This window comes from Ascidiella aspersa, chromosome 4 (genome assembly GCF_963924565.1).
Source record: "Ascidiella aspersa chromosome 4, kaAscAspe10.2, whole genome shotgun sequence".
NCBI lineage: Eukaryota > Metazoa > Chordata > Ascidiacea > Phlebobranchia > Ascidiidae > Ascidiella > Ascidiella aspersa.
This window is the reverse complement of record NC_139450.1, coordinates 87,965-375,593: the sequence shown is the minus strand read 5'-3', so window position 1 is coordinate 375,593 and position 287,629 is coordinate 87,965. Positions and strand designations below refer to the sequence as shown.

The window sequence follows — 287,629 nt, the reverse complement described above, 5'->3', positions numbered from 1 at the left end:
GCGTTGATTAATATGCTTATAATGGTGATTTATTTCCCAAGAAATCATTTAACAAATATGTAAAAGGCCTACGCATTAGTCAATACAAATGTACAGTGCTGTGTTTTTCCATTCGTTGGCATTTAGAGTCACTTCTCGGGAAAGTAAAGGCCTCGCGATCCGACAGGTAGTGACGCAAATACATCGCAGACGCCGAATATGGAAACGCTGAGCTGATACAATGTACAGCGATGATTGTGCACACTACATTTTATTTACAACAACCGGTTTAAAAAACAAAATCACAATGCATTACATCTGTGAATTAAACTATGTTGTTTACATGAATTTAGAGAAAATAGCTTGCAATGTTTGTTTTAATTTTAGAACAAGGCAATTTATAACAGATAGTATTAAAAATATAAAAAAAATAAATGCGTTGTGAACGTACTGGGAGATTGTCAACCATTTAAAATTACTTTAAAATAGAAACAATTGTAAAATTGCTTTAAAGTAGAAACAATTGTAAAACTACTTTAAAATAGAAGAATGTCATGGTTAGCAATTTTTTTTTGAAATTTTTAGGAAACATCATTTATAAAATACATACACTGCATGCTCTAAAACTAAACTCAAAACGTTAAAAACGTGATTGTTAAGTGACGTTTATGACGGTAGAGGTTTACGTTCCAACCAGATTTGCTTTAAATACGGTACAGGCGATTAAATGTTGTTACAACATTCTAATATATAAAACTTAATTGGTGTTTAATTTGTTTTTGCCAAATACTAAAGGTTTGGATTGATCAAACAATGAAATACAACCGATCACTAAACAATTCCGCAAAACTAAAAGCAGAATAAAATAAGAAAAGAAAACTATATTTGACGGTAAAGTAGGTTTAATAAAAGTTGAAAAATTCCATCATCGAAGCAGAATAAAAGTGGTAAAACACAATCTTTAAAATAAACACAATAATTGAAATACAATAAAACATCTGTTTTAGATTCAAACTGAGTCATAATTGTTTTACATTTAAGGACAATTTTCTGGCAACGGATTAAAATATTTTCAGGTGTTGTTCCTATAAGTTTAAAGATCTATTTAACAAAAAGTTGTTGTAAGCTTGGCTAAATTATCCCCGCCTGTTCATTTCACCTGATAAACAATTCCTTATTCAAGACTCATTTAAAAATGTAAAATGATTGGTTTAAAACAAGCATCAGACAATAAGATGTATTTAAAAAAATATTTAAATACTTAAATATGAGGATGATATTATAACTATTAATTTTGAAATCTTTCTAACATGGAGCTATATCGTGAATAAAACAACTTTTTTGCCCTTTAAGTTTGTTTTAAAGATTTAGCTTTTTAATATTCAAACGTTTAGTTGTAAATATAAACGATAAGCAGAAATACAAAACAAAAATCACTCCTATTTTATGTAAAAAACAACGACGAGCAATAAAATTAAAGCATAATACCACAAGCAATGAAATATGTATTCGTAAAAAAAGATTAAATGCGGAAAAATAAAACCTAATGAATGTGAATTTGATTTGCACTAAAATGCCGCCCGTGATGTAAAATAAAACTTTTAATGTTTGTATATCACAAGGCTTTTGGTTTTGGAAATAAATTTTGGTCAACAAGGTGGTTTATTTTTATACCGTTGTGTGGCCTAACATTGCCATAAAAAACACTATTCTGTATTGTTATAAGAAACACATAAATTTACAAATAAAAACATTAAACCTATTCATTTTAAAATGCATCGTCATCCAATTGTCGGTAATCTATAGATAGAGTTAAGTATTTGTAGACTGGGTTCTGGTGTTTTGTGCCGCGTTGGGACGATTCGGCCCCACAGGAATGGGGGGTTGGGGGCGGTTTTGACAGCACTTCAGTTTCTTGACGATCACGCTGTTTCGGATGCAATAGACGATGAAGATTGCAATTCCCTGCAGCCCGTTGATTGACGTGTGGATGTACGTCAGCACAAGTGACGTCACTGCATTTCCGAGACCTGTCGCAACAATAAGGCGGCTGCTTATACAGGATGTTGCATTGTCGTTATGTGGATGGTTTTTCCATAAAACCATAAGAAACAGTGCTTACAAATTACCTTACAAAATCACTTAGAAAAGCGTATATAATTGCATTATTTTAACGCGCAAATCACTTATTACAAACATGAAGTAACCCTTTATACAAACATGTAAAATCACTTTATAGAAACATTTAAAATCACTTTTTACAATCGTGCAAAAACGCTATGTACCTGTGAAGAATCCAAGACCCCAGCTCGATCCGAGAACCAGCATGACGAAGACAAAGGAAGAAATGAACTTCTTTGCATTATCTATCTCTTCTCCTTGTCTCCTCTCCTCCCTTCCCCTGAATGGAAGCGCTGCATAAGCGGCGATGAGAGATGCCAAGAAGTTCACCAGCAGAACAATACCGAGAGAATGTACACCAATGTACTGGGATCCAACCAGCATCTGGCGTACTTAAGCATTTCCTGTAAAGTGAAATATAATAAGTTTCAAGGCATAAAAATTGAACACCAGTTTATATTAATTCTGCGCTAAAATGTCAATTCATACCGAAGCGCATTTAAAAGTCACTCTATGCTGTTATACAGCTTCTGTTTTTGTAATCTCTCTTCCATTGTTCCTTACCTGTTGATATTGGTGGCATTTTTCGTAGTTGGTGCTTGGCTTTATGTAGTCTCCCGAATACAGCAGACCGACGGCGAGCGACGAGCCAACTATCAGGGCTGGAACGAACCAACCAAGCGCCAAGAACGCTCTGTTTCTCTTCTCGGGGTCTTGGGCGCGAAAGCTTGCTGGAAACTTGAAGGCCATTATCATCCGGATTCCATCGAACATGAACCAGTTGCCTAGGAATATAAAGCGTTTTGGTGGATGTTTGATTTAGAGGCTTTTTTTCAGAGAATATTTTTATACTTCATGCACATGACCAAACAGCAATTTAATTAAATCACGTTATTCTGTCACCGTAGATTATTCCGGGATTGGGATTTTCACACAAGCATTAATTACCTGTAGCAAGAAGGAAGTAGTGAATGGCGGCCGTTAGAATGATGCACATGGTGTCGTTGTTTACAGCGGCATCATGAACCAGATTGGCCACATGCAACAATGTAAGGGCGATGGCGACGTTAAGCTGGATGAGAGTACGGTCGCTGTTGATCTCGCGTTTGTGAATGCTCAGGAGTATGATGGTGGCGACGAGGAACGCGACCGAAATCGATTCGCAAACGTACGAGAAAATCTAGGCAAAGAAATTTTAAGAACATTTAATTAAACCAACCAAATAATTATGTTTTTATTGCCGACTTATCAATATAAGTTTTGAAGTTCACACACAACAACATATAAATGGCACCCTTTTACCTTGACGTCCTGTGTCAAATCGACCATCTTTACGGAGAGAAGCACAGCAAACACGGTGTGGTGATCACATTCGCACAAGACCTGGCTCCCGTCCACTCTAGTGCGACAACCAGCGGTGGAGTAGGCTCCAGATGACTGTTCGATGAAAACACACGTGAGTTGAACCTTGTCCAGCGTGAGACCTGTCGAGGAAGTGTTGGAGGTTTCTCTGGAAACCTTCTCACAAACCCTCTTGTCGCTCTCTTTATCTTGAGCGACGTTCCTCGACAGAGAGATGGAACCATTTAGTGTGGAGTTTGCTGTGACGTCGTAGCCCGAGACACCGGTGAAAATCATCGGAGAAAGATCCACGAAGTGAGTTGTCGGGTCCTTGAGACTGCTGGAAGCATTTTGTTGAAACCTGGATGCTGAAGTGTTGTAAACATTCACCTCAAATGCCACCACTACAAAATTGGAGCCGTTTTCAGCCGGGAATGTGGAGTTGAAGGAAGTGGAGTTGGTCAACTGGATTAAACCGGTTTCTGCTTGACCACCGGTTGTATCCAAGGAGTTGATGAGAACAACGACTTTGCCGAAGGTTTTGTGAATGGAAATATTGCCAGCCTCGGCCGCCATATTTACGAGATCGCTTTCCAACGACAGCAACTTGCCCGAACTCACTGAACCGTTGATCAAGTCAACCACCTTCCCAATCTTATTCTGAGTCGATGGTAAGTTTTCTGGAAATCCTGCGGGAAAGTTACTTTTATAGAAAACTAACGCCGTTAAAATAGTAAGAATTATAATGTAGCGAAACATTTTGTCTGTGAAATGTAAATTCTATCCCAGGGTGTTTTGCTTTGGTAAATGCGCTTATTCTGCAATTCATAAGATACAAAGTAAAACCAGGGCTTTGGAGCTGAAGCCGGGCTCTACGTAAAATTCAAGTGGAGCTGGAGCTGGAGCCAGTTGTCCGGTGTATTTCATAAGATGCTATGCTGCTACTAATGGCTGAATTCATATAATTTAACCGCAACTCTTCACAAAATTAGGAATTGTTGCCTCTTTGGCGCACCTTTTCTTACTAACCATTGTGGTGTTTCGTTTGTGATTATTTTAAAACGCTAGATATTGCAAATTAAGCGTTCAGCCTTAAACCTCAGTTTTTGACGTAATGGAGCCGGAGCAGGGGTATCAATAAGCTCCGGAGCTGGAGCCGGATCAATTTAATATTTACGCCTGCTCCAAATCCCTGGTTGAAACTCACAACGGCGTTATTATTATTTGACACGTTGCCGTTGTTCTTATTGTTGTAGTTTTACCTGCAGCTGCAGAGTTGATGTAACAGGCCGCTTGTCTAACTTCTGATGGAAAATCATTGTGAAAGTTGGATATATAGACGATGGCGCAAGTGGTTGACTTTGTGGCACCAGCCGGTTCTTCCCGGTCCACTTCCCACGCCAGGTCAGGATTGACCGATGACCCATCTGGCCACTTCCACAAACTCCTGTTGTAAGTCTAATCGCCGCCTTGGTAGGTTAGACCTGTTTAAATACAAACAGCGTTGTTTGGTTTTATATATAATGTGCTATCTCTGTATGGGCTTTTGGTATTCTACCTTTAGTATTTTCTTTTTCTTTTTAGCTTTTATTTAGATTTTGTCTTACTAATTTTAATGTCACTGCGGTCCACTCTAATAATGGCCTACTAACAATTTTCATGGCGTTGTAACTAATTGTTAGTTCGGTATTAATAACATTTTGATCCTTTCGAATCCATTTTTTACGTGGTCAAAAGACACTGAAGATTTATTCTAAACGTTCAAAGTGCTACTTCTGTATGGGCTTTGATATTCATTCTACGTTTTACTATAACCTCCAGCCATTACGCTCTGAAAGTTGAGCAATACATTAATACTCTAACAGCTTGTCTAACTTTATTTTTTCTTATCAAATGCAAATGATAAAGAATACTTTGTATTGATTATGGCTGGGAATATAGAACGAAACTCACCCGTCCACAAGTAATGTCCCAAGCACCCGCTCAACCTCAGTTCATCTAATGTGTCAACCTTCGCCAGTTCAGCTTGTGAACCAAATCCCCTGCAGTTAGCTAGGCCGGCCGAATGGTTCGTTCCTTCATCTGTACTCCAATAGAACTTCCTGGTGGGAGCTGGAACACCTGCAATATGAGATCAACACTTATCTTTCTCTGTAAGCCCCCATAAAGTATTGACTTTCTGTCACGCAGAAGAGACGTTTATAAGTAAAACAGCATTTAGTATTAACAGTTTCAGTACAGGACTTCATTTTACCTTTAAAATTTATTGAAAAAGTCGCGGTTTACTTTGCATACATTTCATCACTAGCATTGCATGTTAATAAAGTGCTTCAATGATGGTAGTTACGGCAATGTATTGAAAGGTTTACTTCGGTTGTTATTCAAGATAGCAAAGTATTGGAAGGAGCAATCGTTCAGTAATATAAACAAACTAAGGTTTCTTTTCTAACGATTATGATGCTTTTAAACACTGTACTAGGTTAATAACAAAAACGTATATAGTGTTTCATCGCATGGGTTCTGTGCTATACGCACTTATTAATATAACGCCGCTTGTTTCAACGCTTTAAAATTTAAAATCTGAAACAAAAGCTACATTTTGTCCATTGGACTAATGACGTCATTCGGTACTTGAAACGTTTAACAAAATAAACGAACTTTGTGGTTTTCGTGAAGAAGCTTATTTATGTTTAAACGATGTTTTATGTTTAACTTTATGACAACTGTGCGATAAATAGAAGTTAACCAACTCACCTGATTTGTTTAGTGCGTTGTGAAGATCTTCGTTGGAGAAGAGATTGAAGCAATCTTGGACAAGCCCACTCTCACTTTCTGAACAAGAATTTGTCGCAGTTATTAGAGTAAGTAAAACCAAACAAACCACTGTTGAACGATAAAAACGCCCTTTGAAGCAGAAAGTTGCTCTATATTTCGTCATTAGTTGTCACTTCAACATTCTATCGAAGGCAGAATGGTATTTGCTCGTAATAGAATATTATTCTAACGATACAGAAACTGTTTTTAAGCTGGTAATTTTAGAAATTCACAACTGTCACAATCAGGCTTTTCTCAAATTTACTACTGGGTCCTTTTATTTAAGTTAGCCAAGAGTGAAGGGTTGATTTGCCAGACATACTTAACGAATTACATTTCTTGTTTATTTATTTAATGTTTGGCCGGATACACTTTTCTTGGTAAATATATTGTTTGGCGCATTTGGAGCAAACATAGTTTGAACAACGAATACCTTTTGAAAAATGTGTTGGTCGCGTCTTTTGCCAAAACAACTCTCAAAACTTACGATTGGTTTTGCAAGTTTTCTTGTCGCGGAATTCCTTCACAACCGACGTAAAGTTCGATCTCAGTTTGTCAGTACTAAACAACGAAGCCGAACATCTGATGTATTCATCGCACACCTTTCCACCACATGCATCTGTAAAACAAATATAAGTTGTATATTTAATATAGACTACTAAGCATATACTGTATAAAGCCTTTCTTTTAAAGTATAAATATATTTGAAAACAAGTGCGGTTACCAGCATTAATTAAGGCGCGGCGCGAAATTCCAGGTTGATTGCTATCAGCTGATCGAGGAAAGCGCCGCTGACTTTCTGGAAACGCCTTCACAAGGAAACTGGAGAGCTTCAAGTTGGGCGTGGCGAGCAAGTTGTCGGTTTTGAGCAACTTTGTACGTTTTGTTTGGATGATCTCGTTTTACGTCACTGGGGCGTACAACTATTACGAGGTGCTGTAACAACTAGTGGCTGTCACGCGCGTCAATCTCGGGTGTGGGAGATAGGCTTTAGTATAAACAACTTTTGACGCAGGGAAACCGCTTGGGTCAAAGCAAGGTTCGGGCAGGGAACCTTGCTTGATCTTGGCGGTGCAACGTAGTTCTGGTGCCACGGGAAGGTTAGGGTGCGTTGCAGGTGGCCCATAGAAAAGCTCGTGGTACAAATAAATAGGTTGCTTTTAGCTTCGCGTTTAAATAGTGGGAAACGTCTCCACCTTGAATGTAGGCATCGTTATCGTGTGGCGATTACTAATTTAAGGTTTTGCGTTCTAGATTTCGACGGTTGCGTTCACGGGCTTGTCTTTTTGTCTGAACGGTGGTGTTGAATGTTCTTATAGAGCTGCGTTATTAGCACCGTTCTTAAAACATCGTTGTTAATAATTAATTACAAACATTCTAGTTTCTTCTCTATTTCTTCGGAGCTATTTGACCAATACCCGTAGGCACTGGTTTTCAAGATAGCTGACGGGATTAGCCCGATGTAATTAGGATTTGCTTGTTGCAGAGCCAGGCCTTGCCTTGCAGTTTATTCCCATATTACTTCTCTTCCTTCCCCGTGAATAGGCAGCAGTAAAATGCCGGGCAAGGCAACAGCTTGAAAACCAGTGGAATCTGAACGGATACCTTTATAATGCTTTATGATAAAAGCGCTGTGAGTAAAAATCAAATTTTGACTTTTATAAATTCTCCCAAAACACGAGATGTCTCTCTGCTGAAGCTCTCGTTTGGTCAAAAGCTCCTTTATAATTGTAATTTTGCACGATATTACTCCACGGCTGAAGTTGGCGTTGTTTATTGCGAACTTGTTCTTATTGTTATTGGAACTTTAAAACTTACATTCGAAAATTCGCAATTAACTTATTCGCGTGACAGCCACGCCTTCTATTTGTAGATGTTCGCTATTATTATTACATTTCTGTTATGCAGAAAGTGTCAGGGTTGGTTCAGAGATTTTTCACCTAAAACTGCACTAAATTCTTGTAAGCACACTGTGCCGCTCTGGACCAACAGAACAGTATCGGCAAGCACGTGTTTGTGGTAATTTGCATTCCTACTATAAGTTGCAAAAACTTCATTTTTTCGAACACTTAACCGCTATCGAACTAGCTTTGTACAAAAACTACAGTTTAGCAAAAGGAATAAAACCCCGTAATTTACTTCGGGAGGTTTCATTTCTTCGATAATTCTGTTTTTTTGCATAAAGCAATTCCAATATAACCAGGATGCGAGGAGACGATGGAATTCTTTCCCGACGAAAGAACTGTGTTGTGTTATTAATGTTTCTGCACTTATTAAGTCTACTTCATAACAACAATTAAACCAACCAAAAAATACACAACCCTAAAACAAACATTTGAGGCAGTTTGCACGTTTTGTATTTGTCGAATATTAATTGGGCCCGGTCAGGGAAAGTCGGCAAAGAAGTCAATATTTGAAAATATTTTCTTTTTTTACAGGAAGTGACAAATCATTTTCTCCTTTTCAGATATTTTCAGCCGCACAATTGTGGAAGATACAAAAGTGTGCTATTCTCAGCAAATGGGAAAATATGAAAAGTGGATGGACCAACAACAGGCCTCGTAAGATTGCAGGGCGTAAGACACATAAGGAATAAAGTTTAGGGTTAAGGAATAGCGAGGAACTAGGGAAAAAGCTCCACAGCGAAGAAAGCTATATTTTACAACAAACTGCCAACAACCATTTTCTATATTTTTCATGAACATTCATTCAACCGAGAAACGTAGTCCTCTTTACGCGCTTGTTTCATGACGTCATCAACCACGGGTGTAAGGAGTGATGACGTCATTCTGGGAACTTCGGTATCAAGCGCCTGAGGTCGCCTTTATGTCATCGTGACGTCATCATTACGTCATTCTACATTTGTAGTTCATTCTACATCGTGTAAATCCTTCTTTTACGTGTTATTGCTGATGGGACTTGTGTTCATAATGGTGCGATGCTGGATCAGACACGGAACATATATTACTGTAATTTATTTCGTTGTTCAGTTAAATGCTAAATAAACTTAAAATTTGGTATTGTGTTACTCTGTGATTAAAAAAAGTTTTGAAATCTTGATTTGCTTTCTTTATTTGTCTTTCGTCCACACAAGTTTTTTTACTAACATTTACCAACTTGTCAGTTGTGTCAATCCAGAATAAAACAACTGACAACTGAAATATTTCATCTCATTTTATGGTTTTTGAGCAATAATGCCTCCGAGTCAAACATAAGCACAATTTCTTTCAAGCTTTGCGAAACTAACTTACTAGAGTCAATTTTAAATAGTTGAAATATTTAATATTATTTAACTTCACAATAGTATCAGAAGAATATTTCTCGGAAACATTGCGGATTTGTTTTCATTCAAAACTTTTGTGCGATTGTAATTTTGCAAAACAGTTTCCTATAATATTGCTTCTCACAACAATCTACCCTCTCTACCCCAACGCGTAAGCACAAATGTAAACATTATCACAAGTTTATGTTTCTGGTTGTTTTTATTGATGATCACACGAATAAACAACGGATCCATGAAGATACTTCGTTGTTACTTCTCGGTGATTCATCTGAAATGATATAAAAGTTTACTAGTCTCATTATTGTGTTCAAAAATAATCAGTTTGAGTTATTACAAACCCCGGGTTCTAGTTGGACAAATATTTTACACCAAACTCTGTAATTTTTTTGCCTTTCCTTGTTTACTTTGTTTATAATTATGATTTTGTGATAATACCATTGTTAATTATGTCTAAACAGAATATGAAAGTAGAACAAGTTTACATTATGCCCACCTTTGTTTATTCATCCTCGTCTTCGTCGAAATCGAAGCCTTCGTCTGAAAAGTAATTAATTTGTGTTAATGTATTTTTTTCAACTTATTTAAAATGCTGGGTATCACACTAGGCAAAGTTTGCCCAAAAAATTCATTAAAAGCGTGATTTTTTATAAAACAATCTGTGGCTTAATCGCGTCCTTAATATGACACAACAATAACGAAACAACAGTGTCCTTTTACCTTCTTCATCGTACTTAAAACCACAGTCTTTTTTGCACCGTTCTTCACATTCTTCTAATTCCTTGCCACTCATGTTTATGCAATTCTTCTTAATGCACTTTTTAACACAAGGAGATCCTATCGGTGCTTTTTCGGCGCTGCTCTGATCAACAAAAAGTAGGAGGCCAAGTAGAAGCGCCATCATAGCAAACTTGTTCATCTGAAAAACATACAAATTTACACAAAATATATAAAATAGATTAGAGTGGTTTAACAACTAACACATGTTAATTACTGACACTTACCTTGTTGTTTCAACTTGTCAGTTGTGTCAATTCAGAATAAAACTTTGTGCCAACTGAAACATTTCAGCTCAATTTATAGGTTTTAAACAATAATCCGACACGCAGTTTGTTGAAAATATTGCATCAACATTGAACAAAAGCTATTCTTCCACAAATAAAGTGTAGGGCCTATTATCAACAATTTATTTTCTGGAAATTTTGCGGATTTGTTTTTATTCAAAATCAACTTTAAATAGTTGCATTATTTTATATTATTTTCCTTCTTTGAAATCTGAACAATAATATGAGCAGGTTATTTCTGAGAAACATTGCGGATTTGTTTTTATTCAAAGTCAACTTTGAATTGTTGCATTATTTTATTTTATTTTATTTTATTTCTTTGAAATCTGAACAATAATATCAGCAGGTTATTTCTGAGAAACATTGCGGATTTGTTTTTAATCAAAATCAGCTTTGAATATTTCATTATTTTATATTATTTTCTTTTTTTGAAATCTAAACAATAATATAAGCAGAAAATTTCTAAGAAACATTGCGGATTTGTTTTTATTCAAAATCAACTTTGAATAGTTGCATTATTTTATATTATTTTCTTTTTTTGAAATCTGAACAATAATATCAGCAGATAATTTACTAGAAACGTTGCGGATTTGTTTTTATTCAAAATCAGCTTTGAATATTTCATTATTTTATATTATTTTCCTTCTTTGAAATCTGAACAATAATATGAGCAGGTTATTTCTGAGAAACATTGCGGGTTTGTTTTTATTCAAAGTCAACTTTGAATTGTTGCATTATTTTATTTTATTTTCTTTCTTTGAAATCTGAACAATAATATGAGCAGATTATTTCTGAGAAACATTGCGGATTTGTTTTTATTCAAAATCAACTTTGAATAGTTGCATTATTTTATATTATTTTCCTTCTTTGAAATCTGAACAATAATATGAGCAGGTTATTTCTGAGAAACATTGCGGATTTGTTTTTATTCAAAGTCAACTTTGAATTGTTGCATTATTTTATTTTATTTTATTTTATTTCTTTGAAATCTGAACAATAATATCAGCAGGTTATTTCTGAGAAACATTGCGGATTTGTTTTTATTCAAAATCAATTTTGAATTGTTGCATTATTTTATTTTCTTTCTTTGAAATCTGAACAATAATATCAGCAGATAATTTACTAAAAACATTGCCAATTTGTTTATATTCAAGGTCAACTTTAATATTTCATTATTTTATATCTACAAAAGGTTTACTAATCTGTATCTGGTTGCTTTATCTGGACAAGACCTTTCCAAACGTTCTTCCGCGCAACGAATTTTAGAAAAGTTGTTCTTTTCGTTTTGCAAATAGCGAAACTGATACAAAGCACAATAACCAACTAAATAGAACAATTTTCAACAAATATATAAAGCAGATGACGAGGATTGTTCTGCTTCACTAAAAGGTTTCGTAAAGTTTCAATGAATACAAACGGGTGCTAACTGGAAAGTTTGGTAATTCGTGACGCGAACTTTAAATAAAATTTAAATAAACTGTCGTATTTGGCACAAACGCTTGATTTTTAGTTTTGATTGAAACATATCCTTTTAAGTTGATTTTGAATTAAAACAAATCCGCAATGTTTCTCAGAAATAATCTGCTGCTATTGTTGTTCAGATTTCAAAAAAAAGAAAATAATATAAAATAATGGAACTATTCAAAGTTGATTTTGAATGAAAACAAATCCGCAACGATTCTAGTAAATTATCTGCGGATATTATTGTTCAGATTTCAAAGAAAGAAAATAATATAAAATAATGCAACTATTCAAAGTTGACTTTGAATAAAAACAAATCCGCAATGTTTTTATTTATTTTTCTGCTTTACGTTAAACAATTACCACTTAAAAAACTTTAAATTGAGCTGAAATATTGCAGTTGACACACAGTTTTATTCTGAATTGACACAACCGACAACTTAAAACAACAAGGTAAGTGACAATAATTAACATGTGTTAGTGGTTAAACCGTTTTAACCTTTTAACCAATCGTTTAAATATTTTGTATAATTCCTATGTTTTCAGATGAACAAGTTTGTTATGATGGCGCTTCTACTTGGCCTCCTACTTCTAGTTGATCAGAGCGAGGGTCACTGGAAAAAAGTCAAGGTTCTCAAATCCATTGGATTTTTTTGCAAATGCAAATACGGTTATTGCAAATGCTTGTATTCAATTCCTACTTGCTCTTCACATGGAGATTATTATGATCAAGAAGGTAAAGTTTGATTGAAGTTCTGCAATAACCTAATTAGATTAAAAAATTGATTTTATGAGCGTAGTTTTGCAAAATATATGCTTTAATTCAAGCACAAAAATATGTTTTAATCAATTTAACTTGCTTTCTAGCTCAAAACTCCGAAAAACAAGAGCTCGATATAAACTTAGACGAGCAAGAATAAATAAAGGTAAGTTTTAGTTGAACAAAAATACTTTTCGCCTCGTAATGTTTAAGAAATTGATTTCATCTTGCTTGATAAACTCATTGATACTAAAGTACTTTTTTAGCAGAATTCGCTAAACACTTATATCTTTTCAGATGAATCACCGAGAAGTAACAACGAAGTATCTTCATGGATCCGTTGTTTATTCGTGTGATCATCAATAAAAACAACCAGAAACATAAACTTGTGATAATGTTTACATTCGTGCTTATGGTTTGGGGTAGGGAGGGTAGATTGTGGTTTGTTGCGACATATATCTAACGAATAGTATCTGTTGATAATTTAATATTGAGCAATATTGAAAAGAAAAACAGTAAAAAAATTATGAAAGTTTAAATAAAACAAATCTGCTATATTTCCTAAAAAATTGGCTGATATTAATGTTTAAATTTTACGAAAGAAAACAATGCAACTGTTCAGAATTGATTTTGAATAAAAACAAAACCGCTATGTTTCTAGTAAATTATCTGCTGCTATTATTGTTCAGATTTCAAATAAAGAAAATAATATAAAATAATGCAACATTTAAAGTTAGCCAAATGCTGTTATTAAACTGAAAAAATCATTTTAATGTTAAAAAATAAAATTTTTGTTCCCTTAAAAAAAATCAAGAAAGTATTTTCAATTTGGCGAATGGTATTCCATTAAACCAAAATAAATATTTTATCCCTCAAAAAACATATCTCCCAGCACACACGGGATAATTCATTAATATTTTGACCCAACACAGACAACAAAAGCAACCCCAGCAAGTTTAACCTCCCTAAAAACAATCTCTCAACAACGAAATCGTGTTGAAAACACTTGGCAGCCAAAAAACATAAAAATATTACCAACAACAACATTCACTACCGGGAAGTAAGCATTTCATTGACACAAACAAATATTTTTATATTTAATGATTTTTTCACCTTCCTCAAAAGAAATATACCCCCAACCCCTGGGACCAAACCACAAAAATGTACAATAACAAATCAAATATATAAAGTAACTAGTACTTTGACAATAAAGTATCTAAATTCGAAACAAGTACAACCAAATGTTACCGAACCGAGCCTAAAAAGTCAAAACCAAGAAATGTCGCGAAAATAAAAATTTCAGTCCTTCCTATGATACAACTTCGTCTTTGAATAAAAAAATTGACTTTGAATAAAAAAATATTAATCATCCGGCTCATTTTGAATAAAAACAAAATATAAACAACAGCAAAGCGTGAAATATTTGCACCGTGAAAGATGACAAAGAATAGTTTTGCGGGCCATAAAATCCCCAAGTTCTTATTAGCAGCTATGTCTTAAGACTGCGGCATTAATTGCTAGATATAATGTAATGTTGTTCATATCTTAACCAGCAGTTCGCGAACTGTTCCAAGGGAATGCTGATTCACACACAGAAAAATGTATACTGTAATTATTACTTTGTTTAGATCAGGGTGGACCAAACCTAGGCCCGCGGGCCACGTGTGACATCATTTATCGCGGCTCGCGAGCACTCTTTTCTTTGCAATGCGTACCTTTAAGGGTTTAATTAACGGAATAAAAGTGACCAGCGATTGCAATTTCAGCAAAATTGATCTAGTTAAAAACACATTCTACGAAATGGAGTCTTCCAAACAAAAAAATTTGTCAAATACGCAATTTTTCGCACCATTTTATTGTTTGGTGCAATGTAAATTTACTAGTCACAATTCAGTCGTTTCAAAAAATGTTTTTAAACATATTCAATCAAATTAGGCGTTTGTGACATATTCGTTTTTATGACGTCACGTTATGGCGTAACTTTGTAACGTCATTTCTAAAAGAATCGTTGTTCCACACACAATATTCTAATTACAATCTCCTGCATTTTTTTAAAACCCAGAAATCGAGATTTTTTTCGCTGATCTCAAAGCTCGAACTGTGAAAAACGCACAGATGTAAAAACTGTGAGAGATGAATTGATTGCAAGCATTTACAAAAATGCGAAGGGTGAACCGGTGGACTGTAGGTTATTGGCGATAAAACAAAACAACTTTCAGGAATAAATGAATTGTCGCTCAAATATTAAGTCGGTGATTTTTCCTCACGGCGCTTAATTATTACTTTCAATGCTTCTTTGTCATCATTTAGCAGCAACTCAATTTGATTTTTGAGATTATAAGTGTTCACAGTTTAATTCTTTACCGACATGGATTTTCCATTGGCTAATATGAACAGTCTGGTGGCCTTTTCACGTTAAGTGTGTAGCGAGCTAAAACCGATTCCTGGCACAAGTGCAATAATTGAGCGCGACAAAAGTAAGTAGCATGTAGCTCAGGGGTGTCCAACAAGCGGTACGCGTGCCAAATGTGGCACGCGACCTAATAACAAATGGCACGCAAGTCCTCCCCAAAAAATACTAAAATTGTTATTCAGCTAATTGCCAAAAAAGCTCAATTTGTTATTCTGCCAATTGTCAGAAAATACTAAGTTTGTTATACAGCCAATTTGTTTGTTCACAATATACCATTGTTTGTTCACAATATAAAACAATCGCGGCAATCACGACAACCAACAATTACTTTTGATCTGGTAATATTATACTGTGTGGAGGCTAGCATTCACATAATAGTATATAGCTTGGTGTGAAGAAACAAAAGTCAGCTCACCGAGAGACACTTTGATGTAGTGATGCGCATTTCTACTAAACAATTTTTTTTTTCAAGTTTAAATAAACGTTCTTATTTACGAAAACTTTGGCGCGGGAGTTATAAGATAAAAATTGGCACGCCGGCATGGTTGAGTTGGACACCCCTGATGTAGCTGAAGTTTGGAACAAATGTTCAGATAAGGCTAAATTTATTGTTGGTAATGCCATTAATAGTTAAACGCCCATATTTTTATGTCTTGTATGTTAATATTATAACAGCACTCAGTTTATTGCCAAAACCAATAATTTGAAATATCTGGGAGTTTTGGGGCATTCCGGGAAATTAAATGGTTTGCATGTTGTAGTTTCCAACACGATAACAACCAATGTTGTAAAGCACGTGATGTATTTGGCCATAGATGTCGCACTTGAGTCATTCTATTGGATTTGAAAAACACATAAACAAGTTACTGAACAAGAAAAAATCAAAATTACTGGATAAATCGACCAGTTTAATGACCTCTGGCGGTCTAATTTCCGAGTTTTTAAACTTCTAATTTATTGCATTGCCAAGAATTATTATAAAGCCATATGTATTTAGAATTATTTCCGTCCTATTATAAGATACATTTGCTTTAACTAGAAAATCTCATATGCTTTAATTAGAAATCTAGTTTGCTGTTTTCCTAATCAATTTATTTGACACGTGATATTTTGACTATGTATACCTGCCCAAACTAGCCTATATTTAATATTGAAACTTATAAGATGACATTGAGAGTTACTCGCAATGGAAAAACTTAACAGAAAATCAAACTTTTTTTTGCAGCTACAATTTGTTTTTGAAATTCCAAAGTCGAACGTCACACTTATTACGTAGTACTACGTCATAAAGGGCAATAGGAAGCCATAATGTACGTAAGTATAGAAATACTATTTCCACACGTTCTTACCCTGAACCTGTAGGCTAAAATTACATCACCATTTGTCGTTTTCAAGCTAGTTTTGCTAAATAACGTTATTATGTGAAATAATTGCTAAGTCACGGTGTTTTGCAGAACAATTTGCAACGAATCACGTGACTGAGCGAATGACTTTCGTTGTGAAAAGAGGAACTTTGACCGAAACCAGCAACGAAAGGTAAGTGAATAGAAGAAGAGACTGGTTCCTCTTTGCTGAAAGAAATGTCATTTTCAAAGTACGGCTTGGCAAGGGACAGTTTTGTCTGTGTGAGTCGATACAGGCACAAATAATGTGCTAGAATGTTGCTACAGGCGGGATTTATAGTTATAAACAAATACGTATATAGAATAGGTAAAGCAATAATGTGCTTTTTCGTTAGAACCCTATTTATCTTTGATTTAGAATGATATATTTTTAAGAAATTTATCTTTCTAGGAAGTAAACTCAATGTTTAAAATCAATAATGGCTGACATTAAGAATAATATTTAACATCATATCGGCATCGATACCAGCCTAGTATCGGACGAGTACCGATACTACCACTTGGTATCGGGCAAGTACCGATACTACCACTTTGGTATCGGCTCTGATCCGATATTATAAGTCATTCAATGGCGAGTAACTACTAGCAAATAAAATATAAATACGGTACCAACAGTTTTAAGCGGGTGCTACCAGGCAGGCATAATGAGAGAAGCTTTTGCTTTCACAGATTTATTTCTACAGTTGTTGTGTTGAAAGTAAGATATCATGGGAAATGCGGAAAGTGGTTCCGTCGACCCCTCGGCCCTCAAATGCCAGCACTGCAACGCGCAATGCAGCAGCGAACTGGCCAAAATATTGCACGAGGATGAATGCAGACGCAGAAGGGTTGCCACTGCTGCCGTACAGGTACGTGTGGCGTCACAAACCACCACTGTGTGACGTCATAAACCACCACCTAGGACAACGGCCGGTTAGCTCAGCATATGTTAGTTCCTTTGTTGTTCACCCGGTGTTAGTGTATGGCCTGTGTTGCAACACCAGCTCTCATTACACCCACATCCTCCATTATAAACCTACCCAAGCACTGTGTGCTATAATTAACTGCTGCGCTCCATTTGTGCGCAACCCACACTGGATGGAAATATAACCTCCCTGCATTAAGGAGGTGGCTTCCGATCATGACACATACCTACTGTAGTGCAAATAAATTAACAATAAACACTGCAGCCGTACAGGTGTTGTGACGTCACAAACAACCATTGTTCGAGACAAAGAGTTTTAGAATATTGACGTTATCCCGACCATTAGGTAGTCCTAGTTAGGTTTTACCCCGAACTGTGTTTTATGTTATTTTATGTTGTTCTAATTTCGATCTTATGGCTGGAGCCCGTCTGATCGTTGTTGTTGTTTCACCCAGGTTCGAAGGGTGGCCGCACAGGTGGAGGAACTGAGGAAATTGGGTGAGAAAACATTTTGCCTTGTGCTGTTCAAACTCATGCTTATTTCACCTCTTCTTAGTGGGCCTGAAATTGTTTTAGCTTGCAGAAAAAAATAGAATCAATATTACAGCCACCAATATAACAAAATCATACAAAGAAGCCATAATTAAGCGAAAACCTGGCATTCCATCCTACTTTAACCATTGTACAAAATATCTGACACTTAACGGCCTCATTAAGATGCTAACCTCAAGTCCAACTTTTAGAGGAGTTGAGGCGGTTGTTCGCCGCTTTCAGCATCACCATGGAGATGCTACAAGAAGACAGCGACAGTGATGACGAAACAAAAGCCAAACAATGTAAGCAGTTATGACGTAACAATCTGTGCCAAAAGTTTTTTGTTACATTGTTGTTTAAAATAAACATACGAATACAAGAACACACACACAAACACATACACACAGACACACACACAATACATACACACACAAACTCACACACACACATACACACAGACACACACAAACACATACACACAGACACACACACAATACATACACACACAAACTCACACACACACATACACACAGACAGCCAAATAAACACAGACTCAGGCACGCACACTCGCACAGCCTACATAGCTGAGTCTTACAATGTTGTGTTATTGTGTAGGGAAGTTGAAAGTTGGCACAAGAGTGGTGCGAGGTCCTTCATGGAAGTGGGACGACCAGGTTCGACCAGTGTGAATATTAATAGATAATGCAAAGCAGTGATTCGCAAACTTTCAGCCTCGAGTAATTCTCTAATACTCTGCGAAACTTTTGTAATTTTTAAAAATAGCCCTTTTCTCGCATTGTCAGTTAATTACCAGAAAACATTATGTTATTTTTCTTATAGCCTTTTTATGTATAATAATGTATTTTATATTACCTAGGCATTGCTTAAAAAAACAACAAATATTTAACATCTGAGCAAAAGCAGGGCTGCAGGGTCAGACTCGGGACTCGAATCCCATTAGCACAAGCAATCTCACATTTAGCCGGTGTCGGACTTTGGTTTATTTTATTGGCCAGAGTCGGACTCGAGACTCTGAAATTGGACTGAATTTATTTTCAACCGACTCCGCAGCCCTGGAGCAATTGTCTGATTTAAATATATTTAAACATCATGTTTAGGACGGGGGTGAGGGAAACGTTGGAACTGTGGTCAAGTTGGAGGATGGAATGGTAGATGTTTGCTGGGACAAAGGGACGGTGGCGAACTACAGAGCAGGGGTTGGGGGGAGCTACGATCTTCTGGTGTTCGACAACGCTCCTGCAGGTTCGCCACTTACTTCGACTTAAGTTTTTTTTTGTAAACACAATGTTTTCTGATTGTGAATTTTAAGCCAAAAAGGTTGAGTAGATCGGCATCATCTTGATAAGGACGTTTCCATAAGAACTTGTATCAACATCTTTAGTGGATGTGACCGCGAAGTAATTCAAAACTTGATGCAAGTTCGTATCGAAACGTCCTAACATTGTCAAGTAAAACCATGTTGAAAATAAATAACTTTAATCTGCACTTTACAAAATACATCAAACCAGGGTTTGGAAATCTACAAAAATATAAGTTTTTTTTTTAACACTACGAAAAAATTCTGTAGTTTGCAAAGAACTATCTAAAACACTTAAAGCTTCCACATTTTGTTTTTGTGCACTTCACAATAAAATTCAAATCACAATGCTCTAAAACAGTGTTTCTCAAACTGGGGTCCGCGGTCCTTTTGAGGCCCGCGAGACAATTTTCTGGGACCGCGTAGCACCTAACAAAAAATCACCACAACGCTCCTGAAAATGAAAAATTTTTGGGCAATTTAATTTTCAGGCAACTTAGTTTTCCAGACCAAGCTGATCAGTTATTCTTTCACGTTATTGTTCGCTTTGAGTTGAATTATCTATTATGACGTCATAGTGTTGTGTTGTGCAGCTAACGAGAATTACGTTTTTACAGTTTGCTGCGATGACACTGTGGCCTGTACGTTCACGGTTTAAAAACTGTTCGTGATTGCTTCACCTAAATAAAGTGATTCGTTAGAGGTTAACATAGCCGAGCTGATAGCAAAGAAGCGAGTGCACCCGTCCCACTTATACCATTAAAAACAAATGTTATTTTGTGTTTATTTTTAAGGGACCGTGAGCAATTTAAAAGTTACTGAGGGACCGTTGCCTAATTTCTTTAAGTTCGAGAACTACTGCTCTAAAACAATATGGGAAATAAAAACAACAAATAAACCGGTTCAACTTTAATTTCGATTCTTTTAAAAAGTCAAAAAAAAACATTTTATCGAGCAATCTTTGTCAAGTAAAAGTAGTTAGTATTGGTTGGTTTTAATTTCTCAAACTGGACGGGTGAAACAAGCTGCGTTTTGCTCCAATGTTGCCCAATCTTACTCTCCTTTCATAGAGAGTAATTCCTTGTTTTAAAATGTCCTAAAAAAACCTTCTCGTTTGTGGATCCAGGGTTTAGGGGCGTCTCAAAAGGCGTCATAAAAAAAACAACTGTTTCCACACAATAGCTTCCGTAACAGCAGACAACGACAGGTCGACAGGGTGTTCATTTTATGAGCTGTAGTAAAAGGCCGGGACGCCGCCATAGGCGTAGTCAGGGGGCACAGGGGGCCATGCCCCCCAAAAAAATTATAGATATTGTACTCTTAAATATTTTTTTTTATGAGCAGTACCACAACAGTCGATCACAGGCATGCCACTTCAATTGTCATGCACTGTCACAAACGATGTAGTTAATATTAGCTTTATTATACATTAATGTAGTTTTACTACTTTTTGACAGTTTTTGATTTTTGACTGGTTTATAAGTATTTCGTTAAAACTCAGTCAGTTGCTGCTCAAAACGGTTTAAAACTTTCAGTTCCACGCGGTCTTTAGCAGGAACTGTTAATGTGCCATGTTAGTTTGTTCATAAGTAACAGCCTTATTGGCGCCACATGAAACCCGGACTTTCCACTCATTGGCTGGAATTTTGACAATGTTTTACGATTACTTCGAACTGTCTGGTCGGTCAGTTACTTGTTTATCAACCAAACATCGCTTTTAAACCTTTTTGTTTTGGGCGTTCCTATAATACTCAGGTGTTTAAACAATAATTTCTTTCCACGTATGATGTTTTAGTTGTTGTTATAACACGCTTTATTAATCTCTTAACTAAGTTTGGTTGTTACAAACTTCAAGTTTGTATTTATCCATTATGTGGAATGACTTTTTTATAGGAGCTTTGTTAATCTTTTTACCCAATCCGATTACTTTGGACCGCTTCGAGCCGGTAATTTCCCTTCTTCGGCCTTCAAGCCGTGCAGTAGATACCTGCTGATCTATTGGTGGATGTTATATGGCTTGATGCGGTCACGTCCTTCATCTATCAAAAAAATCTAACCAACAACAGCAGATATCTGCTAATCTACTGGTCTGCGGCCATAGAATAGTTACGCCGCACATTTACGAATAAGAAAGGCTTCAACTGCGAACAAAGTTCAAAACTTAACAAAATATAATTTATGTGTGCTATAATATAATCTTATCATAAACCTATGCGTTCAAAAACATCATGTGATACCAAAACAAGAATATTTATACATTTTACTGTCTGCGGGAGATTCCGTACATTCGAAAGTGTTACAAATATAAAACATATTTTTGCTTTCTCTATTGTTTAAATACACAAATAAATAAATGAATAACTGACTGTTGTTTTAATCACAGGAGTAAAACATCCTGGTATTATTTGCGATGGGGGTTGTCCACTAGGTGGCGATCATATCCGAGGGACAAGGTGGAAATGTTGGGAGTGTGATGACGTAGATCTCTGCACCCCCTGCTACATGGGGGGCAAGCACTTGTTACGTCACAGGTTCATACGCTTCGACAACCAGTTCTCATCGGGGTGAGTTGGTTTGTTCAAATGAATTAGGATGTTTATGGTTGTAATTGAGCGAACTTAAAGATTTTCATGGTTTTTCTTGGCTAATGTACTATAAATACACCGTTGCAGGCATTTTGTAAATTAAACTAGTTTGTTTTAATTAGAGTTTTAATAAAAGTTTGACTTAATAACCATTGTAGTTTGTACTGTTAGTAATTTAGATGCTGTTGGTAAGTACGACCTTGGGATTGATAGCTAGCGGTGTCAATATGTGGCCATATGCTTCACAAATGAATAAAGACACATCCGGAACATTTAAACCGTTACCTACTTTATGGTAAATACTCCAGCCAGTATGCTCCAAGAAATATATTTGTCCAGGTGCCTTCTTTTACCCCGCTCCAACGCATCCGAGGTTATCGAAAGCAAGGGGGTTTTCCCTGGGGCTACTGTGTGTAGGGGGCTCAACTGGGGCTGGAGGGACCAGGACGGGGGCAAGGGCAAGCTCGGGAGGGTCACCAAGATCATGTGAGTGTTTCACGGAGCTCGGTTTTTAGTTTTGTGTACAATTTTTGTGTGGTGGGCAAGAAACTTTTTAAATATGACGTCATAACCTTCCGTCAAAAAAACAAGATGATATACAAGTTAATTATGTTTATCACCTAACAGACCCAATGAAAATCTGTTAAACATTTTACATACACTTTTATGGTAATAGTTTAAATTGATATATGTTATATAATGTTTGTAATAATCTTTTTTTTAATACAAAAGCGTTCGTGGTATATTTTGCTACATTATGGAAAAAGTACAGGGTTAGTCTTGTCACCTTTCAACGATATTTTGTTTAAATTATTCCATATATTTATCAACATTTTTTTCATTTTTTTTCCAGTGATAATGGCTTCCGTGATAATACTTTTTCATGTCATTATGTTTATATACGTGGCATTCTCTTCATGTGATAGCGGCTTCCGTGATAAGCACGCTCGTGATGCGGCATCAGTGTTGTGGGGAAACGGCAACGAGAACAACTACATGGTCGGATGTGATGGCGATGTTGATGTTAAGTGTGTGATTTCTGGGAAGGGGATAAAGTACTACAAGGAGAGCCTACTGCCCTGCGGTGAGAGGTTTATTATAAGGATAAACCTAGACCTGGGTTAGCCATTAATCTTTATAAACAAATTATTAGATTTCTTAGATCATTCTTGGATCAATTCTTAGATTTCAATTAGTTATTAATACATTTTTATATTGAATTTATTATAACTGAATAATTTAGATAATTGTTTTTTTTTCAGCGCCAAAGCTAATAATTTTACAAATGTGATTAAAAAAATAAAATTAAAATAAAGTAGAATTATTGAGCCTAATGGTTGGAGGTTGTAGTAAGACGTAATAAGAATATCAAAGCCCATACAGAAGTAGGTATCATTTTAAACGTTTCACTAACTCTTTATTCATTTTCAACAACATCAACATTGATGTTGAAAATGAATAAAGAGTTATTCGAAACGTTCAAAATGATACCTACTTCTGTATGGGCTTTGATATTCTTATTACGTAAAGTAGAATTACTTTTATATATATTGAATTATATTTTTATGTCTAATTTCTTATACCCCAAATACTTTTTTAAACAATTGTTTTTCAGCGCCTAATATTTCAAAAATTCATAATATTTGAAAATGTATAAAATATATGCTGTAAAGCAACTGACACAATATTAAAGCACATGTTTGGCCAATACTGCTGGTTTAAACTTTGACCTGCGGAATGGTGAACGAGCGGCTGTTTGCTCACCTTACATTTGATGAACAAAAGGGCTTAAGGTGGTATTTGTTGTGAATAAGTAAATGGATGCCACCTTTTGTTCGTAGTTTCTCGCTATATTCAACGCATCGATGCCTCTATAAAGTCTCACCCCCCCTTTATAACATGATCCTATATCAGAGTTGGTCACTCTTGTGTTAACGCCTTCATATTTTCTAAAGATGACGCCACACATCTAACTTGACGTGATAGAAAGTTACCTTAGGAATACCACACAGTTCGTTTATTTTGTTACAGTTTTTGGTTGGAAAGTAAAAGCTATTTTATAAAGACGTTATCGATTCGCGCAAAGCGAAAGTACGCCTTTATAATGATTCAAGATCTCATTTTTTTCCATAGATGGTAAAACGTACGACGCTTTGGGTTAAAACAATTTTATCAAATAGGACACAAAGTTAGATTTACTTTTTTGCAAAATACACTTTGGGGGGCAGGGTTGTTAATATTACAAACCGTAAGAATCTCAAGACATTTCAGTTTAGGGACAACTTACTGAACCTGCTCATTGAAAATTAATTATTAAAACCAGTTCCGCGCACAAAATTATTTTTACAGGAATAAATATTTCACGAAATGATTCGTTGTTTCACGAAACTGACTTTTCATCTTCGTGATTGCAGGGGTGCAGGACGCGGTGACGTCAGTCCGTGTGTTCCGCATCGGTGATTCTGTCAAATTCACGGCTCACCCTCTCACGATGAAGCTCATGCAGAGAGGTCACGGCGCATGGCACAATCACATGATCATTGTGAGTAGCTATCACCAAGTTTTTAAAATAGTGTGAAATTCCGATCATAGGATAAACCGAACTTTGTAGTTTAGTTTAATTTATATATATATACAGAAGACACTTAAACCTTGTGCTTAGGGTACTTATAGGTGTGAATCCGATTTCGTTTTCCAGATCACAGTATTTTAATTTATTTGTACTTATATGGCTCTAGATTTCTCACAATGTCATTTTACGATTTCCAATGCTAGATTTTGGGACTTTTTAACTTGTGTTGACGGTTAATATTGTTTTGAGACTCGCCTGCAGTTCACAGTGGTAGAGTTAAGTCATGATGAAAAGACTGGGAATTTTCGGCCCATGTCTGATGCTGCGCGTAGATACAATAAGGAAAACTAGAGCACATAATATGTAGCCTTATTCAATGAACCAAAATGACATATATAATATTGAATTATAAACACTGGTAAATATCCCTATTATGATAATCCAGCGACAAATCACAGATGCTAGACTAACGAATTAAAATATAGCTCTTACAAAATACACAACAACCGCAACCCATCTAATCACCTTTTGATGCGAAAACGCGTCAACGGTACGCACTTGTGCGGATGAAAATGGTGCATAATTACTTATCATTATGTGTAATACAGTAATCAAATAAGCTGGTGCGCCCACTTATGCGTTACAGGTACAGTAAAATAGTCTCTCAGTGGTTCATTGCAGATCCAAACAAAACCACAAAGGTTGTAAAAAAGATCTAAAACAACTTTATTCAACAAAAAAAGCAGAGTACTATATAGTTACGCAAGAACGCATCATCAGTTCTGCTAATATTAGCAGAAATTATTAGCAGAAATGATGATGCGTTCTTGCGTAACTATATAGTACTCTGCTTTTGTTAAATAAAGTTGTTTTAGATCTCTTTTACAATATTTGTGGTTTTGTTTGGATCATATGATTTGGAAAAAAGATCAACAACTAGAAATGTCGGAGCAGGCTTAGATCCCGATATTAAAAAAAAAATAATAATAATATTATTATTACTTCATCAATTGGTTGCAGCTTAAGCTATTTATTTTATATCAGTCAAGGTTTGAGCACACGGCTTTAATAGACAAACCCTTTCGTTGTTATTTCACAAATAAAACTAAAGGTTGCAAACTTACTGAGCTTGTTTCGTGCGGATGGAAATTTTACGAAAAAAAAAAGTGCGGATGAAAATTTTAAAGGCGAAAAGCACTGGTATAGTGGAGCTATCGTTAACATCTAATTCCCCTTTGATTGTGTGCTTATTTCGTCCAGCTGATGGACAAAGTTGGCAAGGTCAAGGGCTTCGAGACAAACAACGACGTTCTGGTCAAGTACGACCGCTCGGAGCTGGGGATTTCCCTTCCTGAGAAGGATTGTGTGTGGAGATTTAACCCGGCTGCTCTCAGGAAGGGGTAATCACCCAAACAACAACCCCACGCCTTGCTCATTTGTAAATATTTTAATTTGCATATATGACAAATGTTGTTATGAAAATCAGAATTGTTACATGAGTTCGCTTTTATTTCTTTTTTTTCTTTAATAGCAATTGAATATGTTTCACTTATAAAATATCGTTAGGATTTCTGCCATCAATGTAGTTCTGAAAATAACTCGCATAAAGCCGAGAAAAGAAGGATTTCTTTAGGTTTTGAATTGCGACGAATTTTATTCCAAGCTCTTATTTCTTGCGTCTGACGTGCACCGCAACAATTATTAGATTTACATGGCTGGTATTCACCTACATTTTTGTTATGATATCGGTGCCGATCCAATACTAAATTAATATAGACATCTTAGCCCTAACGCTAGAGCAAATGTAAATTAACAACCTGGAAATCATTACGTTTACACGTTTCAATTTGATCGCCATTTTTTATCTGAAAATAATAATGACGTCATTAGTTATCAGGGCGGACCGCGATACTGTTCGTCTAAAATATTATCGGGCGTTGAATAAATCACTATCGGGCGTCCTCATATAGAAATTAATTAAAGCTGTTTCTTTCAGAGAAGGTCTTTCACCAAAAATAAAGAGTTCACAGCTAAGTTAGTCAATCAGCCCTTAATGGTTTAATCATTTTTTCACTAAATGTTGTTCTTATTTTCACCGATATTCTCGTTCAACTAAATGTTTTCCAAAGGAAATATTTTACTCCAGAAGCGAACATTGAACATATGTAGCAAGTTGGTTAATTATGAAGTCTGATTAATCGACCCAACTTCTACAATGGGTATTGCAGTAGCCTGATTACAAATCCACACAGTTTTTGTTGGCTGGTGTTTAGCAAGCCAGCCCAAGCCGGCAAACAACACAGCCTATCTGTGTATTGCGACCAAATGAATGGAATGTTTACAGTATGAGAATAAAATGGGTGGGCTTGCGGATGTGATTAATATCTTACGGCCGGAAGTTTTTTGGGAAGCGGTCTCACGGCTCAAGGCGGAAGTTTTGCTAAGCGGTGTTTTTGCAATTTCTATCAGCGCCAAAAGCGAGCAACAGCAACACATTTCAAAATACGCAATACGATAAATTCCATAATATGTAATTATACATTAATTATTACTTATGACGCTACACATAGTTTCATTTGGTTGTTTCGTAGGTTTTATTAAGGTACTTTGCATTTGCATGTTGTTGTGTAATTATTGTGATCAAATATAAATATAACTGATCTATAATAATTAGCTGAGTTTATGTCACCTTAGCATTACCTTAGGACAGTGGTTCCCAAACTATGGGCCATGGCCCACTGCTAGGCCACCAAGACATTTCCAATGGGGCCACAGAGACATTTGAAAGGATTCTACTTTTTTATTATACTGTAGTGTAGATATTATGCGCTTTGTTTTAAAAAAACAATAATTATTTAGCAAGAAAGGTCATTGTCTCCTAACAATTAGTTTTAGCTGCTGTGTTGAGCAGTTCTAAGTTGGTGAGCAGCAATTTTGCCAACCTTGCGCTTTCAAGCGACTTGGGGCTTGTTTTTTGCGGGTTGCTTGTTTTGGGCCTCTTTTTTTATTGTGTTTTTTGGGCTTGTATTTTCATAGTAAGTGTTTGTGTCTAAATTTGGACCACGTGGTGAGCCACGAATCGCTATTAAATAGACATTTTGGTAACAAACCAAAAAAGTTTGGGAACCCCTGGTTTAGGAAGTGTTTCGTAAACAAGTCATTTTAAAATGAAAGCACTTGTCAAGTAAATTGTAAAACGACTAAGCCAAGTAATTTTTAATAAAAGCAAGTCAATTAACACCCACTCGTTTGATTAAAAAATAAATGTTAACCTTAAACGTCGTATTTCCGTCTGGGTGATATTTTGCAGCTAAATCATCAAAAACGAACAAATTCCAGCTGCTGGAATAGTTTTACAGAAGGTAAATATAGTTGTTTATAAACATCCAATGTTTAGCAAAAAATTTAAATGTAAGTACAGATAGAGAATTACTGCTATCTCTCAGCTGAGCAAACATTAAACCTGCTAGCTATTCAAGTATTTAAATGGAGTTTATCACAATGAGGCGATGGCATTTAAACCTCGTTATACTCTTTGACATTCTTGTGATCGCTGACCGTAACGAAACTTGTTCCCCTTACTTTTATTGCGAGAGGAACTGAAACCACATCAGCATACAACTTTGCACGACTCTTCTATTTGCTGGCAACTGAACTTTTCATCTTATGGAACTAAACGCTCAGAATAATCTAATTTCCTATTTTGCCTTATTTAAGGATTTTTTAAGATATGTTTTTTTTGCACACACATTTCAATATATGTTAATAGTGGAAATATATTGTTGTTTAACCAAAACTTTAAATTCTCTCACTTAGAACAATGCACACAGGATGTGCTTGAAGCAACTAACACTGAAGCCAGTGCTTTTGAACCGGCTGCTATTTCAAATGCTTTAGATTGCCAAGAGATATTCGGGTATTTCTGCATTCTGACTTTTACTCTGTGGAGAGCTCACAACTCTTTCTGTACGATTAGTAGAGTTAATCCAATAATATTTTTCTACTTTGTGTATAGTCGATGTGCGTTGTACCAGTTTCGTTTATTGTGACATTATACCTAATTACTTAAACGAAAATTCTAATAAGGGTAACACAATATAATTATATCTGAGGACTGCCGCAATTCACAAATGTTGGGAACCACTTATTTAGGCCATAACTCGTGTCCAATTTAGCTTTGGTAGAACATAAAGGTTTGTTGACAATGTTTAAAAGGTTTAGGTGTAATGCTCACCAAAGAACATTCAGAACTTGTAAAATGCAAAAATATCGTGAAAAATAGTTTAGAAGTTCACAATTAATGCAAAAACTGTTTTTTTTTTTTGTTGTTGTTGCTCGCGACCGAAATAACTTAGTTTAGAACCTGGCAATAGCCTTTTACGCCTGAGCCGAAACCTTCACTTATTGTGGGGAGCTGTACCGCCACCTCGCGGTAGTCATTAAAAAAATTTTCTCCACGTGGTGGAGTGCGAACGAATTTATATTTGGCGGAAGATTACACACAAATTGACACAAATGTCACTGCAATAAATAAAAGCGATAAAGGTTTTGCAAAAAGACAATAAAAACCCAAAGGTTAAAATAAACCATCTTATAATCAAAATTTTCAGTTTGTAATAAAAAGGTCTGTTTTGCTAAAGACTATCTTCGAGAAAACATTAGCGTAAAATCTATTGCGAAATTTTACAAATCGTGAAAGAGTATTTTCAAAACATTGCAGTAATAACTAATCGGTATATTCAAACAGTTGATACAAAAACACGAATGTACGTTAGATAATTTCGGTTTAAATGACAAAACCAAAATATACAACAATGTGATTAAACAATAAGCGTTCTTTATGATTGTTTAAAAGCGCGGGAAAGAATGCGAACAATCACAACACAACAATCAACATTGTTCGTAGAATAAACGGGTACTGTTGCGTCACAAAATACAATAACACTTCAAGGTTGGAACTGGCAAAAATATTTGGTCACAGTTGATTAAACCTCGGTCACGGTTGGTTAATTTGCCGATTGGTCACGGTTGGTTAGCGACGTCACGCTTCAGTAATCGGAGTCGGAATCGCTCCAACTTCTGTTGTAAGGAATCGGCGGCTTTCGGGCGCTGAATATAAAGTAGAATTTAAACGGGAAATAAATTGGAAATTTAAAATCAACTAAACATCTGTACAACAACAGCGGGCCTTTTTTACTTGAGAGTTAAAAGTGAGTAAATAGAAAAATCGCGGAACCAGCATTTTTGGTGCAAATATTGGAATACGGGTTTGTTCAATTTTTGTGACTTTCCTAAGGTGTATGTTTTCGTAAAACATCAAAAATCAACGGCTGTAAAGTGCATTTTTTACTTGTATTTTTTTCTACTAAGAGTTTAGAAAATACATGACCAAAATAAAAAATAGACTTTGGATGTGAATAAAATGAGTTCCACTAAAACATACAAAACAATAACATCTACAATAGTTGGTAATGTGTCAGGTCTTGGCATTTTTCGTGTAAATCTGTACGAAAGTATTTTCATTGGACGTTCCGTGTTTATTTAAAAGTTAGTAAATACAAATTTTGCCAACAAATATTCTACATACGATTTGTGGAATGTATTTTGTCAGGTGTTAGTTTATTTTTTGTAGTGTCATTTTGCATGATACCCCAGCAAACGAGACCCCTGGTCTAAGTAATTTTTTTTGAGTAATTTTTACCTTCCATATTTTTTGTCCGCCTTTAAAAATCACAAATCTACATCTTACTTATCTCCGCGTTTTCACAATGGTTTGTTTTTTCACCAATGATTATAGCAATTTCACCCACTTTTTGAAAAGATTGTTTAATTTAGGTTTTTTATAATTCTGCAATAAGGGCGCACGCAATGTAATTAACCGAACCTGTCGCATTTCGTTAATCAAACCATTTTTGTGTTTCCTTATATAAATCGCCCTCAGATAATTATCACAGTTGTAGTTAGATTTTACTTTGTAAAAATAAAATCTATTGCAGCCTTTCTACAAGTTAGTAAGAAGGTCGCCCACTGCATCCCGCGTTTCGCATGAAATCGATCCCAGCTTCGATTTGTGCGATCAATAATTCATCTTGAGCTCCACAGAAACACAAGAACTGCTCTGCATTAGAAAGCCGCTTCCCAATACAAGCCATCTGCTATGCGAATACTACAGCTGCTGCTGCACTTAAACACAGCACAGTGTAAATAAATAAACTTTGTAAAGATGCTTACCGTAATAACTTCTGCTTTATTTTAAACATTGCTGACAAATATTATGTTTATTTATAATGGCTATGTTCTGCAGTAACCGTGTGCCAGATGGCTTGCTCCAAAATGTAAAATGAACTACTAGACTGTTACTAGCTTCACACACCCCGGTATAAGTAAATAAAGTTTAAAAAGATGGTGAACGTAATTGTCCAAATCATTTCGCTTGTATTTTAAACTTATTTATAAATGCAATAAATTAGCATGTAGCAACGTTTTCATATTTGTTTGTAGTCATTAAATACATATCCTACTGTTTAATGGCAACAGCAAAACTGCTTTAAAAATCCAATTCATTTTGAAAATATTATATGGGATTTTGGTTTTCTAACTATTGATATTACAGTACTTTTGTGACATAAATATTATATTGCAGCAAATGCATAATTAATAAAAATCTGACATGACATTTAACCCAAATAGCTCTGTGACGTTTCGTACAACAAGATTTATCCAAAGCATTCGGCACTAGCAGTTAAGCTCGCATGGTGGTTGCTGTTTGGCAAATTTAGCAAATATAAAATGAACAGATTTCCAAAAACTCTATAAATAAAGCCGTCATAAATATAAAACGAAAAAAATTACAAACCACGCGTTTATTATCCTGCCGATATCATTCACGTGTGGTTTGTTAATTGTAATTTAGCCGAAGGCAAGCTTCCATGGCTTGTAAATAATTGATGCTTCGTCGCATAAAATATTTAAAGGTTAGCGCCATAACGTTCGTCTGGCTTTTCCAACGTTGGTGATTCCGTTTTTTTTTCACATTTCATGGAATTTGATATTCAGTTCACTTTCCTAACTTTACGCGAAATAACTTTTTCCAATGGAAAGGTTGGAAATAAATTCCAACAAAAAATATATTTTTAGAGGGCACAAAAGTGGGAAGTTATTGATTTGAACTTCGTTATGACAAATGTCTGATTATTTTGCAAAATTTGTAAGAATTGAACCAAGCCAACCCACTTTTTACATCAAACACATTTAAAGGGCAAACAAAAATCATAATTTTGGTAAAAACTTAATTTGGTTAACTCCCGGGTTTTTAAACTTTGACTTATTCATAAGCTTAATTAAATAATATCTTCACAATGTCTGAATCAAATCTAAAAATTCCTAGTTCTTACAACTTTTTTATATAATCAGTTGGACAAAAGGCGTTAAAAAGATTGAAAAATGTGAAAAAAAACGTAAAAAACGTCTTATCCATTGTATTGTCTTAATCAAGATTTGAAAGTAAACAAGTTACTACGTCATTGTCACGCATGAGTGCACACACCTTGTAATTCTCCTTCGTTCCAAGTAAGAGGGTGAAGTTCGGTTTGGGTCGAGGCGGATGGAGGGACTGCTACCCCCCACCCCTCGCTCCCACGAAGAGGATCTCGAGCAGCTGGAGGAAGAACAATGGGGTGATTGTCAAGAACAATAAGTTGATTGTGGGGAACAATTAAAAGGTCTTTAAGGAGCTCTATGATTTAAATATGTGCTCCCCTATTTTTTTCACCAATTTACACAAAAGCCAGCATAAAAGGCTACCAAATAGTTTCGTCTTGCACATTTAATCCCAAATCTTCTAGAAACCCAAAAATCTCAGTGACGGCAAGTTGGAACCACTGGAAGGTGAATACAGCGCATTGAGGCTTTTTTGAACAACGCAAGGAAGATATTATTTCGGGAGAAATTTGTTCGTGTGATACACATATTACTTGCATGTACAAGTCTTCCTTATAGTTCTGATAAAAAAGCAATTGCTTCTAAGCGAATCATTCGCTTAAAACTACAGTGGGCCACGAGAGCGGCTCATAGGTCTAGCGCGGAGAAACTCAATTTTATATTTTTGCGGCTGTCGTAAGTTATATTATATTTACACTTTAACTCGACCTGTGATCTAAAATCATATTTGTACAATTAAGCAAACTGTTTTCTTCTTAAGTATCTGGAACATAGCGAAGGTAAAAGCCAATAGTTGAAACGCGACCGAAAATCGATTTACGCGGAAACAATTGAAACGCTACAGAAACAGTCACTGATGGTAAAACCGTCACTTTCAGTTCTAACAGATTTGTAGGTTTTGAAGCACGAATTTTACATCTAAAAGTTTCATGTTCAAGATGGCCTTAAAAAATTTCCAAGTCCAGTAGCTAACAACTTCGTCGTAACCTTGTTAGCTGCAATGGACTGGTTTAACGGACAAAAGCATGTTTTACAGATAAAGAGTAACTTAAAGACTTTACCTCGAAGTTGAGTTGTCGCTCCTCTTGCTGTCAGGTCTTCCACGTGACTTACGTTCCAACTTGCGTAATCGCCGTTTCTGCAAAGCAAGGTTCAAAATGAATATTTACACAAAGGTAAATTATATCTTTATACAAAGAAGTGTTGGAAGATAATTTATCGCTAATTTTAATAACTTACTTCGCGTCTCCTGCGACATTTTCTGCAACATTTTGACACAAACTCACTCGCAAACTTGTTTCTTTCTCTGAAAAAAACAACTATTTGTTAGTCCTTGCCTATTACTTCGCACATGGTAACACACCTTTACACAAAAATTATTTATTTATTTAAGACAAGTATTTTCCGCCTTTTAAAGTGTTTTGTTTGTATCATAAATAATTCAATACTGTTGCTTGCTAATAATATCAATGGCTGATGGATTAGGTTGGTAATAATCAAGCGTGGTCTATATGAGTTTTACTTTTAATTACGAAACTACACAAATTTATTTCGGTTTCAAAAATGTCCACTTTATCTTTCAACGCTAGAAGCGAAATGGATTTTGTAAAACTAAAAATCGATTTTGATTATCAACCGTACTGGAATTAATTTGTTTTTAGTAGAACGAAATAAAAACTAAATAATTTACGTCGCAACCGGATAATATTTGCTACGCTGTCATGCAAATTCTTGAATGTGCTCCCCGAATTCACAACAATTCAACCATACAAAAAATTAAAACAAGTGGTACTTTTAAACTATTGTACGAGCTTTTGCACAACACAGCTTCATCAGGTCAAAGTAACAATAAAAATGGTGTAAATAAGCGGAGTTAAATCGCACAGAGTAACAAGCCTTCCCACTCACCTTGCTTGTAGATTGTTGCGGATATCCTCGATCAAACTGTTGCTCGCCATATTTGAAGCCAACACGAAAATCAACTTGGCACCCCCAAAGCAAGTCAGTGATCTTTTTAAACTGGTTGAAATCAAGTGAGAACCCGATCTATTTTATTGATTTAACGACAACGACTGAAGAAAACCTTTTTTCGTGCCACCACACAACGAGTAAAACAATCCAGAGATCTCAATTTGAACTGCTTTTAATCAAGTGTTCGAACCCTCACCCTTTATATACCAACTCCACTCCAGCAAGTCGCACAATTCGTTCTTATCGCTTCCACCCGCTTCAACCATCTGCTCACTCGCCCCAATTACCCAACAATAAAGACGCACCGCGCGCGCCGCCATATTGCAACACAAACGGCCGCATTATGACGTAACAATGCGACCACTGAGGGGGGATTAATCGCGAGAAATTGATCGGAAAAATTATATTTTGCTCGCATATTAACGTTATAACAAGAAGTTCATAGTATAAGCGTATTTTTTAGTAATTTTGTTTGTGAAGAATTTAAAAATGAATATAGAATCGTTCTAATTTTTAATTTGCCTAATTAAACACGTTTTTATTAGGTTGCGAAAATCGATAGCGTTACGAAAATCGAAACAAAACAAAACTAAATAGTTTTAGGCCAATAGTGATTTGCAGTAATGGATCTTTTCACTTATTAATACTATCAAGATTGTTTGATGTTTTAATGAACTAGAGTTGAAAGTTTTTTTTCCTTTTTTTTCTAGTTCTCATTCAACATACAGTAACGAAATATTTTTTAATAATTTAAAATCACTAATTCGCCAAATAACTCACCAAAGGAATATCCTGCAAAGTTTGTGACAATGCGATTGGAAATATACATGGAGTTTTCGATGGACTAACCTACGTTTTTTAAATAAATATAATTACAATAACAAATAAATAAGTATCGAGAGCTTGGACGGTAGCACTTGACTTGCAAGCCAGTAATTAAATCTCTTGCGATAATACATTAGAATTAGAAAAAAAAATTAGAAAAATGTCCAAAAGACAACAAGTTATAGTTTCATTGTTTAACTTTTTCTACCAAGCGAAAAACGGAAGCAGCCAAATTTGTACAAAATAAGAGAGTGACTCAAAAGTGTCCCAAGATAATCCAAGTGAACGAAGTGTATATGAGAAAACCTCGCATTCAAGTAAAGACACAAGAAATGAAATGTGAACAAATATGGCAAATTACTTCGAAGAGGCTTCTTGTATTAAATGTAAGGAATAATTTAAATATAACTTTTTCTCGGAGTCGTGTTCTCATACTTGTCACTTGCGGCGCTAAAGTACTATGCTCAAGTTCTATTGTTCCAAACTAACCACTTTGCAGTGGGGTACTTACTTGTCGAAAAAACTAACGATAATAAAATAAAATGTACTTATTCATAATAGTAAAGATATATATTATTTTTTATAAGTGGGGCTTTAGAGAATTTTATTGCAAAACATTTATATTGCAGCTGACTCTATTGCAGTGGTACTCAACCGCAGCTCCTAATAGCCTTTTAACGGCTGCCACATTAGAGTTAAAAAGATAAAATGATTTGCATATTTACGCACGAGTTCGCTGGGACAACACTAGGTGTTTAGATTAATTGTTTAATTAAGTAACTTTGTGACGCCATACTTGAAAATTTTCATAGCCCCTAAATAAAAATACTCCACCCCTGCACAATAATAGGACGGTCTAGAGTAAATGGGAAGGGGCAAACGTTTTGCTTTTTTGATGCAGTTTGTTTATTTTCAATTTATTTTTAATAAACCGCTTGATATTTGTGCGGCTCTGAATTAAAATCGACTGTTTGTTTCAGATGCTTATAAAGTTTGAGAACCACTGCGCCATTGTTTGAAAAATGATAAAACTGACAACAATAGATTTCATATAAAGACTGAAATTACAACTTGAATATTTAGCGTCTAGAATTTTTTTTATAATTCAGTTACAAAAATTTATTTATCAACATCGGTTAATGTCACAATCGATGTAATACGTAATAAAAGAAGCGTTTTAATATTTTTTTTCAGGAAATTTGCGTCGAAAAAAGATTGAGTTTAGTTTCCAGGAAACCACAATAGGTACAGAGTTCGATTCCCGCTTAAAGCCGGATACATTTGCAGTACTTATTGCTTATCTGTTTCTATATATCTATTGCATTAAGTAATACTTCTTAGCACAACAAGTTTTTAGGAAAATAAATCAGTTTCAAAACAACTTAATTTTAATGTATAAACAGGTAACGTTTAAAGCCACTTTTAACTTCACTAAAAACTTGCTTTTATTGTGATTCAAAATGGAGGAATATTTTCGCGTTAGTAAGACGATAAGACTTTCCATTTCTTAGGCGCCATAGATTTTTTCCAAATCTTGAAACATCAGTAGATTAAAAGCAATCGTTATTGTAGAATATCGATGTTAAATGGTTAGTAAGCCAATCATCAATCAACTGTGTAGTTAATTGGTTGCTTTTACAAACTGTCATTTGTTTATTTAATCCTGTATTATGTTTTATGTTTCCTGTGTTAATTGCACATGTTTTGCAGACTTGTCTAGTTAAATGGCAAATATTTTTAGGTCATTTTGTAGGGGACGCTATGGTTCAGTTGAAATATAGTTTTTAATATTAAATAATTTTTGGATTCTAGATTGCACTATTTAGTCCTGGCTTCTTAAGATTGTCATATGGCTAACAGGAAGTAATTCAAAGTATTATAAAATGGATTAGCAGTTAGTTTAAGCAGCAAATTTTTTTAATTGTTTTGCTTTATCGTTTAGATTGGATGATTCACTATTGCATCACAAAATGTATTTCTTAATAGCAAAACGAGCAAATGTTTAAGATTCAATAACATGTTTATATTGTTTTGATAAACTAAATTCTTCACAGCTAATTATCAAAACTTTTGTATAAATATTTGTGTTAATTGAATATATGTCGAACCACAAATGCAAAATATGTGATAAATGTTCAGCCAGCTTAACTTTATAATTTTCTTTTGGTAGCGAGTTGCCGCATAAGTTTAGTTGTATCCTGCCATTGTATTATGTCAATGGAGGAAACTGCATATGGAAGTTACTTATATAGAACTCATACAATGTATAACTCTTAAGACATGACGTAAACTTTTGGTCTCCAAAATATGCTGTTCAGTACTTCATTGATGGTTTGAATTAGAATTATTGAGTAAATTGGAGCAAAACACAGTTAAATTACCAAAAGTGTGCAACAATACTGTTTAACTTTATTTTTAAAATAGGTGTTATACTCATTTTACTCAATATTCAACAGTGTCACTTACAAGTTACAACCAAATAAATTTGCTGGTTAAATAGCTAATTTAGCTGGTTTTACATTTATTGCATTTATGTCAATTATTATGTTACATTAATGATTAAAGTGGAATGACAGTTTATTCCTCTACAATTTTTCTTATATTACAAGATTTAAATTATGCACAATCAGTTAAGAAAACTTTTAAAAAAACATTGTTTGATTTCCAGATTACTTACGCATTCATGGTTTTGTGTGTTATCTAGCTTATTTTATTTGGCATGAAAAACGTTTTAAACTTAGTTTTAGTGTTTATGTTGTTGTTAGATCAATATTCATAAAATTTAAAAAGATGCATTTTCATGTGTATATAGATAAAAAACATTGAATAACTTAAAGGGTGTTATTAAGTTAATTTTGACGCCTTTTAAACAAGAATAAAATGAATCAATGCCCTGAAAGGCACCCATTTATTTAAGAAGTGCAATTAAGTTTGATTTTTTGCCTATTCATGTTTGGTTTGGAAAAATTTTTATAAATCATTTTTTTACAGTCTGGAATGTAGTTTTAATGTGAAGACATGCGCATTTTCAAACAGAAAATGTCCTACTTTTGTCTTATTTTGACATATTTTTAACCAAGACTAAAATGCACTATTACTCTAGCAAGCATATTATAAAAATTTGAGGAGTGCGATTAAGTTTAAAAGTTACTGCGAATAAGGTGTAATCTTTGTTGTGACAACACCAGTTAGCATTAAATAACAACACCCACAAGTTAATGCAGCCAATGTTGTCACAAGTAGGGTGTAACTTGTTCCAGCCCCAGCGTTTTCACCGCGCAATCCTGGCGAATAATTCACTCAAATCGTTCTGCGGTGTCGGAGTTCGTCATGCCTCACTGCCCCTGCAAGCTACTGTGGGAAAATCAAGACTGAATGTGGTCGGAGAGGTGGTGCTTCAGCTATTGTGACGCTTAAACCTTGCCTTCTTGTATCTCAGTGAGATCGCTTGAGTAAGGAAAGTGTGCTGTTGTGATGTACGGCCAATCTGATTTTTGCGCCTTTTGTAACAACGTTTATGCTGGACAGTTGAGGCAGTTTAAGTGAGATCTTTCAGGAATGTATTCCGTAGCCGAATATTTTTCCACAGAATGTTCTGACGTATTTTTGTAACCGATTCCGTTTGGAAGAAAGTTTTGCTAATACTAGACGAGCAAGTTTTGCAAAAATTCCGTATTTAATAATATTGATTTGTTAAGTCATTTTTAAACCTCTTGCAATTAAAAAAAAACGCGTTTGTGTCAAACTGTGGCTTTTAAAACTTGCCTTGCATCTCAGTAGATTGCGTTTCGATAAATCGATTGAGTATAAAAAGTGTGCTAATATTTCGCAAAGCTTATTTTGTTGTGCTTGTTGTAACCACGTTAATTCAGGTTAGATGCGAAAGTTGAATATCATAGGGAGGCATTCCTAACCCGATTGCTTCCTGGCAGAAAGCTGCACTAACACTTGACGTTGTGGCGAATTTTTGCAGAATCTTTAGATTTGTGCTGCGTGAATATTCAGCGCGGGCCAATTTAAAATTTTTCGAAATTGTGTAAGGTTGGTAATCTTTAAAAAACACGTTCATTATAAAAGTTACTTTTGCCTTTCAAGCAGTTTTTAAGTAACCCTATCATTTGTTTTCAATGAGGGCAAAAACGTGCAATTTAGAAGAACAAACTAAATAGGTTATATTTACCTTTTATTCCAAATGTGTGCGTTAAACGATCGAGCATCGCTGTTTTACACTGAATTCAAATAATTATAACAAAAACGTCAATTGTCCTAACCTCGCAATTTTATTCTAAACCCAAATTCGTTTGCCAATAAAAACAGAAGTTTAAACTATCGCCGCCTCCAACTTTTAACGTTAATCCCCGGAACATTAGATTCTACCTTGTCCTGTCCTCACCATAACTTCATGTTTGTTAAGAAAACAACGCGAACCATTCTGGAATTCGCTGAAGATTGTTTGTTGTGTCGTCACAATCTTGATCAAATAGCCTCTCAGCAGCCCGCGTCAGCCCGGTGTATAAATGTTGGCTGCTGTAATTACTTGTAAAAATACGCGCCGCCATTCGCTGAGCGCTGTGCATTCATTAATCATCGCAGTTTGTGGAGAGTTATTGCTTTAGTTTGTGGAGAGCGACTTAACCGAGGTATAACTTTACTGGAATATCAGTGTTCGGAATAAAACTAATCTGAAACGAGTGCTTAAATCGTGGAAAATAGATAAAAATTGCACTTTTATTAAACTACTAGGCAAACGATTTAGAATAACTAGACCTAGTCAAAAAATAGATTTTAACGCTTTTTAAGTTAGAATTGTGGAGAAATATTGTGGTCCACTAATAATGTTGCACTACCATAATAGAAGTTCGGTAATAAAGCTCATTAATCACCGTGGCTTGATGCGAGTGATTGCTTTGGTTAAGGCGGGCAACTAACCGAGCCACAAGTTTATATTAAGTTGCTGTTCGTGAACTTTAACTAGTCTGAGAAGAACATTTAAGGCTGGTAAGGTTGCGAATAAAGTAGAGATGTTCTAACTACGATTTAGGTGAAACTACTAATCGAAACGCGTCTAAAGAAACAGGCTGTTTAGCTGTTTATTAAGGATAAAGTATTTGGAAGTTGCTAGTCGGAAATTAAAGTGTATGGAAATAAAAGATGAGATAGAAAAAGTTTACAATTTGATGATAAAACCGAATGTTTGTTGTAGTATGTTCCTCCATTTACAATACATTCTTGATAAGCTTTAAATGTGATGTTTTTTCCTTTTGTTTTTACTAAGCGCCAGAAATAGTATTTTTGATTAAATTTTACAAAAGTTACCAATATTTGTTCAGACTTCTTTCTTTTATATTTAATGTGGAGTCGTGGACCGTGTTATTTTGAGATACACCTTGGATCACGACATACCTACGTACCAGCCAAACACAGTTTATTACTTTTCGACAAAAAAATGCTATAAAATAGTTTCATCACCAAAAATCTTCATTTTTTTCCCGTTAAAATAGAAAAACACACTTTTTAGATTTCGCTGTAATTTAAACCCTATGCGTAATTTCACGCTTAGACTTGCGTAAGATCAGACGAGTTCCAAAATTGTCCGAATGACTGAAAAGGTTGTAACAGAGCTGTGTGTGTTTTCATAAGCGCTTGTAGATGTAACCTTGCCCACTGTTGTACATTATGGGCCTGGGCCAGTTTAAACGGCCCTTTTAAAATTACAAATCGTTTTCTACCCTTTTTTTACCAGCAAAAGCATGTGCTTTTTTACCACACTTTTGCTGGTTTTAAACTCCCGCGAAAAAAACAGCCAGCTATTTTGATTTAGCGTTGTTTTTAGCGTTATTCCAGCTTACAAACAGGCCTTTAAAAGGAGCCGGCCTTTCGTAGGTGGCCGCATTAAACGGCCTCGTGTGAAGCCAACTTGTAACCTGAACCTTAAAGTGCTGAAATATCGGAAGCAGCCATTACAGTTTTGAGGCGTTTTACTTCGCTGCTTTGCCAATGCGCTTAATCATAAGCTTAACGCGGCGTTGAAGGTTTTGTGTTTAATTTGGAAACAGTTTCCAGGCTTAATCTAATCGAGGTTGATTTCGATAAACCTTGTTCTATGCTTAACTTATATCTTGTTTAGAATTAGTTGAAAAATACGTAGAATAAATATTAAAGCCCGTTCGGGAGCAAGTAGCATTTTGTGTACGTTTTAAATAAATCTGAAGATAATGGCTTAAGGTTGTAGTTAGACGTAGAATGAATAGCAAAGCCCATTCAGAAGTATGAGGCATTTTTTTCACGTTTCAAAAGAATCTTTATTCGTTTTAAACATTTTGTCTAACTGTCGGCCGTTATTACATTAAAGCTTGAAAATTCGTTAAAAATAAAGTGGCAACAAACCAATGTAGTGATCTGCTGAGAATTTTTTTTTTTTACGAAACTTGAAATATTTGCGTTCTAAAAGAGGCTAAGTGCGTATCAAAGATGGTTCATCATTTGTTAAAGTAATGGTTTTAAATTCAATCCCGAAATGGTTTTGAACCCTTATTCAGACGATAATGTTTTGTTACTGCGCAGATTCACGTTTTACGACCAATATTCGGCACACGTAACACGTCACGTGGTTTATATCTGTAAATGATTCATCGATTTTCTTCCAGTTTGTGTCCGTTTCACATTGAAGCTCAAGAAAATAACGTGTTCGTATCAAGTCAGTGCTTTGTTTTACATACCAGGTCAAAAATGAGAAAATTTAAAATTCAAAGACTTTCATAGTAGATGTTATTCAAGCGTTTGTTTCATAAAGTTTTATGCCGAAGCCGAAAGTCGTTTACAACTTTTTGTGTTAAGCTTTTTAGAGTAGAAAGTTGTCCTTCGAAAGGTGTTATTGTAACGTTTTTATTTCAGATTTCGTTTTCACAGGTTTTTTGAAAATCTAAAGTCGTTTTTAACTTACTGTTTTGAGAGTTATAATTAAAAAAAAAGAGTAGAAGTTTACCTATTGCAGATGTTATTGTAATGCTTTTATTTCAAATCTCGCTGCATAGGTTTTACATGGAAAACTACAGCCGTTTTTAGCACAGACGTGATTACAAAGTCTGACTCTATGTAAAGCCAACGTTGCTGACAAATTCTTCTATTCACTGTTTCTTGTGTTTACATAACATCACAGGTTAGAAATCCCCGAAAGAACAAGTATAATTTCTCCCCAACCAACACATAACCTCACACTCGCATATCACCGACCATTACAACGTGATCTTGTGCGATTAACATTTCGTTAAGGTTTCTGTGAATAAGTTGGTGCGGGTTTAGTTAAGCGAGTGATAATCTTTGGACTTCTTTTAGCGATCAGATAAAAGCGACAGATAACAACCATATTTTCCCAGTTGATATTCATTTGTCAGCCGCTAGTTCGGCATCAGTGATCGAAAAAGCTGTTACTAGTTCGCTATTTTAAAGAGCTGATGTTTAATTTTGTTAGTATGTAGTTTTAGTTTGACTTGTAAAGTTAACGGGCGAATGTTGTAAAAGGCAACGAAGCACCATTTTAGATTCGAATGTTTTATTGGGATTTTAGTTGTAATTTTGGTTTTGCATTGAATTTAAGCTCAATTTTAGTCAACATGCTATTGCACAACAATCCATAATAATCTAATCAGTCCTTCGCATCCCAAAGTTTACATAAAAAACATTGTTTTAAACTGTACAATATATTTACCTATGATAATATTATAAATTATACTTCAATAAAGAAAAGGTAATCTGTTGTTTAAAATGGATATTTTTTTAGAATTACTTATTTTCTAAAACCTCGACATGCACGTTTCGGGTATTCCCCTGAAAGCATTATTTCATCGTTAAGTAACGTCATGGTTTAAAAGCCGGGCTGCCAAAAACTTATAAAAATGTTACTTACGCCCCTATATGTTTTGTCGTTTGTTTTTAAAAGCATATATATAAATACATACCGATTCAATATTCACCGTAATTTCAAAGAAATTGTCAGCTTTAAAAATCATATTTATATTTTGGTTGGTAGCCTCGATTATTTCGCATCTCACATCATGCCTCGCCACACTTTTGTTTCCCTGTGTTTTATATGAGGCACGACGCCACTGCAGAAGCGCCAGACTATATTGGTGTCTCTGTTTGCGATCAGTTATTTTCTCACAGTCTGACAATTTAACCGAGTTTACTTTGTGTCTCACATTGTCGCAATTTGGTCACGTGATCGCTACAGACTGAAGTAATTTGAGATTTTGAAGCAAATGCAGATTTAAGACCTTGGAAATGCACAGTGAGCGATTTATACCCGTTGTGAAAATCGTTCGCTTATTGTGCAATTGTTTATTGGAATGTTACTCAATTTTTCAATCAATCCTATATATTGCATGTAAGTAAAGTTAGCCTGTTTTTGATTGATTTAGGAAACAAGGTTGACTGTTATATAATTTGTATTAATCATCAGTTGCATCCTTAATTAATCTTGGTAAAAATAAAAGTTTGCCTCTTTTTGACCGAATTGGGAAAGCAAAACCCTATAAAACCGTTAATAATTTTTTATTAACCATCACTCAGCTACAATTTGCTCCTAATAGAGAATAATTATAAATCTTTAATGTTAATTTAAGGCGGTTATTTATCATTGAAGAAGTTTTATAAACAGTTGTGATGCGACGCTCGTCTTATTTTACTGGCTATAACCATAAAGGCTCTAAATTAAACTCGTTACTATTCCATATCGGCAAATTTGTAGAAATATCTGGCGCAAAATACCAACGTTCTACAAAATAACCAATGAAAAGGCCTCACGCCATAAAAGCAAATGTTTTCACAAATGAATCGCAGCTGTCTGTCGTTAAATTGCCGCACGCCGCTGTTTTAATATATTCTCGTGTCAGACAGGAACCCTACAATACGCACATTAATAAACCCACCCACCCACACATACATACATACATACTTGGCTTGCACCACAGCCCACGTACTTCTATAGCAGGGGTCGAAAAGTTGCACAATACAAACTAAGCAATCATTTCAACCCTGCGTTTGTTTGATATAATTATAATGCAGGAGAGTCAGTTAGCATCCGTCAGCAAAAGCGCAAAGTCCTTTTTTTCAATATTTCGCCAAAGCCAGTCGACTATGTGACATTACAGAGCAAGGTAACCTTTTTAAGTAACCCCCAGTTTTTAACTCACTATTTTTTGATAAATTCACTCTTCAAGGCAGAATTGCTGCGTTGTATCGAAAATCGTGGCTGGTGTTTCCAGTATTAGGTTGGCATCGGATCGGCGCCGATGCGACCCAGGTGTCGGACAACCACCGACCACTTGGCACCTGTACCGTCTCCGATCAATTACTATCGCTCCCTATCCACCACCTATCCACCAATCAACTTTCTTGTAAACTTTGCCATCAATCATCCCAACCTTGACCTTGACTTTCGTGGAAGTGATTCGTGCGCAAAACTGCCACATTCCTTTGTGACGTCACAAGTTTATTTGTGGTGAAACACCAAAAGCACTTGTTGTGACTCACAGCTACTTACCAAACCAACATTAAGCACCAATCGCGCTCAATTGATATGTTGAAGTGTGTTACGCGTAGTTGATGAAATAGCTACGCTTAGTGGAGTAGGATTTATGCTTAGGGCTTTCATGGCCAAACTTTTTGTAAATATTGGTAACATTTAAAAATATAAAACCGCTTGCAAGTGTATAGAAATTTGTGTTTTTAAGTGGGAATTTTTTAGCTACTTGATGTTAAATCTCTCTGGAGTTATTTTCATTTAGCTTTTTTATTTAATTTTTTTAGATTTAATAACCAAAACGAAATTGTGTTTCAAAAGGATTTTTGAATTGATATTTTCCCTGTAAAGGTCGATATAAATATGACAGCTTAAAGCTTTTTGGCGACTTTGAAACTTGATTTGTCCATTAACGAATGTGACATTAACACTTCTCCAATTGTTAATCTGTCATGTCTAACAAGGCAATTAGCGCGCATTTTAGCTTGAAATAAAGCGCATATTTTTAAAATGTGTTAGAAGTGACCCTCACTATTGCTTAACCTCGTGTATTAAGATATAAAGTCCAACTGAATATTGTGTTAAACTACAACTTGGCACTCCGCGATATTTCAGCAGGGGTCCATTACACAAATGACGTCACGCAAGATGTTATTGACGTCACAACTTTACAATGGAGCTCGAATGTGTCGTGTTAGCTGGCTTTATGGGTTGCAGTAATGCTTTTAGTCAGCTTGAAGCGCCACAGACAAGCTTAGCTGTAATATATCCGAGAAGTTAACAAAGTTACTTTTTGGCAATTTTCTTAGGATCGACAAAGTTGGTGCAAACGATGATTTCAATTGGTGTGAATTCTGTTTTTTTACAACCTTCTAATTGATTCTAAGTTGAAAAAGTATTCTAACGCAATTGAAGATTGTTTGATGATATTCGCAAAATTCACGGAATTTTTGCTTTATTGTTCGTTGTTCACCCATTAAGTTCGTCTCACTATACGTTAAGGCAAATATATTCGTAATTTTGCATAGATCTGTCAGTTTTCAATAGTAAATAGTTGATTAAATACTCTACATTAAAGCATTTTGCCAGTTTTACACGCTAGCTTTACGGAGACCTGTAAATTGAAACCACGATGAACTTTGCAAATAATGTCAACATTTAATTGTCAATCTGTGCAGCAGAAACATTTGGCTAAGTTATATAAAAGGTGTATCTTTATGCAACTTGAACCATTGGCAGCAGGTTTCTGCTTGTCGATCACTGTTCGGCTGATATAAAAAAGTCTTAACATTGAGTTTTGTTTTTTGGTTAAGTTATGTTCACTTGTTCATCAGTGAACAAATGTTAAAATAAACTTCAACTAACGACTCTGTTGTCGCCTTACGGTTAAACCGCGGTCGCTTTATAATCCCTATGGCCATTTTGACCTTGTTGGGTTCAATAACAAATTCAACCGATGATTGACTTTACACACACTTATTGTTACGTCATAAGCGATTCCCGAACGTGTTTGTTACGACATAAGCGGGCGTTGTGGATTGGCGTCATTTGAATGCGTTCAAACGTTTAATAGCTTTGTTAAGGTTGTACGACTAATTATATTGCGCAATGTAAACCAAGAATAGGTAAAAATAACTTTGTTTTTATTTGGTGGTTGTAGGTTTTGTGTTTTGAAATAGAAATTTATGTGTTTTTTTTTCAAGGTATTTTGAGAGAACGAAAATGTCTTAAAAATTTTTCAAACGGTTTCTTCAGATATCGCCTACTCAACTGCGGTACGGTCACCATAGCAATCCTTAATAAAGCAAACATAAATCAAGAAAGTTAACCTGCATTTCTTCATATAAAGGGTGATTTAAATACGTTAAATTTGTATTGGTAGTTTCAATAGTAAAGTTGCTGACGCTGGTATAGTATCCTACCATTTTTTACAGCAACGAAACGAGTTGTAAAATTACTAAAAGGAAATAAATATGGAAGAATAAATATAATAATAATACTTGACCCACCCAAACCCAAATGCTAACTTGCACCTCAACCCAAATATTGTTAGCAATATAAACCCCGGACGAAAATGTAGTAGGATTCTAGACCAGCGCCAACTTGCCCTTTGTATCGACCTGCATAAGATTGTCTTGCATCCGGTATCCATTGACTTTCTGCATTGTATTTTCGCACTTGCCGTGAAATGCATTTGCATTGGCGAGATATTTTCAGCGCTGACCGGGTTAACAGTTTAATCAATGATTAGCTCTTTGCATTATCGGGGGATTTTCGGCCGATTGCTTAAAGGCCATTTGACCCGGTGTGGATTTAAGACCAGAGGACTCTTATCAGGCCAATTGTTGCATAATCTCAGTGGTTGTTGCTCTAATAAAAATATTAGGTTGTATGTGCTGCTGTTAAAAAGGTTTTGTTGTATTTGTTTTGTTTGGTGTAATGGATTTAGTAGGAAGTTAGTGAAATGGAGTTATGCAGTTGTGTTGTGTATTTTTGTGTTACGTATTTTGTTTTCATTTTAGTTTGACCATTTACTACTAGCTGTAGTAATTGCAGAATTACATTAAATGTCAGTAATATCTTTGTATACACTTAGACAATAACTTTTTATAGGCAATTTAATATGAAATCACTTTGTAACCAAATATTTTGGAGTAGTAACAATAGTACAATCTGTGGCTTATAAGAGGGCCACCAAACTTTCCTCGTAATTGTAATCGGAGACCGGACATAAAATATTTTTTCTTTATTAACTTGATTATTGTATAATGAAAAAAACAAATAGTTATTTAGGGAAATCATTCAATGAGTTTAATGTAATTCTTGTTTAGTATAAAATTTATTCAACAGTATTTTAATTGTTGTTTACTATTACATTTTATTTAACTGTATCTTAATTACAGCAATATGTGCAGACAGAATTAAGCCCTAGTTCATGGATCCTGGTCGGCTGACACAACATTACATTTGATCTAAACGAGTTGTGTTCTTTGTTTACAGCTTAGACTAAAAACTAGAATGTAACTTGATTGATGTTATTATGCCACAACTAAGGATATATTCATCTTTTTACTTCACACCCCGACTTCCCACCCTAACACATTATGAGTGATGGCAGGAAATGCTCAGTATATTTACCCAACGAAAGAGAACTAGAAATTTTACTCCAGGTTTGTCAAACTTATTCTTTCCTATAAAAACTAAAACACAAATTGGCTCCGTGCTTAATGTGTGTTATGATAGGTTTATACCTTAATTTTGGTTGTCAAAATTGGAGATCGACCGATATCACTCTTTTTTTGACCGGCGATACCGATTTTTTAAATACCTAAAAAATTTGAATTAATTGAAAATAAAATCCAAATAGCGTTTTGTTTATATACCTTTATTAATAATTATTAAACTATTATTTTGCATATTAACTTGGCATGATGCTATAACCCAATTTTTTTTTAAATGGGCAAGTTGTTTGTTGTTCAGGAAAATTACCATAGTTCTGTATAATATCAGATATATTTACCGATATATCGGTTTATCTCTAGTCAAAATGATCATGTTAAAATTGTTTTGAAAATCTTAACCTCTCTAAAATCAGCAAATTTTAACCTAAAAATGATTTTCCATAACTTACCCTAAAAAATTGTTAATGTGTTTTAATTAAAGTTTAATATTTAATTTTTATTTAACTTAGGAAATAGCTTTCAAACAACGGTTTTTTAATTGATTCAGCTTACAACTATTTCATTATAGTTCAGAAAACATCTTAAACTCTACATTTTGTAGAGTTAATGTTTGTAGAAAAAATGTTGATTTGAAGTCGATTTTGCTATTTGTGATTACACTTTTATTATTTGTGATAAGACTTCCCTTTGCAGTTGTTTTATTTAAAAATTGTTTTTCACACATTGGGTGTTGGTATGCATTATAACAAACAAGGTATGCTTTGTCATATTGGAATGATATTTTATCTATTACAGCCCAAGCTACTTGGTAAAGACCTGATCGATATCGTCGCCACCCATTTCAAGCTAAAAGAAAAGGAATACTTTGGAATTGCTTACAAGTCTGAAGGGTTAGCGATAAGTGAACGTTAATGTTTTACCAAATGTTTGACAAACTTTTTATTCAATAATTCATGTCGCCTGACAGCTATTCATCCTTCAATATATCAAAAGATCAACACGTCTTTAAAAGGCTGTGCTAGTGAGATACATTTAGCAAGGTTATTTATATAAAATAAGTTGATAAAGGAGTTACAATATTTGTATTTAAACTGTTGAAAATGTTCTGTTTGCGTGCCAAAAATAAATGCTCTTGGTAATTTGATTTTTTTCAATAAAATAATTAGAATCAATATAAAAAATTTGAAGAGAAGTTTGCCCTCCAACAGAAAACATAACGCTGACATTAAAAGTTCTAAAATATATTTTAAAGCCTTGAGAAGTGGCCTCTCAGAACAAAAAAATCAGCAAAATTTTTGCTAAAAACTTTTGAATAATTTAACATATGAGCTTAAGAAAAAAGTTTTTGTAGTAATACATAACTACAGTAACCATATAAAACAAAAAAATGTTAATTTTTCCCTATATATTCATCTACTTTGTGTTGCAGAGGTTTCAATGCTTGGTTGCAAGATGAAAAGAAGGTTTTAGATCATGATATTGCCAAGAAGTCGGGAAGCGTAATTGATCTTCAGTTTGCCGTCAAGTAAGCTCATACCTTTCAGCTGTCGTGCTTTTGTGACGAACATGTTTATGTTTCCAACCCCATTTTTGCAGCTTCTCTTTGTGTTCTCATCACTTATGTGTGTTGAGCTTCAATTGTTCACTTGTTTACTAGGAATTAGAGCATTTTGTGGTTCATTTTGTGTGTTTTTGTGTATGCTAAAAATTAGGGGCACAATATGCTTACAAGTTAAACACCCCAACTTTATATGAAAGATTTTTTATATTACACATTCTTTTCTGCATCTACCTGCTGTGTAATGGGGCCCCACTAAATCAACTGGCCTTATTAAGGTTTTCTTCTTTTTTTTAATTTTTTTTTAAAAAGATTTTTTTTACAATTGAAACATTGGGTTGGGCTAACAGGACAACAAAAGTGTTTTAGCAAGGCCAAAATATTTTGAACCATTATTTTTATGTTTTTTAGTACAATTGTCCTGTAGATCAAATGTTGTTATTTTGGCCTATTTATATAATATTAGATTTAATATCAAATGCATTTTACATTGGATGCCGTTTGTATGGTACAATACTAATAAATATTTCATGCCCAATTGTATGCATTACATGAAAAAAGGCAGCTAAAGTGATTTTGTACGTTGAATCACATCTTATCGATAAAATCTCCTACATTTATTTTAAATTGTTTATTTCCAGGTTTTATGTTGAAAGCATTTCAAGTCTAAAGCAAAGTCGGACAATTGAAATTTTCTTTCTTCACATAAAGTCACTTGTTTATAAGGTAAACATCACAATGTTAAACAACAGGGTTGCCATAAAGTTTTTCAAGTTATTTAATTGATTTGCATAAATTCTTTAAAAAAACCTTAGTTTTAAGAAAATAAATGATATTTTAATTTATTTTAAGTCAAGCTTTAATTATGTGTTGAGATTATTTTTTTGTCCAAAAGCTGTACCGCCAAAATGAAATGGTGATTTCAACTATTTTTATATATGTTTTCTTGTCAAACATATCTGCTAGTTTGACTTTTATTTATTAAGTTGTGTGCCAATATACATTGAAAACAACAGACTATTTTTTACCTAAAAACCAGCACTTTTTTATCTTAAAAAAAGTTACTTTAAGCAAACTTTTGTCAAACAGCACAAGTTTTTGGTGTGATTCAGCCTGGTATTGATTTGAATTGCTTGTTAGTATCCACCACACCAGGCTATTTAAAGGTTGTTTATCATGCTTGAGATCTTCTAAAGTTACCTTTCTATTGTCCAGGGCCAGTTGGAAATCGAGGATAGTGATACTGCGTTCAAGCTTGCTTCGTTCATTTTACAGGTGAGTCACTAAATGTGGGAAATACTAAACTTTCCACTTAACTATTAAAACCTTTTCCAAAACATGAATTTGTGGAACCCTCTTTAAAACATTAATGAAATGTATTTTTGCTTTTTTATAAAAGTTTAACTTGCATCAAAAACCTAAAGCTAGAAGTAATTCCCGCACTAAATATTGCTAAAATACTTTCTCCAATTGCATTTGCACTCAATGGTGGCGATCTTCTCCTTAGACCTAACCTTGCCAAGTTTTAGTAAAATTCGCAACCTGGTTAAATAAAATTAAACACATTTAGACGGGAGTTTTTTTGGAATTTGTTTTGCTAATTACTAGAAAAAACGAAAATATTGAAACAAAAAAATTCTGCCATTTTTTCCATCACTGATAACAAATCTTGTAATTTCAAACTACCATTTAAAAGTTACATTAGGCAGTGCATTATAAATCATTATCCATAAAAATGGAATTTAACCTTTAAAAGTTCATTGCATTGAGTGTATATGGCAGTGTGTTGTGTGTGCATATGGTGGGCTAAGGTAACTAGCTGTGGTGTGGGAATGTGTGAAGGCCACAGTTGGCACAAATAAGTGGAAGCATCTCCATTGTCTCATTGTTGGCAAGTTCTGGAACTCCTCTATTCTTATCTCCATTTGCATTGTGACGATAACAATACAATCCCTCGGCCTATTGTTTGGTCACAAACTGTAGATGCACGGCCGTTGAACTTTGGTCGACCCCAAGCTGAGAAGCGCTTTATTGAATCAACAGACTGCAAAGTTGTTTGTAGAATTGCCAAACGATAAACACCTTTTGTGCCATCGTCAACTCAAACCAACCTCACGCCTTTACTTCCATGAACCCTAAAGGTTTATAGCAGGGACGGAAAACCACCCGCCGGTCACAAACTGGCCCATTACTAATTTTTCTGAAAAATTAAATAACGAAATAATTTAGAAAATAATGAAAGTTTGACCAAAGCTTGCTGAAATAAAACTTTTAGCGTCAGGTGTAGCTGCAATTCTCACATTAATATTTGCGTATAATTCAATGTATGACTAACATGTGTATTTTCTGGGATTCTATGGTAAGCCACGCAATCAAAAAGGTTCGCCATTTAAAGTTTATAGAGACTTTTTAAATGGATTAAACGTTTTTTATTAAGTATTTACCTGCGTTGCTCAAAAGCTAAATTCTGTGTTACTTAAACTTTAGAGAATCCTATTGAACAGTGGCTATCCACATTAAATAAGCAAGTGGTTGGGACTCTTGTTTAAGCATTTTTGTATCTCTGGTAACATGCTATATACTCGCATATGCTGAACTCCATAACATATTTATGTGAATAGTCATGTGGTTTCACAAACAAAAAACACTTAATAAGCTGTGTTTTATACGAAGGCCATTAAAAGTCTTTGTACAAAGTTTCAACCAGTATTCTTTTTATTTCCAGGCCACCTGCGGTGATTACGTCGAGTGAGTATTCCACTTTTATCGCTTTTTACCCGATAATATCAGATGGTGACCGATACCGAAATATTACTAATCCTTATTTAACGTTTGTAATTTCGAAAACCTGAGTTATTTGTTTTCGCAATTTTTGTCAGTTTTTAATAAAACTTATCAAACTGCAAATGTTAACAAACTAAATATTTAAGCATGGTAGAGAATGCAGCACAAATCTAAAACTAAGCATTTTTAACCCTCATTAGTTTGGCTCTTTGGAAATGCTCTTTTGCGTTAATGCCTTGTATTTTTAAAGAATGCAGTGAAATATTAAAATCGGTTTCTTTTCAAACCTACATTGTTCAGCATTATTTTGAATGTGGTTTGTACCTTGTGTTATTTGTGCCTCTAATGCAATTCTCCTGTCAATTCCCACTGCGGGTGTCAGTCCTATTTATAAAACGCCAGGGCAATCTGGCTTCGATGCTGACCTAATTTCAATTATAAGACCGCAATTGAAGCTAATATACGAATGCGCAACATAATAATCGTCCCTTTGCGTCAAAGGGTGCTGTTTGCTGGTTATATCTTATTCTAAGATGGAACAAAACAGACTTCGAATTCTTTTCCTTTTTTATAATTTTTTTTCATTTTTTATTTGTAGTCATTTTACTCGATCATTTCAACAAAGTTATTAAGATATACTATCGCTGAATGCGAGTAAAATAATCAGTTTTGTTTAAATGAAATGATAAATACATTTTACTTTTGCCTAAATGCGTCGAATCTTTTTTTAAGGCTTGTTTGGTTAAATTTAAACAATTCTTGTTGCGATTTGTCAATGTGCCGCTTTCTCACTCGATCCCACATTTTTGTGAATCGCAGTGATGAATCGTCGCAACAACAAATCTCCAGGCTTCCATTGTTGCCGAACAAAGTGCTTCGCGAGCATCCAAAACAAGACTGGTGCGTAATTGTGAGAACATTTTTCTTTGACTATAGCATAGAAAGCCGTTTAATACATTGACAAACCTGTTTTCATGAACTTTATATTTCTCATATACGGCAAATAAATCGACGATTTTGTCTTATACCCATTTATTAAACTAATTTTAATAAGTTATTCTTTTAACAACGGACCCGGGAATTGAACTCGCGACCCTCAGAATTTTATACACTAAATATTTCTTCATAAATTACTCTTAACTTCGATTTCAGTGATTCTTCGATCATCGCGATGCACAAAGCAATCAAGGGATACACCAAGGGGAAGGCTATTCTGAGGTGAGTTCTTACAAGTGTATGCTCGATACCACTCAATTGTATCGTCCGATACTAGGTCGGTATATGTTCCCGACCAAATGCAAAATAATATAAACATTTGAGCAATTCTTAGTTTCCCAAATCTTTTCGTTTTCTATGTGGGAAATATTAATTAATAAAACATTGATTTTTATTAATTCCCATGGTATATTATAATTATGACCCATTACCAGTTAATATAACCTTCATGGTCCTTTTAATTACTGCGATAACTTAACGTTTTTGGTATTACCACCAATTTCTACTTGTAACCAGATCTCGTATGTTCCGCCAATATACTTAAACTTTGTTCAAAGCACGGTTAAAATTTAAACTACAAGGATGTTTGTGAAAAGCACTTAAACGGTTCCTCTGTGAAATATTTGAAATCGTTTTCAACACATTAAATACAAGTATAGATAAAAGTTGTTTTATAATGTTTCAAACAAATTTGGTTTAACTTTTAATATTTCGTTTCAGCTACATGACGCTGGTTGAAAGCCTTCCAACATATGGAGTCCACTATTACAAGGTCAAGGTAAGAAATTTCAACAAGTTGAACAAAAATTAAGCTAAACTATGCCGCTAGTGGGCGTTAAGGCTTCAAAAACCGTCAAGTTGTGACGTCACAATGTAGTCGGGCGGCGAGACGATTGTCCGTCACAATCGAGCCAAGGCAGTTATCAGTGTTGGGTTTAGAAGTTAGATCGATAGCCAGAAATGCCAAAGTGACAATGTTGGAAAATTGTGTTTAAGTTTAAAAGCTTTCCCACGAATGTGCTTGCCGTGCTACGTTTGGAGAAACAAATCCATCCGTGAAGGTAAAGAGAAATAAAGCTGAATGAAAAATTGTGTCTATAAAATGTTATTTCTGTAAAACTAAAATGCACTCCCTGTATTTTAATTGCTTTCAATTCTCTCCTGATGAAGCACGCTTGTAAAAATGCTGTCAGTTGTAAAATACTAGTCGTCAACAGCGCCATTGTTTTAAGTTTTGAATAAGACAAATACGGCTCAACCAAGGTTAAAGTCAAAAAAATGAAGTGTTGCTAAATAGTTTAAATTTTTAATCTATGTGATAAAAATGAAAGGTCATTTTATAACGACAAATAGCAATGCTGTCGATAAAGCCAACAGGTAAAATAGTTTGGCGCTCGATTTAAGTAAACATTGCAAACAATCAGTAAGTTGTTGTTTAAATTATTTTAGTTAAGCTTTTGCACACCTAATGTTAAAAAGAGCATCTAAAGACCGATTTTAATAATATTTTTGCATATATCTACGATATCTTATGTTGCCTAAAAAAATATTTAATGAACTTACTATTGTTTCGTTAAGGTTTATATTGTGTCAATAACTAGGGCCCGCAAAAGTCAATAAAGTCAAAAAATTTTGAGGAGCTCGTCTGTCCACGAATCAAAGAATAAAATTTGTTTTGTAAAATGTAACAATGCCCACTTGGATCAGCAGTAACTTTTATCGCAAATTGTCCATTTTTTATTTATAGTTACAATTCTTATAAAACACTTCATCTTGATAAACGTGGTTTTTCTCGAAGATCAACAGTTTGGATTTTAGGAATAGCCTACTGACATTCTGTGATACAAAAATAAGCAAGCTAAATATATCGCCAGAAAACCCGACGCACTTTTTATAATCCATAAAACAACTTGACTTTGCGACAAAATATTACGTTTGGGTAACTGTCATCAATTCAAGAAAGAACTGTGGCCTCTACAAACAAGCAATTTTGTTATGTTAAAATAGTTAAAATTTGATAAAAATAAAGTTAAAAAAAGTTTTTTTTTAGGTTAAAATAAAAATGGCCCTATCAATAACTCAATAACAATATTGTTATTGTTGTAGTTTTAATACAAAATACAATTCCGAACAATCTACACATTTCAAAACAATATTGAATGTTTTAAGTTCATTTTAATTTATCGTTTCACCTCAGGAATGCAATATACATTATTTACAGCTGCCAACCTCATTTAATTGCCTTGTTTATATTTCGTCCAAATGCCACCAAGCCTGTGTTTATGTAAATGCGTGGCTGAGGAATGTTGCAATAAACGAATGCAAAACAAAAAAACAATTAAATTGAAATTGCCGTCTTTGTTTTTATGTTGTCTGCGAATTCCACCTTTTCCTTGTGACTTGCAAATTGTGAGATATTCTGTATCTTGTATTTTCACAATCTCGGTTTAAATTTGTCGAACAACTTAACTTTGTGCCCAATATTAATTGGCGTGTTACGTTCGTTTTAAAATTACAACCTGCGTTTGGTGGGAAATCAAGAAGTTTTTTTCTAAGTTTTTTGTCGGGAAAGGGTATGCACGTTACAAATAGTTTTAATAATTATTAGAAATACAAGCACAACAACAATTCTCATCTGCAAGCACGTGTATAATGTATGCCTGGTAACAAAAGCATATTTATGGAAAATTTGACTTTCTGGCCAAAGCATTACTTACTTTAATTGGCGTTGCAAAATTACAACTTAAGTTTATGAACCAAAACAACTTTGCAAGAATCGATAATGACGTCACAGTTCCCGCCGGCAGTGATTTCCTGTCGTTTGTGTGACGTCATCCTTTCAATTGTGCGCGAACAATGGCGTCTCGCCGCTCGCGGCGTCAAAGCTCTATTGTGATGTCACAAAACGCGAAGGGTGCTTTTTTCCCTTTCAAACCGGCAACTAGAGCCACCACTACTAACGTTGTGGCTTCTGTGGAAGTCTCTAGTCGTGTTTACTCTCATTTAGAGCAGGTTTTATTCACTTGAACAGCTTTTTCTTTATTTGCTCTTAATGCGATGTTTTGATGTTTTTTACTGCTGGACTTTAAACGTAAAGGGTTGAAGCTGTAGTAAGAGTGCTGGTTTGGTAAATTAGGATTTTTGTCTAAAATTTCGTCACCCAAATTTGCGTTGACCCTTATGGTTTTAATTTAGGTGTTTCTTTATAAAATTGTACCAAATCTTTCGGGCAAATGTAATCGAAGCTTATTTTTGGTGCGATTTTGCTATTTATGTGATTTGGTTCTGGACAAATTAAAATACACGTTATTTGTTATTTGAGAATCAGGGTTCTAAAGCACAATTTTCTGCCACTATTCTCTATTAATCATTTGTTTTTATAAGTAGCCGATGGTGAGTAATAATTGCCGCGAGCTGAATTGACTTTTCGTATGTTATCTTTACGAACTGTCCCATTCGACAGATAAATAGCATTAATGAAGAAAGAGTATATCATGTGAGCAATAGCAAGTTGAACTTTATCATTTCTTTTTAAAAAACTCTTCTATAAAACAAAAAAAATCATTTAAATTAATCACATTTCTCGCAGCAGTAAACCTCACATTGTGCTTATCAAACAAACGAAGCAAAATCAAGGTCAAGTCCAAGACATGACCCGGATTATAACGTTTATTGGCATAATTACTTACAATTGTTCGCCTTTGAATGCTTTCGTCACAATTTCGTCCAGTGCTGTGTTGAATTGCTCCAATTAACAAACCATAGCATTCAGACATTACATTCCGCCCAGCCCCAAATAAGGCCAAGCTATTCGCTGCGTATTGTGTGTATGGGTTATCTCAGTATCGTATAACACTTCGTTGTAGTCGATAGTGCTGGGTTGAAACAATATGTTCCCGAGGAAATCTATTGTTGGCTTGTGCTTTGAAAGTTTATTGAAAAGAGGATCTGTTATTTCGCTGCTGTGTGCCAATAAGTTGTATTATGTTTACTTAAGTCTGAAGCTTAAAACTTACGCGCTGTTTTTGGTTATTTCAAGTAGAAAGTGCTCGGTATATGTTAAATAGGATAACGGTTGGTAAAAACGTAATACTAAAAAATAGTCATAGTTAGCAAAATACACCGAAAAGCCATCGCAGACTCACCGAATCTGTCGATCAATGATGCAAGCAGGGCAGGCTAGAAAAACAACTAGCATGTAGTGAGGTTGGCAAGAATAGTTGTTGTTTATGTAATATTGGTGTTTTTTGTTTATATAAACAGCAAGTAAAATATAGTTCCCAGTCAGATACAAAATTAATATAGGAATTTCAGCGAAAATTTCCAAACTAACGAATTTATTTTAGTCTTGAAAGATAAATTTATCAATAAAAGGTTGTAGTTCTTAGCTATAATAAACCCACCCAATGTAAATAAACAGGTTACACGAAGTTAATAATGGAGTGTATTCCAATTGTCATTGTTAGTCAGAAGTGTTGAGAAACAGGTTTTTTCACATTTTTAATTGATACAATGCGTGGTAGGCAATCTATGTTCGTGTTTTATAAAAGTTACTCCATAACAGAGTCATATAAAGTTTACAATTCCATTTGACTTCGTTAGTCACAAGTTTCACTACGCATGGAAATCAAATTTGACCCAAACCCAAACCATTTGTATGCCTGGCGTTGACAATTTGCACAGTGGTAAACTTTTAACACCGTTTTTATTTGTTTTTCTGCTTACTGTCGTATACAACCAGCTACAGCGAACAGCAACACATTAGCAACCAGCTTGCTACGAGCGATACAAACGTCAGTTTAATTTGGAGAAATTTAGCGCTACTTGTTTAATGCTTAATGCTGTCAACGAATTTGATGTTCAGTTTGTTGTTGGAAGTTCGCGAAAACTTTACAGCACTTGTGCTTATGAGATTGCATGCATAGGTCAAACAATAAGGAAAGAAAATTTTTAAAAGGTTTTAAGAGTGACATTTTTTTCATCGTCGTTTAGTACTTTTTATTATGATGAACATTTGATTGGAATTTAGAGAAACTTAGCTTGTTTCTATCATCGTTTTAGAACTTTAGTGTTGTCTACATTCTTTTTTATTTGATTGGAATTTAGAGAAATAGATGAGATTTTGGTGTAAAATTTAAACAAAAGTTAGTGAAATTCCTATTGCTTGAATCGTGGTAAGTACAACAAACTTTACCGAAAGCGCCGCAACAAACACAGCTCAGCCAGTACTACGCAATGTTGTGGTAAGCTTTGCGCATATATTACAATTCAGCTGTCGCTCATGTGTATTACAACTTATTGTAACTCAAAAACACTGCAGCAATGGATTCTTGTTTTTAGAAACAAACAAATGAATAAATTGACTTTGGGTTAAATTTTCTAAAATCAGTAAAACTCGTATCGCTTGGTGCGCCGCGAATCCAGCAAACTTTTCAAAGGCGCCATATCAATAGTGGAGAGCCCTTGCTATACAATGTTGTGTTGAACGTTGCGCTTACATTACGACCCAGCTGTGGTCCTTGTAATGACCAGTCGAAGGAAACCAGTTGCTTGGAGGTGAATAAAGTGACCCAAGCTTCCTTGTGAGCCAGACACTGCTCTATACTTTACCCACAGCTCTAAGTGGAACCAGAAGTTGTTAAATTGGATTTTAAAGCTACGTTCCAGCTCGGTTCGTGGAGCGTTGTTTTGGATTGGATAAAGTCGATGCATTGATCGGAGCTTTTAGCTAAAGGTTAGAAAGGCAGATCGCGTCACAGAACGCTGTAAAAACAATGCAACTGCGACACCCGTAGGTTTATTTAGGCTTACTAGTACAGAAAGAAGTTTGCTGGGAAGAGGTTTAAAGCTAGGATGGCGCTGTTATTTGGTGAATATAGAATGCTCACTTGAGGTTTTATTAGGATACTATGTTTAATTATTTTTCTCTACTGTTTGCAAAATGTTTAAAAGCACACATTTTTCTGCTTTCATTTTCAATGTTTAAAAGTTAATAATTTGGCAGATTTCAACCGGTTTGCATAAAAGTTACTCTTAATTTTACACTTTGTGGGAAATGGTTGAAGCTAGACAGAAAGCAGGCAGCTTTGTAGACGTTCATTGTCAAAATGAAGTTTTTATTCGGTAAATTTAGGACACTTAGTTGGACTTTTATAGATATTTTTTAAATCCAAAAGCATCTTTTAAAAATGTAGTTTACTACTTTTTTACCGCCAAAAATATATAATTCAATAGTATATTGTATCTAGGTTGCATAGAAGTTAGTGTTTATTTTGATGGATTATTCAAAATTGCTGGATCCAAAACCAATAAATGGATTCATCGAGAGACCTTCAGCTTTATTTAAGTTAGTTACTGACGAAAGCTTAATTCTTTAGAGAAGTCTTTTATATTTGCCCGATTTCAAAATTGACAGAGTCGACATTTTGGAAAGTAAATACGTTCTGTGGCTGTAAATCCGATGACGTGTTTAAGACGTTGGTTATTTGCTTAAGCACTGGTTTGCTTGTATAGAGACGAACAACATAGAACCAGAGCTGGTATAAACAACCCCGATGTACACTTGTTACAAGCATGTCTCTACAAATATCGTAAATCAATCTTTGTCGTTACACAACTTCTAACCAGGGTTAAGATATCGTCTTTGTAAAACGATTTGTCCCTGTTTATTTGAAAGCCTTAGTCTTAGAAATTTGTTATTCTTGTTTCTGACAAATGTTACTTACGTTCTTATTACTTGTATTTTACGTTCTTATTACTGTCTGAATTTTAACAAAGCTCTAATTTGTGTTTTACTAACATTTTCGTTGAGATGCCAACCTTTTGTTTGATAACTCAAACGCATTCAGAATAATGTTAGTTTGCAGTAAGTTTATAATGATGGCACAAACCACAATATGTTACAATATGTCATAGTTGTGAACCCAGTACCCTTGAGTCACGCTTAACTTACCTTCAATACGTTCGGATGTTCAAAATAAGATTAGGGTTTAATATAAAGTTAATGTACTTTGTATGGCGGTAGCTCGCAAATTGTAACAACTTTAAGGTGTTAGCCCACGCCACAACGTTACGCAATTGGCCTGTGATTCAACAATTTGATTAATATTTTATACTTGACATGGATTGCTTCAAATGTCCTGTGAAAGTCAAGGTTTATGTTTAATTTCACTTGGTTGGTGTTGTGTTTAACCAAACTCGTATTTAGCTGTAGATACCGATTCGTTTAATAAAGCTTAAGGTAAATAAATTAGTTCAAAGTGAAAAGGTTTATGGACAGCATTTGTCAATGTAACCGTGATTCCGAGATTAGCCTGATAGTTTGGATTTTACATAAATGGTTCGGTTCAAAAAGTCGTATGACATTCAAGAACTTTTTTTATTTTGCGAGCCGAAATTGATTTACCAAACCGAATTTTTTGTCCCGGAAGTTAATTATTTGTTTAATTAAGGTGGTGAATATGTACAAGGTTTTAACAAAATCTTACTGAATATAACTTATGTTTTGATATCAATAAGTTATACTTTACCGTGAATACTTGGTTCAAATGTGATAAGATCATCTGTCTGAATACATTCTCAACCACCGTCGGTTTAAACCACTTTACTTCGCGATAACACAGGAGGTATGAGTTCATTGAAGCGTGACGGATGACAGGCGTTGCGCACCACTGCACTCTCTAGTTAAGGTGGGGCAAGAACGAGCATTCCGGACAGAACGAAAAGTCGTCTCATGCTCTACGTTCTTGTGTTGTGACGAAAGGAAATGGTCGATTGCTCAGAACTTTGTTGGCTTAAACTAATTTAAGTTGTTTTGGGAAATACGTCAAAGGATTCATGTTGTGCTGTAATATACTCATGTAACACTAGAAGTGCAAGAATTTGAAATCAGCGGCTTAAACCGTTGTTTTAAAGTGTTATTTTAACTTTTTTAGCAAAAGTTGAATTAAAAAATTAGAAAAAAATTGTTTAATTAAAAAACAAAAAAGCTTAAAGGTAATAATTCGCTTAATGACCTTTTAAACCAACTTAAAATCCACGAATATTCGTTCATTTAGCTGAAATGAAATTCAAAAGCAGGTATTAGTTCCAGCAGCATTGAAGTGTTGGTCTTGAGTGATGTTTTTACAAGTTGCTTGCTTAGCCTCGGGCACTTTGTTCAAACCTCATTCTATATCGTCCTACTTTGACCGACACGCGCTCATACAAGACCGGGATTAAGAATCTGAGCTGAAAACAAGATGAAGTTGTTAAGTATTAGTTGCTTGTGATGGTAGATGGTAGTGGTTTAAAGTTGTTTAGCTTTCAAGGCTATGATCGCAGCAATTGAACATATTGTATTGGTATTACAGAACTCTGCTGTTACAAATTAAAGTTGATATTACGGGCATTTTTAGTTTTAGCATATTAGTTAAATAGGACAGCCATTTTTTAAAGTTTGGCTTTGGTGGCCGTTAAGAACCATTTTCATCTGGATCTAAAAAAATTACCATATTTCTACTAACAGCGTTATATTTTGAGAGACCGTTTTGTCACTAATAACAACTTTAAAACACTGATCACAGCATTAACATTTATTGTTATGTTCACTAGCTTTTGACAAATCGGATTGTGTTTTCTGCGACGTTTTTTTATAGCTGCTAGTTCCAGTTTTCCGTTAAGCAAGTTTGCATTGCCTGCATTTAGGCTAGTTACTGGATAAGATAGCTATTATGTGAAGTATTCAGCTATTATTGGCAACATTTTGAGGGCTTAATACGCTCGATCATAGACCAGCTTTGTCATGGTACAAAACTGAAATAATGATATGTTTTTGCGCTTTTGTTGATCGATATAACCTTTTAGTTGGTTGTGTCTATGGTTTTGTGTTTTTGCCGGTTGAAATGCGACATTTACTTGTGGTGGAAGTGATGCGATTCCACACGTCTTTGAAGCTTTCCCGACTCACACGTTGCGATTCTTTCCACTGCATTGATTTACTTTTAAGGTTGTCCGCTATGCTTTTGAACCAAGATTGTTTCACACGAAATTTAGCTGGTACTTTTAGTCGCAGTCTTACCAGTTTTTAAATTGTGTGTTTCAAAATACAGTTTCTTCTTGTTGGTTAGAATTTGACATGATTGATGAAAAACAAAGTTGGCACTCGCGAGCATATCTATTGTTACGTCACAATACGTGCGGCTTCGATTGTCGATTGTTGTGTGTCGCGCGACGATTGTTTGATGATTACACGAGGAAGTTGTCGGCCGGTATAACTTCCGATGTAACACCGAATCACCCCTTCTTCACTTGGAGTGATTTCCTATATCTCGGGGGTTCTTAAACTGGGGTACATAAACTTGTTTTAGGGGTACATGAACTTGTTTTAGGGGCATGTGAAGGCCTAATTGAAATTAAAAGTGAATTATTTAAAATGAGATAATTTTTTTCAAAAAAATGTGGTTTAATTAAAAAAAAATTCGTTTAAGCTAACTGTTACGTTTACTGTGCGGTTCTTAATTGAACAGACGATATTCACAACCCACTGTCCATTAGTTCGGGCCAAAGATGCTTTTTATTGACAGCTGCGTCCCCAAGAACATCGCTGTGTGTTGAGCCTGGCAAGTAATGTTTGAGGGACTGCAGATCAAATAAAGCGCTCAAGCTGGTGTTTGGTTAAATATTAATCTGGGCTTCAGAAATACACTTGGTTTATTGAGAGGGTTGAGTTGTATTTCTAGATGTGTATCTCTGGTGTGGTAAGAAGTGTGTTTATGTTGTTTGAAGGATTTCAGCAGAAATGTGACACAGTTAAAGTTGAATGTAGAGGTGTTGTGTGTAAATGATGCGTGGTAAATGTTGTCATTTCCTAGAAGTATGGAAGTATGTCACTAAGGAGGTTTGTAGGCAGAATAACGCCAACCTATGTATGTAATTACAGTTTAACCAGGAAACAAAAGATAGGTTTAAATACAACATTAGGTTAAACGGCGCAAAAAAACAAATGTTGTAGTAAGACAATATTTTGTTACTAAAGTTTGATGGGTTTACAAAATTCCATTTTTATTTAAAAAGCTTATTTAAAAACTAAATTCCGGTTAGTCTTCTGAATTCAGTCTTTGTTTACGTAAAACTGCGCAGTCGACCCGAAAAAAACAAGGTTTTAAAAGTAGCGACAATAGACTTTAAAATGCCTTGGTCGAAATTTTGATGTAGGCCGCATTATCTCCACTTCAAACGTGACAGCAGAATAATCTAGCAAAGCTAGTAATCCAGGTCAGACACTATTATAGAAAATATATATTTATATGCTTCGACGCCAAAGGGATCGTCAGTTTATCTGAATAAACAATGTTAGTTACTCAGGAATAGAGATCGACATTTATCTTGCAAGGGTCAACGTAATTTCCAATATACATATTTAGTGCAACATTCTGTAAACGCATTGAAAGTTAGCTTCTTATATCATCTACCTCCTCTGTTTTTGTTTTTAATAACTCCTTCCACGCAATGCATCCCACTCTAGTTGTTAAGTTACTGCACTCAACATTACAGCTTAGTGTTGTGCCTTCACAAACTTAAGCATCGACCCACGCTCGAAAGTTTAAATGGGTTTCGGACAGCTTTACTGAGATTGAACTGCGCAGATAGGCAAGATATGGACAGATAATAGCCAAGCGTGCAGTCTGCTATACATCATGGCCTAGTCACAGTTATTTACAAATGTATGCAAAGTTCGGCTAAGTTTTACTGATTTTTCCAGGATCGTTAATGCCGTTAATGTTATTCAAAATGACTTAAATGTCCGTTCAAAAGCTACACTTGTGTATAAATGATTTAGTTATTGTTGCATATGCATAGAAAACAATAATTGACAGGCATCTTGGTTGCAAGGACTGGTTCGAACTTTGGGTCAACAACAACATTCGTTCTGTTCGTACCTTGTGGTTTTAGGGTTGCACTAAGTTTCACAGGATTGTACTTTTGATTTGAGATTCACTTCTTTTTAATGTTTGTGTTACATATAAATACCTTGTTGATGTTGGACATTTTACTCGCCAAGTAATTTTTAAATACCCTCACTTTAACGTCAATGTCGTAAAATGACCAAGTCAGTTACATAAATTAAGACAGTACAGATCACGTGATGCGGAAATCTTTGAACCGAAGCTTAGATAAGTTTCCTCTGTGAGATGAAACACCAGATTCCAGCTAAGTAAAGTGATTAATTAGCTGTTGTGTCTCACGGAGAAAGCTCCTTGCTAATTGTAGGTTTCTTTATTCGACGAATTATTAAGCGACAAAAGTCGGTAATTAAATCCGTTTCATAATAAGGCTTACTTGTGCATTGCTACCAAGTAAATTGTAACGTTAAAAGAAAACATTAAAAAATTGAAAAAAACTGAGTTCAACTGGTGTTTTCCACACATTTGTTGGGAGCAGTATTTGTATAATTCTAGGTGGCACTGTTTTTAATTGTTTAGAATCTTGACGAGCTTTCTCACAACCGTGTTTCATCAGGTCAGTTGGGAAAGTCACAAGTAAACCTTTAAGCAAAAAAGAAAAAAATAGAACAAAACTGTTTTTTTCGTCACAATTGTGGAATACCGCAATGTCATTATGACGTTGTAAATAAAGCATTGTTACGTGCGAATAACTTCCGGGACATCCGGTTCATGCAAATTATGCTTTCACTAAACTCTGATTATTTTCAAGGTTTAATTCTCACGCTTTTATATTTTTATATAGGGGCATTGCTAGCAGGCGCAAGGATTTGTTTTTAGCACAAAGTAAAGAATTAAAAAAGTTAAAATATATGTTGTAGAACTTTGTAGCTTAGATAATGTTAAAAGGATGTAAGAACAGGTTAGGATAACTGTACGGGAGTCGGACAAAACTGAAACGAAAAACGAATAAGATGTTGGCTGTTAGTGTTGTTAGGGTATCTGTGCGCGGAAGTTCAAAATATTGAATAAAATGGTGATTGTGATCAGGGATGTTCGATGCTCAATGTTCACCCCGATGCCAACAAATTAGGTTAAAAGTATCGCCGATCCGGTACAAAATGACGTCGATACCATGGACAAATAATCGAAAATAATTTAGTTGAGTTGTAATCGGATCAACGTCGATACCATCAAAGTATCGGACAATACCCCATTATTTTACTAGGCATGGGGTATCGGCTTCAATCCGATATTATCGTAAATCCCTAATTGCAATTACTCCATGTTTCTTTAACTTACTCTTAAGTATGTTTTCAACGCATGTTTAATCAGCTTTTGTGTTTTTTAGGACAAAGGTGGTTTAGCTTGGTGGTTGGGTTTGAGTTACAAGGGAATTCACCAATATCAAATCAACGATAGAATCGCACCTTCCAAGGTAAGCTTTGTTGGTTGGTAAATGAATTATAAAATGAGAGCTTTTCTATCAAGTAGCTTTAGGAAAACTGACGTTATTGTTGGATGTTGTGCACACATGTGCGACTGAAATCCCGGTTTAAATACATTCAAGAAACATTGACATTTTGTTAAATTTGAAACATGCATAGGGCGGATGTTGACATGATTGTTGTTAAAAATTGTAAAAATCATTAGCGGGTAAATTCTCAACCTTTTAAGAGTAATACACATAATCAATTTTTGTGACGTATTTTTACCTCATATTACGTCACTACATTATAAACAAATCTGCGTTGTTACGTCATTTTATACGAGTCGATTATGCAAATCACATTCAAATAATGTGTGAGGTGAAGTTGACAGTGGATGTCAAATAACCGATATATGAGAATGAGGTGTTCACAATTCAGCTTAGGAGCAGACAGACTTAGTTAATATTGCACCTACAGATAGTAAGTAGCCAGTGTAATGTTACTGATATGTGGACTGGTTGAGTTGGATGTAGTGTTGGCAGGTTATGGTTTGTTCAAGCTGACGTTTAGACAGATAAGTTTAAGCTGAGGTTAATACCGACTCTGCAAACAAAGTTTATAAGGCAAAGTAGTCTGCTGCTGTCGAAACGCCGTTTTATAACTCCTTTGTAACAAAAAATCCATTTTTATTGATTACCTTAATTCCGGGGTCCTTAAAACTTTGTCAGCACAAAGTCATAAATGTATTGTTGTTAGCGACGACCGTCGATCGACGTGAAATTATTATAGATGACGTCATAGAACATTTAGACTTAAGCAGGCTGCTCATCGAACATATTTTTCAAGTATACACTAAGATTTTCATGAGGCTCTATGGACCCCTAGAACCACTTAACGGACCCCAGTTTAAGTAAAACCCGGACCTGGGGCTAAATTTTATTTCCTTATTGTTTAAATAATTCTTATTAAAGCATTAAAAGCATGGCTTTGCCCGAAAGTCTGAAAGTACTAGCTTCTGTTTTTAGCAGAAATATCGCTAAACACACCTTTACTATGTGCAATAGAAAGAAAAGTGTTTTAGTTAGTTTACAAAATGCCAGAGTTAGCCAAGCCCCAACCCCAGGACTGGCCAGCAAAACCTTTGTTTACCAGGAATGTGGGTTTACTTGATCTGCGAAATGTTTAATCCACGCTGAGGGCTTCCCGCAGTCTTAAGTCCCACTTGTACTTTACTAGTTTCCCCACAACTTCTATTTACAAGACTTTTTAAACAGACGGAACTCTTTTCTACGTTGTGCGCACATTAAGTATCTATCATGATTAAGCAAAAACAAATGAAGTGTTTAAAGATTGGAAAAGCGCATAAGCAAGCAGCTGTTTGTGTGATGTTTCAAGTTCATAATCCATTCAGAACTGTGCTTGCTCAACCTTTCAATATCCTACTCGCAAAATAAACTTTTGTCCAGTATTAAAATTTAACAGTAGCACTGTGTGTAGAAAGCAGATGCCATTTCCAGCAATATCAAAGTAAAGAAGGACTATAGAAGTCAATTAAGCATGGCCGGTAAATTTAACTGATCTGTGTTGTCGGTGAAATTTAAAGGGTTACATTAACAGTACCTGAGGCCTTGTTTTCAGCAACTTTCAGTTTACCAACAATCGCTTCGAATAACACAAGAACTAACTCGTGAACAAACGAGAGAAAATATTCAGTTTTTGTGTTATTTTACTGATGTAAAATTATCGTTAAAATGGATGCAGCTGATTTCAGGCAGGTTTACAATCTCAAAGTGCTGGCTTTAAAGGACCGACTTCTTCCAGTTAAACCCCACTTTGTTCCGGTTGGCTGCACACGCTTGCAACAATAGAAGCCACTCGTTAGGTTGAAGTTTAAGAAAGTTTAGGAAGGTTAGATTTAATCTTTGTGAAACGAGTGGATCTGATACTTACGTCTTTATCATCATTGTAAAACAATGGTTTGGTGAAGTGGATTCCTAATTAAAATGATTACAAACAAAACATTGTTGTTAGAATCGCACAAGCGTAAGCTAAACATCATTTTGGAACACTAACAATAAGTAAAAAGGTGAGCTCCTACCGCGACAAGCCATTAACACCAATTGTAAGGACAACTTGAATGTCAAGGCGGCATGTGCTCAGTGACCTTTAACCTCAAGTTATAGAATACTTACACGATTTAATCGGTCACCGAACACTTGCATTGTAAAACAACCGTCAAGCTATTAAACGCTTTTCCAAATAAACAGTCAGATAACGTAAATATTGTCATAATGCAAGAAAATATCGTTCAAGTGTTAATCCACGTTATGCATTTTTTTTAAGGCGTGGCGATATTGTAAGAACAGAGCTTCGCAGATTGTACAACTGTGGTGTTAGACGCATTCTGTGTGTGTCAGAATCATTTATACTGAAGTTGCTATAAATGTGTGTCAGAGGCACTCTTTGGACAGTAGTTTTCAGTCAGAGTTGATCTTAATCTGATCATATCTCAGCACGAGACCGGGTTAGCAGATTGCAACCCACGATATCCGATTAAGAGGCTGCGTATGACTGAAGCTACATTGCTGTCTGCTGTCTGGTAAGCTACAAGGAAAGTGGTATATTGCTGACGTTTATCGATTTATTGTTGCGAGGGTTTAAAATAATATGAATATTAACAAGTTATGCAGACGAAGTCTCTATTACAATATCGATAAGAAAAATTGAAATATGGTATTTTGTATTTTTTCTTTGAAACTAATTTAAATCCATCGCAATATTCGTGCTTGCCTTAACCACTTTATTGTGTTGTAATGATTAAATCATTTAAACTTGCTGTGTATGACGTCACTATAGTGTAGAACGTAGTCACAAAGGCAGTTAGAATTGCTGGACAATCTGATGAAGTGTTGCCTTAAACATAGTTTTCAGTAGATTGTGTGATGATTTAAATATTTCTGAAGGAGCCAGGGAGCCAAGTGTGGAAACCATATGTCCAGCGACTTGATGCTACGTAACAAAGTGGTTATGACATCACAAACAGGCGTTTGTTGTTTAAATCACGCCACTTCTTGAGTTGTGTGGGTGGATTGGAATGTACGAGAAGTTTGGAGGCTGATGTATCATGTTTAATAACACGATTTGAAACTGTTTTACATTTGAAAGTGTATGCGTCATAAAAGTAACCATCTAAGTTGCAACTATTAACCTGATGAGGTCAGCTTGTATCTGCTGAAACGCCAGGAACCTTAGTTAAAGAGATTTTTATCGAGTGACCAGCCTTTACTTAACCTCGCAGTTAAACAATCCCTCTAAAACAGACTAATCCGTTGTTTTACCGCTGGAACAAACACAGAGCGAAGAAAGGCTACCAGCTGGCCTTGAAGCGGTTGATAACCATTGAAACTTGCCAAGCGTAAAAAGAGAAAACATGAGTGCGACGTTTTGCCAGACACTGATGTACATTAAACATGACCACGTTAAAATAAGGCGATTCACCTATCAACGTGTTGTATTTAAAAGCCTGGCATTGTTAAATAGGGTAATAACAATACAACCTGACTTTAGCCTTCCAACCATTTAAACTGTAGAGCCAAAACTTTAAGAACACAAAGATTATGTTTTGTGGTGGCCATAGGTTGTCCATTTAATATCGTTTAATACGAAGCATTGCATTTAATCACGTTCTACTTCTCGGTAAGTTGAGGTTTCTACAGTAACATACCATTAGCAAGTTCACATTCACCTGCACTCTATAGTTTATATTGACAGGTATCGAAGTTATTTCTTATTTGTCTGCTGAACCTACAACTTAGCGCGGCAGTATTTGTTCCTTTACAAGTTCCACTCTTTAATTGTGTTCAGTAAAGCGTTAAAGTCTGTTGTTGCGTCACAACAAAGCGAGGCATGACGTCACAATAAAGTGGGTTAAGTGTGGGTTTATTTGTCGCTAAGCTAAGAAGTTTCAAAATGTTGCAAAAATAGCTGATTTTTACAATTTAACGTGAATTCTTTTGAAAGGTTGCATTGATTTTTTTACTATGGTGTAATATCGATGCAGCATCCATGCTTGCTATTTGATGAATAGGATACAAATTCACTACATAGAAGATCTGTTTTAAAAGCATTGTTTCCTTTTTTTCTTCTCCTTTAAAATTCATTGAATTTTTCAAATATAACCCGAGTCCCAAGATTTCAATTAGGCCTTCATAAACCCACTTAATCTAGTCCGCGTATCCCAGTTTAAGAACCCCTTCTTTATATGGTTTTCTAAAATCGTTTTGTTTACAATTATGTTAAAGTGTAAGATCAACTAGCCTATGTTTAAAATTTAGTTAAACTATAGAACTAAATTTTGTTGTGCAGACATTCAGTTGGCGACAACTAGAAAACCTTTATTTCCGCGACAAGAAGTTTTCGATCGAAGTGAACGACTTCCGCCCTCGCATCAACAGCACAGGAGCTAAGGATCGCCTTGGCGTGGATTCGAACCCGCGAACCCTCGGAACTCATGAAGTGAAGACGCATACTTGGTATGGATCGCCAGCTCTCATCAAGTGCATATGGATCATGGCAATCTCGCAGCATCACTACTACCTAGACAGAAAACAAAGCAAGGTAAGTGTAAGTTATTGGTTCACGGTTGCTAAAACAGCGTTTTTTTAGGATATTAAGTTTTATAATATATAAGTTAACGTGTGCTTTCGTATCTGTATACTTTTGGAAAGCCTGTTACTGAAATCAGTTTCGAACCTGCGACCTCGGCCAAATCATGAGGAATATTTATAAGCACCTAGTTATATCAGTGTTGCAAACAAGGAATTTTTAAATGACTAAATTATCAGTCAAGTCATTCGTAAAATAACATTAAGTCCAAGTCAAGTCATTTGTTCGAATAACTTAAGTCGAGTTAAGGCATATCATTTCAAAGTGTAGTGACTTTATTTTGAAGTGTATGTTTAAACCAGCTTATTATCTAACTTACTGATCAATGCTGATAAAGCACGGTAAAGCTTGTTAACAGTAAGATACCAACAGTGCCACAAAGTCTCCAGATTAAGTTTAGTCAAATACAGCTTTCAACAAAGATTGATGTTAAGTTGTCCACATTTCACTTAAGTATGTTTAAACCACTTTATTTTCACCAGACGAAGCTCACAAGCGCCACAAACCTAACCAACCTTAGCAACGACCTTACTTCCAACCCACACTCACTCATCACACAACTAAAGGACGCTCCAACTAAAGAAACTCCACTGATGACGCGCAAACAGATCAGGGATGTAGACGTCACTGTTAAGAAGGGTGAGTTTATTTTGACCCCCTCAAGTCTCCATTCATTCACCCGCTAATGTGGAAAACGCTAAAAATATTGTGGTGAACAAAACAAATGTATTTAAAACAAATTTTTTTTTAACCCTACAATATTGGCAAATATTCTTAAACGGGTGTTCGATTTAAATGATGCCTCCCGACTGCTGATATATTAGTGACGTAACAAGGGTTTATTGTTCCAGGGAGCAAAGATGAGAGTCCTGAGGTGAGAGCAGCAAAGAAGGAGATGGTTGGAGCTCTCAGGAGCAGAAGAACCGAGCTGGAGGATCGACTCTACGACAAAGTACAAGAACTCAAGAAGCTATGTCTACAGGAAGCTGTGAGTGGGGCTTTTTATTTTAATTTCGTGTTCTTGTTTTTGAGGACAATATACTGCCTTAACCACCGTTGCCATAAAGTCTTTGAAATTTAAATGTTTCCAATTGTTTTTGTAGTAATTTTGGAATTTTAAGGTCTTTTAAAAACCTTTTGTTTTTCTAAAAGTTTTTAATTTTTTCGGAATAAAACCTTAATGGCCAGAAAAGGTCTATCTACACAATATTTTATCAAACCCCATCCCTAACTTCATCACTAACTTCCCTAATAATTTTAACCCTGGTCCAAACCTTTACCCACCACTATCCCGAAACAGGGGAAACATTCCGGTCTTTCCGGTCCAGCTTAATAACCTCCCTCATCCATCTCCACCAGGACATAATCGGCAAGCTTCCTCCCGAATACATCCGTTACATGGATCCCGACGAACAGCGACCTAAGATCAAGAAGAGGATCGGAGCAGAGTTCAAGATCAAACTCAAAGGAAAGAACAAGAACAACCACGTGAGTGTACACAACTTTTGACGTAACAATTGAAATGTGCCGCTCCGAGTTGCACAACTCCTTGTGACCGTTTCCCTTTGTATCCTTGCTGTTAACCATTCTAAATAACATTGTTGCTTTTTTGGTGAAAGTTTATAAATAATGTTGATCGAAACCGACACCCGGTATTTAAATGTGGTATCACTTAATAAATCTCCAAAATGTAGTGATTTGCTAAAATCCTTGCTCATCCACCTAATTTGAGCTGCTTTGTCAATCCTACTTTGCCTGCAATAGTTGCTTTATAACAAAGGTCGTAATTTTGCCAAAAACATTGCAACATCAATGATGAAGATTAAAGATACAGAACTGGTAAACCGAAAATCAGTTTGTTCGGATGTTATATGATAAATATATGTCATCAGTATTTTAAACAATCTTCAATTACTATTTATGACTTGTTAGTTTTATACTTTCTTGTTTAAATGCTAATGGTGCTCATAGGAGTAAAATATATTTATCTTAACATAAAAACAAACTGCTTTTTAGTTTTTTAAATGTCAATTTTTAGCGTAATCTTTTAAATACTAATTTTTTCTATCTAAATTTCCTCCAGGAGCGCGACCTCCCTGTTGCCACGGTAACAGCTGCATCTTCTTCATCCTCCGGGTTCAGTTCTGAGGCGAACGACGCTTCTGACGAACTCGGGCAACTCGAGACAGAGTTCGAGATACTCACGCAGATCGCGAGTGCAGCAAAGAAACTCGCCGCCGACCCGAACGCTAACAGGAGAACTCGCACGAAACGACTTGGATCTTACAAGAAGTCCATCGATAAATTGCAGGTCGGATTTTGAAGGGCATATTTCTTAATAGGTGACTTGTTAAAGTTTTTAAAGTGCAAAAAACATCAAATGACGAAATAATAAATTATTTATAAATTGCAAATTTCAAATAAATTCTGAATAAATTTCCGATATCGAGAAATTGCAGGTTGATTAGTGGCCGCAAAAATTACGTCAAAGTATCTTTTGCTGAAATCCTACGCCAAAAACCTGCGGTATATACGCCAGGATTTCATCATAGAACATTTCCAAATCAATGTAGTCTGTTTTTAAAGCTTGTGTCACGGCATTGCATAAGATCGACAGAAATATCTTATAATCACTTGTCCACAAAATCATTTGTGTTGGTACAATATTAATCAACTCAACATTTACATAGTTTTGCAGCACCAGAGTTTCATAACTTCGCATAACATCGACAGAATATCTCATACTTGCTAGCCCACAATGTGATGTTATGTCACATCAACCTTGACACACCTACATGCCTGTTTGCCTGTTTGCCCGTGGGCGTCAATTGAAGGTTTGTTGTCTGCACAGCTATACATTAATCCCGACCAAAGCCGTGCAATTTAACCAAAGCTCCACGGTATTACGAGCCTCAAGGCATGTTTTGGAATCACTGGAATGTTACTTTGAGAAAACTCGAAACTTTAGCATTTTTTTTGGAAATTTAAAGTGAGTGTAACAATTATTTTGAACCTCTAACACAGCGGTTAATAATTTTAACTCGTACCTATAAATACAATTTTTGGATAACTAGGGTCCGTAAATTACATCACAAATTGACGTCAAAACAAAAAACCTAGAAAACCTATGTTAAAAAATGCAAAATAATTGCATTTAGTTTTCAAATAAGCAAAACATGTAGTTTTACGATCATAAATTTTCCCGGGGTCAATTAATTTACAAGATGTGCAGGGTCCCTAAACTTTTTTACCCCGGGTTTGAAAAACACCGACCACTCTTAACTTTGTGTCCTACTGCAAGGTTGTTGTTAAAAGAAACGCGTTCCTAAACTAAACTCGCTTGTTTAAAAGTGCACAAATTACTCGTAGAATCACTACCACGTTTTGGAGATTCCAAGGTGTACTGTACAGTGCGGCAGTGCGCATATGTATAGGTGTACAGCTGTTAAAACTCAGCAAAAAAAGTATTAAATGCGATTTTATGGATTTTTTTTTAATATTAGCATTAATAAATAGTTGATATTATTACATTCTAAATTTTTGCCCTACCACTTAAACATTGCTTGCCAACAGTCGTATATTTCTACTACCAGGTGTTTAAGGTAAACCAAAGTTCTACGCAAAAAAAAGTATTAAATGCGAGGCTATCGATGTTTTTATAATTTTTGCACAAACAAATAAATAATTAGTATTTTAACATTTTAAATCCTACCAATTTGAAACCTTAAACATTGATACCAATCAACTTGTTTGTTCACCTGCAGGTTGTTGAAGGTAAAATCAACGTCCTTCGCAAGAAAGTTGGTCAGAAACCTTCGGACCGCGCCTCGATACTCATCGACCAGTCATCCGATTTAATCCACGAGGACGGAGTTATAAGCTTCAGGGATGGGACAGAGTCGGAGAGGAGCTCATTGTCTGACGGTAAACAACGTTTGGAAGCCATTTTGGGTCTAACGTTGAATTAATTATACGGCCACAAAAAATGTCTGATCCTGGGGGTTTTAAACTTTAATTTTATTGTTATATGTGCGTCAGCGGAAAAGTGATCGACAAGCAGAAACCTGCTTCTAATGGTTTTGGATTCTGTAGAGATACATGGTTTTATATATTTGTGTGGGAATGTGGTGCTAGTCAGTGTTGTGATGACCGTGCGTCGGTTTACTTTCCAACAGAGTTGCTTATTTATTTCGTTTCGTATCTAAACCTAATTGCGGTAATAAAGTGCTTGGAAATATTTTTAACACCTTATGCATTCGTGGCACTTACTTTGCATTGCGCTTCCAGGTCTTTAAATTTGGTGCCTTTGTAAATTCATATCCACGACCTACAGATTTAGTTATTTCTATCCCGAAGTCATTGCAGGAAAACATTGCATTGTAGGCGCTGGTAAATTTCAACAACAAACTCTTTTAATGTGTAGCCACTGCAGTTTGAATGCAGATAAGTTTGCTTTCTAGACTTGCCATACAACCTGCTCGACACATACATCCTTTTTGAATGGGTGCAATCAACTAACGAGTTTCTGATACTAGCTTGTTACACGAGCCAACAAATGTTTTGGCGTTGTTACTCTGGGAAACCATATTTATCTGACGTGATATATTATAAGACTCCTGCCACGTTCACAGTTTTTCTAAACTAACTAACTGAAAGTGATTATTTTATTTTATTTAATTTTCCGCAGGCCTCCTGTTGGACGATGATACGTCACTGAGTAGTGGGGTGGACGCCCTCTCCACCCACAGCACCCCCGCCATACTCAACCAATCCCCTAGCCCACGACCAGCCACAGCGGCTCCACCCAGCAGGACAAATGGCAACCCTGCTGACGTTGACATGAAGGAAGTGCTTGCAATACAGAGGTAACTCGTCACTATTGCGTCACTCTATAATGGGTGACGTCATGACGTTATATATTCGGAAACTAAATATTTTTTTCACGAGCAAGATAGCAAGAAAGTTAATGACGTCATTCTTACATTGCAATATTTTTATTCGTGGATTATGAAGTTTGTTAAAACAATGTGCCTTGCAAGAAAGTTTAGTTATTTTGAATTTTATTATTTAAGAAAAAAACATATTTCAAAGATTATTAGTTAATTAAATTACGTATTTATCCATGTGACCAATCATTTATTAACAATTGGGTCATTTTCTTACATTATGAAATAAACCCTAAACTTGACTCATTATATTGCCCTAACCCCAGCTGACCTTTCCATTTAACCCCAGGTCAGTGACCCCGCCGCCATCATTTGACCGGGTCAACCAGATGGTCCAGGACAACAAATCGTTCTTGTATCGGAAAGTCGGCAATCCGGACAAAAGGCGGACCGCTCATCCGACAAACAACCAACAAAATACTTCCAGGAATTGGATCTCGGTCAAATGGGATCCACCAAGGTTAACATTTGCTCACTTCAGTTGATATTTTACCTCCATTTAAACCATTGCTTGCCAACCTTTTGGATGCGAGCAATTCGGGTTATTCTGAGTTTTGGAAACGCAAATGTAATATATTATTGTGAAGTTATATTTTCTGTTGGCTTTTTCACCCTTTTTAACCCCCCGGACCTTTTAACCACTATTTAAAATCTCCCCCTCAAGAAACAATGAGTATAAGTATAAACTATTCGAATTTAAAGCTTTGCCGCCTATATATTTCTTCGCTATATTTTCATGAAAATAAAATATGAAGTTGTAGTGAATGACAAATTGCATACCGTAACAAAAACGTGTATTTCGTTAAATACGAAAACTCCCTCTTGATACTTCAAAATTTAACCCCTGCCCTACCCCCAGGTCGCGTTCGAAGCAGGGTTGGCACGAGTCTTCACTCGACAGCATCGAAACAAGTTCAACGACGAGCAGATTAAGCGAGGAACCCAGGTCGCCCGACCGGAACGGAGGGGTTTCCCCCACACACAGTTACAGCAAGGTGGGAAATAAATTAAATTCAGTGAAAAAAACTTTGAATTTCAAGTAAAATGATTTGTTTTTGCAAGACCAAGAAATTATAGCTGAAAATGTGTGAACGTTTTGAGTAATTATTATTTTTTATTATAAATTAAAATTTACAAAATATAAAAAACACAAAAACACCTGGATTTTTCGAAAACATTTTTAGGTTTGACCCAAAAATTTAGATTTATTTTATAAACCTCAACAAAGTGGAAACAATAGGTTTTTGGCGAATTTTATAAATTTCATTAAGAGCAAGGATTTATCAATGCTTACTATTTCTGCCTGGCTAAAAAAAACTTGCAGCTTTCAGCCATTATGACGTCAATAATTGGTATTGTTGTGTTGGAACGTTCAAACAATGCCCCTTTGTTACAGATAAAGCTGACCCAGCCCCTTGACCCCTCGCGACCCCAGCGAGTTGACATTGAACCTGACCTTGCGACTGCTTCGAGGCTACGTGTGCGTGAGGCTGATGGGAGGCTAAGCGCCAATAGCAACCAGAACAATCACAACGCGCGAGTTTCAGCTTCGCAGGAAAATCTCAGCGATAATTTCAACATGAGGAAGCTGACTAGAGAGGTGGGAAAAGATTTCTTTCTTTTTTTCGGATTGATTAAACAGCTTTAATGTAAGCTGCTTGTGTTAACAGTTTTTTGCCGTGAAATACAAAGTTATTAATCAGAGCTGCGAAGTCGGTTAAATAAACCCGAGTCCGACTCCGGTCAAATGTGCGATTTCGTCGAGTCCCGAGTCCCGACTCAGACTTTACACTTGTATTTTGCCAATTCACGTAACTAAAATAACGCGGATATTCAGCAATCCACTTAAAGGGGTGTCGTATAATTCATTCACTCACAACACATAGTTGGAAAATATTCCACCATATGCTATTCCACCTGTACAATTTCCAGTTTGCGGCCATCAACTTGTAATTGCGCAGGTCGGACGCGGGACCCTGGTAGTTTTGCGTATTCTTACTCAGTCCCGCTATAGATTAAAGCTTCCAAACCGAGGATAAATTTACCGTTGCGACGAATTTTGTGAGCAAGTGCGATCATTGGACCCAAGTAAATTGCTTATAGCTAGATTTTTGTTCTTACATTATTGCGTACAGTCCTCTCAAAGACAATTAGAAGGTTTATAAGTTCAACAATGTAAACAAAAATTCCCTCCTAACGCTTCTAATGCTCCCACTCTTCTCCAGATGAGCGACAGCGCTCTCTCCGAGCTTTCCACCAAGAGCACTCCCGTTGTCCTGGCAACCAACAGCCAATCACGAGCCGACCCTGAAGCGAAGAGAAAAGCAGAATCTTCATCGAAGCTTCCGAAGATCGACGAAACATCGCTGCAATCTGACAGGTGCTGTGGTACACATACACCCATTAGTGATTATACATAAATTGGGTTGTGGTGACATTAAACTTAATTCCCAGAGTTGTACTTTATTTCCACGATTTATTTCTAATCCATTTAAAATCTATGTTAGCCGTGTAAATAACCTACGGAAGTGCCCATTTGTTCATTTGCTCACACCTACACTCATCAGTGATTAAATATCAATTTAAAATCTACACAAAACTTCACTCAACCAGCATCCCTACTGAACGTTTATCACCCAACAATCGCCCATTATTCGCTCACAGATTCCGCAAGAGGAGCTCCAGTTTCACCGAGTCGTCCCGCAACCACCAGGGGGCGCCAGAATCACACCGCGGCCAGAAGGGGAATCCCCAGGACCACAACTCGTACAACGTTCCCTCGGCTTCGGGGAACCCCCCGCCCATAATATTTGACACCAACCTCAACATAAGGATGCAATATTTAACCAGGAGTTCGGGCCATATCTCCATGGCAACGCCCGTTCCGCCCCAGTGGAGCCACGCTCACGGTCACGCCCCAATGGTTCGGCCCCTTTCCAGGCAGAACTCTGGCCCCTATTACCCCCCGCCCCCCTACTACAGGGAAAACCCCTACGCGAGGCAAGGGGGTTTCCCGCCAGGGTACATCCCCCAAATGCAGAACAACCAGCCGGTGTATTTCGATGAATCGGTGGGTTTATGGGGAATGTTTTAGTTTAGTATCTACTGATTGTGTTTATTGGATGCTTGCTGATTTTTTACATTAGATGGTTAACTTGATAAGTGGAATATATAAAAGGGTGCATCTTTATGGAATCTCGAACCATTGGCTGCAGGTTTTTGCTTATCTATCACTGCTCCGCTGACAAAACCAAAATATAAAAAAAATCGAGAATTTATTTCCTGTGCCTTTGCTGTTAAAGCCCTTGGGAAAATCCAAAATGGTCTAAAAATTGCAATAAAATCAAAAAAGTTAGACTAGGCTGAACAAAACTATTTGCTTTTTACGTTTAAAGAAAGCATCTTCTATCATTTTAAAATTACCTAAAAAATATTCGAATTACCCCTTTTAACTTACTAAAATGAATTTTGAAACCAAAAAGGTAGAGTCGACCTTTTAAAATTCATTAGTAAGTAACATTACAGATCCGTGCATACTGCATAGTCGCCCCCCTTTTAAATTGTTAAACATTCCCTTTACCACAGTTTAATGACACAACTAACCCGTTATTCACCCTCGTATTCCCTCTTATTCATCCCTTATAGCATCCGACCGAGATGAGCAGTTCCCAGCGCGACCAGCTCAACAACGAGGTGTACAGCGACATCGGGATGGGCTGGGTTCCTTCCCTGCTTGAGTACAGCAGTAGAGCGAGTGTAGCTGAAAGTGCGAGCGCTGTCGACAAGAAAGAGGTAAATAAATCGTTTCTGGCGTGCTTTTCAACTTCTTGTTTGTTTAGAAGGAAATGTGTGTTTGTCACATTTTTGCATTGAGATTTTATCAAAAACTTATAATATAACATTTAACTGAGTTAAATTACTTTTACTTTTTTAATTTAGATCTGAATTAGAATCTTTAACCAAACACTTGGCCAATTTACAAGTTTTTCCACTTTTTTATTTTTGTTCAATTAATGAAATAGACACAGCAAGTATCAAAATGCTATACTCATAAATACAAAATTATTCTCAGTATATGATTTTTTGTCAAGATAAGAAAAGGCCGCCATATTTCGAATTAAATTCAAACAAATTGTGCGATATCCTTTAAAGCAGTGGTTCATAACCTTTTTTCAGCCGCGCCCCCCTTTGGTAATTTTCTCATGCCTTGCGCCCCCCTATGAAAATATTTCGACATTTTGCGATTAAATATTATTGAGAAAACAGGAATATAGTGAAGGGTGTCGTTGGTCGTGCGAAGCGCGAACAATTTTGAGTTTTATTTGGTCGAATTGGCTAAACTGCAACCGAAGAGGCGTTTCGCATTGAGCACACAACAAATTGCACGAGCTCGACACATTGATTTTATCGAGCTGGTTTTGACAAACGTGTTGCGAGGGCATTGACTCCACAGTTGTAAGAGTTATGATGTCCAGCGCAAAAAAGGTCAAGCGCAAATATTAAAGCGTTATCGTGTTTCAAAAGATGTAACGACACACAATACAACGGCAATATTACAAAAACAATATAGTTTCGCTCAAAAAAGTTCGACTCCCCCTGTTGCTATAGCCTGTTATCATATATAAATATGGATGAAAAATAGCCGAAAGGGCGATAGCTTTTATCGTTTATCTATAAGTTAATTTAATAGGGCGGTGATACCGTGGATTTTCTAAAAGGAATTAGAAAAATTTTTGCAGTTTTAATGTTAAATTTGTCAAAAAACAGAGTTTGTATGTAGGAATTATGCCTAACCCAAACGAAACCATTAAAATCACTGCAAAAAGTTAAAATATTGAAGTCGAGCTCGCACCCCCCTTAGAATTCCTTGGCGCCCCCCCCGGTTAAGAACCGCTGCTTTAAAGGCTGTTCAATAGATGTTAGCTGTGGGGAATATGAGAAACATGAATTTGCAACTGATTTAATTCCCAAACCTCCCAATTATCGCAGGACATCCGCCGGCTCCTCCAATCTCACATCGCTGACAAGAAGCGACCATCCGTGACCGGCTCCCACCAGGGGGAGACAACGAGCAAGGTATGTGACGTCACAATCAATCATTCAAAAAACAACAAATTGGAAATAATAACGTTTTTTATTGTATATCTTGTTTTGAAAGTTAAATATGGCATTGGGAAATTCTTTTTTCACAATTTCTTAACCCCAATGCCCCGAACTTTGTTAAAAAAATATTAAACTATTTGTTATTGAAAATTTGTATTTAATACCTACACCGTAACTCAACTTTTGTAAATAAGAAGGAATTAACAACAAATTTTGAACAATACACTGTTTTAAATTTTTATTGTATATCTTGGTTTAAAACTGTTGTGTTTTCATTTATCTCACACAACTTATGTTCTTCGTCTATTTTACGTGTTTTCCCCCAGAGTTCAGGTTCGGGTCAAACCTGGGCCGAATACCAGAAGCAACTTCTCACATCGGGGAAATCACCACACGGTGCAAACCCGTAAGTGATATTTTTTAAGATAAAACTAAAAAATTATTTTCAGTGAAAACGTTAAATATTAACCTTATTGCGCTAAAGCCGGTTTTAGACGTTGAAGTTTTTTGCATTTCGTGCGTCTTTATCAAACATTAGAGCATACTTCAACAAAGTACGAAAATGTGAATGTAATTACCTTTTTATGTTGGTTCTTAAACTTGATACCAAACCGATTGCATTCCATAATTTGTGGCCAAAGATTAACTAAAAAAATTTACGATACATAAAACTGTTATTTTTCATGTTTATTCACTAATCCACTCTAAATGACGTCACTGGTGTCAGTGTAGGTAGGTATTATACCTCAAAGATATTTAGCGGGAAGGTACAGGAATGCAATCAGGGCTTCCAGTTAAGCTAAACCCACCCAAAACCCACTTTTTCCACCCCAGGTTGCACCACTCCGACTCCACGTCATCACGAGCCAGTATATTCCAGCACAAGCCCCCTCCCCTCCCCCCGAACCCCCCAACGACCCCTGGCCCCCTCCAGCCCACAACCAACAACGCGCCCTTCCTGCTTTACCAGACCCAGAAGCAACCGAAGCTTCAACATCAAAGATCAGGTTTGTTAAACAAGTTTTACTCGACATAAGAGGCCCACTTCTTACAATGGGCAGTTGTGTACCAGAGGTTCTTAACCTTTTAGCATTACATTTCGAAAAAAACTTGTCAGATTTCAATTAACCTCGTTTTTAAAGTATAATTGTAACCTGGGATCAGCAACACTAATTCAACTATTCATTCAAATCGAAGTGCGGAAAGGAAAGACTATTTCAAAGTCTTATATTGTCAAAAATATACCAAAATATTTGCCAAATTACCCTCTTTAGGTTTAGAACCCCTGTTTTTTTGCTCTTAATCCCTATTAGATTTTGGTGCATTTGGTTACAATGCCAAGTTATGCAAAGGAGTTGAAATAAACCACACCCAGGCCACATTTTAGCGGGTTCAAATCATATGTTTATTTCCCACTTAGTTTATTATTAATAGCAACCACGAAATAACCACCATAGCTCTTGTCATGTGAATAACGTTATCATTGCATGTTTGAATTGTTTCACATCATCGCTCATGATTTTAACAAACTTATTATCTTGCTATTTGTAACTTTACTTTGAATATGTTAAATTCGTCGCATGATGATCATTAGTATTATTATTGAACCAAACTATACATTGATATAATGAATGTCAAAGGCAAAAAGGTCGAGTAAATCGACATGATCTTGATAAAGATAAAGATTCTATCAACAATTAATTTATACAAGTTCGTATCGAAACGTCTTAATCAAGGTGATGTCGATCTGCTCGACCTTTTTGGCTTTTCATTTTCAAGCTACATTACAGATTGTGCGAATTTTCATTTAATTCATATTGTACCTAAACTATACATTAAAGTTTTAATGTAATTTGTTTTTTCATAAAATGCGATTTCATTAACTCATCGCATGATCATTATTATTATATAGTAATAAACCACTAAGACAGAAATATTTAAAATTTAAACTTTTGTTGTTTTACAAATTTATTTTCATCGCATGACCATAACCGTCACGGTTCGCCGCGCACGACTAACCCTCCCTAACAACAAACTAATTGTGTCGCCATAGTAACACAACAACAACAACCACCACTGGAGGCAGCATATCGCCCGTATAGCACCATCGGTCACTATGGCAACCACCAATCCATTGTTACTCCCGCCATTCCGGTTGTTCCGGACGCGAAACGACGAATTCTGCTCCAGCATTACTTGCACCACCCACAGTGCACCGCGCCACCGTCACGTGACTATTTTGAATCCTCAGTTCCCGCCAAGCAGACGACCCAGACTGCTCCGAGGCTAGCGGCGCCACAACGATGGAATTCAGATGACGCGAGGCTGTTGCCTAGCAACGGGGGGACGCCCCTTAACCCTGACCCTGGGTAAGTTGGGTTTTTTGACTTTTTTATGTTCTTTTGGGTCTTTGGTGGTTGTTTGCACTTTTTTGACAGTTTTGTGTGAGTTTCATTTAATTCAACAAACAAGATTTTCCAGTTTTGTTGAATTATGTTTATTTGTTTATTTATTGACAAATTCATCCTTGCTTTGAGATTTTTGTTGATAATTGCAATCATAATAACTATTATCTTTGGTGGCTTTTATTCTTCATAATATTTTCGAAGCTCTTGTGATTAACAAGTTTTATTAACCTTTACTACTTGAGCATGTTGATGATAACATCAATGCAATTCTAACCAACGTAACTAAAACAACTAAACACAAATCTTCTGGAAGAATTAAACAATAATAATAAATCGAAACTATTAACAAAAAACATACACAAGAAGAACAAAAGCATGATCCTACACTGAATACTAACAACTGACAAATATGTGACCTTCAAATAACAAAAGGTCGAATGCAGCTCCAGAATGTTCAGGTGAAATCTTTCTCCAAACCTCAGCATGGATTCCAAATAACACAACTTTCTTCCCAAAGCTTCCTGTGCTTTGCATGTTTCTCGAGGTTTCAATCTTTAGCACGAATCTACAACTTCCTGGTGACAAAGCACGATATAGTGACGTAACAATCGACCTTCCCCAGATCGAGCGACTTCGTTGGGACGGAGGGGAGTTCCCCTAACACGGTGGTTCTCCAGCAACTCACCCAGAGTCCTGAAGGTCACACGGTCAGCGCCTTCAAGGTCACCAAAAGCGCCCCCAACACTCCCCTCGATCCCCCCCTAGCGGAAGGCAGCTCGTTCTTCGGGACTTCCCCTGCGAAAGATGACGTCATCACTAGCAAGAATTTGACGTCAGGGCACCGTCATCAGAGCGCCGACGACCTGCTCAGCGCGTCACGTCATCACAATGACGTCACAAACCCTGTGATTGTTCACACCCCGAGCTTCAAGAGCCGCATCAAACCCTCCCTTGTTCCATTCGTCACAATCGACCATGGAGACGTCACTGATTGCCGGCGATCACGAGGTCGCACTACGTCACGAAGTGATGACGTAACACCGATGCCTCCACCCAGAGTGAAGCGAGCAGCGAGTAAATCGAGGAAAGAAGCAAAAGCCGCAACTCTGGGGAGGCGTGACGTCAGAGCCCGCCAGTCACCCTCCCCACCCACTGTGACGTCACACAGCAACACTTTGGGGAGGAACAAACCTAAATCGAGCAACTTGTCGCCGAACCTGAAGCTTAAGGTTCGGAAATCCCCAACATCGATACTCAGGGACTCTCCCACCTTGAGGAAATCCCCGTCGCCAAAATCAGGGAGTTTCCCTCGCAAGTCACGTGACTCGCAAACCCCTACATTCGGGAATTCCCCTTCACCCAAGATGGTCGACCCTTTCTCTCAAAGGTTCGCCGACTCACCTACAATGGGGAAATCCCCTTCACCCAACCTCGGGAATTCCCCTTCTCGAAGATTCGATTCCCCCACTTTCGGTGAATCCCCGGGTTTCACGTCGGGGACTTTACCCAGGGCGTCCAGGCGCAAGTTGGCACCCGCTCCTGCTTTGGGGAATTCCCCCGCGAGAGCGCGTCTCACACTAGATGTCGCTGCCGCTCGCAAGTCGCGCAGGTAACCATGGTAACCGTGCATGTGGTGACGTCATCGTGCAGGGAAAAGCAGATTTAACAAATCCTTGAATAACAAAAAATTATAAAAACACTTTCTTAAAAATAATGTTGAAGTTGATAATGTTGGAGAATCACAAAAGGAATTAAAACATTGTTTAACAAATATATTTTCTTTTTTAGTTAAATTAAATATTGTGTTGGTTTTTAGGCAAATCTTTTAATGTATTTTCCCAAAATATATATGTGACGTAAACAATGGCTGTGTTTCACAGCGTGACGTCACAAGTCGTTCTAGCGCTCGTATATTACGTCACAATACCAGTTATTCGAAAGCATTTTCGAATGTAAGGAATCTCCAAATGACAATAAAATGTAAAAAAAGATTCTTGTTTCGAATCAGACGATATTTTTATTAAACAAATCTAAAACATCCATCAGCAAAATTGGCGAAAGATTTTGAAAACTGAAAAGGGGTCCGCAAAAACAAAAAGGTTGGAACCAGTGTTGCATATTGCGGTGCGGCTGTTTAAATTAAAAGCTCTGTTGCCAGGCGTGTGCGTGGATACCATGTGTATACAATTATACATGCAACTTCTCCATACGCCCAACAACGCGTGTTGTGGGGAAGCAACTTTCGCTGAATAAAAATTCGGTTTTGCCTCAAGCACTTAAAGCAGTGGTTCTCAACTAAGGGTATTCCCCAGAAACTCGCTGATCGAGCATTACTTGTACGAGCAAAACCCTGCTTCGGCTCCAACCACCCCCACTGGAACCCCCCAGAAGAACCCATTCACCCAACGTTCCAGGGGATTCCTTTCGCCCAGCCTATCCGCTCACCACAGGTACCTCCCTTGTTGCCTGGCAACACTGGTGACCCCGGCATGAACCTTTACTCAGCAGAAATCACCTTTCGTGGCTAAATGTTTTACTACTCAGCATTTTTTTGCTTTCTACTGACCCTTGCTCAGCACTTTTATCTTTGTTACTCAGAAAATTGGTTTATTTTACTAAACACATTTCCTTTGGCTGTTAACAAATATATATAAGAACCCGCCAAATGGTGACCCCTCAAAATTTATAAAGTATTGATTTTTTTATCGCTTATTTCTAGTTCTGGCATTTGAATGGCAAGTTATTTTCTTCTTGCTTTGAATCTTACTCAGCATATTTCCTTTCTATTCACCCTTTCATAACAAACTTTCTTTGTCTCTTGCTTTTTTAAATTAAACTATTCAAAATGAAACACTTAACGATGCCACCGAGGTAATTGCTTCAAACCTAACAAATAAGAAAAACAAATAAAATAATTATATAAATATGTATAAAGCGTTAAACTGGTTCCTAATACCTCAATATTTTAGCTATTTAAGGGGTTCCAACATGCGTCTGTAACTTGGAACTAAACATTTTCGCTCCGAAAAGATTTTAAATCTCCATTATTGTCCATTCCATGTCGTGTCAATTTTCTGTGGTGTCTTTTTACCATATATTTATTCTTCGCCGACTTTATACAGGAACATCAAATATTTCTTGATGTTTCACTTGGTTTAACTTTTTGATGTTTGTTTCAAGTTGATATTTTTTAACTGGATTTTATTTGTTGTACTTATTTTAAACATAAACGGGCCCTTTATTCATCACACTATTATCAACAACCCTTAAATCCACTTTTACGTCTAAAGCTGCGCTGGGACGAAGACAAGCAAATGGTATACAACGTGCCATGCTTGTTACTGTGCGCTAAAGTTGACAAGCATGATCGACTGGTTGTCACAAATGTTTAATGAATGGAAGCCATGTTTTGTCCGATTTAACGTATTTGTTGGATTAAAAAAACTAACTGTATTAAAAACATCTAAATACAACATTCTAAACATCTTGTAAAAACCTCAATAAAAATAGTTTCATATTGGCTCACAAAGTCTCATTAAATTCCGTAATTCATGTGAGTGAAATCATGTTTGTTCATTGAATGTTTGTTTTTGTCGATTCGCACGGCTTTGCTTGTTCTAAACTACTGCATTGTAGAAACATCATAATATATTGTTGCAACTAACATGCGTTAAACATTTAAAGATAGGTTTGCTTGTATTTGTTTTAAAAGTTGATTTAAAAAAGTTACTTTATTTCGATTAAAATGTCCAATTGCTTTACAATTAGTTCTGGAAAACAAATATTATGTTTTTACAAATACTCACTTTTTTATTTTAATGAATGTTAATACGAAAGCTTTTGCCTTCAATACCTTATGTTAAAACAACTTTGTTGTCTGTTTTAAATCAAATACACCAGTAGATGATAGTTTATTCGCCTTAACATATAGTTTGTTGTTGTAAAAATGAACTTACCAAGGAACTTAAGCGCCTTTCCAAACTCCAGTAAAACAAAACCTGCATTCAAACTCGCATAAAGCTTTAAAAGCATTTTGTTTACTTTTAAATTCTCGCAGATCAAAGTCGGAAGCATTTCGATTGTCCGCTGACAATCAGCAGCATTTGAGCCACGCCCCTTTTGTGGAGGTGCCACACCCCCGCTACAACATGGAATACCACCAGCAACCCCCCAACTACCAAACAATCGCCGGTTCCAAGCCCGGCGCCAGGTACCCCCGCGACACGCGACATCGCGACACGAGGCCTCGCGACACAACACAGCGCGACACGCGACAGTTTTCCGCGTCCGCTGAGGACCTCTTGTGGACGGACACCAACGACAGCCAGGCTGGTACGCTTGTATGACGTCACACCGGTGTAGTGACGTCATCGATTGCCTGATGTAGCGGGTGCGACACCTTGCGGTCATATCAGTTCGATTTTTTTCGCAAATTCGACTGAAAATTATATTTCCGCCAATTTTTTGAAATTCTTGGCAAAATTATTTGTTTCGTTAGATTTTGTTCTAGATTCGTTTGTTACATTTTATCTGAATTATGTTGACGTCATAATGCCTTTCAACGCGAGAAAGGCTTTATTTGAATTATAATTGAACGCTGTAAAATAACAATTTTGAATCTTTTTTATCAACTATATGCGCATATACACTGTAACATTAATCGATAACACCTTGGAATGTTTAAAAGGTGCCACGTTTCAATTCATGTTCGTTCTATGTTAAACCTGTATCCTTAATTATCACATATTTAAGGTATCACTGGTTTAACTTTACTGCTGTGACTCAACTTCAGTTGAAAAACTTACTGCTCTTTAAAGCAACTATTTATACGTCAACAGCAAAATCAATTCTTATATTTTAGCAAAATTTTTACAAACTGAAATTCAAAATCGTAAATGTTGTAACTATTAAGATGTTTTCCTTACACTCTTTTCCGCCATATAGTGGAGGTGTTAAAGAAACGGAAGCATCCACTTGCGGCGCTGTTAACACTTGATGGGTTAGCATCAAACTTCGTGCAATATTAAAATCAAACTCGGTTGTAATATAAGTTTTAAAAATTAATTTTTAGTAAAGCCTTTTCTTCGACAAATCGCATAATTTTTTCACAGAATTTAGGTTTTTGACGCGTAACTAGAAATTATCAAAAAGCCAAAACCTAATTTTTTTTAGGAGACAAAGTCAATTTTGACAAAATAACAAAAAAGTTAGACAAAGGTAATCCTGGACTTAAAAACGATCAGCTACGCTCACTACCATATTCCGGCGTTTTATTTATTGTTTTTCTTATTGTGACGTCACTTTTCCCATTATGTCTGGCTTTGTGGGGGGAGCCCGCCACGGATTCGATGCAACGCGCTTATTTTGCTTCTTTGCAATAAAATTCAACCAAACTTGACTCTGGGTGTTTGTGTTCGAACCAAGGTTAAACCACTCACGAAAGGAGATCTTGTTTTTCAGATGCTTTGGTAAAGCGTTATATTAAACGCAGTGGTGAAAGTAAGCAGGTAAGCCGTACTGGTAAAACTGTGCCTTTTCACCAAACCATCCCAGTATCTCCTTGATTGTCCACTCTAAATCTAACCATAATCTAAGGTTTCCAAAGGTTACTTGTTGTAGATCAGGGGTCGGCAACCTAAGGCCCGCCGATGTAATTCATCCGGCCCGCCGCCTCTTTGACAAATGAGGCACGAGTCCATTTCATACTTTTTAGAATTTTATTCTAACTACGTAAGTGCGCAAAAATTTTCGCGCTTCGCGCAAATGTTCATCATACGTCCAGCGCTTCTTTACCGTTGAGCCGTGCAAGGCTGCCAAGTGCGTCGCGGACAAACGCAAACGTATTCAAAACTATTGCACATATATATATTTTAACATTATTTTATTGTCGGCAATGTAATAAAACTTGCAGAAATTTGAAAGAAATGCCGGTGTACCAAAAAAAAATCGCGCTCGCTTCGCTCGCCAGGTCTGCCAAGTATCAACTTTAAATGTCATTGCGTTCCCTCAAAAGGCATTTATCACACTTTTCATTAGTAGTATGGATGACTACATGTGAACTCGAGTTTTAAACCAAACAAACGCTTTTTTTCATGCTTAGCGCCAACACTTTACTGCAACCTTAAATGTAATTAAACACATTTTTAAGTGCAAAACAATCCGACGCCCGCTGATTCACAGTTGTTCTAACATGAAAATAACACAATTCTTAGTTATTAATTTGTGCGGCCCACAGAGATCTTTCTGAGTTTGGTTTTGACCTGCGACTAGAAAATGGTTACCCTGTTATAGACGTATCGTTATGACGTAGCTTGTGACGTCATCTCTGAACATTTTTAATTGTTCCGGTTAAATATTTAGTATCAATTTTGAAGTTATTACTTCTTCTCTAATTTGTTCAACTGTGACTAAATCTGCTTATTTAGGTAAAATAAATTGAGCTACAAGAAATTGTCTAAGAAACACCACAATCAGACAAAGTAAATATTAAATGTTTGTCGTAAGTCAGAAAAAAATTAGATGATTATTAATAATCGAGAGCCCATAAAGTTGCTTTACATCTTAAAAATGACTAAATGTTAAAATAGCCGAAGCTCCTTAAGCCACCTGACTGTCTTGTTGTTGGACGTGTTTTCTGCAAGCTGACAGCAGTGCTCAACAAATTACCAAAAGTTTGCTGTAAGTCTAAATGGAATGGGAACGCTGTTTCCACACGTTTCGGATAGTTTAAAGAAAAAGTGCGGTCATTTCACTGCAGGTTAGGCGTATATTAAGCCACAGATCACCAGTAAAAAACATTTAAATAACTTTATGCAAGCACTTAAAGTCACTTACTTGTGTGGTGCTGAAATTGAACTAAAATTTTCGCGCTTAAATAGAACAGAACACTTACATTACAGAAAACATTCAATAATTGAGTTATGGAGCTAAAAGTTTTGTGTATTTTTTTTTGTAGTAACTGAAACAAGTTTTAACAAAAACTAAAGTGTAATATAATGTTTAAAAATATTGGTGATAAAAAGTTAAATACTTGAAATACTTGCTGTTAAAATTTGCAAGGTGAGGCAAATTTGTTGTGAACGGCGCTTTGCATTAAGTCATACTTATTTCCACGCATAAATAAGCTTAGTCGGCAACCTTTACGATTTCAAGGTCACTGAAAAACCACAAACATCTTGGAATCACTCATGCGTGTCATCCGGCGTTTTTACCGCAATTTAATAAAACGTCAAACACCAAGGTTGGTTGTCACGATTGAGCAATTTCAACATTAAAATTTGTTTAAATTTAGTATATTTTTTTCATTTAGTTGCATTTTTTAAAACATTAAACCATAAAAAAGCTTGTAACATCTTAAGTGAAGCAATAGAGTGTTAAGATATATTTATGTCAAGTTTTTACTTAATTATTGATGAGCTTGGAAGGTTGACGTAAGATGCAGTGCGAGGCATGCAAGAATTTCTTCAACTTTCTTCTTTAAAGAAAGAAATGAAGATTTGAATCAAGATTGTGGAGAAATGATTTGCAATGCAGCTGTTGCAATTAATGCACTTGGGAGTTGGTTACTGCGACTTCGATTACCACGTTAAGGCTCTGTGATTTAAACTGGCTGCTTATAACGCACATCTAGTTGTCCGCGATTGTTATTGTAATAATGTTTTACCGATTTAGAAAAGAAAAGGGTAACACTAATTTACGGAATGATGAATGCTCGGAACGCTCACAGTATTATTAATAAATATAATAACACTTGACCCACCTTCACCCAAACGCTAACCCCCACCCTAACCCAAATATTGTGCGTTGGTTTAATAATTGTTTTAACGGGGTAACACTTAAATTAGTGAGCGTTCCACCCATTCATCATTCCGTAAATTAGTATTACCCCGCTTATATATTTTTGGCCGATTTGTTCTGCATAGTTGGCATGTTACGATGATGGTAAAGTTTAAGAAAATGATGCTATTTTAAAAAGTTTTGTGCGCTTGGCTAGAATCCTACCACATTTTTGCCTAGTGGTTTATATTGCTAACAATATTTGGGTTGGGTGCGAGTTTGGGTTTGGGTGGGTCGAGCTTTATTATTATATTTATTCTTCCATATTTATTTTTCTTTCTTGCAATTTCATATTTTAAAAACTTTTATTGTTACTTTAAAAAAAGTGGTAGGGTTCTACAGCAGTACCAAACTAGTTTTAAATGTGATTTCACAGGGAAGACAATATTATCAATGTTAGCATCATTATCCACAGATATAACAAAGTACTTAAGTTGTCAGAGTTATTCAGATATATGTGATACGAAATATACCAGATTCTATAAATAATTTTGTTTTTTTTAGGCACGCTTGTCGCTTATGCATGAAGTAAAATAAAATTAAATGAAACTAATTATAAGTGTCACTGTAGAATTATTATCAGAATTTAAAAAAATCTGGAATGGTTTAAAATGGGCCTGTTTTAATAACCAGTAGCTTTTTTTTTCAAATGTTTAAATCAGTAGAATTTTAACGGCAATATCTGTGTTACTTAGACAGAAGTCGTTTAATTAACACGTAGGAGTGATATTATTATGACTGAATTTTTGTCTACACTAACATAAAGCACTTACTTTTGCTTATGCATTTGTTGTGTCGCATCCCTTGTAAATAATTAGCTGCTTCCTGTTTATAGATTGCTTGGTGACCTAATTTCCTTTCTTTCTTATACTCACTGTGCTTGAAAAGGCAACATCAACTATTCAAACCATTCACCAAATTAACTTTCCTGCCATGCCAAGAGGTAAGTTCATGTATATATTCTAAATAACACACAAGTTAAAAAGATTTAAAACACAGAATATTGGCCTTAAGCACAAATCATCAGCTGTGCTTAAAAAATAAAATTAAATTAAAGTTCTTTTTGAGCTTTTTGAACCGTTGTGGTTATTTTTGGACCTTACAATAAAGATACTGGCAGTGTTGGAACAGGCTTAGATTATAATATAAGCATTAAAAATAATAATAATATTATTTTATCATCTGTCAAATTTATTTACAGAAGCTTTTGTGACGCTCGCAACGAATGATGTTTACTGCAAAGGAGCCTTGGTTTTAGCACAATCCTTAAAATGCCACGGAACGCAGAAAGAACTCGTTGTGCTCATTACACCTCAAGTTTCCCCCGACAGCAGGTTGCTTTAATAGTTTGTTTTTAGTGGCTGTTCTTAAAAAACAGTGTCTAAATGTCACTTTATTACCACAATTGTTTTGTTTTAAAACTGCATCAATGGATCTAATAAGAATAAGATTGTTCTCGTACAAGAAAAGCATCATTAAAACTAGAATTTTGTGCGAAATATTTTGTAAAAATTAATTTCCTTTTTTCTGTGTATTATCCTATATTTATCTTATATCTATATAGATCTTTTTTCAATTTCTAATGACATTTTGTGATCATTTTTTGTCGTTTTAAGGGTATTATAAATATAAAAATATATAGATAGATAGATGAATTTATTAACTGTAACTACCTGGAGATGCAAAGTTTACTTTTTCTACTAACTGAAGATAATGCAAGCGCGTATTTTCTTTGTTGAAATAGTGCCGATTTAATCGACCTTTTTGGCTTTAAAATTCTTTATTCAAGCTACATTACAGATCTGTGGACAGTTTACCTAAGAATATAGTTGTTTTTCACTTCTTACATATATTTGTTTTACTTTCAAAGTATTCAAAGTCTTGTTTGTAGAAAATATATCAGTATACTAAACATTACAACATTTACTTGTCATTTACATCTCATTTATTTATTTTTGTAATCTCAACAAGTATGTTTTGCAGAATGCTTCTAGAATTTTTCTTCGACCATGTGATTAGCGTGAACATCTTGGACAGCGAAGACGCAACGCACTTGTCACTTTTAAAGCGACCTGAACTTGGGGTAACTTTCACCAAACTTCATTGCTGGAGTCTGACTCAGTATGACAAATGCGTGTTTCTTGATGCAGATACTATGGTGAGACAATATCATAAAAAAACACTTCATTTGAACAAAGCTAAATGTTAAAATAGAATTATATTTGTTTTGTTTCTGTTTAATTTATATGCTCATTATTAAATAGAAGTGCTTACCATTGCCTGTACAGTAGGTTAAGGTTCAATTTGTCATACGCTTTATTCAGTTTTTGTCCTATTTTTAAATGAAAAAGAATTACCTATTAAGTGTTAAATAATTTATATGACCAAGCTCTTTTTAAATTTGTTGTTTTTGTTTTATTGTGTCACCTTTATATTTTAAGGTTACGATTTTCCCCAAAAAACATATTCAGTTATTCTGTAGACATGTTTAATCACTGTTATTCCTACATAAAACATATTTTTCTCATAAAACATATCTTAGTTATCTGCAAAGATACAGTTTTAAATTAATTATTTTTGCACCAAATTTTTCACTGAAATCTTCAAGCACTTTATAGTTCAAACTATTCAACACTTTACTTCCAGGCTCTTTGTAATGTTGATGAGTTGTTTGAGCGTCAGGAGTTATCGGCGGCCCCCGACTCGGGTTGGCCGGATATGTTCAACTCCGGTGTGTTTGTTTACCAACCGTCGATGCAAACTTACCTGGCTCTCATAAAACTTGCCGATGAAGAGGGAAGCTTTGACGGTATTTTATTATTTCTGTTAAAAATAGTTTTCTCTTATCTTGGACTTAAGGTAAAATTCACGTGTTAAATAAGAAGACATCTCATCGTCCTTACACGTAAATGACGACAAATACCTTCCTGATTAAAGTCAGTAATTTGTCAGTTCTAATCATTTAAAAGAGAAATATATTTCACCACAAAATAAAGGTTACATTATGTTTCAATAAATTGCCCTAACAATGCCCAACTTTTGCTGTGTTGCAGTTTTGCAAAGTAATTATTTTAAACCTTAGTTTTTAACTAGTTAAAATTTTCAAGTCTTCAGTTTTTGTTAAAATCTTTATGCTTGTATCAAATACCAAAGTTTTTTATAACTGTGATGTTTTAACCATTTGAATTAAGTTGCACAAGTTACTGTGGTATAAGTTTATGTAATAACAGATAAAGACTTTTTGTTAAAAGACAGTTTGTTTATGATTAAAGTTAAACTGGATAACATTGTATTGGTTTTGGTTTAAATGTTGGTGTTTTGTGTTTAAGGTGGTGACCAGGGATTACTGAACACTTATTTCAATCAATGGAGGACCGCTGATGCTAAAAAGAGGTTGTCGTTTCTCTACAATATGCACAGCACATCAAGCTACACTTACACACCTGCATTTGCGAGGTAGACTTACTGCAGAAGTACTGTCATTTGAAAATCTTTAACTACTCACCTAAATTCAATTTGCATATATTACATCACTGTATATTACAGCAGAATTTTTAAAGTATGTCACAAGTTTACCACATTTTGGGTGCATTTCACTTAAAACATGTGAACCGGCCTATCACTAATTTGTAGACTGAGTTAGGTACTGCTACTTGGGCTGCAACAATAGCACGAAATATTATTTAAAACTCTTTAAATACACACTTGTATGTGTCGGTTATATTGTAAACAGTATGTGTTTTAGTATGCTCAGATCAGATCTTTTAAAACTATGTCACAAGTTTACCCCTCAACTAATTTCCAGCCTGTAGATACAAAATTTTATTACAAAAAAATACATCAAGTGAGCTTCTTACATTTTATTGTTAGCGAGATTATTGTTAGCATTTACCTACATCGGAAGTCTAAAAAACGTTGTGGTTAGTCTGCATGAAATATTAAGTTAGAGCTTAATAAACAAGTTTTTCCGTGTTTTGTAGATTTGGCCACGCTACAAAGATAGTTCATTTCATAGGAGCAGTGAAGCCCTGGCATCATAAATACAACGCTGAGAATGGTTGTTTGGAGCAAGTTGATGGAGATGGTAAAATACCACTTGGTATTTATGTAAAGGAGTGTTTGTAGATGTATTATTGATTGGAGAGACTCGCTACTATAACCCTTCTAAACTTGACTTAATATTATTATAGGAGCAATTTGTTTTTAAAAAATTAAAAAAAGTAACTCTGAATATGTGTTATTTAAAAACAAAAAACCTTGTTTTTTAATGCAAAAACCTTAAAAACATAATATTGTTTATTTTAAAACCCAATAGCTTTTTAGAAATGGCTACTATTATGTCACCTACTAAAAAAATTAATTTGCTATTACGTTTTGTAACGCCCAATTCTTTGCAACCTTACGTCATTTCACCAAATGTTCCTGCTGGTAAGGTTTTTCAAGGTGATAAAACTTGTTAAACATTTCTTTTAAGTGTTAAGCAGGTTTTATAATATTTGTTTGCAAAACCACAACATGCCAGTTGCAAGGAATCTCACTTAGTGCAAAGTCATGGGAATTTATTTTAGAATTTTACAAGAATCTCGGTTTTACTTTTGGATACGATCGTTGAACAGTTACATATTTTAGAAGTCTTGATTTTTTTTATATAATGTGTTTTTTACATTTAAAGATTTTTCCAAAATTCCGTTTGTTATACAATTTTTTTTTTACTTAACTCGTTATTTTGAAATTCCATTTTTATACATGAACTAGCAACTTTCCAGAAAGCAAAATTTTTATTTCCGTCCGTGTTGAAAGAAATTGTAATTTTGTTTGCTGTACTATGATTTCCATCCGTTGCTAAGAACCTCTCGTAAATTTAAGTCCGCATTCTATTCTAGCTCCATGTTTTACTAAGAGCAGTATTCCCATATATCAACATCTCCCAAATAAACAAGAAGTTATGCTAGAAATATTCGAAGCAATTGTTTAATACTCCAGGGATTTTCACGTACCAAGCTGCAAATGGCGTTTAAATATGCACTTGTATCATTGTCACTTTGTGTGTCAAAGCATATCCCAACCTCACTCATAAAACTTAGAACGCAATGATGTCGATCTACTCGACCTTTCTAGTTTTGAAATCCATCATTTATCCAATTTTACAACAACCCTAGCCATTTAACCACATCCCTGATTTTTAATATATATAATATTTTTCCCCATTCATCCACTATATTTTTTCCTATTTAATAGCAACACTTTTTGTAACTGCAATCTGCCGTCCCAGGAATCCACGAGGAGAACTTCTTGCTTCAATGGTGGCGACATCTCACCACAGCCAACAAGTTGTTCATGGATTCACATGATCAGGTTTATCACGCGCCCATCACGTATGAGAGTGGCTCCTACCACGCACCTATCACGACCCCATCACGTGATGATCACGCACAAAGCACGCCTCCCCCCACCCAGGTACAACCCCCCTGGATACCTCACACTTTTCCTTTAAGTTTTCGGGATTTTTGAAGGAAACTTTTATATAATTTATTCAAAGTAAAATATCAGCCCCAAAATTAACCGATATTGAAAAAAGCAAAAAACAAAATTCAAGTTCTAAAATAGAAAAGTTGCTTTTTTTTCAAAAAAAGTTGAATTATATTTACATAGTAAAATACCGCCAAATTTAGCGATAGCGATATATCGGCCGATATTATCGGTGAACTGATAGTGACGAGCTATTTCTATTTTCCATTCAGCCAACCCGGTGTATTTTTATATTATGTTAGTTAAGGGGTATTATTGCCACTTTACCCCCTTTTAAGATGTAGTTGGTTGGTAGTATCTGGTGATTCCGATGCACGAATATTTCATGGTGTTAACACTTAATGAAGTTCCTTAGCTGCGAGATTAGTGACGTTTAGAATTCACTAAGTATGAGAATTCAGAATTTATAGAAATACTTTTATCTTAATGCCTTAAATCTTTAAAATACTTTTTTCGAATAACGACATAACAAAAAATACAGTAGATCTGAAATGCATGTCTAATATTTGATTCTAAACCATGGGTATTTTCTGAAAAAAAGCATGCTTTAATTTAAATTTTGCCAGTATGCTATTTTTACATTCTTCTAACTTTCTAAGCTGTTTTTATTTCCTTAATTTTAAACTTTGGAAACTCGAGACTCCATGTGCGATAATCCAAAGGTACGAGTTCGAACCCCACTCAAGCAAGTTTGGTTGCCGGTTTATTTTTTACTTTATGCACAAAGTTTTTGTTAAGGTGCTGTTTTAAATAAATACACTGTTTTAAGTTGCTAATAACACAATATTTTGCCACAAGTTTTTGTTTTTCCGCACTGAATAGTTTTGATTTTTGCAACTTTTTATTCACGGAAAGTTTTGATTGTTAAATGTTTGGAGTTTGTGATAAATTTAACAGGGAATAAGGGACTGAGAAACATTTCTGCAGTGGTTCCCAATCAACAACAGATAAAAATGGCTCTTAAATATGTTTCCTTCAAAACTTTTACAAAATTTGTAATTTAGCGCTCTGTCGCCCCTAGCGAACAACGGCGGCTTGCTTCACGCAAGGCTGTTGTTAACTTGTCGAGGTCATAAACATAATGTTAGCGCTGTCTGGAACATTAGTACAACAACAACTTTAGGAGTTCGCCGTCAATCCACAGAACTTATTTGTTAAGTAAAGCTGTTTAACGTCAAACGATGTTTCGAATAATCCCCCGTTTTAATTTGGTTATCCTCATAAAACTTTTTTTTCTTTTGTGATGTCAGTAAACCATTGACGTCATCATGTCAGCGAGGTACGTCATAATGTTTCCAGTTAAGGTTGGGAACCACTGGTTAATGATTGGTCATAATCGGAGATTACTTTGGTTAGAATCCAGTATTGGGGAAAATAATTTTGTCTCAAAATTTGCTAGAAACCTTTCGAATTCAGTAATTTCTTTTAACTCTAAATTTAGCAATTTAGAAAACATTGCCAAAAAAACGATTTAATTGTAAAAATATCAAAATAGTGGGTGAAATAACCTCGCGGGGAATCCCCTTCCCTTGTGCGTGCGCATCGAAGCATGACGCCCGCCCTTGCATGTCCAGAACCCATGTCACGTGACCCATTCACCGGCGTCCAAAACGCCCAGGGAATCCCCCCAACCCACCAAGGACCCCCTGGCAGAGGAGCGCGCGCGTCATGCGCAGTGGCGGAGTGCGCAGATCGACTTCTCCGGTAAAGATTGCTTCGAGAACATTCGCGAAAAAATGGACCGCATTCTGGTCGGGGAAAGCCCCCCCAACGAGAAGGAACCCACTTCCGTTTGTGACGTCACCCCAAGCACTGACGTCACCCCAAGCACTGACGTCACGCCAAAAGATGACGTCACGCCAAGCCCTGACGTCACTACTGACACCAAAGGTCGCTGCCCTGAAAACGACAAAGTGGTGATTGGTCGTTGATGTTTCTTGACGTTTTTTCTCTACTTTTTGTAGATTTTGAAAAAAAAAATGAAATACGAATAAAATCGCGTTTTTTTTAAGTTATTTTTGTTAGTTTTTTTTTCTTTATTCCTTTTTTTTGCTGCCTGTGTTTTTGTTCGTTTCTTTCCATACTTCATTATCGTGAATGAAACTTGCATGAATCTAATATTATTATTTACTTTGTTTACTTTTTCTTTAAGGTAGATTGGTAGAGGATTGCATGGATAGTTGTAGCGAAATTAACAAGTTAGAAACTAATTAGAAATATAAATAATGAAGACCTGGAAACTAATTCCCAAACTTGCGTAACGAATCTATGCTCGCTTGTTGTTTAGATTCGAACCTGAAACCTCGCACCTTTCAGGAAGCACTTTTACCCATTCATACAATCTTCAGCAAAACGCTAAAAAAATATATCTTTTTTTTGGTCCAATATCACTGACGTCGCTCAAATAAATTACGTAAACGCAACATTTTATGCTACTTCAAAAACTTGATCGAACAATAAACCACCAACGTCTAGCAGTTTGTTGACCCCAAGTAACCCCCATCCCGGTTTAGAAATTCATTATTGACCCCAAGTAACCCCCATCCCGGTTTAGAACTTCGTTGTTGACCCCAAGTAACCCCCGTCCCGGTTTAGAACTTCGTTGTTGACCCCAAGTAACCCCTTCCCGGTTTAAAAGTTCGTTGTTGACCTCAAGTAACCCCCGTCCCGGTTTAAAAGTTCGTTGTTGACCTCAAGTAACCCCCGTCCTGGTGTAGAAGTTCGTTGTTGACCCCAAGTAACCCCCGTCCCGATTTAGAAGTTCGTTGTTGACCCCAAGTAACCCGCGTCCCGTATTAGGAGTTCGTTGTTGACCCCAAGTAACCCCAATCCCGGTTTAGTAGTTCGTTGTTGACCCCAAGTAACCCCAATCCCGGTTTAGGAGTTCGTTGTTGACCCCAAGTAACCCCAATCCCGGTTTAGGAGTTCGTTGTTCACCCCAAGTAACCCCAATCCCGGTTTAGGAGTTCGTTGTTGACCCCAATCCCGGTTTAGTAGGTGGTTGTTGACCCCAAGTAACCCCGACCCCCGGTTTAGGAGTTCGTTGTTCACCCCAAGTAACCCCAATCCCGGTTTAAAAGTTCGTTGTTGACCTCAAGTAACCCCCGTCCTGGTGTAGAAGTTCGTTGTTGACCCAAGTAACCCCCGTCCCGATTTAGAAGTTCGTTGTTGACCCCAAGTAACCCGCGTCCCGTATTAGGAGTTCGTTGTTGACCCCAAGTAACCCCAATCCCGGTTTAGTAGTTCGTTGTTGACCCCAAGTAACCCCAATCCCGGTTTAGGAGTTCGTTGTTGACCCCAAGTAACCCCAATCCCGGTTTAGGAGTTCGTTGTTCACCCCAAGTAACCCCAATCCCGGTTTAGGAGTTCGTTGTTGACCCCAAGTAACCCCAATCCCGGTTTAGGAGTTCGTTGTTGACCCCAAGTAACCCCAATCCCGGTTTAGGAGTTCGTTGTTCACCCCACGTAACCCCAATCCCGGTTTAGGAGTTCGTTGTTGACCCCAAGTAACTCCAATCCCGGTTTAGGAGTTCGTTGTTGACCCCAAGTAACCCCCGTCCCGTTTTAGGAGTTCGTTGTCATATTAGAGTTGTTGTTGACCCCAAGTAACCCCGACCCCCGGTTTAGGAGGAGGGGGTTCTCGTATCGACGCTTGCTGACCTGCAGCGATGGCAGTTCGGTTCGATTGATTACCACGGGCAGGACAGCTTCAACAAGATCCAGGCCAAGCTCGACCAGATCATGATTCAATCATCAGCTGATGCAAGTGACTCTAAGGTGACGGTTTGAGTTGGTTTGGGAAAGTATGAATCGAACAGGAGTTCTATGTCGCTTTTTAGCCTTTTACCAATATTAGTCGTTAAAGTTGGGGTTCTTCACAGGGGTCCATGAACCCTTTAGGTAGGTGGACTTGTTTTAGTTTTAGGTAGGTGGACTTGTTTTAGTTTTAGGTAGGTGGACTTGATTTAGATTGAAATCTTAGTGTATCATCGCTAGAAGTATAGAATTAAGGTTTTAAAATAAAAGAGAAATATTTATAAAAACGCTTTGCTGCCTCCTCTTTGCTAAAAATAAGTTCTTTCGGTATTAATTGATTTTTTCCGATGTTTCGGAAACCTGTGCAGGATGACGTCATCAAATTTTGGATAAACTAACTAAGTTCCGGAACAGCTTCTTTTAATATATCATGCAACAGCACAGTTATTGTAGCTTCTCTTTGTTAGTCTTGACTTCATTTTTGCATTTGTAATAATAGAGGAAGACTTGGAAAACTAAATAATTCTAGTTTTCTGACTCAAAAAATTAGAGAAAAACGCAGCTTTTTCGTATTTTACTAAAAATGCGAATTTCAATCGGTCGAAAAGACTTGTTGGTAATTTTTACATTCTGAAAACTACTATGCTAAAATATATAAAAACACAAAATTTACCATTCACATTATTATAAGAATAAATTTCGATTTAAACTAAATTAATGTGAATTAATTAAATGGCATTCACGTTTAAATTCTGTTTTTTCAGGAATTCGGTAATTTTAGTTCTAATTTAATTTAATTGAAAAAGCTAAAACAAATCTAGTTTTCCAAGTCTGAAAGCAGGAATTTAATTTCCACAGGAGGCAATGGCGTCAATATCCTCAGCTGAAACAACAACAGACAGCAACAATAACACAGACAGCAGCAATACTAACAACAACAACAACAGCAAGTTTATCTTGCCCAGCGATGCGGGGTCATTCGGGTTCAAACCACTGGCCCCTTCCCCAGTAGGTCAGGTCTTGTCGGGGAATCTCCCTACAACGATACCTCGCGCCTCTGTGGCTCCACCTGGCGGAGAATCGAAAGGTCAAGGGTCAATTAAAAAGGTTCCGACCATCAGGGTTGAAAGCACCCCTAAGAACGGAAAAAAAACCAAATTTTCACCCCTAACCCCTAAGGTTGCCCCGGAAACCAATAAAAATCCTACTACGCCTGCTAAAATTGATACCCAACCCCCTAAAGTTGTTTCCCAATCCCCTAAAGTTACCCAGGCTCCTAAAGTTGTTTCCCAACCCCCTACTGTTGTTTCCCAACCCCCTAATGTTTCCCAGGCCCCAAAAGTTGTGCCTAAAGTTCCCGAAGTTCCCAAACAGGTCCCCAAGGAGGCCCAGGCTACCGAAATGGTTCCAAAGCCCCCTAAAGTGAGCCCCGAGCCCCCCACAGTTCTTTCGAGCCCCACAGTCAAACCAAAGTAAACAAATCTTAACTTCAGTTTATTTTAGATTTTATATCTTGTTTTAAGTTTGCATCAAGCTAGATATTGTTTTATTGAGGTTTTAAGTTTAGGGAAGTGTTTCTTAAACTTTTTTTTGTTTGCGACAAATTAATCAAACATTATTGGCGGCACAGTTTTTACAAAACAACGATTTTGTAACTGGACAATCGCCCTTAACTGATGGCAAGGCATTAGGGAAATGTATCACAATATTATCAGTTTTCCAATGCATAGTGTTGATTCAAGTCTAAAATGATTACCTGCATGCCTACTTGTAATACAAATAGATTAGTTTTTAAAATAACGAAGAGTTACGCTGCACACTTACCAATCTCTTATAAATCACACTGCCGCGCACAAACTTTGGGGAACACTGAACGGTGCTCATTAATTCACTTTTTATGTGGCTGGAAGCTTTACGCTGTTTTATTCACTATTTTGAGTATTTTAAATCTTACAATATCGCAAAAGCTAACTTCTAAAGAACAAGATTATGAAACGTTCTTCCCACTGTCTGTGAGTTGGTCTACGTTAGATTGTTTCTACACAAAGATTTTTTATTTATTTTGTTGGTGTTTTTGTGGAAATATTTAAGTCGCATATTGAACTAATAGCGCAGATTATAAAGGCGAATATTAAGGTTTTATTTCTTTTTTTCCATATTATCTCATACCCAGAAATATTTATGCAAATCTCGCCTTCGACCTATTAAACAATTTTTTTATTGTTTCTTTTAAATAGCTGAATGCCGAAAATCACAATTTTTCTACACTGTCTGGCACATTGTTTTATGTGACACGAACAACCACCACTTAGCTCAGTGTGCGTCAAATCTTCATTATTAAACTACGAGGCCAGTTGCAATCCGTCCGCCATCTAGTGATTGGTTTTAATAAGAAGTGCCAAGTAACATTTCTCAAACTTCCTGGACCTCATCAGGCTTGACAGGAGTTTGAGTTTGTGAGAATTACCTCGAAAGTTATGCGTCCATTTGGCGGAGTAATAAGAATCAATTAACTATCAGCACATAATAAGTGTATTCGTTTAAATTGTGTCAAAACGCGAACGTAGAGTATATCGAACGAATTCTTCGTTACTTTGTTGATTTCTATGTTGCCACGTCCCATACGCACGCAAACTTTTATACAAAAATAAGGTCACCATTCAAATGAAATTGTCAAGATTTAAATACACTTTTCAAAAACTCTTATTAACAAAGATATGCACATACGCACGAAAAATATAAGGCCACCATTTAAATGTTGGTTGACTCCGACCATTGTAGGTTGAATATATTTCTTGCAACGCTCATTCACTTCCACGCGCAGCCTCGCTAATCTGTTGTAACATTTAATTCGCTGTTATTGCTTCAAGCTTTTCACCAACTTTGTCGAAATAACTCACTTATCTTCATTTATTGCCTTTTGTATTACACTTCAAATCAAGGTGGAGTAACGTTTGGCTGTCAAATTACCATTAAGCTCCGCGTAATTTTGAACAACTTTTAACCAACATGTTCCGATGTTACTATATTTTTCTAGACGATGTGAGCATCTAATAAAGTGGGAATTATTTTTTAATTTAAACTCTTTATCTTCTGGTCGACTTTCGAAATAAACGTTGCAAGGTTTTAAAATGTATGTTTACTGATGTTTGTGCGATTGAAGCTTTTCTTCAAACCAGTGGAAGAAAGACGTTCAGGTGAAACAATGTCCCTTTTCACCAAAACATTCCGCCATCTCATTTAATGTATTTCAACGAACAATTAGGTTGCGTATTTGTTGACCGCATCGAACTATGACCTCAGGTTACTTGTGTAAAACGCCCCTTATGACGTACATTGTTGTGACGTCATCTCTAAAAAAATGCATTTCGGTAAGACAACTATTCCACTTCCACCCTAGTTTTAAACAGAAAGAAATAGACCTGAAAGTCTTTTATTTGTATTATTCTGACCACTGAATCGGTAAACTCCTCACAAGTAAATTTCGCATAAACGTTGCACCAAAACTGTAGTTATATTTATGAGATTGTCTGCCACTTTATTTTCAAAATTCGGTTTTAATTGCACCCGGCAATATTTCAACTTTATCTTTATTAGAAAACCAACTGTAAAATGGTTTATCCGACATTATATTTTAAATGTAGAGACGTTTTGAAACCTATACAAGAAATCTTCATCGGGGCAATGATATTGTAACCGGGCAAATATTTTGCTATATGATAAGATTTTTGTATAGCTTATGGAAACGTCAGTAATCAGTAGGCTGTGATATGTAGCAAACATACGTAGGGTCGTAGATTGATGACCCCTGTATAATGTTAAAAGCAATTTCCCGACATTTTAAGCTTCCCGAGCAACTGCCATGTCGCATTCATTGCTTCATGACTAAGGTGGGTTATTTATAAACAAACAAGACAGAATGTAACTCTTTCGGTTTGTTTTGGTTGAACTTGTGCGATTTAAAAACAATTGACAAAAGAATCGAATGTTGGCATCGTCGTTCAGAAGAGAAACACACTATAAGACTTACAAATCAACAATATTTAAAGCAGAATAATCTATAAAACCATAGTATTAAGACCAACGACATAATAAAGCCAAATACGTATCCACAACATAATAAGATTTTAATTGTCTCAATACGACATAAACCCGCCTAAATAAGTTCTAAATTCCCCGGAAGAAGGTCCTAATGGCCGAAATAATGCCTGAAACTGCAGGGAGAGGGAATAGGTAAGCCACGTTCGTCTTCAGATATTTAATAATCAGTTGCTGTTTTTTTAATAAGTCACGTAACTTAGATTAAATGACTTACAATTCAAAGATTATTCACTATATATTTATTGACCCACATTTTTAGGTTTTACGCAAATTATATCATATCTGAACCTGAAATTAATGAACCGGTTTTAAAATAGCGATGGTCGAACCGGAGCTGAACCGGAAAATTTTAATTGCTCGAAACCGGAACTAAACCGGATTCCGAAAAAATCCTTGGACCCGAACCGAAAAAGTCAAGCGGTTCGAGTCCCTGGTTTGAAAACAACCAAGTGACGTCATAACACGCGATTACTAAAACCCTCGATCAATCAATGTTGCGGTTTGAGTATTCTGGCTTGTTTTGTGGCGATAATTCAGCAAAATATTTATATGTTTAATAAATAGGATTTGTAAGATATACAGGGGCTGGATTTCCGGCACAACTCTTGAAAGAGACGTTAGTTTAGAATCGGGGGTTTGGACTTTTTGCAAATCTTACCAATATGCAGCGTAAACGTTATAAGGCCCAACAAAAAACTTTTTTGGCCGGCTAAAATCCCTCTACATCCTCCATTTACCAAACCTCAACCCACAACCGCCAAGCAACATTGCAACACAATGGTCCTTATGACGTCACAACCAGCTTCAAGCGCTCTCAGCTTCGGTAACAACTTCCACGATGTCCACGGTTTGACAGGAACACCTTCTGCTCCTGAGCGGGAGTGAGTCGCTTTTTGTTCGATGAGGAACGCAATAAGAGATCGAAGCTACCGAAGTTAGGAACTGGATCCGAAAGTTGCGCGTCATCAACCTGAAAATACGAAAATTTGATTCCAAAAAATTTTCAAAATTTTTGATTTCATATAATAGATTACCAAAAGGTAAGTGAACTTTACAGTTAAGTAGCGGTAGAGATGACCTATAGTAAAATGATCGCTTAATATAATGAATACCCGGAATCGGTGCGCCAACGTTATCCACTGTTAAAAAAGGGTTGTCACATTTCGCATACATGATTCCTGTTTTACTTTGTTTTTTAACTTCAAGTTTTATTGTTAATATACTCGTCTAATGATCAGTGATCGACTAGTAGAAACCTGCTTCCAAATGCTTCGTATTGCATAAAGATACCCCCTTTTTACAACTACAGACAGAGCACAGAGTACATACAAACGGACAAATAAATTCAAGGTGATACTCACATGTACACGAATGGAAAGATTGCGTGGTAAGCGACCACCATGAAGTGCGCGAAGCTGTTGAGCGCCGAGCAGGTTTGTTCCGACCCCCCTAACCCCCCAACTCGACCCAAACTGATGACGTGGGACGGGAGCCAACACACCAGGAACAAGCAGTTTAGGGAAAGCACCGTCAGCATCCACTGGCCGCACGCGTCCGCCCCCTGGTGGTCGAATAAAGAGAATATTGAAACCACGCGATGGCGCTTTTATGAGTATCTGTGTGCATCTTGATAAACCTTATGTTATACAATATGTAATTGACTTTGCAATAGGTACAGATTCGTAGCCGGACTCGGGTTAAGGTTATCCTGGATTACACGAGTCCCTAGTCCGGCGCGCGCATGCGCAGTAGCAAATTGGGAAACTGTTGAAACCGACCGAAATTAAATTCTAAAGCTGGAAGAGCATATGCTGGAATATTTTTGAACCACTATGTTATAGAATATCAAGGTAAAAGTATTAGGGCTCGGGTACTCGAGATTTGTGTCCCGTGCGAATGCGCAGTACAAATTTCCTAAGATTACGCCGAAAACTGTGAGTTGCAAAGGTTGAATATCATATCGATCTGCGACCTTATTTGGTTTTGACATTCGTTATCAAGTTACATTATGAACTTATGACTTAAAAGAATTTACGAGGCTCCTTTCTTACGGACTCCGGTTTGAAAAGCATTATTATAAAGAGCTGCAAATACACTTGTTGTTCTGCCGACTGGCCACCACCGGTACATACAGAAGTATCAGGGGATGTAGTTTGGTAAATGTACTCACCGGTGATGTGGAAACCATTTTCTTGTGTTTGTGCATCGCTGAAGCTGAAATGAGCATCGAAACAACTGGAAAGACGAAGAATACCACGAACCTCGTGTAAAGCAACCTGAAGAAATGCTGCGGCTGGTCGTGTCTGCAACAATCGACCCATTATTAGCAACAATCGACCCATTGTTAGCAACAATTGAAAGTTTGTTAGTAACAATCAACTCTTTATTCTTTTGCAACATAGTCTATGTTAAAAAGAAATATTCTAAACCATTAAAATGCCTTTACTTCTGTATGGGCTTTGATATTCTTACTGCAGTTTTTACCGTCCCTACTTACTTTTATGTTAATCCTAATACAAGCAAATTATTTTTCCTGTTTTCCTGTAAAAGCTACACATCTCTAGTAAGGCTGCTTAAATCTGTCGGAAAACAAGATTGGTTTTGAACTTTCGTTTGGTTCTTATTAACTCTCCATCTTCAACTTTATCAGAACTTTGAGAAATTTCACTCTAAATCTTTTTCTATTTATTTGACCTTTATTTTGAACAATTTGTGGCACATTTCCTGGCCTAGTGAAACCACCACTTACTTGCAAGGATAGTAGAGTTTAGTTTCATTGAGCGGATATTCAGCGAACAACTTCTTCATGTGTTCCTCAAACTCGTACATGACTTGAGCTGACACAATTCGCTGGTCGTCCCCGTATTCATGCAGCGGGTAGTAGTCCATGTAGTCTCTCCATGCGTGGTCCATGTCGTCTTCAAATTCACCAGGGTCGAGCGAATGCACGGTTACGAACTCCTGGAAACTGACGTACTCTTTGCATTCCGTAGCGTTCAACTTTAGCTGAAAATATTAAATAAATTTGAAAAGTTTTGTAAAAATATGGCAATGAATGTGTAAAAAGACAAAAACACTTGAAAAATGAAACACTTTAGCCAGAAACCAGCTTTACAGTAACTTAAGCGATTTTTCATTGGGAAGCGTTCACTTGTTTCACTATTTCCATTTTTTCAATTTGGATTGAGTTGAAGGCTAAAAACTTTTAACGAGCCCAATTGGTTAGCGCACCTCACCCTAGGAACCGATAAATTAAACACTTCTGTAAGATAAAATTTATTATCATTTAAAGCAGGGTTCGCCAAACTTTTTTCATAAAGGACAGAAAGGATTTATCATCTCGGGCCTGATAGAAAATAATTGTCGAACTTTATTAACTTAGTTTTCGTCATAGGAAGATAATAAGTAACTATTGTACACAAACTGTAGAAAGCTTTAATAAATTGTGTTACAAAATTTCATCAAAATTTTTTCCTGGTTTAAAGAAAAACACCCCTAAAGCGAGCAGACATTAGTTTTTATCCACCACTGACAGTACACCAAAAAGTCTAAGAAATACAAACTCTGTTGTCTTCAACTTTAACTAAAAAAAATTAGACCAAAGTTGAACCCACCGATATTTCTTGGTATATGTAAGTAAGTTTTGCTTGCCACGCATAAGGATAAGTAAGCAACTTTTGAACAAAAAGATTAAACTGCTTCCTCAACATGCCGACACGGCAATTAGGCATTTATGGCAGGAAAAGTCGCAGGGAATGTATCGGGCAACCCTTGTCAATGGTTATACCAAAGTTAAAATGACAAAGTTAGGTTGGTCTAATGCACTCGGAACTTATACTATGAGAAGATGTCTGTTCCAATACGATAATATCCGGGCACCTTTAATTTGAATAAAACTCACGCCCTTAAACCAAGCGAGAATCACTTAAGGTACAACCAATCCGATCGGGATTCGAACTCTCGACCTTGGGAATAAGCGACCACTTGCCAGCACTCACAAATTCGCATATCTCCCATTCATTGAGCGGGTGGATCATGGAGCATCTCTCACAAATACCGAGGCCCGCGTATTGCCACTGGGGGGCGCTGCTGCCCAGGCAGAACATCCATATGATGGCGCACGTGAGCATACCGACCCCCCTCCTCGAACAAAGGGACGCGATTCGTTGGGGGAAGCTGGGACCGATGTACGTCACTGCTCGCTCAATGTTCGTCACCTGACGATGCAAAACAATATAAACATACAGGGATTCCAAGCACTTGATATTAATCAAAAAAAAGTTCCTCTTGTAATTGTAAACGTTAAATAGTAAAATTCAAAGTTTCAAAACCCGAGTAAAAACGGGATCAGACATATTTTAAAGGAATATATATTTCGCCTGTACTGTCATCGTCAGTTCCTATAAGGAAAGTAAAATACACAGCAAAGTAATAATAATAATATTAAATTAGAAACCTCTTGCAAATGGTTTTGGATCTAATAAAGATGCGCCCTTTTCTGAATATTGTAATCGTTTCGCCAAACATCATTATATAATATGTTCCACCCTGACGAAGGCGATTTGAAAAGTCGCCGAAACATTGTTTAACAACTTCAATTACCAAAGGAGCTGGTTTTGATTATTATTATTATTCCTGGTAGCAACAGTTTATATATTAAATTGCGCATAATATATCTATAGAACAAGGTTTGTAAACTTTTTTTGTAACTGAAAGGTTTGCGTGAACTGGGTTGGACCGAACTTAGGGTTAGGGCAGTGTTTCCCATATTTATATTAAAAGTTATTTGCTGACTGGTTGTTGTCCGAAGCGGTTCGCTTCTCAAGCTTTTAAAACTTTTTGTGTTCTGTTGGATTGCAAGGTTCTGTTAAAAACACATACTAAGTTTAATGCTTGAATTGTTTGTGCCTTGGAAGTGCAGTTAAATAATTAAATGTCGCAAAACATTTCAGTGATGTCATACCATAAGCAGGACGACGGCGTTGCTAAGCGATGACGTAGTAAGGAATGTGTGGATCTTGCATGACGTCACGCCTGCCGTCCATTTGTCGGATGAGTCGGCGACAAGCCTGATTATGACGCAGACAATGAACAGGATGTTGGCGACCAGCATCTGAATTAACATCCTGGAAAGATAAAAGTTTATTCAAGGGAAGCTGAAAGTAAAACTGCGGAGTCAAGTTTAAGTAACTACTTGGGAAGCCCGACGTGCGCATGCGCAGTATCAAATTTCTGATGAAATTGCAAAATGGTGTTGATGCATTGTATTCCACCTCTATGAGTGGATCTAAATATTTATCTTATTGTAGTTACTTCTTATTGTAGTTTTGTACTTAAAAGGGCGGAATACAGGCTGTAGAGCCGGAGTCGGGCTCGGGTTGTTTTCACTGGCTTGAAATATTCGGGGAAGTAACTTGAAAATAAGCGGATACCACGCACACAAAGTTTGATCCGGCGCGGATCCAGGAATTTCCTTCTGGGGCATAAAAACTTTTCAGACGTGACGTTACAAAGTTTCTTAGAGGCGTGATGTCATAAGGAAGTAACCTTAAGAACGTCACCCAGATTGATTGCTTTGTTAAAGATTTTATGTTTAATAAATATTACTTTTATACAAAAGCAATATTGCAAAGAAGTTATCGATTCGCGCCAAAAAAAAAACTCTTTATTTTCGAGGCTGCACTGAGACGAGTTTTAACAAATTTAGGCTTAGAAATCCTAGAGAAATAATTAGATTCGCGCGGAGAGCCACAAATTTTTGTATTTACTTAGGAAAACATCAATTTTTTTTGGGGGGGAGACAAGTACTTTTATAGTATTTTGAGTAAAAATGTTAAAGCTGAACGAATAGACTTATTTTTTGCAAATCAAATAAGATTTACTTATTAAATAGACACCACCCTAGTATCGGATCTCTACCAATACTACCACTCAGTATCGGATATCGGCTTCGATACAATGTTATCGGACGTCCATAAATGTGTGCTGAGAATTTTGTTTTTAAATAAACTCATGTATAGGAATGCAGTCTTGCAAGACTGAAATGCGCACTATTTTTTTTCTTCTTGTAGGCTTCTCAAAACCTCACGGCACAGTGAAAGCGGGCTCTGGTTATTAAAACATTATTGTAGACCCTAAACGAGAAAATTCATCGTTTAAAAAGCAGGTTGTTTGTGGAAAGGTGATCTAGCGCTGCGCGACGCAATATGTTAAGCCCAACAAGATACAAAGATGAATATTATACACAACATCACACGTTGATTAAAGCTGCTGACCGCTACGAACTTACAAAACGCAACTATTTCATCCCAGTTTGTAAAACTAAAATTATCTGCTGCAGTTATTGAGCAGACTATATTTTAAATGAGCGTTGGAGGAATTTGCACGTACATTTAGGCCCTTAAAAGAGTGTTGTTTAATTTTTTTCTCAGTCTCGCCATAGAAATTCAACAACAACGGTACATGTGATAGGCAAGACCGTCAGTGGTTACAGTCAAGGCCCGATCATACCTTTGGAGGCCCCAGGCATTTAAGACTTTTGCCCTATATGTGCCATTGAAAACATAAACACAATAAACCACACAAGATATTATCCATCGAAAATATAGACAGGTTTAAGATTATACTTGAGAAGGAAAAATAGGCAAACATTTATTTCAGCCGGGCCACTATTGAGGTCTGAGCCGTCTGACCAACTCTAATTATTTCATGAAACACTTAGACACCGTTGAATATTGGGCTTGGAAATTTCTGTGGTGCCCCCTTCCCTTAGTGCCCTAAGCACGTGCTGATTTTGCTTAATGGTTAATATAGAAATCAAATAGAATTTCTTTCATAAGTAAGATTGGCAATGAATATATTCCAAGTCGATTATGGCCATAAAGAGCTAAGTGAAAAAATAAAAAAATATTAAATCGACATAAGTCAAATTATTAGCGAACATCTCGCATTTATCAACCGAGTCAAAGTGAGCAACATTTTAAAATCAAGTCAAAATAAAACAGAACCCTTAGAAATAGTTCTTACCAACAAACAACATTTACTCACCATCCAGGCCTGCTCCTTGTATAATCATGCAGCATCGCTACTACAAACACAACCAGTGCATTCCCGACCAAACCAGCAGCCACCAGCACGTACAGGGCTATCGACTCCACAAGCCGATCACTCCCTCCACCCTCCTGTTCACACAATTCCCGCATCTGTTCCAGCATGTCATCTACAAGCTCATAATCCAGGCTCGCGTTAAGATAGGGATCAGGCGACATCTTCAACTTGTAATTGTCCCGGTTTTATTTAGCTGCAACTTCCCTAAATGTCTGAGGCTCGCGACTTGCACACTTTGGAAGTAAGCTCTGCTAGCCAGGGCACGTTCGCTAAACTGAAGGAGTGGGTAACCAGTGCTCCCCCTGAGTTAAGCCTGTATAGCAACCATTCGTTGCAGTCCTTGGCGTGATAATGTTATTGCGTAAAGTAAATAAAGTTTAAAATAGGGCCGTCTTGTTTAGGAATTGCATGATATTTACTACAATATGGATGCCCCTTTGCTACAAATTTGCTACAAGAATTTGAGCTGTGTTGACCGATTTTTTGCACATAAATTATTTGCTTGCATATGTTACGTTTTTATATTTTCAGTTTATTTGTTGCTTGTAATAATCGGACGGTTTTACCAATTCCAATAGGTTAACGTTTTATTTTTTACTAGGACTTGAAATTGACTTGCTCGAGTTATGGCTTGACTGGGACTTAAACTCAGCCAGTATACCTTCACCGGCCCCAACCTGGTATCGCAGCTCAGAGCAAACAACTATTGAAAACAAAACTCTAAATAATCATCTGTTAGATTACACAATACCATGTATATGAAATTCAAACCGCAAATTGTTCATAAGAAAGCCACTATTTAGGTAATACCCCCCCACCCTCCTTTAGACTCCCGCAACCGCCCCCCAGGTATCGCTGGGCTCAGAGCAAATAGAAAGAAATGCATGAGCTGAGCTGATGGGAAGTATTCTGGCTTCCGAGTGCTTCAGCGCGCGACGCTTATTGTTTCGCAATAATAAGTGCATTATTGAAAGCGCTGCCAACCTGGTGTTGAATATTGCTCGATGTTCCGCCATTTCCTTCCATCGATTGCACAACAATGCAAAGCGCGCGAGCGAAGGAAACCGAGAAATATTTAAAGTATTTGGAAAAGTTGCAAACCGGGAGATTCTAATGCGGTGAATTTTGCCTGGTCACTGCAAGTTCCTGGCGAAGCTGACTGATTTCGGTAACCTTCCCGAAGGCATTATGTGTGAGCCTACTATCCTCTGTGTGTCGTTATCGCTGGCCAGTACCACTCCATGCAAAACGGCATCAATTCTCTCAAAAACTGCAAGGAAAAAATTATAACTTTTACGAAATTTGCTGGCGTTTTTGTTGGAAGCGGTGCGTTTCTAAAGCTATTAAACAAATTTAGAACTTTCAATATCTCACTATATGTATTCTGTTGGGCGGCAAGATTTTGTTGTTGAAACATACTAAGCCAATTCACATAGTTGTGCGATATTTACCACAAACACTGATTTGCACGCAGTATTTGCATTGTGACTGCCTAGGTTGTTTGTATGTTTGTTTGTATGCTTTCTGTCTAATTGTTAGATCCGTCTGTAAGTTTTTGTGTCTACGTATTTTTTTACATATGTTTGTAAATGTCCTGTTTTAGTTATTGGGTGACCAACTAACATTCAATGAGCAATATGTTTACCAATGTTAAGGAATTTATATTCAAACTGCATCACTTATACCGGCCACTTAAATCTATTTCCTCAAAACCTCACTAAATGTATTTATTTTTGTAATTATCCGCTATGTTGCGGTAGAGCGCAGTCACACCTCCCAAATCGATAAAAGTTTCAGGTTCATTCAGGCTTTAGAAAATCCCAGCAGAGTTGTGCTTTACAGAGGACTATAATATCAACCAAAACCTACCCAGACAACAATTTTCAGGCACAATATTATTACGAAAAAAAATCTATGCTACAAGACTAAGACTGGTCTATATTTTTTGAATAAATTGAACTTAAAAAAAAATAGCCATAAATCCACAAGAAAATCAATTCCCATCACGAAGCACAAAAATTCTAGTTTTTTAGAAAAATTGTTAATTTTTAAACGCTTTATAAAAAACATTTAGAAATCAGTTTCGCAAGGTTTGTTCTCAGTTAATTTATATTTTGTGAGATTATTTTGTACAGTGAGCTTCTTCTAGGGTTCGTTATAGTGCGTAGTTACTTGTTAGGAAATAGTTATTTTTTGTTGTATTTTCTACTCCGATTAAACAGGAGGGTTTTCCAACCAATGGTTATTTTGTCACTTTGCAAGTTTGAAACCACGCCGCGCATTGAATGCTTAAACTACGTATATTGACAAAAGTATTAAAATATTTCAACCACATTGGACGCTTACAAGATTTTTGTTCCGTGTTTGATGCAAGGATTGTCACCTCGTCACGCACTGTTGAACGCGAACTACAAACTTCTCCAGTCAAGCGTGAAAAGGCGCCAGACAAGTTTGATTTTGTGGGAAACTTGGGTTTCAACTGGTGGTTGCACTTGTGGAGATTTATGTCCATGAAATAAGGGAGCAGGTTTTTTATGGTTTGGTTTTGCAAGAGACCGCCTTATTAGCAGACCGCAACTATTTCGTCGTATTTTGTAAAATTGACTTTTCTGTCGCAGTTTTAAATGTTTCCTTTATTTGGAGTGACTATTCAAGAAATCTATTGAAAAAGACCTGAAACACTCGTGTGTAGCGTAAAAATGCCTTTTTATAGTTGAAGTTGCCAAAACTTTATTTCAAAAAATGCGATGAGACACAAGACGCCTTTGGGTTAAAACGATGTTATGAAAATAGGCTGAGACACACTGGAAACATAATTTAGATTCGAGCGTTTTCTGCGTTTATATAGTCAAAATAGACAAATAATTGATTTTGTTTCGTGGCCATGTGCTCTTCTTCCCTCGAGAGCTCGTGTAACTTCGTGTAAATCGTAATAAATGTAGTTTCAGTATATTACAAGAATGTAGTTTCAGTATACCACAAGAAAATCAATTCCCCATCACGAGGCAAAAAAATTCTAGTTTTTTAGAAAAATTGTTACATAAAATTTTTTTTAAACGTCTTATAAAAAACATTTAGAAATCAGTTTCGCAAGGTTTGTTCTCAGTCAATTTATATTTTGTGAGATTATTTTGTACAGTGAGCTTCTTCTAGGGTTCGTTATAGTGCGTAGTTACTTGTAAGGAAATAATTAATTTTGTTGTATTTTCTACTCCGATTAAACTGTAAGGTTTTAAATCAAATTATTATTTTGTCACTTTGTAAGTTTGGAATAGCTGCGCACATAGAGTGCTTATATAAAGTGTCTCGCTATGGACCAAAACTAGAAACGTGAAAATGCTTTAAACACCACTCAATTACAACAAGGTAATGCAATTACAAGAAATAAAATCTCTTCTGCGGCAGGGAACTGGTTATTCCCGCGCAAGCCTTCGTCTTATTACACCAGGGTCCGTAAACTTTTTGTAACCCTAACCCCCAAATTTTTTGGTCCACGTCGACCAGGGTCGGCATGGAATTGACGTTATTAACTGACGACACCAAATAATTAGTTTTAAGAACCTGCTGTTTACGGTCAAGCAAATGTGAAACTGAAATTAATAATACATAAGAAGGTAGCAAAACCTGTTTTTTCACATGATCTTTTCTTGAAATATTTATTGTATATTTTAAAGATATGAATTAGGACTTGATGGATCCCCTAAAAGTAGACCACGTGCACCAAGGGGTCTATGAACCCAAGTTTAACAATACCTGGGTTATACTTTTGTGTTTAACGTGAGCAAGGATTGTCACCTCGTCACGCACTGTTGAACGCGAACTACAAACTTCTCCAGTCAAGCGTGAAAAGGCGCCAGACAAGTTTGGTTTTGTGGGAAACTTGGGTTTCAACTGGTGGTTGCACTTGTGGGCATTTGTGTCGATAAATTATGGTTGCAAGCAGTTTTTTTATGGTTGGCTTTGTTCGCCGCTGAGAAATTAAGAAGCCGCAACAAGTATGTAAAAATAAACACCCTATTAAACCAAAAATAATATTCGTGTTTTACAAATTCTCTGAACGCTGGGCGTAAAAATCCCTTTTCCTTAGAATAAAGTTTTGTATATGGGCGTCGTATAGGTATAAAACAAATGTATACGTTACTTTGCCTAAAGTTATTTTTACTGGGTAACTTTGGAATTCCCACTTCTGCCCGCGGCTGAGCAAAGTTACTTTTATTGCCCAAATAATAATAAGCGTGAATAGAAAGAAGTGAACTACAAGTGTGCGCTTGTACTGCATGTCGTGATTGTGTAGCTTTATCATGTAGCGATGCGTAAAACGTAACAAATGAAATTTTGGCTTCGTTGAGGCATTAGATATACTAAGGAATTCGAATTAAGCAAGAAAAGATTGGGATCATAAGACTGTGTAGAACCCTAGACCTTAGAAACAGCCCAAGATTAATACGTGTGCCTTCACAGTTCGTCAGTGCGACTTCAACAGAACCAGCCGTCGGTTCACAAACTTAGTAATTTTAGGGTCTTTTTGAGGAACCGAAACTGCCTGTAAAGTTTATCAAACACTCTGCCAAACATAGCTTCTACAACTGCAGTCATGATAATTTAACATACACAGATAAAGTAATTGCGGTCTTTTAAAATGTCTCACCAAAGTCAAAACTTCAAAAGCACAAGTCGAACAAACGAGTATTGTACATAATTCCGCGCAGTTAAGCTACAACTGCTTTGTTTGCGCACAATGTGCTACCATTGTTTACCCGGGTATTCCCCTCCAGGTATGTTACCTGACATTCTTGTATGGCTTGCGTTGAACAGGAAGTAAAAGCTTGAGAGCTCTGTGAAGGTGAAAAGTAAGGTTAGATTTCTGAAGCAAAGTTGTCTTTAATTCTAGTTTTCTCATTCAATAAATTAGGGCGAAATGCGGCTAATTCTTATTCTAACTAATTGTGAATTGCTCCTATGTCCTGATAATAGCTTGGGAACTCTATTAAGGTTGTAAAGTTAAGCCGGCCTAAATGGGCATTTGAACAAATAACATTGTCAGTTAGATAAAATTCTTAATCTAAACGTCGGTTTGGAATGAGAAATTATATACGTAAAAAAAACAAATGTTGAGACTACAAGCTTGTAGCCTACTGTTGACAAATATTGTGTTGCTTGCTGGATGCATTGGTTTATGCTTGTTATGTAGGCTTGTACAACAAGTTATTGGCAGAAAGTCTGTCTGTAATTTACTTGGAAAAGTATTTCTTTGTGCAACCATCATTGTTAGTTCATGTTGATGCATAACGCTCGATGTATGGTGTAATTCAATATAATGTGTGTGGATTATTTTCTAATTATTTATTAGCAGGCTCGGATATGATGACGTCATAAAGTTGCGTTATGCCGTGACGTCAAAAAATAATTCGTTTGTTAAAAGTTTAAGGTAGGAAGGTTTCAACAATAAAAGGCGTTTTTTCGCTTCACTAGAATTGACATTATCTTTTTGTAACTTTGTATTAAAACACCTTTCCACCCTAGAATTAAACAAACTACGCGGTGTTTCTAAAGTTACTTCTTTGTGACGTCATGTTTAGATGTAACTTTGTGACTAAAATAAATTTCCTGCTTCCTTAAACAAAACCTGGATTTTTAGTGTTCGTTTAATTTAAATATAAGATAATCGTTGAAATCTGTATCATGAAGTAAGTAATTAAAACCGAAATATCCGCACCTAAAGAATATTTTTAACAAATAATAATTTGAACGGCATAAAATTCTTAGAACAATTTATATTCCAGTTCTTTTTTAAAATATATAATTGCTTTTTTTTAAATCACCCTTAGAACAGTTCATTTCTGCGAAAACGCTAAACAAAACATGGCCGTTTTTGTTCAAATTGAAACAATCAGTGATATCGTTTAAGTTTAGCAAATTGATAAAAAAACAGTATTTTGTTTAAAGTTAAGCAACGTTTAGCGCGTAAAAATTCATAAAATAAGTACAAAGGTTTGTAGTTCAAATCATAGGCCATCTCTAGATGTTCTAATTGCTACTTTCTTAGGGTTCAATGATCAGTAGTGATTTCTTGCTAACGTTTCTTTAATCTTTTACAAAAATAAAAATTAAAAGTTAATAAAATTTCACAAAACAATTCGTTAAAGCTCTCACTTGACTAGATATGCTTGACCGCACACGGTTTGCAAATAACCTTAAATCCTAACTTTATATTTCAATTCACGTTTAAATAAGTTAACTTTAGTGGGAAAAAGTCACAAAATCTTGCTAAAAGGAGCCGTTTTCTTGTTAATAGGCAACTTAAGCAGTTCAAATAAACTGACGTCAAACAAATATTGCGCCATCTCCGAATTTGTTTGTACCTTTTAATTTGATCAGTTTTGCTGATTTACCATAGAAACGTCTTCGTTTTGTATCGTATACCATTACTTTAAAAATTACTCAAGTTTAGGACTTTGCAGTTTGTTATTGTTTGAAAAACATATATTTAGAATAAGTCACGTGATAAACTGCAAACATGGTAAACTTTTTTAGGGGAATTACCTACAAAAATCCCTGGGTACTGCGATTTCAAATTGCAACAAAGGGGCCTCGAGTTGTTTTCTGCATTTATAAGTGTTGGTTACAGTTAGACGGAAATTTGTGTATCAAACTTTTCGAATTACTGTCCACTGGTTTAGCAATAAATTGGGCGCTGGTCTAGAATCGTACCACAACGCACATTATTTGGATTAGGGTATTATTAATAAATAATGAATATAATAATACTTGACCCACACCCAAACGCTAACTCGCACCCTAACTCAAATATTGTGCGTTGATTGAATAATTGTGGTAGGATTCTAGACCAGCGCCATAAATTATATTAAAATGTTGCACATTCAGCTACAGTAGTGCGAATTTCGTAGTTCGATATCGGGGTCAGGCAGGTTTTTATGATAGTCTGAGTTCCAATAAAATCCTTTTTTCGAATAAAATTAAAAAAAATATATCAAAATGTGTCATTGGCCATCGTTAGCATGAAAATGTTATAGGACCCATTTTGGCGCTGGTCTAGAATCCTACCACAGTTATGAAATCACGGCACAGAATTTGAGTTAGGGTGCGAGTTAGCGTTTGGGTGTGGGTGGGTGAAGTATTATAATATTCTTTATTTAAAACTAATACTTGACCCACCCAAATCCAAACGCTAACTGGCACCCTAATCCACATACTGTGTGTTGATTTAATTATTGGGCGCTGGTCTAGAATCCTACCACAACGAAACATCATTTGGGTTAGGTTGCGGGTTAGCGTTTGGGTTAAGGTGGGTCAAGTATTATTATTAAACAAAGAATATAATAATACTTGACCCACCTTAACCCAAACGCTAACCCGCACCCTAACTCAAATTCTGTGCCTTGATTTTAGAACTGTGGTAAGATTCTAGACCACCGCCTTCATTTTTGTTTACATTAACCTAGTTAGAACTCTAAAATTTAAAACTTTAACAGAAAATCAGATAGATAATTTTGCTTGTTTGTGAAAGTTTCAGAAATAAAGGAAATAACATTTATCCTATTGTTAAGGCCATAATCACAAAATAATCTTGAACAATTGGCTTTGTTATCGGTTTCAGCTCTATAAGACCAAGAACAATAAAAAATAAAACAAACACAGGCCTTTATTAAATAGCTGCGTTTTTATTTCAAGATCTTTTTATGTAAACTTAGCAGAATGTTTACTGAATGTTACCTACTTCTGTACGGGCTTGATGTTTAAATCATTTCAAACTAAAAACTCAAACAATTTCTTAAAACATTTTATTTTTGCAGCAACTCACACCATTTTGAAGTACAAGACAAGTTTGCGATGGTAGTTAAAGAAGATTTTGCAATAAAAGGTTCGTTTGACGACGCTGCCCCTCTTAAAAATGCTGGTGGCTCCTATTGTGTTACGCTTGGCGGCAAAGAATGTCCGCTCTCAACAGATATAATCGCCGCTGCAAACTTTGACCTCGAATCTTTCCTCGACTTTGGTTCTCTGCCCGCGTTGTGTCATTCTTTGTACAAAAGTGGAATTAAGGCTTACGACTTTGTAAAGGTTGAAGAAGCGATTTCATTCACTGCTGAGTTTGCCACCCAGGGAAAACTGGATCGAGTTGTTGATAGCGTCCGATCCGCGACCCTCGTCGAATCCCTTCAGGAACAAGTGAGGAAACTCGCCGAACAAAACCAGGAGCTCCTCGGTCATATCAAGGACTTCACCATCACTTCAATGCAAGGTAATCCTAATATTTAGAACAAAGAAGAAAACTGCCCAAGCATTAAAACATTGTGATTTAATGTGTAAAAGCATTATTTTCATTTATGCAACAACTTTGGTTTATAACAAACAATCAAAATGTGAGTTTATAAGGGCTGGGCTCCAGCTTTGAAGCCATCAAACCCAAACCCAATTGCTCCGGCTCGCTAGCTGTAAAGTTGCTTTAGCAAGGTAACTTTAAATTTATAACAATCAATTAAAGCTGGTATTTTATCAGGCCTAGGGAGGGATATTCAAAGTTAACTGGTAAGATATTTTAGAACAGAGTTTGAATTTAGAATGTGGCCCTAGTATGATTTATTGTAATATTTAACTTCTATTTATAGGGGGATTAACTAAAACATACTCTTTACTAAACAGAAAATAATCGTAAAACAGTTCGTGAACATGTGCACATTGTAATAAAAGTAGTTAACATTTTAACCAATTGTCATTTTGAGGCTTTACCGAGTAATTGTGATTAGCTACATTCACTGCAAAAGCTACAATGACAGATATTAATCTAAGCTTGCCACTTGAATATGTACATTAGGTGCTGTGGTAAAAATTTGTTCTTTGTTGAAAGTTGCATTGGCATTGAATAATAATTATCAACACCTTAACTCAACAGCTTGTGTTTTTGTTTAGTTGGTTCGGCAGCTGCAGCCCCGAAAACACACAACGTGAACATTGGTCAAAGCGGAGGAATTTCAATGCAAGCCGGAGGTAAAACTACATTTTTCAATTTCCCTTTTTCATGTTTTGTTGATAATTTTGGAGTAAAACCAAAACTAAAATCATTATGTTTTCATTAATTTGCTTTGCTGTTTGGCAAAAAAAATTAAATTAACTTTTAAATGTATTCTTATTAAAAAAATATTGTAATATTCTATTATGCCTAATTACTACACAAGTTCTACATTTTTATAGATATTTTTCATAATTTATTTTTGTTGCATTTCGTTTGAATTTTTTAAAATAAAAACAAAATTATAACTATTCAATGTCACTCTTACTATTCGCTAAATTATTTATTTCTTTTCTTCTTTATTTGGCAAAAAGTTTTGTAAAAACTGAATGCATCCAATTACTTTGTGGGTTAAAATACGCCATTTAATTTGTGTTTTTTTGCCTTTATGCTCCTTATTTTAAAAACTTAGCCGACCTGTCTTAAAGTTGTTTTATTTCACTCAGATAACGCCACAATGGCTGGTGGAGACATTAGATATGAAACCAACCACAATAACCAGGTCACCAACGCTGGTAAGTGGACATTATTGAGTGTGATAATTTTTAAGATAAATCTTTGCCAGTAACCATATTTGTTTAATTTAGTGGTTCTTAACATTTTTGTTAACACAGACCCTGAAAAAATGTATTTGGTTTTTATGGGCAAGGGTTAGCATTAACTTTTTGAGCTGATTTCATAAAGTTACATAACTAAATAAAAATATCAAAGAAATCTACTGTTTTTAGTCCTAAAAATGTAAAAGATTAATTCAATTCAAGAAAAAATTGTTGTTTTCAAATAAACTTGCCTTCATATACCCCTAAACTTGTTCACCTACCGCCAAGGCTCTGTTTGAGAACCCCCGGTCTAATTATAAATCTGGAAATCATGTGGCAATATTTAACAACAAAATGTATTAAAATCTTGACAAGCTTTTAAACTACCATGTTTTATCAGGTCAACTAAAAAAAGACGAAAAAAATTGTCACTACTTGTCAAAATTTTACAATTGGTTGCTAAACATTGCCAGCTACTTTCTAGATTAATATAAAGTTACAACCAAAATGTATTTAAAATCTTTGTTTTGATACAGCTGTAAACACCAAAAAAGTTTTGAAACATAAGTCTTTTTGCTATGTGTGTTAAAATAGTTTTCAACCTTTAAAAATGCATATTACTTATTTGGGATTTTATTTCTATAACTATCACTCCATCAGTCATTTTTTTTTTAACAAAACATTTTGTGTTATCGTAATTCCACACCTTGAGTATTTTTTGCTTTGTCCTAAATATCAACAAACCGTTTTGTACATTTATGTATGAAGTGTACAACAGCAAGCACAGATTAACCAATACGTTTTAATAGTTTGAACACTTTTACCTTAATAAAGTTCTACATAACAGTGGTATCAGAATATATGGATCATCCACAAGTTTTCCGTAATTTAATATAATCCCAGTACTAATTTTGAAAAAATAGTGATTACTATGTTTTATATACGTTATTGGTTGTATTAGCCTCACAAATGAATCAGCAAATTGGGCCAAAAATAATAAGTTTTTAAAAACACTATGATTAAACATGATTTTTTTAAAACTTTGTGTTATATGTGCGCAGGTCAGCAAGGTGGAATTTCCATTCAAGGACATGGAGCAAGTAAGTATTAATGTGCATATTTTTAGGTGGTTATGGGTAGGGATATCACATTGATTCAAACAATACTTTTAGCTTTATAATTGATCACACTATAAACTATATTATGGCTAAACATGTGTAAGCCTGTTTTATGAAAGGCTAATTATTTAATTTGTCATATTTCCAATTTTAGATTTTAGTGGCGCCAGTATTGCCGGAAGGGACAATGTAACAACTAACAATCCAAGTAAGTAAAAAAAAGTACTTTTTAAAGAGTAGACGCTACAGTTTCCACTATAAGCCTACCTGGCGTCGAAGAAAGTATGAAAAATATTCCGTTTAATGTTTTTTTTTTTCACGCCAACTATTCTGTATAAAAGTGTAGTGTTTTTGTGATACTTTCTTGTAAAATGTTTTCAGGATATTTTGTGAAAGCCAGTACACTTTTATAAATTTGTTCAGTTGATTTAAAGTAATTCTTGTCGCACTTGGTATTTTGTTACGTTTTTAACAACCTGAAAAACCGAGTATGTTTTAAAATTTTCTTACGAAAAACTCATAACTCTATCTTACTGGAAACAAAACTACTAATGACCAATCGACTACCACTGTGACGTAACAACGATTACTTGTGACGTAACCATAACCACTATTCGTGAGGTAACAACTACCACTATGACGTAAAATGACCAAGATTTCTTTATTTTGGGACTAAAAGGGACTTACAACCAAGGAGGTCAGAATTACGGACCTGGAAGTTTCACCAACTCTGGGACTCAAAACTACGGGAACAACTGAAATCTGCTTGTTCTTGTGGAGATGTTTGCTCGCCAGACAACATCTGTTGATAGAAATCATTTTGGTGTAAATTGAGTAATTTCGGCAGCAGATACCAGCTGACCTCATCAGGGTTAACAATTAAAAGGTTAATACTTAGGATCCTAATGTATCCAGTCATCCCTGTTGCTCTATTGCAGCTTAATTTTATACTTCGTAGTATAAGCTTGCTAACTCATTGCCGTGTACTTATTAACCCTGGTGAGGTCAGTTGGTACCTGCTGCCGAAACGTCGCTTTATAACTTCGTTTTGTTTACTGAGGCTGGCTTAATCAGCGCAACGTTTTATAACTTGGCTTCAATTTTACTTTTATCTTCCGGGGAATGGGTTTTCTTTAAAAAAATACGCAATTCCATTGAAGAGGTTTTCGTGAATTTCCTAATTCAACCAAAGCTCTATATTCGCTGTTTCTTTATGAACTTATGCAGCTTTTATTTCGCCGCCAAGAGAATCTTGGTGCTGGTTTTAGTTTTTTTCAATTGATAATGCGTTTGGTTTAATATTATACGTTATATGCAAAATAGTTCTTCAGGCTTTTAAAAACGTTGTACTAAAGTTGGCATAACATATTTTTATTGGACGTTGATCACTTTTTACTGCGCTTACGAAATAACAAGCCATGTTCGTCCAAAGCACGAAAAAAGTTTTTTTTTCTAGTTTTTGTGCGAAATGTCAGTAGCGAAAAAAGTTCATTTTCGTGAAAACTCAACGAATAACCCACGACCCCAGATAACCCCTTGACCTCGAATAACCCCTGACCCTACATTCCACTTTTGCCTCTAAACCAAGTTGTGATTAATTATTTGCTTTTTGGACCAAACTGTGCTTTTATCATGTTACTTGCTTCCAAACAACTCGGTGTACTTTGATGATAATTGCAACAAACTTTTCTGATCAGCATGTAAATATTTTTTGCTTGTTTATATTTGTATTTTGCCGTTTTATTTCTGTATGCTCTATATCAGCTGTCCTTAAACGTGACCTGCGACCCCCTTGGAGATTTTTCAATTATTAGCCTGTTCGACTCGAGTTTTTGGTTTTCATAATAACTCCAGCTCCACTGGCCTCCCTTGACAGAATCAAGGGACAAATTGTCGCGAGCCCATTAGTCATCACTCATAAATGCTGACAACCACTGGCGCAAAGCATTTACAACACACCTAGCGTTCGTTATTACCACAAGGATTCGGTCATATTCAAAAGATAACAAATTAGAAATGTCAAAGCAAAAAAAGGTCGAGTAGGTCGACATCATCTTGATTTAAACGTTTCGATACGAGCTTGTATCATCTTCAGTTAATTTGTTTGACATAGTGTACCCATGCTTATGTTTTTTCTACTGAATGTTGCAAATTGCCCCTAGCTTTCACTTTGTATGCCCCCATTTCCCCCTATATCATGTTGCGGATTCAAATCCATATTTTTCAACGAGTTCAAAAACACGTTTCATTTTACTTTTGCTCCGATGTGACATCTAGCGTCAACAAGCTGCTGTACAATTCAAAACTTGTTAAGTGTTTTTGTACATTTTATAATTTTTTAAATTAATTTGTTGTTTGATGTGTTTATTGGTGCGTGACTGATATCCAGGGAAAGCAGTCAACCGTGGATTTTTTTTTCTTTTTGGGAAACTTTTTCCCAAACATTATTTTGTAAAGCGATGAAGTAGCATAATAAAAAAATATTAAAAGAAATAAACACATGTTGCCTTTAGTTTGGCAAGTATTTAGTTCAGTGATCTATGCTGTAAGTTGACAAACTCCTAAATAAATGTAAGTCAGAACTCAGAATAGTCCAGCAAACCAAGTAATAAAATAACCTGAATTACCAGCTGTGTTAAAAGTATTCAGCGCATCATAAACGTTGGTTGATGTAAACAATTGTGAACAGCTGCGAAGTTAATCTTGTTATTAGTAATTTCTTCGTAAAATAGTAAATTTAATTTAATTTTAGAAATAAGTTATAGCATTTTGTTGTTAAAATAAATATTACCCTTCTGGCGTAGCTTTGTGACGCTTTTCCTCAAAATTTCTTGTCTTAAGTGCTTTAATTGAAAATATTTTTTTTCAATGCGTTATTTAACTTAGGAAGGAGTAAAATGGAATAAATGTACTAGTTTTAACTATTTAACATTAACTTTTAGCACCAATAACTTTTTAGACTGGGAGTCTGTGCGTTATTTATTTCAAATGGCTTGTCCCTTTTTTATGTTGGCTTGTATGCGGTTTACGTCATTTTAAAACGAATTGGCAACAAATTTATTGCAAAAATAATGCCCGCCTAATATTTCCGAAGTAGGGTATTCACCATCATAGAAAGTCTTTATAAGAAATGCTTAAAAAACGTCAACATAAATCAAACTAAGAGGTACACAATGGAAGACTTATTCAAACGTTAGCGTTTATTTTCAAAACGTTAGCGTTTATTTTTGTCAAAAGGCAAAACAACTTTTTTTGTTGTTAAGTTAAAAGTGGTTAGCCAAATAATATTACCCATTTGAAGTTATTTGGTTAATTTAAGTCAATTGGAAAAAATTAATTTGTCTGCCGAATATTTTTGACATTTCTATAAAGATCTTTTTGTTTTGACCTTTCGTTGAAATTTAATTTGTAAGAAGATTTAAATTTAATGGTTCGAATTTTCTCATTTTAAATTATTTTCCCTAAACATGTTTCCCTGTTTCATTAAAAGCGGTTTTAGTTTGTCCCGTCAATTGAAATCTTGCCTTGTGTTATTTCGTGCTTCAAGTAACAAAACTAACATTGAAAGTTGGGAGTTTCCAGTGAAGCCTTTTTGGAAGTTGGACATTTCCTTGAAGAATTGCGATGTGGATGTTTCAGCAATCGATCCCAACTCAAACCCACACGGAGATCAACTTATTATTGATCAAATTAAATATGAAAACAGTAAGTTTTTACATGTGTTGTTTACTTAATTGCCAAATTCGTTTCTTATTTAAACTCAAGTTTAGGTATTTTGTAGAATTAATTGTGTCAACTTAGGAAAAGCTTGATTGTCTGCTCTTTGGGGATAATTTTATTCGACTAATATGTTTCTTTTTGTCTGAATGATTAATCCATAAAAGTGTCAAACAAGAGTTCTTCAATGAGCAAAATATACTTAATTTACCGGTTCGCAAAGTATTTATCACTTAACCAAGCGCAAAACATAAGCCAATATGTTAAGTAACTTTAAAAACTCTAATTTTATGCATTTATACCTTAATTAATGTCGAAATCCCTCCAAGTTTTATACATTAAATATTTTTTTTATGATTTTCTTTTTGTAAATGCTTTTAAAGTTGGAAATGAATTAAAAGTGAACTTGCAAAATGAAGTGGTCACAGTTGAAGGTTCTGGTGAATGTTCCAAAGTTGATAAACTTAATATTAAGACTCCACCAGCATTCAGTGAGTGTGTGTTTAAATAATTTGTAACATTTCTAAAATTAAAATAAAATAATGGATCTCAAAGCCTACAAGAAAAAAAGGTCAAGCAAAAAGTAAATCGACATCAAATTGAAAAAAAAAACGTTTTAATACGCACTTGTATCATCATCAGTTAATCTTACGTTAACACAAGGAGGTATTAAAATGTTTTTTTTAAGATGGTGTCAACTTGTTTGGTCAAGCTTTATTACAGACTTAAATATTTCTACCCTAACATAATTTAACACATATTCTGTATTTTGCCTATTAAGTCCTCAGCTTGCGATTGATAAATATATTGTTATCAATGCTATTTAAATGGTAAAAAAGATTTATAAAAAAACAAAATTGACTTTTTTAATGTTATTTTAGCATTAATTAAAGGCTATTGTCTTGGCACTTTTGGAAATTATCCCTAAAGAGAATTGTTTCGGTGTTTTACTGATGTGTTAATATTTATAGATCTTGACATAAAGCTTCTGGGTTATGGAAACATCCAAGTTTCTTCACTGGAATGTGATTCTGTAAAAACAAAAACTGAACTGGGATCCATAACCCTAAACAGTATTAAGGTGAAAACATCAGACTTCTAAAGTGGTATTTATTTACACATGTGTATGTTTGTAACTTGCTTCGAATTCTATAGCTACAGATTCTATTTTTATCAAAAAAAAATGAAACTAGAGGTGAAAAAACTAATTTTACATAAAAATACTGGCAATTTACAAAGTCTTTTGGAATCTAAAAAAGTGTTTCGGACTTCCAAATAACACATTTTACTATTTTTAAACCATATTTGGTATTTTTTTTATATATCCAAAAGTGTTCACATCTGCAGGGAGCCAAACGCATATTTATTTTCTTGACATTTCATTTAGTGTTTAGTTCGGAAAATTCACCTTAACCTTAAAAATCGTTATAATTATAACTCAAAATTTTATATTTTTAAACAAGGGTCTAACAATTGAAGCGGAATCATTGAGTGGAAATATCAGCTCGTCGAAAATCTTGCAAGGGAACGTCAATGCTAAAAGTCACCGAGGGAAAATATGCTTCAAGAAACTACAAGGAACAAATGCGACATTAGAAAGTTGCAGTTTGTTGTTGGTTGAAGATGTTTATGTCGACGAACTTTATGCAAAATGTGACAAAGGAAATATTTTGTAAGTGCTTTTGCGATGCAAGGTGTTCATAAAAACTGAAACATTATATTTATAAATGGCTGAAGAAATGGAATATTTTAGCCACAACTAACAGACATGTCTTTAAAAAGTTAATTTGCCTAATATTATTCTAAATTGTAAAGTATGTATTTGGGATTTATCTAAAGGTATGTAGTTCTATTGATATTCCTAGTAAATTAAATTGTTATAAAACTTTAAAATGATGAATAACGATAATAGAAAATACTTTTGTTTGATTCACTTCTTTGTAGAGAAGTTTATATGACAGTAAGTTTAAACACTTACTATTTTACTGTTTTAGATACACAGGGTAATTTACTGTGAATATATTTGCAGAATGAAAAGTTTACACGGAAACTCAAAGTTGTGCGCAGAAAAGGACGTAAAAGTTGGTACGATTGAAGGAAGTTTAAATTGCACGTCACAAAATGGAAACATTGATGTTCATGTTGTCAAACATTCTGGAGTTACACTAAACTGTTTAGAAGGTATTTACTAAAACCAAACTGCATTAATACTTTACATCGCTAGTATTTCAAAGTGGAGCCTAGAAGACAAAAAAGCTAATTCCAAACCACATCACCTACTGGGCTTTCTTGTACATTCGAATACTGTCAATTTTTTTTATAATTCCTCTGAAGGCTCCTTAAAATATAACCCACATCTTTAACTAGATTTATGGATATTTTACATACTAGGAAGAAATAGTTGCAAGCAATCACCAATGTCAAACCTGAGTGCGGTCATTGAACAATAAAATTGCCATGTAGTTTAAAAACTAGGTTTAATAAGTTTCTGTTGCATTTTGTTTTTAGGAATCTCAGTGATTCTTTTAAAACCCCAATTTTGTAGGAAATGTCAAACTTTCAACGGCTCCCGACTTACAAAGTTCTATCGACATGAAAGCACAAAACATTGATTCACGGAGAAATTTAGGAAGAAACGTTAAAACAGAAACAGAGGATGGAATCAGTAAAACAACAAGTAAATGAACAAAATGTATAAATAACAAGAATCAAACAAACATAGACATTAGGTCAGGGGTGTCCAACTCAAACATGCCGACATGCCAATTTTTCGTGCCAAAGTTTAGCAACTATTTTTTTTCTAATATTGAAAGCGCTTTTATACAAAAAATAAAAACGCTATAATGTTATAATATCAAAAGTAATTGCTTGTTATCGTAATTGCTGGAATTGTTTTGTATTGTGAATAAACAATGAAAATTGGCTGTATAACAAATTTAGCTTTTTTGACAATTGGCAGAATTTTGGGGGCTTGGGTGCCATTTCATATTAGGCATTCGTGCCTCCTGTTGGACACCCCTGCATAAGTACTTAATGCCTGATGTGTCAGTTAACAATCTAATGCCGCTATAAATACGGGTTGTCACACAGTTTTGAATAAAGCCATTTCTCAACTTTTTTTAATAATATAACCTTCAATAACAAGCGTATAAATGGTAAAGCTGTATATAAACTAAATTGTTTTCGTGGTTTGTTGCTTTTTATCATAAAAAATATCTATTTTTGTAACTTTGGGACATAAATTGTGCTTATTTTCAACATAAATAAACCACATACATAGATAAATTTTAAATATTAGTCTTTTAACTAATATAACAAGTATTTAAACTTCATGGTTAAGTAGTTTTTCCCTAGAACATCCCAGAAATAAATTAAGTTTTCTTGAGAGTGTTTTACTGTACGCTAACATACACTTCTTGAACAAAAATCATTTGTTTCTTGTTGCAGGTGATAATAATGAAAGTTATCCCCTAATCAGCATTTTGGCTCCCAAGGGTGAAATGGAATTAAAAACCCTTTCGTGGATGGAAAGAATCTCAAAGTTCCGGTGATTACTTGCGTTCTTCCTTGAGTATTCCGGTGCAAATGTTGTCGTTCAACTTTACAAGGAGCGAAGAACTGATGCCAGATTTCGTTTCAGTCTCCAGCACAATCACAGGAGGGTCCTAGAACATTCAAAGCAATAAGTTGTGCTACAAATGTAACTGGGTTGCCACTTGTTGCAATCAAAATAAAGTGAATATCTTGCCATTATGGTACGTAGAAAAAAAATTATTTAGTATACCTAAATATTAGTGGAGAAAAAAATATATAATATCTAAATAGTAATAAGATGTTAGATTTGTAGAGATAACATATTTTATGTTTTGGGATACCAAAAACTTCCAGTAGTACGAAAAAGTGTTTAATGAGAATAAAATGACTTTATATGTTGAATGGTGAGAAAATCAACACCATCTTCATAAAGACGCTTTGACAGCCTAGTTGGCTTTGACATTAATTTTATCAAGCTACATTACAGATCTGTGCATAGCGGATCTAAAAATAGAATTGGTTTGCTGGATTGATATATGTACAGAGTTTTGACTGTTAAGAAACCATCAGCGACTAAACACTCACTTGTGAAGGCCACTGTTTATTTGGTTCATCGCACAAAGCCGCGATGGGCCCGGCCAGGGTTTGGGGGATCTTTCCCTTATGGCCGACGCAAAGGCCCTGAGGGTCGGCCAAGATGACCCCTTGCACCCCCGGGACACTCATCAGGTCGTCAAGCTTTTTGTCAACTAAAGTTTCCATTTTAACAAACTTTACAAAAATTATTAGAACCTGGTTGGAAAGTAAAAAGTAGCAAATTAACGACAGGATCATGGTTTCCAGCTAATAATGTCAAAATAAGGGCTTTAGGCCCATAGTAGAAATTGAAGCATGATTACAACTAAAAAAGGAAAAAATTAGGTTAGCACATGGAATTTATTCAGTAAGAATAAATAATAATGTCAAAATTTATTGTTTCAAAGTCAAATTTGAGCAATTCTGTTTAAACTATAAACTGGCACATCTTTTGTAAAGTTTGGCGGCAGTGTTGAAACTAATTGCAGTTTTTATCCATAACAACTTGGAAGCATCCACTGCCTTTAAGAAGTTCTTCTCTAGTGTAAAGCTCAGTTGGTTTTCATGTCTGGTTTGACAATCCTTGTAGTTCTCGTAAACCTTCCAAAACAGTTCGAATTTGTGCTCGGACAGAAGTCATTGATTCTGAGAGTTTTTTTGCATTTTCCTCCAGCAGTTTTGTCTTTTTCTTTACAAATTTTGTTGCTTCTTTTGGTGTAAATTCAACGTAGAATCCATAACCAACATAAACGCAAATGTGGCTTGGATCAGGCCTGAAAAAATATTGATATCAGAATAGTTTTGATTGTAAATGTTTATAAAAAGCAAATTGTAAAAGCAACAACAATGTTTACAATGCATATATATATGTTCTATAAAACAAGGATGTTCAAAATATACTTACACAACTGCTTGTGCATAGAAATGGCATCCCAAATCAACTTGTGCTTTTATTGGGCCTTTAGCATCGATGAGTTGTCTTTCTATTATGGCAAGAAGTTGACAATATTGAGATATTTCTTCGTAGCATTTGTCTCTTTGTTCAGACAAAACTCTGAGAAAAATCAACAATATTCGCAAAATTATTAAACAAAATTTAAACTGAACCCTTACCTTAAATCAACACGCAACCGTTCGTTTAAAAAATGTTCGTATTTTAAAACCTTTTCCGGCAGTTCTTGCATTATTTCAAACAAATGTTGAGAACAAATTAATCGCTAAAGTTTCCTGAAAAATTTTAAGAAAATAACATGTTTAAGTATTCTATGTTAATTGTTTTTTATTTTTCGGTTTACCACAATCAACTAAATATTTAGCAATTCGGTTTACCACATTGGTAATTTCTACTAGAAATGTTAGCTGTCAATATTGAGTTTTTTTTTCCAGTGTTGCTAAACCTATGGATTGTGATCTAACATTGTGTCGCAGTTTGATTTGGTTGGTTCGCCGACTGCAGTAGTTTTACATGGTTAGATTTATTAAGATAGGTTTTGACCAATATTTATCCAACACTTGAAGCAGAGGCAATACGAACACACGTCTTAAATTGAATAAATTCAAGCTGAATAATAATAATTTCTCACCTTTGTTCACCTAGAAAAAGTACATTGAGGAAATTGGGCTTTGCTGGTAAACTTAGGCCTAGTATTCCGATCGCCGCGAACAGAGGTTGAGAAACGCTGGTTTATCCTATAAATGTACAAGAAACAGCCTTAAACAAATATTTGCAAATCGCCGTATAAAAATGTCAATGCCACATATTTAGTTTGAAAGACTAAACACCTTTCGTGTGTTCAGTATTAACGTTAATTAAAGGCTCCCAAGCACGAAACGGTAGAGTTTGAATGATGGGCAGCTATTATGTGAAAACTTTTTTTACTGATAAAAATCAATCACATTAGGTTTAACACAATAACTAAGACTATTGGATTTTTGAATTATTTTGTTTTAATCTTTTTGTGATTCACCTTTAAAGCAGAATCCCCTTGTACAAGAAAACAATTCGTCAAACTAACTTTTCATTTTATTAACATATAAAATCGTATGGTCTAAAATGATTGTACTTTTTGGTCTGATAAAACAATATTTTCTTTGTTTTTTTAAGTTGCATAATCAAACGTCAGCACATTTATAAAGCATTATACGCGTACGATAATTTCCTGTGAACTTTGCTTACTCATCAGAAGCAGCCAGCAATGTCGGTTGTAATCGCAGAAATAGGTTTAGTTTTGTGGAACAAACTTTGTGTGAAGCGTAAAGCGTTCTGCGTTTTCCCTGTAGCTATATTTGTCCCCAAGCGCTAAAACTAGGAAGAGTTGCATAATGAGTGATACACGAGTAGTCACTCCCGACAATAAGCCACTATACTTCGCAAAGGAAGTGTTGGTTCGTTTCCGAAAACCAATCAAACAGCGCTGATTCAATTCAAGCTTTCCTTTAAACTTACCACAAGTCAATTGTACCAAACAAATTGTGCTTCCAACTTTCAACCGAAACCCGACCCTGCTTTGCATAAAAAGGCCTCGTCAGCTGCAAACCACACCACAAGTAAAATGTATAGAATAGTGTGTGTTCTCCTTCTAGTCGGCCTTGTGCCTTTCTGCGCCGGTAAATCTCTCTCGATAAACCTTCGCAGCAACTTGGACCAAACTTCAAGCAACGTGAGAAATATTCACGCGCTGTTCGACTTTAAAAACGGCAGAGCCTGGTACGATGTCAGCAAAGAAGATGACAAAAGCAAACCGGCTTTCGACCGCGCGTGGTATGAAGCAATAACCGACAGCGAATCACCTGACTCGAAAAAACCAGACGCGAAAACACCCGAAGCTAAAACTGATTCTGCTGACAGACAATGGTACGATAACGATGCTGAAAGAACCTGGTACGATAACAATAAAGATTCTGCTGACAGACAGTGGTACGATAACGATGCTGAAAGAACCTGGTACGATAACAATAAAGATTCTGCTGACAGACAGTGGTACGATTCCGCTGACAGGCAATGGTACAACAACGATGCCGAAAGAACATGGTACGATGGTAAAGTAGATCCTAGCAAAAAAGCTTGGTACGGTACAGCAAACGATGCTGAAAGAACCTGGTACGATAACAATAAAGATTATGCTGACAGACAGTGGTACGATGCTAAAGTTGATCCTTCTAGCAAAAGATCTTGGTACGATTCTGCTGACAGACAGTGGTACGATAACGATGCTGAAAGAACCTGGTACGATAACAATAAAGATTCTGCTGACAGACAGTGGTACAACAACGATGCCGAAAGAACCTGGTACGATGCTAAAGTTGATCCTAGCAAAAAAGCTTGGTACGGTACAGCAAACGATGCTGAACGAACCTGGTACGATAACAAGAAAGATTCTGCTGACAGACAGTGGTACGATGCTAAAGTTGATCCATCTAGCAAAAGATCTTGGTATGATTCCGCTGACAGGCAGTGGTACAACAACGATGCTGAAAGAACCTGGTATGATGCTAAAGTAGATCCTTCCAGCAAAAGATCTTGGTACGATTCTGCTGACAGGCAGTGGTACGATAACAATAAAGATTCTGCTGACAGACAGTGGTACGATGCTAAAGTTGATCCATCTAGCAAAAGATCTTGGTACGATTCTGCTGACAGACAGTGGTACGATAACAATAAAGATTCTGCTGACAGACAGTGGTACGATGCTAAAGTTGATCCATCTAGCAAAAGATCTTGGTACGATTCTGCTGACAGACAGTGGTACAACAACGATGCTGAAAGAACCTGGTATGATGCCAAAGTAGATCCTTCCAGCAAAAGATCTTGGTACGATTCTGCTGACCGACAGTGGTACGATAACAATAAAGATTCTGCTGACAGACAGTGGTACAACAACGATGCCGAAAGAACATGGTACGATAACGATAAAGATGCTGATTCTAATTCCGCCAAACCTCAATGGATTGGCCTTGCTCATTACGACGCAAAAGACGGAGATTCTCCTGATGCTGCTGACAGGCAATGGTACGATTCAAAAGATGAAGCAGATTCAAGCAATGTAGAGTCCACAGACCAAGCTTGGTACGTTATTCAGCTTTTCTAAACTACTGTATCGTAAGGTTTACCTTGTATGCTTTATTACTTAACGTAAAAGTATAAAACTTAAATACTCAACTTCAACTTTTGATGAATACTATGTTATTTATTTTTTACTTTCTGGTTATCTATATTTAAAAGGTTTTCTTTGTATTTTGCAGATGATGGACTGAAGATATTTAGACGGAGAATTGACTTATATTACCCAAGAATCAAAGAGTTAAATAAAATAAATGCATTTCATTCAAATTTGTAATTGCGTTGGTTAATAAATCGATGTCGCAAGTTTTGAACGAAACACAGAGCTATGAAGAACAAATACATTTTTACTTAACACTACACCAATTCAATCACAATAAGTTAAGTTTAAAAACCAGAGTGAAAACAGGATCAGATATATTTTAAAGGAATATATATTCCGGCTATACTGGTTGGACAGTTCCTATAAGGAAAGTAAAATACACGTAAAGTAATAATAAAAGTAAGTAAAAAGTTAAAACATATGAAAGCTGTACAGATTAGTAAAACTAATGCAAAGCAGCGCCTCGCGGAATTTTTTTTTTGCTTTACTTTAGGGCTGGGCACCAGGCACCACTTCAACCGTAGGCTACTTTATCTTCATTAAGGAAATATGCCACGGGCCGGATTCATTTAATTTACGTGGTGTAAACAAAAATAGGCTTAAAATATACTTTTGGGGGAACATAGCCGAGTTCCCCCCTGGATCCCCTGTGTCCTGTTCCACTTTCTACCAACGAAGTTTACAAAACATCATTGGTGTCTTTATAAGGTGAAGCTTGAGTAGTTGGAAGTAATGTCTTCGTTGATTTGTTGGTTTGGTGAGAACTTTAGCGAATCTCTTGATAAATTTTGTCGCCACTCTCCCACAAACAACAAGTTTCACCTCATTTGTGGCTTTCTGCGCGTCACACTAAAAAGAAAAAAATGATATAAGCTGCTGCAGTTGGTTTCTTTAACATGATGCAACCAAATTAAAAATAACAAAATTATTCGAACTTTATAAAAAAACTGCTGCAGTTGATTGATGCTACTAGATTTGGTAAAATTTAAACCCTTTATAGTTCTCTGAATCGGACGTTTTTTTCCACCGTTAACAATAACGTTTAGCACGTTATAAAATTAAAAACTACATTAAAAAACAAAAAACGACAAAATTAATTAATTGATGTAATTTTTATACTCAAGGTTCAAACGTCAGAAGACGCGAAATGTAGCGGTATCTCAAGTAAATAGAAATAGCAGCAGTTTAGGAAAATGTTTGAAAAATGTACACTTTGTTTAAGATAACTTGACATATAGATAAACAAAAATAGCAACCACGCCAAACCTGCCTCCAAAAACTAATAAGTTAAGCTGGTTTATAATAACTAGGGTTTTTGTTGTTACCTTAACAAGAGCATGTTTGAGGTATTTTAAGTGATTTGCTTTGCGAAGTAGAGCGGCTTGTACGCGGGAAGGGGGTAGTGCACAGGTGCTAGGCTGGGAAAGTATTCCTTCCAGGACCGACGAAGCTGAAATGTAAGGTTGAGCAAAGTATACTGTAGTATTGAATCAGCGCGGTCCAACTTCTTTTCATTGCGGGCCAAAAACTTTTTTTTTATCTTGCGGGCCACAATGTTTTTTTTTGCGATTCTTAGGCTTATTGCTGGCAAATTATACATAGCCCATGGCAGTGTTTTTTAACCTTTTTTCAGCCGCACCTCCTTTGGTAATTTTCCAATGCCTTTCGCCCCCCTACAAAAAGCACTTCAGCATTTTCAATTAAATATCACTTTGACAATTTAAAAATAGTGAAGCGTGTATCATTTACGAAGTTTTTTTGTTAATTACAATAACAAAGAACCAAAAATTGAAGTGATATTGCTAGATGGAAGCAAAGACCATCAGTTCGCGGGCCAAAACAGCGGAGCTCGCGAGCCAACTTTGGCCCGCGGACTGCAGTTGGACCACACTGTATTAAATGGTTTACGTTGGGTGGTGAGTGTAGATTTCAAGCGATGTTTTAATTTGCAAATTCAAACTATTTTACGAGCAGAAATAGAAGTACAAAACTAACAAAAAATATTTCACAGAAACACCCAAATAGTTCATTTTTCTAAAACCTTAAGTCAATTTAAGTCTTTTAAAAAAAAGTAGCTTAAGTCAAATCATTGACATCACTGCGTTGTAGTATGAATAGCTTACCCAACTAGTTTACTTGACAAGCAGGCTAAAAAACACTTGTACGTGACAAAATCAAACGCCAAATAATTGTAATGAAACCGTTTGCTTTGCTTTATATATATTTTCAGACAACACAAACTTACTGGTTGAAACCATGAAATCAGTTAAATCTTGATAAGAAGGATTTGAAGATGTCAAGTGCTAAAAAGAAGAGATTAGATTAGAATAGCGTTAAGTGAGTTTTTAGGAATATATTAATATTAATCAGGTACGCTTTATTAAGGGATTTGTAAGTTAGCTTGATAATGAATGTAAGGATTGCGTTTTACCTTTTAAGTGAGGTTTGAATAAATTTAAGTCTTATTAACTGATGACGATGCGAGCAGGTTTAGAAACGTCTTTATTAAGATAATTTGAACTTATTCGATCTATTCGGCTTCGACGTTCATTATCGAGCTTTATTTTGTCAAATAAAAGAAATTATGTTAGTTTATGTGAAGAAATACTCACAGGGATTTGAATGTTGAAGCTACATTGCAAGTTCCTTCTAAACAACTGAAAGAAACAAACTCTGTTAAACTGATCAAAGCAGTGGTTAATATTTTGTCCAACAAAAAATTAGAGTATGATTTGATTCTGTGTTTGTGGGGCAAATTTGTAAACACGTTGATTGTTTTTATGTTTGCATTACGTCGACAGTTAGGAAAGATAATAATTACACTATACAATATGTAGTACTTCAAAAATGCATTTTACGCATTAAGAAAATTTTAAACTGACACATGTTAAAAGTAAAACCCATATAAAGTAATAAACCTTAACATTATTGCTGATTGTGTAAATAAGAAGAAATCTCCTCGGCAACAAACTTGACTGACTTTGATTAATGACTGACTTTGATTAATACAGTAAGTTAAAAAAAAACCTCAACATATTTCACCTGTCTCATCGAGTGATCCAAGATGGCTGAGTCCTTCACGAAATGACGTAATGCGTTTGTTCTGCGAGGCGGGAAAACACAATTCAAATCGTGTGCGATTAAGCACTCTATGGAAGCAGCAATCAAGGCCACAATTAAGCAGAGCTTTCCAGGAAGCATTATTCCACAGCAGCAAGTGATACAAGCCTTACTACGACCTCAGGTTCTAACACAAGGTTGCCATCGGCTTACATAAAGCAGGGGACCGATTAGATCGCTATGAAAACATGTCTCATTAATGCTTGTGCTTGGCTTGTTTTTGTAAGGTCTGAGGACGATGTTTGTGCAACGCTGATGGCATTGCTCATATTTCTGCCTGTGACGCCTTTAAATTTACTAAAAAAATTTGCGACTTCCTAGATTTAACAGTTTAAAACAAAATATTTCTCATTGTCCGCTTTGGCCTTACTTTTTTGAAGTATTGTGTAGGCCTATTTAAAGGGTTTGTTTTTGCATTGGTTTGCCATTAGCATACCAAACAGACAAATCGCAATTTTTTTCACTGTATAAAGTTCATACGGACTTACTCGCCACCACTTAAACTCGCTGAGCGAGCCCCAGTTTAAAACGTCCTGATCTACACCAAAAAACTATAGGCTTTATTTATGCAGCAAACTATGTTTTTCAAAAACGTTGAACTGCGTTAATGCAAAACTGTTTCACCCTTTCTTTTGAGTTATGCGCGATTTCAGTTACAGCACTTTAACTTTTAAAGCTCTAATTTAAACTAAATTATTTTCCTTAGGGAACAATTTGCTTCCTTGAAATTATTAGTAATGGAACTAACATTACAACCCAGTAATACAAACTATTTACAAGCTATCGATTAATATTTAAGAGAAGTTGCTCAAAAAACACCATTTCAGAGCAAATATTTATGTTATCTTTATTTTGACGATTTTCCTTAAACTTGGACATTGTTGACCCAAAAAACGCTTTTTCATAAAATATATGTTTTAAGTATTTTTTCATCAGGCTAAATGGAACTAAACTTTCTGCGTTTAAACTATACTTAAAACTGCTTTTTTTTTGTAGCACCCAGAACATATCATGTTTACTTTACTGGGGCGCTGATGCAAGTGTGTGATGCAAACCGTAGAAACGGTGTTCCCAACACTGTTCTTGTCTTCGAAATTTATAACAATGTGGTTTGTTGTTAGCAAATCGAAAAGCAAATAAGTCGGGGAAATAAATGAACCTGTTACGAACATTGCGTGAACGTTTCGAACAAACCTTTCCTCATATTTAACTTTTGATAATGATATAACATTAGCCCACTAGAGGGATGTCCGATAATTAGCTCTTTATTTCGATACGACCAACCGATATTTTAGACAAAAATATCCGATACGATACCGATGACGTCATTACTAAACAATCGAAATAGTTTAAATTAAAAGTTTAAAATCCTTGAACGATCAACGTTTGCAAACTTTATTCAACTTAAAACATCACAGTTTAACGGAATCTGATGAATCTTCTTTCCCTCCTCATGATTTTGTCTCTTTCCATCCTCCGCAAGATCGCATTCCTTTTCCTCTCGAAGTCCTGGATCGCAACCTTGTTCTTCTTGAAGATCTTGCATCTTGGGATCCTCGTGTTCACCTTGATGTGGTCGTTCTCCCGCCTCAAGCAAATAACCTCGTGGCGGGTTGGCACGTTCATGGCAAGTGTCACTGACAACTTGTCACTGCTCGGTGTGCCACTGACACCTGCCAACTTGCCACCGAACAACTTCTGCAAAAACAAATAACCATTGGTTCTAACTTATCTATAGATTGACAAACCGTAGGTAGAAAGTGGTTTAAAGTGATTTGGCTCATTTCAAGTCGAAATATTTAACTGTATTTAAGTATTTGAGGGATCAACGCAGTCTTAAAAATCCATCCAATGTCAGTATAAGTTATATTTCAAATTTTAACTCTGCTTTACCCAGAGGAATTATTGGATACAACTTTCAGTGATTAGTGGAGACACTTTTCACACTGCACGAATGTGTTTATTTTTTAATATAAAACGTCACATTTTTTATGCCTAATTTTCTTTTATGACCCCCTCAACATAAATCCTAGATCCGCCCCTGCTCTCGTAAAATCTGATTTTGAGCAGGGCCTTTCTTCTTAAGTTTAATATGCAAAGGGAACACCCAATTGAGAAATTGTTAACCCTTAATCTGACATATAATTTATTTATGTCGTTAGAAAAAAATAACAGGTAAAGGGTAAAGTATGTAATTTGTCAAAGATAAATGCCCTTTTACTACAAAACAATGTGGCTATTGTCACATCTTGAATTTCTTTAAATATCCCTATAAAAGATGCAAAGATTTCTCTTTTTTATTTAAAAAATACCTGAGACACAAAATCACCAACTAATTTTAGTTCAGCATTTATTTCTTCTGTCAGAAGATCAAAGGCATTAAACAAAAAAGCAAAATACAAATGAAGTTGCTAGTTTTTCGATAGTTCAGTTTGATTTATGGTCGAGTGGAGTTTAAATAAAACTTCGCAAACCGCAAAAATAATCCGCTAACGCAGCAGCGAAGGCAAAAAGGGTTAAGTTTCAAAAAAGAGAAGTAAGATAAACATTAGGTCCTTCCAAATTAATAAATTGCAATTTCTCATATTTCTATTTTGACCTGATACACGGTTGTTTGAAAGCTGGTCAACATTAAAATACAATTCGACGTTAAACATTAACATTAGAATTCCAGGTTTAGAATTAAACAAGTACGACTATCAACATAAAAATTTGCAAAACACTTGTAATGTTTTCTTAATCATTCAATTCATTTAATGTTTTCTACCAGAGACAGTAAAACTTTTTGTCCCTCGGCTTAATTTTTTTCGCAATTTTTCTCGAAATCTTGTATCTTTTCTTCCTACAATCCTCTCTGCTGTTGTTCTTCTTGCAACATTTTTCAACTTTTTTCTTCTTCGCTTTCAACTTCCTTTGAATTCTTCTGTGGCACCTGGCAGGCTTTCTGTCAAGGTTATGTGCCACTGACGACACCGTGTCAGTCGTCAGCTTGCCACTGCCACAACAGTTGTTGTCATTCATGATGCGGTTCTAAATTAAGCAAGCATTTATTAGATTACAATTATCAGCAACAATTAAAGAAATTCAATTAGAAGTTGTTTGTCGAACTTATGTACTGAAGGGCCTGAATACAACTGACACAGATATCTTAAATAATTCCTAAATTAAATGTAAAATAAATAACTTTTAATAAACTCTACATAAAACTAATTCAGATAATAGCCTTAACAAGCTAGCCTGCTTATAGTTTAATTTTAATTCTACTCTGTAAAACCTTTATTTTTTATTGTTATAGTTTTACGGCAGCCCTTCTTAACTGGTTCGCCTTTTAATTACATTCGAGATGAAAAATACTTGGCTCACAGCGAAAACATTACTCTGGGGCAAATGCAAGTATGAGGCTTGTGGAATAAAAACTCGCGAGAAACTCAAGAGAAACATCGGTTTAACCGAATTATTTAACAAGATCAGTCATTTTTAGAAGACTGGATCACTATAAGTACCCTTCGTACAAAAATATGTTTGGCAATGAAAATTGCCCCAAGAAAGTACTTTATGAATAGCCACAAAGTATTTTCAACCAACATAACCATTTTATGTATAAAACCTGAAAACTAAAATATATTTTGTAGGCTACTAATTTAGTGCAGTTAATAATACTAACCTCAGATTTTAGGTTAATAAACAAGGTATTTTAAGGTGGACTATGCAAGGATCTGCAATGTTGCTCGTCACTGAATCTCAAGTCAAAAAAGTTTGAGTAAATCGGCATCATAATGGTCAAGACGATTCGATACAAACTTGTATCATTAACTAAAAAATAACGCCGAACGAAACCTACATTTAAACTTAAGAACGAGCAAAGCCGGTTAGCTTCTAACCAACCATTCAACAGCAAACGGACTATTCCACATTTGCATTTATTTCAAAGTACACGCAACTACCACAGACAAAAGAACTTCTTTTCTTTTCGCTTCTGCTTTCGGTTTAGTTTTTGCGCAAGATTGTAGCTGCTTTTTCTCGGCAGCTCAATATATTTCTTGGTTCTTTGCCGTCGCTTCTTTTTGCACTCTTTTGGCTTCTTTCTTGCTTTCTTGCGTTTTTTAGGCTTCTTTCTGGCGGTTTTTCTTTTGTAGCACCTGGCAGGCTTCCCGTCAAGTGCACGTGTCACTGACACCGTGTCAGTTGTCAGCTTGCCACTGCCACAGCAGTTCTCATCGATGAAGTTCTAACAAGTTTCACGAATTCCGTCAGAAAGCGAAACTTACCCTCTAAAGAAATCCAAGACCACGAAAAAAAATTGTAAAAAAGTAAGTTTTTTGTAAAGGAAACGTCAAATATTGCGTCATATTTAGGGCTCTAAGGTTTTTGCGGTTTTGTGACGTCATAACCACCATTTGTTGACGAATGTGATGCGACAAAGCTTGGGCCGATTAATGTGGCCCAGTAGCCAATAGAAAAACTTTTCGGGAGATTATAAAGATAAACAAACAAGTTCTATCCTCAGTGCGAATAGATCGCCTAAAAATCCCCAGCATCGATAACACTGGAGATGTCCGATAATATCGGATCGTACCCGATACCCGATACCAAGTGGTAGTATCGGTGCTCGTCCGATACTAGGGCGATATCGGTGACGAGAAAAAGGGAAACTAAGTTTTCAGCGCCAAAGCATTTCTTTCTATCTGGAAGTTTTAATTTCATCGATTTTTTTTGGGCGACGGTTTCGGGTTGAGCTTTAGTTTTGTCTAAAATATCGGGTACCGGAAGAAATGTCCAGTATCAGACACTCCTGGATACAACAACCAGCTATTATCGACTATCGGCTCAAAACCGATACTTCGATCACGTGACTTTTAACTTACGTAATTGGCGTCATCTTCGTCACTAGAGGGCGTACACGTCTTCCGCATTTCGCGTCGTTCTCTCATCCGATCTAGTTTCCGCTTACGCATCGCTTTTTTCAACTTTAGGAAAAGTAAAGTGTTTCGCTTTTAAAACTCTTTAAACGTGGGCTGTTCAATGTTTGGAATTTAGTTTTTTAGCTTTTTTGCCTAAAATATGTTTTTTGCCTTATTATGCCTAAGAGTTTAAATGTTAAAAAGTTTTGCTTTTAATATTAACCTTAAGTTTAATTATTTTTCTTAAGTTTTGAAACGCCAGTTGATTTAGGTTGTTATCAACCAAATTCTACTGAAAAAAACCTCAAAACTTATTTTTTTCACCAACAACCATCCCACTTCAAAAACAGGTTTATAGCCTTTAATCATATCAAAAATTAATTAGTATGTTATAAATGTCTTAAGCTAAATAAAAATAAAATAAAGTCTAGTTTTTGCATCTGGTGGATAATAACTCAATATCCTAACTTATTTAATAGAAGATATTAAAAGTTAAATATGTGAAATGTTTAAAACGTCTTGCGGTAAACAATGTTTGTAGTTTTTTATTCTATATTTACTATTGTTTGTTTACCCTTGCGGTAGTTGTCAAAACCAAGAGTCGTTTTATGACCGAGGTTGTGAGTTCGAACCTCACCACAGGTCAGTTGTTTTTCGAGCATGTCCTGCTTGCATCATAGATCAACAGATTTGGTGAATCTGCGATGGCTTTCGGTGTACTAATGATACGTAAGCCGTAACCTTTGGTCAAAAAGAACCTTCAGAAGGGCTAGATCACAGTTGTTATGAAACACATATGTATGTTTGTCTTTTCAAGATATTTACAAATAACCTCAAAATAACTTCGACACATTTCAAACTTACCTTCTTAAGTGTCCTAGGGTCGGTTGCATCACACAAGCAAGTTTCTTGTTCCACCAAAGAATTGGGCTCAGTTGACATAATGTCCGTTGAAACCCTAGGGTCGATTCTTGAAGATTCAATCAAGCTGTCCTCACCACAAGGGGGCAGCATGTCGTCACACTGTGGCAGTATATCGTCGCAGGGTGGCAGCATCTCCTCACAAGGTGGCAGCATCTCTTTTCTTTTCTGTCTGCATCTGGGCGACATGTCGTTTCCAAGGTAGGGGCAGAACGAGGGCATTTTGTTGAAGGCTCGTGTAGCGCATTGCTTCACAACGTCCAGGGTTTTTCTGCCAGATAATTCTGGGGCTGGGCTGCTGTGGATGTGCAAAGTGGCGAAGTTGAGGTTAATATTGGAGCGGTATCTTATAATTTGACTATAATGGATGCCCGATACTTTTCCCGATACCCGATATTTTGAGCAAACAGTATCGCGATCCGATACCAATGACGTCATTACTGTAACCTACTTAAATTAAAACGTTCAAAGGTATTTTAGGCCTTTGGTGCAAATAAGTTTAGTTACCTTCAGTTGTTAACCTTAATTTGATAATTTTACATTTCAAGGTAGAAATGAAAAACATTCCCGAAATTTCTTTATTACTTTGCATTTGAATCGTCACTGATACCAGCCTAGTATCGGGCTATTACACATACTCGCACTATACATCGGGTATCGGCTCCGATCCGATATTATCGGATGTTGGTGTTTATTGGAACAACCTATGTTTAGTGTCACCAATACTTGTAGAACTTTATAATAATTTAGGCATTTTTGCAATGACTGTTTCTCGTACATAACTGCGGGTCAATTATTAAACATATCCAGCTATTTAAAGAGTTATTCGAAACGTTCAAAATGATACCTACTTCTGTATGGGATTTGATATTCTTATTAAATCCATCTCGTTCTAATAAAAATACACGTCAAAAATCATTGTTTATCGCCAAATATAAAATAGCTGTTGCCTTTGTATAAAAAAGTGCAACCAATCCGATAACAAGTTTTAAAATCGCTTATTTAACATTAATTGGCCAAGACGATGAATTTAATGATTAACTCTTGCTAATTTTTGTTGATTACATAAAATGTAGGTCAGCATAAAGTTAATTTAAAATACCTTGTGTCGATTGGAAATGAAAAACTTGTTTGATTCGTCTGTAAAAATATGGTGGAAATCATTAAACCGTTTAAATCGGCTACAAACAATTTTTTTCCAAATTTAAGAAAAAATTAAAAACAAATTAAAACAAAACCACAGCAAGATCTAATGCGAGTTTAATGTTATGTATGGTTCTACAAATGCAAATAAAGTATTTACATATTTCTATGTTTTTTATAATTTAATGTTAAAACTCACGTCGCTTTCTGTAATGGTCACAATACTTGAAGATTCGGTGTCAGAATGGTGGCACAATTTCATCAAATTCTCATCCTGGGGAAAAACTATTTTCTTACGTAGACCACCAGAGGCTATGATTTTATCTAAAAATACAAAGATGTTTTGTCAGTAAATCTCCTAACAATCTTAAAAAAAATAAACATTTTACCTCTTATTTTTAGTCTTGCTGAAGTTGAAAGTGTGTGTTGACTGCTAATATCATCTTCGCTGTTTGATTTACAAAATACTTCGGATTTTTTGCGTTTGCCCATAACTTACATTTATTTACATACTAAACAAAACCGTTTTGTACAAAAGTCAAAAAAAAATATTTCAATAAATAATTCACTCATATTTAGACTGATTGTGACGAAACAAAATGAAGTAATTTTTTTTTTTTTGTGTTAATAACGACCGGTTACCACGGAATTTGATGCGGCCATAGAAACGGAAAAGTTGCAAAAATTTTCTTGATTTTAAACTTTTCGGAAGATTTGGCGAAAATATTGAACTTATAGACCCATGAAAGGTTATTTGATGGATTAAAATGGATGCCAACATACGACAGCTGATACAACTGGCTTCAAACGCCGATGAAGGTTTTTATCTTTACCGTTTGGTCAATTTTCAAGTTTAAAGTGTGTTTTGTAAGAAAGTTGCTATTTGCCCGGCTCACTCGAGTACACGTACACCTATTTGTGATTAAACATTGATTTAGGTTCGGGGTTGTGGTTTTATGAATTTAATTTACCTAGTTTTTAAGATTCATTTTCTTATCCATTAAAGGTACTTTGTTAGGAATGTTAGCCGGGTAAATTGCCTTTGGAAGTGCATATTGGTTATTTGCCAGTCTCACTTGGGTACACATACACCCATTAGTTATGATATACCGATTTAAACTACTTTGTCTCCCAATTAAAAAGCATTGTTAAGTGTTACATAAACATACTAAACGATTTGGCGCTGGTCTAGAATCCTACCACATTTTCGTCTGTGGGTTTATATTGCTCACTTCATTTGGGTTAAAGTGTTAGTGTTTCGTTTAGGTGGGTCAAGTATTATAATTATATTTATTATCCCATATTTCTTTCTGCAATTTCTCATTTTGTTACTGTAAAAAAAGTGGTAGGGACTAGACCAGGGCCGAAAATTCTAATTGCTGTATTGCAAAGTAAATCTTATTGTACATTTCTTTATTTTATGTGTAAATAGTTATAAATGTCTCTGTGTTAAATTAGATTTTTAAAAATCTTTAACCTTCTATTAATTATACCGACTGCATTCAATAATTTGTAGCCGCATTTGTAAAAAAAAACTTTTGACGAAATTCTACACCAAAATTTTGTCATGTAAACGCTGCAAAGGCCTGTTTTTTATTGTAAATTCAGTAGGCTGGTGATATTTCATGCCAAATGAAGTCACTGGCACGGTTTTGGGCAAATACTCTATGCCAAATATCGTTAAATTTACTTGAATGCAATTGCCTGAAAATTATGGCAGATCGTTCCAAGTTCTTGCGGGTGCACAAATAAATTGGGATACACCAAAGGTTTAGAGTTCTCCGCTTGGTTAATGAAAATATTGGGCTGTATAATCATTTTTTTGGGGTGCAGCTTTGATTTTTTTATAAAACTCACAGGTGCGCTTGCCACAACTCCCCACAGTAGATTATAGTGCATCCCTCTCTTAAGAAGTCCAGGTTGTGGTTTTTGTATTCAACTCAATGTTTATCATTTTAAGTCAACTCAATTTGAAAATTAAATTTGTAAAAGTATTAAACCATTAAAACAAGAATTTTGTTCAGATGTGCGAAAATTGCAAAATGAGCGATTTTTCCCCAGACAATTAACAAATTAAATATGAACTTGATTTTCCTGACGTTTACCCAAGCATAGGCACTTTTTGACCCGATCTTTACTTCGTATACTTCACAACACTTTTTGAAATCTAATGTATAAAGGCTGGGTTACAGTATGAATAACTTTTTTTAAAGAAAGCAAATGGTTAAAAAGATAATAAATTGTTCTTACTGACTGTCAATTTATCATCACATTTTGATCAATTTGATTTATTTTACGGCCAGTTTGTTTTATGTTTTCTTTGATAAAATAATTCCAACTAACAGGTATAGTTGCAATTTAGGTGAAGGAGAAAAACTTGCGATTGAAGCGTTCACCCAAATCCAACAAGCATTTGCTAAATCCAAGGAGTCGAGCGATGTTGATCTGTGTGGTTCTGATCTCTATGTTTTGTGTGCCGAGCTCTGCTTTAAAGTAAGTAGTTATGCACATATTTGCAATTACAAAGCTGATAGAGTAATACTTAATAAAATGTGTTGTATTCAAGCTGCATTACTGGTTAAAACAAAAATTGTCTTAAAAGTACAACAAAAATGTCAGGATGTCATGAAAAAATCCTCTACCGGTAACCATTTTATCCTTGTTTTATGTATATATATTTTAAATTTATAAGTATATATTTTTCTATAAATTCATTTTTTTTTTAAATAAATTCTACTCAAAAAATATTAAGAGCTCCAATTTTAGATCTTTGAAAACCTCTAAATATTCTTTGAAAGGTTTTTAAATGCTTAGAAGTTATTTCATAAATGTGCGGTTTCTCTGTTATAACAAACCCACACTTCAACCACCTCTTAAACGTTCGTTTCACCCCTACTACTGTATGTTCAGTTGCGCCAGTACAAGATCAGCCAGGACTGTCTCCACATGTTCTTCAGTGGAACTCCACTTGCAAACCAGTTCCTATGCAGAGCTTACTTGTGCCAAGCTCAACTCCTCGCACCAAAGTCTGCAGAAGAAGCTGTGAGCTGGCCTATGTAACATTTAGTTGTTGGGAACAGCTGGCAGCAGTCAAATTGGAGAATATTAATATAAAAAACATCTATTTTTTTTTTTACTTTTTTAACCTTAGCCTAATAATTCCACAGTACTTTAAAACTATGCAACTATAAAATCAATGTAATAAAAACTTGCCAGCAATTGGAGAGAATTTACCTTTTTTTTATATTGTCTCCCTTAAAATTCTATATTTTTCTGTTTAAATTATTTTCAGTAAGATAAAAAACTAAAAATTTACATATTTTTTTTACTTGCATTATATTTTGGAAAAATGTGTATTTTACCACCGTCTTAATGCCTTCCTATTAGATTGAGTTTAATATTGTGATTACTTACCTCCATCTTTCCACAGGTTGAGTTTGAGACAGCCGTGGTTTACCTGCTAAAGGCGATATCGTTTGCCAAGACGAAGCCACGATATCACTTCATTGTGTACAACGCATCGGTTCTCTACTGGCAGATGTCGCGTCCCTTCCTGAGACCGAGGTATCGCAAACTTCTTCACCAAAGTCTACAACAAGTTGTTAAAGCTCTTGAGGATATCGACGACCAGGATCACGAATGGAGAGCAACGCTCATGGTGTAAGTGGGAAGGTTGTGAACATAAAACAACGTAGTATATAAATGCTGTCCTGTTGCCATACATAAATTTGAGCTCTGCTTGTAGCTCAAATTTACGCCACAATGTTGCGCCAGCATAACTCAAATTCAGTAATATGATGCCATAAAAAAAGTTAATTTAGTAACTTGCTGTTCGCTGTCAAACTCTATTCTGCTAAAGAAAATCAAGTTCAAATAAATAGGAAATTTTTACGTTTTTAAGGTTTTAATTGTGATAATTTTGACAAAAAATTTTGTAAGTTTGCTGTGAGTTTTTCTAACTTTTTGGTAAAGCATAAAATAAATTCAGCAAAACATGAAGTTCTTTTATTCTTTCAACCATTTGATTGTTTATTTAAACTTAAAAAAGCAAACCTATATATGAAATAAAACTCTAAATTATATATCAGTTTAAAGCATATATATTATTCAAAAAAATTGTTTTCATAAAACATCTTATTGTGTGATTAAAATAAATAAAACAGATATTGCTAGTTGATTGTGTTTTCATACCTCGGGAATAAAAACATAAATTCCGAGAAAAAACTTAATAGGTTTTTTACCTTTCAGATATTAACTTTAAATACAAATTTAAGTGTTTAAGGCTAAAAATATAAATAAATTGTTATATAATATCAAAATAACACATTATTTGATTACAAGCTAGACAACATATAACAATAAGGATGGGTGTAAATTTATAACTAATAAATGACAGTAAACACTTTTTTGCAGAGCGTTGGTTGAAAGTTTGATTGACCGAGGTTTAACGAAAGAGGCTTCGCAAGCCGCACAAGCCGCTTCACAATTCACCCTCGCTAAATCAAAAGCAACTTTTAAAAACGTATTCCAACTACAGGTAATCTTCCCAAATTTCTACTTCTCCCTCAATATCCACAATATTATGGCGCTAGTTATATGCATTTGATTATTGTTATATTATTATATTCTTCAAGTTTTTTTTCTGCTTAAAAAAAATGTGTAATTGAAAGATAGCATCTATCAATTAAAAAGATGAGATTTAAATTTAATTTTAGATTGATATTAAAAGTGTAATGAGTAATTTTTCTTTGAATCTTTTCTAAAATGGCAGATCTTAATTAAGTCCAACTAATTTTTTAATAAAACTCAACTTGAAATGAAATGAATAGTACCACGTTATAGTTAAATACTTTTTTTCTTTAAACTTTTACAAAATGAAATGCTTTTAACAGTTTTAGTGTAGGTTTCAATTTTTGTTAAAACATGCTTCTTGTAAATTACTGTAATATATGTCTCACCGCTTCCCTACTTTTGTTTAGATCAAGCACAAACTTGTTGATCTCAACAAACTTGCGAGGGAGATCAAAAATATGCCAGAGTATTCGGCTTTCTTCAGGCTGCAGAAAATTAAAGGGTGAGCAATTTAGTAAATTTGTCTTTGTTGATAGATGTATTTGTCTATTTTAAAATCTGAAATCAGGATAGTTAATTGCAGATTACTAAGAATCTCATTATATATGTATGTATAGCATAATTTCTACTGTTGTGTTTTAGTATGCTTGGAGACAAGCCAACAAGTGAAGTTGTGAAGGAGCTTAACAAACTTTGTTCGGCGATGACCACAAAATCCCTCCCAACTTCGAAACCAAGCACTTCTGAGAGTCGTCGTAAAAGTCAGATATCAGACGACCTAAGCGTTCCCAGCGAGGAAAGGTAAGACATACTTTCTGCTCTTCAGTTATGCAGTGTGTGTGCTTTAATTGCTTAAATTTGTAGACAAAAGCTGAAATTATATGTTTTTTGACTTTAGTTATTGAATCAGTGTTTCCCAACCTTTTTTGCAGCCACCCAAACACTAAACGTAAATATGCAACCACGATTTAGCAACACAATTATCTTCACAGGACTGTTTGTAAGCCTAAAGTGTACAGAATCCAAACAAGACAATTTCACAAATAAGTTCAAATTGAATTTTGTGAGCAATATTTTATCTTTGCTTCTTTTCACTTGGGATAAATCTTGCTTTGGACCAATCTTAATAATTCTAACCATGTGAACTACTGCAATCAGCGGCCCAAACAAATAAAAAAAGCCGGACATTTTTGGGTTGTGACCGATGGGTTAAGAAACACTGGCTTAAATACAAAGTAGAGCGATAGTATGAACAACAGTTGTTCTCTGGTTATCTGTTATTTTTGTTTTTAATTTTTCAGATAAAGTGTAGATTGATTTTATCAAATGAACTAAAAAAATGCAACAATTTAAAGAATGAACAGATTAATAGTTTGGTTTCTGTGTCTTGCTATGCTCTTTGGGGTGTTCATTGCATAAAGTTTTAGTTTTGATGTTTTTTAATACATTTTGTTAACTTTTTCAACTTTATGTAAAAAGTTTTTTGTCTTTGTTTTTGCTTTTGCTTTATGTAAAAACGTGATTTGTTAGATCAATTTTAAATGTTTTATAATTTAGAATTACTAAAATGTTATTTCCAGCAAAACCAAGTGTTTTTGTTGTTAGCTGTGGTAGTGATTAATTTGTTTGTTGAGTGACAATTTGTGCTGCTACCGCTTGCTTTAGTTCACGAGCTTCGAGTCGTAAAAGTCAGCAAAGTCAGCGTCTTTCCGCATCATCGACAAACCTCGCGGAAGTTGTGAGTATTGAAGAGGGAAGTCAAGAAGAACTGGAGTCACTGATCAGGTATCAGCTTGTAGAAAGCAACTTCAAACAAGCCACAGCAATATATTTGTTCATGAAATCATTGAAACATTTTATTCATTTATAGTTGCTGGTTCCACATTTTTCAGTATAGCAGGGTTGCCATAAAGTCTTAATGTCTTTAAATCGATTTATGCATTGAAATTAAAAACCCTATGTTTTTCCGAAAGTCTTGCAATAGTCTTGAATTTATTTTATGCGCAGCTTTTTTTATATTTAGATATTCTTATAGTAGAATGATCATGGCTTTATAGTGTTTTGTTTTCCAATTGTATTCAAACTTGTTAAATGATGTAATTCTGGCTTTAAAATTCTAGCTCTAAATTGATATAAAATTTCTTTCTAAAGTCTTCGATTTTTTTTCATAAAATGTGTGGCAACCCTGCACTGTTAGGTAGGGGTCAATCAGGGCGAAATGGCCATGGCCCGTTTGCCAAAACTTTATGATATAACTTATGACGTCACATTTTAGCGTATTTTTATGATGTCATCTTTGTTTTTTTCACGTTCAAAAACAAAATCTTGGTTCCTCTCCTGCTAATTCTTTTTTAAAATTTTTAGACAAACATTGTTGGATTACTTACTTTGTTTAAATCTTGCTGCAGTATCATGATGCTATTTTATTGTTATTCAGTTATCCATTTGTTAAAAAAACTGATGTAACATAATTGTACGTTGTGTTAAATTCTAAATAAGTTTGTAATTTGATTTGTTTCTTTTTACTAATTAACTAAAGTGTGGTAGAGGAGTTTAAATGGTTATTTATGAAACACTAACATTTGACATAATGTGCTTTTAATATATATGTAGATAATATGTTAATGTTTAATTTTAAAAGATTTTACTTTTTTACTTTGGTTTTATATAGTTTAGTTAGTTCCAGAACGATACCCAGATACACTATTAAAAATATTGTCATTAAATCAGTGGAATCTGCCCTGATTAAGTTTGAATAAGTCATCATATTTATTGCCCTCACTTTTTTACCAAAAAAGTTTATAAAATTACCAATTTGCGATCTGTGGATAAACTAATAATATCTGTACTCAAAAAAATAAAGTTAAATAAAATACATAAATGCTGCTACATCTTCAATCCACCATTCGTAAATTGAGTGAAGTAAGAAGTCTTCATATTTTTTTAATTTTTATCAGCAAATAAATAATAAGTTTTCGTACAACGTTTTATTTCCACCACTTGCTTCTTCTAAACCACTCTTACTTCAGACCTTACCTTCTGATTGAAGTTGCCCGCCTCTGCATCGAAATGGACCAAGTCACGGGTGGGAAGCAATGTTTGCAGGAACTAAAGGAATGCAACATCACAGTACGTACTTTATAAAGATCAATAAAGTATGGCTTTGAGCCAATAAGTATAAGTTTGAGCTTAAATATGATTTGTTTTAAGGCATAATTCCTGATTACAAATTATGCCGCAGACTAACCAGCATTGTGCTGTTAAACTAACGCCTAAAAAGTTACTTAAAATTGGATGTTCATCCCAAATGTTAAATGTAAAAATCCTTATGTGCTTTTGGTTTTGTTTTAACTATTTGCTGTGTGTTTAAAACATGTTTATCGATTTGAAAAGATTAACATTTTTGTTGTTAGTTGCGAGCTGGGTTCGGCTTGTTATAAGCTCACTTGAACTGGGCCTTGCACTTAGAGTTGTTTTGCAGATGACTTGACTGGAAAGTTATTTTTCAAGGACTTGTTTAAAAAAATGGATTTGTAAACCTTTTAATCACATTTTATAGGGAATGCTACACTTTCAAGTTTTCCTCGCAATATTAAATGTGCTTTCAGCATTATAGCGTGCTTACTTTGCAGGACAGCAGCTTGTTTATTGAGATGGAATTCCTGGAATGTGAGTTGATGGTTCGTGAATTGGGAGACGCACAAGAAAAGTACACAAAGAAGTCAGTTGAGGTAAAAAGGAGTTTGTTTGTAAGCAAGAAAGGGTTATAACTAACTAGTAAGTTTGTAAAACCCATATAATTACCATAGCAGCTACTGTATTTTGATATAAATTGATGTTTCTGATAGCATCAGTTTATATCAGGTGTCAACCAACTTTTGAGGGCCGGATAACTGCCGCTAGGGTGTGAGGTCGCGGGCTGGATATAAACTTTTGGTCCAACTTTTCATTAACTTGAATATAAGAAAATACAACTATGCAACAAAAACTATAGTAAGCCCAATTCATTTCCGTACAGTATAAAAATTCATTAAAATTTAGTTTTAAATTTCATACTAAAACAATTCAACTGTACTTCATCTTTATTGAGGGAATACCTCAGCGGGTCGTAGTTTGTTTACCCCTGTTATGGATCTATTTACTTGTTCCAGACGCGTGTTGCAGCGGTGAAGCGAATGGAGCAAGCTTTACAGAACGCAGTCAGGTCGGGGAAGGCAAACTTGGTGCAGGGGGCGTGCGCCACTCAGTGGAACCTCTGTCTGCCGCTACTACAGGTGAGGTTAACACATGGTAGGGGGTAGGGGGGCAACAAGGCTGTGTGGCACTGTTGTATTTGCAAAAGCTGAATGTTTTGAGCATATTTGACAAATTTCTTCAAATTTCAGCGAAATCTTCGCAAGCTTGTACGGCGCCCTCTAACGGCCGTGGCTGAAGCTTTGGAAGATATTTCTTCGATGCAAGGTTCGTTTGAAAATATACTAATTAAATGTTTCTAGGTATTCTTGTTATGACATGCCTGCTTTTTGCCATGGTTTTAAGTATAAATATACAAGCTAAGGTTTTCATCAAAATAAAAAACAATACTTTTCTTGAAAATAAAATAGAAATAAATATTACAAATAGAAATAAATAGATATTATTATCAAGTTTAAAATATATATATAGGTGTTTTTTGGAGTGAAAAACCTATCTAAGAGTAATTTATTAAACCACTTACTGTGGTCAAAATCTTCCAAATGCAACGATCCGCGCATAATTAAAGACAAAAGCGAATTCGTCACTTAGAATTTGCCAAAAGGAAGCGCCAGTGTTGCCTTAAATTCACAAGAGTGTTCAATCTGATCCGCTACCGAAATAGTATAGAAATTTTAGAAATGATTGATGGTCCAACGAAGATATTTTATTTTAAAATTGTAATTTTTTTTAAAAGAGGAGGTTATAACTGGAGGTAACTAAACTTATGAGAAAAGTTTTGCCTAATAAACTAAAATGTTTGGAAAGCTATTGCAAATAATAATTGCTCTAGTTGTCAAATTTTAAAACAACCACCATCACACCATTGTGAATTACCTTTAGTGACGCTTCGATGTCAAGTTCACATGGAACTTGCGAATTGCGAGGGAGCGGTTGAACAAGTGGAAGCAGCGGTTAAACACGTCAATAAAGCGCTGCAGCTTGACGACTCAGGTGCAAATATATTGCGCCGTTATGTATTTAATGGCAGTGTTGTAATGTGATGACTTGGCTAACTACACTGAGTCACTGTTTTAAAAATACTTGAAAGTCACTATTTTTAAATGAAATAAGAACGACTAAAGGCGTTTAGGCAAATTACTTTAACACAATAATCTTGGCGTTTTAATTAAATAAAATTTTAGTAAAAAATGATATTTTATCTCAATTTTAGACGTACAATATTTATGTGCTATTTGCTTTCGTTACTTTCAAGCTGTATGATTTTTGTAAACAAAATTAAAAAAAAATCGGTTATGGCACAACAAATGTTTTCGTTGATATTTTTGTTGTTGTGCGATAACTTGAATAAAAACTAAAACATCTTAATTAAAATTAAATAGAAACATGGATTCGGGAGGTGTCACAAAAAGCATAAAGAAACGTAATTATAAACCGCAAGAAAAAACAACTTTATTGGCTCAAAGGCGCCACAGAATTGAGCTTATATTTTAGCTAGATGTTTTTCTTAGGTTTCTACCACGAGCGACTTCACACGATGCTCCACAGACTCCAGCTGAGCACACAACTTTACAGAACTCCTGAAAGACCCGAAGATGTGGCCGCAATCATCATTGAGCAGGTCAGTATCGTTACAGGGGGTTGAACCAGGACTGCAGAGTCGGTTAGAACAACCCGAGTCCGACTCCTGGGCAAATCTGTTTTGTCATGTCCGACTCTACAGCCTGTATTTCACCCAATTACGCAACTAAATTAGAGTGGATATACAGCAAGAGGTGTCGTGTCATCAACCACAAAACTTGAGTAAAGAATATTCTGCCTTTTTTACATATAGCCTTACTGGTTCCGAACTTGCTACTGCTCCAGTTTTTTTGCACGAGTATTCCAGCAATGCAAGTTTTAAAGGTCAGACATTTTTTATCCTTAAATATTAGTTTAAATACATTCGAGGAGATGAAAAGAGTTGAAAAAAAAGAACAATAATGATACGTCGTACCTGCAAATTTAATAACTTACAACTGTGCTTTGTAGGCGCGCAAGAGTTCTGAGTCTGGCAGTGTTCGCATGAAGAGATCACTCCTGGTGAAAGCGGGCTTGGCACTAGCCCCTGATGCCTTCCAGTATGTTCTAGACTCCGAAAACGAAATGAAAGGTAAGTGACCCACCTGCTTAACTTTAAACTTCGTGCAATAAAGGTTGCAAGTTGTGGTAGAATTAAGGATCAATACGCGATACTTTTCACCCCAAATATCGTTATCGGAATAAAATATCGTATCAGACCACCCTGGTAATAATCCTTTGAAGTTGTGTAACAGTAAGATTTCAACTTGGATAGAAGAAATATTAAGATTAGTTAGAATTTTTTTTTCCTTTTTGGCAGAAAATTATCTTTTTTAGTTAAACTTTGATTTTTTTTCACGTTTCTTCCAGTCAGGAGCTCAATAATAAGCAACTGCAGTTCGAACAGCTTATTTATATATTAGCTGCTTAGTTTGCTCAACACAAGATAGTAGAGAGTATAGCGACTTTATTGAGATTATAGAATTTTTATTTGATTACTTTTAAATATTAACTTTTGTGCTTAATTCATAGACCAGATAAAGACCTAAGAACTAGCAAGTTGTGTTAATTTAATTTACAGTCGTAAAAGTTGTATATTTTATTTAGGCTTTCGAGGCTTTTAGCAGTCCGACCCATAAAGCTAAGCAATCATGTTTGTGTAAAGGTGTTAGTTTATTGAGATTACAGGGCAGATGCGGTCAAAGTTTAAAGTATTATTTAAAAAACAATGAGCCAGCCCTTTGAATATTTAGTCTGGTGAAAGGTTAATCGATTAAAAGAGGGTTTATCCATAAAGCTGCATGAATTTATAATTTAATTGATTAAAGCTCTTGATTATGTTTTTTTCAAAGTAAGCTTACGATTTTAGTTTTAGTGCAAGGTTTGTAAAATAAACGTACCAGTGTAATTATGAAGTCCATGATAATTTTTAATCAAAATGCAACAAATATACTACATCTCGTAAATGTTTTCTTTAAACAATTTTTAGTATAAAATAGGTTTAACTCGATTTCTCAACATTATTGCTACGAGCTCAGTAATTCTGCAAAAACGACCTATTTTTTATTCTAATATTTACTATAAAAATCCAAATTTCAACTAAACTTAAAGATTACAACCAAGTATCTAGCGATAAATACTCACCGGTAAAACTTTTTTTTATATTGTTACAAATACTTAATAGTTCTGTGTTAATCACCATTATATTACTTTAAAACATGTCACTCTGTAAAAATAGCACTTTTGATTACAACAGTTAGAAAATAGTCATTTAACCAGAACTAAATTACTCGACCAACAACTTCACGATACTCGGGTATGACAACTCGCGACCTTTAATAACCCCACTACGTCACACATACGTCACTGGTCTGTTACAGCTGCTGGCGGGGTCAAAGGTCTCGTGAGCCAAGTCCAGATCCTTGGTGCACGCGCCCTCCAGTGGAGGAAGTGCGTGGGGAAAGCCCCTGGTCATTTGAAGCGGTTGGGAGACGAAAACGACAGAGAGAGGTTTGTCTGTATATTATACAGGTCTGTGCATCTGTGTGTGCGTGCATGTGTATGTATAATTACAGAGAGAGGTTTGCTATTCTGTACATCTGTGTGTGTGGGGCGGGGGGAAGAAATATAGTCGTTTTTAGAATTGTATTGCAACTTGAAGCTTCACTTTACGACTCGTTTTAATGTAGTACACCGAAAAGCCATCGCAGACTCGCCGAATCTGTCGATCTATGATGCAAGCAGAGCAAGCCAGAAAAACAACTGGCCTGCAGTGAGGTTCGAACTCACGACCTCCGGTCAAGCCGGGACCGTCGCTCTACCAACTGAGCTATGCAGGCTCAGAGAGGAGCGAGTCGAGAAACAACCATGCGCCAATACTTGCACATTTTGTTAGTACAAGCAACTTCACACTGGGGGATCATCAGTCCGTATCAATCAATGAAAGACACACACAAACATATGTGTTTAATAACATCTGTGATCTAGCCCCTCGGAAGTTGCTTTATGACCAACGATTACGGCTTCCGTATCAATAGTACACCGAAAAGCCATCGCAGACTCGCCGAATCTGTCGATCTATGATGCAAGCAGAGGTCGGCGAGTCTGCGATGGCTTTTCGGTGTACTATTGATACGGAAGCCGTAATCGTTGGTCATAAAGCAACTTCCGAGGGGCTAGATCACAGATGTTATTAAACACATATGTTTGTGTGTGTCTTTCATTGATTGATACGGACTGATGATCCCCCAGTGTGAAGTTGCTTGTACCAACAAAATGTGCAAGTATTGGCGCATGGTTGTTTCTCGACTCGCTCCTCTCTGAGCCTGCATAGCTCAGTTGGTAGAGCGACGGTCCCGGCTTGACCGGAGGTCGTGAGTTCGAACCTCACTGCAGGCCAGTTTTTTTCTGGCTTGCTCTGCTTGCATCATAGATCGACAGATTCGGCGAGTCTGCGATGGCTTTTCGGTGTACTATTGATACGGAAGCCGTAATCGTTGGTCATAAAGCAACTTCCGAGGGGCTAGATCACAGATGTTATTAAACACATATGTTTGTGTGTGTCTTTCATTCGTTTTAATGTATTATACCAGTTTCTGTGTCTGTGGGTGTAGTTGCAGATATAAAGCTATTTTAAAGCTTTTTGCCACATTTGTGCTTGAAAGGTTCATATTCCGTCTGTTAGTTGGGGCTTTTCCCATTTTAAACCCCTTTTTTAACGGCTTCTTAAACTGGGGTTCATGGACCCATTTTGGACTTCTACTAGTTTCAGGAGGTCAACGAAGGCCTAATTGAAATCTTAGTGTGTAATTTATAAAAAAATAAACAAATTTTTCAAAAGAACAAACTTAAATTAAAGAAAAATACTTTTTTGTTAAATGCATTTATATTTCATTTCAGTTTGATATTTGTTGAACTGAAAACAACAGGTTTAAGTCCACTTTAATTTATGAACTCATCCTATTCCACGCCAAACACAAACCCGCGTTAGAATAGTTCAATAACCCTCACCTTCCTATGTAGAGTTGGTTTGTGGGTGGATCTGGTGAAGACAGCTCGCCAGCAGCAAGTCTGGGATGTTTGTAGAGTCGCCACCGCGTTCTGCTTGCTCTACGATGACGCAAGGTGGAAGGCTGACGTCAGGGGTAAGTTGACGTCATCAGTAGGTGAGGTCATAAATGCACTTTGTTTTTATGTAATTTGAATTGGTATATTTTTAAGGACATATTTGATATTAACACATCGGTTGCTGTAACCTTAGTATTTTAAATAAATTATAAGTTAGTCGTAAAAATTAGCTAAAAAACTTTTCCAAGAAATCATTTTCATTTCCGAAGTAAAATATTTTAATAACTTCCGTATTTATTTTTTATTTTATCCGCAAGGTGGCGCCGTATCGCCCGAGAAGCGCTCCTCTGATCCAGTAGGTGGCGCCAAACCGCCGGGTACTTCTGACAGTTCCTCGTTGGAAGGGAAAACCCCCCAACCCCCAGATACCGGGGAATCCCCGTCTGTTAACCCACACGACGGTGATTTGTTGCGGATGTTGGCCGAGGTCTACTTCATCAAAGGAGAGGTCGGTTGACGGGAAATTAATATCAACACTTGACCTGTATCTCATGGTCGAATTAACATCTGAATATGAATAAGACTTAATGATTAGGCCGGAACAACATTTTATTCATCCCCAAACTCAACCCAAACTTTATCACTAACTTCCTTAATTAGTTAGCCACAACTTGATTCTAACCACCCCCATCACCCATCCCTGGCCCAAAACAGGGGGTGACGGTCAGGTGCGAGAACAGTCAAAATGCCAGAAAATTAATTTAATCAAAGAAGAAGTAAGTTAATGGGAAACTGTTCAACAATTTGTGTGTTTTAAATTTTTTACCAAAAATTATATATTCATCCATTCAAGGCTGTCGTCCACTTTCAGTCTTTCATCTATGTTTTAAAGCCCGATATATTACTATAACTGATATTAACGTACATTTCTAGATATATAGATGCGATAAACTAAAAGGAATTAGACCCGCTTTACCAATTTACTGAAAATGAGCTGAGCAATATAAGACCGCAATAAGAACAACATCATCGTCGGAATAAAACATAGTTCGGAATAAGACCAAAATAGGACTAATACCTAATGGTCTAAATCGGAGTAAGACCTAAATGGTCAGAATGAGGCCAATTAACTTTTTTTTACCTAACCCCAAACCCCATTTTATTTTATCTACAGGCGTTCATTCACCTTCTAAAGTGCGAAGGAGTTCGATTGAACGAGAGTCCAGTCCCTCCAGTGGACACCAGACAACGTCCGAAGGGACACGAGGTTAGGAAGACCGAAGATGAACCAGAGTGGATGGAGTACTCGGACTGGATCCACCACCTCAACCTGCAAGCCATCAACGCGTTCCTCAGGGCTGTCGGTGAGTCAACTAATTCAAATAATGAGTTGACTTTGCACATTCATTGGTGTCACATTTTGTTGACCTATTGTCTTGGCCATACAATCTTGGGAATCAAATATGTTTACAGTTTTAAACAGCAACTGAAACGTACATGAACATAATATGTATTCTATGATCAAGCCCTTCTCGAATCGTACTGACAACGATAACGGTACCATTTATACAACATGCCTTCGGAGAGGTTTACCGAAATCACTCAGCCTGATCAGGATTGTATTGCAAGCAAGGCCAGGCTAGAAAAAGTACTAGCCTTTGGTGAGGTTCGAACTCACGACCTCCGTCCTACCAAATTCTGTATGGGCAATACTATTTCTACTTCGTCCCACTAAAACCTCCAGTCATTATGCCTATTTATATCGAACAACATGACTTAAACTTTTTAAGAAAGTGGACTTTTTAACACTGGCTTTCCGCAATTAAACGGTGTTTCTCACCCCATTGGCCGCGACCAAACATTGAGGGGGTGTTCAATCTGGTTGGTCGCCGACTGTAACAAGTTATTTGTCATGTAGTAACAGCTATTAACCGACCATATTTTCCCTCAGAGCTTGGCATAGAGTTGGGCGAGACGTGGTTGATCTGCAGTGGAGCTGCTTACTTGTGGAACTACAACCAACACCTTTTGGTGGATCACAAGTATTCGCAACTTGTTCCCACATTTGAGAGGATTCTGTTCGGGATGCAGGAGACCGGACACTCAAGGTTCTGTAACTTCATTAAATATTAAAAAGTGTTTTACGTGCTACTTCTGGGGTGAAAGGTTAACAGTTTTGCTCGCGGAGTTATTTCATTCTCTCTGACCAAAAATATTTAAAATATATGTTTTAAAGTTCAGCTTTTGAACCAACAAAGTGGACATGTTTTCGATCTTTTTTCCTCTTTTTCTTATAATTTTTTAAAATTACAATAAGGTTTGAAAAAAAAATTGTTGATTAATTTAAAAACATATTAAATCTTAACAAAAATATAGATATTAATTTTTTATCAAATCACTTTCCCTTCTTACGTCACAATCGGCAGCGAGGCGACGCTTCTGGTGCGCATTTGTGACGTCATAGCGAAGGGTCTGGTCTCCCCCTGGATCCCGAAGAACCCCCCCTCGGGAGCGCCTCCAGCGACAGCTGCTGTTGCCACGGCAACAACGAAGGATGGTCAGCGTAAGAAGACGGGAGCGAAGAGCAAAGACGCTCCTCCTGGGACGGCCAATGCACTCCAGGTCGACCCCGATGCAACAGACGACCTCAAGAAAGCTCTCGATGTGAGTGGAAGTTGATGAAGTTTGTATAAAACCAAGTTGAAAGCTGGACGAGGTTATTTTTGCCAGTGTTTCTAAATCTTTTTCGCAGCAACCTAAATATTAACCGTAAGTGTGACAGCGAAGTATTGACAAGTCAATTCTCTTCACTGGAGTTTGAGCGAAACAAAACACTGGAGTTTGAGCGAACAAAACATAAGATAAATAGCATAAATACATTCGCCATGTAGTTTTTACTTTTAAAAATGTGTTTTTTTTCTCTGTCAGACTTGATGATAAATCTAAAAATTTAAACAATCTAATTTTTAGTTTAAATTTCAATTTTTTTCCCCAGGTTTGCGAGTACGGACTGAGTGTGACGAACGGGAGCACTGCTAGTGACGTCATCCCCACAGCTATACGTCATCAGTTGGTGACGACATGGGTCGGTGTGAAGCAGCTTCTCCAGCAGCAGATTGCGCCAGGGTTCGGGATCGAGAATGAGGTCAGTTGGCGCTTCTTGACATCCTGTGGTCGCTTATCACCGGGCTGTTCATTGTAGCCACGTGACACATCGTTTTGCTCAAATTTATTAATGTTCAATAAACCACAAAAATTAAATAGTTTCGCTCCTAGCAGTATCTGTAGATTAGGTTATAGGTCAGGGGTGGGAAAATGTATTCAATGGAAGAGCCATTTGTGTAACGTCATAAACAAAATGCTGGCCTAAATAAAGAAAAGAAAAAGAGAGAGACGTCATGAAGAGAGGATTAACTTCAAACTATTTTGCGCATAATTCACCATTTACAAAAATTTAATTTTTGCTAATCAACAATTTTTTTAAAATTTAATGAAAAATAAGAATTCGTATAGCAAAAAAAAAGAAATATGCATATAGGTTCATATGTTTTGTAAATAAATTCAACTGATGTAAGCTCGTATCGAAACGTCTTCATCAAGATGGTGTCAATTTACTCGACCTTTTTTACGTCCACCTTATTCCCAGAAACTTCCCGATCAAAGAGAAATGACCAAAGCACTCGTCATGCTTGAGATGCTCTCACTCAACCGGAACGACCTCATGGAGTTTCAAGTACCGGAAGTCGCCGAGGTATACGTCATAATAGGCCATTGTTGACACATAAACACATTGGTTATCGAAAAAGAACCATAGAAAAACCCACCTCGCCAATGTATATTTCGTCAGTAAGATCTGACATTAATACAAGTGTTCCTATTATATTACATAAAGATCTTATATGGTTAGTTCCGTGCAATAACGCTCCTCTCATCCGCAGGTGTGCGATACAGTGGATGAGTGCAGGTGGAACGACCCTGGAGTGGCCCTGGAAGTGTGGACCCGCCTGGCCCAGCTGGCCCGCAACCACAAGAACCACCCCCTGGTCCTCAGGTGCACAAGTCAAGCTCTCGCCCTGGAATCCACAGCTGTCACCAAGATGACGTCATCCAAGGCTAAACAGAACGAAAAGTAGGAATTTGATTAAAAGTTATAATTTCGGCAAAATACTTTGTTAAGATAAAAATATTATTCGTATTAAGATGTAACATAATATATTTTTAAATAAAGTGTATGCCGTTATTAAAGGAATAATGATCGAATGTTTTATTATTTAAAACGATAAATTTACTCCTAAATGCTAAAACGAAGTTCCGAGTGGCTTACAAACAGGTTTGCCCCCTTTTTTATGACGTCATACAAAGCAGGGGGCGGAGTCGGATTCGGGAAAGTAAGACTTCTGAGACTACCCCATGGTTAAAACCCTCATATTAGTTTGGTATCGAACTAGTACCGATACTGCCACTTGGTATCGTGTATCGGCTCCGATCCGATATTATCAGACATCCCTTGCATACAAACCTTGCTTTACAGACACCGACAAAGAGTTGCGCTTGAGATGTTGTCGTATGCTGCTTGTATATTGGGAGAAAGTCTGCTGGACACTTGCGCTGCTAACCCGCCTGCAAGGAGACAAGCTATGAGGAGCTTCGTCAACAGGTTTGGAAACTGATTGACTTGCTGCTTGTTTTAAGTGGATAATAATACTTTAACACACCTAGACGTGTAATAACAATCTATGAGAAGTTTTGTGAACAGGTTCGAACAATTTTATTTTCGTCTAAAATATTAATTCAAAATAAAAATTTAGGAGGCTTTAAAGAAAAATGATGAACCCGATTAATTAAGGACTTCGTCAGTTACAACAATTACACTCAAATGACCTTTTGTCACGGATCCCAAGTTATTCCTATGTTTTTATTAAGACAAAATGTAAATGAAAGCGATCGACGATAACAACAAATAAACCTCGAATACACTAAAATCAATTTTTTGCCTTTTTTATTTTTATTTTTTATTTTTATTAGTTTTTTTTCATTTTCCCTCCATTATTGTTCAGCGTTCAATTCGCTGAGCGTGCTGGCAACTTCCCGCTTGTGATGTCATCATGTCGTCGTTGGTGGAACGCTGCCCTCCCCCTCATCCCCTCCCCCCTAGAACGAGAGCTGCTCAGGGCGCCACTGGAGGCGCTGTTGCAGTGCATACTCAGTACATCTGGGTCGGTCGTCTACCAAGACGAAGTTGAGGTTAGGTTTAATCAGGGACAATGTGTGAATTTTTGCGTTTTTTCTGCCAAATTATATAAACATATATATGTATATAATATACATTATTTTTATACATATAAATACACTTGTTTAAATATACTGTTGCTGCCAGGCATTGTCGATATATAGATTTTCTTCGGTGATTTTTCTGAAGTTTATAAATGTATAAGAGCGCTATACTGACTAACTAAAAGTAGTATTTCGAAAATAGCTATTAATAGTCAGACGGCAATGTTCGGTTATGAGCTATGAGAAAAAAATTTCAATATTTAGAGCCAAGTCCCACGAATTACGTCGTTGTGGGTTCTTTGCGACTTAAATCCCTGGAAAAGTCATCTCTAAATCCCATTTTTAAAGTTTAAAATGTTTTAGAAATCATTCAGTCATTCAGAATCGGTAAAATACTAAAACATTTAAAACCTGTATTTCAAACCATATATAACACATCGTATGTAGGAAAGCCCGGCCAACAAGGGAACTGTGAAGATCATCGATGCTGAAGGTGGTGATGCGCCCTCCAGCGGAAGCAAGCAGAGCGTTGGTGTGTCGCTAGGTGACGCCAGTGATGACCGCACACTTAGGGCTGCCATGTACGGGGTTCTTTTCCAAACATACGCGGATAAGGTTAGTGAGAGGGGATGACGTAGTTGTGGTGACGTATATATGATGACGCCACGATTTGTTAAATTGTCGTGTTACGTCACAAGGACTATGGGAATAAATGGAAGATAATTACCAGTGATCTCAAATACAGTATCCTTATCGGCTGCCGTTAAGTAACTTTTAAGAAGGATTCATTATTGGAAAAGTTTTCACACTTTACGAATTATATGTAATATATGGTATTTTTTTCACATTTTATTTTTTTCACTTTTTTTTTTATAAATGTTGTAAAACTGCTTTAGATAATTATATCAAATTTTGTGTTAGCTATAGAATTAAACATAGTTTTATTTGCTATATTTTACTTTTTTCGCAACATTTATCAAATTTTATTTTGTTTTGTCAAACAAACTTGTGTATGTTACTTTTATCAATGTCCGTCCTTAATATCCTCCTACGATCACACTCCTTGTACTTTTGCATTTTATGTTATTTCCACAGGGCGAATGGGAGGAGGGGTTGGTTGTGATGGACAGAGCCTTGCATCACATGCCACGAACAAAGCACAGACTCCTTCTGTTCAAGCATAGAGTCATCGTTAAGGCAAAGCTCGGCAAGGATGTTCAGATGGATATCGCTAAGTTCAGGGTAACTTAACTATCATGCTGCTGTTGATTGCTTGTTGTATTTAGGAAATTAAATGGCACACAAACAACACCAATCATGATCATATGATTCAGCATATATATCATTAGGTTCACGTTCAGGATAACCTAACTAGTAACTACCCTCAGGGATGTCCGACAAAAAATATTGAAATAGAAACGCTTCAAGGTATTGTTTATTGTTATTTGGCCACAGTTTGCTTTAGCCTTATAACGTTTAGTTTCCTTCAGATGCTGACCTGCTAATGTTTGGTAAATTTACCTTTAAATATAGAAAAAAGATGGTTCGCAAATTAAAACTGGAACACCTATATAATTTTTCGATTGGATTGCGATGTTCCAAAAAGCACAAGGTGATCGTGTGATTTATTATCACATGAAGATTTTTATTTTATGTAGGGCGCGTAATATTTGTGTAGCTCACATGATTCAAATGACACTTGTTGTGTTTACACGATACCAACCATTTTATCCACTACTAAACGAATGCGTTCATGTAATCTCCATTCGGATTTCATGATAATCACATGATACCAAATGTGCTCATATGATTAATGTGGCACTCATCGAGTTTTCATCATTAAGTACGATAATCACATGATACCAACCATAATACAACGCTGTTGTTATTATCATCACCCGTGAGCAATCACGATCGCATGATGTTGTTCACAGGATGAGTCTGAGGAGTACGTGTCTCACATGTGGCACCGCGTCGCCCTTTGTTCACGTAACACTCTCGAACAATTGATGGCATTCCAAAAGTCGATCGAAGCGCTGCACTCCGACGACACCCAGTGGCAGAAGTTCGAGTACCTCCTCGAGTTGTCAACCTGGATGTTCAGCAACGAGTTCAAGAAAAACGGTAAGTAACAACTAACTGGGACTAGTCAGTGATTGAACGCCAGTAGAACAACTAAACAGCAAGATCTAAGTCCATACAGAAGTAGGTAACATTTTAAACGTATTAAATACATCTTTCATTACGATTTAAAAATGAATAAAGGTATATTCAAATTGTTCAGAATGCTACCTACTACTATATAAACTGTGATGCTCGTATTGCGCCTAACCTCCATTCAATATGCTCTGAAAGAACAATAAAAATAATATTAACATTACTTTATCCGTCCAAGTCAGGTTGCAGCTGAGCTTCTCACAAAATCAGCTAAAATTACCATTATCTAACAACTGACAACTTGCTCACAGACACAGTTAACGTTGTGAGCTGGGCTTGTGACATCCTGATGAAGATGAAGTTTGAGGAGGAAGTGAGTCCTGAGGAACGGGGGGATGACAAAGGGAAGAAGAAGGGAACAAAGGGAGCGTCGAAAAATGCATCCAGGGCGCAATTAACGAGCAAGCAAGCCAACAACAAGAAGGAGCAATCGCAACCTCCAACTAGACAGGTGGGATATTATGTGTGGTAATTTGAACGCTATACAAGAATTGCGGATGGAGTGATACAACGGTGGAATAAAACGTACAGTTTGTATTGATTGTAGGAAGTTGCATATTTGAGTGCCTTTGTTGAAATTCTCCACCAAAACAATCGTCTAGTTGGGAGAAGTTTTATCAACCTAAAAGTAATCAATAAAATATTGGAACAGTTTAAATTATACATAAACGACTAGTAGGAATATAGTACTTTAAAATGACACAATTCCAACAATTGTCACAACAAGGAAATAGTTGATTTTATTCCTAATCACGGCCTATGGCCGGGTAAAAGTGCGAATTTGAGTGTTTGCGAAACAACCAAACTAAAAAAATAATTCAGCACAGAAGTGAAATTTCTATCAAAAGTTAAAACATAATTTTAACCATTATGACAAAACAAACATATTTTGATGATTTCTCGTAGAAGCAAGAGAAAGGTAAGAATGATGAAGCGAAGAAAGAAGAGGAACATATTCCGGTGGAACGTGACGTCATCATAGGGGTTTCCCCGCCGGAAACACCCCCGAAGATGGAAGACTTTAAGAGCACAAGGCAACTTGAAGGTTGGTGGATATTGGATGTTGTGTTTACTTGGTAATACATACGTATTGGTAAATGTAGCACCTGGTGTCCAACTAATATCAACTGGCATACCTGGCAGCCTTGCATAACATTGTTATATTATTAAATGAAACATAAGTAAGCTTGCTAAAGAAATTGCAGTAATATTTGTTAACTTTCATTCTTGCCTTTTCAAAGTATAGGCATAAAAAACGAAACCTTAAATGCAAATATTCTCACGACCACCACAATTAACAATCTGTTCAGTGGTTGATTGTTTGGTTCTTCATGCTTAGTTGTGTTGGGGACAAATGAACCTTCCCCCAAAACAAATAACCAACATTGGCAACGCGAAGTTCTTGAAAGTATGCTTTTTGTTGTTTAAATAGACCACTGTATTGGAAAGATCGGCCGATTTAACTTTGCCGGACCGATACTCGATATTCTGATAACCGATTTTTTTATAAACCTGACATATTGTAACTAAAGTAATTAAAATATAATGTAAATAGCATCAAGTGTATCTCCTATTCTATCACAACTCGAAGTCTTTAAAAGCTGTTTATCTCAGGTTTGATCCGAGGTCACGTGATGATGGCCACGATCAATGGGGCGGGAACTCAAGGTCACCTTGACGCGTGTCTGCTCGCCTACGGATTCGTCATAAGGTCAGTTTTTGTTTGAAATTATTGCTTAAATAAGACAGGGTCTTTAAAGCAACAATAAATCAAAGTCAGTTTTATGTTTTACTAGTTTCTAGTTCATTTTCAACAACCATTTTACCTTAAAAATTTACTTTTTTAAAGCTTTTCAGTCTTTTAAAAAAAACTTTTTTACTGTAGTGTTTGGGAAATCTTCATATTCTCACCGGTAAAATTTACCCTGCCGCGCTGGATAAATTGCCTTCTTCTACTTTAGGTTGTGGAAGGTTGCGTTGGGTTCTGCGGGTTCAGTGATGCATAACCTCCCCAAGATGGACGCTGTGGTCGAGGATGGAGGGAGGAAAACTTCGGGGAAGAAGAAGACTCCAGCTGCTCCTTCGAAGGAGAAGATCAATAGGAAAGGTGATAGCGGGAGTGGGAGGTTGTTGCAAAACGAATCGTCCGAACTTGGTGACTCTGCTTTATAACCAGGGCTGCGGAGTCGGTTAAGAACAACCCGTCTTCGGCCAAATGTGTGATTCATCATGTCCCGAACCTGGCAGCGACTTTACAGTCACCATTTCGCTCACTTATGCAGCTAAAATAAGGTTGATAATAAGCATTCTACTCATAGCGGTGTCGTTTAACTTATCCGCTCACAAAACATGTTGGAAACTATTCCATCATTTGCCACCCAACCTTTACGGTTTGTGGCAGGTTTGCAATTGGTACTGCGCATGCGGACGTCGGACTCTGGTAGTCTTGATCGAGTCTCAAATCCAACTCCGCAGCCCTGATTATAACTACAGCGTTATATGCATATTGCTGCTAATAAAAGGCCTAAATTAGCCAAAATACTCATTTAACAAGTTAATACTTAAGATAAATTAGCCAAAGCCTTGCTGTTTCCTTATTGTAAAAGTTTAAATGCTTATATTCACATAATATAGATTATTGTTCATAATAATGTCAGGAAAAGCGAAGCATCTTAAGTCACAGCTGACAAATCGTAAATTTAAGCACCACAATGTTGCTTGTTTAAAACTAAAAGTTAAACCATCCACCAAATACTTTGCCACGAACTTTTCAACAACTAAAGTGTTAATGTTGGCTCTCTTCCGCCTCCAGGTGCCGCTGACGCCCTCCCCTCTTCTACGTCAGAGTGGGCGACTTACGACCCCCCTGATGAGATAAAGCAGGCGTTCCTCCACGATCCAAGTGAACGAGGGATCAACAAACGTACGATCACTTGTGCTGGGATGACCGTATTCTACCTGCTCGTGAGTACATTAAATATGGGGCGTAATATGCTTGGCTGCTTGGACAGATCACACTTATTTTTCAGGCATTAAGCCTTTTGCAAAGGTTTGAGCCTATTTTAATTTTTTTTAATATTGTAGTTTATTTTGAGTTGATGAGTTATTTCAAAACGAACCTAATTTGAGAACTTTTGTAAACTTTTTTGCTTTTTTTTTTGTGTCAAAAAATGCGAATTTTTTCTAACGGAAGGAGTAATGGAATAATATATATTTATTGAAATTACATCAACGATACTGTTTGACGTCAAATAACCCACCCAAGTTACGTCACAACTCCCTATCTGTCACGTCATCACGATAACATTGTGTTGTAGAAACTGTCGGACTACCTTCGAAGTTGCGCTTTCAACCAACTTTCACTTCCCGTGTTGAGTCTAGCTGCTGTTATAACACAAGGAGTGCTACAGAGCAAAAGCTGGACACAACTCATCAACATTAAGCAGGTGGATATAATGATGTAGTTTGGGCGCCGATAACATACTGTAGGAAAAACCCAACCCCATACCAAGCGGTAGTATTGGAACTCGTCCGATACTAGGGTGGTATCGGTGTCGGTACGATGCTAACATAAAAAGGAACTTCATTCATGATTAGCGAATAACGCAGCGATTTATACTGAAAAGTAAAGTTATAAAAAAACATGATAGATCAACAAATGGACAAACTTCATAACGCTAAGCAAAACTTGGCCAAATAACATGATGTACTTTGAACTTTCATTTCATCTTTTTTGCTTGTGTAAACGAATGACGTCATCGGGTATCGTAATTAATGTTCAAGTATCGCACATCCCTAGTTGTTAATGGAAGCGGTAGGTTGCAGTTTAAACAAGTTGCTTTGTGTCGCCATTTTGTTTCCAACCTCAATCCTTTACAGTTGTTTCTAAACATAAGAAACTTTTTGCCAAATATGAACCGCTTCTCAACAAGGTAAATGTTTGTGCCCAACCCCAGAATCGACCTTCTAATGTTACGGATGACGAGATGTTACAGGGGTTTTTGCAAAGATTTATTTTTTCCCCTTTTTGAGGTAAAATTAACTTTTTCAGGTGATCGTGTGCTACGAGCTCCACCTAGTGGCAGCTGCGGAACAATGGGAATCGACAATGGATTGTTACCTCACAGAAGAAGAACAATCAGCATCCAGACAGGTGACAACTTTATGTCTCTTCCTGTGTCTGTAAACGTTTGGATTAATGCGAGCAAAGTAAAGAGTTTAATTTAATCATGTTCTATTCGTTCTCATGGAAAAAGTATTTCGGAGTAATCTATTTATAAACTTTTCGCTCAAAGTTCTCGCAAACCATTAGTATTTTGCCCAAATCTTTAAACCGCTTTGTTGTAACTTTTCTAACTTTCCAGGCTCTTGAGTTGAAGAAGATTCACAAAGAACTCGCAAAGTTGGAGGAAGCCAACATCAGGAAAGCGAGGGGAGATGAGCAGCCTCACGTGAGCAATATCACGAATCACGAAACTGCCACGCCACATAATCATATATCGCTAAGAACTAAAAAAACAATTACGAAATAATCACGACGCAATTACATACCAAACGCTGATTAATCACAAAACGTGAATTTATAATAAATAAATAAACGATAACTCACTCATTCAAAATTATGTCTGTGTAACAATAGTAGAAAAGTCAAAAGTTTCAGCCTTATGGCGATGTCGGAAATTGCAGTAAATTGGCGAAAATCGCCTCTTACACACCAGAGTCTTATATTCGCACGTGTTAAGTAAATTTATCTGTTGTTTAGAAATTATCTTCTGCCAAAACGACTTCTACCTCTGACACAAAGGACCACGTGGGCCCGGTGACCTTGACAGGTCGCAAGGTCGGGGCGGTGAACATGAGCGAGATTTGGACCGAGAAGGCCAAACTACTCATCGGGTATGTATGATTGTGTTGGCAACTTAACAGTCAAATCTTTGACTTAAGATGACATTGTTGCTACGATCAAGAATATTGGAATATTTAATTGGTGGTTTGAGTGAAGTAATGAGGAACATAATAAGAAAACATATTAACTAAACAAAATTATATTTTTGATGCTCATAAATTCAAGCTTTTACTATTAACGGTAATTTTATTAAATTATTGTCAACAAAATCATTCTGCCGTTAGTATGCTGGTACTTTTACTAAAAGCTAGTTCGGTGGGAAGTTAGATTATTTCTAGATTTTGGTGGAGATAAAACAGAACGCTACTTACAAAAGCGATAAGCTGATTAAATTGACAATGTTATTCTGCCAAACCAGGCCTTATATTTATAACAACGATTTAATCATCGTACCACCACAGGTTGGGCCACTACCAAGTGAGTCGAGCCCTGCTTAAAGAGGCGCTTGAGGTTGCGGAATACAACGACGACGAAGTACTTAAGGCCGATATATTCCACTGCCTCGCAATGCTGGCAACTCACGAGGGGAACAACGGGCAAGCGATCCAACACATCAAGAACGCGCAACTCATCGGGGGCGACGAGCAGTTCTGGATGGTGGGTTCATATCTGGGGCTGGAAAGTGGTTGGGGATGTGCTGGGTTGATAAGTCAGTGAAACTTTAGTAACATCGTGAGGTTAAAACAATGTAAAAATGATGCTATGGTGTAACTTAGTTTTGGTAAAAATAAATGACTCAAGTCTGTGGTACAAAAACTTGATTTAAGTCTTTTCGACATAAATTACTTGAGGTTAAGTGTTTTAATTAAAAACGTTTTTCAAAAAGTGGATTATTTGCCCTAATTTTTCGACGTGATACAAGTTTCTTGCTCTTGTTTCGTTCTTGGTGTTTGTCATGCAAAATATTGCTTAGAATGGATCCGTTTACTCATTTTAATAGCTTAACAATAATGTTTGATGCCAATGAATGGACTTGGAATTGACTTGCTATTGCAATGACTTGGACTTGGATTTAAAAATGACTTGTTTACAACACTGTATATCATCTGATGTATTTCCACAGGAGAACATCTGCCTCTTGGTCGACGCTCTCATTGAGAACCAGGACCCGAGTCCGGATGATGTTAAGGAGGTTGCAAAGATCGTTAAAGCTTCGCTGGAATGCCTCAATGTTCTCGCGGACACAAGACCAACCAAAGGATCAACCATAGGTGGGTTTGTACAGCTACTTAAGCTGGATAAATATGTTGAAGAAGGCACTGTAGGCCTAAGTAATTTCAACGCAAATATATTAGTTTTAGCCAAAACGTAAAACTGGTCTTAAAACTTCCTAAATATGGTGATGTTAAGGGAAAACTCATATGCTTAAATCCGACACAAGCGCCATGTTTTTATTACTTGGTCAGTTAGGTATTTATTAAAATCACTGTTGGTTCTATGATACACTGTTCTGTTAATTTTTCAGCTCTTACAACTCACATAAAAAAATTGCGTGACCTCTCTTTAACAAAACATTAATATCGTAACTTGACCGTCACTTTTGCGAAAGCAATATGTACACACCACAACATTATCAGTTATCCAAAAGATGGTGTGGAATCAAGTCTCGAATGCTTGTCTGCATGCATTTGTGATTCTTGAAATAAGTTGAGAATTCATCGAGGAACACAGTTCGGTAACCACTGTTGTATTTCCTTGATAGAAGTTTAAGTGTTTGATGTTGATTGGATCCAGGTTTGATGAAAGCAACTTTAAACGCCCAATCAATCCTCCTGAGGTTGAAGAATCAATCAAGGCAAGTTTCAGGTTTGCTCAAGAAGTTGGAACAAACAGAAGATCTCCTGCAAGATCTCGGCTTCCATCGCAAGCTCGCTAAAATACACGTCGTAAGTAACTGTAGGAAACCTCTACTTTGTACTAACAGGAAACAGCTCCAGTTTTAATAATATTTTTCTTCTCAAACGTTTCGGTGACCTGTTAGATTTTGTTTTACCGTGAAGAAGGCGACTTGAATAAGTTGCCAAAACGTTGGAGAAGGAATATGAGTTATGTTCTCATAATATCATGAGTTGTGTTCATTTAATATCATGAGTTATGTTCATATAATATCATGAGTTATGTTCTCATAATATCATGAGTTATGTTCATATGATATCATGAGTTGTGTTCATATAATATCATGAGTTATGTTCATATAATATCATGAGTTGTGTTCATATAATATCATGAGTTGTGTTCATATAATATTATGAGTTGTGTTCATATAATATCATGAGTTATGTTCATATAATATCATGAGTTGTGTTCATATAATATCATGAGTTGTGTTCATATAATATCATGAGTTGTGTTCATATAATATCATGAGTTATGTTCATATAATATCATGAGTTATGTTCATATGATATCATGAGTTGTGTTCATATAATATCATGAGTTGTGTTCATATAATATCATGAGTTATGTTCATATAATATCATGAGTTATGTTCATATAATATCATGAGTTATGTTCATATGATATCATGAGTTATGTTCATATAATATCATGAGTTATGTTCATATAATATCATGAGTTATGTTCATATAATATCATGAGTTATGTTCATATGATATCATGAGTTATGTTCATATAATATCATGAGTTGTGTTCATATAATATCATGAGTTGTGTTCATATAATATCATGAGTTGTGTTCATATAATATCATATGTTTCTCTTTACTACAATAATCGAAATATAATTGTCAGAGGAAATGTGAATCGAGGACGATTTTATCGAATGTCCCGGCTTTAATTTATATTTTTATTGAAGTTTTATTCCAACCTTGTTATTCCAGCAACACGCTTACGCCTTGGTTCGTCTCTCCAAGTCGAGCCCTTACCTTGAGCACACTTATCTTCTGAGGGCGATCAACATACTCACATCAAGCTTGAACAACCTCACCACAATTTGCAGGTTTGTGTTCGTTGCTTGCCTTTGCCTTAATGCGATTAAAACCTTTTCGTTTGGATCTACGAGTAGATGCATCACATAAAATAATGTGTAAACTATAATATCGGTGTTTGTCACATCGGTGATTTTTTTCTTCGTAGAGTTTATGTAAATCCAATGGACAGATGATTACTGTTTATTTTAAGTGGAGTGTTTCTTCAACATGTACGTGAAGGTTATATTAAAAATTGTGTTCCAAGTTTGGAAGATAAGTTAATTATTTGGCAAATAAATTTTTATTACGTCGACGTTTTACATACAACTTTTATAGATCAATAATTTTTGGGAGAATTTTAAGAATACTCTTTGTATTTTGCCAGTGGCACATAATTTACAATTTTTAAATTGGAAAAAAACACTAATGTAAGATTTGATCAAACTCGAACTTTACAATTTGGGTAAAAGCTAATGTATTTTCCGCAGCATGACGGTTCCGCTTGAGCGGGATAGTGACGTCAGCGTTCCGGTTCAGCGAGAAACGATGGACTTGCAGCTCCACCTGGTGGAAGTTTTGCTGGAGGCCTTCCACGTTTCTTCAATCGAAGATCGTCTCGATAAAGCAAAAGAAGCGAAGAAAGGTGGGACCAGAAACACATTAGGCGCAAGTCGCAGGTCTTACAATGTGAAACACGTTTTTCCTACTTACCTGACGGTGGTCTTTAACCGGATCCCTGTGGGGTTTGTGTCTTGGCATTTTTTTTCCCGGGTGAAACCGGGTTTTTTTTGGCCAGAAAAAAACTAAAATTATTACTTACTACTAACACATATATTACTACTTACACCATAAACACAAATGCGAAAATGTTGACCTTCTGCCGATGCGCAGTTCAACTCTAGCCCTACCTCCCTGTGGTGGCACCATCTCCCTTTGGGAATGGTTGTCCTGAGGAGGGCCTGAACCATTACTGACATTTCAGGCATTCCCGGCCTCCTCCTTGGCCAATGGGAAGAAGAAGCCACTACCCTTTTACCCTTTACTTTTACTTTCTTTGCTTTCTTTTAATTAGAAAAAAACAAAATAAAAAATAAAAAACACGTTTTTCGCATTTGTTTTTAAATGTTTAGGTCTAAATAGTTTAGTTTGTAATTAAAGTCGAACGATTTTCCAAGCTTATAAATTACCAAGCAAACAAAACCTTCTCACGAATGTGTGGTAAACCTGACGACGTGATTTAGATGCCTTGCAGCGGTTTGTTGAGGATTACGTTGGAAAGGACGAAGCTGACGGAAACAACGTTGAACATGATTGGGAAGTCGCTAAACCAATGTTCATCCATCACGCATTTGCTCAACTTAATGTGCTTCACAAGTCGCTACCAAACAATCATCCCATGAGGTAATCATATGAACAAATCATGTCATGAGATAATCATGTAAATGAATCACGCATTTGCTCAACTTAATGTGCTTTACAAGTCGCTACCCAACAATCATCCCATGAGGTAATCATATGAATGAATCATCCCATGAGGTAATCATATGAACAAATCATCCTATTGGGTATTTGTGTGAACAAATTACATCATAAGATAATCATGTGAATAAATTACATCATGAAGTAATCAATCAAGTGATGAGGTAATCATATAAACAAATCATATTAAGTAATCATGTGAATAAGTTGCACCCCGAGGTGATAAAAGAGAAAACCATTCTCACCATAGAAGTTGTTCCTTTGGCGAACAACCCGCTATTTACCTATCCACTGTTTTCCTGATAACTCTCATCCCATGTTAACCTCAGATGCCGGTGGTTGTACTTGTTCGGGCGAGCTCTGCGCTTACTAGGTGAAAGTTCGCACCCAGACAGCCCCCAACTGCAATGGATGGTGGGTGAGATGGGGCTAGGGGAAGCCCCGGCAATTCCTGGACCCGATGACGCGGGTGAGTTGGATTGAGGGACGAAGTTGGTTAAACTTTGATGTTCTTAACGTTGTAAATATATGATTGCATAACAAGTAAAATTATCGCGCGGTTTATATAAGTTACTTGTAGTTTTTTGCGCAATAAACTGCACACAGTTTCAAAGAATACTGAAATAGTCAACATCCGTTTATTAGAAGCAAATCTTTATTTATTTGATATTATTTTTACATCTTACTCCAACCTCCAAACAATATAGTTACTGACTTAACTTAAATTGTTGAATAGACGAAGTTGAACCTGATGAAGATGATCAACGTTTTACTTCGAAGCAGCAACAAAAGTTGGCTCAAGAAGCGGATAAACTTGTCAGGAAAGCGGAGTTTGCAAACAGGTGAGAATCGTGTCCATATGTTGGTAGAAAAATGGAAATTCGATGTTAATATCTGATTGGATTGATGCCCAATGCCATGTGGTAGTAACGAAACAACTAATTTAACTTCTTAACACTAATTTTAAGTTTGATGACCTGGAAAAAATTTTTTTGTTTGACGTCATTTGGAATAAAATGTCAAGTTAAACAATTCAATCTAGTTTTTGAAACTACATTTACTGCTCCAAACACTGATATAACATTTATAAAAATGACTTTGATTTTTAGAAGAGCTGTATAAGTTCACAAATCTTAACTTGTTCGAACCTTCCAATCCACACTCCCTTATATGGAATGTATTGTGCGGCAGGTCGTTGGCCCACTCTACAGAGGTACTCGCCCAATGCATCCACATGTCACTACAACTCCAGTGCTACCAAATAGTGAGCCAAGCGTCGCTGGAGATGGTCGAGTGTTGTGCTCAGTGCGACCCACAAACTGCATCGTCATTCCTCGCTTTGCACCAGGTTGGTGACGACCGCACAACCTTTATCAGTTATAAGCACTTAACGTTTTCCAATCCTATGTGCAGGAGTGGCCAACTTTTTTGTAAAGCCAGCAGCATTTTTAAATGTAATTTTAACCTTAGAACACTACATACGGATCTGTTCATAAGTTTAATGGTGAAAATAACGGGCCAAATAGACGTAAAAAGCGACATGCTTTATTGTTCAAACGTTTCGGCAAATGCTCATGCCATCATCAGTGATATTTTTACATTTTTTCATAACAATAATAAGCTAGTTCATAGTTTAATAATATTTGCTTAAAGCAAAGACGCCCATGAATTTAGTAATTTTGCTTAAACTTTGCTAACCCATCATATACAAATGAACTCAATTTCTTTGTAGCGTTTAAAAAGTGTATTTATATATATATATATTTATATTTTTGTGATTTTATTACTAAAATTACTTACAGCAGCTCTACATCGAAACAAACCCTTACAATTATATGTCTTTGCAGAGCGCCGATTGGTCGATGTCGATGACGCAATTGATGACGCAATCACTCTCCGACCCTTCGTCATCACAACTCGCCGCTCTACTGCACCAGGTTCGACGTTTGACTCCTCAGCTCTGTGAATGTCCACGTTTAAATTGAACAAGAACACCGGGATCCTTTAGTGGCGAACCAAAGTTGATCCACTAGAACTTCCAATGCCGAATCATATTTTGCTGTTATGATCTGTCAAATAATAACAACGCATTTAAATAGACAAATTGAGCGCATTAAAACCACCTTCAAGCTTCCGTGCCTAAGTTAGATACGTTACAAATACTGTAGCACTGAATATGTTATAATGGAAATCATCTCGACCATTGTAGGATAAATGTCGACTTAAGGTTGTGATCAGTAACAGCAAAATATGTATTCTTCTGTTCAAAACCTTTAATCTATTGATGTTGTGTTTCTGCACCATTACTGCTCGTAACATGAACAAGTTACTGAGGGAATAACGTGGTCTCCTAGCAACAAGCTCCCTTTGTTCCAGGAGTCCCGTCTCCGTAGCAACGCGGTTAGTAGCGGACTTGACGCGTCATCATTGAGGAGGAAGATCTTGGAGGAACTTGAGAGCAACTTCACTTCATGGAGGAGATTGCAGCTGGTGGGTGCAAGGGGGAGTCCCTAAGTGGGCCACTAGGGGAGAGTTTATAGATATCAAAGTCCTGCTGATGCCTTTCCTGGCATAACTTAGCGCACAATCCAAATTAAAAATGTCGCAAAATGAATCCAAGGGTCATGGGTTTATCGAGAGAGTTAGGAAGTTTAAAACTTTCTACCGGAACTACCCTGTGATTCGCATGGCTTAAGCGCCCCAAATCAACCAACAAATACCCCGTTGTTGTCCAACATAATGACGTAACAATGCCTCATTATTGTCCAACATGATGACGTAACAATGCCTCATTATTGTCTAACATACTGACGTAACAATGCCTCATTATTGTCCAACATACTGACCTAACAATGCCTCATTATTGTCCAACATACTGACCTAACAATGCCTCATTATTGTCTAACATACTGACGTAACAATGCCTCATTATTGTCCAACATACTGACCTAACAATGCCTCATTATTGTCCAACATACTGACCTAACAATGCCTCATTATTGTCCAACATAATGACGTAACAATGCCTCATTATTGTCCAACATAATGACGTAACAATGCCTCATTATTGTCCAAAATACTGACGTAACAATGCCTTATTATTGTCCAACATACTGACGTAGCAATGCCTCATTATTATCCAACATAATGACGTAACAATGCCCCGTAGTCCCCGAAGCACCTCGACCTGATGAGGGACTTCCCCCCGATGTACAACGTGGTCGTTCTCCAACATTCTCCGGATCGAAGCAAGCTTTATTGCGCAATAATGGAGAAGCCTAAGCAATCCGCTACAGCAGGGGATGCGAAAGGAAAAGGCAAGGACAAACAATCCCAAGCGGTAGAGGACACTAGGGTTTCTGTGGCCAGGATCGAAGTGGAAAGCACGAGGTAAAAAGTTACTTGAAACCAAACTGATTTAAAATGATTGAAAAGTTTTTTTTAGCTTATCCAACTTGTTCGGAGGGTTAAACAACCATCATAGACATTATACCAAGCCTTGCTTTTTTCATATTTTTTTTTTTCTTATATTAAACGATCAATTTTTTTTAGTACTAAGTTGATTGAATGTTAATCTGAGATTATTATTTAGGTTTATTTTGTTGTTTAATACATTTTGTATTTCTTAGCTCACCATATATTTATATAAATTGCAAAATCACTATTAATATTACCCATACAGAAGTAGGTATCATCCAATTTGAAAATGAATAAAGATTTATTCGAAACGTTCAAGATGATACCTACTTCTGTATGGGCTTTGATATTCTTATTACGTCTTACTACAACCTCCAACCATTATGCTCCAAAACTATTAATATTGTTTTATCTAGTTTTGACAGTTTTTAGTTCAAACTATAAAGTTACTTTATTTTTTCATATTATTTCCACCATTGACCAACTTACGTTTCCCAGGTTCGATGAGTTGATTGAGAAGCACAGCGATTACCAGCAGCGCTTAATGAGCTTCCATCTACAAAGTGAATATCAGAGATCGCAAGTCGCACTGAGGGAGAAGATGTTACAGCAACTTTCCAAGGGACAAGCGGAACTTGGTTTGTCTGAAACTGCGCTCATGGAACAAGCAGAGGAAGAGATGAAACTACAGGTGGGCTTACAAGCAGGGTTGGGGGCAACAGTAAAACAACAATGGCTCCGGATCTCAATGAACATATGTGTGTTAACAACTGAACAGATTGAGCAAGCATTGGCGCATGGTTGTTTCTCGACTCGTTCCCTTCTGAGCCTGCATAGCTCAGTTGGTAGAGTGACGGCCCCGGCTTGACCGGAGGTCGTCAGTTCGAACCTCACTGCAGGCTAGTTGTTGTTCTAGTCTGCTCTGCTTGCATCATAGATCAACAGATTCGGTGAGTCTGCAATGGCTTTCAGTGGCTCCGGAGCTGTACTTTTTTTTAAATCGCTTCAGCACAGGCTGAGGTAAGTTACATTTGCTGCTTTAAACTGTTCAGTTGTTTTTATTGGAGCAATTTAATATTCTTTCGAGCTTGAGCTGATAAATTTTCATAGCAGCAGCTCTCAAAATTTTAAAATTCTTCCGGCTTAACAAACAAAACAAACATAGCTCCAGCTCCTACTCCACAGCCTCAGTTACAAGGTGTGTATTATTGTTGCGGGCATCAAAACATTAACAGCAATTTAAGGCACTCATATTATTTCAGTTAATGTTTTATAACAACACGCAAGAAAATCTTCAGGGATGACGTCACAAAGGTATATCATAACGGAGAGTCGAAAACAAGCAAATTAAATAATAGCGGCGCCTCCATAGCGCAAGAATTTTAGTGGAATACTTTGGCCCAATGATTAATTATGCGTTAATTTATTTCTTTGGAATATGACATGTTGGTCCGTATTGGTCGTTGTAGTTATTTAAGATAAAGTAAAAAATAATTTTCAAGTCCTGTCCACCAACCACGTTTTATTATCTCCAATAGCTTCGCTCTCTTATTTTGGTTTCAATTAAAGTGATAATTAGGTTTTCAAAATGGTTTCGTGTTAGGGATTACTTGCTGTTCTTAACACGAAAGCATTGACTTCAAGTTTATCCGAATTGTTGTCGCCATATGCTTAACCACTGTGTTGTTGTTGAAATTTGTTATTTTCAGGAGGAATTCGACGAGATATTGTCGGGAATGGAGGATTACTTGTCGGAAGTTTCAACGATGCTCACTTCAAAGTTGATTAAACCGATCGAAGAACAAGCCGAACAACAGGTTAGTTGTATCACCTGCTGGTTACACGTTGGGGTATTATAGCCGCCATGTTGTGCCCCCACAATAAAACGTTTGAAACAATAGCGAGCTTTTTGATGGTAGCATTTTAACCTTAATATTGTGCACCTCAACAAGCTTTTTAATTTTGTGTTTTGGTGAACCCTAATAAATTAAAAAAAAAACACAACTATTTCATCCAAGTATGTAGAATATTTCAAATCATCTCAAAAACACCGACGTCACAATTAACCACGTGTTTAGCTGCAGAGCGGACAACCTCTAAGTGACCTTCAGCCCGAGGTGGTCGTCATTTTGGCCGGTTACCATCTCATGCAGCTTCCGCTTGAAGCGCTAGAGTGCCTACAGACTCCTCACATCGACGCACTCAGCCGTGACTTCTCACTACAGGTAGCTACTGTGACGTCATAACAACTTGTTGATCTTCAAAATTATGCTGGAATATTGTCGTTTCTAAGTTTCAAGGCGACACAACATTTTTAATGACTGAGTGATAAAACACTGAATTTTTAGATTAAAGCAGCTTTTATTTTTGTTTAAAAAGTGAAAAAGGTGATTTCTTGAGCTTTGCTTTTAAAAACATTGGGTAAATGCCAGAAGCGGTAAAACAGGTCATTTTTAAGCTGTGTTTGACGTTTGTTGGATAAACTACAATTTTTTTGTTTTTTTAAATCAGAATGTACATTGCCGTTACCAGTCATATAATGAAACAATAGTTTTCGGCAATGTTTGTTTAAGCATCGGATTGCTGTATGCTCGACAAATACAATCCTCAACCCATGGGTTCCGGCACGGAATTAGGTTTTCCAGCTGCTTCAGTTGTTTAGATTTGATTGAGATTGGCTGAACTCCGCTGTTACGCTTAGTATTCGGGTTTGCCGCAAGTTTAGAAACACAGTTAACCACCTTGTGACAAGTAACAAGTCCTTCCAACTTCCAGTTCCTCCACCGACGTTGGTTCGTGGACCCCGATGAACAAGCAGCTGCTCTGGAGAGGAAGAAGAACGACAAAGTTCCTCCAAAGACTCCCAAGGGAGGAAAGGATGCGGGGAAGAAAACTCCGGGAGCGAAGGTCGTTTCTCTCAACCGGGAGCTGCCACCAGGGTGCGCTGCTGTCGACACAAACAGGTAGCTGTGACGTCATGTCTATATTGCGTCATCAGATAGGATATTACGTCATTATGTGTCCATTTACGTAAAAAAAAGTTTAGTTAGGAAGTAACCACGAGGAACCGATCGTTTAAATTTGTAGATTAAAATGATTAGAAATACGCCTTTTTGTGGAACACAAACAAAAAAGCCAAAAACAAATATTTGAAGCTCCTTGAACTAAAAAAACATTTTATGATGTTTCTGTGTCTGTTTTTACTTCACATATAGATTTAAGTTTACAAAAGGCCTTTCGTTTATTGGGTCGATAAAATTTCCGAAGATGCCCTGGGAAGACTTTAACAGATCGATAAAACCGGTTTTGAACTCAGTATGTTTTTCTAACTTTTTGCACCTATAAATTTTTTTTTTTTTTTTAATTTCCAAAAATATTACATTAATTCTAACGAGTAGAGGCATCTGTAGGAATAGTAACGCAATGACATCATTTTAATGCCAACCCCATTTTTCACACTTTTTTCCACCAACAGCGTGCACTACATAGTTGACCCACACACCGACTGTTCGGAGACAGAGCAGCACCGACCTGAGCAAGTGTTCAAGCAACTTCTTCAAGTTCACGGTCAGTCGTTCACACCGAGGTGGGAGGGGATGTTCGGGCCCAACAACCTGCCAAGTGTGGGACAGTGGGAGGAAACACTAAACAACTGCTCGGCCTTCATCTTCTACGGGATGGAACGGTTCATTGCACAGGTGGGTGTACGGGGTTGTTCGGTAAATTTGTGGACATTTGTGGGTAATCGTTGTTGTATTTATTATAATTGTAACAGAGCTACTTTTGGAACGAAAACTTGGTAAATTTGTTTTAATGTTACCATCACCCGAACACAGACCCAAGCTAAATCAATGTATAATCACTAATGGGTGTATGTGTACTCGAGCGTGTCGGGCAAAATGACCTGCCGTTTATGGAAAGCACCAGTGCGATGACACCATTGATTTCAGTCTAATTAACACTACTTAGTTGTGATTAATATTTGATGAGTGTTTTACTTTCAGTTACCACCCTCTTTACTTTCAGTTCCCACCCTCTAAGTTGGCCGCTCTCAACTTGGACGACTGCCAAGTCGCTTTGCTTCTCGACAAATCACAAACCAACAAAAGCTTCAGGAACCAGAGCAAAGTGGATGTCGATAAAACCAACACTCTGCTGTCCATCGAGAAACCTCTACAGGTGAAACCGGCAGCTATGACTTTAATAACTATTAAGCAAAATTGCACGTGCTTAGGGCACCACGAGAATTTTCATCGCCGAATTTTCAATTGTGCCTTGGCGTTTGATGGAAAACTCGAGTTGTTCAAAAGACATAACTTGACCCTCAATTATATTTTAAATGACATATATAGGGAACCAAAGTGTTACGTACTTAGAGCCTTTAAAAGGCATGATCCGACCCTGGGTGTACCACACAGCACACGGAAAGAAATAAGCTTGTCATTATTGCAATACCTTTTGTCGTTAATCATACTTCTGCAACGAATGGGTAGTCTACTAACTTGTTATATTTCAGACTGCGATGCTCCTGAGTTTGAGTGGGGCGAACTGTGTGTGCTTAAACCAGTGGCACACTTCGTCCGAATCCAACGCCACGAAGTTGCAGGGACTCATGTCCTCTATACTTGAGGAAGGATTGATGATCGGGGAGGGAATGAGGAGGATCAACAATCCTTCGCTCAAGAAACCTGAACCTAAAGTGGTTGAAATCCCGGTCACACCAAGTCAGTTAACATCTCATGCGTAGAAATACTAAGATGCTTTGAATTGTGTGAATTTCGCTCGTTTTGCAAAAAAAAGAAAAATTTGCCTCTAAAATACTACACCTACCCTAACATAAGTTTAAAATTAGGCAAAATAATATTTTTGCAAATATAAAGAAGTTTTTTGTAGCTTGTATGTTAAAAAGAGCGTTTTTTACCTTGAAATTCTTATAGACAATAATCCTATCCTGAGTCTCTGCTTTTAATAATGGATACAGGAACAACTTTTGTGAAGTGCTCCACGTGATATTATTTCATCAACCTCTTGGGTTCGTGCACCCCTAGTTGGAAACCAGTGCTTGTAAACCTATATTTTTTTACTTTATTATTTCCAGTGGGAAAAGAATCCAAAGGGAAGAAAGGCAAAGAATCGAAAGAAGCTCCTTCAAGAAACCAGAGCGTTGTCATGCCAACTCCCGCCCAAACCCCGCTACCAGGAGATGCGGATTATGTTGCTGAAGATGAAGCTGAAGACCCCACCGTAAAAAAACTTGACGCTTCTTGGTGCAACTTTGTGCTGTTCGGACTCCCAAACCTTGTTGTCACCTGATTCCAAAATTTATTGTTGCTTTTTGTTTTTGGCGTGTTTAATTTTTTTAAAAAAGAAATATATTTTTAGACAATTAAAAAAGAATAAGCCTTTACAGAAACTACAAACTAAATGTTTGCAAGAAGATATCTCTTCGTCCTTGCAAGTCAATTACGACAATGACTTTAAATGAAGATATAAATATATTTATACTTTATGTAGTTCGGGTTTTTTAACGTGGACCTCTGAACTTTATTTTGTAGCGCGTGGCCAAGGTCGACATGAGATGACGTCATAAAACAAATAGACATACCAAACTTGTGTTTTCCGTCGAACAAATTTGAGAAACGGAGTCTAGATACAACCAAGAAGGCGCCAAAGCGTCGTTTTTTTTAAATTATGCACCAAGATTTAATTAGGTCTCCCTGGACTCCCGATCACTATTCCATGCATCCCAGTTTCAGCCTAATTCAAATGCAAAATATTTTTCCCGAAGAATATTTAGCCTGTTCAAAACGATTTTGTTATTAAACTTATGATATACTGAATTATTTTATAAACTACAATTAATTAGGCTGATCCGTTGTATTAAAAAGGCTGATCCGTTGTAAGACTATAAACCATCCTACATGTCAATGTTTGAAACAAGGATTTTGTTGCAACTTGAGGCAGAAATGGAGTGTATATGAAAAATTTTGAAAAGCTGATTGAATTTTTAGAAATTTTTCAGTGCAGGTTAACAAACGATACTAAAATAGTGTTATTGGTTTAACAACTAGTAGTGGTTTGTTTAAATGTAAGTTATCTATTTTTTTCATTTGACTCCTATAGGTTTTGCCAACATATCTTACTTCCTAATCATGCAAATACGGGTGGTACTAAATACCGAATGGTACCGAATGGTACCGAATGGTACCGAATGGTACCGAATGGTACCGAATGGTACCGAATGGCACCGAATGGCACCGAATGGCACCGAATGGCACCAAATGGCACCGAATGGAACAACATGGGATCGAATGCCAACCAAACTAAACGTCTGTTTTACACCTAAATCTGATTTAATTTTACACTGAAGCATATCTTGTCGCATGAGAGTATTTTAAAACGTATGAGGCCTAAGAAGGGTTGCAATGAACATGGTACCAAATGAAACCGAATGGCACCGTATTGAACCCAATAAAACCCATTGTAACTCGTAATAGAAACACTAAATATCGAATGGCCCGAATGGCACCGAACGGAACCCAATAGAACCGAACGGAACCCAATAGAACCCATTGTAACTCGTAATAGAAACACTAAATACCGAATGGTACCGAATGGCACCGAATGGCACCGAACGGAACCCAATAGAACCCAATAGAACCCATTGTAACTCGTAATAGAAACACTAAATACCGAATGGTACCGAATGGTACCGAAGGGTACCGAATGGAACCGAATGGTACCGTATTGAACCCAATAGAACCCATTGTAACTCGTAATAGAAACACTAAATACCGAAAGGTACCGAATGGTACCGAAGGGTACCGAATGGAACCGAATGGTACCGTATTGAACCCAATAGAACCCATTGTAACTCGTAATAGAACACTAAATACCGAATGGTACCGGAAGGCACCGAATGGCACCGAACGGAACCCAATAGAACCGAACGGAACCCAATAGAACCCATTGTAACTCGTAATAGAAACACTAAATACCGAATGGTACCGAATGGTACCGAATGGAACCGAATGGTACCGTATGGTACCCAATAGAACCCATTGTACGTTTAGTTTGGTTGGCATTCGTTATCATTCGATCCCATGTGGTACCATTCGGTGCCATTCGGTACCATTCGGTACCATTCGGTACCATTCGGTACCATTCGGTACCATTCGGTACCATTCGGTACCATTCGGTACCATTCGGTACCATTCGGTACCATTCGGTACCATTCGGTACCATTCGGTACCATTCGGTATTTAGTACCACCCTGCAAATACCTACTTTGTGCAAAGTAGAGTGTAGTAAATTATAAGTATGTGAATCAACACATTGTTACATAAGTATTCTATTTAATGCTACATATCTTGTTCCGCTTGACTGGCTCTGCGTGAAACGGGGGTTTCCCTAATTTAATGACGTCACCTGGTAACAAGAAACGCTGAAAGTAAATAAATAACTTTGTTTAAAACACATTTGTTTGGTTTGTGAGCGTGTAAGGCTGGAAAGCTCTCTGAGGTTTTTAGTTGCTGCAAATACCAGTTAAAAAACAACAAAATAAGTTTTATTAGAAATGTTTTAACACTTACACAACAATTCCGAATTTCATACAATTTCGCTGATATATCATATGTGCAGTTTTAAACTTTGATTTATTGACATTTGCAATCATGGCTTCATGCACACCTGAGGTTTCGAATCCAGCGCTGGTCTAGAATCCTGTCACACTATTAAATCCACGCACAATATTGGGTTAGGGTGCGAGTTAGCGTTTGGGTGTGGTAGGGTTAAGTATTATTATATTCATTGTTTAATAATAATAATACTTGACCCACCCTAACCAATTGCTAACCCGCACGCTAAGCCAAATAATGTGCGTTGTGGTAAGTTTATAGACCAGCGGCTATTTTCGTCTGGGGGTTAAAATCGCTAACATTATTTGGGATAGGAGGGGAGTGTGAGTTTGGGGGGTTTGCAAGTATTATTATTATATTTACTCTTACCTATTTATTTCTCCCCCGTGTAATCTCAATTTTGACAACTCACTATGTTATCTTAAAAAAGGTGGTCTAGACCAGGGGTCCGCACTTACTTTTTGGCGCGACCCCTAATTACTATTACCGAGGTCTAGCGACCCAAATTCTTCGAGTTTGTTTTAACAAAATAGCTTTGCTAAAAAAACAGCAACTATTGTGTTTCTATTTGCTAAGACAAATGTATGTTATGTGTTTGGTTAATTTTAAAAGAGAAAGGGTTCTGTAACACAACTGAAAAGTAGCGTTGAGTTTTACTACTTGTGATGTCTCATACGGATGACAAATATGATTTAGCCACCAATATGTGTTCAAGGCGCGGATCTAAGGATTTTTCAGGGGACAATATAAATTTAAAGACAGAAATCGGCAACCTTTACCAAGTCGCGGACCAAACCAAACTCAGCAGTTCTCTGCGTTTTAAATTTCCATTAACATTTTTGTTGTAAAAACGTGAAGCATTTTAATATAATAACTTATTCAGTGATATGTTTTGATTGTTTGGTTTAAATTGGCAAACCCTCTAATTATAAGGAGACGTGACGTTGTTGGCACACACAAAATAAAAAATGAACATATTTTTTGTACTGTTTTTGTTAATGTTTATCATAAAAAGAATACAACAGCGAATTAATTTGGAGAAAATTTGGATTTTAGGTTTTATGCTACAAAAAATTTCCTACTTATAGTTGTCATGCGCACGTCACCTTTGGTCTGAGAAGACTATCTCAAAACGCCAATGTAATTCAAAGTCAGATACGCGCGGGGCGCTAATAGTTTGTGCAATTTTGTGCAGTTGAACCAAAAATTTGGGTCGCGACCCCGTATTTTCGGCCCCCTGGTCTAGACCAGCACCAGGAATCAATGTTAAAAGTTTTCCAATCTGGCGTTTATATTGCTTGTTTAACTAACTAACTTTTATAGAGATCTGTCTTAAGAGCAGTTTTATTTATAATGGCTGATGTTAAAACATTAGAAAACAACAGAGTGCTATCTTCTGCCTTGAAGTGGGTCACGTTTTCGTCACCGCCTCTCACTAGAAAGTTTATTCTTGGATTAATTCAAAGGTAACCTTTTGCGCTAAACATACATTTGATTTATTATAAAACTCGAAAATAGTTATTAATTAATATGAATTTAAAAATTATTTTCTGTTTTAAATTGTAATTAAATGTTTTATTTTTAAAACATTCTCAGAGCAAATTACAAAATTTTGGCTTTATCCGAGTCACACATTTCATTAAAAATTGCAAAAAAAAACTTAAGCCTACCAGTTTTCTGTAGGACTTTATTTATCGTAAATTATTGTGGTAATATTATAAAAATCTAAAAACATGTCTTTACTAAATACTTTACTTTTTTGGAATATGTCATTAATGTTTCAGAATCAAAAGTTACAGTTTGGTTGACAAACTTATCCACATATTGTCGTCGTTTGCTCAAAAGGATTTTGTTTATTCTCGATCTCAATGCAGATCAAGTTTAATCAACCATGAAAATATCTCTTTGTATGAAGAATTTACTCCAAGCAAGGGTGAAAATGTTTCTGTTTAGTTTGATAAACAATAATATATGTTTGTTGTTTATATATAATCTTGAGAAGTGAACCGCTTCAAACAGAACCAGTCTGCAAGCTGATAAAACTTAATATAATATGCAGTTTTCTGTAAATGGCTTCATTTTTATCATAAAGTTTTAACACCTTTTTGGTTGATTTTATCAAAGGTATGCGCTTCTTCGCTTAATAAAAATTTCATAAATTATATTGTTGGAATTCTATTGAAAAGCAAAAATTTGTTTTTTAAGTTAGTTTTATTTTTGGCGTATACAACATCACATATAAAAAAAACAATAAATTGTGTGCAGATTGTTCCTGTTCACTAAAATAACGTACAAGAGTTTTTTTTTTAATTTTTCTAATACTTTTTTTTGTTCTACAGAAGCATTGACTTTTATGTCAAAAATGTGGAACTGGTTTCAAGCGATGAACCCTTCAACACAGTCGGTGATTATTTGTGGAATTATCGATTCAACGAAAGATGTTTCAATTTTAAATGAGGTTCACAACCTGCTTAAAGTAATGAGCTCGCAAATGAGACTCGATTCAGACGAACTTGAAATTGCTTCAGGTTGGTAAAAAACTAAATACCAGTCTTAAATTTGAGTTATTAGAAATACACAAATATTTAACTATATTTTAATTTAAAGCTGTAGTTACATTTATTTTGCTTACTATGTGAAATGATGCTTAGCCCTAGTATAATGAAGACAATTCTCCTGATACGTATGTACAACACACATTTGGACTTTGTAATAAATAGCATGTGCTGCGCATAAATCATTACCTAAAACTAACAAAAATATATATTTTGTTGTATGGAAAAAAGTATGGCTTATACCTGTTTTTCATAAACAATCTAAACTAATTTGAAAGCAAGAATATTTCTTTTACATTGCTGGAAATTTCTTACAAACATGTTTCAGCTGTTGTGAATTTATTTTAAAATCAATAGAAATCTAATAGATTACCATAAACTTGACATTTGTCTTAAATATGGGTTCTTCCATACCTTTTTAAACTTTTTAAACTTTGTGAAATGCATATATACTTTTTGTAACTCAAATGTAATAATTTTTATCTTATCTCTTCAAACATTTAGGCATTAGGTTTGATTTTTTTGTTTGTAATAACTTTCCAGACGAGTTGTGTGAGTCAACGTATTCTTTCAACACCGACCAACACCCGGACCTTTACCTCCTCGCTGCTACAAGCCCCTGCTATCAGCAGTTAGTGGAAATACATTTATTTGTTGCTATCTTAAAATTGATAATATAGAATGTAGATGTTTATCTTTATCTTTATTTGTTTGATTAAGTGAGTTAGCAAAGGTTTTCCTACATTATCGTGTAAGAACTGAAACCGGATACCAAGTGATAGTATCAGTATTCATCCGATACAAGGTTTATATTTAGGTTTCTAGTTGAAAGCCCAAACAATTTGTAAAACGTTACATTTAAGCTTTTTCATCTGTTCAACTTATACAACCTCATGGCATCATTTGCTATCAGATTAGACCCCAAAAGTATTTTACCAAAAATATTGTGTATCGAGATACAGTCAAATATAAATATCGAACAGCCCCTAGTCATAGTTGATTTTTGTTAAGTTTCATTTAGAAAATGTCATTCGTTTCAGAGCCAGAGTGAAAAGTCCTTGTTCTTGTCGCTCGGATTCATTTTCGTCGAGTATTTGTGATGAATCTGACGATCAAGATCCACGAAGAAACGTCATGAAAACATCCCACTCGGCTTTGAGCGGAATTTCCTGCAAGAAAGATTTTGTTGCAAACTTACCTGTGCACTTGGCAAAGAAAATACTGCGTAAGGTTTATTTGCGATTAGTTTGACAGCTTAATAGCAGTTATCTAATATTTTATAGACATAAAAAGTTTTAGAATGACTTAAATATTTATTACTAGTGAATTTTTTTTTTGTGTAACTAAGCAATTATTTGTGATTTTAATGTAAGTGTGGAATAGTTCTGTATATGTGCTGATGATGCCAGGCATTGTAATAATCAACAGCTCCTCTGGTAATTACATTGTATAAGCTTGGATACCAGAGGAGCTGTATTTTTGTTCTGCATGTTTTAAAAATTTTATTTCTTGTAGACATGTTGGACAAGAAAAGTTTATTGTTGGCTAAACTTGTTTCTCATCACTGGAACAAACTGATTTACCAAGTTTCGGTGGAGAAGTTTATTCAACAAGAAATACGCGAGGAAGCTGTAATGATGCAGGTGCAGTAAACATAATCCAAGAGAAGCATTAAAAGATTATGTATATGGTTTCATTATGACAGGGTATTTTTTTATTTTGGTCTCGTTCGTATATTCTTTTATTTTAATCTGATAAAATTTTCGAAATTAGCCATGAGAAATATCTTATTTAAAGTTACTTTAAAAATTATCTTAATTCACTGTTGTTACACACTGTACAATATTTACTGGAAAAGTAAGTTGTCCATACCTTTTTGTATGAAGCCCCTCTGTAAATGAAACTTTTTTTGTGCCATGATATAACCATAATAAAGTGTTAAAGCACATTACATGTGCGGTTAAAATAATGGCTGATCCTTTTTATTTTATGTTCCAGGGCGTTTCAGTGAACGGAGCCGACACAAGTTACGCAAGAAAACTTAAGGTTGCCATCCCACTCTCTCCACAACCTAACCCTGGTATCGGTAAGCAACAACTAAACATAGATTAACGTCAACTCATTTTGTTAAGCCATATATTCAATACCTGATGACTCAAATTCTCAAATACTAACATTTTTTACGTTTCCTAGATATGAAATTCTTGAACGAGTTTTCTGAAGAAAGAAATATTTATTGTGGAGCTTACAATGTTTTGATTCTTGATAAAGAGTAAGTCAATTACCAGTTAAAATATTTTTTTTAATTTGTCATAATTTCCTACATTTGTTGTGGCAGATTTTTTCACTGATTTAACTAATGTAATTTACAGTTTTATCTGCCTTAAGCCATTATACATTCCACATTATCTTTTTTGTTCCAGGTTTAACACGAAACGTAGAGCTCACTTTTGTGAAGGCAACAAAGTAGCGACGGGTTCGAGCGATGGGGTGGTCAAAATACTTGACGCTGCATCAGGTAAATTATCGTAGAACAATGGTGTTGCAAACAAGATGTTTTCCATTTAGTAGAGTTTAAAATGTTCATTTTAGGATAATTCCTTCCCTGGCTAATAAAATAGATAACTTTTTTTTAAGTATGAATCCTAGACTTTAAACGGTGTTAGGGAGGTTTTTTTTCAAGTTTTCTCACCTTTCCCAGGACTCCGCAGACCATAGTTTGAGATGCACTGCCCTAGAATTTTGAACAATTGGAGCAACACTATCAGATTGCTCGTGTATTGTGGGTTGTTTACACTGTAAATTACAAGACACAGTTCTAGAATTACAGGAACCCATTGTTGCCAATAATTTCTTTTGTTCTATTCTATTGTTGACTTTCAAAAGTAAATATTGATACAACTTTGAGTAACCTTAGCAAGTCCTAAAGCTTTTGTATCCAGATATTAGGTCTGGTATGACCTTACCTACACTTTATGTTGTTCTGCTTTGTCATAAGATAATTGAACTGTCAGAAATACTGTTTCAAGAATAATGCTTCTTTTACCGTGGCTTATTCAATCTGTCAAATTTTAACCAGTTAATCTGAATTTTAACCAGAGTTTGATTCTAAACAACCACCAATATCAAAAACAAAACGGTTAAACTCTATAGAATTATTAAATAAAGTTGACCAATTTAAACACTATTTCAGCATATTTATTGTACGAGTATTATATTACTAGATATGTTGTTACATACAATGTCACTAAGCTGGCATAGCTGAAAGCATTGGTTAAAATGCAGGAATTGTAATGGCTCAACAATATTGTAATTTGATTTCGAATGAATATAAATACAAAAAGTATAACCAATATTGTCATATATTTTAACTCACAATTGGAGCTTTTACCGCAAAAAGGTAGTAATACCAACGGCCCTAATGAGAACTAGAATGTCAAGGCACCATGTACTGAATGACCTTTGACCCTGGGCCATAGTAAACTCGCACAATTAAATCAATTATTCGTGGAAAACTTGCACTAAATTACATAATCATTTCAGTTTAACATCTTCTCAAAGACACCAGCTCATTATAGAGATGATCAACTAGATGTATTTCAATAAATGAAAATACATCAGTAAAACCGGATTATATTATTTTCTTATTTCCAGGTCAACTCCTTCATGCCCCGATTCGTGGCCACCCGGGGGCGCTAACGTCAATACACGTTCAGAATGGAGAAAAAGTTGTGATTTACAGCGGCAGTTACGACACCACTATCAGGTAAAACAGATATGGTACCCATCATGGAAAACAAAGAATGTAAACAGCCGTTTCCTGTATATATATATTGCCTGCACCTTTTATTTTACACCTTACTGTCAAATAACGAATCACTATAAGCTACCAGAAACTTATTTACACTTATTTACACAAATACAAACTTTATTTGCTTTTTATTTATCTATGGCTGGTTTTTCATTTATAATTTTTTATATCTAGGTAATGGTAAAGCTTTTTTTTAAGTGTTTCTAAAAATGCCAAATTATTGTCGCTAATAAAAACACGAAATTCTATATGAAGTTTTATTAAATGCATAAAACTTCAAATTGTGAGTTTTAATATATGTTTATCATAATACCATAAGAAAAAGTAGCATAATATCATCAAAACATAATACGATTAAGAAGATTTTAACTAACACTTTCCCAGCATGTTTTCAAACTACTCTGATATATTTTTAAATAAACAAACTGTAAACATAAAATGAATAACAAAACTAAATATTTACGCGGACCGACATAATTTGTAAGGATGTTTTGATACTACTTTATAGCTATACTATTTTAACCTGTGTAGTGTTGTAAAATAACAGAAATTTATAGGAGATAATAACTTTCTATTGATGTTATGATTGGACAATATGAATTTTTGTCTCTCAATATTTATACACATGTATAAGCAGCTAATTTAAGATCCAAGTTAAAAGTCCTTTACTTGCCACAGACGTTGGCATGTTGGTTCAAGTGCGTGCAAACAGATAATGTACGGCCACACCTGCTCTGTTGTGTGCCTCGATATGTTCGGCAACCTCCTCGTGTCAGGTTCGAAAGATGGACTTGTTAAAGGTGACTTGCAGATCTGTAGCTTTTGATACATGCTACGACAGAATACTTTTGTACAGAGTTTCCACAATGTATTTAAATCGACAAAGGGGATGTCTTTATATTGATTTACGTATTGAAAATTCCCTATATTGTTATAAAATTAAGTTTATGAGTTTAGAAAGCCTGTCAAGCAATCCAATTTTAGGTCGTTAAGGGACTTATTCTTGGTCATACATTTTTATTTAAATATATAAAAAAGATAGATAAATGTGAAAAATATGTTTGATTAATAAATCAGTGGACATTATGAATTATCTAATTTGCTAATTAGAAAACTTATATAGACATAATGTTTAATAAACCTTACGTATTTACCTTATTAGCTGTTGTTTTTGTTTTGCCCGTAGGTTTTTTTAAAGTAAGTTGGCAGATGTTATCATAAATGTTTTCCTGTTGTTTTAGTTTGGGACACAACCTTGGGTAAATGTGTTTGTACTTTCCGTCACACAAAACGTGGAGTTGTGAAAAGTGTGAAAATTCGAGGAGACACAATCGTATCTTCGTGCGATCGAGGGTTCGTTAAAGTGTGGAGCCTCAAAACTAGATTGATGTTCAAGGTAGGGCTTTGTTAATAAACAAAACTTAGCTTTTATAAAGTGGGGTATTATTATACCTTAGAGCAGTGATTCTCAACCGCGGCTCTCAACTGAACATTTCGCAGCTCTCTAACCGAGTGAACAATTAGTTAGAAGTTGCAGAATTGCAACAAAGTAAGTAAGAGAAATCAAGAATTAATGAATTGGATCAGCAAGGATCCCAAGTACGAAGTACTAATGTTACCGGCTACTTCCATTCGGCTCTTTAAAATAATTTTGTGGTTTGTTACGTCACAATATATTTAGTCCTGATCGACAAGCTATGGCAAACACTGTTAATTAGTTAGCCTAGGCTAGCGTAATGTATTTTTGTTGTTTTCTAGTTGCTTTCTTAATGTTTTTTGATTATATGCCTACTGTTGTTTTTTATGCGGCTCCTTGCAAACCTTGTAGTATTTACTGGCAGGGTACGTGACACACAGCGACGTATTAGAACACAAGTAATGAATAACGAAGTACTGCAAGAGTGGCGGTTATATACAGGCACAGCAATACGTCATAAAGGTCGCACTCAACAATCCTATACAACACAGTATTATACAACAACTCTACAAACCTTAGGTTTGAAATTCGGCTCTTGCTCTAAAAAAGGTTGAGAATCACTGCCTTATTCCCTTACAATAATTTTCTCTGCCTTGTACAGTTTAGCATTTTTATTGTTTAATATGGAGATGTTGTGGCTCACTTTTTATTTCATTGCTTAATATCCTCTTTTTATTAAAAAACGACAATTTGTTGCTATTTGCATTAAAGTATGCTTTGTTTTTCACGAACTTATGTTCAGATATTGCAATTTTTCCCCACACTTTCTAAACATGTAAAGATCACAGTGAATTTCAAAATAAAAAAATAAAAAAGCGAATAGTGGAAATATAATTCATATATAATGAGCATGCCAGTGAAAGGTATTGATTGTGAAATCTATATTTCAAGTCAAACTTTGTATAGAGGATATTGGAAATCTGTTTAATTTAATTTTAAGGTTTTTAGGACCTGATTTCATGCTTTAACAAGTAAAACTCATAGTTAAAAACATGAGTAAAAACAGGATCGTTTTTAATGTTTTTAACTATGAGTTTTACTTGTTAATATACGCGTCAGCGGAGCAGTGATCGACTGGCTAAAACCTGCCGCCGATGGTTTTCGATTCTATGAAGATACACCCTATTGTTCATGCTTTAATGTTCGTCTTAAACCATATTAAAATGTTTAGGATTCTGTGAAATTGTCGGCTTTACAATTGCATTAAGTGGTTGATTCTGTAGTAAATGCCAGAATGCACTTCCAGGTTTTATCTGGCCACAAAGGTGAGGTTAGTTGTGTTGCAATGGACGACAACTTCATAGTGAGTGGTTCGCACGACGGCTACATTCTATCGTGGACCAAAGACACTCCTTACAAGAAATACCTCAGAGCTTTCAGGCACCCTAAGTAAGTCAGGGCTGGTTTATTTTCTTACAATTCAAATTATACTTTTACATTTTAAGTTTCATATGTTTTGTGTATTTTATCTTAATAAGCATTCTATGTGTTATTTATTGAAAATAAAACCAGCATATGTCCTATTTAAGAAAACTTGTCGAGAATTGTCGTACAATGATTAATTTACCACTGCAAAATATAATCTCCTTTTTTTCTGATATTATTTCAATTAAATTTTAATTACTTATAAGCGCTTATGCAACTGTACACAATGTAGAAAAAATAACTTAAAATATTGTGACACAAAGATTTGTAGGCTCGCCAATGGAGGGAAAATGAAATTCATAAAGATTCCTAAATTCCCCTCGACACCCTTAAGCTTTACACATGGTCCCCCAAAGTGGAATCACTGTACTATACACTTGCATTGCAGGGAGGTGCTGTGTGTCCAGCTTACCTACCTCCGTATAGTGAGCGGGTGCGCAGATGGAAAGATACGAGTTCTTAACCTCCTCACCGGGGAATGTCTCCGTGTGATTCGAGGGAACAGCAATTGCGATCCAATACTTTCACTCCACGGAACTACTGACAGGTGAGCTGGTAAAATGTGCTTCATTCAGCTAACCTCCATATCTGTATTAAAAAGTTGCAGTGTTGTAATCAAGTGTTTTCATATTTACCGTTTTTTTTTATAAAATCGGTTCTTCATTTTAAGTTTTGCACGAAAAAGAACTAGATTACCACATTTTGTTATTTTGTTATATTTTATTTGAAATATGGCTCATAGTCTGATGAGTTCACCGATTTTAATAGTTTGTCGTTTTATTTTTATATTAATGACTTGACTAGAACGGTATTACAAATATACACGCTTTTAATCCAAAGAGTGAATATTTTAACTTGTGCATATAGTTGAGTTAAAACAAATAATGCATTTTTTAAATTAAACCAGAAACGACTTGAAAAAATCAAAAGTAATTTATTTAAATAGCATACTGCAGTATTTTGGCACCATTAGTTGTTTAAAATCTTTAAACTGTTTTGGCTAACTCTTAATATTTTGTGCACAGGCTCGTTGTGAACCTCGTGAGCAACTTGCTTTTGTTGCAATTCGAAGATGTTGAGTTGGTTTACAGCAAAGAAGAGGAAGTTAAGAAAAGACAACAAACCTCAACGAACAGGGAACACAGGTGAATTTGCTCACTTTGCCTTCAATTCACAAAAAACTACATCTGCTAGAGTAGACTTTTATGTTGTAATTAAAGTCAATCAAATTTTGTGGGATGTAAAGAGAAATATATTCCGCTAAAAAGTCATATCCGCTTTTAGAAAATTAACAAAACAATTCAAACATAAAAACTGTTTTTTTTTAAGTAAATGTTTAAATTAAAAGATAGCAAATATATATATTTGCTTCTGTGTAAAGTCATTGTCGTCATTTACATAGACAAGGATATACTTAGGAGGTGATGGAATATGTCAGCCCTATTCACCCTTACCCGTGAGCCTAAGTGATTAAAGTCTTAACGCGTTTTCCTTGACTTCCAATAAAAATACATTTTCTTTTATATCAAATTTATTTTATTTTTTCCTCGTTTTCAAAAAATGCCCTATCCATATTTTACTCTTGAACTTTATCAATTGTGTTGTAACAAACCACATTTTGTGACCCCAGACCGTCTAGCGCCCCTGCCGACCGTAGTTTCGCTGGGAGCCCTCTAGTGGACAAACCTCTGCGCAAAGTTTGCTCGGCTGTGACCGGACACCAGAGGGCGCCAAGTGCAAGGTTGCGGAGAAATCTTTCGTCGCAACTTAACGGAAGGGTGAGGAAATAAAAATTGTTCAAGGATTAAGCTGGATAAATTATTTTTGTCCCTACACATTAAGTATTTAAAAACATACAACCTGAGACTTCTATTTTAATGTCATTGTCAAGTTTTGAATAAAATGTACAAGTATTGCGTTAAAACTGTTTTCAAATCCATTCTGTGTTTTACACCAGCGGTCTGCAACCACCTTTCCTTGGCGCTCCATAGATCGATGCTTCACCAGGTGTTGGCCTGAATATTTTTTTTCTATGGCATTACTATATCTTGTCTTATTACGATTTTTTGCGGCAAAACAAGCTCAAGGTTCTCATTGAATCAAAGTTGTGTTAAATGGCCATTAAATTTCTAATTTAGCTAATATTGTTGGAAAATAAGTTATAAAAAACATGTATATAAAAAACATGGTAAAATAAACATGTGATATAGAAACAGGGCGTTTCAATAGATTTCGTTCCTCAAACAAAACTAAACATTTATTTAAGGTGGCAAGTGCGTTGAGTGTGGCAAGTGTGGCAAGTGGCGGAATCCAGAATTACAACTCAAGTATTTCTTCTTGTATTGTCTCAACATTCTCACAAGAACAGTTTGGTGAGAAAGTATTAGTTGTGCTTCACCATGTGTTTGTCTAATTTGAAAACAGTTTGTCTAAACTCTAAATACTTTGCCTTTTCTTTCAACATGCAAAGTATTATCTTCTTGTCTACACTTTGAGTTATTTGTTCCTTATATTAAAAAAACCGTCAAGTTGTATAGAAAGCCATTTTAAAAAACCTCCACAGAATCCCCAAAAAGCCCTCCAGTGTCCAGACCCCACTCAAGTTACCATAGCAACCAGTTGCCAAGGAGCCATGGCAACAGACCACGCAGTTGCTATAGCAACCAAACACCTGTCACCCTTGGAAACAACAGGCCTCTAAGTTGCCATAGCAACCCGTTACCTGGACAACAGAGTAGCAAATTAAAGTCATTGAGGTTTGTTCAAAAAAAATTTATTTTGATGTGAAAGCGTTTTTTTATCGATTTAAAACAACTTAAGCCGTATTTCACAATCACTAGTGAACGCAATTTAATATTTAGTACAACAGTAATTTTTGAAATGTCGATAAAGTAAGAAAAGTTAAATACCTTCCTCAACAAGTCCACAACTTCTACTTCTGTAGAAAGTATACTGATAAATTGGCTATGCCTTAACTGCAAAGCATGCTCAATTGCTATTCTTTAAAGTAATGAAAAGTGGTAAAAGTTTGTGTAACGCATCTCGATTAACAGTAATAGAAATTGAGAATAAAAAAAAACAGTTGAGTTCAATCTTACATCGAAGCTTACCTGAGTGGTTAATTGCTGCTAATTGCATTAAAAGTTCTGTAATACTTGTTCTGTTTATCTCACCAAGAACTGTAGAGTTTTTATTACAATATTGGAGCGAAGTAATGGAATGATTTGTTAATTGTTGGTAATTATTTGTAGAAGAGCAAATGGAACTTACCTGAAGATTGGAAACCTTCATCATATCAGTGGAGATAGTTCTGAAAACGTTTGCACTGTGATCAACGCAGCTCCAACTGATACAAGGTGCAGTGGAAATTGTTAAAAATGATTAAAATTGAAACCGCTGTTCAAACGAATGTCTAGCTATTTCAGTTGTGTAATTTAGTTTGTTCTTTTTAAAGAGTATTAAACACATTGAAATGATTTATTAATTATTTGTTGAGTATTTAACACATTGAAATGATTTATTAATTGTTGATATTAATGAAAGACACATAACCTTATGTGTTTAATAACATCTGTGATCTATTGTTGATATTACTTTTAGATATAGTTTAGTTAAACTTAGATCGCCTAATCGCTTATCTACAATTATTTTTCTTATTAAGTAATTGTATTATTTTCCAGAGAGCTGCTTTACAGGAAACTAAAAAAGTCAACCCCAGAGTTGGAAAAATGGGTTTCCCAACTTAAACCTTCGGGTAAGTTATTTTAATTATGTGAGTTGGAAAAAAAAAACTGTATCAATTTTGTTAAACTATTTTTTTAGACTTCTACTCGCAAAAGAATTGAACATTTTCTGCTAATGAAATGCAGTTATATTGTTACTAATGAGAAAAGACTTGTTTTGCTTCAAATATATATTTTAATGCACTCAGCTGGCTGGTGCAAATGCATATGTACTGTTTTATCTTATTGAACTTTATAAGAATAAAATGTACGCGCAAAGATTTTGAGACTTACTTTATCATTTGAAAGGAATTTTGCAAGAAAACAGGTGTTAGTTGCTGAAATGCATTATTTCTAGTTCTGTGATAACTTGTAGCAGAATTAAGTTTTATGTAAAGTTTGGCTCTCATTATGAGATATGAACTTTTTCAAACACGAATAACAATTGTACTTGCATTTACTGCATAACGCATCCACAAAAACAAGCGCGAAATCGCATTGCACTGAAAAGAAATAACAAAAAGTGAAGACACAATCAGAACTAAAAATCTAACAAACATTTGAGAAAACTACGGAAGTAACATGTCAGAAAAAGATGGCGTGTGCATCGAAGTGAACGTGATATAGAATATTACGGATAATAAATTTCAATTGAATAATAGCGTGTATTTAGATTAAAAGATTAGGCACAAAATGATACTTTAGTATTTGACAGAAATGTTAAATGGTAATATTGTATAAAGGCACAAACGTTTTCCACTTTAGCATATTGGCGGCTAAGTATTGCATTGTTTGCATAAAATGTATCTACAAAATTGCACGTCTCTTGTTAGATTTGACACAAAATTGCACTCTTATAAATTAATCAGAAGCACATTGTTTTATACAGATAAATGTTCACAGTTTATTCAAAAAATCAATATTAACTTTAAACTCTGCGCTAGAGTAATCATAACAATATAATTATTAAGCAATAAATATAAGTGTGGTCAGACAACAATCCTTCCAGTGTTTCACATCTGGGTGAGAGATGGATGTTTTTAAGTACTTATGAGCCCCATAAGTAGCCGCCATTATGGCATTGTTGCATTAAGTTGAACCATGTGAAGGCATTGGTGAAATATGGCGAAGTCAAGCGTTTCTGTTGATCTGCACAAAAAACTTGAAATAAACAGAAATAAGGATTGACAGCTTCACAAAAATCAAATATTAATCGATAAAAACGATTGTTAGTTCCCAAGGTACAAACAGATTTTGCAGAGCAGTAAATTACAACATTATCTTGATACCTTACAAGGAAACTTTCCATTATGATGCCACAAGTTTATGTTAGTAGTGTTCAGCACAAACATTACCTTGACCATGATAGTCGCGTCCCCGAAGCAATATTCCCGACGATAAGCACTTCGCTTCGTGAAACTCTCATCAATATTAAGCCTGGGAGAAAATATTTTAAGTAAAAGTTGTATCAACCACGTTGTTCTTGCTAAACCAATAATGCAATTTTAGTGATTTGTTTTTTCATGGTTTAGTTCTATGTTTGGAATATTAAACAATTCTCATTAATCTATAAACAAGTATTAAAAAAAAGAAACGTTGATACAAAACGAATTTGTAGTTGTAGTTTAGAAATCCGCTTTGTAACAAAGCGCCCCAAACCTTTCATTGACTGTATAGGTATGCTCGAGGTCGTGAGTTCGAACCTCACTGCAGGCTAGTTGTTTTTCTAGCCTGCCCTGCTTGCATCATAGATCAACAGATTCGGTGAATCTGCGATGGCTTTCGGTGTACTAATTATACGTAAGCCGTAATCGTTGGTCAAAAAGCAGCTTCAGAAGGGCTAGATCTCAGTTGTTGACACACGTACGCGTATGTATCTTTCATTTAACTTGTAAACATGTATCACCAAGGCAAAATCAAGTTTACTTTTTACACAGTTTCACTTTCTTACTTTAATTCTTGTCCAAGTGGCGACTCGACCCTGTATTTCCTGGTGAACGAGTTTGAAGTTATCATGTTGCAGAAAATATCGAGCTCGAAAAGTGAGATGCTCAGGTTGCCGATCAACAAAGGTTCGCGGGAACATTTCGAATCTATTCCACCCTGGGAAAAACATATTGTCAGCTTGTGTTTCTAAAAAGCCACCGAAACTGTGAAAATTAGTTTTTTGGTGTGTATTAATTGGCAATTTGTTAAACTTCTTTTTTTGCTACAGCAAATATGTTTACCCCCTAGTGAGCACAAACCTTAACGCGAAAATGCGCTTTACAATTGAGTAGGTTATTAAGCATTTTTTAAATGTGTAGATAATATTTGGGGAGATAAGTTTTATTCCAGCAAGTATTTACCTATTGGTGAATTTACCTATTTCATTATATTTTTGCTTAATTGGTGGTAAATGCAGAATGGACATTAGTGACTTTTTGGGTAGTTTAAGAAATTGGTAACTTTGAAACATGATAGTTTTTTATATAGACTACGTTAAAAGCAAAACAGGTGCTACCAAAGGGTTTTAACAAGCAATATCGCAAGATCTAATAGTACAAGTTAATTACTTGCTTTTAAATTAGCCGCCGGTTACTTAAGAGTTTGTCTAACCTTGCTTAAATGGTAAATGTTATTGTTCAATTATCACGTGTTATACTTAAGTAGAGTAGAGTTGCATATTTCACCTCGTCGCACCAAAACCTAACGTTGAGGTATTTATGTTCGCTCTCCACGTCAAACTGAAATGTTTCGTTCTTCCAAGTATTATCCACAACCGATGCACTGCAGGGGTTCGTCTGCACAAATACAACAAGGAATTTAAAGAACAACAAACTAATTACAAGGTTGGTAAAAATCCTTTTTGTAAATATTTTGTTTGTTTTTATGACTGGTTTGTAATTTACTTTTTTGCTAGGAACATGGACTGGTATTTGGGACCAGAATGTGTATTTCAAGTCTTATTAATGGTTTCATATTTTTTTTTAAACTAGGACAAAAGAAAATGTCGTTGAGAAATTGTAGGTTAATAAACAATATAAAACTTAGTTTGAGGGGCGTGTGAACACTTGTAGGGTATTTTTACTGCGCTTGATAAATTAAGATTTTTTTTGCCAAATTTTTAACAAAGTAAAACGCTCACCTTGTAAATTTTGTTGTTCGATTCTTGGGTGAGTCTGGCGAACCTTACGTCATCGTTGTCATGGTGAGAAGGGCTGTGATTGGTCGAAACGTCGCTGCTGTGAGTGGCGGCTGAAATGCAGGGTTGTGATTGGTTGGTTGACATAAGTCTTCATGTGTTATTGACACAACGAAGCACATTGCAGGTTAAATTAGTTGGTGTGTTATATAACCCAGGCCCGTGGACCAAGTGTCGCTCCTACATTGATTCAGGGTGTCTGGGCGCAAAATTCTTGCTGTATCTACTTTTAGCATACAACTTGTATATCGAAATACATAAGTACACGATAACATTTTTTCGCGCAAATCTTGTTCATGTATCTAATAATGACTGCGTTTTAAAGATTTTTTTTATCCTAAAGGCGTGTTTTTAATTCACCTTTCATTGTGATGATGGGCGGACTCACATTTCAACCAAATAAACGCAGTTTTCGTTATGAACGCTTTACTGTCTTTTTTTAACTAGACCCATTTTCAATTGCAGATTTTCTTCAATATTCACCATTCCCGTGCAGATCTATCATCCTGTTGTCGTGAGTTTGCTTTGGGGATGATTTGCTTTCAACTTCCAATTCACGCTGAATCTAAAAAATACATTTACAACTGGAATGCTGACATTTAAACACACAGCCAATCGTAAACCAAAGGAGCTTCTAAAATGGAAAGAATATGGATTCTTGCAGTAAATAAATATTTTTATTTTTATTCCACCCACTTATTTCCACATTAAAGAGAATGAGCATGAAAAGTATATGAAAGTTTACCTCTTTAATTTTTTTGTCCACTTTTAGGAAGTCGTTGTATTCCTCAGAATCGACGTCGGAATGGTCGGACTCGGTCTCACTACTTTCACTTGTTGTTGTGCTTCTAACAACATTTTACCATTAATCGTTGCTCAAGTTCTAAATCGTTTAAACCATTTGTGCGAACATAAAAAAAGTTCCATCAATCAATCAAAACACCTCTTCCGGCCATTTTATCTTCACTCGGACTTTTAGCTTTACTGTGATGTCCGATACCATCTTATTCCGATACCCGTTATACGATATTTTAAAGAACATTATCGCGATCCGGTACGTTCAAATAACTAAACTAAATGAAATTAAAACGTTAGAAGGGAATTTTGTTAAGGTTTTAGGCCAAAATATGCTTAAGCGTTCGACAGTTTACTTACCTTTAGTTCTTAACCCTTTTTTTATTTAGCGTTTAGAAGTTTTTTTGGAAAACCTGAATCACAAATTAATTTGCAAGGTGGTTATATGACCCAACAAAACATGAGGTTGTAGAAGCAAAAAAAGATATAAATTTTTTGTTTTCCTGATGCTTATTTACTTTGTATAAACGAAGGAACAACTTTCAATTTGGGAATATATAAATAAGTTCAGTGAAACTTTCATTGACATTCAGATATTGATTGCGACTAACATAACGCTGTCTGATTGGCTTTCCTGCTTCAGTATAGGAGGTGTTGGAGGGGATTCCCGCTCGGGTGCTTCCCCCTGCTCTTCATTCATCTTATTCAACATCGACGAGGCTCGGTTTCTTTGGACCTTGGGATTTGCAAGTAGAAAAAGTTAGTTATCGCAATAATAACATTTTCTGCCATTTTTATTCAACTTTTTTTTATGTACTTTTCTGCGATTTTAGCATTTGTTAAAATTCAATCTACAATGTTAAGTTTATACCAGAATGCAAATAAATCCACTTTAAAACTCCATATTAAACTATTTATGGGTATCTTAGTTGTATATCATTGAGCTTACTTTGAACTGGAACTTTTGCTTCTGGCTTCTCACGTTTTCGATGATTGCGATCGCTTGGCTCAACGACTCCACCTTCTGGTCATTTATTTCAAGGATTCGATCCCCAGAACTTAAAAAAATTAATTTATTGATTTTTGCCGATATTTGTTTCAAAAGGCAATGTGATTTACTGACATGATGCCCCTGCTTTTATATGATTGGTGGTTCTTATTTACTCACATGATGACCCTGCTTTCATATGATTGGTGGTTCTTATTTACTGACATGATGAACCTGCTTTCATATGATTGGTGGTTCTTATTTACTCACATGATGCCCCTGCTTTCATATGATTGGTGGTTCTTATTTACTCACATGATGCCCCTGCTTTCATATGATTGGTGGTTCTTATTTACTCACATGATGCCCCTGCTTTCATATGATTGGTGGTTCTTATTTATTCACATGATGCCCCTGCTCTCATATGATTGGTGGTTCTTATTTACTCACATGATGCCCCTGCTTTCATATGATTGGTGGTTCTTATTTACTCACATGATACCCCTGCTCTCATATGATTGGTGGTTCTTATTTACTCACATGATGCCCCTGCTCTTATATGATTGGTGGTTCTTATTTACTCACATGATGCCCCTGCTCTCATATGATTGGTGGTTCTTATTTACTCACATGATGCCCCTGCTTTCATATGATCGGTGGTTCTTATTTACTCACATGATGCCCCTGCTTTCATATGATTGATGGTTCCCGGTTATTGACTTTACGTTAACAGTGGTGATTTTTCCTCCCATAGGTCTGTTAGTTGTCACTTCGTGCAAAGTTGCGCTGAAGTTCCGAGTTATCATCAAGTACGAGAGGTTATCTGCTGGCCTTGTGGACTTTTCTGCAAACGACAAGCAAGTCGTTGACAATTATTAGACTAAATAAGTTATAAGATGTTATTAAATATCCACTGTCTGGGACCCTGTTATAGTTTTGTTTGTTATATAAAATAATAAAAATTACAACGGCCGATAATTTAGGTGAACACTGCTGCTTACGTTTTTTAATCTTTTCTTTTCTTGGCGTTGATTTTTTTCTTGGCGATAATCTTCGTTTTCTTGGTGACAAAGATCTAAACGAAACAAAATTCAGCTATTTTATTAACTTTTATAAACAAACTTTGGCATTATGTAAACATTTTTTTAACATCCATAAATCATTACAGCGTACACATGTTAATTTGCTGTGAGTGAACAAATCATCCGACACAACATATGACCTTGAAAACAACCGACCTTTGAAGTGTTGACCTTGGGATGTTAGTTGTTCCAACGTTCGGTGTCAAGAGATTTCCGTTCGAAGTAGTTTCATGTTGTGGAGTGATGTTTGTTCCTGGTTGATCAACTAAAAAGTTCAAACGACATAATTTTTTTATACAACTTAAGTAGCAATATCTTACTTTTATCTACACAAAGGTTTTAACATCATAAAAGGTTTTACTATTTTAATCAATATAGTACAACAGTAGACAATGCACACAACCTTTGTGCACGTTTTATTTGGGCCAGTGACTTTGACAGCTTGCGTAGAACTATTAGTCACAAATTTACGTCAGACGCTCTCAGATGTAAAATAATTCTTTTAACATCTACAAGTAGTGTCTGACCTGAATTGCTAGCTTTGCTAGAATATTCTGTTGATACTGACCAGGAATTAAGGTCGCCTTATCTTTAAAGGATCAAGGTGATTTCCCATATCACATTTTCAGTGCAACAGTTTGACAACCGTAATTATTTGTTTGGATAAAGTTTTAAAAAATGTTACTTTTCAAAATAGCCCTATAACTGATGTGTGTATAATACACAACCTTACTTCACCAACAGCTTCCACTGACCTCTGCTGTGCGAAGGTTCGTCGTCGATTTGTGGCTGACTATCCACAACCTCGGCTTGAACTTTTACCGGGGAGACCGATTCACACGAGATCTTGTCGAGTGATATTGTCGCGTACACAACTGACTTGATAGACTTGCTGTCCTGTGAAGCACAACATGTTTATCAGTAAGGTCGAGTAAATTAGATTCCAATTATTTCTCAGCATCAGAAACGGCTGCTGTATGTTCTTGTGATTTTAACAAGTTGAGATGTTAAAAAATGCTCGTATAATCAATTAGTTATAATTAAACACATAATGTTTAAGTTTTTACCTTCTTTGGCACAGCTAGCCTGGTGAAAGCCACGATGGCCACCGACAATTTGGAAATGTGGACGTCAATGCTTTCCATGCTTTGATCAAACTTATGCTGCGAGGAATGCTGAACATAAAAATACAAGGGTTTACCAACTGTATGGGTAGAAAGGTAAGTCATTGCATGAAGGCAGCATATCTTTTTTAACATCATGCTTTTACATGCTAAGCTAAATTGTCTTTAAATTTTAATTTACAATGAAAAAGGAAAAAAAATGAAAAATATAATAGTTTTTTATTCCTTGCAAACATAATTCTTCACAGCCATTAAAAGTAAAAAAATACTTTAGGTTAGGCCATGGACTGCTATTATATATTAGTTAATAACATTAACAAACCTGAAATGAGAATAGTGGGTTGTATCTCAGCTTGTAATGCGGGAAAGTGTGCTTTTTGCGAATCGTTCGTTGGATCTGATTTGTAAGAAGTGTTCCTAGCTGTTGGAAAAATAAAAGAATATAAATAACATGGCTTAAACAATATTTAACATAGTTGTTAAGTATTACGCATTTTGAGCCATGTACTGTAGTCGTTTCGCACACCCTGCGGCTTAATTACGTTATTCGCATTCTTGTGCTGATTGCTGATGGATTACAGTGCTATTGTGCTGCTATGCTAATTGATTTCTTTGCTACTTAAACCGTGGTTGTTTCGTTTCATTGCCTATTACTTCACTGCTCTGATCAAGAATACAACATAGTTAGTTGTTGATAACAGTAAAATTGCATGTAGCCGTACAACATATGCCAAAAGCTAGCAAAGTGATTGTACACAAAACTACAGACACATTCTGTATTTTAAAGTTTTTATCTTAGGTTTAAAAACAAGAAAAAACACTAAACTTTCGTGATGGTTCAGACCAAACCTATTGACAAATCACACCTACAATACAATAGACAAGTAAAATGCTGTGAAATATATTAAGCTTCTCATGTTTAAACACTGATCAACAAGTGGCACTGTTGACAGATTGTTTTTAAAGTTGATGAAGTAAGAATGCTGAAAACAAGTTTACACTGTTATTACTTATTCTTTCGTCTACATGGCCCTTCGTTTTTTAAGTTTTAAGCAAGACAAACACAACTTCCAACCAAGAATGAATAAACAAGTTTAAACAGCCCCTCACCTGGGGAAGTTTGCGTGTCTCGAAACTTGTGTCAACGTTGAACTTTAGGATTGGTTCTTGCACGAAGCAAACCGACCAATGGGTGCAGGGCATTCGACCGACCTGCAGTCGAACACAACCCTTCAGGTATTTGATGCCGACCGATATAAACGCAGACTTGCCTGAAATATGGGACACATTGTAAAAGTTTTTCGTTTTTTAATATAAAAGAGGTTAACAGCAAACTAAGTGCTAATAACACTATATTGCTTCACATTTTAAGTTGAACACATTAAGCAAATATTCTTCAAACTTTTCTGGCATGAAGTCAGTCATTTTATCAGATATATATTTTACCTATAATGTCTTGGTTAAAAAACCTTATTCGCAAAAGACTGAAAATGCCATTTTAGGCAAATATATTTCTTGTAAAATTTAGACCAACTTATTGATTTTTATCTTCAAAAGATTTGTATAAATCAGCTTTAAAAAAACTGATAAAAATACCATCAGAATAATTAATGTAAAAATACTGATACAAAATTTATAACATATGTTCAGTTATTTTATTCATATTTAACATACAGTAATATCTGGCAGATAACTTAAATATAGTTGGCCACAATAATATGTTGAAAAAACAGAAAAAAGAAAAAAATCTTACATAATGTAGATATAGGCAGCGCTGAAATATTGGTTGAAATGTTTGTAAAGCTTTTAATTAAAAATTGATTTTCACAAAAGCGTATTTTGCTGGTTGCAGACTTTCTCAGTAATTCTGTTATGACAATAAAGCGAGCTTAAAAGAGCACTGAGTAGTGGAAAGGGAATGGAGGATAAATTTACAATTACTTCCTGCTTTGGTTTGAAGCGTATGCTAGCAGCTCTATGTGTGACCCTCCAATCACACTTTGCGTTACAACATTCTAGCAATGGTTATTTAGGTTATATTGTGAAGCAAGTAAGCGGCTAAAGTACTTCTATAATGTTAAGCACAAACCATGTTGTGAAACTAACACCTTTGCGTTGGCATATACACACCTATATATGCAACGATGAACACAAGATTAATGTGCTTTTGTGGTTAGCAAGCTTCATTTTAATATTTTCCTCACACCACAAACATAAGCTGTGCCCGTTATACTATCCTCTTGTTGCATATATAATGCTGAGGAATTATCATAGCAAAATATTTAAAAAAAAGCTTATAAAATGCTAAATAACATGTTAAAAAAACAGCAAACAGCTTAGCACTATCTTATATATCTATATATATATACCTTTTAAGTGATTTCACTGTGGTTTGCAAAATTTGACGTGTTTTCTTTTAAAATGAACCTATTTTGTGCTTTTTACAATCTCCGATGTAGTATATTTATGCTTAAGATTAATAAAAAAACGAATAAAACAACTAATTTTTTAGTTTAATACAATTCTCTTAGCACCAGGATTCCAACATAAGATAACAAAATCAAAATCTAAATAAAATATATCATTTTACCTTTGCGTTCATTTTTATAATTATTTGTAGCGACTTACCGAAGACGAGGTCGACGTCGACGGCCAATTGGAATCCTCCTTCGTACTCAAGGTCAACATCGAGCACCACAAGGTCGGGGAGTTGTTGGTTGTTGAAAGAATGCGGTTCCACTATCTTCACTCCGTGGATGACTAAAAACGTGAAAACACCACAACATTGGACGGTGCTGTAAGTATTATGTGTCTAAATCAGGGTTAAAAGAAGTCACACCAACTTTTATCTCATTTCTGTAAATAATTATCATTTTGGTATGCTTGTCACTTTCCCTGTATTATCATTTGATATCAGAATAATAGGAAAAAGGATTTCGCAAAAGAGATCAAGTTTCCTTACTTTATCCACATTTTCTAATTTGCAAGGATTCTTTTAGTTGTTTCTAAATATATTAGTAACATATGAACACTATAAGCAGTTTTAAATAAAAAAAAAAATAATATGCACTATTTGTATTCATTGCAGCATAGATTGGCCACCAATGTATTGGATAATTCTTAGTAAATGTTTATTACCGGGATCCACAAACTACAGCTTGAAAGAAAATTCTACCAGCCCGTGCCATATTTATTTATTAAAGATAAAGTAGAGTTTAACTGTTTTATTTTAAACTGTACGTCAATTTATTACGTCTCGCTACAGTTGTTTATTGCATTTTCATAGTTTATATGTCCTTCATTAATAAAGTTTGACACAAAATATTATACCAGGGCCACGATCAACATTTTTAAAAGCATTCTGTTCTTAAGTCAAAAAGTTTGGCGACCCTTAGTTTAGTGCAATAGGAAAAATTACAACAAACTATTTTTAACATAATAGGATATAATATTAATGCACAAAAAGTAACCAAAAAAATATAAATAGTGCATTATTAGGAATAGGTGACCTTTAATTGTGTCTAGAGATGTTACAGTTTGTATGTGCGATATATACCATTTTATGAATTTCCATAATGATCTTAAACAGGAAATAACAACAATAAGAATTTGCATTTGTTTCTAAAGCTTAGTCGATAAGCCGCCTGCTTTTATTTCAAATTAAAATATTTTATTAGGAATATTATAGCTATGGATAAAGTGAAAACAACAGCATTGTTTACACCAAGTAGTTTCTCACCAGGAGCTTTGCTTCCAAGGTTGTAGTTGTGGATTTTGATCGCTTGCAAAATCCGACTCGCCGTTTTACTTTCCATCAACTCAATGAGCTCAACGTTGATCTTCTTCAAAACCCACCTAAAAAATAAAATATTAAGTTCAATAATTGTTTAATTTTAAGGTGAGTTTATTTCATACCTTAATTTGGCTAAAGTTATTGAAAACTTTATTGTATATATATTTATGTATCCAAATTAAAAACACAGGTTCACAGAAAGTTAATACTAATTCTTAAAAACTCCCAATTTATACATTAAAAACTAAATAATTTAAGCCTGTTATAAGCACGATTATAAACAAGGTTAAAATGTTACAAAATATTCATATACATCAAGTTTCTTCAGCTTTCCAGTATACTTTAATGCTTATTTTAGTAAAAATATGCTTGATATAAGCAACTGCTGAATGATAGAATTTGATGAAACCGGCAAACAACAAGATACGCATGGGTAAAGTGAAGCGCTAAAGCTTCCCAATTACCAATGCATATTATTTGGTTCGCCTCAGAACTTCACAAAAGCACGGCCACATCACAGCTAGACTGAACAAGTACTGAAAGTTTGCAACAAAACAGCTTTCACAGCAGTTTGCTCACATATGTCGGTGACAAAAGCTAGATTGCAAATAGAAAGTCACAAAATTACCAGGAAAGGGACGAACATGCTTCTTGTCTTTGTTTTATTTGCAGATTGTTGTTGTGGAAAGAAATCATATGTTGAAGTGTGAAGGAAATCAATATTACTGGAGTTATATTCAGTATGCTTCATGTTTCAAACATGAGGACATTTATCATTTGGTTTGTAGTATAAAATAATTTTGGTAAATACTGTGTAGTTCATTATAAAAACAAATTGCCAGAATTAACCCTTAAAAATGTTCTATCCACTGCCAGTAACATACTTCCTTTTTTACACAATATGTATTTCCCTTATAGGTTTCAATTCCCCCCTTTAACTTACTCAAAGCTCTGTTGGTGAATTAACCTGTGGTATGTGTACATTCTGTACAACTTATAGTGGTACAAGTAGCATTCAGGTCTTGTGCAGAGTTTCGAGGATTAGGGCTAGGGCGCTTGTTTAATAATATTGTAAGTGTTGTAATTTATATTCTCTCTTTAAAATCTACGGCCAGCACTGAGAGCCGGGTTTTTATTTTCATTTTGTTGCCTTATTAAACCTTAGTAAAAATGCTTTATTTAATAACCAGGCAGTTTGCATGTTTGTTATTTGTACAAAAACTGATGATGCCTAATCATACTACAAAATTTATTTTTCTGTAAAATTTTAGGAAAAAATGTTATGTTTTATGTCTGTTATGAATGATAGTAAAATGCCAATACGTGTGACTAGACCAGAAAAAGTTTAGAATTGTTTACCTTTGTATTTCTGAAGTATCTTTCCATTCTCTGAACATGAATGAAAGCACAATGTTAATAAAAGCAGCCGTTTCCTTGTTCTGTGTGGCTTGGTTTGCGAGGTGAGGAGCGATGTTCTTGTGAAGTAAAGGTGTTAGCTCGACCTGGACACAAACACTGTGTTACTCTATGTACAAGGAAATAGCAAATGCTTTGCTGTTTGAAGCTGTGTTACAGAAGCAATATTCATGGAAATATATGTACAAAATGGTAGAAATTTACATTTACAGATATATGCAGTCATACTTATAATTGAATGAGTAATATCGATTCAGGACACATTAACACACTTTCAACCTACTTTAAGCAACTTACAGGTTGAAATAGTTGGTTGTGTATTTTTTCGTGCATTTTTGTCATCGATTTTGTGTATTCGTTGAAAAGACACAAAAGTGCGATTACCATCGTCAGCATTCCAAGAACAAATGCAAACAACAACGAACCTTAAAATAAAAATACAAACTTTGTAATTCATAATCCTATCCTTTTAATGAATAAATTATTCAATCCTAAATGAAAGCAAACAAATGTGGAAGAATGTAATTTTGGTTAAGAATGTTGCAACTTTGATTTGAGTTTGAATTATCACAGCCCAATAAAGTTTGTAAATAGGTTTTAAGTTTTTTTTTGAAAATATTGAAATAACAAAATTAATTGAAAGGTGTTTGAAAGTTGTCTGGTGTCAGTAGAAAGTGTTTTTCGTGTCTAAACATGAAGGTTCCAGTGTTTGTTGTGCAATGACGTTTATCTCGTTGTAATGCATCAAGTGCTTGAGGCTTGATGTAAACATTACACACAGCAGCAAATCGCACGAACATACACTTCCTTCTCAAGCACTTTCAATGACGTTATCATCACGTTTGACCAAATGGCTGATGACACATTTACATGATAGGAGAAATATGCTTGGCTTCACCAATTGGAATATTATTTAATGGTATTTTCTTGGAAATTTAAACAGCTATCCTCTCCTTTTAATATAAAAAATACCACAAAACAGTACGTTAATACAGTACTTTATAAAACAATGCATTGCTAAAATCAATATATTCCTAATAAAAAAAATTAGGTCAAAAAATAGTTGCCCTACTTATGACGCCTTTACATGATAGGCAATGTATCTGGATCACTGCTAACATGTATTGACATTTCATTGTAAACTTTCAACATCTATCCTCTTATTTACATATAAAATTACTTTTAAGGTTATGTTGTTCAAAATGCAAATTAAAAACTTTACAAACAGGAGAATTAATATAATAGATAACAAACTGGTTGAAAAATGAACAAATAACAACTTAAGTTGAGTCTGATTTTTTTCTTTCAAAGACTTTATTTCATGTGAAAAATATTACAGTTAATTTATTTACAAAACCTACTTATTAAAATTTACATAAATAAAATCAAATCAAATATTAGTGATAATTACTTTTTAAAATGTTTAAACCAAAAAACAGCTTAAATACATCTCTATACTCATGAAAACATATACCATTGAACCAACCTGCAAATTTAAAAACTTGCAAAATTTCTGCTTGAAAAGAGCTGGCAAAATCCATTTCGTCTTTTCAGGTTAGACTTGGCTTATATTGTTTGAAAAATTATAAGCTTCATTAACATAACGAAAACATTCTACTTTTCGGCTATTAGGGAAAATAACAAGATAATATGAGTCTTACATAAACATTTATATACTTTATTACAAATACTGTATCTAAGTGTTGGCCAAATTATTTTAGTCATGAACCAATCATAAAAAAATCACCAGTTCATGATTCAGCAAAACTAGGTTTCAGTATGGGCTTTAAAATTCTTACTACAACCTCCAACCATTATGCTCTGTAATTGAATTCATTAAAAAGATGTTAAAACATAAAATATTCTGTTATATTGTTTATCCTGAAAAGTACATCAGATCTTGCAGGTTAACAGCCAAAAACATCTAACTTTTTGTGTAGGTTAGCTGTATTGGAAACACAGGGGAAGCATGCCATACTTTCCAAAGTAGCCTGTCGCTAACATTATAATTTTTGTTATTTTTAGTTCACTTGCTAAACCCCTGAAAACTTTTTATGAACCCCAGGTTGGGAATCACTGCGCTTTATATATATCTCTTCAGTAAATGTAACTTTGAAACACTATGTCATATTTTTTAACTTAATGGAATGATCCGTGTTTGTCCAATACTAAATTCCTAAAAAAATATAGTTTAATTAATGATAAAACTTAAAACAGCAAATTATTAAACATCCTAAATGTAACGGGCCACCTTATAATACTAAATCCCAGTTTAAAATGTCTAATATATTTATTTAGAACACTCTCACAGTCAGATGTTTCCTAAATGATTTTGTAACTTAACATAGTCAACTTTACATAACTCTTGTTCTGTCCAATACATTCAAGCAAAGGCTGCGCCATGAATTATCTTAAACAGAGTTAGTAAAGCTTGGAAACGTCAGAAGTGTGCCGCAAAAAGTGTTTGATAAAGCAACTATACCTACCAGGAAAAAGTCGGCCTGTATACCTCCGAACTAAAGCCCGGAAATAGGAGCTTTGGCGCATTAGGCTAACAAACTATCAATCAGCGTTACAATGATGTGCAACCATCTTTTACTGGTTGTAATCAATTAAATATTGGCGTTAAATAATAACTTATAACTGGCAGGCAAAACACTTTTCAATGTATTTTTTGCCACAAATATTGCCTGAAATGTATATTAGGCCTACTCTGGCATAAGTTGTTACTACTATAGCGCACAGTTGCATAAATTACCCGTTATTAAAAGTACAGTTGTTGTCAAAGTTTGTTTATAAATTAAACAAATTTGTTTACATTTCCGTTCCTACTACCGGTATCACAACAGGGTATTTACCGGAAGTAAGGAGAACTGTGCCTAAGAACCTCACTGCAGGCTATTTGTTTTTCTAGCCTGCCCTGCTTGCTAATTCACCGACTGATTCGGTTATCCTGCGATGGCTTTCGGTAAACTTTGTCTAAGAGGGTTTAATTTAATCAAGCTTGTATGTTAGACATAGCTAGGGTATTGATTTAGCGACTTAAAAGACCAAAACGAAAACAGATTAACGGCGATGTTGTAAAACTACCGTAGATTTTTTTGTGTTTTTAACTCTTGTGGCTTTACAAATCCGTTCCTTCGTGAAATAAAGATGACGTCACAACCAAAGTTTGAGCGCTGGACGTTTATTGTTCAACAGAACAAAGCGTATCTTACTTTAGGTAAAATAGTGTTTTAATTTTTTCTTCTGCGATTATTAAATTAGCTCAAGGGATTTTACCCGATCCCGGAATTATTTGTTTTTCGATAAGAAGCTTTCAATTAACGTCAGCCTTTTATGCGTTTTTACTTTTTGATTTGTTTCTCCTAACCAAAAGTATTGCCGCCGATCCTAAATCAGAGACGTCATTGGTACATTTAAAAAGACAAAATTATTGAGAACAAAACCGTTAAGAGGTTGTACTTTACAGGGTGTTAGGCCTAGCGTTAAACAGTTTAGTAGTTACCTCCAAATGTTTACCATTCACGGTAGAAAACAGTGTTTGATTTGCCACTCTGATACCCACTTTCTTATGTTGAACAGGGACAGGACACCGATCTTGTACGTCATACTAACCTTTGACCTTGTACGTCATGCTAACCTTTGACCTAAACCGACTGGTTAATAAAATAAAACAAAAAATGACAATTTGAAATTCGAAATTGCAAGTTTTCTATTAAATCACGAAAAGCGAAACTGTAATATTACAAGGAGAAACTATTACAAAGAGAACCAGGTCAATTATAACTTTTAACCGCACAATGTAGGTTGGCTCTATAATATCCATAGTCGTTCGAGAACAACACACTTCCCAAGATTAAAATATGACGTCATGTTATGACTTAGGTTGTGACGTCATAACGCCCCTGACAAATGATTTAAGTAATTATGAATATTGCGTTTTGGTTAGGGTTAGAAGTGATTTTTTTTCAAATGATTTAGGGTCCACACTCTATGTATATGCACTGGACCACACAAGAATACGATTGCACTTCATCTAAAGCCTTTTCAACTTTGGTGAGATCAGACTTTCTATCTTCAGAATCGCGAGCAGTTTTGTAAATGCTTTTCGCTTTAATAAGATGGTTCCAAGCGTCGCCAATGTAGTCCATTTTAAAAACAGAGAGACCCATGACATAATAGCAGTCGCCAAACACTTTGTGGTCTTTTCCTTTGCCGTCGTAAACTTCTAAATACATTTCAAGTGCTTTTCTTGCCGTTTTCTCTGAGTTGAAGTAATTTCTCGAGGCGAATTCAAGCTGTGCTTCCCAAAGCACAGCATTTGCTTGGCTAATTTTGATATTTTTTTGAGGACTTTTGATGGATAGCAGAACCCGCACCATGGTTCTAAACGACTCCATCAGATTTTGTTTTGCGAGTTCACTGACATCAGTTTCTTCAAAAAGGTCTTTCAAATCTTGAAGTGCTTCCAGGCACAAAAACAATTCAGCAGATCGATTCTGTAAGTCCGACATTTTTTCTAAACTCTGTGATTGGTTATCAAACAGTTGGCCCAACTTATATTGGTTATTTTCTATTAGGTATTGACCAATTCTTCGTAAATTTCGGTGCAAAATTTTGTTGTGCTTATGCTGAGGTTGTAATGCCAATTTGTTAAGTTTAACACCTTCTTGCATCACGCCGTATATTTGCAGCGCCTTTTCGAAAGATGTGTTGAGAAGTTTTCCCAAAACTGTTTCGTTCCAAGGAATAAACTTGCGTGTTGTTCTTTGTTTATTTGGTGAACTTGCGACTAAGATGGAATAAGAAGGTTGGACGCAGAACATTGGCTCCGTTAAACACGGGAAAAGTGTGTTCCTGTCACCAAATGTGGCCACCAAATTATCGAGGTTGTTCTCATCAACGTTGAAAAGACAGAGCGACGCAAACATCATGAACAAAGAAAAGCACAAAAGCTTCTTGGCCGGCTTTTGTTTGGTTTGGTTAGTCGGGCGTTTTGTTTCACGGAACGGGAAGCTGAATTCTGCCAGAGGAACTAGATCATCATCAGACTGTTGTTCCGTCTTTAGAACCTTTTTTATTCCCACAACTTCCCTCCTAATGTTTACAAACTTCTTCTGCTCCATTTCATCACACATCAATTTTACCTTTTGGTGACAACAATCACTTCTTTCTCGTTTATCTGGGTCCAAACTCCAGCAACATTTCATCAATTCAACAAGTTGCTTGGCGATCTCTTTGAGCTCGTTGTTGCTGATTTCGTTGATAACTCCACAAACTTTTTCATCGTTTGGTCTCGCTTTGCCGATTTTAATGAGTAACAATAGTTGCGAATGTGGACAATTTGCGCCTTCGTATACAACCGACTGTGTAAATATTTCAAACATAACCATTCCAAGGCTGTACATGTCCATTGCTGGGTGAACATCAGGAATTACATCATTTGCTTCTAACTTCAAGTATTCTGGAGCTAAGTACAACCAGGTGTGTTGATTGACTGCAGAAATATCAGTGACTGTGCTTCTGTAACCACTCAACCTGGTAATATTTGCACTCCCGAAGTCCCCAATTTTAATGTGGAGTCCATCGCACAAAAATAGGTTTTCTGGCTTCAAATCTTGATGGCAGTAGATTTTGCGGGACGAATGGTAATGCAGAAATTCCAAACCAGCTGATGTTTCCTTGATCATTCGAAACTTCAAACCCAAACCAACTTTATGATTTAAAAACAAGTCATTAACGTTTCCATAAGCTGCATATTCCAGGACAATTCCAATACCGCATTCCCAGATAGTGATTCCATAAATATTGATGATGTTTTCATGAATACCGACGCCGATTAAAATATTGGCCTCACGTTGTGCGTTCGAGGTTATTCTGCTTTGCTTGTTTGTGTTATTTGACCGCTCGAAACACTTGACCACCACTGTTTGCAAGCTTTTGTGCTGACACCTGCGAACTGCGCCAAATGAACCACTTCCAATGTAACCATCAATGCTGTGTTTGGTTTTAAACGGAAAAGCCCAAAACGTTTTAAGGCGCGAAGAAAATCCTTCAAGTACTTTGATGTACTTTGTTTTAAAATTCATGTCGCAACACTTTTTTTACAGCCTGGTCACATTTTCGCCTTCAAACTTTAACTAGCTTACAACTGCTGATGAACTGCTATATAACAGACGAAGTGCTTGCTACTACTGAAACGAGAAGACTTGAATTACATTGTACAATGCCGAGACGCGAGAAAAAATACATTGTTCCGCTGCCAAGCACCTCTATACTGCTTTTATAGTATTTTATCTTTTGTCATTTCTAGTTGGCGTGTGATGTGTGACGATAATACTTTACTCCTTGGCAAAAACGTCATTGTTGACATAAAAAGCAAACCTAGCAGTGAGGTTCAATATATTTCAAACTCGGATCCTGCTATTAATACTTTGTAAACAACGCAACCATTTATATTGTTTGTTTTTTGTCAAGTAATTAACACAGAACGCTTAAGATTTCTTTACCACAAGCGTATTTGTTCCTTCAGCGTAATTTAATTTAAAAAGTATTCAAAGTATAATTTCAAACAAAGCCCAGAGCCTTTCCACATACTTGGGCCGCCTACACAAAACACAGTTGGTTTTAAGCCAGTATTTCAATTACAGAATGGTGCTTTTGACGCGGCTAAAAACTTTACGCTTTTTATCTTTGTAAAGCTTCTTGTTTTAAAGCTTACGATCAACCATGTTTAGGTCACTTATGCCTAGTTGAAAATAAGGCATGTTCCAACTTAACACAACCAGAGTTCCGCATGTTTTATTGCCACGCATAATTGCACAATTGTACGAAGGTTTTCGAAGTTTGTCCTTAGTCTGATAGCTTCGGTAAGGGCGCCTGGAAATAACACAACAGATTCAATTCACCAACCTCAAGAGACGCGTGGATTCTACTAACATGAAGTTAAGCTTGACATATGGTAGTTAATATTAGCTTTCCCGTGTGCCGTTATCGTTGGCCAATACGATTTTGGAAGCGTTATTTAAAAATGCTGACAAGCTTATGAACGGTGTAAGTAGCTTCCTTATAAAGACATATTGATTACTTGCAACTTTAATCGCTGGTTTAACGATAATGTTTGTTTTCCAACCTGTTCTTGTGCAGACTTCCACAATAGTTTTCACCCCAATCAAACCCCGGTCTATTGCGACGCAAACTACCCCCAACTTACCTGCTTGGGGTGATATGAAGGGGGTTGTGACGCAAACTACCCCTAACTTACCTGCTTGGGGTGATATGAAGGGGGTTGTGACGCAAACTACCCCTAACTTACCTGCTTGGGGTGATATGAAGGGGGTTGTGACGCAAACTATACCCCTAACTTACTTGCTTGGGGTGATATGAAGGGGGCTGTGACGAATATCGGAGCGAGTTTTTCGTGTAGCCCCAGTCCTGGGGGTATTTTGAAATGTTGGCCATGTAGCCCTGGTTCACCTGCAGTTAAAGTAAATAAACCGGTTATATATAGTTACTTCCACTTTATATTAAATAAATTGCTTTTTCTCTTATGTAAATCGGTAGTTCCTTTCATGCAGCATGTTTTTTTGTTTCTTTGTTTTTTTAATAAAATAAATAACGAAAAAACGAACAAGAAAAACAAATCAAAATAGTGAAGCTCTCAAGCAGCTAACGACCATTTACTTTTGTGTTTTGTCATACTTCCTCTTTTTAAAGCCGAATATCGCTCGGAAGTTTGCACAGAAGATAGCAACAGTAAAAACGTAACATAGTCGGGACAGTGTCGGCATATTTACATTGATAAATAGCATATCGCGCGCATAAAAGGACACAATTCACAAATGTTTTGCACGGTTCATTTTTGTGCACTCCAAAGAGTAATTGCTCGCGGGAAAAAACACACGATATTCGTAGTTTAGTACTTAACAGCATGTTTTTACTGTGCATGGCTTTATTCACGAACTTAACAAGACGCGAGCGGAAATATATTTATAAAAAGTAACCGCAAGGTGGAGCTAAACGCGTGGCGTAAAATAAAAAAAAACGCGCAATTAATAAAGTTAAGTTGGCTGGCCTTTAGTCCAACCTGTCGCTTTGTAATTAGTATTTTGATTTCACAAAAATAAACAGCATCGTATTTGCTCTTGGTCTATTCACTTCGGAAGTTTTAACGCCAGGTTCAAAATAAATTTATGAAAACAATTTAAAGGCGTTTAAATATTCAAAGAATTGCGTCAAACCTGTATTAAGAAGGTCGGTTGTTCACTTGCTTATAGCATTTTACTTCTCCTTTTAGTAAATTGAATTCCAAAAGCTCAAACCTCCCTGCACCGGTTACGTAGCATCCCCACCTCCCCACAGTGCTTACGTACTCACCCTCCACCCATCTTCCCACACAAAGTGGTTGTAGTGAGGTTCCTTGGACGAGATCCGCTTCAGAATTGCTTGGTTCTCGTGCGTCACCCTCAGCAACTCGCGCTGACGTTTCGTCTTGTTCAAACTCTTCTGCTCGTAGCTGTTCCAATTGTCCACTCGGCCCTATACAAGGAAGGTGCAACAAAATTGCGGCAATAAATAAGCGACGTTTGGAAATAACAACTAACGAGCTATTTTGGTTGGGACAAGCACAAATAAAAAGCAATATATTATTAAGTTTGGTAGTTTTTACATGACATTCATTTTTTTAACGATTTCTAAATTTCAAAGATTTCCCAATGCTGAAACATTTAAGGTTTAAAACAATTTTCTGGTTGAGAATTGCTTTACGTCTGCTTAGTTTTCTTTCTATGATTTTTTTTATTTATGGTCAAAAAGTTGCTTTTCAACTGGGGGTGTATGATACAAAAAATAATATAGAAATTTCAATGATGGTTTGTAAAGCAAGCTAGAGTTTTATATCTTGAAAAGTGAATTTCTAAAAAGTAGATTAACAACTGGATGTAGGCCGAAGTAAAATTCTTAACGTTGAAACTATTTTAGCTATTAACCTGGAAAAAAACTTGAACTATTTATTTTTTATCAATTTTACTTTTGGAACGCCGTATTTTTGCCTAAAATATCTGGTTTTGGTTTGGGCATCGCTAGTTTTAAAGCTAATTCTCTCTTTGCAAGGATGCCATATAATAATACAATTCCTTCAAAATTACACTTACCTTAGTTCGCATAATGTAGCTCATTTTTTCCATGAGAATCCTATTGTCTCGTTCCACAGTTGCTAGTCGTTCTTCCTCCATTTGCAGTTTCTTCAACTTCAAATGCAGATGCATGTAGGTCTCAGGGGGATGGTTGTCGATCACTGGTTTAGCTGGACAAAATAAATGCTAGACTTAAAACTACAAAAGAGTAAAACCCTATATAGATGTAAGTGTATACAGCACAACAGTATCGCAAGTGCCTTGTTTATTTCTTTTTGTAGATATAATGCTTTACAAGTAATAACGATTTAGCGGGAATGTAAATAATAGCGCTGCAAATTCTAAAGAACGATTCTCCTTCCAGAGCATTTAGTTTATTTAAACAGTTTAAAATACTTGTAACCGCTTGGCTAATGCTAAAGATATTATGTCAAGCTGCAGAGCTTAAAAAAAAAACTGGGTCATAGCGCAAAAGTTTTAAGGGCGCGAGTTGGGCTACAAATATTTTACACAAAGTGTTGTATCTTCGCCATTTTGTCTTCTTTGATGTGCAAATGGCAAAACAAATAGATAACAAAACCTTGAATACACTACAAATGCGTGCTAGCAGACACGAGAATTGTTTAGTTTGACGCTTTTAGAGCTAAAGCGACGCGGAAAATTTAATCACTTAAAAGGATTTTCAAATCAAAAAGTTTAGTTAAAAATCCATTTTATGTTTACTTTTGCAAATACCCTAACTGTAGATGCCAACCTTGGGTAACTTTCCTTCGGTGAATATCGAATCGGTTCTGATCCCATCTTTTCTTGAGTAGTTTGTTGTTAGCTGGGGTGATCGGTTGGTAGGCCCTGTGCATTTTGCCCTTCGCTAAAACAGTCCTGCAAAAAAATTACAGAAAAAACCTACAAAAACATAATTTGTATTTAGCAACATAAATGCCATGTTTCATTGTGACGTCATATTGGCTTATTTTGACGTTTATGTCAACATATTGTGACGAAAAGTGATAAAACTGTTTTTAATAATCTCAGGAAGATTGAAAATTTGCTTGAGAAAGTTTTTAAAATGCGTCATTGACTTGGCATTTGAGTTTATCGAGTAAATTCCCTCGAGTCGGAATTGACGCCTCTGTCTCGACGAAAGAAGTCTAGCTTTCACACAATTGTCTGTCTGGTTTTTTAATTCGATCCCAGTCATGTGAAAAATCCTATTTGTGATGGTTTGGTATTTAAAATTAACAAAATTGATTTAAAAATCATGATAGCTTGAATTTTATTGTTTCTGTTTTAAATAATTAAAACGAGCAAATGGAGAATTCGATAAAATTTGACAAAGGGGCACATTTCGTCGATATTAACAGGTACTAAGGAATGAAAGCAAATAAAAAACAACTTGGGAAAGTCAATTCTTCTTACTAAGTTTTTTACCTAATTTGATATTTTGGTCAAATTGAAAAATTTCACTTTCGAATAAGGAGGGTGTGATTATGACGTCACTGAAGTAGATACACATTGCTAAATTAATTTTATTTTGTTTTTTAATTTGCCAAGGTACCATACAGAAATTACATTTTAATGTTAATCGTTTGCAACTTTTAAATAAATAATTAGTTTACTTGTTTCTATCATATTAATAAATTAAATTGTAGGTATTTTTTTATGATCTTAACTTTGCCTTACTGTTTTAATTTATATTTTGGAAGTATCCTATTTTTCTGGTACCTGCTGATTTTAAAATTCGTCAATATTTTGTAATTATTTTCAACAAAGACAATAAATTCACGATGGGTTTGGAAAGTTTGATTCGTGTTTTGGGTGTAACTTGTAATACCAGGTATTTCAAACCTGAAGTCGCGAATTGTTCTGTATTTTAGTAACGTAGAATTGTAATTATTACACGTGCTACAGATATCTGTGATATTTCTTACTGTGTAATAACCTTCTACACTGTAAAACGTTAACTAACATTTACAAAATTTGGCATGAAGTGATTTTCCGACGCTGGTCTAGAATCCCACCACAACGCACATTATTATTTGGGTTAGGGTGCGGGTTAGCATTAAGGTTTGGGCTGGACAAGTATTATTATTAAATAAAGATTTAATTTTACTTAATCACCCAAACCCGCTCATAATTTTATGTAACTATGGTTATTAAACTGTTATTAAGAATTTCTTTTTAATTAAATCAATAATTTTGTAAGGATAGAAAATTGTATGATAACTGATAAGATACAGGGTTTATCTGTGAGCTGTTTCTAGGGTTCGATACTTTTCAGTGTGATCTTATCATGTGTCAAATATCATGAAGTTTAATACGGTTTTGGTATTTTTAACTAACTATTTTATAATTTTCCTGACTAACAACTGTGTGTTGTGTTTTAGTTTATGTGAAGCACTTTGTTCTATAGGGCAACAATACAAAGTGAAAATTGTTAGCTTCTGAAGTTATGTGAATTTGTCTGAGAAGTTAAAGATGTCAGGAGGATTGGACGACATCGATTTGGCTGGATTGAGGGTAAATATTAAAAACCTTGCTTAAATGCCATGGTTGTGCATAAAAACACAATGTTCTTTCACAACTGTGTTGTTCTTTTCATTTAATTAGGAATCTTCAATGCAATATACTTTAAATAGATAGTTATATTTAATGAAAAGGTCTATCTTATGTTATAACAAATAGATATGTGAAAATACATTGTTGGGTTGCTAATCATGTATTAAACCCTATTTGGTATCCAGTTCACCCTGATATTACTTTATTAACAAGTTACTGTCACCTTTTAACAGGTTCAACCCTGTGTTATTGAACATGTTTACTTTAACGTGCACACGTTTCTCCCCTGTAGGATCCGGCCGGGATATTTGAGCTGGTCGAAGTGGTCGGGAATGGAACTTACGGCCAGGTTTACAAGGGAAGGCATGTCAAGACAGGACAATTGGCTGCTGTTAAAGTTATGGATGTTACAGAGGTAAATTAATAAAATCTATTAAAAGTGAATTGACGTCGTGTGATTCGTATAAGTAATTGTATACAATATTTTTTATGAAGAACGTCTCATTCATATATAAATCCTGGCAACAACAGCATATTTAGGTAAATTCAATATTAAAATAAACTATTTCACGTTACTTTTATTGTTCCAACTATTGTTGTTTTCTTGTTTTTCTGGATATTGAGACATAATTTCGTAAAACAAAAATGTTTTGAAATATTGGAGTAAAATATTTTTGTCATTAAAATGTGACGACTAGCGATGTTCAAAGTAGAATATCGAATCCAATTCTGTCGTTTATTTCGGGTAATTTGAACCGATATATAATTTAATGTTTTACAGCCAATTATTGCGCCTAATTGTATAAACGCGTGTGGTAAGTTGGCCTGGGCGAGCGACTAACGTGTGATGTCTGGTGTGGAGTTCGCAATTGCCACAAATGCATTAAGTTGCAAAAGTAATATTACGTTGTAAAACGTGCTGGCCGTCTACAAAATGTGCTATAGGGTTACTTAAGGTCAACTTTAGGCCAATATTCAGAGAGGTTATGCAGTTATGCACAGCGTAATTGTCAAGAATTCGTTATGTGAATAGTAACTTTGTATTCTTTGCAGTACATTATTTGGCTGCATATCAGATCATGTTAGTAAAAAAAGAAGCCCTAAGACCCAACAATGCTTGAAAAAACAGGACCGAATTGCTTAAGACTTCTGTGTGCAGTGTTTCATTGTACTCACTATTGGCAAAAATATAAGTTTTTTTTCAACAACCTGGACAGTTGACATAATACAGTTTACAGAACTGCTTCAAATGACAGTTGTTAAGAATGTTAAACATATGGGAGATTTTTTTATTATAATGTACACATGTTAGCAAATTGTTTGGGCGATTGATTGCTGTGATTTTAGGCCCTGTGGGGTACATTAAGATTAATCCCTTCCTCAAACAAAACCAAGGTTAGATAATTTAATAAAAATATACTAGGATTCGCTATTCTGGATTCGTTATTCTAGATTCGAAACCTATTATTCTAGAATACCTTGGGATTCTACTTTCAACATCCCTAGTGACGATTAGCATTGTTAAAGTGTTTTCTTACTCTTTGGTAATACCAACAGTTACACGATGTTTTGTGTTGTGCCCATTTACCCAACAACATACAAACAATGTTTCTGCTCAATTGTAAAACTTTGGTTAGTATATAACAGGGATGGCGAACCACTGTCCTGCGGGTCACAAAGTGACCCATCATAGATTTTTAATGACCCACTTGTCTCTCAAGAAATACCCAACTGTTATCATTCTTTTTCATGAAAAAACGAAAGAGCAAAACGTAAAAAAAACAGTTCTTGGTTAGATAATACTATACTGTTAAAATCAGGGCTGACAAATCTGTGGGTCGTGCAAGAGTGTTTTGGGGTGACGAGTAGGCCTAAATTAACTGCACTTTAACAGATCGGTGCAGAAAAGCAGACAACTAAAAGCATTTTGTTTATCGCTGTAAAACGTAAAGGCTGGCGATCATTTGAGAAAACTCATAGTTTGCAGACTAAAAGTTCTAAAAACCCTGGTTAAATTAATAAACCATGCCGAAAAGCTTTCTGCTGAACTCCTGTAATCCCGTAAAAAATGCTGCAGCATTTGTTAACTATTTAGCTTCTTAATATTTGTGGGACTCCGAATTTGGAAATCATTCAAGAACCTTGAATTACCAAAACACTTAAAACGACACGTAGAGTTTTGCATAAAATTAGCAAATAATTAAATATATGACCCACTTGTGTATTTTGTAAGGATTAAAGTCGTGTTTGTGACCCGGGCGATGAAAAGGTTCGCCATCCCTGGTCTACAATTCATTAGCCTATAATGTTGTTAAATTTTCTAAACATCTTCTTGGTGTGGAAAGTAGTTTTAAATTTTTTACACTCAATACAGTGATTTGCTAGGATGTTGTATCTTCCGTGCCAGTTGTAAACATTCAGTTATGCCGTACTTTGTCGTATTTGACCGATACTTGAAACTATTGATGTTATGAGAAGAGCTTGTCGTGTAGCGTGATTAATCATCACTTCCTTGATTTGTGAACGGGAAGAGCGACTAAAAACATGTTTCCATGAAAGGTTGTAGTAACACTGTTGCACGTGAAGCAACCGCATATTACACAACGTCCATTATTAAAACTTGCATTTCTTAAATGTTTGTCAAACTGTATTTGTGTTGGAAGTGACAACTGATAACAAATGGCATATTTTTTTAAATATACTGCAAAGAAATACACATTTCCCTTGTGATAGAAGCATACAAAACCTTAATTGTTTGCTATAATTGTAATGATTACTGGTTTAAGCAAAAGCTACTGTTCAAATCGGGAATGCAGAATAATATTGGAGTTGATAGTGATTTCAGGTGGTAGTATCGGTTCCTGGCCGGTACTGGGTATCATGGTCAATTCGATACAAAATTAATTACAAATATCGCTATGTTTACGATCAAATGCAGTGATTACATCTTCGGAAATTAAATTTCCAAAACCTTATAAGTTAACAATTGAAGGTAACTTAACTTGAAGCTAAGGCTAATTAAATTAAATTGACCTCAAAAATTACTTTAAAACGTTTCAATTTAACCTGTTCCCTGGTGTCATATTCTATCCAATCGTATCACAATATTTTTTTCTAGATTTTTATTTATGAAATTTTTTTTATTCATTTAAAGGAAGAAGAAGAAGAAATCAAGCTTGAGATAAACATGTTGAAAAAATACTCCGAGCATCGAAATATTGCAACTTACTACGGAGCTTTCGTCAAGAAAACTTCACCAGGTCACGACGACCAACTTTGGGTGAGATCTTGTCGTTTGCTTTTCAACCCTTAGTGGCTCATACCAAGTATATATCTCCTCTTTTTTTGAGCTCATCAACATTATTAATAATAAATATTTTACCAATCCTTTCATAATGCGATCGCTTAACAAGCGACCTAATGACTGATTTTAACAATGTTTATTTTAGGTGGACTTATTTTTAATAAAAGTGTTGTCACTTTTCAATAATGATGGCCATAAATGTTTTCATGTCAGCAGTTTTTTAAGTGGCTGAAAAGATCTTTTAAAAATAATTAGTGGCCTCTCAGAACATATATATATACATATATAGCCTGTGACTTCTGTAAGTTCAGCAGAATTCAAAAGATGTTTTTTTAGTATTTAGATAGTTGCATCTCCTAACATTTTTTGGCGGTCCCTCAAGTCAAACCTTAAAAACCTGCCTGTCAGAATTGTTTTACAATTTGAAATATTTTATGGCTTGTTTTGTATTTACAAGTGTTTGATACGAACTTAAACAGTAAGTCTGCGATGGCTTCCATTGTACTATAATACATAGGCCGGTTTTAATGATCAAAGGTGACTACAGAATGGCTGGATCACACTTGTTGAACAAATATTTGTGTGTATCTTTTATTGAATGATATGGTGCTGTTTAAGTATTATGTCTAGCTTTTAAATATTTCGAACCCTTGGGATGTTTAGCTTTGTGTATTCTGTCTAGTGGTTAGGCTTCGGAGGGAAACTATTTTAACCTTTACAAACATGTTGTTCCTAAATATTTGCTGTAAATGCTCGCTGAGGCAGAAATTCTTCTAAATGTAACACTGTTTTATTTCTCGGATATCCAGTCCAAATTGTTTACATAATTTCTTTGTTTAAGCTAAACAAACTGACGTTGGGTGCTCAACTGTTATGCTTGTTTTAACAGAACTTGAAATTAATATGTTGGTTTTGTGACAAGATTTTTAAGGTTTGGCTTCTTGATGAACACTCAGTAATCGTAGGAGACAGCAGCTTTTTTAAAATTGTCTGCTGCAGTTGAGACAGAACGTTTATTTTCCTAAAACACATTTGTTTGTGGAGAACAATAACTGGTTGTATATTGGCCATTTTACCAAAATGTAATTTTTTAAATTGTTTCAAGTAATATTATTTATAGTTTCAGCTTGTGATGGAGTTTTGTTTTATATTTCAGCTTGTGATGGAGTTTTTGTTTTATATTTCAGCTTGTGATGGAGTTTTTGTTTTATATTTCAGCTTGTGATGGAGTTTTTGTTTTATATTTCAGCTTGTGATGGAGTTTTTGTTTTATATTTCAGCTTGTGATGGAGTTTTTGTTTTATATTTCAGCTTGTGATGGAGTTTTGTTTTATATTTCAGCTTGTGATGGAGTTTTTGTTTTATATTTCAGCTTGTGATAGAGTTTTTGTTTTATATTTCAGCTTGTGATAGAGTTTTTGTTTTATATTTCAGCTTGTGATAGAGTTTTTGTTTTATATTTCAGCTTGTGATGGAGTTTTGTTTTATATTTCAGCTTGTGATGGAGTTTTGTTTTATATTTCAGCTTGTGATGGAGTTTTTGTTTTATATTTCAGCTTGTGATGGAGTTTTTGTTTTATATTTCAGCTTGTGATGGCGTTTTTGTTTTATATTTCAGCTTGTGATGGAGTTTTGTTTTATATTTTTAGCTTGTGATGGAGTTTTGTGGAGCAGGGTCGGTCACAGACCTTGTAAAGGCCACCAAGGGGAACACCCTAAAGGAGGAATGGATCGCATACATCTGCCGTGAAATCTTAAAGGTTTGTTGTCTACTGACATCTAGTGTTTGTGTGGTTCATTTCTACGAAGTTTATGTAGGTATTTCTACACTTGCTGTTATTAGCTGCTCAAACCTGTTGGGTTCAGTTTGGCGATAGTTGGGCTTCAGTGTTAATTAAATCCCCTTGTGGAACATAAATTCATTAATTCTGATTTTGTATGTCACACATCTCTCTTACAATTGTTTAATAATAAACCGCTGATGAACAAATGAATGGTTAAATATTTAAATGCGAAACAGCCCTTGAAATCCTAAAAGTATATGGAGAGAGAGAGAATTTAATATATCAATCAACACCTAACCAATAGTTGATGCCTGTACCTATCTTTCGTCAAAGTTAATGACGCTGGAAGCATTAAGCTTACTGTACAATAAACACAATGAAATAAATGGCTGATGAATGCATACAACAACATAATAACTGTATAACATACGTATATACTATATATGTTGTTGAACCCTAATTAGGGTGATCTGTGAAGCAAGTTTTTTGACAACAAACCTGTGGCCAGAAGGGATGGCCCTGTGGCCAGAAGGGAAAATTATTTTAACCTCGTAAAATGTATTTCCAGGGATTGCAACATCTCCATAAGCACAAGGTCATTCACCGTGACATTAAAGGTCAAAATGTGCTTCTTACGGAGAACGCAGAGGTCAAGTTGGTTGACTTTGGGGTCAGCGCTCAGCTGGACAAGACAATCGGACGACGGAATACTTTTATCGGGACTCCCTACTGGATGGCGCCAGAGGTCATTGCGTGCGAGCAAAACGCAAAAGCAACTTACGACTACAGGGTGAGGCGATGGTAGTTGCATGTTTAATTTCAACAGGGCTTACTGTACTATGGCCGTTATTCTTGTTACATGCCTAGTCTTAATCAAGCTAAACACAGTTAATAATACAAACGCTTGTCAGATGCAAAAATAAATGTAATTATTCTAACATTTTTAGAAAACCTAGTTTTTCTTGATAATAAATGTCAAAGCCAAAAAGGTTAATTAAACTTCATACCTTGCCAGTGTGGTTGTCAGTTAATGTCACATTAACTGATTTACTCAACCTTTTTGTCTTCGGCATTCGTTATCAAGCTGCATTACAGATCTGTGCATAAAAAATATTTCCATTTGCTTATTTTATTTTATTTTTAATGAAAATAATTCATCAACGCTTAAAAGTGTCATTATTATTTAAAAGTCACTAACTAAACCATTCAACCTGTGCTATATTAGTTCATGTTTCATTCCTTTTCATTTCCCAGTAATTTTATTGCGTTTAGAGCGACATTTGGTCTCTCGGCATCACAGCGATTGAAATGGCAGAAGGGTCGCCGCGTAAGTGCAATGTTCTGTCGTCTGCCATTAAACTATGTTCTTGTTAATTTGTTGTGATACACACAGACCCAATAATTTTCGCTAATTATTAAAATGTTAAACATAATATTAATTAAAGATGTTTATTAATAATAAATTTCTTTGTTTCCTCTCACCAAAGAAACAATTTTTACTCTTGAAATTCATTATAAAATTTGTTTGTTATAAGCTACTTTGAATTTATAAACAATGGATCAATGATTTAACCGAACCTTGACCTTCTATGGAAAATAAATGCTACTATAAACTCCAAAGTATTTATGCGATTTGTTTTTTTGTATAACTTGGGTTCATGTTCATGGTTATAAATATTCTCCCCCAAATGATGTGTTTATTTTCACGCTTAGCCCTGTGCGACATGCATCCCATGAGAGCGCTGTTCCTCATTCCACGGAATGCTCCTCCACGCTTGAGCGAGCGCAAGTGGGCTTCGAGGTGAGTTTTACAAAATAAACGGATTTTTAACGGTTTGCTGCCTTTGCTTTTTTAATTTTAGTTGCAATAGGACGTTTTAACTTGTAGTTTAGTATAAAGTTGTCACACTTTGTTTTCCATTTATTACTTGGCAACATAAACTAAATACATTTAAATCTAAACTCACCAAAATTAAACTTTTATATGATAAGATGATACATTACAATTACAAACAGGTTTACCACAAAGCCTTTCGATATTTAAATGTCTTTGAATTAAAACGTATTTAAAAAAAACTTTTTTGGGCAAAAGTTTTTTGAAAAGCAATTAAATTTAAAACACTTTCAGCTTCAGGTTATGTGTTTAGTAAGTTTGCTTAAAGAACATTTTTCCCTCTGTTAGTGTGTTGACCCATGGCATTTACACTGATTTTTTTTAATCAAGTGATCCAGTTTTAGGTCTTTAAGAGGCTACACTTTTTTTTTTTATTATTCTTGAATGTCTTTTGTGATGCATTGTGCATTAAACAGCGTGAATTCCATCTTGTGTGGTGTTTAGGTTCCAGAGTTTTGTTGAACAAACCTTGGTGAAGAATTATCACCAACGCCCAAACACCGACGCGTTGTTACGACATCCCTTCATCAAGGAACAACCGAACGAGCGACAAACCAAGATACAACTCAAGGACCACATTGACAGAACAAAACGCAAAAAAAGTAAGATAAGGTTCTAATTGTGGCTGTGCAGACTTTTAACTCGAAACTGTAGCAATGTTTTTAAATTTATCGCTGGATTCAGGAAAAAGTTTTTTAAAATGTTTTTTTTTGCACTAGTTTCTCTAGAACAGCAGTTCTCAACCAGTGGGCCATGGATCACTGGTGGGCCGTAAGAACATTTGAGGTGGGCCACAGACCAATTAAAAAAAATAGATTAGGGTTAGACAGAAATAATGGCTTGGGGAGGAATGAAAAAGGAATGTAAATTTATTGTTCAGAAGCAAGTATCTCACTAATGCACGGTTGAATAAATAATCTGTTTTGAAATATGTTCTGCTGTGTTTTGTTCTAAACCTGTTTTACATTTTTTTCTTTCATAAACCACTGGGCCACAGAATTTTTTTTGCAACGTAAATGGGCCCAGAAAGGAAAAAGGTTGAAGCACTGCTCTCTAGGAGAAATATAACATCGCTTTGCTTTTCACTTGTCTGGTACTAGTAACTAAAATAACTTTACACTTTATATAGACTTGAGGATTATTTCAAATATGAAAAAATAAAGGCTTTTCCTAACTTGTTTGTTTTGTGTTTTAGCCGGTGAGACGGAGTACGAGTACAGCGGGTCGGAGGACGAGGCTGAAGACCCACCAGAAGAGGGCGCCCCAAGCTCGATCGCTGTAGCTCCCGGAGAATCAACTCTCCGCAGAAACTTCCTCAAGTTCCAGCAGGAAAAAGAGAGGTCGGTGTTTGTAATTAAATTAAACCTCTTAAGCACCTGCTTTGCATTCACCAGCTTCTTTATACTTTGATTGGCATCTTGTTTTAAATCCAACAAGCTGTTTATTAAAGTTTATATGTTCTAGCATCCTAGACTAGAGTATCGGTTTTGCAAAACTTCTATAATTTTGGTTTTTAGACTTTTTTTGCAAATTTGTTGTGATAATTTAGCAGCTATTTATAATATTTATAACTGGATCCGGTATTATTTTACATCCCTACTAGTGATTACCAAATGTGGCTTGTTCCCAGGGTAAACAAGTTTTACTTTAAGGTCTGACATCCAGAAGAAGGAGCCAAAGGATCAGCGAGCGATGCAACGAGATCTCGCCGAGGAACAAAGACGAAAAGCCGAGCGCAAGAAAGAGGAACGCAAGAAGGCAGTGGATGTGAGTCCATCTACTTCTTATAATGGTGCTCTGTGGCACTTTATTCTAGAAACGTCCAAACAAACCTTGTGTTTGTAAGAAAATGTTTTTTCTTGTATGTAATTATTTTTGTAATTGAGTAACAGTTTTTGAAACAAACACCTGTGAAGTAATTTTCTTTAATTTTAGGCCAGTGGTGTTAATGTTATGGTTTACTTAATCCTGGTGAGATCAAACGAGTGTGGTTTGTTGCCACGAAAGGCCTCTCATATGCACCCACTGCCTTATAAGTATGTGACAATGTATGTTACATGTGTTGAATTGTGGTTGCTGCAGAGGGAGGCTCTTCGTCGTGAGCAAGCTCGTAAAGAGGAGAGAGCTCGCGAGCAGAGGAAGAAGTTGGACCAGGAACGCAGGAGGAAGGTAGGCACCATATGATGCAAATAAAATAAAGTGTTTGGTCAACAACTGAACTTAACCTATATTTGTTCATGCTAAATAAAAGCCCAACAACCTCAAAAACTACTTTTGAATTATTTTGCAACTAAATATTCATCCTGGTGTGCTCGGCTTTTGGTTTTGAAACTTTTTTTGTCTTATTGGAAAATTCTATTTCATATGATGTATTTTTAACTTAAGAACTGTAATGTAAATAAAGTAAACCGCTTTCTGTTACTGGTCTATAGATTCTATATGTTAATGTTTCAGCAAACCTATTTAAAGTGGCTCCGGCGTTGTTGTTTAATTGCTAAGGTTTCTAAACTTGGTTCATTAGTGTAGATAGTGATTCTGTGGGAATAATGTGACAAACATGGCTGACACAAGCAAACAAGATTACTCATGTTAGAGTTTATGACACAATGGGAGAATATGCCTGTTGTAAATAGGGCTGGGCGTTAACTGTGCTTGTAAAACCATAAATCAACTAAGACCTTCAAGTATTGGTGCACACTAAGTATTGAACAAGGATATCTGTTTGTGGATTAACAAATTGGACTTTTTCATTTTGTTTTATTTCTAACAAAGTTGTCACTAACTTCAGGAATTGCGTTTAACTAATTAAAAATATCGGTTCAGAACTGTTTTACAAGCTCTTGATTTGTGCAATTCTTTTTATTTTCCTCGATGACATTTGCCATTTTTGTGTCCTCGGTAAAACAAATGATTTTCTTTGGAAGAGAGGACAACTCTTCTTTAAGGGCACATGAAATGATATTCTCCCTAAACACACGGACACCTTTATAACTTGTTGTTGTTTTTAGGAAGAAGAAAGGTTGAGGCAACAACAGCAACAATTACAACTTATCAAGGTTCGATAAAAACAGGCTTCATGATTAAACTATTATTAAAAACGAAAGTTCATGACAAATAATTTATCTAATAACAGCTGTGAAGGTTTGTATTATACAAAACACTTATTTCCTAAATTCTAATGTGTTCCAACCCTAGCAGTAAAACCTCAAGATAATGTTTTGTTTTACAGGAACAAGAAGACTTAATGGCGGCAAGAAAACAAGAACAGGTGAAATAAGTTTTTTAATAGATCGTAGAATATTGGCAGACTGTTGTAGAATATTTACACGGCCGAAATTACTTAATGCAAATTCACTGTTACACAAGTAGGCCATATTTTGTTGATGAACTTTCCGGGACCGTTACGACCCTTAACCTCAAAAACATCGCATATTATTGTAAGTTAATTCCTAGATACCAATTACACAGACATGTCTATCTACAAAATTGCCTAATCCCCGTTTCGTTCGTTCTGTTAAGTTAGTCTTGTGCTGCTAAGTTTGATGCATCGTCCACAGATAAATCTTTTGTAATCTTTAAAATACCTTAAATAGTTGCATTTTTGTCCAACAATACACATGTGTAAGTTAGTGTTGTGTTGCTAACTTGGCTATCCATCTATTTACACGTGCGTAGCTTAATATAATGCGTTGTGTTGCTAAGTTGGATATCCATCTATTTAAACGTGTGTAGCTTAATATAATGCGTTGTGTTGTTAAGTTGGCTATCCATCTATCTATATACAGCAGACACACATGTGTAGCTTAATGGGTTGTGTTGCTAAGTTGGCTATCCATCTACACACACATGTGTAGCTTAATGTGTTGTGTTGTGTTGTTAAGTTGGCGGTCCAGCGTCGTGAGCAGCAAGCGAATTTGTTGCGTGAGAAACCTCAATGGGCGCGGCAAGTCGAGGAAAGAAGCAAGAAAAACCGGCCCGGCTCGCCACAGGTTTGACTAATATAGATGGCAATGTTATTGAATTGATTACGGGCATTAAAAAAATCATGTTGATTTGAAAGACCTTGAGTTTATTTTATGTGCAGCTTCTAATGTATTTAGGAATTTCTGTAGTAAAACAGTTTTTATTTTATATTGTGTTTGCCGTGCCATTTATACTGTTTTGTTTTTGAACTGTATTCCAAACGTCTATCAAAACCGATAAATCTTATTTAAAACTATCACAAATCAATTTTTTCATATATTTTGTGTGGCAACCCTGTACGGGGTGTTTGGTTTTTATTCTACTTTCAAACAACTTATTAAACTCGCAACTTTGTATTTTTTTGGCTTTCACAGAGCCTCTTAATGTTCCAGCTCAATTCACTGAGTTTAATTGTTTTGTTTAGAACGAATCTCCGGGGGGAAGCCCCTTGATGGCACGGAGATTGGATAATTATTCGGATGACAGCCCAAGTAGTTCCACATCGGGCACAACAGAACGTGTCAATCCACCAGGTGGCAGCATATTTATACAGGGGGGATATTATAAAGGGGCTGAGGGGTGTTTAGAAGGAATAGTTTAGATATCCCACATTCCATTCTATCAGATATGTTTTATGTTTTTTTTATTTCCAGTTGAAATGCATTGAATAAAATTTGCTTAAACCAAATCATTAGTTAATCGAAATTCTTGGTCATCTGTTACAAATAGTTACATATTAGTATTTTGATTGTAGTAAGATTTTTTTTTCGAAACATTCACCATCTGTCTATGTATATTTCTGCCTATGTATAGTTAAGCAGTTTTATACTTGTTAATTTAAAGAACTACATCAGTATAGTTGGTTTTACTTAAAGTGTTGCGACCACATTTTAAGTGTTTTTTTATTTATATTTTGCAGGAGTCCCACCCAAGGTGCCACCTTACCCGCCAGGTTTTGCTCAGGAAAGCTTGGACCAAGCCAAGATGGAAATGATCAACTCACAAATGAAGGCCATGCCAAACCAACCAAGGTAACAACACATCTGCAAACCAACCTTGGCTAGAGCAGTGCTCGGCAAACTGTGGGCGCGGCCGGAACATGGGTCCTTGTGCCACTTTTAATAGGCTGCGAGTTATTTTTTTTAAGTTTAGTTTTATCGTGTAGTTGTGCGCTGTGTGATGGAATAGTGTGGCGAAGAGTTTTATTTTGCCTCATTGTTGCATCACATTGCCAAACTATACTTTTAGCCAAGTTTAACTTCGTAAATATTTCGGGCTTCTCGCGAACTTTTATTCTTTTTAATTAAATATTTTCAAATTCACCCAAACTATACGTCATACTTGATATCCAGTTTACGTCATACTTGTAACTTTGCAGACCTTCAGTGCGAGTGACGTCATACTCTTCGTCATCAGGAAGTAGTGACAGCGACGATTCGTTCGTGGACATCAAGCGGATCACTCCTGGAGACCAGATGTAAGTCGCTATGTGTTGCTGGTCCAACTTGCACAGTGGTGCAACAGCTGGTGAAGCCTGCACAAGGCCGCTGTGTTTTGTAATGGCTTCAACCACTTAAGCGTTAAACAGAAATACCGACCCTCATTAAATTAACGGTACATCGCATAAAAAAAAACTAAATAAGGTAACGTAAAATAGCCGAGGTCATGAGTTCGAATCCCGCCGCGGGTTTGTCTTGTAATATTATTTGTAGAGATTCAGTTTAGCCTACCCTAGGTCACACGGTTTACTAAGTTGGGGTATTTTTTAAGTTACCGGATCTGCACAACCCTTTACTTAACCTGCAAACCCGAAGTAATAGTGCGATCAAACGTATGTACATCCGTCCCTACCAACTTATCACGCACTAGAGTCGGTGACAACATTTCTTATATTTTAATGCAAATGTTGTTTTGCCCAGGACCGAGCAAGGAACCTTCATCCACAGAATGCCACAAGATCAAGAAGATTCTTACGCTTCTGTGGTAAGTTCAACCTTCGTTCGTTTAAATAAGTTCGTCTTCAGGTAATATTGACCCCTAAACTCACCCATATATTGACCCCTAAACTCACCCATATATTGACCCCTAAACTCACCCATATATTGACCCCTAAACTCACCCATTCACCGGGTTTGTTGCAGGACTTGGAGCAGAAGCACTCGATGCGAGCTGTGAAGGACAACGGAGCTGTTGGTAGCAGCCAATCAAGCTGGGACAGAAGAAACGTCTCCGTACTACCTGACCTGTTGCCTAGACAACACCATGACGACATATCAAATGATGACGTAAGCTTTAAATTACCTATGTTTGGTAAAATAAAGCTGTTATAAGCGAGAAAAGATAAATTCGTAGCTATAATTAATGGTGTCATTAGCTACAGTTCCGATTCAACCAAAAACATGTTTTGTAGCTAGGGGCAACCACAGGTCTACGTCATAGAACACAGGATCGCCTAATTACATTGGCGCCGAAATCAGTTAATAATTCTAACTAAGCAGTCCTGTGTAGAAAGAAATATGTTTGGAATGAGTTTTATTCTGTAGTCGAGTGGCTTACAACCTTTTCTGTTGGCGCCCCACCTAGTGCCTTTCCACTCCAGCTACGTATCACCTGGTTCATAGGAAACCATTATGCTCAAGTTTATGTCGATTTGCTAAAGCTAAAAATGAATTAAAATAATTTCGCTTCTGGTCCTATAGCCGTATATTAATGTCGAAAGAGGGAATTTACACTTTAAAACAGCCGCAATGATAATATAATACTTAGATTTTCGTAAACTCCAAATAAAACCTAAAAAGGTTTCGCAATCTACTATAGGAGTAAGTGTACCGTAGGTTTAGAACCACTTATGTAGTCCCACTGTTTTACCTTGACCTTTACACATTGTACTAACCGTGACCTTTGACTCCAGACCCTCTCGGCTTCCGCTGGTTCATCGGCCGCGCAGTCACGTGACGACCGTAAGGTTTCAGTGGTGAACGTGAACCCTCATTCATCTGAACAAGCCCCGGTTGTTTCAACCGACATGCCCGAGATAAGGAAGTACAAGAAGAGGTTCAACTCAGAGATCCTCTGCGCGTCCCTCTGGGGTCAGTTGCAACATCTTTGTGTGTTGCTCGATGTAGAATTATGTTTAAACAAATTCGATTAAAGAACACATTTTAAGTAGAAAATGCCGGATGTATTTATGTGGTTACTTTATTTCAGGTGTAAACCTTCTTATTGGTGCTGACAACGGGATGATGCTGTTGGACCGGAGCGGCCAGGGAAAAGTTTACCCACTGATCAGTAGAAGGAGGTTCCAGCAGCTGGATGTGCTTGAAGGACTCAACCTAGTCGTCACTATTTCAGGTGACAACATAGTGGTGCGGGGTTGTGGGGAATGTAAAGGGGGGAATCTGAAGTAGGGGCGCACGATAATATCAGAACCGAACGCCAAGTCGTATATCGGTGCTCGTCCGATACTAGGGTGTGCCGATTTGCAGGTATTTTTTTCGAAAGGTTTATTAGTCAAAAAAATTGATAGAAAATTGATAATTTAAATGTAATTGAACTGCCTTCTGAAAGACCATTTTGGCTTTATAACCTTAAAAAATACCTTTAAACGATTAATTTTATAAATTTTGCTTGTTTTTTTCACAGTAATAACATCATTGGTATCTATCGGGTCGTGATACTTTTTGTCAAAATAATGGGTATTGGAGTAAAATGTAAAGATCGAACATTCACAATAAAAACTATAGTTAGGAAAGATTGATGTGCCCAAAGTATAAAACCTCCACCCCCCTCACTTCCATCAATAACGCCCCCTCATTTGCTTTAAGGGAAAACTCAAACCTTTTCTCTCGTCGCATTTGTTTGTTTGTAGCAAGATTCCTAACTTAAGCCCAGATTCTGAAAAGCTAAATGTGTCGCCTTTGAAAAAAGTGTGCTTTTACGTTTTAGTTCGTGATATTTGCATCATTACAATCACTTTTACGTTCGTTATATCATTCCGTTTTCCCATCAATACAAACAAACGTTTTATACCTTGTAAATGACGTCACAAAGACACGTGTTGTTACGTCACAGGCAAGAAGAACAAGCTTCGCGTGTATTACTTGAGTTGGTTGAGGAACAAGATATTACGCAACGATCCAGAGGTGGAGAAGAAGATTGGTTACGCTTCGATAGGCGACCTTGAGGGGTGCACTCAGTACAAAGTTGTCAAGTGAGTTGCTGTCAACCTCACGCCCAATTGTTTTCACAAATGATTCAACCTGTCTTTCTGCTTCAGATAATTGTCATACACAGCCAGCCCTGATTGTTCACCGAATATTGAATTATTAGGACTTTTTACCAAGTGTGATGCGCTGTGTTAGTTTGTTTTTGTAGTTGGTGTGTAAATTTACTCAATAATTATAAGGCGCTTCTAACTGTTTCGCAATTACCTGCTCATTCACAAATATCGAAATATTTGGTTGAGCTCAAGACACGACAATATGTTTTTGTTCGGCGGTTTAAAGATCCCAGTACGCCAAAATAGTTTTTTTAATCTTTAAATATTCTCACTTTACTTGGTTCTCATCCGAGCAAACACGCTTTTTAATGTTTCGAAAAGTTTACTTTTGGTCAAAGTTATTTACCAGAAGCATTTTTTAGCTACATGCTGAAGTAGGTTCAACAGTAGAAAAAGATTGAAAAAACATAATTTTCCCAAACCGGAAAAAGCCGACATTTACCCAAAAAAACCCAAACTTTTTTGCGTTGTGAATGAGCTGATTGATCTTTCCCCAGATACGAGCGCATAAAGTTTCTTGTGATCGCTTTGCGCAACAACATCGAGGTTTACGCTTGGGCGCCGAAACCTTACCACAAGTTCATGGCCTTCAAGTCGTTCAGTGATCTCCCGCACAAACCAATGATAGTCGATCTAACTGTGGAAGAAGGATCAAGATTAAAGGTAAAACAGAAGTTGTCTGTTGCGCTGTGGGAGTTTAGTTGTAAGTTGCAACGCATTTTTTACACTTTAGATTGACTGAAAAGCTAATAAAACTAAAAGGTAACACTTAAATTTGTGCTCTAATGCAAAATATAAGTTCATTTTAAAACACAATATTTTTGCTGAGTTCAGTTTTCAAGCAATAATTACTGAATATTTCGCCAAGACATTTAGTCAGCAAATTGAATTTAAAATTGATTTACATCACGAATATACATCAGTGTTGCTGAATATTTTGCGTTCTCCACTTACTCACAACCCTTGTTATTCCCCCCCTTTACTCCAGTTGTTGTACGGATCGGCTTACGGCTTCCACGCGATCGACGTTGACACTGGACAGAACTACGACCTCTACATTCCAACGCACGTGAGTTTCAACATTCATAGTGTTGCCAAACCACATTCTACGTTGATCTAGTTTTGTCAACCCAAACCAAATAGACGCAATAGTTCGCGTTTTGGACGATTAACTTAGCTTCAGTTGCATAATTACACATCAACTTTTTCGGGGACAACACGTTTTGTAAGATTACTTGGATAACGATTATTATTCGTCGCCGCCCGAAATAGTCTTTCGAGGGCTATTGAAGCCAACTACAACTGAAGTTACACCACAATATGGGGGTCCGGGGTTTGGGGGCGAGGTATAAAAATGTTAAGTAGTACATCACAAAATTACGTCATCAAACAAGTAGGCCTAATCACGGGTTTGCCGGCCACTGCCGTAACTTGATTAGTTTCACTGATTTTATCGAATTTATTGACAATTTTCGTTTTCGTTAGTTTATAGAGGTCCAGGTGAAATGATATATTGCTACTGTATGCGGCGTTAATACTTGTTGCAAATACACCCCGACCACACAGCAGCACTATTTCCCCAACAACCCCCTAACCCCCCAATAAACCCCTACCTCACAATTAACCCCTAACCGGCATGTGTGGTTCAGTTGCAGCCGCCGATCACGGTCCACGCGATAATCCTCCTGCCCAACACCGACGGTATGGAGCTGCTCGTGTGCTACGAGGACGAAGGGGTTTATGTGAACACGTTCGCCAACATCAGCAAGGACGTTGTGCTTCAGTGGGGGGAGCAACCAACCTCGGTCGCCTACATCAGATCAGGTCGCCACCACTACATTATGCACTTATTTACCCTTGTATAAATACTTTGTGTAGGATCAGGTCGGCACCACCACTACACACATGCACTGTGGCCTTATTTTAATGTTTTTTTATTTGGTTTCAGGGGTTGAACGCCACAAAATAAAAAAATGACCTAAATTGTGATAAATTTTACAGTGAAGTTTTTAAATTACTTCCGTTATAACTTACAAACCTTATTTTAATCACATTTTTTACAATTATTTTTTTTGTGCGTAGATTTATTTTTTTTAAACCCACAATTTGTAAAACTAATACGAGATAAATGAACCAACTTAACAATATTCGTTCCTTGGTTAAATCACTTTCATGGTTAAACCACTTTCATAAACTTTATAATTTTATTTATAATTATAAGTAAATTTCCTTCGCAGGTCAGATAATGGGTTGGGGCGAGAAGGCGATTGAGATAAGGTCTGTTGAGACCGGTCACTTAGACGGCGTGTTCATGCACAAGAGGGCGCAGCGGCTCAAGTTCTTGTGCGAGAGAAACGACAAAGTATTCTTCGCGTCCGTCCATAGTTCATCGTCCAGCCAGGTCTACTTCATGGCTCTCAACAGGAACCTGCAGATGAACTGGTGATGCAGATTGTGCAACGCACTGGTCACACACTTTGGACGCCATTTTGGGTCTGCGTGGCTTGAAGACCCAAAAACATCAATATTTAAAGGAACGGGTTTAAAGAGCGTTTACACAAGAAAATTCTATTTACATTTTGCAAGTCGAACATGTTTTTTCACGACAAACGAATGTTGGGAATAAAATGGCGTCCAAATGTTGTTCCAGTGCGCGTCCCTCCGTATGTTTCCATGCAATCGTGTGTACTAAGTGCTGCGTTTTACCCTTTTTTTTCTTTCATAATTATTTTGTGCGAAAATTCTATTCTTATCAACTTTTTTTGTTGTCCAGTTAATTCACGAATTTTTTGCCAAACTTTCACAAGAATTTAGGTTCTTTTGGTTTCAAACCAGATTATTTGACAAACTTTCTTTTGTATTTACCTAAATTTTTAAAAATCTTGAAAAATCCCAAGTTTCTGCATGAACGTAATATAGCTCCATTTAGCGGTTTTTTGTTAACGACTTTCCCGCCACTAGGTGGTGTCAAGGCCTGGTTGAACATATTTGTTGTTGTTATTGTCGTCATAGCAATCAACCAACCCAAAATGTAAATTTTTCAGTTAAGTGTCGTGACGTAATTTCGTGTCGCACCTATGGGCTTGTTGTGACGTCATAGTACATTTTAGACGCAATAATGCTTCTGAATGCAATATTAGGCTTCTAAGAGAATGTAGTTTTGGGTTTCACCATATTTCACTTTTGAGAGTGCTTATATGACGTCACATTCCCAAACAGACGCGTGACGTCACCGTTGTACCTTTATGTCGTCACAATGTCAATTGTCTGAAGTTTCATTTTCCTTCGCTTATTTGTAAATCTTCTTGTTTTGTCCAAAAATCGCCTTCAACCTATTCTGTAAGTCTCTGTGATGTCATAAGCAGAAGAACAATTGGTGCAAATTAACAATTCGTCATTGTTACGTTGCAAACCTCTCTACTGCCACTAACGACCAGTACCCCCCCTCCACCCCCCACCCCTCGGATTTGCCAATTTACCCCCCTAGTTTCTCCCGAGACAAGAAATAGACCGTTACGTCACCGGTTATTACGTCACTGGTTGGTTCTGTGTATTTTCTTGATTCCGACGATGTATTATCATTTTAATAAAAACCATTAACGCTATCCTCGTCCTTAACTTTGCTCCTAATAAGTTATTAAAGTGTTGAGGTGGAGCGAATCACAAAATACTTTTTGGAACTAAACCTACTCCAGCGAAACTGCAGCAGTGTTTGTCAGCTTCTTAGTCTTTACAATCCATTCACATATACTTTCACATTGTTTCGACTTAAATGTGACAAATAACCTACATCTTCTGCTTTTAAACGTTAACAGCATCGGATATAGATTAAGTCATTGTAGATTGCCCAATACTAAGAGAACCTCATGTCTGAAGATTTTCGACAATCAAACAAACAACTGACAACATCTGCCCAAAATCCAGCCCGGAATATTGAAAATCTTGCCTCACACGAAACAACTTTGCATCCCCTGCTTACGTCATGCAACGTCACAATAGAGGGATCACGTTATAGTGAGAGACTGTGTGAGGAAGGTTAATTAAATCTCGAAGCTTGGTGGATTCCAAGTGTTGGTATCGGTACTCGTCCGATACTAGGCTGGTATCGGTACTCGTCCGATACTAGGGTGGTATCGGTACTCGTCCGATACTAGGGTGGTATCGGTACTCGTCCGATACTAGGGTGGTATCGGTACTCGTCCGATACTAGGGTGGTATCGGTACTCGTCCGATACTAGGGTGGTATCGGTACTCGGCAAACAGTTTTAGTCCTAACCGGCAATAACCCATACCTTAACCAAACGAAATCGAAACATTTTAACAAATCATAAGTGCAACATGAGCGTAAGAGCCGCATATATCTGGTACCGCGAGCTGCGTGTTGGCCACCCTTGACTAATACGATCTAAAGCCCTTATATCGTGCTTGTTCAACTTTTTACTCAAATACCCATAAATATTCTATGGTTTGCGTGGATCAAAGGGTCATTAAACAATTTGACTTTAAGACACTGCTGTTTAACTTTGGCGCAAATGTGCTACTGATGTCGAGTCCAAATGGATTTCATAAAAGGCAAAGCGTTCTTTAAATAATGTATTTTCTTTTGAAGAAAGTTATTACAGTTTTTGTGACTGCTGAAAATATTTCCCGATCACATCGCAGGGTTCAAAATATGGTCGACTTTATTTCATCCCTGTTAGCAAGGTTAGGGTGATGTGTTATTTGTGTGAGGTTGTAAGTAACCAAGCTAATGGTTCTTTGTTGTGTGAAGTGCTTCGCCGCCGACTGAGCAAATTAATTGGCGACTTTAGCGGAGTGATGTTAATTGTCAGGAGAGCGACGTCTCTGTTTGCTTTGAGCTATTTTGTCGCGTACTTGGTAATTATTATTCGTATAAAGCCACAAGCAGAAGTACTCTCAACGTTGCTTCATGGTTTAAGGAACTGCAGCTGCGATGAATTTGAACTGCTTGTTGTGGATTGCTGCGGTTTGTGCTTGCGTGGGATTAGGTAAGTTAATGCTTTGTTGATAGCTTAGTGTTGTTATCAGCAATTTATTGTTAAGTTTGGGTGGTGTAACTCGTATTATGAGCTCGGCTGTTTATTCGTATTTTACCTTATAGCTAAACCATAATTTTGATTTACACTTGTTCGGATTCATTAGTAACGGAAACCGCAGCCAGGATTATTATTTAAGTGAATATAAATATTGCACGAACGTTAATAAAAGTAGAATTTGTAACTTCCCAATAACTTGCGTTTTGTTGCAGCTTTTGGCCAGAGTGACGTAGTTTGCCCGCAGATCCAGGTCGGAGAGGATGACTTGCCAGGTGAGTGACGTCATTAATACAAACTTGTCAGGTGAGTGACGTCATTAATACAAACTTGCCAGGTGAGTGACGTCATTAATACAAACTTGCCAGGTGAGTGACGTCATTAATACAAACTTGCCAGGTGAGTGACGTCATTACTACAAACTTGTCAGGTGAGTGACGTCATTAATACAAACCTGCCAGGTGAGTGACGTCATTAATACAAACTTGCCAGCGATGTTTGTGTGAACGTGAAGTGTACTGGTTGAGACCAAACACGTGCTTTGATTTACAAAAGCACAATCACAGATCTTCAACAATCGCTCAGGGAGTCAAACACCGTAAGTTTATTCCGATCCCCGATAGTTTGGACAACAAGCATCGCTGTCCGATACCAAACAATTATCGTGCTTTAACAAGAAAAATAAATGAAATTGAAACGATGAGAAGTTTTTTAGGTTGTTAATCCATAATTTGATTTTGCGTTATAAAGGTTTAGTTGCCTTCAGCTATAAATAAAAATCGGCATCGATAGCAGCCAAGTATCGGCGAGTGCCAAAAGTACAACCTGGCATCGCTTAAGCCAGTGCTTTTAAACAAAATTGGACCGCCAAGCTTTTCTAGATTTGTGTTATACTTTCTATAGATCGGGCATTGTTACATTATTATTACGTAACAATCGTACAACAATAGAATGTGTTGCTCGCTAACACAATCCGAAAATTATACAAGCTCAAGTTTTGCAAAAATAGCAACTAGTTGTTGATACGTTGCTTATATTCTATTACCGTTCTGCTTTCAATAGATGGAACTGTTTTACTTGAACAAATAATCCCAGATGCTTAAACGAACTGCTTATAACGAGCAGTTCAGCTTTTTACAAACAACCCGCAGAAGCAACATTCCCAGCAATATCCGCAGGTTTCGACATAATCTCCCAGTTCAGCTTGGACCGCGACCATCAACTTCACGGCTTGAGGAAAGTGAACGGTTCATCAGAACTCCAGGTCGCTTACAGACTCGGCAAGACAGCTTCGGTCAGTTTGCCAACAACGTAAGTTTGCTGTGTTCAACTAATCAAGGTCAGGCTTGTACTAACCCTTGGCCAAGTGAAATGTGAAATTACAACATTTTTGAACCTATTTGAAAGTAATAACCACGTCATGTCGATAAATATAAAAAGTATTTAGGGATAAACTCTTTCTAAACGTCAGTTAAAACAATTTTTGCAAGAGAGGAGGTCAAATACATTTCTAGGACGACATGTTTAAATCCCACTGGCTCTTTTAACCAATTTATTTGCATAATTCGTAACATTTAATAACAGAGTTGCACGTTTGTTGTGACGCAATAAATAACAACATCGAATGTAGTCGCATTACTTTAAACCACACTTTTAAAAAAGTGAGTTGTTTGTCGTTTAGCGAGGTTATTTTTTGTTGTGTTTATAAAAAGATGTTTTATGTTTTCAGCGAGGTTTTCCGGATGGGTTTACCAGAGGAATATTCGTTCGTGAGCACGTTCCGCATGATTGGAGGCACAGCGAACAAGCAATGGGATTTATGGCTCGTGAGTAAAAAAACACAAAAACTTTACAAATTAAACTAATATGACGAAATCCATTGCCTTGTTTTGCTAGTTTGTTAATTGTTTTCTATCATAGGAAGATTTTTAATCGTAGAAAGTTACCAATAAACTGTTACGAATATGTTGGCAGATCTCCAGCAATAATACTTGAAGTGCTTAGTTTGTATTATATTAATAAAGTCACCAATTTTAGCGCCATTTAAAAAAATAAGAGTTGAAGTCCTTGTTAAAAATACCTCGCCGGTATAATCTTTTTTATGGAGGCACAAAATCTTTAAATCTTTAAATCGCGCAAAACTTAATTCAAGACATAAAAAATAAATTTACAACAAAACCAGAAAAATAAGTTCAACTCTTTAAAGAAAATTTCTTGTTCTATATTTCTTGAAAGTTTTACAAGAACCCCCCGTAAATGCTTGTACAATGGTGTTCAGGTGGATGACGGGGCTGGATCGGATGAGATCGGGGTTAGGTTGGACGGTGACAACCAAATGGTGGAATTCGTGGCGCGAGGAAAAGACGGACACGTCCAGAAAGCAACTTTCGCTTCGGTTGATGGACTCTTCGATAACGTGAGTGACCGCTAGGTGGCAGTAATGGCTATACGTCACAAATAGATGACGTTTATGACGTAACCAATGTCAATGCTCGTTTAGCGAGGTTTAAACTGTTAAAATATCGTTCTAATATTTTATGTTTTATTTGCATTGTGTTACATCACGTAAGAAGAAACGCTGCTGGAATATTCAGTGTTTTTTTCATCAAGTTTTAACCGCCTGTATCTTTATGTAGACATGTTGGAATACTTTCTAATCAAGTACAGACTAATGTTAATGGATTCACTTCACTTGAACATCGTTTAAAACATATTAGATATTTTCATGTCACATTTATTATTTTGATTTTCATTCAAATTTAGCGCCGAACAGACCTATGTTTAACGCCTATGAGTTACCAGATGAAGTAAATGTAAAAAAAATGAAGATGAAATTCGAATGTTTTGTTTCAAGTATTTCAAGCTAGTTTCAACCAAAGCCTGTTGGTGCCCAGCAACATATTTTCCAAAACAAAGTGCAATGTTAACAAAACAAATTGACGAAATCTACATTTTACATATTTGCAACAGTTTCAAGCACTGAATAAGTTTTAACCGAGTGTATTTGCCCAGAACTGGCACAAGTTGCTCATCTCCGTGGAGAGAAATCAACTCTCACTCTTCGTCGATTGCGTTTGGGTTGATTCACTCCCCTTCACCACCAGGTCACGTGTGCCGGTAGAGGGCGCTACACACGTGGGAAGATTCACAAACCGGAAGCGAACCTCGGCTTCCGTGAGTGACGTCATATTATTCACAGCACTCTTTGCTGTAGTTCATAAACTTCTTGTTTAAATGTGTTTTTGAGCAATTTTTTATTTACTTACCACTTATTTTTTATTAAAATAACCATTTCCAAACAAAATTTGTGCTGATTTTTAGGCGAAATAATAAAAACTGCTACACAGGGAAATTTGTTGATTGATTTCTATTAGAACAATAGTGACGCATATTTCTCCTGGGCTTATTCTTGTTGTTGTTTTAGATCGAGTTGCAATGGATGTTGATCCACTGCGACCCAACTCGTGCTCAGAGGGAAAGTTGCAACGAGTTGCCCGCAATGGTGAGTAAAGATACGAGTTGAACCGAGTAGAAACAATACGTGGTACAACTACAGAGTCCGTAAATCTTCTGGCCTTTTGGCCTCTGTTAAGCAATTATGATCAAAACACAAATAAGTTCATATTCCAATAATTACAATTTATCCCTTATGCTTCACTTGTTTGGGAACAAAACAATTTTAACTTAAAATTAATTCATGTTTGCAACTTTATTCATTGTTACTCAACCCAGACTTGAATCAGCGAAACTTTTATTGCAACATCTCAAGCTGCTAATGGCCGCACTTTGCCAGCCATAATTGTAATGGAATGCTCCGCGTTAAAACAAAGTCGGCTTTTTCGGGTTAATGAAAGGTCAGACACTTTCCGGACTCTAATAAGTTGGTCGCAAACATCTTGATTGGAATATCGTCGAACTTTTATTATTAGCTTGTTCTGTTTTTATGGCATAGGCCTAACACATGATAAATATATACTTTGCTTGAAAATACTGATTTTGCGCGAACAAAAGCAATGCCAATCTAAGTTTGGCAGTTTTAAATCAAAATCTGTAAATAACGTGAAACTGTTAAAATATTTGTTTGAAGTTGATTTGTAAATTTGAGCCGACTCATTAAATCACTACAACATATCTCATGTAACAGGTTGTTGCTTTTGTTCGCCCGAAATGGCTGGCAGCGCAAATATGCGTTTGTCTGGAACATTCATCTCACGAAAATCTCGGCAAACTTAAACCGACGCCGTCTCGCCAAAGTCTCAAAAATCGCGTCGAACAGAAAAAGGCAGATAGTGACGTAACAGTGAGGCTGCCTTCTTCCTTTGTTTTCCCATTGTTGGTTGAGCTTAGCAGCGAGCGATCAGTTAGTAGTGGTGCGCAAGCGGCCACCGCCGAACATTAGCATCCAACTCCGGAACAACAGAAGAAGCAGAAGAAGTGGGTCTTCCTCTGTGGAAGATGCGGATCACAAAGTTCCTCCTCGTCGCCGCGATCCTAGCGCTCCTCCTGGACGCTGCGGTTGCTAAGCGACGGGGCAAGAAGAGACGGAAGAAGGTTTCTTCCCTGGAGCGGAGCAGAAGACAGGGAGAGCCTAATCCCGACTCCGAGGTGGGAAGTTAGGGTGGTTGCTAGGGGAGGTTAGGGTGGTTGCTAGGGGGGTGGAAGCTTGTCTTTACTTTAAAGTTTGCGGAAAGTCAAGATTTCAGGCTCATATTTGTTTTCAGGTGGTTCAGGTTTCTTAAATTAAATTGCGTTTGTATTTTCTTTCAAGGCATTTTAGTTAGTCATGGTGAACTGTAAAACTAATTTGCGTTTGTTAAAATATAGGTCTCGGTCAGAAAGCTTTTGTTTACCTCAAAACCTTAATCACGCGTCAATCACGTTAAACTTTAATTTTAAAAGAGGAGTGCTCGACAATGAAGGCTTGTTGGGTTAAACTTACTCTAGTTGACTTTTAATTCAATGTATAATAGCTCCTTAAGGTTTCTTAAATTAACTTGCGTTTGAAAGGAAAGTCTCTCAATAAGCTTTTGCGTTTTACTTAATCCCGTGTTATTTTAATGTTAAATCCAAGTATAAAGCTGACTTTTTAGTTAAACTCTAGTATAAAGAGTTTGTCAGATATAGTTTGGTTTGCGGCTCATGCAGCTTCGCAGTGGAAAGTAATAATCAGTTGTTGACCTTGTTACTTGAACCAGTTAAGCAAATAAATCAGGGTTTTTATCGCCTTTGTAAGATCTGCCCTTGATAAACAAAGACTGTTTCTGCAAATAACTTCTCAAATTGCGAGGACGCCAAATATTTACTTACTGACGCAAAATATGGGTTTATTGCTTAAATCACAACATTGTAAATAGTGGCATATAAAACCTGGTGTTTTGGGAATCGAGATAATATTTCTTTAGCACTTAATAACTATGAAAGCAAATATATAGCTACTTAAACAAGCACAATTATTTATAAGTTGCACTAAATTATTTGTAGTTAAGGTAGAGATGATTTGTGATGGGAATTTAAAATTTTTTTAATTCACTTTGTTCGAAAAGTTTATGCAAGGGAAAATGTTGGTCAAACCACTCTTTTTCGAAATCCCTCTTTGTCGTGTTTTCCAGCATTTCTTACTTTTGCTGATTGCCAAGTAGATCAGTTAGCAAGGTCAGACAAACTGTTAGTGAGCCTTTATTACATCACAATCAACCGATTCGAACCAAGTTGGCGAGACGGCGCACGATCCTTAACAATCGTTTGTATTGTGACGTAATAAAGTGAATATATTATTTCCCCAAGGTTCCGAAGCCCATGCAGACGATGGTGAGAAAAGTACGTGAAAAATTTGCCGCAAAATTTACTGAATTTTGCTCGATTTCGTTTTTATTTTATTTTTGAGTTGATTAGTTTTACCCTAGATTTGAATCGCTACAAATATTAAGGCTTATTAATTTAACCCTATATGTAAATCGGCCAAATAGTGGCCACTTTATATAAAGTAGACTTTTTAGGTTTTCACCAAAGACCCAAAGTGCCATTATTAAACGATTCTGGTAATGTAGATGCCACAGCAAATAAGTAAGGGCGCCATTGCCAGCTTTGCACCTAACACTTTATTGGGAGGCAAAGTATTGGTTTGCCAGCCAAGTAATGTCGGAGTTAGAGGCGCTCGTTCAATGTGTATCCGGCAATTTCGCCTCGAAACAACCTCCGCTCACTCACTCCTTAAAAGCAGACAGCCCGCCGCAAATTCCTCGCCTGTCTAAGCCCGACAACGACCTGGTTTCCGTCTCAACTTGAGCTGCTGCTTCAATCCTGGAAACCAATAATTCCTTCGCTAGAAACGACTTTCTCTCCAGCAAAACTAATTCGATGCAAAATAAATACTTCAAACAACCTGGAACTTATAAAGCTGGCAAAAATGTTGCAGAAAATTCAAATGCTATTATTTAAATCAATTTTGTCATTCAACAAAACGATATGTTAGTTTAGCAGAGGTGATCGAATTTAAAGCACATGAGCCACATTGCGATATTTAATGGCTTAATGTCGTATAAAGTTGATAAAAGTTTGGCGGAATATAAAAAATGTTTTTGTTATAAGGAAATCCGTTGTTAAACTCGCTTAAATGTGGTTATCACTTCACTAGGAGGCAAAACATGCGGTTCACAGTTTGGAAACTCCTGATATAAAATACAACTTCAACCACAAAAATTCTGCTGCCACCTTTTAAAAGCATATTACGTTAGCCATTTTATAGCAACTCCCGTATGCTTGTTGTAGTTTAAGCATGAAGCCCTTTAAATTATTTTGGAGTCGTTATACTTAGTTGTTCCACAGTTGAATAGGCATGTCCGGCTTGTTGCTGTTTAACCGCTGCTTTTTGTTTCAGTGCCCGATCTGCCCAGCTGGACCAAGAGGACCTCCTGGACCTCCCGTGAGTTGTGCATCAAAATAGAAACTGTTAAAGCACTTGATATTTGGTGATATTGGCCTCAAGTTTGATATTTGGTGATATTGGCCTCAAATGTTTGCTAGTTACAGAACATTTGGGCGCCGCTGTTTTGGCACAGAACTGTTTGCCTCTGTTTGGGTTTAGTTAACTACTTTAGGGGTAGGTTTTGGGGTTGGGTAAAATGTTGTATACCCGTATTCTGCCATTTGGGTCTTATTCTGGCGGATTTAGGTTTTATTCTGGCGGATTTAGGTTTTATTCTGACGGATTTAGGTTTTATTCTGACGGATTTAGGTTTTATTCTGGACTGTGTTGTATTCTCACGTTGTTATTCCGATTCAAACCTTTTTCCTGGAACCCGTTGTATTTTTTTTTGTTCCAGGGCGAAAACGGCCAAAGAGGCGAGGAAGGATTCTCAGGCGTCGATGGTTTGGACGGAGTTGATGTGAGTAGAACAAGCGCCTAATATGACGTCACAGAATAGGGATGTCCGATAATATCGCTGCCGATCCGATACCACATTATTTTATGAATTTCTAAAAATTGTTAGTTAACAACTGTAGGTAAATTATTAACGTTTAAGCAAAGTTTGCCTATTAACCTCCGACATATGCGTAGTTTTAAAACAAATAATTCTTTGAGCATATTGATGACGTACTTTGCATCAATTGGGATACTTCTTGTCTCGTTCATACTGTCATCTGCGTGTTTTATTGGTCGTTGTGGAACTCTTGTGCCTTTGTTCTGATAAAAGTGCTTTAATGTGAATAGTTTCAATGAAATGTCCACTTCGCCTTGTTCCAAAGTGAAAGTTCAGAAAAATAAAATAAACCCCACGCACTCGACGTAACTCCTTCGTTTTTGCAGGGAACTCCTGGTATTCCTGGCGTTCAAGGACCACCGGTGAGATTTAGTTAATTTCTAACCAACTAGTTTCTGAACTTTGTTGTCAATGATTAAAAACCTGGTCTTAACCTTTGACTTACGTTTGAACTTTACTGACAGCGTTAAATTATCAATATTTTAGATGAGTAAGTGAATAAGCTCCTAATATGTTAACTTTTCGGTAAATTCCTTCTTGTTTAATTATTTTAATTTCACTCTCCCGTCCTAAACCTTTGATTGGAGAACATCTTTTTACCCCTCTATGGTGGGTATTCCCCACTAACCCCTACTTTTATTGACAGGGGCTGAAGGGTGAACCTGGGGTTCCTGGGCTTGAGGGTCTGGCTGGAGTCAACGGGGTCGAGGTGAGGTGGTTTGTGTGTCCGTGTGTTCCTACACCGGGTCGGACTTCTGTTAATATTTAATTTCATTAACCCTGGTTGAAAACGTTAACAAATGATGATCCACACTAAAATAAAAAAAAATAAAAAATTTAGATGAATTGCACTTATTTGTTAATTTTTTTCATTTTAGGAATGCGCATTTTATTCACAGGTTATTTTAACTACTTCTAATCTAAAGCATTCGAAACAGTGCTAACCACTTAAAGTACTAAAATATCCGAACCAATGCAATATTGTAGTTGTATAGTTTATTTAACATTGTTAAACATCTGCTTTTCAGGGTCGGCCAGGACCAATCGGCCTCCCAGGCGCCCCCGGACCACCAGGACCACCGGTAAGTTGAAAATGTTACAAGTAGATTCGCTAATATTTCTCTAATAAACAGAAAACGTTCTCAAGCAGTTAATAAAACAATTTAAGCACTTGGTGTCATTTAAAAACCCAAAGTTTTGAAATTCTTAACTATGGAAACGATTATTATTTTGCAATAGATTTGCGTACAACCTTTGCTTTTAAAGTGAAAATTAAGTTAAAATTATTGAATATTTTTTGTAAGAACTTTGTTTTGCTTTAAACTGGGGCGAAATCTTAAGTTTTAAAAATCATGGAAACTTTACCCAAACATGAAATATGCGTTTTATTTGAAGCAAGAGCAGAAAACATTCTGAAATAAAAACTAGTTTCGACAAAATGCGCGCTACACAAAGCAACCCTTGATTTCAGCCATATTTTATAAAATTTTACAAAAGCAGCATAAATTTTGCAAGATTCAGTCAAGCGTGAAGGGTAGTAAGGCGTGCAAAGGTTACGCATGACTTCTTTTTGGTTAAACTTTATTTTTTTGCAGGGAGAAGGAATTGAGGGCGAAGGATTCCTGGTGAGCAACCAACTCCCAAATAACTTGCTGCTTGTGCAGTTTTTGTAGCTAACAACGTTAACTGAAGTCAACATGTTGTTCATGTCTTGTGTTTGCTGACACATTATTCAAGTTTATTAAAATAAACTATATTACGCGTCTGATCTAAATAGTTTGGGACAAAATATAAGTTATTTTGCTAAACTAAAACTAAAGTTTTTATGTAAAAATATCAAAGTCGTCTTTAAAAGATTAAACTAAACTTTTTTATTGAAGGGCGAGAAAGGACAAAAAGGAGAGAGGGTGAGAATTTGTAAAAATGTTTATAAAACTTAATATGTAATAATACATTACGGCCTCCTATATATTATTTACCTCTACTAGCCTAATATTTAATCGTAAATGCAAAAAATAGAATAAAAGACTCATTGTGAATAATATTCCTCGCAGTAAGTTTTACTCTTCAAATATTTTATCGCCCAAAAAATGAATGAAACAACTTTGAAGTTTATTTAATCGCAGTTTAACCCGCTTCCGCACTTTATTTGTAAAAGTACCAGGATTTAATGGAATTTGTTGTGCCCAGGGTTACGAAGGGCGTCGTGGCCCATCTGGCCCTCCAGGCCCACCCGGGAACAGCTTCGGGGTGAGTTTAAAAGCAATTTATTAGAATTTTTTAGGTAATCATTTATATTGTCAGTATATAAGCTGACAAGTTAAAAATTACAATAAAAAATATACAGTTTTAAATTCATTTCTCAACTTATCTTTAATTTTCTCAACTTATTTTGTCAACTTTTTCTTTAAACGTTGCTGCAGTCAGCTGAAAGGGACGGCGCGGTTTTCGGTTCAGGTTACGATGAAACTCGACCAAGTTTCGTAAGTTTCACAAAAAACAATAAAAGTGCCAAAACCCTCCACGGTACTAACTCGCCTAAATTGCCATTTCAAGAACAATAGATCTACTGTGACGTCACAGCGGTGTAACGCGCGCGTTCCGCTTGGCTGCGCTAGCGTGCGAGTCGCGCATCAGTCACGCATGGGTGGTTAAGCGGAAATTTGCTGCTTGCGTTCCTGAGGTAATTTCACGCCCGACTGAATTTCGCTTCGTCAGGAAAAGTTTGACGATACGCTTGACTGGTTCCCACCCAAGTTAACTTGCAGCTCACGTTTAACAGATGGTTTGTTTGGAGTATTTCCCAACAAAAAAGCTTTCATTTATTTCGATTTTTTGAATTCTGATTAAAAAATCCAAATTATGCATACTTAACCCTAATTTTTGTTCTAATCTAAGCCGAGAAGACATTTTTTTTATTGAATAAAACAATAACAAATAAAAAACAACACTCGTTTAATCTTTTAAATATTTCTCTTCCGTTTAAAAAAATTACATTTGTGTAAATGTCCGCCAAAAAAAGGTATTTCGAATCATCAAAATAAACAAAATATTATTTTTCAAGTTTACAATAAAATATTTCAATGCAGTTTTGAAACTTAATTTTACAAATGCAAAATTATCATTAAAATAGTTTCTATTAGTCGTTGTTGCTACAGCAAGAAGTAAAAATCATTAAAGTTACTGAATGTTCCACGGACACGAAGTTGTGTTTTGGCCCAATAATCTGGCCCGAATTGCGACCGGCCTGTGTCATAGCGGCCTTGTTATGTGGCCGCCTTAAACGACTGGTTTCTAGGACGAGGCTGCGGGAAGTTTGGGCGACTTCGGCATCGGCGTAAGTTTCTTGCAACTAAGTAAAGTTTGGCTTTGAATAAACTCGGTCGCCAAAAACTTGAGCGTTTGGCAACAAACTGTTTTATTTCGATTTTTATTTGAAAAACTTAAACAAATAAATGTTAAAAGAAACCAAAGACCGGTTGGTTTTTTTTTAACATTAAAACAGTTGAATTAAGTCGAAAGTTTGTTTTAAATGTTGATTTAAAACATTGGTGATGAAGTTTTATTCAGCATGAGACTGGTCACGGTTGATTGCATGATTCGCAAGAAGTCAAGCGGAACGAAATGCTGACTCTTTAGCGCCGCTAGTGATCACGAACTCCCGTTAAACAGTTTTTTTTCAAACAAGGTTTTTAAACTTAAATAAGCAAATGAGCCACTGTTACGTCACAGTTAAACGTTCCGCTTTGATTCGAAAATCAACGATTCTGTTAAAAAAATAATAATCTGTTTCAAAATAGTAAAAGTAAATGATAAATTTTTAAAAGAACTTTTGTAAAATAAAGTGACACCAAATAAGAGGTGATTCCCCTTTAACCCCCTTGCATGAAACCTTGGGTTTTGGCACTTTGTGTTTTTTGTTGTTGTTTCTTTTTACTTTTGTTTATTGTTTGTCACTTGTGTTGTTGTATGTTTGTCGTGTGGCCCGTATTTCCACAAAGCTGTTTATTTTACTCATTATTTTCCCCAGACCGGCCCCAGAGGACCCCCAGGACCACCTGGATTCATGGGACCAAAGGTGACATTTATTTGTTTAAAACTTTGTGAATTTTTAAAAAAGATTTATTTTTACGAAATTGTTTTTCTTGCCTTACCATAATCCTATTCAAAACTTTGAAACTTGCAATTTTTAACTTGCTTATTTAAACAAATATTAACCTTTATTTCAGGGTCACCAAGGGCACAAGGGTGAGATGGGACCAGATGGAAAGATGGGGCCCAAGGTAATTTACCTAAAATATTGTAATTTTTAAGTAGTCGTCCAAACAATTCAATTAAGGTCCATTAGAAATTTAAATCAAGTTGTTGGCCAGTTGAAACATTATGTCCAGCCTAACTTTTTTTTAAATATTTATCAACTTAAATTCCCACAACTTACCTACTTTTTGTTTTAATAGTTTTTACACAAAATAAAGTCCCGCCTTTCAATCGTTGTATTTTATAAAATGTAACTTTTCCTTTAAAGGGTGAATCCGGACCGCCAGGGGACGAAGGACCCCCCGGACCTGGGGGTGAAACGGTGAGTTATTACGTCACCACTAGTGACGTCATACTTATGAACAATTAGTTCGTGAGTTTGCAATCGTCATCAAAAAGTTTCTGACCTAAAGTTGCGTGAAAGTTGAGAAATAATTGAAGGAGACAAATGTTGTAACGTTTTACTTTCGAACCAATTTGCGGTCTTGGATTCAATACATTCCTACATTACTGAAGAAAATTACTCGAAAATGTTACATGGAAAATGTTAACCAATTTAATTTTAGTTTTAGCGTTAAAAATTAGAAGCCTCGAAACTTTTTCCAACCGAAATGTAATCCCCGGTTTTATCGCTGATCTTTACTAACAATAGTTTGCGTATCGTATCGCCTTAGTATCGGGCGAGTACCGATATAATGACCTGGTAACTATCGGACACCCCAAACTTTTGTGTTTTCTTTCAGGGGCCGCGTGGGTCGAGGGGATTCCCCGGAGAGGATGGAAAGAAGGGTGATCCTGTGAGTTCAACCAAATAATCGTTTTTTTATCCTCTACTTGCTTTTACTTAAAGTTGAAAAATATTAAGCTGCTATTATTTTTCATCCTCGTTATTGTTAAATTCTATTTTGTTAAACAATGAATTGCACATATACACCAAAACGGTACAATATTTATTTAATATTTCTTCTCGTTTATAGGATTTGTCTTTATTTTCAACTTGTGAATTTACAGGGCCCGGCTGGTACGCCAGGAGAGCTTGGAAGACCCGGACCCCAGGGACTCCAGGTGATTTCCCCAATTTACCAACTTCCTAAGTGTTTAAAGCAAAGCTTTTGTTGGGCAAATCAAACTTTGGAAGTCGTTTCTTTGGAGCTGTTTTTAAAAACCTGCTGTTTCTATATTTTTTTCGATTTTTACCCATTGTTAGCCAGAAAATGTCACATTGAAGCCATTTTTTAAATCTCGGCGCAATATTTTAGCCAGACAAAAACAAAAAGTCCTGATTTTTACATTGCTTTTTATGTGCTATTGTGACGTAACCATATATTATTAAACATTTGTTTATGTTGAAAATGTTGTAATGCTTTCCATATTAACCCCTGTAGGGTGAAGAAGGGGGCGTGGGTCCAGCGGGCGAGAGGGGCGATCGGGGGCCGGCTGGGGAGAGGGGATTACCCGGGAACCCTGGCGGACCTGGAGTTCCTGGAGAAGCTGTGAGTATACTACTTACAATTGTTTCTTGTTACTTATAAGCGTTTGTTTAAGTACTTCCACTTTACTCGAGTGTAATGCTTGAATCTTACTTAAATTGCTTAAATTACTTACAAACGTTAAAAAACTTCTATTACTACGTGAAGTTAGTATTCCGTGATTTTACATCTAAGTTTAAAATTTTTGTACGGACTTTCAATTTGATTAAAACACTAGAACTATTTTACCTTAATTTACTTCCATTTTTTGGAAGTTCATTCCACAAATATGCCTCAATTCGTTTTTGTGCTGGTTATTGCACAACTTTAGAGCGAATAACTTTACCTCTAATTATTTTATTTTTTTGTATTTCGTTGATTTTTGAGTGTTTTGTATCGTTTTAGGGACTTCCCGGTCTTGATGGGGAGGACGGGATCCCGGGAATCCCCGGCGAACAGGTGGGAATTCCCCTATATTGATGCTTATGTTAAGTGAAATTAAAACAAAGTAAAATTAATATCATTTCTTCACACTTAGAAGGTTTTCTTTTTTTTTCTTACGTCATAATTTTTTGTGACGTGTAACGATGACGTAATCATTGCAGGGTCGACCGGGACCGATCGGGCCAAAAGGTGGCGAGGGAGAGCAGGGACGACCGGTGAGTGGAAGTGACATAATAACTAGTAAAAGTACGAGCAGATGTAGAGTAATGTTGGACAGAAGCTTTTAATCTTGAAATTAATTTTATCCAAACCCTGATAAACGTGATTTATATAAAACATTTGTAGTTCAATGTTAATTTTTCGAATCTGCTTATAAGGTAAACTAGTTCGTTATCTTATTTAACTACTTTGTTACTTGTGCGTAACGCTATGAGGACTTTATGGTCAACCACGAGATATTAACCCCCTAACTTTTTATTACCCCCTACTTTCACCCCCAGGGCGCCAAGGGACAAAGCGGCGAGGAAGGACCTGCAGGAACACCGGTAAGTGACGTCATCTATGTATGTGACGTCGCATTAATGACGTCATCAGAGTTAAACCCTAGTAAAACTCAGCCTTGTGCAATAGTGTTGCGTCGGTGTGTTTATTCGGTCTAAACGTTTAGTCTTACTTTTTGTAATTTGTTTATTGTTGGAAAGCAAATTAAATAATTTTACAAGTGCTCTGCAAAAGCAAAGAAATATGTTTTTTGCTTGGTTGTCCCAAACATTGAAAAGTGTCCAGAATCCAAACAAATATTTTTTCCTTCAAGGGTGAAACTGGGAGACCGGGAATCCCCGGGGAACGCGGATCCAAGGGCGAAGTGGTAAGTTCAAGGTCATTTATTCCATCGCACAAAGGTCGTACACTCAACTCAGTACTTGACATAACAAACAGCGCCCCCTATCGGTGCTTTGTAGAGACATTTTATTGCTACTTAACAAACACGTTTATCAAGTCACAATAAAACATTTATAATGTGCATCATTTAAGTTATGTTTTACTCATACTAAGCGCGAATTATTTGTCTTTCTGACTGTTTCCTAAATGTAGTTTTAGATAACCCTAAATGTAGTTTTTAACTCGGTTAAATTCCACCATTTTTTACCTAACATATTGTTTTATGGTTTTTAGGGCAGCCAAGGTCCCCAGGGATTACAAGGACCTCCGGGACGTCAAGGCAAAGAGGTGACAACAATAAACATTTAACCAAACACTTTTCTAGCTATAAACGAGAACTTTAAACCGACACATTTTTGTAAATGTCGTTTTTAATACCCGCTCTAAACAGTATATTGTAAAAAGTGTCCTACGATTACAAAGGTTTTAATCAATATATCTCTGAAAATAAGTTAACAATTGAGAGCTTTATAAATAGAAAAAGTGGTGTGTATTTTGTCAACTGACATCGCTAAGCTAAAAGTCCCATATTGTTTTGACAGCTCTTTGTTGAGTTATTCCTACAATAGGAGCACTAAGGAACAGTATTACTGCTGCTGATACCAGAGCTTTCAATTTTACCTCGACTTTCCACTTTTAGGGCAACGCTGGACCTCCTGGAGAATCCGGACCACAGGGACCTTCTGGAACCAAGGTCAGAGTTTTATCCTAAACGACAGAAAAACAAAATATGAAAATATAAAACTGAATCCCTTTTTTGTACATTAAGGTTAATTCACAAGAAAATGCATTGCTCTCTTTATGATAAGCTGCCATATATGTAACATCATGTTGCCTAAATTAAATATATGAAACGCCCTGTTGGCTAAATCAAATATATGAAACGCCCTGTTGGCTAAATCAAATATATGAAACGCCCTGTTGGCTAAATCAAATATATGAAACGCCCTGTTGGCCAAATTAAATATATGTAACACCATGTTGCCTAAATTAAATATATGAAACGCCCTGTTGGCTAAATCAAATATATGAAACGCCCTGTTGGCTAAATCAAATATATGAAACGCCCTGTTGGCTAAATCAAATATATGAAACGCCCTGTTGGCTAAATCAAATATATGAAACGCCCTGTTGGCTAAATCAAATATATGAAACGCCCTGTTGGCCAAATTAAATATATGTAACACCATGTTGCCTAAATTAAATATATGAAACGCCCTGTTGGCTAAATCAAATATATGAAACGCCCTGTTGATTAAATAAATATATGAAACGCCCTGTTGACCAAATAAATATTTGAAACGCCCTGTTGATTAAAAAAATATATGAAACGCCCTGTTGGCTAAATTAAATATATGAAACGCCCTGTTGGCTAAATTAAATATATGAAACGCCTTATTTTCTCAAATAAACTTACAGGCGAGTAAATCGATTCTTGGCTTTTGTTTTAATTGACGATAACTAATTTTACAGTTTACCACTTTATGTAGTTCTTACGGACAAATAAATTTAGTTAGCATTAGGTTTTGTGTTTGAAACCTATTCCCTTCGGTAAATTGCTGTTAACACTTTAGTTTTGGTTCATGTTTATTTATTCGGCAGGGAGACCTGGGTGAAACTGGGATCCAGGGTAAACCGGGACCCAGGGGACTCCCCGGGCCAAAGGGACACAAGGTAAGTCCCCTGTGTCGATACTGGTAGAGGCTGTACTTTGCAAACAACTTGTGTTAAAAAACTCAAACAATTTAACAGTAACTCAAACAATTTAACAATAAAAGCTTTGCGTATTATTGTTCGTAGTAATAATCGTAAAACGTAAAAATCAAGTTATTTTAAACAATTTTAAACCTTTTAATCGGAACTAAATATTAACGTACTGATGTTGCACAGGGTGCCAGTGGATCAACTGGATCAAAGGGAGAACCGGTGAGTTAAAGATTCGGCTGTTTATGCGAAAGAAATAAATTTTGACTGGAATGGTAGTTTGTTTCTTAAATGGCAAATATAGAATCTGTTTTCAATGTTTAGCTCTTTGTAATTTGATTTAAATTAATACCGTTATATAAAGATGATTCCTGCTTTAAAAAAACTGTGAAATAAATGCAAGAAAGATCATGGATGAAAGATTTTGTTTTTCTTTGCAGGGCAGCGATGGACCTGAGGGGCCTCACGGACCAACTGGGGCGAAAGTACGTCATCGATTGTGTTACGTCATCGCGATTGTTATTTAATTGTGACGTTGTTTTTCAGGGTGAAAGCGGGACTCCAGGGGAGAGAGGATCTGTGAGTAAAATTTCAACTTTAAAATGTTTTTTAGTCAGAGGTTCTCCTCATTTAACGCAAATATTTGCTCTAGGAAAACAACTTTTCTGTCGCGCCTAAACCCTTTACTTTGTGGACAGCTTAATTAACTTCTTGGCTCAGTTATTGTTTGACTTGGTACAGAGTGTGCTTTTCTCGTTTGTTTGCAAAAATAATTTGCTGCTTGTAGGAAAATTTCAAAAGCATTTGATCTGTTACTTTTAGATGACCATCAAAGCAACTTTAATGACTTGAAGTTTCAATAACTTCGTTTCATTCGGCTTTATTTACCTTCCATTTAAATTATTCTTTGTTTAGCCCGGAACACCTGGCGAGAACGGACAGCGAGGCCCAATGGGAACAGCTGGCCCTATCGGCCCCCAAGGACCCCGAGGCCAGGTCGGCCCGAGGGGTCAGCAGGGTGAGAGGGGTGTCAGGGGCAGGATGGGACGCCAGGGAACCCCGGTCAGTACATTTATATGCCCATTAATTCCGTAAATTTGTATTGTTGTTTTACCTTGAATTTTTAGGTGCGATTTAAAGAGAGTGAGATAAACGATAATTAAATAATGAATAAGATTTGAAACTTTTAAACAAAAAATCATCGATTTGTTGAAATTTGTTTCAGGGCCAAGAACCAAGCGACCAAAGAATCCTGGAACTTGTTCGTCGCATCCTTAGAGGTGCGTCATAATAAAACTTTGTGTAACAAAGGAAAGAATATATATTTTATGAGTTTTTTTCAATAGATTGCCACAAATGTAAAATTATTAATAATGCAATATTGGTCAAAGATCTTAATGTGTTCGAGTAAAATTACGTCATTATTAAATTAGATTATTATCTTGTGGTGTTACGTCACAATCGCGACTGTAAGGTTGGTAACAATGGGCATTGCTGTTTAACAGAGGAAGCGCGCGGTTTGATCAGCTCGGCCCAACCTCGTGGAATCAGGGAGAGGGGAATTCCCGGGAAACCGGGTCCGGCCGGCCTGGACGGCGCCCCTGGAACCCCAGGTTTGTGGGGAAGTCCCGGTTTTGTTTGAGGGGGTTACAACTGTATTTCAACTTCTCACAATAAATCCTTGTTTTTGAAAAGCAGAACCGATTTATTCAACATTTGAGAATTATGTAAAATTAATTCCCACAAAAAATCATTCCATAGTTAGCAGCAAAGAAAAAGTGAATAACAAAGAGAAAAAAAAGTTTGTTTTAAGTAACGTGACAAGGTTTGATGTAGGAACACACGGGCCACCAGGGAAGCCTGGCCCAGCTGGCATCGAAGGCCGACCTGGCCGCGACGGTTCCTCGGGCCCCAAGGGAGCATCTGGAGACAAGGGAGACCGCGGAACCGTTGGAATCGGACGCCAGGGTGAACCTGGACGCCCTGGACCGCAAGGTGCGTGTCGTCATTAGTGATGACGTAAACGTTGTTTTGGGTTTATTAAAACCAGAACAGTCTGATATATTATTTGTTTTCTTTGTTAAGCACAAGCCATTATGACGTCGATAATAATGAGCATTGTGTTTTTTTAAACAATGCGGTTTATATTTAAACTGTTGCTTAACAAATACTTGGGGTTTAATCTAAACTGCAACAACAAGGTGGGTCTGTTTTAATTTATTGGTGGCTTCAAAAAATCAAACATTTATAACTTAATAAAACCTTTTCCCTTCCTGTGTAAAGTGGTTTTTATTCTACGAACGCTCTGCCATTGTGACGTCATTATTGTTTTCCCCCAGGTGTTCCCGGCACCCCCGGATTTGGTAAGGACGGACGTAACGGAGAGAGGGGAGAGCCAGGCTATGCCGGACCACCAGGGTACCCTGGCCCCCAGGGCGCCGTCGGACCCGCAGGGTATTGCGACCCCTCACATTGCATGGCTGCTGTCAGGAGACCCAGCGAGCAGAAAGGTGAAATAAAACTTACTTTTGTATTCAATGTCAAACTTCATCCTACCTCATTAAATCAAAACACATTTGGGGAATATTAAACTTCTGAAGTTTTTCTAACAAAATTGCTCGATCAAATCAAAGCATTTAAAAATGAAATTGTTTATTACTAGTTCCATTGTGGCCATTAATTGAATCATGCGTTTCTACTTTTTATTTGAAGTGAAGTCTACCATTTTATTTGATAAATAACCTTAACTTCCATTATTTCAGCAAACCGATAAAAATATTTAAAGCATGTTTCAAAAGATGCATTATATAGCATGACGTTTTATTACACGTTAACCCCCCAGGCCCTAATGGCAACAAGGGTCCTGACCCCAACGACCGCCCGGACCGGGAAAACCCCCGAGTGGAACCTGTGACGTCAGGGAGGAATAATAGAAGAAGGGAGAGTGGCCACGCGAGGCGCCCTGCTCCCGGGATGCTCAACATTTAAACGGACTTGACCTTGAAAAACGACCTTGACTTTGCCTGCCGTGAACACGTGGGAACAATTAGTTTGTTTGTCGTTAAACAATTAGTTTATTTGTCTTTAAACAATTAGTTTATTTGTCTTTAAACAATTGGCTTTGTTTAAGTGTCGCGCGCTGAATCTTCGGGCCGCTTTTTGCTGCAATCTTATGTTTTTGTCGTCGTCGTAATTTCCTCTTTCGTCGTTTCAGTCGTTTCGTTGCTTCTCGTTGTTTTATTTTCTTTTCGCTGCTTCGTGATTTTTTAATAAACGTCGCCATATATACGCAAACATATCTCGTCGTTTATGATCCTTGAACAAGTTTGCTGTCTTTATGAACAAATTTTCTACTTTATGAACAAATGATCTTTATAATGGGTTGCTTTACTATTCAGCCTCAATTTTGCCTTCCTAGGTTTAAAACAACTTGTACTTTAGCTTTTTTTATCGAGAAATTGCAGCAGGTTTTTAAAGTTTTGAAATGTGCCTGTTAATTGTCTCAGCGATAAATCATCTTTTTCGAAATTTAATAGAACTTTGATGTTTATTTAAAAAGAATTATTACGTGGCTCCTGTCCACTCTGGTGCGACAACCAGCGGTTGACGTACTCTTTAAAAAACAAACACGCTGGCACCAGAGAGTTCACCTGTAAAGTTACAATGGACCCAGTTTAGCAATTATCACAGGCAAAGCGTACAAAGATGATGTGATTTATTTTATCGGCATTAAAATCTTTAACAATAAAATGCTGCAATTTTTGCAGCGTTATTATTTAGCAACTCCTTTAAAGTATAAAAAATGTATTTCAAAACAAGTGCGGTTACCAGCGTTAATTAAGACGCGGCGCGAAATTCCAGGTTGATTGCGATCAGCTGATCGAGGAAAGCGCCGCTGGCTTTGCGGAAACGCCTTCACAAGGAAACCGGAGAGCTTCAAGTTGGACGTGGCGAGCAAGTTGTCGGTTTGGAGTCGCACTTTTTTTATTTTTTCAGTTTTATTTTATTAAATAGTACACGGCGACCACTGTTGGGCCCAGGTTGGAAACTACGTTTTTTTTTTTATCAACGTCGTTTGTCAACTTTTATTGCTTTATTAAGAACAGAGCGTTTCGTCATTTACGGAAGTAATCACCGATTTCTATGAGACAATGGTGCTGTAATCGCTGTGACCCAACTTTGGGACATGCGGTCTTTCTTTTTTGCTCACTGTCGTGGTGAAGGTGAACTCCTGTTTTGTGTGTAAAGTTTGAATGCTGTTTTATGACGTGCGGCAATGGGCTACTCGCAAGCAGCCTGCAGCCATAATCGAACTCTCACCGACAGTGTGTAAAACTTTGGCAGCTTCGCTCGGTTTAATTGACATGATGATATTGATATGCATAATGATTTTTCACATCGCTTTTTACCGCAGTTTACCTTCAGGGTGCACGAGTTCGTCACAACAACTTTAAGGGTTCACCATACCAAAAAAGGTTAAAGAACACTGGTATAAATAATAAATCTTTAATAGGAATCATTCGAAGCTCCCAAAGACATGATCCACTTTTCATGCTTGAAATTGACTCTACTCTACAAGAAGTTATAATGCTTTGGCGTGCTTGGTTATCTGGAAAAATATCTGGAAAAATTGGACACTGAGTTCTGTAACAGATTCAAGAAATTTTATGAAATCAGTTCAGTTATAGAGTTCTCACCCACTGTCTGTTGACATTGCTGGTGTCTAAAATGCAGGTAGAACTGTGTAACTTTAAAGTAGATGCGACTTGTATCGCAGATCCAAATGTGTTTTGGTTGTCACTTGTTACCCTGGAAAGGTAGCCATTTATAACCAGGCTGGCTGGAAGGGTCCTTACTTGCTTCGCTTCCTACCCTTGTGAGTCGTTTTCAACAAATAAATTTGTAAAAACAAGCATAGAACGAGACTCACAAATGCTCATCTTCACGAGCTTTTAAGGATATCAGTAAGTAAAAGAAAGTCCCAGCTCAATGCTCATTGTGAGATCTAAACCAACTCAATATTTTTCTCCATGAAAGAATCTTGCAGATGTAGCGTAGCACACTTCACTTTTGTTTTTTACAAAGTTATTGATACGTTCTTGGGCAGTACTTCCCAACCTTTTTCAGTTCGCGACCCACTTTTAATGCAAGTTTTATCCACAATGAGATATGACCAAACAAATGAAAAAACAAATTAAGAAAGAAACAATGTACATTAAAAAATAAACCATGTAGATTAACCCTTTTTAGCAATAATTTAGAACGCAACTAATTGGAAATAAGAATAACAAATAAATAAAACCTGCATCTTTACTACTGGCCCACGTACTGAATTAGTTAATGCGGCACAACACATCTGATTGGTACGTACCATTGTTGCATAAATGTTATCCAATCATAATGCAAAAATTTCCCCGATCTAACAGAAACTGTAAGATTTAAAAATAGCTTCATTTACATAAATAAAGCACCCTAAAAATTAAAGCATGTCCAATATGTTGACTATTCGTATTTAGTGGATCATCATGTTGTCAGGTTTGGCTGTGGTGGATCATGGCAGGAATCATTTAAACACCCCTGCTCTAAAACATCTCTGGTATGGTTCAAGTGTAACTGGGAAAGTGATGTTTACCAGCAACTCCATACTTGAAGAAAAAAATATTATCTTGCTGTTTAGGGTTTGCCATCATTTAAGTAGGAAGTAATTTAAAGCAATGGATCAAGGCTAGGCGTTTGTTTTTACATAAACCAACTAATTGGTATTTTGGCCGCGTATTTCATCTTTCTTTAAAACAAATTATTCTGAGCCAAACAGCAAGAAAAATTTTTAAATTTAAATTTCAACAAGAACCAAACCACAAACTAAAGTTTAAACACAGATTACTTGATACCGAAATACGTGACAGTCACGTACATAGTAAGTGTCCGACTACAAAAAATCTGCCGTAATAAGCGCGTGTAAGTATTTTTCTTTTACAAATATAAATTGTTACACAAAAACGAAAAATGTTTTACGACCCATCCATGGTACACTTTAAAAGTAACGGTAAATAATGAGGCTAGTAGTAGGCCTGTGTGTTTTGACTGTTCAGTCAAATAAAATCATTTGCTTCAAAATATGAATGCGACTCTGAAAGAAAAGTTCCTGAATTCTCACTGTAGTGAGAAATTATGCTTTTCGTCGCAAACCAACAAACGAAAGTTTAATCGGGGATTACTTAAACGAAATTAAAGCCTTGCAAGAACGCGACTTCAAGATCTGCTGAGTGGTCGTGATGCGTTCTTTGAAGCTTGTGTTCCCAGGTGCTCGTCTCACCTAGGACGTTATGTGACTTCTAGTGGATGGTTGATTGTAAGACTGGAAAGCCTCTTATCATAAGGAATTGGGATCAACAGGTTTATTGTTTTGATGTGTGTGTGATTACATCAAAGCGAGAGTAATCACGAAAAACAACTCTACAACACAACTTCAAAAAATTAACTTTGTGATGCGCGAGTTGCACACTACTGAGCTACAAATATATTCGCCTACTAACACAACCAAACAACACAAATTAATTGAAAAAAGATAATAAAAATAAAGAAAAATAAATTTAAAAACTCAAAAAAACAAAAAAACATACAAAATGTAAACTAACAAAATCTTTTTTTTTTCTTTTTAGTTACGGAAAATGTAAGCCGAAATAAATTTTTTGCGAGCCGAGATATTGGCAGTTCGTCCAAGCGCATTTGCAGCAACTGCAAATCATCATTTATTCATTCTGAAGTCATTTTCTCAAAAACAGTAGCGTTTGTGGATTCTGAAGATTGGTGGTTAAAATACTTTTGGTGAATATAGACGGTTCATCTGTAGTTGGATTTAAAAAAACAAAAAGCTGACTTGTAGGAAACAGCTTGGAAACATGAACCTTATCACATACAACAAACAGGTCAAGGTACAAGATTTGTCGTTTTGATATAAAGCTTGTACTATATGTTATAGCGCATTTCACATCATCAGTATTCCCTATCTTGTAACATAGGGCTAAATCGGCAAAATTGGCCAATTTCGACGCTCATATACCAGCGATTTTTAAGGAAATTTTTCGACCTGCTCCGATTTGGCTGAAATTTTCACCAAAGATGCGTTAGGACAATATGAATCTAATGATAACACTCTTATAGTCAAATTCTTTATAATTAGCTAGAAAACGGGCATTTTTTATAAAAATTCTCCGAAAAAACGCGATTTTTGGCATTTTTGAAAAATCGACCTTCTCCGATTTGGATGAAACTTGGTGTTTAGATGCGCCATGGGTGTAGAAACAACATGGTAAAGTTTCAACCCCCTAACACTTAAAATAAAGCCAAAAATTGACTTTAAAGATTTTTTGATTTTTTGCAATTTTTTGAATTTTTGAAAAAATTCCCCCGGGGATTCCCCGGGATTTTTTTTATCAATATTTACCAGGGCATAATTTCATTATTTTTTATTCCTAATTTATTCTGACAGTATCAGAATTCCTTCCTATGTGCAGTTCATCGCCAAAACTTGCAGCAATTAAGCAACAAGTGACAGTGAGCACTTAACCGAGTTGGCAAATACACTTACGTCCAGTGAAGCTCTTAACGGGAGCAATTTGCTGCGCCCAAAAGCCACAAGTCAGGTGTAATTATCTGGTTCTAATGCAAATAACGTTTGTTAAATTAAAGTTCTAAACTGTGTGATAAAACTTTCGTTTGTTGGTCGAAAGTGAAGTACTATGTAATTAAAAAAGAATCTTTGTGTTTTATTTTTTTTAGTGGGCACGGTACGTTTTAACCTTTTGATTGTGGTGGAGGTTGGGGGTTTATAAATTGGTTAGATATAGTGGTTAAGGTTTGTTATCAACGCAAAAAGAACGAAAAAAAACTATTCTCATTGCCGCGAAAGTTTTTAAGCGAACGTGGTGGGGTATTGGGGGTATCAGCAACAAGCTATATAAGATGGGTAATACTGATGATGTAAAATGCGCTATAACATACAGTACAAGCCTTATATCAAACAGACAAATCACGTTCTTACACCAATTTGTAGAAGTAGCATTGACCTGTTATCTACAATCCCCTTGTTTTGGGAAATTGTTCTTTTAAATGTTTTAACCACCAATCTTCAGAATCCACAAACGCTACTGTTTTTGAGAAAATGACTTCAGAATAAATCAATGAATATTTGCCAAGTGCGTTTGGACAAACTGCCATAATAAAAAAAAAAAATATTTCGGCTCGCAAAAACAAGCAAAGAAGAACATTTTTTTTACAAAAGATTTTTTTCTAATATGTGTTTTATAAGTTTTTTTTTTTTCAGTTTGTGTAATTTTTCTGCCATTTGTTTAGCTGTGTTTTTTCTTTGGAACTTTTTGTTAATTTGCAATTAAAAGGCGCGATGTTTGTGTTATAGTGGTGTAGACGCGCCGCCGAGAAATCTTTTACATAGTTTAGGGCATTTTCTACTGGCGATGGTACACAAACCATTCTCCACAATATATGGCAACCTTGACCACACCCAAGCTTCCACGCAACCTTCTAGTCGCACAATATAACTCCCAAATAAAACCGAACCTCCAAGTTGTTAAACTTAGCAGATTCTCCTCTGGCCCAGGTTTCAAGGGACGCTCGCAACCTAAAGGAACACTCGGCAGACCTGGAAGGCGCAATATTTTAACGGCATATATTTCGTTAAGTAATCCTCGATTCAACTTTCGTTTGTTGGTTTGCGACGAAAAGCTTAATTTCACGGTATAAGAAACTAGACAGTGAGAATCATCGGGTTTTATTTCGATGTCTTTTGGATCTTTATATTTTCCAAAGTAGAATTCACATTTAACAAATGTTTTCAGTATCCTAAAAAGTCTAAAAACTCATTTTTTGTAATTTGTTGTATAACCCACTTCTTCAAATAATGGACCGAGCCTGGAGGTACTCCAGTACCAGCAGCACTCGTGCCCTTACTCGCTCTACAAACGGATTTCCCTTCTATTTTCAGGTTCCTAAGAAGTGCTACACTTAGTTTTTCGTTAACAAGTCATCTGCGATTAAACTTTAGTTTGTGGGTTATCCTCATTTAAATATGATTGCATCCAGAGCATCTTCATTTCTTGGAAATATAAATTTCAGACATAACATTGCAAATTCACAAGGGGTTGGGGTTGGGGTTGGGGTTGGGGTTGGGGTTGGGGTTGGGGTTGTTATGGCGCATTTCACATCATCAGTATTCCCTATCTTGTAACATGGGGCTAAATCGGCAAAATTGGCCAATTTCGACGCTCATATACCAGCGATTTTTAAGGAAATTTTTCGACCTGCTCCGATTTGGCTGAAATTTTCACCAAAGATGCGTTAGGACAATATTAATCTAATGATAACACTTCTACAGTCTAATTCTTTATAATTAGCTAGAAAATTATCATTTTTTATAAAAGTTATCCGATAAAACGCGATTTTTGGCATTTTAAAAAAATCGACCTTCTCCGATTTGGATGAAACTTGGTGTGTAGATGCGCCTTGGGCGTACAAACAACATGGTAAAGTTTCACCCCCCTAACACTTAAAATAAAGCCAAAAATCGACTTTAAAGTTTTTTCGATATTTTGTTATTTTTCAAAATTTTGAAAAATTCCCGGGGTATTTTTTTCTCAATATTTACCAGCGCAATGTTTGATTTAGTATTCATTATTTATTCTGACAGTATCAGATTTTCTATGTGTAGTTCACCGCCAAAACTTGTAGCCATTAAAAGCAACAAGTGAGAGTAAGCACTGAACCGAGTTGCCAAATACATTCCCATCAAGAGAAGCTCTTAACGGGAGCAATTTGCTGCGCCCAAAAGCCACAAGTCGGGTGTTATTAGCCGGTTCTAATGCAAACAATGCATGTTAAATAAAATTTGTAAACTGTGTGATAAAACTTTCGTTTGTTGGTCGAACGATGTCGAAATTGGTTAACTTTGCCGATTTAATTCTATTTTAAAGATATAATTTTTTTTCAACAAGACTGTTTTTTTATCAAAATATTGTTTTTCTAATATGTGTTTTGTAAGTTGTTTTTTTATTCGGATTAATTTTTCTTCCTGCGTGTTGTTTTTCTTAGGAACTTTTTGCGTCGACAAAACGTTTAGTTTTACGGCTTTCGACTGGCGATGTTATCTAAACTTTCTCCACAATGTAATGCAACCTTGATCACACTCAACCTTACGAGCAGCCTTATTTAGTCTTACAATTCCCTAGCAAGTAGCACCCGACCTAAAACCAGGTTAAGTTCTTAGATCGGACGAGCAGCTGTAGCACAATTTCTTTTTTGCTAACTAAAAGAAAGCAAAGTAAAAAGGTAAATGGGTAGTGGCTTCTTCTTCCCATTGACCAAAAAGGAGGCCGGGAATGTCTGAAGTGTCAGTAATGGTTCAGGCGCTCCTTAGGACAAGCATTCCCAAAGGGAGATGGTGCCGCCACAGGGAGGTGGGCCCGAGTTATAACTGCGCATCGACAGAAGGTCAACATTTTTACCTTTTTATTTTTGTGTAGGTAATGGGTAATATAAATATAGTGCCAGTATTGGTAATAATTTTAATATTTTACTGCCACAAAAAAAACGGTTTTACCCAGGAAAAAAAATGCCATAAGACCCCCGTCAGGTAAGTATCAGCACAATGTATCCGCGTTTAAACTTTAGTTTGTTGGTTGGTTCTCGTTTAATTTGATTGTAAAACATATCATCTTAATTTTTTTGTAAATATTTTTTTTACGTTTTGTCGCAGTGGCTGGGGGACATTACGTCACGAGTTGCACATTTCGAGAAGATTCTCGCAGTGGTGAGTTCCGGGGGTCGTGGGTTCGAATCTAGGCGAAGATTATGTTTAACATGCAATTTTTTGCAAACGAAGTTGCATTTCTATCTTGATAAACTACAAACTAATCCTTAATGGTGTTTCGTCAATTATAAAAGTAAAATCGGCCGATATTTTAATTTCGTGAATATATGAATTGTTTCCAAACAAAAGTGCTTGTGTCACGTGACGCAGGGAAAGGACAAGACGCCCGCTTATTGGCTGGGAGCTTTTTTTCAAACCTCGCGCGCTCATCTCTGTGCTGAAGCACGAAGCGATCAAATCTCACATCGAGAAGTCGGGAAATGTCGACACTGTCTAGGACGCCACAGAGACTCATTGTTGCTGCAATATTGCGAGATCGCTACGTTTCTGTACAAATAATCGGAGGTTGTTTTGTAATAAACAACTTCTGCGATTTTATTAAATTTGTGCAATTATTTTGTAATTAATGGGAGTCCCACAACTTATAAAAGCCGACCAATACAACGTGTTTTGTAATTAGTTTCTGGTCTGTAACCTTTTTAAGGCTTGATCGGCTTTTAGCGACAAAACTACAGAAGTTTACTTGAGATTGAAGACAACAAAACGTTAAGCTTTTTTACTTCTAGGCCTATATTCCACAACTAGCGAAGTGAATATTAACACTCAGTAAAATCGCTCAAGAGGGTCGCAAGCGCTCATGGTTTAAGAAGCTTAGGCTGGTCCCATACAATCTAAGTGCAGCAAGGATTTGTTTGATGGAACAATTAAAACCGGGAAAGTGAAGGTAAGTGCTTACGTCACTACTAGGGATGTCCGATAATATCGGTCCACAACCGATACCGGAAATAGTGGTATCGGTACTCGTCCGATACCAATTTATTGTTTTAAACCTGCGATGCACGTATAGTTGCTTTTAATTAAGAAAGTATTTGAGTAAAAAAAATAGCAATTCCACAACTTTAGTAAAACTCTCTTTTTTCACAACAATCATCGCTGAGTGACGTCACACCCTTTGCACGTTTTACATATTTTGTAAATTTAACTTAAGTATTTAGTATCGAACCGGTTGTCGTATTTTTACCCAACATTTTGGTTAACGGGTAAAAATACAAATACCGGCACCCCTAATAGCAAGCCTGATTATAAAAATAACTGCAGTCTTTTCAGCAAGAAAAATTAAAACTTTAAAACTACATAAAATTGCATAATGTTCATGAAGCACATGAAATGGTGGTTACAGTGTGATTAACAGCAAATCTGCTGAATCAAGATTAGAAAAACACGTACAATACAAATTTAACAGAAACATATTAGGTATATTATTTGGTATTTTTAATGAAATTACCAAGACCACCCACCTATTGTGTTCAACCTTACTATAAAAGTTTGCAGCCCTTTTATTGATTTTATTAATTTCACAGCTAGTGAATAGAGAGGATAGATGGAGAGAAGGGCTTGACTTGAAATTATTTTGGCTAAACCCTTGCTATATATTGGTTTTATGGCTGAAAATCTTTTTTGTCATCTAATAAAACCAAAGGCTTTGAATTTGTTCCAAAACACGGCTATGTTACAGTATTTGCGAATATAATCCTTGTGTATTATTAACCCGAACTACTTTAATTCGAATATTCATTGAGTGGATTAGATTTGCAGATAGCAGTTGTAAATTGGAATCATTAAACGTCGGTGTAAGTTACAAGATATAAAGGGTAAATGCTTGCAGGAAACATAGATGGGTTTGATGTGCTGTCTACAACGTTGTCATATTGCGAGCCATTTTGTTGCATTGGTGACTCGCATTGAAGGCTTGCCTTGCCAATATCCTCCGGTTATAACTTCTGCCACAAAAATACTTGAGGTTGCCTTCTGCGAATTGGTGGGCATGTTGGGCAGTTGTTGCAAAGTAAATGCCTCGGCAAAATGCACTACCTAGTGAAATGATGTTTCCAAAATAAAAATACTATTAAACACTAGCCACTCTGTATTCTAGAGAAAATATAAGTTATGCGTTTAAAAGGTACTTGGTTAAATTAATAGTTAGCTTTACTATAGCTACATTTCTTTTGCTAAAATAAAAATAAAAAAATTAAACACAATTAAAAAAAATTAAGATTAAAAATAGCTACAGCAATATTTTAAGACAAAATTTACAAGGTTCTGCTATTCTATCTATTCAGGATTCCAATAATACAAATATAGCAACCAAGATACAAATGTTTTACCGTCCGGTCGAAGCCAAACGATTAACAACTTTCATCTTTTGATTCGTAAATTGTTTGTAAAAGTTTGGGTTTTGAATTCGTTCAATCTGATGTTATGAAAAAAATTAAAAAAAAACATGGTTACATCAAATAAAAACTAAAAAAATTGCGCGGCTGAACAACGGTATTTGTAAAAGTTGCGCAGCTGTTAATGAAGTACTATTCTGAAAACTGTGCGACGAAGCGTTTGAGGGATTTATCGCGGCAGACGGCATTTTACAGCAATGTGCGGCTTATGGGCACTTAATTTATCCCCACGCCTTATTCTACAACCTTGACTATATCGATGAGATTTTACACCAAATGACGTCACTGGGAAGTTTTTTTGTCAAAGATATTTGGCAAAAAGAGGAGCTGTTCTAGAATCATACCACATTTATTTCAACACTAACAAAACAAATTTTGAAAGTTGAAATTGCAAGGAAGGCATAAATATGTAAGAATGAATATAATAATATTACTTGACCCACCCAAACACTAACTTTCACCCTAACCCAAATATTGCAAGCAATATAAACCCCAGGATGAAAATGTGATAGGATTACCAAAGGGAAGGAAGCAGCTCGAAATTCTTTGCGTAATATCTCCGGAAGTAAACAAGATATCGATTAGAAATTTTTACACATTAATCAAAGCAACCTAAGTTAGCCAGCAATCAGACTTAAAAAAAGACATTAAAATATTAATATTTTATATTTATGGATTCTAGACCAGCGCACTTAGCCTAAATAATGTGGGTTGATTTACTAATGGTTTTGTTTATTTACAGTTTGAACGCTGTGGTAGAATTGTAGACCAGCGCCCATTTTTTCGCCTTTTGTATTGCTGCATTCCGTAACAGTTTTTTAACTGTACAATATTAAAAAGTTTGACGAAAACTATTGCAAATGTTTTTATTTTGCTGCAAAATTTTTGCTTCGCCCTTCTCATAGAATACTTAAACACAGTGTAACTTCGAGTCAAAATCAACACTGACCTCTAAACTACAACCTATTCTCGTCAAATTAAAAACAAACGAATTAAAACTGTTGTTAAGCTTCGATTGGAATCAAAAACTTTCTAAATTGACAATTTAAATTGCCTGCAAACATAATTGTTTGAATAATTTGCTTAAATGTGGCGATTTAGCAAGTTAGGTGATTTCTCTAGCACCATCTACCGGTTACTTTTTATTCACCGATTAAAGCTTTAATGTTTTTTATGTTTCTTTAAATCTGTGGTTTTCTGAAATTTTACTCTGAGCAGGTTTGTGTGACAAAAACACACTTAAGGTATTTTCCCTCAGGATCAATTAAATCTGCGTGATTGAGTATTTCCGCATCGATGAGAGGCTTCAAGTAAAATGTTTGGCTTTCAAATCTAACGCTCTTTGACACCAAAAGCTAGCCAACACACAGGGTCAGCACAAAAAGTAACGCCAAATTAAACATATTCATCCTAAATATTTAGGAAAAAAATTTCACCACGACTATAAGAATGCCTTATATTTTCTAAATATTCAAAAATATAAAAAATATTAATATTCAATATTTAAAAAAATATCAATATTCAATATCATATTCAGCATTTAATATACGTTTTATCGTGAATTTTCATCTCACCAACATCTGACCAAAATAGATCCAACTATCAATTTACACACCGAGAAACCGAACAATTCGTGTAGCGCTTGATCATACCTTTCCAACGATGCCAAACATGACCTGGTGAAATTTGAGGAGATCGGCTTTATAACCGATACTAATATTTATGGCGGTCATTTAACGCCTGTCACTTGCCCAATTCATTTCGCAATCGAGCGAAATTTTACCAAGACACTTCTACAAATCACATTGAACTGACAAACTCTCCTCAACCGCGAATTAATGTTTATTTAAGTTTTTACTATTTTTTTTTAATTTGGAAAATATAGGGCATTCTTATAAATGTGGTGAAATCTTTTTCTAAAATATTTAAGATAAATATGTTTAATTTGCCGTTACATTTTTGTGCTGACCCTGTGTGTTGGCTAGCTTTTGGGAAGAATAGTTTGTTGCGATATTTTGAACTGCTGGTTTGTTATTGCAACGTCTTTATCTTTTGACCGAAGGTTTCTAAGAATATTCTTCAAAACTAAAATGTAGCAAAAACATTGCTAATTTGTGTAGGGGAAGGTTGCCCGTGTTGGGACAGTTTTGTTTCATATCATTGTAGCTTTAAAGTTTAAACTATAACAATAAATTCAAAATATTTTTGGTCGAACTGTTAGTTCCGTCATCCCTGCATGTTTAACAGTTTCAAGTTTTCCTCCAGCATTTCAACTTTTTTGGTAAATGGTGATTTAAAAATCGTATTTTGTCCCGTCTCATGAAACTTTGGACAGCATGAGCCGCGAGATGGGACACATGCAAACTATATTATATTTCTTAACATTCTTGATATACTTATTTTACAACGCTTAATGTATACCATAAAGATACAAAAGCTTTCAATTTACCTGCGACAAAACATGAATTTCAAAAAAAACATTTTATTAAAAACAACGAATATTAGAAGTTTAAAACTGACAATCATGAGCTTATGTACATATATCACATATAAAGAGTGGTCCTTCTGGGTCAGCACATTTTTCAAGTGCCCATATTGGCTGCATTGTATCCAGTCTTCTGTGGAGGTCAAATAGCTTTCACCACACACAACGCACGACCAATGTTCTTTGGGTGAGGTTTCTTTTCCATTTTGTGGTCTGTTTTTTCGGAATAAATTTTGTTTTGCTTTGCATTTTTGTTGTTGTTTTGTACTGCAGTGTAATTCTGTTGTTTCCAATTCCTTTTTCCTTCAAAGTCTTTTTATTCGGGGATCCTGTTAGTAAAGTAGATGACTGCGCCCTTCCACTTCTTTTCTGGTTAGTGGCGACTGGTGGAGGGCTGACGTCATAAACCGAGATGGATTCTAACGGCACCCCTCAGAAATAATTAATAGATTGCGACACCCCTCCAAAATTTTTCCGTAGGTAATCCACTAGAATGTTACAATAAACGGAACTGAAACAACACACATCAACTCTACACAACTTACGAAGTTTTAATTGGATTTATTCCACTCAAAAAAAAAAAAAAATCAGATTCTTGAAGATTGCCAAATATGCCGCGGCACCCTTGAGGATTAGAAATGGCACACTAAGGTGCCGCGGCACCCCGGTTGAGAAACACTGCTTTACACACATGGAACAAAGTGAATAACCTATCACTCCATTTCTTGCTCACTCCCACAAAGCGATCGCAGAAAGCGCGAAAAAAGTGACTTTATTTCGTTAAAATTTTAATTTAGGAAACGCAACGCATTCGATAAAAATACACATTTCTCGAGTTAATGTCCTATATGCATATTACTTGGGAATATTTTTTGCGTAAATTATCTTGTTTGAAAAGTGTTACTAAAAATACAATGGCCTGAGGAAAACAGCCCGAGTCGAAACCGACAATAACTTTACAAAAAAATTTTTCGAAGAAAATGAAACTATACCCAAAATTAAGTAGACCATTAACACCTGATGACTTTAGGCCAATTCCTGTTACCTCTATTTTTGAAACGGTACTGACCATCAACTTCTTAATTTTTTGCAAAACATGAAACTATCAGTAAATATCAACACGGATTTAGAAAATATCACTCAACCTCACTTGCCGCAACAGAATTATATAAAAACCTATTAATTAACCAAGAAAACCATAGATATAGCTGTATAGTTTTCCTTGATTTAGCCAAAACCTTTGATACCATAGACATCCAAATATTACTTAAAAAAAACAAAGAGCTTTAATTGAAATTCTGTGTTTCAACTGAGTGACTAAGAATGCCGTTGGACAAAGTAACAGTTTTGGAAAAATCCGAATTAGATTAGAACTAGAGCACACGGGCAATTCATAAATTAGATTAGAATTAGAATTAGCCGCATTTTGCTCTAATTCAATGAATTAGAAAACTAGAATTATCTAGTTGTCCTGGTGCCTACTGTTCAATTGTGGAGTCCAGATCTCGTACGTTATATGTGGTATTGAACACGCATAATACCTTCTGACGAACTAATATTCTAAAATAATTATTATTAACCTATTGTTTTGATTATATCTATTTTAACCTACGCTTTTGTACCTATTTTAGTCCTATTTTTCCGTGTGTTATTCTTTGTAAATCGTTTTGTCGAAGAATAACTTATATACTTTCTTTTCAAAGGTTTCAAGCAAAATTAAAGCTTGCAACGCTAAAACTTCGACTCGACTAGCTGCCATGCTAGGTAATATTAAGAAAGGTAATAGTTTTCCGGGTAATAAGGGCATGAATTCGAACGTTTCTATCAAGCTTCGTCGACCGCAATTAGGTATTAGCTCTCTTCCTAAACTTGTTTTTCCGTACTCTAAAAAGAAATTTACAGAAAATGGTGTTCTAATGCCATCGGTTCAAGTTGTTCCACCGATCGCACTGCCATTCTCGTCTACTGATTCAGTTTTGCGCCCTGCAGCTGCTTCTTCAGCTGAGCCGCAGATGAACAACGACTTACCGCATTCAACTTTCGAAGCCGCACCATCGTCGTTTTGCACCACGGCAAAACCTTTAAATGTTCCGGTAAAATCTTTTCAGCCTGTTGCAGTTTCGTCCAACAGCGAACTTTCATCTGCAGAAGCGATGCCTCGTCAACAAAGCGAGTTTACTACATCCACGACGTTCGAAACATCTATGACGACATACTATTTAATGCCAGACTCTATTCGAAAGGTACTTTTAACCTATCTTTTTTAACTTTTTTTACCTAATCTTATCAGACAGGAATTCTTGTCGATCGATTGATGATTTTAAGTATCTCTATGACTGGTATCGTCCGCCGGACCTAACAGCTTGCAAGCAAATCTTGCGCATCTGTTGCGACAGAAGCAGCACCTTCTTACGACGTTTACACCTGATGATAACCTAGTAAGCTTTCATTACTTTACCTTATCTATCTACGGCCTCTTACTATCCTAACCTTCGACTATTCTAACTTCTTTGCCTTATTCTCAGCCTTTTGCTAGTTTTTTTATAGACGTTTGGTTAACATTTTTGGGTAATTTTTAGCGCCTATGGTTTTTAGTTATCGCTAACGCAGGGATGGGCCTTGCATAATCAAATTGAATTATATCATAGGTTCATTACGTAGGATGGCAGCTATAGTTATTCGTTATTTTTGTGCGCGCTATGCATTGTCAGTTATCGATGCATGCTTTGTTTACCTTTTCACGCACCACGCCTGTTTTTCTCTCTAAGTCGCCGCCATTGTAAGTATGTTGTTGCGTAATTATAAGCTCGTTATAATGTTGCTATATCAGTAGAACAATGCAGATTTAAAACCGCGTTTGAGCTAAACTAAATTTACGGCATAGCTGTTCAGTCATTTGCAAAATTACGTCTCTTTTTGTTAAGTTAAAGGTCAACTTTACGTAAGAGAATATTCTTCTCTCGTAAACTATTCTCTAAGCCTATAAACAGATATATTTATCTCTCACACTTGCAGAAGTTGCGCCTTTCTGAAGTGCATTTTCGTTTGCAGCTAACCTGCAGTCTGGTCCTATATGGTTTACGGTGTTTGATCAGAGATATCACACCTAAAATAACCTGACCGTTTTGTTTGTATTCCGGGCAAAGCTCCCGATGATTTTAAGGCCACGTGATGCCGTGATGCCTTTTTTTTACCTTACCGACCGCTGAGGTACCGTCACATGTTTATTTGGGTTACAAGCTTGCAAAAGTGTAACTTTTTAGTTAAACCTTTACGCCAAGGTTAAAATGTCTGTCATTTAGGGATTACTTCAAAAATGGACAAGGCGTCAATTTTGTTTTCGAGTTTCAGAGTTTAGCACCTTTTAACTTTCTTGATTTCGGTATTCTAGAACGATAGGTTCTAGGCATTGGACTGACGGTTTTGCCTTTTTACACTAAATTACCATTTTTTTTACGGCTCTATTTCTGCATTGTAGGCTAGGCTGTACATTTCTTGTATTCGCATGTTGTTAATCGCCGGTGTAAGTATTTTTACACAGATCGTTCAGCTACAACGAACCAGCTCGATAACGGAGGAATTCTCGTACACATAAGGAGCAGTTTCAGCTCTTTGACTACCAACGCGCTTTGTACGAAGCAAGCTTTTTCATCGTTGGACAACAGTCATCTATGCCTTGACGGTTGGCACCGCTCCTGACTTGTGCTACAAAGAGCCGGCCGACAAGGAGGACACTATTATCCAATGAACAATGTTTGACATGCAGGAGGAACACCACGAAGATGAAGTTTCTCCAGACCTCTTGTCTTAAAGGCAGGGAGAGTGAAATGTAGAGGTTTTGGACTTTGGAACTGTGACCCCGTCAACTCTGTCCATTCTATGAACAGCCTGCCGGCTGAATCGCTCATGCTGTCACTTTAATTTCCCGTCGCGTATTGTATAAATTGGTTCGTGCCTGGTCGATTTCCTAAGTCGTGTTATGTGTCATGTTTCTAACGAATTAGTAATTACTAACATCTGTCCAATGTAGGCTATATAAGAAATGTTGTAAATTGTTAATTTAGCAGTGCCTATACTGTTCAATTGTGGAGTCCAGATCGCGTACGTTACACGGAGGTAACTATTGTACGTATATCGTAAGAACCTGTAAGTACTGTTTGTCGTTAAGTTTATTTGCAATAAATATTCTTTCATTGTGTTTAAAACCCACACTGTTATTTATATCTCCCATAATGACATAAAACAGCTTCAAAAAATAATTAAATAAATATAGAAAAAATTGAGCACTGGTTTCGGGCTGACAAACTATCAATTAATCATTCTAAAACACATTACTTGGTAACCAATTCAAATTTCAGTATTAAAATAAGGGTGAATAAACTGAAACAGGTAAATTCAGCTAAATAATAGGCCTCATCATAGATGATAAATTGTCATTTGAACTTCATATTAAAATGATTGAACAAAAGATTTCTATGGAAATTGGACTCTTATCATAAATGAAATATTATTTAGACTCTCGTGCACTTCGCCTTTTATATTGTAGCTTAATCAATACTCATCTTCGATATTGTGTTGTAACCTGGGTAGAGCTTATCCAACTAAATTAAAACATCTTGAAGTATTACAGAACAGGGCAATCCACATTTTAGAAACATAAATCCGGGACGCATATTGAAAACTGCAAATAAACCTAATGTAGACGTAATACAACAGAATTTAATGCAACTAATTAACTTAACGGGCTTGCGGTTGTTTTATCTTTTGTCGAGGGTATTTTCAGGGCCCTATTTTTAAGTGCGGTTTGTCTAAGTAATTTAAATTGCAATCGGATGTAATGGTCTGTATTGTGAAAAAAATGAGTCGGGTAATTCGTGTTACCCGGACCAAATCATTCTCAAGCATAAGTTAAACAAAATGTAAGATTCCATCAAGCTGGCCTCTTAAAACTATACTACATAATATGTTGTACGTCATTTGTTTGAGCCGCGTGTTTTTGCCGATGATTTAAAAAGATAATTTACCATGTTACTGAAAAGTAATGTTAAGGATAGCGTAATATCCTGACTTGAGTGCTAAATAGTGTGTAATGTCGTAAACATTTTAATTTTTTTTAAATAAAACTTATTTCTCTGATGGTTAACTGTTATACAGCATATGTGTTGGTCGTCCCTTGACTATTTTTTTGGCTTATTGTTCCTGAAATGGGTTAACTAAATGATTCCCCACAAATAGGACACATTCTTTAGCCTTTGTGGAAGCAGCATTTAATCGGATGGCGCGTTATAAATTAACGCATTTATCTGCGTGACTGTGAAACATCTAATTGTTCGTCTTCGCAAACTAACATTTTACATTTTGTTGAAACAACATTGAAAATAATGTGTGCTTATTTGAAATGAAACGACTTAATACCCAACCGCTAAGCACGTCAAACATGTTTTGCGTAACGAAAATCAGTGACATATATCAATAGGGAACCACAAACGTAAAACCTTAAGTTGTAGCAGCCAATGTTCGCATTGCGTGATATTCATCAAATACGTAATCCTGGTGTCATACTGCCTCCAACGTAAGTAAAATCTCGTCTAAAACTGAAAATTGGTTACGATTAAAACCTCTGCATTAAATGCAATGTTTTGCGAACTCTACCTTAATTTTGCGCGGTAACATACTTCGAGAAGTTCTTAAACTAAAAGTAATTAATTTTAATTACGGCAAAATACGTAATTTAATTTTTATTTCCACGCAGGCAATTGCGATTAAAGTTTTTTATACAACGCAACAGAGTGGGTAACCAAAAAGCAATTTGGGAACCACTCACAAACGTAAAACCTTTAAGCAGATACGTAATCCCTATAACATATTGTGTCGAACGTTAAGTAAAATCTTGTATAAACTGAAAATTGGTTAATATTAAAACCGCCGCATTAAATACGAAAGTTTGCGAACTCAACCTGACTTTTGCGCGGTAACAGACATCAAGAAGTTTTTAAACATTTAAGTCTTTTTTTATATTTATCGATCCAGAATTACTAACAAACATTAAACTTCAAGTTATAACAGCGATTGTTTAGATTTGCGTAACAATCAAGCAAATAATACCGGCACCAAACTGCGTCTTACGTCAAAAAAATCCTTAAAAACAAAAATTGCCTAAGGCTGACCGGTTTGCGAAGGCGCTCTTTTACCTTCCTCGAAAATATATCTCCCAGCACCCGCCGGATAATATCCATTTATATTTTTTTACTCACCACACACGAAAACGAAACTACCGGTAGCCCCAGCAACCTCACCCCCATAAAAATATTTCACCCGCTGGAAAAATAATTAATGTATGTTAAAAAATTTGATTGACAACCTTACCAACCGAAAATGAAAAGTAAAAAGTATTATTTATAGTTGTAAGAAAGAGTTGCTAAGCGGGCTAACTCAAGAGTTTTTACATTTTTTAAATTTTTTTATAAATCTCAAAGTGAAAAATCCGGGACAAATTGATTAACCGGCCGGGGCACCGGGACAAGGCCTTAAAACCGGGACGTATGGCAAGTCTACGAATAGGGCAATTCAAATTTTAAGCAGCACCCCTCCCCAAATACTTACATTCCCATAATACAAGGCTGCGGGGTAAGCAAAACTATTTTCAAGTCGGCGCCTCCACCAATTCAGGAAGAAAAACCATAGGATATTTAAGGCCAAAATATTGGGCGAATTTAGTGATAAATATTAAACTATTACCATACAAGTGATTTGTTAAGGCAATTAAACTAATGTTGTTGAACTCTTACCACGAGGAAACGTAAACACAAAATCAAAACAAACCCTAGGCAAATGAAATGGTTAAATTAGCTAATCCGCGAAACATGCGCAATAATGAAGTATTTTACACAAGATAAAAAACACTAGTTAAAATTTTAGATACAAAAAACAAAAAAAAAACATCGATTTTGCAAGAACAAACAAAACGCTTAAATGTGTGGACAGCAAAGTACCGGGGCGGCCACCAATCAAGCGAGGTCGTCATTCTCGTCGAAGCAAAGTTGTGAAGCGACGTTTGGCTTTGGCACAAACTCACTTATTACAAGGCAACGAGCAAAACGGCAAAGCGCTTTGGGGAGACGAGCGCTCGCTCAAATAAACCGCCTGTGGTTTGGGAAAGAGTCGGCCAAACATGAACAAAACAAAAGTAACAGCGGTCAATAAAGAGGGATGACGTCACATGTTGCATCTAAACGTCCATAAGAACACACATTTAGTTATACATGTTTTAGTTTGGAGAGGTGTTAGTTTTAAAACAAAAGCTACATTAGAAATATGTTATCGAAAAAACGCCTTTATGTATTGTTTAAGTTGCGATGAGACGCAAAGATGCCTTTCAACTAAAACCATTTTATCAAAATGGAACATACTACAACCCCAATGAAAAAAATTAAATTACGCTCAATAGGTGAATAATAAAAGGCGTGGCGTGTTGCCCCACCCCCTGGAACCGCCCCTGCCCCTCAGTTCGCTTCCATCAACAGGAAAGCTGATAAATGTTTCGCAACATGGAGGGACGATTGTTGGTCGCTCGAAGCAATCCAAGATCAGTCGAACTTCAGTTGTAAAAATCCACTCTTTTCCTCTGCAAAACACAAGATGAAAATTTAAAAGCTGATAAAAGTGTTAAAGTCCAAACCCGTCACATCTGTTTACAACAATTGTAATCTAGCCCATCTGATGTTGTTGTATTTACATCGGGGGTAATTAAGGAAGTGTTGTTAAACTGGGTCCGTAGGTGAGTTGAGACCCAACCAGTCACATCTGTCCCCCACAGTTTATCAAGAGTTTCAATATTAATAATAACAACCGTTTTGTAACTGACCTTAAATTAGCGCAAATCTATTAATTAACTTATTTTCCTTGCTGAGATTGTTACTTCTCATACATTAAGGCAATTATGTCACACTGTTCGTATTTGTGGTTTTATGCTGATTTGCATAATAACCATATTTCCAATGTACCCTTAGAAGAGACCACCGATCAGTGTTTCTTAAGTTTTTACGTCATGGTGCACCTGAAGACCTCTAAACACGTGGTGGCGCACCTTGCGAGCGATATCAATTGAGTATACTGCAGCTTATATGTATAGTTTCAACGTTACAAATGCAAAATGCACAAAACAATCTATTTACATCACAGCGCCAAGTTGCACACAATATTGACAATCGCCACTAACATGCTTAATTTAGTGTCATACATTTGCTCAGAGATGCAAGCGTCGGGTTTTACAATTAGATCTAGTTTTTTATAGTTCATCTAAAATTTCTAGTTTTTTTTCTTCAAAATAAAGAAAACCAATTTTTATTGACAAATATAGCTTTGTATCTAAAATAATTACAATATCGAAGGATATCTAAAAAAGTGACAACATTTTAAATATTTTTTAAGTTAAAATTATATTTCACAGTCCTAGAAACTTGTACTAAACATCAATGTAGCTAAGTACACTACAGTTATACTTCAAGGTAGTTGCAGGGTTTGCCAAATAATTTAAACAATAGCTAAGAAGAGGCACGGTAAATAATTACATTCAATACGTAATGTATACTGAGCTAAATCTACATAATAAAAGAGAAAGTTTGTGAGATGTGTGTGGCAACATGTTCTCCCAGTCATTTTACAATATATTTGTGTTACATCACAATGGAAATGTTACGTCACACTAAATGCAATTTACAACATGGTGCAATGTTACCAAGATTGTGTTTAAGCATGTATCCCAAGCCCCAGCGTTAGTTAATTTAATATAGGTATATTTAGAAGTTTTTGTGGACCCCCGGTTGAGAACCACTGTTATAAACTATGCTAACAAACGTGTGCAACGTTCCAGGTAAAGACTCAAGTTTAACAATGCCAAATTTAGACAGAGTTCGCAAAATATCGCGTTTGTTGTCGCAGTAAGTAAAAGATAGTCCAAGTTCAATTTACCTGACGGAAAAAAAAAACTTTTTTCCTTCATAAAGTAAAATTTTAATGTTTCCAACTAAGACTATTATGTTTAGGAACTTATTGATGCCTGTTTACGCGTAAAATTTAGCTAGAGTTCGCAAATATTTTAAATGTGGAGTTGGAGTCAGATTTGGGACTCAACGTACCGTAGTCGATTTGTTTTGCTGAAGTCGGACTGCCTGAGCCGAGTCCGACGTGCGCAGTAACAATTTTAAAACTAATAATGCCGCCAACTGCAAATTGAAAGGCGAAATAGCATATGGTGGATATTTTCCAGCAATGGATTGTGGTTGGATGAGATATATGACACTCCTATGAGGGGATAAAAGGCTGAGAAACACTGCGTTAGAAAGACCTATTTACCAATTAAAAAATTTACCGTCTATAGCAGGGGTGGGCGATTATTTTTGATTACGGGGCGCATGAGAAACAGAAAATCTCTTGGCGGGCCGTTTCATAAAAGAGGATCTTGAAATTATTTTTTATAAAAGTCAATTGCAGTATTGGTTTAAAAATATAAGATTTATTAATATGAAAAAGTAATAGAAAAAACAAACGTAGGTGAAATAATAAAGAGCTATTTAAAACTTAAATGATACACTAATTGCTTCTGCAAGACCTGTTTCTTTCATTAGCCTATATGTAAACTTAGGGGACAATATATGGATTTCAATCTACGCTCCACTGCCGAATGTAAAGGTTTTCGCACATACAGCACCTATAGGTTAGAAACTACTTTGTAATGGCTATTATGTTTAGGAACTTATTGATGCCTGTTACCGCGTAAAATTTAGGTAGAGTTCGCAAATTTACGAAGAATTGAATTTCTATTTTTAAGCCGTTTTACCCACGCAATACTTAGCAGAGTTCGCGAAATATTGCGTTTATTGCAGGAGTTAACAGTAAGCATTTGTTTTTTCAATGAGGATTTTTCTCACGTTTGACTTCTATATATGCACGAGCTGTATATGAATAAAATCAGTTGGTGTCTAGTCAATAAAATAGAACGGTTGTGGCTTGCTCAATACCAGCCAACAAAAACTTCGTGGACTTGTATCAGACTCAGACAATCCCAGTGAAGAAGAAAGGTTAATTGACCGAGGCAAGAGACTTTAATGATTATCATAATCAACCCACTCCTTAAAGTCTTCTCATCTCCATGGTCAAGATTAGCATGATGCTGTTACAATTTTAAAACTAATAATGCCGCCAAATGCAAATTAAAAAGGCGAAATAGCATATGGTGGATATTTTCCAGCAATGTATTGTGGTTGGATGAGATATATGACACTCCTATGAGGGGATTGTTGTAGCCAGTGTATTTAGCAACTTAATTTTTCAAAGTTAGCAGTCGACTCGCTCGTCAGGTGCGCCGCCGCGTTTTGAAAGGTTTACAAGTGCGCCCTGGGGTGAAAAAGGTTGAGAAACACTGGTTTAGGCATAAGCAAATTTGATGACATTTAAAAAAATATGTTTGCATTATTTATGTCATTTACGAAGATCTTACGAATAACCGGTAAATATTATTTTGGGTAATATTAATTTACGGAATGATGAATGGTCGGAACGCTCACTAATTTAAGTGTTACCCAGTTAAAACAATTATTAAACCAACGCACAATATTTGGGTTAGGGTGGGGGTTAGCGTTTGGGTGAAGGTGGGTCAAGTGTTATTATATTTATTAATAATACTGTGAGCGTTCCGACCATTTATCATTCCGTAAATTAGTGTTATCCTTTTCTTTGTAACCTGGGCAACGCCGGGTATTTCGTCTAGTCTACATAATAAAAGAGAAAGTTTGTGAGATGTGTGTGTGTGGCGAGATGTTCGCCCAGTCAGTTTACAATATATTTGTGTAGCATCACAATGGAAATGTTACGTCACACTAAATGCGATTTACAACATGTTACAATGTGATTTTATCACTTACCAAGATTGTGTTTAAGCATGTATCCCAGGCCCCAGCGTTAGTTAATTTAATATAGGTATATTTATAAGTTTTTGTGCACCCCCGGTTGAGAACCACTGTTATAAACTATGCTAACAAACGTGTGCAACGTTCCAAGTAAAGACTCAAGTTTAACAATGCCAAATTTAGACAGATTTCGCAAAATATTGCGTTTGTTGTCGCAGTAAGTAAAAGATAGTCCAAGTTTAATTTACCTGCCGGGAAATAAAAAAATAAATTAAGTATATTTCCTTCATAAAGTAAAATTTTAATGTTTCCAACTAAGACTATTATGTTTAGGAACTTATTGATGCCTGTTTACGCGTAAAATTTAGCTAGAGTTCGCAAATTTACGAAGAATTGATTTTTTATTTTTAAGCCGTTTGTTAGCGATAGTGATTGTGGCCAAAGCCTAATGACTTCTTACAATGTGTTTACCCACGCAATACTGAGCAGAGTTCGCGAAAAAAGCTTTATTGCAGCAGTTAACAGTAAGCATTTGTTTTTTCAATGAGCATTTTTCTCACGTTTGACGCAGTTTAGCACCGGGATTACGTATTTGCTTGAACATGACGCTATCAAGCAAGTCTAAGCAATTGCTGCTGCAACCTAAAGTTTTACGTTTGGGAGTTATTCTCAATTGACAAATGTCACGGGTTTTCGTTACTTATAAGATATTGCATGCTTAGCCAAGTGTTGTGCGCTATAGTTAACCGACTTCACATCACATGATTTGAAATTTCTATGTAGTGACACTCAAACGTTTAGGCATAAGCAAATTTGTTATGACATTTAAAAAAATATGTTTGAATTATTTATGTCATTTACGAAGATCTTACGAATAACCTGTAAATATTCTATTTAACCTGGGCAACGCCGGGTATTTCGTCTAGTGTTAAATATTTTTTAAGTTCAAATTGTATTTCACGGTCGTAGAAAGCTCGTACTAAACATTAATTTAGTTGCAGGGTTGCCAAATTAGACATAAAAAGCATAGTATGTAAAATTATTTAAAGATGCAAGAATTTAAACCAGTGGTTCTCAACATTTTATGCTTCGTGTTCCCCTTTGAAAGACTCTCGACCCTCATACCCCCCTGCTTATAAAATACCAAGCATTGTGTTTAATGTATTTTTACTTGTTTTACATACAGCCATTAATAAACGAATAAATGCACTGACTTTTAAAAAAATTGTACAAATAAGTCATTTTAATTTAAACTAACTTAGTTAGTCATTACAAAGCTTGTTCTTCGACGCCGCCAATTTTTTTTTAGAGTCGGCTCTGTTTTGTACTGAGCCAAGCGATGTCATTACATTCGTCGAGATGATTTCTCAATTTTCCTTTTATTAACGCGTTACTATTAGCTTACTTGAATGTTGGCCTAAAAATGACCTTGAATATTTGAAAAACCCTGTAGCGTACTTTATGCGTTTTACGATGGAATGTTTATTTTGCAACTGAACGCTCTTAAAGGAAATTGCAAACCAAATACACATTAGTTGCTCGCTTAACAGCATTTGTTGGACACTTTATGATTATAGGCAAAAGGGTATCGGTAAGTAAAAATGGCCGGCCCGAAAAAACGCTGACGCCGCACTGCATGGCTATGTATGAAGCAGCACAGTAATTACAGCGACAGGCCTTTAACCAAACTTGCCACACGCGAGCGGCCAATTAGGCATAACTTTCCACGATAAAACGATTAAAAATGATCTAATATTCTACTTTTAAACATCCCTATACTGACGAGTCAGGCACGTGTCAGAAAATGGGTTACAAAACGTTACAAGAAAGGTTTACAGTAATAATAAAAAACACAAAATTAAGTTAGCTGTGAAATTTTAAAAATAGTGACACTTTGTTTTTTGTCATGTCTAGCTAGAGAGTTATGCCTGTGGCCCCTCAATGACCGCTCCGTGACCCCCAGGGGGGGCGAGGGCCACGGTTGAGAAAATCTGTTTAAACAATAGCTAAGAAGAGGCACAGTGAATAATTATATTCAATACGTAATGTATACTGAGCTAAATAATGTACATTATGTAGTGAGTGATGTTACTTTCACAATTTACATAAGAAAGGTGACAATCGAAAAATAATTTAAGATAAGATAATAAATATGTGTTCTAGGTTTATTCCGCAAACTCTATTTTTTTTGTAATGAAGGCTTTTTATAATTTTTTACTGGCAACCCCACATTGAGTGACTTTATAAAAAGTGCTACCAGACGAATTGTTTGTCAAGAAGCATTTTAACATAGGCCGTTGTTATTAAAAGTATATGATTAGGAAAATATATTACTTTT

At 35.9% G+C, this 287,629-nt stretch overlaps 18 protein-coding genes and 1 non-coding gene across 20 annotated transcripts; 12 read left to right on the top strand and 7 right to left on the bottom strand.

Annotated features, from left to right (window-relative positions):
• The first annotated feature begins 17,314 nt into the window (after positions 1-17,314).
• Positions 17,315-26,481, top strand: LOC146146501 (E3 ubiquitin-protein ligase MIB2-like). The gene is made up of 10 exons (XM_083387219.1): positions 17,315-17,484; positions 17,996-18,038; positions 18,284-18,376; positions 18,690-18,748; positions 19,193-19,337; positions 21,776-21,956; positions 22,317-22,463; positions 22,904-23,061; positions 24,392-24,519; positions 25,810-26,481. Exons 1-10 carry the CDS (start codon positions 17,344-17,346, stop codon positions 25,951-25,953), a joined length of 1,239 nt encoding a protein of 412 aa, XP_083243345.1. The 5' UTR covers positions 17,315-17,343; the 3' UTR covers positions 25,954-26,481.
• Positions 26,482-29,169: 2,688 nt separating this feature from the next.
• On the bottom strand, positions 29,170-33,947 carry LOC146146500 (uncharacterized). Its single transcript, XM_083386825.1, has 4 exons — positions 33,898-33,947; positions 33,051-33,127; positions 32,096-32,219; positions 29,170-29,658 (listed from the first exon to the last, which is right to left on the bottom strand). The coding sequence occupies exons 1-4, from the start codon at positions 33,945-33,947 to the stop codon at positions 29,598-29,600; spliced, it is 312 nt and encodes a 103-aa protein (XP_083242951.1). The 3' UTR covers positions 29,170-29,597.
• A 13,365-nt stretch (positions 33,948-47,312) lies between these two features.
• On the top strand, positions 47,313-87,697 carry LOC146146499 (uncharacterized). Its single transcript, XM_083387207.1, has 30 exons — positions 47,313-47,475; positions 48,283-48,377; positions 48,917-49,012; positions 49,687-49,771; positions 50,261-50,320; positions 51,771-51,793; positions 52,649-52,729; positions 52,982-53,047; positions 53,546-53,603; positions 65,099-65,185; positions 69,543-69,794; positions 70,325-70,481; positions 70,694-70,830; positions 71,202-71,336; positions 71,926-72,153; positions 73,607-73,766; positions 74,530-74,707; positions 75,078-75,248; positions 75,648-75,783; positions 76,185-76,388; positions 77,014-77,168; positions 77,453-77,858; positions 78,434-78,580; positions 79,778-79,864; positions 80,218-80,297; positions 80,726-80,898; positions 81,945-82,260; positions 82,922-83,908; positions 84,612-84,749; positions 86,357-87,697. Exons 1-30 carry the CDS (start codon positions 47,410-47,412, stop codon positions 86,643-86,645), a joined length of 5,253 nt encoding a protein of 1,750 aa, XP_083243333.1. The 5' UTR covers positions 47,313-47,409; the 3' UTR covers positions 86,646-87,697.
• A 3,271-nt stretch (positions 87,698-90,968) lies between these two features.
• On the top strand, positions 90,969-102,546 carry LOC146146498 (glycogenin-1-like). The gene is made up of 10 exons (XM_083386824.1): positions 90,969-91,078; positions 91,337-91,469; positions 92,119-92,293; positions 92,782-92,944; positions 93,465-93,591; positions 94,116-94,219; positions 95,408-95,592; positions 97,239-97,580; positions 99,292-99,441; positions 100,279-102,546. Exons 1-10 carry the CDS (start codon positions 91,069-91,071, stop codon positions 100,894-100,896), a joined length of 2,007 nt encoding a protein of 668 aa, XP_083242950.1. The 5' UTR covers positions 90,969-91,068; the 3' UTR covers positions 100,897-102,546.
• A 662-nt stretch (positions 102,547-103,208) lies between these two features.
• Positions 103,209-110,789, bottom strand: LOC146146497 (uncharacterized). The gene is made up of 7 exons (XM_083386822.1): positions 110,569-110,789; positions 108,485-108,647; positions 107,520-107,738; positions 106,271-106,527; positions 105,692-105,824; positions 104,883-105,082; positions 103,209-104,491 (listed from the first exon to the last, which is right to left on the bottom strand). The coding sequence occupies exons 1-7, from the start codon at positions 110,787-110,789 to the stop codon at positions 104,326-104,328; spliced, it is 1,359 nt and encodes a 452-aa protein (XP_083242948.1). The 3' UTR covers positions 103,209-104,325.
• Positions 110,790-118,054: 7,265 nt separating this feature from the next.
• On the top strand, positions 118,055-123,817 carry LOC146146496 (uncharacterized). The gene is made up of 6 exons (XM_083387232.1): positions 118,055-118,891; positions 119,560-119,637; positions 120,106-120,174; positions 121,260-121,298; positions 121,471-121,524; positions 121,996-123,817. The coding sequence occupies exons 1-6, from the start codon at positions 118,480-118,482 to the stop codon at positions 122,073-122,075; spliced, it is 732 nt and encodes a 243-aa protein (XP_083243358.1). The 5' UTR covers positions 118,055-118,479; the 3' UTR covers positions 122,076-123,817.
• A 922-nt stretch (positions 123,818-124,739) lies between these two features.
• LOC146146495 (protein FAM185A-like) lies at positions 124,740-128,584 on the top strand. Its single transcript, XM_083386821.1, has 7 exons — positions 124,740-125,021; positions 125,417-125,524; positions 126,005-126,114; positions 126,497-126,705; positions 127,063-127,214; positions 127,579-127,710; positions 128,481-128,584. The coding sequence occupies exons 1-7, from the start codon at positions 124,784-124,786 to the stop codon at positions 128,582-128,584; spliced, it is 1,053 nt and encodes a 350-aa protein (XP_083242947.1). The 5' UTR covers positions 124,740-124,783.
• Positions 128,314-129,355, bottom strand: LOC146146494 (ragulator complex protein LAMTOR5 homolog). Its single transcript, XM_083387244.1, has 2 exons — positions 129,153-129,355; positions 128,314-128,698 (listed from the first exon to the last, which is right to left on the bottom strand). The coding sequence occupies exons 1-2, from the start codon at positions 129,327-129,329 to the stop codon at positions 128,585-128,587; spliced, it is 291 nt and encodes a 96-aa protein (XP_083243370.1). The 5' UTR covers positions 129,330-129,355; the 3' UTR covers positions 128,314-128,584.
• Positions 129,356-129,359: 4 nt separating this feature from the next.
• LOC146146493 (protein UXT-like) lies at positions 129,360-130,396 on the bottom strand. Its single transcript, XM_083387242.1, has 3 exons — positions 130,257-130,396; positions 130,048-130,197; positions 129,360-129,916 (listed from the first exon to the last, which is right to left on the bottom strand). The coding sequence occupies exons 1-3, from the start codon at positions 130,325-130,327 to the stop codon at positions 129,706-129,708; spliced, it is 432 nt and encodes a 143-aa protein (XP_083243368.1). The 5' UTR covers positions 130,328-130,396; the 3' UTR covers positions 129,360-129,705.
• A 1,299-nt stretch (positions 130,397-131,695) lies between these two features.
• LOC146146492 (uncharacterized) lies at positions 131,696-133,563 on the top strand. The gene is made up of 2 exons (XM_083387228.1): positions 131,696-133,209; positions 133,386-133,563. Coding segments are annotated over exons 1-2 (1,515 nt in total). The 3' UTR covers positions 133,387-133,563.
• Positions 133,564-144,102: 10,539 nt separating this feature from the next.
• On the top strand, positions 144,103-183,063 carry LOC146146490 (cilia- and flagella-associated protein 46-like). The gene is made up of 58 exons (XM_083387206.1): positions 144,103-144,210; positions 145,754-145,884; positions 146,302-146,433; positions 146,822-147,051; positions 147,805-147,928; positions 148,371-148,465; positions 148,606-148,764; positions 149,629-149,748; positions 150,993-151,092; positions 151,596-151,694; positions 152,115-152,237; positions 152,349-152,424; positions 153,040-153,150; positions 153,669-153,778; positions 154,189-154,309; positions 155,598-155,727; positions 157,240-157,361; positions 157,602-157,792; positions 158,459-158,648; positions 159,236-159,392; positions 159,711-159,948; positions 160,280-160,429; positions 160,931-161,035; positions 161,223-161,413; positions 161,816-161,941; positions 162,342-162,528; positions 163,006-163,173; positions 163,654-163,800; positions 164,493-164,682; positions 165,027-165,226; positions 165,682-165,820; positions 166,390-166,486; positions 166,737-166,882; positions 167,588-167,739; positions 168,093-168,221; positions 168,827-168,928; positions 169,140-169,226; positions 169,538-169,671; positions 170,083-170,278; positions 170,745-170,892; positions 171,416-171,567; positions 172,521-172,639; positions 173,099-173,253; positions 173,852-174,011; positions 174,419-174,558; positions 174,826-174,931; positions 175,281-175,437; positions 175,937-176,026; positions 176,466-176,579; positions 177,259-177,479; positions 178,005-178,197; positions 179,216-179,323; positions 179,585-179,731; positions 180,282-180,469; positions 180,982-181,204; positions 181,533-181,685; positions 182,023-182,230; positions 182,605-183,063. Exons 1-58 carry the CDS (start codon positions 144,159-144,161, stop codon positions 182,817-182,819), a joined length of 8,454 nt encoding a protein of 2,817 aa, XP_083243332.1. The 5' UTR covers positions 144,103-144,158; the 3' UTR covers positions 182,820-183,063.
• On the top strand, positions 156,541-156,615 carry Trnaa-ggc (transfer RNA alanine (anticodon GGC)). Its single transcript has one exon. It is a non-coding gene; the product is annotated as a tRNA-Ala (tRNA).
• A 3,414-nt stretch (positions 183,064-186,477) lies between the features above and the next one.
• LOC146146489 (F-box and WD repeat domain containing protein 10B-like) lies at positions 186,478-198,390 on the top strand. Its single transcript, XM_083386814.1, has 21 exons — positions 186,478-186,609; positions 186,928-187,076; positions 187,483-187,671; positions 188,242-188,329; positions 188,739-188,923; positions 189,214-189,341; positions 189,697-189,784; positions 189,892-189,970; positions 190,122-190,216; positions 191,353-191,464; positions 192,188-192,309; positions 192,751-192,905; positions 194,233-194,375; positions 194,800-194,958; positions 195,437-195,556; positions 196,042-196,189; positions 196,678-196,783; positions 196,972-197,167; positions 197,663-197,767; positions 198,092-198,165; positions 198,234-198,390. Exons 1-21 carry the CDS (start codon positions 186,497-186,499, stop codon positions 198,254-198,256), a joined length of 2,577 nt encoding a protein of 858 aa, XP_083242940.1. The 5' UTR covers positions 186,478-186,496; the 3' UTR covers positions 198,257-198,390.
• Positions 198,391-198,608: 218 nt separating this feature from the next.
• LOC146146488 (uncharacterized) lies at positions 198,609-212,364 on the bottom strand. Of its 2 annotated transcripts, none has more exons than XM_083387213.1 (21): positions 212,002-212,364; positions 210,813-210,940; positions 210,459-210,601; positions 209,046-209,161; positions 207,935-208,066; positions 206,417-206,577; positions 205,629-205,727; positions 205,250-205,357; positions 204,938-205,079; positions 204,339-204,447; positions 204,102-204,175; positions 203,776-203,944; positions 203,062-203,170; positions 202,724-202,848; positions 202,063-202,165; positions 201,801-201,882; positions 201,261-201,370; positions 200,806-200,916; positions 200,085-200,236; positions 199,489-199,570; positions 198,609-199,282 (listed from the first exon to the last, which is right to left on the bottom strand). In XM_083387213.1, exons 1-21 carry the CDS (start codon positions 212,054-212,056, stop codon positions 199,265-199,267), a joined length of 2,328 nt encoding a protein of 775 aa, XP_083243339.1. In that variant the 5' UTR covers positions 212,057-212,364; the 3' UTR covers positions 198,609-199,264. The 2 variants fall into 2 exon arrangements, with proteins under 2 accessions (XP_083243339.1, XP_083243340.1); XM_083387214.1 differs by having other exon boundaries at positions 202,063-202,162.
• Positions 212,365-214,220: 1,856 nt separating this feature from the next.
• Positions 214,221-216,697, bottom strand: LOC146146487 (uncharacterized). Its single transcript, XM_083387216.1, has one exon. It carries the CDS (start codon positions 216,605-216,607, stop codon positions 214,496-214,498), a length of 2,112 nt encoding a protein of 703 aa, XP_083243342.1. The 5' UTR covers positions 216,608-216,697; the 3' UTR covers positions 214,221-214,495.
• A 388-nt stretch (positions 216,698-217,085) lies between these two features.
• Positions 217,086-220,509, bottom strand: LOC146146486 (uncharacterized protein CFAP97D2-like). Its single transcript, XM_083386812.1, has 5 exons — positions 220,407-220,509; positions 219,671-219,822; positions 218,895-219,056; positions 217,887-217,994; positions 217,086-217,124 (listed from the first exon to the last, which is right to left on the bottom strand). Exons 1-5 carry the CDS (start codon positions 220,507-220,509, stop codon positions 217,086-217,088), a joined length of 564 nt encoding a protein of 187 aa, XP_083242938.1.
• A 1,526-nt stretch (positions 220,510-222,035) lies between these two features.
• LOC146146485 (misshapen-like kinase 1) lies at positions 222,036-240,211 on the top strand. The gene is made up of 26 exons (XM_083388428.1): positions 222,036-222,169; positions 222,501-222,623; positions 225,363-225,488; positions 227,162-227,272; positions 227,865-228,086; positions 228,569-228,623; positions 229,010-229,097; positions 229,635-229,792; positions 230,386-230,530; positions 230,843-230,957; positions 231,273-231,359; positions 232,199-232,246; positions 232,420-232,458; positions 233,072-233,179; positions 233,578-233,686; positions 234,073-234,184; positions 234,532-234,630; positions 235,073-235,136; positions 235,295-235,438; positions 236,065-236,242; positions 236,361-236,504; positions 237,225-237,363; positions 237,930-238,095; positions 238,421-238,501; positions 239,082-239,256; positions 239,670-240,211. The coding sequence occupies exons 1-26, from the start codon at positions 222,128-222,130 to the stop codon at positions 239,876-239,878; spliced, it is 3,087 nt and encodes a 1,028-aa protein (XP_083244554.1). The 5' UTR covers positions 222,036-222,127; the 3' UTR covers positions 239,879-240,211.
• A 2,175-nt stretch (positions 240,212-242,386) lies between these two features.
• LOC146146484 (collagen alpha-1(IX) chain-like) lies at positions 242,387-246,885 on the top strand. The gene is made up of 8 exons (XM_083386811.1): positions 242,387-242,441; positions 242,702-242,761; positions 243,665-243,797; positions 244,216-244,312; positions 244,765-244,902; positions 245,499-245,660; positions 245,911-245,988; positions 246,631-246,885. Exons 1-8 carry the CDS (start codon positions 242,387-242,389, stop codon positions 246,883-246,885), a joined length of 978 nt encoding a protein of 325 aa, XP_083242937.1.
• LOC146146483 (uncharacterized) lies at positions 246,847-262,077 on the top strand. The gene is made up of 32 exons (XM_083387170.1): positions 246,847-247,091; positions 249,364-249,408; positions 249,809-249,871; positions 250,294-250,329; positions 250,614-250,676; positions 250,996-251,049; positions 251,563-251,592; positions 251,848-251,874; positions 252,158-252,217; positions 252,391-252,450; positions 253,998-254,045; positions 254,197-254,250; positions 254,493-254,546; positions 254,968-255,021; positions 255,236-255,289; positions 255,610-255,717; positions 256,099-256,152; positions 256,299-256,352; positions 256,638-256,682; positions 256,952-257,005; positions 257,314-257,367; positions 257,720-257,773; positions 258,682-258,753; positions 258,970-259,005; positions 259,224-259,268; positions 259,330-259,362; positions 259,699-259,845; positions 260,009-260,063; positions 260,289-260,396; positions 260,620-260,778; positions 261,123-261,293; positions 261,626-262,077. Exons 1-32 carry the CDS (start codon positions 246,942-246,944, stop codon positions 261,769-261,771), a joined length of 2,247 nt encoding a protein of 748 aa, XP_083243296.1. The 5' UTR covers positions 246,847-246,941; the 3' UTR covers positions 261,772-262,077.
• Positions 262,078-287,629: the final 25,552 nt, after the last annotated feature.

What these genes read in the sequence shown, in the direction of transcription:
- LOC146146497 (XM_083386822.1), bottom strand. Translation starts at nt 110,789, where the DNA reads ATGTCGCCTGATCCCTATCTTAACGCGAGCCTGGATTATGAGCTTGTA. An exon ending in ACGCCGTCGTCCTGCTTATG is followed by an intron (nt 107,739 to 108,484) that starts GTATGACATCAC and finishes TTGCATCGTCAG; the next exon opens with GTGACGAACATTGAGCGAGC. An exon ending in AAACTCTACTATCCTTGCAA is followed by an intron (nt 105,825 to 106,270) that starts GTAAGTGGTGGT and finishes CGATTGTTGCAG; the next exon opens with ACACGACCAGCCGCAGCATT.
- LOC146146487 (XM_083387216.1), bottom strand. Translation starts at nt 216,607, where the DNA reads ATGAATTTTAAAACAAAGTACATCAAAGTACTTGAAGGATTTTCTTCG.
- LOC146146493 (XM_083387242.1), bottom strand. Translation starts at nt 130,327, where the DNA reads ATGCAAGAACTGCCGGAAAAGGTTTTAAAATACGAACATTTTTTAAAC. An exon ending in CGGTTGCGTGTTGATTTAAG is followed by an intron (nt 130,198 to 130,256) that starts GTAAGGGTTCAG and finishes GATTTTTCTCAG; the next exon opens with AGTTTTGTCTGAACAAAGAG. An exon ending in TTCTATGCACAAGCAGTTGT is followed by an intron (nt 129,917 to 130,047) that starts GTAAGTATATTT and finishes ATATTTTTTCAG; the next exon opens with GCCTGATCCAAGCCACATTT.
- LOC146146492 (XM_083387228.1), top strand. Translation starts at nt 131,696, where the DNA reads ATGTATAGAATAGTGTGTGTTCTCCTTCTAGTCGGCCTTGTGCCTTTC.
- LOC146146500 (XM_083386825.1), bottom strand. Translation starts at nt 33,947, where the DNA reads ATGGCGAGCAACAGTTTGATCGAGGATATCCGCAACAATCTACAAGCA. An exon ending in AGCGACAACTCAACTTCGAG is followed by an intron (nt 32,220 to 33,050) that starts GTAAAGTCTTTA and finishes AATCACCCCATT; the next exon opens with GTTCTTCCTCCAGCTGCTCG. An exon ending in GAACGAAGGAGAATTACAAG is followed by an intron (nt 29,659 to 32,095) that starts GTGTGTGCACTC and finishes CTTTATATTCAG; the next exon opens with CGCCCGAAAGCCGCCGATTC.
- LOC146146499 (XM_083387207.1), top strand. Translation starts at nt 47,410, where the DNA reads ATGAGTGATGGCAGGAAATGCTCAGTATATTTACCCAACGAAAGAGAA. An exon ending in AGTCCATCGATAAATTGCAG is followed by an intron (nt 72,154 to 73,606) that starts GTCGGATTTTGA and finishes GTTCACCTGCAG; the next exon opens with GTTGTTGAAGGTAAAATCAA. An exon ending in TCACCACACGGTGCAAACCC is followed by an intron (nt 80,298 to 80,725) that starts GTAAGTGATATT and finishes TTTCCACCCCAG; the next exon opens with GTTGCACCACTCCGACTCCA.
- LOC146146501 (XM_083387219.1), top strand. Translation starts at nt 17,344, where the DNA reads ATGGGAAATGCGGAAAGTGGTTCCGTCGACCCCTCGGCCCTCAAATGC. An exon ending in TTGCCACTGCTGCCGTACAG is followed by an intron (nt 17,485 to 17,995) that starts GTACGTGTGGCG and finishes TGTTTCACCCAG; the next exon opens with GTTCGAAGGGTGGCCGCACA. An exon ending in GGAGAGCCTACTGCCCTGCG is followed by an intron (nt 23,062 to 24,391) that starts GTGAGAGGTTTA and finishes TCGTGATTGCAG; the next exon opens with GGGTGCAGGACGCGGTGACG.
- LOC146146489 (XM_083386814.1), top strand. Translation starts at nt 186,497, where the DNA reads ATGGCTGATGTTAAAACATTAGAAAACAACAGAGTGCTATCTTCTGCC. An exon ending in AAACTAGATTGATGTTCAAG is followed by an intron (nt 192,906 to 194,232) that starts GTAGGGCTTTGT and finishes ATGCACTTCCAG; the next exon opens with GTTTTATCTGGCCACAAAGG. An exon ending in CTCCACGGAACTACTGACAG is followed by an intron (nt 194,959 to 195,436) that starts GTGAGCTGGTAA and finishes TTTTGTGCACAG; the next exon opens with GCTCGTTGTGAACCTCGTGA.
- LOC146146488 (XM_083387213.1), bottom strand. Translation starts at nt 212,056, where the DNA reads ATGGATTTTGCCAGCTCTTTTCAAGCAGAAATTTTGCAAGTTTTTAAA. An exon ending in GATAGATCTGCACGGGAATG is followed by an intron (nt 201,371 to 201,800) that starts GTGAATATTGAA and finishes CCTGCATTTCAG; the next exon opens with CCGCCACTCACAGCAGCGAC. An exon ending in CGAACAACAAAATTTACAAG is followed by an intron (nt 200,917 to 201,260) that starts GTGAGCGTTTTA and finishes GTATTTGTGCAG; the next exon opens with ACGAACCCCTGCAGTGCATC.
- LOC146146495 (XM_083386821.1), top strand. Translation starts at nt 124,784, where the DNA reads ATGTTTCCCTGTTTCATTAAAAGCGGTTTTAGTTTGTCCCGTCAATTG. An exon ending in TGTGACAAAGGAAATATTTT is followed by an intron (nt 126,706 to 127,062) that starts GTAAGTGCTTTT and finishes ATATATTTGCAG; the next exon opens with AATGAAAAGTTTACACGGAA. An exon ending in TGGAATCAGTAAAACAACAA is followed by an intron (nt 127,711 to 128,480) that starts GTAAATGAACAA and finishes TTCTTGTTGCAG; the next exon opens with GTGATAATAATGAAAGTTAT.
- LOC146146498 (XM_083386824.1), top strand. An exon ending in TGAAGAGGGAAGCTTTGACG is followed by an intron (nt 92,945 to 93,464) that starts GTATTTTATTAT and finishes TTTGTGTTTAAG; the next exon opens with GTGGTGACCAGGGATTACTG. An exon ending in TACACACCTGCATTTGCGAG is followed by an intron (nt 93,592 to 94,115) that starts GTAGACTTACTG and finishes CGTGTTTTGTAG; the next exon opens with ATTTGGCCACGCTACAAAGA.
- LOC146146496 (XM_083387232.1), top strand. Translation starts at nt 118,480, where the DNA reads ATGGTAGTTAAAGAAGATTTTGCAATAAAAGGTTCGTTTGACGACGCT. An exon ending in AATTTCAATGCAAGCCGGAG is followed by an intron (nt 119,638 to 120,105) that starts GTAAAACTACAT and finishes TATTTCACTCAG; the next exon opens with ATAACGCCACAATGGCTGGT. An exon ending in TGTAACAACTAACAATCCAA is followed by an intron (nt 121,525 to 121,995) that starts GTAAGTAAAAAA and finishes TGGGACTAAAAG; the next exon opens with GGACTTACAACCAAGGAGGT.
- LOC146146484 (XM_083386811.1), top strand. Translation starts at nt 242,387, where the DNA reads ATGAATTTGAACTGCTTGTTGTGGATTGCTGCGGTTTGTGCTTGCGTG. An exon ending in TCGGTCAGTTTGCCAACAAC is followed by an intron (nt 243,798 to 244,215) that starts GTAAGTTTGCTG and finishes TTATGTTTTCAG; the next exon opens with CGAGGTTTTCCGGATGGGTT. An exon ending in GGAAGCGAACCTCGGCTTCC is followed by an intron (nt 245,661 to 245,910) that starts GTGAGTGACGTC and finishes TTGTTGTTTTAG; the next exon opens with ATCGAGTTGCAATGGATGTT.
- LOC146146483 (XM_083387170.1), top strand. Translation starts at nt 246,942, where the DNA reads ATGCGGATCACAAAGTTCCTCCTCGTCGCCGCGATCCTAGCGCTCCTC. An exon ending in CCGGGCCAAAGGGACACAAG is followed by an intron (nt 258,754 to 258,969) that starts GTAAGTCCCCTG and finishes GATGTTGCACAG; the next exon opens with GGTGCCAGTGGATCAACTGG. An exon ending in ACGGACCAACTGGGGCGAAA is followed by an intron (nt 259,269 to 259,329) that starts GTACGTCATCGA and finishes GTTGTTTTTCAG; the next exon opens with GGTGAAAGCGGGACTCCAGG.
- LOC146146486 (XM_083386812.1), bottom strand. Translation starts at nt 220,509, where the DNA reads ATGCACAGGGCCTACCAACCGATCACCCCAGCTAACAACAAACTACTC. An exon ending in GCTACATTATGCGAACTAAG is followed by an intron (nt 219,057 to 219,670) that starts GTAAGTGTAATT and finishes TTCCTTGTATAG; the next exon opens with GGCCGAGTGGACAATTGGAA. An exon ending in TGTGGGAAGATGGGTGGAGG is followed by an intron (nt 217,995 to 218,894) that starts GTGAGTACGTAA and finishes CTTTAACTGCAG; the next exon opens with GTGAACCAGGGCTACATGGC.
- LOC146146494 (XM_083387244.1), bottom strand. Translation starts at nt 129,329, where the DNA reads ATGGAAACTTTAGTTGACAAAAAGCTTGACGACCTGATGAGTGTCCCG. An exon ending in ATAAACAGTGGCCTTCACAA is followed by an intron (nt 128,699 to 129,152) that starts GTGAGTGTTTAG and finishes TGAATGTTCTAG; the next exon opens with GACCCTCCTGTGATTGTGCT.
- LOC146146490 (XM_083387206.1), top strand. Translation starts at nt 144,159, where the DNA reads ATGGATGCCAACATACGACAGCTGATACAACTGGCTTCAAACGCCGAT. An exon ending in ACCTCAAGAAAGCTCTCGAT is followed by an intron (nt 159,949 to 160,279) that starts GTGAGTGGAAGT and finishes TTTTTTCCCCAG; the next exon opens with GTTTGCGAGTACGGACTGAG. An exon ending in CATTCCTCGCTTTGCACCAG is followed by an intron (nt 175,438 to 175,936) that starts GTTGGTGACGAC and finishes ATGTCTTTGCAG; the next exon opens with AGCGCCGATTGGTCGATGTC.
- LOC146146485 (XM_083388428.1), top strand. Translation starts at nt 222,128, where the DNA reads ATGTCAGGAGGATTGGACGACATCGATTTGGCTGGATTGAGG. An exon ending in TCTGCCGTGAAATCTTAAAG is followed by an intron (nt 227,273 to 227,864) that starts GTTTGTTGTCTA and finishes ATGTATTTCCAG; the next exon opens with GGATTGCAACATCTCCATAA. An exon ending in ACGACATATCAAATGATGAC is followed by an intron (nt 235,439 to 236,064) that starts GTAAGCTTTAAA and finishes CTTTGACTCCAG; the next exon opens with ACCCTCTCGGCTTCCGCTGG.